Source organism: Chrysoperla carnea, chromosome 2, assembly GCF_905475395.1.
Source record: "Chrysoperla carnea chromosome 2, inChrCarn1.1, whole genome shotgun sequence".
Lineage (NCBI taxonomy): Eukaryota > Metazoa > Arthropoda > Insecta > Neuroptera > Chrysopidae > Chrysoperla > Chrysoperla carnea.
The window spans coordinates 69454176-69742533 of NC_058338.1; the positions used below are offsets into that span (position 1 = coordinate 69454176).

The window sequence follows — 288358 nt, forward strand, 5'->3', positions numbered from 1 at the left end:
TGTGCGATTTAAGAAATTCTGTAAATGACAGGTACAAACTTTTCTTAAAATAATCCAATATTATTTTACTTTCTCAGAACACATAAACGATTCTTGGATTTTACGAATACTTTGAATTTAAATTGAACTTTTAGAATAATTTAAAAATTGGTCTATAAATGGTAAGAAATCGTTACTAATATTGTAAATTCGAAAGTAACTGTCTATCAGAAATGCTAAATTAAAATAGAGCAACCAGGCAGAGCATCGGGGCCCATTTAAAAAAAAATTTTATTTTGGTCACCAAATTATTTGTTGTCGATAGTGTAGATAGTTCACTTCAATTGATATACGTAAAATATGTATCTAAATCTAAGCACATAAGTAAGTTGGGTAAATTTTATTTTTACTTTGCATTTCCACAATATACTATAGCGAATAATTTTTGGATGGGGGCCTCCAAATTTGGTTTTGTCCCGAGGCCTTTTCAGCTCTACTTTCGGCACTGTATGGGGATACCTTGAACCTTAAGAGTGATCATAGTTTACTTTGTTTTTGTAAATCAATTCGTTAAAAATATATACTAGTTTTTATTGAGAGTCGTGTCTGTGTTCCGATAATTCTGTTTCACTCGATATAAAAACAATATTTTTTTTGAATATTTAAAAATATATCACATATCGATTGATTTTAGATTTTATTCGGCGCTGTATAAAAAAATGTTTGATCCAAAAATTAATGATTCAACTCATCAAGCAATGTTTTTAAATTTAATTTTCAAAGCAATCAAGAAAGATGAAAATGTAGAAAGAATAAATGTTTTTATTAAACGTTTATTACAAGTAAGTCTCTTAGTTCTGTGCCCACCTACTAATCGTAACATTTTTAATAATAAAAATTTTTTCAGATAGCGTTAAACACATCTGTGCCAATGGCATGCGGTATATTATATACAATATCTCAACTTTGTCGTTTAAAGAAGCATAAACTTTTATTATTGAATAGAAACACTAATAATGTTAAACAAGATACTAGTAATGCTGAAACCATTGATGATATTTTGGCGAAAGGAAAGGTAATTATTTTATTCAAAGTGGTCACAAATCAGGAAAGTTGGGAATTGCCAGGGAAAAATATATTAGCACCACTTTTAGATTGATGTCTGAAATTAGTATGAACTCTGAAAATCTAGGGTTTATAAAAAATGGGCAAACTTGAGCTTCCAAAAAAACTTTTTAATACACAGAACGAAGTCTCAGAAAATAATATATAAATTAAAATTACGTTGCCTTCAGTAAAAAAAAAAAAAACGGAAATTATTGTTGATCCCAGGAATTCTTATATACAAATACGTGTTTAGTTTCTAAACTACACAACTTTGTCTTAAATAACAGTTTATATTAATTTTTATTATCCGTGAAGTTGATGATGTAGACCATAAGGATTGCATTCACATTTACAGCTCGTTTTAATTTTCTGTCGTTCTATTTTATATTTTAGACAAATCAAAAAAATTCCGAGGAAATCATTGAAGAAAATACTCTGCTAGTTAATACCGAAACTTCTACAACAAATACCATAGACAATATAGTAAAACAAGAACTAGATAAGGAGAAAAAACATACACGAGTTGAATATTACGATCCACATCATCGAAATCCGTTATACGCTGGTGGAGAATTTTGTGTTCATTCAGAATTATCTTTATTACAAGAACATTTTCATCCTAGTGTTGCACTATTTAGTAAAAATTTAGTAAATGGCCAAAAAATTGAATATTCTGGTGATCCATTAAAAGATTATACTCTAATTAGATTTTTAGATCGATTTGTATTTAAGAATCCCAAAAAAATTGATGAAAATGATGAAACTTCTAAAAAAGCTGGTTATCATTTTAAATTTGGACAAAGAAAAGCATATGTACCGAGCGGATTGAGATCTATTCCTGTTACATCAAACAATTATCTCAAAGAAGCTGAATCTAAAATTCCTGTAGATGAATTATTCATGTATAGGTGAGTAATTCAATTGAGTTTTTTGTTTTTTGACTTGCCTTACGTCGTATTTTATCCTTTCAATCCAATAAATTATAAAATAAAGGGAAAACCTTTGCTTTCCCGCTACCTACTGGATATAGACGGATAACGCTGACATACGAATGGCGTGTATAATACAAAAATAGTTTCGGCACCAGTTTCGATTTCGGCAAAAATCTTCCCAACCTTTGGCTGATTCGGGTGCGCTCGTATGTCAGTCGCCATTATCAGCTGAGATCGCCATTATATTTTATAATTCTTTGTTTGGTTTATGGTAATAATATAAAACAAATAAATAACATATTAAAAAAGTTTCGGTTTGGACCAAAACTCAGACAGTAAAAATTTTGATTTAAATAATTTATGATTATGTTAAAAAAATGTTTAGATTTTTACAAAAGAAAATTCAAAATAAAAAACAAAAGTCTGAAGAGGATGATGAGGATGCTGAATCTGATCAGGAATCTGTAAATAGTGATGAATTTAATGAAATGTTGGATCAAATGGTGGGTAAGAAAAAAGGAACTGCTGAAAGTGATGATGAAGATGACGTTGATTTTATGAACGAAGTTGGGGATGCATTGAAGGCGCCAAAAATTAAATCAAAGAAGAGAAAATCAAATGACGAAGACGGTACTTCTAATTAATATAAATTTTATTCACCCTTCGAGTGTATATTATCCTTGTTTGTTCCTCTATTTCATTAAAGTGTGCTTTATCTATCTACTAGATTTTGTGGCACTTGGAGGGTAAACAAAATTTCCGAAAACGAATACAATTTTTATATTTTAATTTTATTAATTTCTAGAATCTGAAGATGAACAAGCGTCTGTTGGTGACCAAGACGATAATGAATTCGATGATGATGACTTTGGTAATGATGACGATTTAGAATTGGATTCAGATGATGCTGGAGAAGGTAATATTCTATTTCAAAACAGAGTCTCCAAATATACTGATATTTTATCATTCGCCATTTCTATGTCTAATTCGTTTCAATTTCTTTTGTACTAAAAATATAGATTTCGATTTGGATGATGACGATATTAGTGATGATGCAGTTGGTGACGAAAAACCAAGTAAATCGAAGAAAAAATTACGAAAATCAGACGATATTACTTCAGCATTTGCTTCTGCAGAAGAATTCGCTTTGATGTTGGAAAAAACTGGTTCTTCGAAATTCAAACATGGAACTTCAGACGCTATGTTTAATGATGATAAATCAGGTTGGTATTTAATTTCAAAACGTTTGTAGTTACCGAGATGTCATTATATGTGACCCAGGTGACGGTGATAGAATTGATAAATTCATAAGCTAGTTACATATTTTATTTTATTTATTTATTTTTTTGAAAACTAATAATTTCTACTTGGCATGGTATGTGGCAAATTGTGAAAGTTGGACGATTATTTATTTGAATGTATTAGTTTCTTAAATAGAATTTTTTTTTTGTAGATGAAAAACAAATGGCCTGGGAACAAAAACGTAATCAATGGATATCCGGATTTAACAGTGCACTTGGTAAAAAGAAAAAAGCTAAAAATTTCAGTATACCAGCGAAAGGGCAAAAAAGAAAACAACCAAATCACATACAAAAAGGAAAGAAGAAAATGAAGAAACAATAATTTAATTAGTTTTCTAATATTTTTGTATATATAAATTTACTTTATTATTAAAATATTATTAAAAAAAAAAAAAAAAAAAAAAAGTTTAAAAAACTTATGGAATTCTTTCAATTAAGTAATTATCATTCGTTAAATTAGTGGAAGTAATAAAACTAGGAAGAAAAAGTAAATAAAGAATAAAATAATGTGTAAAGATCGACAACGATCATACCACCTTGAAAGATTGTTAGTTATTACTTGGAGGATAATACTGTGTTTTATCTTCTTTTGTTCGTTAGTAGTTGAAGTTAAACTTATGAATGGTTAAGAATGATTCAAAATTCAAATACAATAAATTACGTTTGAGAGATTATGTATATATTCTTAGTATTAAAGATTGCACATAGAACCATGTAACGTACGAACTAACTAATGATCTTATCGATAAAACAGGCTTTACATAAAAAATTTCTATTTATGTAAACAGTAAAGGCATTATCAATTTTATTATTAGACCTCTGTTATATTAACTATTTTTATGACTTTATCAGTCTATCTCTATAGTATAAGTCTGTGTTACCGATTTCCGTCAACGTTAACGGATGTGTAAAGTATCCGTTATGCTAATGTGGAACAACCTTTTTGATTGAAAAAACTTATAAATCATGTTTTAATGTTGGTAATGATAGCTATTTAAATTACTGTCATAAACAACTGTCAGTATGGTTCTATTTACAGTTTAATTTGAGTAACAATTAATTTAATAAAATGAAGCCTCCGTCGAAAACTAAAAAGAAATCGATTAATGAATGTAAGTATCCATTTTATTTTTATTGAAACGTTTCAAGTGATGAAAAATAATTTATTTTATGAAGTATATGTATGGAATTTTTTTTAAATACATTTTGATTTTTGCAAGTTTAAAAATATTTTTTTACTTCTAAATCAAAAATTTGCTTTGTTAAAGTTCTAATAAATATTAGATATTGTTAATTTTTTGCAGTGGAAGTTTGTATTAGATGTATTTACAAATAGTAAAGTGAGCGTCTTTGAACCTAATTTTCTCGAATTAAAATGTAAATATATTCTCTGAACATAATTATTACAATAACTAGAAAGTAAATAATTTTTTTCGTAAATAAATAAAAATTGAATGTTAGGATTAATAGTATACATCGAATCATGAAAAAAATTAGATATTTCTGAAAAATTTAATGTTGTTCATGTTTTAAGCATTGAAAAAATTCAGTTTGTACAATGAAACCACAATGTAAGATAAAAGTGGATATACATGTGGGTTTTTTTCTTGAAAGTGTTTCCGGGGATCTTTTAATTGAAATTATTTAATTTTTAAACTTTCGTTTAAAATATACTATAACTGAACTGTTTTGGTTTCAGATATTAGTAAACTAAAAAAACAAAATTCCATTTTAAATAGAGCATTAAATGAAGAAAAGAAAATTACAAGAAGGTTATTCGGAAGTAAATTAGCTGCGGAACAAAAATTAGATGCCTTACAAAAAGTTATTATTAATTTTTTATATTGATTCTCATTAGCTATTAATTATTCGCATGGGGTAATGTAATTGACGTGTAAAAAGTAGATAAAATAAAAAAGTAATATTGTATAACATATATGTAATACAAGTTGCCTTGAAGAGAAAGAATAAATATGTCCTTTATTTTATAGCGAAATATAAATAAGTTTGCTTTGACACAGTGTTGTAAATTTTCAAAAATTTAAATATACATGGGCATTAAAATATACGTTACAGGGGAACAAGTTATCTAAAATAATATATAGCCTCAAGTGAAGCTGACTGTTTCACTCACTCACTGATTCATTTACATATAAAAATTCGAAGACACTTCTAGACATGCTAGAAGTCTCGAGACATGCTCGAAGTCGGATCTGTTTGAAATCTATGAGAAAAATTGGGAAACTGCAACTTTTTCATTACAACCACCCGGAAAACTTTAATTTTTCACCTCCTCTAAATGTGGCGGGAGGGGGGTGGGCATTTTACTGATATTACAATTCATGGAATGTTATTTTCTGTGACGAAGACCATCACGGGGGTCATCTTTACGAGCAAAGCAACTTTCAAAATTAAAATATATAAATTTTATTACAATTTGAAAAAAATTTTCAATAGTAATTAACCTGAAGACCTCATGCGAGCAATTTTGTGATACTTGGTATGTGAGTGATTAAATGCTAAATTAAGCGATTTCGATTTTTTTAGGCATATAATATGCAACTAGGAGCAATTAACGATATTACAAATTTTTTAAAAGGAACTTTAAATATTTTTCAACAAAAAGCTGACTATTTAAATGAAATTCGTATGGAAGCAAAGGCTATTATTGATGGTAAATTTCTTATATTGAATTTTTTAACTAGTCATCTTAATTAGGAATGTTTCCATTTAAAATAGTTCGATTGTACATTCATTCTCTTGTACATGTTTTGTTTTTACTCGACTAATTTAAATAAAAGTATACAGTTTTGCTTGATAATTTTTTAAACAAGTATATTACTTATTATTTCGACTTGTTTTTAATTAATTCTTGTATTTTTCAGAATGCGATGTAAATTGCCACAAAACATCAATAAATAATCATTTTTTAAAACGTAAAGCACCATCCGCCCCAACCCGACAAGTTGTTCAGCCTATGGTTGGTGGATTTACGATACAGAGGCCAATTGTAAATTTAGCACGCCTTAGTTTTTCAAATAATCGTAGTATTTTTTTTATTATTTTTTATCATTTATTACAAATCTAACACATAAAAGCATAATTTTTTTAATTTGTTATTTTAGACAGTGAAGTGATTCGAAATAATGTTCAAAGTATTAATAGGAATAATGTTCAAAATAATGCCGAGAGTGAAAATGAAGACGAGGAAATTGAGGATAATTCAACAAATTCATCTACTGAGGTATAGTTTCATGTACTGAATTTTCATATTTATTATTCCAAACAATAAGAAATTGATCATTTATCAATAAATGTAACTGAATAAGGGTCAATAGAGTGGCGCTACAAATTGGGAAAATCGATTAATATTAGGGAATGTGATTCACGGGAAATTACAGTAGAAATGAATTATTCTGGCTTTTGCGATCAAAGTATACTAGATAACGATTTTTATCCAAATTATAAATAAACATTTAAACAGAAGAAATTCAAAATTTCAATTCTCTTTGTTTTTGTAATATAAAGAATAAAGAAGATCCAAAAAACATTAAAATCCAGTTCATTTGATGACTAGATGAATAGTTTTTAAAATACCGGTGAAAATCTCTCTACAATATAATGTTTCGCAAAAGATTTTGAATAATATACTTTAAAATATTCTACCAATCGACAAATGAACTCGATTTTCAAATTTTTTGGGTCAATGTTACTCTAGAAATCGAGTCACAATAAAATCGGGGGAAGAATTGATTTCTTTAAATTTTTCCAAAGGGATAATTCCTTCCTGAAGAAAATTTTAGAAAATTAAAAAAGTTAGTGCTTCCAATTTCGATAAAACTCAGAACATAACCTAATTTTGATTTAGAAAATGCAAAAAATTTAGATCATTTGATGATTGAATGTGTAGTTTCTGGCTTATTGTCAAGATTTCAGACAATTTCCCAGAAAATACTTGTGTAATAGTCAAATGACCTGGATTTTAAGGATTTAAGGCATTAATTACTCTAAAAAATCCAAAAACTGACACAATATTTTTTTTGGATTGAATTCAAGTTAATTCATTCGATACTTCTGAACTATCTAAAATTAAATCATTTGGATGGCAGCTATTTTGTCGACCATTTTGTTCAGTAGCACTCAGTAGACACCTTATCAATCGAACGTAACCAATAAAAGAATTTAATTCTTAAATTTAAATTTCGAGCGCTCTTGAAGGAAATCCTTTCGTTAGGTTTTGGCTTTTATTTCTTTTGTCGCTTTCTATTAATCACCAAACTGTGCAAACTCAAATAATTAGTTATTTTAAATTTAAAGAGTGCTTTCTTTTCTACATTTTTACCATTGATATATTACCAAAGTTGTAAGATTTTTGTCTTAATTTTTATAGAGAGAAGACCGTGCATGGATAACAGTGTCTCCAGTAGTGCGTTTGCACCCTCTTATCATGGATCACAGAATTGTTAGTTGAAGTAAAATTTAAGTACAATTGAACATAATTAGATTTTATACTTGTTTTTAGAATGAAAGTGAAAATTATACTGAGAATGAGGAGGACAGTGATCACAACGAAGATGATAATATTGAGGAAGACAATGAAGATATGGCTAACCCAAATTCTTCCCCAAATAATTTACAGGATATGCGTGAGTATAATGGATTGACTGTCTAAAAAGCATTTCAACTCTCAACTAACTATCTATGTGTTCAACTGATTATTTTAAACTGTCAATGTGTTTAGCTGACTAAAGCCCCTGCGGACTACTCGAAAGCTACACAAATCTCCACATCGTTAAAGTATGGAATTAATGAGAATTATTATCAAAATAAGGATAACCTAATATAATATATATCACCAAGTGAATCTATAAAATAAAATTCCTAAACTAAAACCTCGACTATTACAAAATCACTCGAAATAAGAATATTTTTTTAAGTCTATAACCAGCGGACGATTAAGACTCTTTTAATGATACTTTATTTGTCAAATTATGGGGGAAGAGATGAACATACATACCATACATACCTGTTAAACACAAAATTCTCGACGTAGTCGGGGTAAAAGTATAATATAATTTTCTTGAAACCTATCCAGCACTACTTGTAAAATAGATTTTTATGATTTTACCGATACCTAATTTTTGAGATTTTTCGGTACTCTTAAAGAGATATCAATAAATTCAAAATTTTTCTTGACTCTTTTTTGTTGAAATATATTGCGGAATAGAAGTCTCGAGAAATCAAAAAATTCCGTTCACGGGACGCCGTATTTCCAAAATTATAGGGCTTCATGTCACACAAACGTTTTATTTTTGATCGTGATAAAAATGATTAGTTTCTTAAATATCACCCAAAATTTCAATCTTGCATGAAATCAATATGTTGACAATTGATTAAATTTTTGTTTCTATTTTAGGAAATATCCAGTCTATGATAGATGACAGCGACAGTCCAGAAGCGAATACCAGTAGTGCATTTACAGTTGATCGGTCTGTAAATGAGGATCATACAGAACATAATGGAGATATACAGACTTAAAAGAAGTTTGTTTTTTTTTTTTTAAATATTATTAATTCTTGATTATATATAAATAGTTGGTATCTGCTAAAAATTGATTAAAAGATTTGAAATTTTCTTATATTTGTGTTTGAATTAAGTTTTTTTTTTAATTCCTCTTCGAGTAAAGAATACAGAGTGCCTTCAACCTGGGAAAATGAGTGTATTATCTGTGAATTAGATTAACAGAGGGAAAACTTTAAACATTTTCAAAATCTTGAAAACTATCGAGCATTAACAACACGGATTTGTAGTTTTTCACATCCAGTAAAGGGAAGTTATTGTAATCGGTTCGAAAATCCAAATTGAAAGTTTCAACTTACATTTACGTTGCATGGTTAGGACAATGTATTAATGTAGCAGTTAATTAGCTTAATTAGCCGTTCAGTTAACTGTCTGGCATTTTTAATAAACAACTCCGTTCAACTAGCGATCTGAATGATATTCAACCATAGATTCTAATATAACATTTAATGAACTGGCTGTGCTGATGCTTAGGCTATTCGTACAATATGGTGACATTTGACAAAAAAAAGGACTATTCATTAATTACATAAGCATATTTTTAGTGGGGGGGGGGTGCTTAAAAATATAGACTCTATGTAGAAGGGGGTAAGAAAGTTCGGTTAGGTTATGATAATTATAATTTTTCCATTAAAAAAAGATAATCTTCATGTGGAACCTATACGACTCGGTTTTACTTGGTCCTTTTCGATTCTTCTAAGCTAAGGTATAATTTAAAGGTAAAGAAGTGAGCTTGAACTCATAGAGATTCCTCAGGAATTACATATTTTTGGTCGGTAATTTCGTCAAAGGTGTCAAAAGTATAGGACCGTAAAAAAAATATAGCTCAATGTTGGATAGCTCGTGTGCCCTATGTAACGAAACTAGTTTTCTTTTAGGTAACCTTAATGACTTTTTATGTAAAACTTATTTTGAGAAATAAGAAATTACCAAAATAATTATTTAAAAAAATTAATTGTTTGTTTCTCAGTAAAAGTTGATTATAGTCAGAGCCAATAGATTTTCCCGAAGCCCCTCTAACAGATAATATAACAGTTTAGTGTTCCAGCTTGGATTTTTTTGAAAGTCATCAAATTAGCCTTTTTCCTCTGAAGATTAAAAAAGGATCCTCTAGATGGCAGGATATATTTGTACCCTCCCCCCTAGTGTTGCCATCTAGCGGATCTTTTTTTAATCTTCTGAGTAAAAAGGCTAATTAAAGCATTATATTTTTTAAATAATACTAATAAAAATTTTTAACTAACTACATAAGACAAATTATAAACATTATCATATTATCATTAAATCCGGACATACAATAATTAATAATTCCAGGACTTTTTCATCTGAAGATTAAAAAAAGATCAGCTAGATGGCAACACTGGGGGGGGATACAAATATATCCCGCCATCTTGAGGATCTTTTTTTAATCTTCGAGGAAAAAGGCTAATTAGATTCAAGTAGTAAGCTAGAGAACACCTATTTTATTTTACTTATTTCTTGTTGGAGGGTGTTAAATCATTTTGTAGTAAAATAGGAACATTTTTAAAACTTTTTTTTAATCATTTGATAAAATTCTGGAACAAAAAGTTATCTGTGCACAAAATACGAGAAAAAATTTTTGATAAAACTCAGTATTAAAGGAAAATTTGACCGAAATAATACAAAAATCGCTTTTATTTAATAATATGGATGCAATTTATGAGATATCTTTCAAAATCTCTCACGAAAATCGGTTTATCAGGTTGAATTCAGTCAATGAAAAAAAGGTACTTGTCTAACAGTCAAATTAAAAGATTTTTTGTAATTTTTGGGTTTAAATTCTTGAAAATTGAAATACCTAGACTAAAAGTTTTTAGATATTTTGTAATTTTTTAAGACCTATAGTCATATTTAAGAGCTTTTAAATTGAATAGGGTAAAATTAAAAATTTTCTATTTATGGAAACATTTAGGAGATATTTTATGATGAAGAAAAAACAGAAATAAATTAATTTGAACAATATATTTTAAAATTTGACTTGTTTTATAATATTTTTAAGTACATGAATAAATGAAATTTAAATATAAAAATCAGTTTTTATAAAGGAATAAAACAAATATTTGAGCAAAGTTTCAATTTTTATTGCTTACAAATATATAATAATTATTGATCTTTAATTATAATCAATAAATCAATCATACAATAACCTAACTATAAACTTTACAAATATGCTTATTAATAATATTTATAGTTTTATATTTATTTATAATATTATTTATAATTTTTTAATTAAATAAATAGAAAGGAACAATTTTATTTACATTTATTATAAACTTTAGTTTTTTGAAATTCAAGTACAATTTGTTGTTCCAATATTGCGATTAATAATACCTTTTTCGGTATATTTATGTTAATATTTTAATTTGTATTTATTAGTGCCTATAAATGTTCGATTAAGCCAAGTTTTACGATCGATTGTTACGGTAAGAAACGGTAAGTAAGAAATATTTTGTCATTATTGCAGTTTTTTGTTATCAATTCATACTACAATGTATCAAATTTCCCTTCAAATTAACTGTTAATTTTGATTCTGATATCAAGGTGAAAAAAATCAATTTGTTGTTGCTATTTTTCATCTATCGATCGCAGCCGCCATATTAAATACACGGAGAAAGTAAATAGTAAGAACATATATATTATATAAGGACGTGAAACTCGAGTGAAGAGGGCAGCAGGAAAAAAGGCGCCTATCTGGACGAGGTCTAGTCCTCGGTTGTTGCGTACTTTGCACTGCACATCAGGCTATTTTTTGTTTTCAATTTTTTGTCTTTTGTTTTGATTCTTTCTTAGACAGTCTGATACGCAGTACAAATGTACGCAACAACCGATGGCTAGACCCGGCCTAAATAGGAGCCGTAAATTAAACCACGGGCGCTTATAACTCGGCATAGGAGTTTCACGTTATATATATGAGTTCTTGGTAAAGAGGTTTTTACAGAGCAATTTTTAATTATCCGTTTAAAAAAAATGCGAAGAGCTTTAATTTGTTGTATGCAAATTTTTCTAACAATAATGATCGGTAGAAAAGGTTTTTTTTACAAACGAATATCGATGTTATCTATTTTCATTTTTAAACTATAAACCTATATTATATAGACTGTCAATACTGTTGTAAGCAAATGTTCCAAATACTAAAGAATACAGAGAATACAGATACCTACACATCTGTATTCTTTGCTGATACGTAGGCACCGTAGACCGAAAATATTTAGACCATAGCCAATCAGAGAGACTTTTAAATATTTAATAACATTTAGAATTCACGAATATTCTACGAATATAAGTAGTGATATTCTTGATAAAACGGGCCATTTCTGAATATTAAATTAGTGATCTATATTTAATATAAGTCTCTAGATTTTTCTTTTAAACAACGATCTATTAGATGCAGTCTGTTCTTCAAAAAAGGGTAAATTATGCTCGATGTAGTGGTATAATATGGATTTATGACGGAGGAATAATTGAAATCGTTGGAGATATTAATTGCGATAACATTCCATATTTGGGAATTTTTTTTTTATATAAAGAAATAGCCGAATTAAAAATGTTAAATCTGTTAAGGCACTTTTGTTATATTAACTTCTTCTAGTTTTCAGTACCGATTGATTATTTAATTAACTTTGATTAAGATTGATTAAACAAAATAAAACAATTTATTTTTTAATTCGTACCATTTTGATTATTAATTTATAACGTCTTGCATTAACCAATACAGTTATACGATTATTTGCATTGTGATATTGAACTGACATTCTACCGTTAAATAAACAACACTCTTAATTAAATTTACGTTTGTACTTTTGGCATATTTTATTAATTGTTTAATACAATTTTTATTTTTCAATTTAATTTTTATTTAACACAAATCACTAAATCAAGTCAGATAGAAGGACCGTTGTAGATTTACTAGGTAAATATTGATATTTATTTTACGACCTTATACCTCGATTTAAATATGATCGCATTTATTTTATTGATAATAATTATTAATTTATTGATTTTCATAGATAGTAAATACTAATTTATGTGAACTTAGAATGAATGCGTATAGTTCTTTTAAAGCCGCTTAATATGGATTGAGCTAGCACGAGTTAAATTGCATATTCCCGCCTTGTTTATAGCAAGTAAAAATGCCATTACCAAACAAAATTATTGGTTTTTATTACTTTTTTTTTTTTTTTGATTCACCATTGAAATAAAATAAACTCTTTTCCTCTCTTCTTCTTTTATTCTTATTTCTATTCTATTCTTATGTCTCCGTAATAATCTTTTATTCTTATTCCTTTGATTATATTCGTTTTGGAGTGCTTTAATAAATTAATTCGAAAAAAATAATCAAGTTTGAAATAATTGAAAAATTAATGAATCTTTATTCCTCATGGAAAAATGTATATTTATTTTTGAGACCTGTAAGCACCCGAAACGAGTGGAGACTGCGAACAATTTTTTTTTTTTTTAAATTATAAGCACTTTCAACATGTAAGAAGATACGATTTTTAAATATTTTTAAATAATAAATTTTGATTTTGTACTTTTATATTTTTTTTAAACGATATAAAACAAAAATTTAATTAATTAATTAAATTAATTAAAAAGTTGCCCTAAATAATATAATACTAAAAAGTTAATTTTGGTTTATATTATATAATTAATTAGTTTTTATTAATAATAAAACAAATTAAAAAAAATAAAAATAATAATCACGGATCACGTATTATTACTAGCAGGGCGTTTAACATCTGTTGGTTTTGGTGAACTGATTTGTTGTTTAATTTGTGTAGAGTTTTGTTCCAAATTATTTTGATGATTTTGTTGATTTGAATTTGATGATGTGGTGACGGTGACCGTATTGGTGGTGTTTGTATTATGACAATGACTACAATGTAAACATAATGCACACGAACCCATTTTTCTTAATAATAATGCTTTTAATTTTAATGCTGGTCCTAATTTCATATTCATTGTATTTGTTAAATGATCTTCGGTTAGTAATGGTAAACCAGCACCATCGATTCGTTGATCTCGAAAATTCTGTAACAAAAAGAAATAAATATTTTTAATTTTTTGTATTTTTATTATAAATATTAAAATTTATATTACTTGGAGAGGTAAAATGTCCAGAAAATAAAATTAAAAGTAGTTAATAAAAAAGCTTAAGGTAGTATACGAGTCCAAGGCAAGTTTAGACTTGTGGTTGAAATTTTTTGTACCTTCCACTTTGATGATGAATTTTGTAATAACTTCATGAATGTAGACGAAAAATAAAAATATAATTTTTCGATATCTGCCCTGGTTATCGGAATATTGAAAAAATTTTATTCTTACTTTTCGTCTTATATTGCCAAGTTATAACATAATTCACCATTATAATAAAAAAAAAAATATATATTTAAAATTTTGGTTCCCTCTTTCGTGCCATACACCCTTAATTAGTCGGGCACAATGGGTATTTTTTTTTCTGTTTCAAATTATTTATTAATAATAATTTGGTCATTATTAGTTTTTGTATTACCAAGAAATTTTTGTACAACTTTGAATTTTTAGGTTCAGTCCTATCTTCCAACATAAAAACACTTTAGACGATATCTTGATGAAATTTTAAATAAAATTACTTTCAAATTTCTTATTTCTTTCAAAATTTTGCCAACTTTAAAATTTTAACCTTGAGTCTTTCGAATCTAAGCCTGAAATTTGAAACCATTGAAAGATTTTTTGGAAATAATAAACGAATTGCAGATAATTTTTTTTAAATATTTTAATACAAAATTTATTTTCAATATTAATTTAATACATTTTGTAAGATCAGCAATTTTAAAAAATAATCCCGGGGTTAGCCGATTTAATCCCGCTCTTACTATCTTGGATTCACATCTGAATCTAAGATTAAAATTTTAAAAATTGTTGAAAAATTTACAGATAATTCTTTTCTTATTGAAGTTAAGGAGGGATAACGTACACCAAGCACCTGAGAGTGGTTGTGAAATCTCCGAAAATTGCTGCTTTAAAAATCGTTTTAAGAAAACATTATAAAAATCATTTTCGTGTCCTTTAAGGCATATAAATTATAATTGCCAACATAATTTGCCGTTGCTACTATCGCGCCAGATATTATTCTAATAATTCAAAGAGAAGTTTTCAAATTTTTTGAGTGTGGCTGTAACTTATATTACGATTTAGTTTTATTTAAAAAACGTAAGTAATTGTAATTTGTCAGGCAAAAATTCAGTTGTTTTACTAGCGCACATCTAGCGTTAAACTACCTAATTTCAATAAGAAAAGAAATATTCGAAATTCAGCTGTCTTTAAACAAATTCTCGAAAAAGTTACCAGAAATTATATCATTCTAAATGAAAGTAAGATTAGAAAGATTGAATCATTATCATTATCTTTTTGATTTTTAATTAGAAAGAATATTATTTAAATAAAAATAAAAATGAAATAAATAATAAATTTTGTTTATAACATTCAATTCGATATAAAAATGATAATTTTATATTTCAATTTTTAATCGTCTTATAAAGTAATAAACTTTTCTATATAAGTAATAATTTCTTTTTATTATGAATACGAAAATCAATTGAATAACAATAGATAGTTTTGTTATTTTATTATTGGATAGAATATTGTAAGTACTGGGGGGCACGCTTGAGACGTGTGACTGTCGACCCGCCTGGGGCCGCCTCCCTTTCTTGCGTGACTTGTTGTTGTTGTTGTCGGGGGCTACCTAAACTGAACAAGTGAACTTACCATATTATTATTAGAGAATGTATTATAATACTTCATATACAAATCACTGGTTCAAACCAAATTAAAATATAAGTAAGTCTGTGATGGAATCAAAGTTCGACACGACATTAATACAATTTTTTTGTAATATGGTTTTTGTACTATGTAATATATCAAGGTTACTAAGTTTAGTCCCAAGTTTGTTACGCTTAAAAATTTAATGCTTTGAATAAGATTTTGGTATAGATATTCGTAGTCACCTAAGTAATAAATTTCCGGCTGTCCGTTTGTCTGTCCATCTGCCATCACGATAACTCAAAAACGAAAAGAGATATCAATCATCAAGGTGAAATTTTTTAAATTCATATAACATCCAATGAAACTCTCTGCTCTGCCAACGTGGTGTCTCTGTCTAACGTGATGATCTGTCTCTATCTTGCTCGACTTTAATTTGTATAATGAAATCGATTTTTTATATTTGATGACGTCACTAAAATCGGAAAAAATCGACATGCTCTCCTTGATGATGTTACGAAAATAATAAAAATTAATTTTACTTTAAAAAGGCACTTTTCACCTTGATGAGTAGAAAAAAATTAAAACTTTTAGTTTAAATTTAAAGAAATATATAATATATAGCCTTCTTTATTATTATAAGTACCTATATATATTTTTAAAAAAAAATCGCCGATTTTGCCATCATATTTACCCTGTATTCGACAAAAAAGTGTTTTATTATTATTTTTTATTATTTATATAAATTTGACAACCAGTTATCAGAGCAACCATTTTTGAAAAACGTAAAGCTGAGAAAAACGCATTAAAAAAAAATACATATACAATATGTATACCTATAGGAACAACTCAAAAAAATTTTTTATTTCTGAAATTTAGGGAAATATTCCTAAGGTTTAACGGAACCTACTTATGTAGAAAAAAAAAAATTAATAAAAAAAAATCTCAAGGTGAAAAGTTCTCTTAAACGAAAATTTCGTCGAAAAATTTTAACAAACCAAGTTTGGCTAACTGTTTTAGAGAAAATCGACTATTTATACTTGGTGACGTCACCAAAACCCATAGAATCTGATTTGTTTGTACGCACAATTTTGTCCAATTTGAATACACCAAGTATGTGTGTTTGTTTTGGTCATAATTTTTGTTAAATTTATATTCTTGTTCGATGTATAGTTAAACAAATTGTTTTTTAATAGATAACCAGGATGTATTATATCAAATTTTGTATTTTCTTAAGTTGAATATTCTTACAAAACGATTTCGTGATGATCATAACTGAATAGCTGATCAATAAAATAAAAACGTATTAAACATAACAAACGTAGAGGCAGATTCGTGCGGCCTCTGTGCCAGTGGCTGTTGCAGCATTCCATTCTAACCTTCAATTAATAAACAATCTATACATATATATATTATATACCATACATATATGATGGTACTATGGTAGTATGTAGATGTACGTATGTATATGTTATATCTATATAATTCAAAGAGATAGCAACGAGTGTATAAACCTATAAATAACCCGACAGGATATGAATGCCTGCCTATGCCCTGTTAGGTACAACTTACACAATACTTACCTGTGTACTGTACTGTGTAGGGTAAAGTATTGAACCTTGAGGGCATTCTACCTTCAATCACGCATCAGTTTCTTGAAAAGTAAAGATATCAATTTAATAGTAACTAGCTGTGAACTATCCGTTGCTGGTAAACATCGCCACTTTCACCCCTCTACCATATCCCCTTGCGTAAGGGTTACAGTTTTGTAATGTAGACGTCATGGTCTTTTATTTGATACCCCACTTGGGTATTGTTGAAAATATTCTATTATTCATCCCCACTTTCTCGCTCCACCTTTCCACTCCTCAAAGGTTAAAAATAGATAAAATCAATCCTTAAAGCTGATTGTATATTTTGTCAATATTTGAGTTTATTCCATGCACAACTTTTTAAGTTTTTGAAGCACATCCCTTTCAATCCCTTACTCTACTATATTATGCATGTATTTATTATACATAAAAACCTTTCTCCTGAATCACTCTATCTATTAGAAAATCCACATCAAAATCCGTTTCGTAGTTTTAAAGATCTGAGCATACATAGGGATTAGGAACAGACAGACGGAACGACTTTGTTTTATACTATGTATTGATTATATGAAGGCAAAGACTGCTCGTATCTGGGACAGAAACTACATGAAGACAAAGTTAACTTACCAAAGAATAAACAACTGAGAGAATGGTTGTAAAATCTGTTTTTGTTATCAAGTAAAATAAAAATATTATTATATAGTGAAAAATGTAAAATATTTTGGATTTACCGTAAAGTTCAAAATAACACACTGTGAAATTAATTGAATCACATCAACGTATTTTATCAGTGATCAATGATCATCGGTAGTCACATATCTGTATTCTAGAGTGAATTTTAAAGAGGACATGTGCTTTTAGAAACAATTGGTGGAGATGATTAAAAGTATACAATGACGTGATCTATGGTGCATTATGGTATTTTACCTTGGATTAAAAAAATAAAAAATTAATAAAATATTAAAATGGCTTAAAAAACATGTCAGTTGTTATCCAAGATACAATACTCTCCCATAGCAGCAGCTCTAGTAGATATATTATATAGGCTTAATAAAAACGTGAAGTAATTTATGATTTATAATTAACTCTTTCATTTAATTAATCTAAAACTTTTTAAAACAATATCTTAATCAAAATAATAACGTATTTTGAATGAATGACTTTTTTTTATTCATAATTATAAATGATGTAAAGGTTTACCAATCAAGGTTTCAAGTGGTGCACACTGCATATTTTAATGTAGGCGTTAAATACTCTTGAATCAGGTATTATGTAAGATAGTTAATGATTTTTAAGTCCAAATTAATTTGATCAAATATTGACTGATCTTTGTGTCGAAAAATCGAATCACTGTGCCTAAAAAAGTTGCAAATAAAAAACAGATACCTCTTCAAAATATTAGTTATTAGTTCATATCTTTACACTCTGCTAATAATTGATTTAATGGTGGAAGCAACGGGAATTTTATTATAAGGCTGTTATATACAAATTTTTGATTATTGTGAAACATTCTTTTGATTGGCATGAAACTTTTATAAAGAATTAAAAAATTCACTCTATTTTATAAAGTGAAGTGGTTTTTCAGATAAGAATGGTAAAAGTTACAATGGAATTTCAAGCACTGCGATTATACCCTATCAATTTCAATCTATGTTATACTCTATCAATTTAAAATTCGTTATAGGTATTCATATTTTACCTGTTAATTTTCCCAATTTTTATTTTTCACACCCAGGTACAATAGACTAAGAAAAAAAAATTCCTTTACATTATAATGGTGAAAGAAAAATTGCAAAATTTTATTTCCTTTAAGCGTAGGACTCTCAAACAAAACTACGCTCAAACCAAAGAAAATTTTGCAACTTTTCTTTCCTCATTTTACTATTTTAATCTTTATCTACTCGAGTTTCGCTTGAGTAAATACAATTTTTCAATTTTCGTGTTTTTTGATTATATTTTTTGTATCTAGCGCATATGTTTGAGGAAAGTTATTGATAACACAATCCCTGAAAAAATAGCAGAAAGTTTGCAAAAACAGTTTCGAACTTCCTGCCATTTTAAATTTGATTTCTTTGCAAAAAATCAATTTTGTTTAACAAACTTATTATTTTTACAGCTAAAATAGTTAATAAAATTTTGGTGGCATGTTTTTAAGTTGAACAACCAGAATAAAAATATAAAAATTTCTATAAAGAGTGTAAAGATATTTCCAACCTATAGAGTTTGAGAATGCGGGCCTACAATTTTATTTATTCGGGGTTCTTATTTCATACAATACGCACAAATAGCACACAGATAGAATCTATTATGTACTCTATTTACAATTAAAATTTCAATTAAAACTGTAATAAAATAAAGGCATTATAAGTAATTATTAATGAAATATAAAGACGTTTAGACTTGTACGTATGCACCCGAAATAAATGCCAACAATAACGAAAATTATTTAAAATATTTTGTCCTTAGGCAGTCTGAACAGGTATTCGTACTGTGAGTTTTCTTGGTAACGTTTACCATGGTAACGATACACGACTTTACTAATATAATTGTATGGATGGAAATATAATTCTATGGCTTGTATATACGGTTTACATTGAATATTTAATAATATTTTTTATCAAATTTAAATAAGTAATTATGTTAATTTACATTAAAAAAATATTATTTATGAAATTTCGTCTCTTATTTTCACAATTTCCAATGCAAAAAGTTTAATTGTTATTTTTCAACAATTTTAATTTGACATTTATTAATTAATTTACATATAAAAAATTGAAAATTAGTTATAACTGCCACCTTTTTCGCTAAAATTATCTATTGGAAGCATTGGCGTCGATTTGATTTTTCCTACCATTGATTGTTCATATTATCAAATTGAAATTTAGTGGAGGCTTTGGTAAATATGATACATTACTATAGAATAGAAATGAGTAACCTACACGGTAAGAAATGTATGGCGTTTACTACAATGTTTGTATGGTATAGAGACAGATACTATAGTATCTATGTTAGCATAAGTAATATTACAGTATTGAAGTATCCACCAGAAGTACTATGGTTATCGCCAACCAGTATGACGCTCGTACTGTATTGAATCGTTCGCCGTAACTATTGTTAGTGTTACTATTCTCTCAATGATCAAATCAGTATGGCGTTCACACCGATACTGACATAGTGATATCCATAAAAAAATTCTTACGTGTATGTCTTTATCGATATTAAGCTACCCTTTTATGCGATGAGCTTACGGTCTATTAAAAAACAGCACAACCTTTCAATACATACGAATACTTTCCACCAAGCATTCGTAAAATACGTAAAGTGGGAAAGCAAATAGAAAACAATCTGGGAAATCCGGTTGTTATAAAGCTATCATATAATCTGGGAAAAATTTCAATAGTTCATTTTGGCGGCTTGCCACCACTAGTTAAACATATTATTTAGGGAACTGAACAATGGTCCAGTAACCTTACGTAAAATCTAACGAAACGTGTTTTCTCAACAAAGAAGCCAGTGTATGTGAAAATACATTATTATTTAAAAAAAATATCAAATTGAAAATATTGATCTGATATCAAACTGTATCTGTGTATATCTATCTTTGTAAGTTTGTAAACTTGTTTTTATCTAAATCTCATTATTTTACGATCTGTATTATAAATATCACCTTGTGTGTTGTTTGTTATCTTAGCTGAGCTGAAGACTTAGATACCAAAGTTAAGTTCTATACATAGTCCACTTAAAATAGGAAACATTAACAAAGAAAGAAAACATAACAATGCCATTCTATGCCCAAGTTGTAGCTTTTGAAAAAAGGTGATTTTAGAAAAAGAAAATTTTCATGTTTTTCTCAATTTATACATTGTGTTACATTTATTTTTGTTCAATTTGTCCAGTTTTTACATTCCATGACCCACTAGTTATAAAATTAAAAAATAAACTTTTATAACTAGTGTGCTGTGGAACGAACAACTGGACAAATTGATAATTTAATAGTGTTATGTATTCAAATATTTCAACAAACTTGTAATAATTTTGAGTGAAGACTAAAGTAATAGAAAAATTATAAATGCGAATTTTGTCATTCATTTTGCAAAATTAGTATATGAGTATAAAAAATATTCTACGCAACTTTTTCTAATAGTTTTATACAATATCTATAACCATCTCTGACGATAGGAAAAATATTAGGAATCGGCCTGTTTGTCAATTAGTAGTACGCTGAGTTAAAAGTTATGATTTCGGTTAAGAATCTGAAAAAATGGTACCCATTACCTTGTATTACTGTGCAAAATTTCAAATCGATACTTTTATAAATAACGAAAATATGAGGATGTCTTCATCTAAAATAGGACACACTGTATAATTTATTCAGATATTAAAGTTTTATACAAATGTAAATTTTTAAAAAAATACGGAATACTGGAAAAAAATCAAATACACAGAACGCTAACAAAATTTTACGCTCTACAACTTTGAAACTGGAGAAAAATGCTAGAAAACGCGGAAAATTGTATTTTTTCCGACAACACTCCTTTTTTTCTGCGTTTATAAAAAGTGTTATATGTATATAAAAGGTCTAAAAATGAAAATGGTATAGACGGCCTTTTTTACTTCTTTAATTTAGACTTATTTTGAGTGGAGTAGAGATATAATTATGTATGAAAACACGCCTAAACTACAATCCACACTTAACTTGTATACACTTTATATTGCATTATAGACCAGATTTCATTTAACAAGTCAATAAATCTTTAAATATCATTAAATTCATTATTTATAAATTGTTACCCATTCTTTTTATACGTATATGCATATTTATGTATGCATACAATAATGGTGAATTTATCGATTCTAATTCAGAAATTGATTCATATTCTTGGTAGGTAAAAAGATTAACAGTTCGATCTAAAAAAATCAATTATTAATGCTAAATTGATAAGAGGCGTGGTATCACTATTATGGATATTCAATCGTGAAATCATTATATGCTACTTCCAACCATAACTCATCATTTATGGAAAAGTGAAACGTAGATAATAAGGTATTCTACTATTTTTGAAAAAGTACTTCAAAATGTTGACTTTGCTAATAAAAAGCCACCAAAAATTTATTTCGGAAAAATACACCCGCTTTCTTGCCAAAAACTTAAATTAAATTTTAAACCTTTTTTAAACTGTCAAAAATGCGGGCATCCAATTTGATGACGTAATATCGGTATCATTATACGACATAACACAAATAAGTTTGACAGATATATTCATAGACAACTGATTATAATAAATATAAATACTTATTATCTATGGATATATTATATCCAGCTGTCTACGCTGAACTAACTGATGGTCTATGGTTCATACCGATATGACATCACACCAGGGTCCGCGTTTTAGGTCACGTGATATACAGTTTAAAAATTACCATTTTTAATTTTAAAATTATAAAAGAAAAATGTGCTTTTATGACTTTTTTCAAATTTCATAATTTATTTTTGACTAACGATAATGCCCTATTGTAAAATACAAAATCTATTCTGATTCTTGATATATTTGGGAAAGCGTTCAATTTTAAGTGCGTTAAAGCAGATAATTTTTTTTTAGATATATTTGAATTTTGCCACTTTTTTCAACCAGATGTACTTGTTTCAGATGTACTTCTGTGAGAAACTTTTTTGGTAAATTTAGTATTTCATTTCTTTTTGTTTGTCATACTTTGAAGTTCCAGAAACCAGTTCAAGTACGACATTGGTCACTGAAAATATTTCCACAAAATAAATTTTCAACCACATACAAAAGAAGCATTTTACGTAAAGAAAAACACAAGCGTGACCGGGAAATGAAGCGAAATTTCGATAATTTTTTTAATAGCTATTTGGAGGATCGATAAAAGTCAGTTTGTTAATAAAGAAAATGAGTTTTTAATTGTGAATCGTGAGTAGAATTTATGGAAATCTAGTTTGTTCGACTTTCGAATTTTTCAACGATTTTTTCTGTCATTTATGTTAAAAGACACGTATTCCGGTATCAATGGTTTTCTATATCGCAGGCAATCCTGTAATTCGCAATTAATAAGAATTACAGATATTTCGCTTCATTATGGGTCCATTTTCCTAGTTGCTATAAACTGTAATTGGTAACTATATTCCTTATCGCACGATATTTGTTGGCTGGTTGGGAGTTAAACCAAAAAAAATTGCAACAGACACCAAAATATATCTAAAAGTTATCTAGGAAACTAGAACTTTTTTACTCGATTCAGGTTACCATGTATTTTGAGAAAATGCAAAAATCTTTTAAAAACTATCAGTTTGTATTTTTTGTCAAAATTTTATGTTTTTAAAAAATTGTGAAAGTTATCAAAAGTTAAAGAAAACAGTGATAATTTAAAGTACAATACAATTTTTATGTTATGTCATAATAATTATCCTGATCAACCAAACATAATGTACTCACACATTGGGCTGACTACTAAATCAGAAGTATGTCTTTTTTAAACTAATACTACAATTATTTCACACAGTAAAAACTAAAAGTAGCTATAAAATTAAATTGTTTAAACTTTAAAGAGTCAAACAAGTATTTGACTTCTAAAATTAATACCTTAAATTTTCAGAAACATATCTCTCTAAAAAAAGTAAGCGGACATATAATGTACCAAGGTACGAAAGGAATATAGTTCCTGCCGGGTGACCCATGACACCTCTCGATCTTGTTTTTGTTTAAAAATAATAAAGATAAATTATAATTATTATTTTGTCGATGTGGAGTTCATGGCGTTGCCTTGTCAGACAACAGACATAAATATATAATAATTATAATAAATATTTTGTATATAAAAATATTTAATTTATTTCACAGGTAAAAATATTAAACACGTGCCAAATAATTGGTTAAATTTTTAAAAACTAAAAAACTCAACCAAAACTATTTATATATATATACATGTATAATAATAAAACGATGATATATATCACGCACGCAATCAATTGCTAGAGTATATCACGAATTCAAAAAAACATATAATTTGTTATTTTGCATTCAAACTTTAATGATTCCGTATTTAAAATACATGGACCATCACCATAGTTCATAGTTCATGCCTTTATATTTACTTGTAATAATCCCCAAAACCACCTTATAGAAGGTCTCTAATTATATTATTCCAACTCCAACAAAAATTTGTATTGGCTAAATATTACCTTTGGATTTAACCAAGATAGATGCAAGTAATTTGTTAAACGTCCCAGAGGTGTTTCTGAATACCAAAAAGCAACCATTTTTAAGAAGAGTTAAGTTTTTTCTACAGATTGACAGGATCAAGTAAATCAATATTCTAGTAAAATTATAATTAAATTCTAATAAAATTAATGAAATGTTGACAAAAAAATCAAGAATAGATACGGTACATAAAGCCTCCTGAAACATCTTCGAAAGAAAGGAGTTACATCGCACATCAAAGTGGTCTTAGTGAAAAAAGCTGTTTGAATACTCAAGACACTGACTCTTAGATTCGAATCTAATCTAATTTACAAAATAATTGATCTAAGAACAATTTTTAATTTGAAACATTTTTCTGGATGCCGGAGTTTCAGATAGTTATCATAGCTTCGAGGTGACTAAAGCAATGCGATTTGAGTCAAATATTTGACTGTAAAATTTAAGGAGTTGAATTAGAAGAAGAAAAATGTATTAATTTTTAACATCCAACAAAAATTGGGTTTGGAGTAGAAAGTGCAAATTGATACCTTTTAGATTGTCGTTAATTTTCAACACTTAACTAAAGTACAATTTTTAATAATATAGAGGGATTTGTTTAAAATTTGAAGTTTTATTCCTAAGGAAAAAATTCTTTTATTCATACAATTAAGGTAAAACTACAAAAAGGATTATTTTACAAATAAAATTTATGCCTGAGGCACGTTTTTATACACCATAAAATTTCTTTGTCCTACAAAATATTTCCAATTTTAGAAATTTTAGCATAATGTTGAAAAATTCACTTCAACTTCGAAGAAAGTTGCTTATAATTTCAATTTTTTACAAAAATATGTTTATATATCCAACTTTTAGCAATGAAACGAATCCCATTTTGAGCAAACTTTAACCAAGATCCAACGACTCTTTTATTGAATCTTGAGATTTCAAGATTATCAATCGTGCACAGGCCCGTGCGCAGGAATTGTCCAAATGAGGGGATCAAACTTTTTTTCGCCATGTAAAGTCATAAAGTTAATAAAAACAAAAAATTATTTTTTCGACTAAGAGAACATTTAAGTCAAACTGTAATATTCAGTCACTGTTAGTCAATAAGTTAATTCTGTAAGATACAATGTATGACATGACATTGTCGAATTAAGGTATGTTTTGAGACGATACAAGATTGAAAAGGAGCATTCATTCGTCGCTGTTGTCACAGGCAAAACTACCAGAAAACGAAGCATTTGGTAAACTTTCGGAAACGCATCTTTATTGCAAATGCCGAGTGCATTTTTGGCAGCCCATTCGGCAATGCATTTTCGCCAAACTTGAACTTCGTCGATCCAGATGTCACAGGAATCATCGTGCAAAATTGAATATTCTAGTTCAATAAGTCGAGCAAGAGTTTTCATCAAAATTTTTCATTTTATTGAGAAACAGACAAGCTAACTTTGATAAAATATTGCGATGATATAAAATTCGATCTATAATATTCAATTGAGTCTGTCTGTATATTCGAGCGTTGAGTCTGTTAAGAACGCCCATGGTCTTAAAGGCATAGTCATAGAATATGCTGCCCTGTAAATATGCATGGATATCTAATTCATCGATGGATGGGTGTAGTTACACTTTACAGGACTATATTGTTAGTTCAATTTATGCGTCAGATTCTCAATGGGAGGGGTTATGATCCCTAAAACCCCTCTCTTGCGCACGGGCCTGGTCGTGCATGAGCTGCTAACAGCGTGTTAAGACTTTGGGTGCCAAATAAATCACTCTTAATAGTATGAATTAATAGTTTTTTTTTAGATTTACATTTTTGAGTCACTTTGAGTTAATACTCAATACACCAATAAACGAATATTGGTATACTGATAAATAATTATAAATTAAAACATTTATTTAAACAGATAAAATTAACCAAATTAAATAAAAATAATTAATTAATGCATAATAAAAAGAAAACAATTTTATTATAATTTAATGGATATACTTATTATAGATATGTAATAAATGAAGGCCCATATCTAATTGAAATATTTATTGCCTTAAACGTTTGGGCATTATACATTTATACCTATATTTAAAACTAAAAAAATTGACAGTTACTAATTACAATAATTTGGTAAATGCGTGTGTTATTTTCAAAAGAATGTACTTAGTATACTAAGAGGTCATCATATTCAACACCGCCATATGTATAAAATACTGCAAACGAAATTCTATAAATTATTAAAAAAATGATTATCAAATTGTACAATTTTACATTTGCTCGAATTTTCAGTGGAAAGTACAATTAATGTTGTTACGGAGAAGATACAGTATCCTTAACTTCATTAAAGCAGTTTTCAAGGTCACCTATTGATAAATTTTGATTTAAAATACGTAATATTTGGATTTTATTTGATCAATCAATTAAATCCTGATCGACTTATTATTATATTTCGATTCCCTGAACATCAATCATTATATTTCAATCTTTTGTATTTCAATTTTTGTCACAAAGAAGCTGCTTAAACTTGATGAGAAAAAAAAATTACGGCATTCATTACTTTTAATTAATCTTGGCATTTATGGTAATAAGAAATAGAACAAGAAAGTTAAATTAATAATAGTACTCAAAATAGTACATAAAATAATAGTACTCAAAAAATTTAAGTTTTTGTAATTTTCTTTCCTTTTTTAAGCCTATTTTTAACTTATTGATGATTTTCGTCCTGATAATTTTTATTAAAAAAATTGAATCGCAGGTATTTCTACGCAATAATAATTATTGATAATCGTGACAACTTTTTCAAATGCTCAGTAAAATTATCTTTTTTTAAAGAAATGAAATGGAAATGTTCGCGTAGATATGTTCGTGCATGTTGAAGGGTTTAATGTAATGCCCTAAAAAATGTGCTGTTAAATAGTAATAAATGAACTGGTTTAAATTTTATGTTGATTTATTTATATAAATAATTATATTTGGTTTTGCTTTGGTTACATTTTGTATCTATTAAGTCTTGTATCTATTAAAACTTGTAAAAAAAAGTTTTTATATCTATGTACACTAATTTTCGAAATATACTATACCACAAAATTGTAACGCGAAAATAAAAAAAATGTTTCAACACACACTTTTTTATTGTTTAAAACAAATCACTTTTATTATATTATAAATGTGAAAGTAAGCATGTTTGTTTGTTTGTTTGTTTAGCGAATGGTTTTTAATGAAACTGTCCAGCAATATAGCTGATATATCAGAATAGCATATGCACTATAATTTATAAAGATAAATTAAAAAAAAAAATAAATAATTTAATTTAATTTGACATTTACCAAATTTTTACAGAAATCTTTTTTTAATTTATGGTTCAGACTATAGATGGAGCAGATCTAGGACCATCATTTTGTACTATAAAGAATTCTGTATAAATTTAAAATAGTAAATGTCAAACACCAATTTTAATATAATAAAAAAAAAAAAAAGACTATTTTACATTTAACAAAATTAAAAACTGTGTATATCAAGAGAGGGTGGAGGCTATAAAGCGGTGGTTTTTATTTTTAAGTCCAGAGAAACGGGCGGGTATCAATCTAGTATTTTATATATTTTCATTAATTTTTAAGAATTGATGGCATTTGTTTTTAAATTTGAGCAACTATTTAAAAAAAAGTGAATTCGATGGTGTTTATTTTCCATTGCGTAACTTGATCAAAAAAGCTCCTGCGAGACTGGCTAAAACACATTCGACAGAGAAATACATAAACTTTAGAATGCATATGTTAGATTTCTGGCAAAATTATTGTTGCAACCTGTGAAAGGTTTCAAATATCTTAGAAAATTATAAGACAACTTTTCTAATCTTACCAATCCACGATTAAAGGAGCGATTTTTTGCTGTCGAGGTACTATTAAATTGATAGAGATTTTATAAGAATATAATCTAGGTAGTTGTCGGATGTTTCTGTAGAAGAGATCAATTATTATATGATTGCTATAAATTTAACCAGACTCAATTTATTGCATTTTTTTAAATACTATCATTTAAGGCTTTCAATATGAAACTACTTTTTTATTAAAAATTTTATTGTATCATCCATATGATGTCTTTTTGAAGGCTATATAGGAAAGAGTGGCCTACTGCGTACAAGTATTTAAATTGTATTCCGCGGTTTTCCCATAACTGAAGGTTTTTTTTCGAAATATAACTATCAATTCATATACTAAATGATAAACCAGTAATATAAAAAAAATTTATTTACAAATTTTAATTTTGAATGTAAGTATGATATTACTAAAAGCAAACAAAAATTACCTTAAGAATTAAGTATTAATTTACATTATTTTTTAATCTCCACTCATTTTATATAGTAAAAGATGATACAAAAATCGGCTAATAAAGGAAAATAAAGGAAATCGCTCGCATTTCGCTAAAACTAAATGGAATGTGTTTCTTAGGTGTCAAATATCATTAGTAACGCATGAGTTAGTGGTGCAAATATTTTTATTTGTTAATAAACAATAAATTGTTAAATAAATGAAACAGATAATGTTAAAGTTCATTAAAAAAAATAGTGAATAAGCAACTAGTATGACGTAAATGTTAAGTGTTTGTCAAATAATCTAAAACTATCTTACATGTATAACGTATACGTAATTCAAGTTGCCTATTTATTAATTGTGTAAGTCTACTTTAACATTAACCGTTCCATTGAATTAACAATTTATTGTTTATTAACAAATAGAAACATTTGCGCCACTAGCTCATGCGTAACTATTGATATTTGACACCTAAGAAATGCATTCCATGAGGTTTTACAAAAATGCTAGCGGTTTCTTTCATTTTCTTTTATTTGTAACATTTTTGATTGTACTAATTTGACATAATCCAATTATAATTTGTTCATATTTAAAAGTTTTAAAAGAGTCAGGTGGGTTCGTTCAATGTTAAATGCATCTCAAAATATATATTGTTGGTATAAAATTAGTTCAATAATTATTTTGTGTCATGTTTTGCGTATTAAATTTGACATTTGAATTTAACATTGAACTGTCAAATTATATAACAAATGAACAAATGTTTTATAAAATATTAAAATAATAATTTTATGAAAATAATAAGGGCAAAAAAATTCTTTAGCTAATTACAAACGTTCATTCATTTAATTATTTAAGGATGTACGAGCGCCAAGGAAATTTTGGATAAAACGCTTGATTTTTTTATCTATGAAGTTGGACTAAGTCTAAATCAATTCTGAAAATTTTAGGAGGGGGTTATTTAAATAAATGACTTCAAAAGTAGGCATATTTAACATTGGTCTAATGGGTAGATGGATGATATCTTTCAAAGATTTATCCAAAACTAGTCGGTGGAAACTAAACAAAAATATTTAAATTAAAGTTAAAACCTGAAAATATTGAAAACAAAAAAAACCAATTGTGACCGACTAATTAAGGATGTATGAACAAGGTAACGGAGACATAAGTTAAAAAAATATATCTTTTTAATTTTGATGGTGAATTATGTTATAACTTGACAATAAAATTTTCAATCAAAATTAATAATAAAATTTGTCGATATCTGGAGTAATTTTCAAAATATCGAAAAAAGAAAATTTTGTTTAATTCTTTAGCTTTCGATATTTCGAAAACCAAGGCAGATATCGAAAATTCTATTCTTATTTTTCGTCTACATTCATGAAGTTTTAACAAAATTCAGCATCAAAGTTGAAAATAAGGCGCAAATAATTTCAATCACAAGTCTTAACTTGCCTGGGCGCTCGTACTACCTTAAAACAAATTATTTGATGAGTTTTGGTTGGTAATTAATTTTTTTTTTCATACATTTATAGGTACAATTTTTTTTTTTAAATTTACAATTAATTATTTGTAATTTTTAATATTTTAATAATATTTTAATGTACGAAATGTTCATTTGTGGTAAAATGAAAAATAAATCGTACGTGTATTTTAATAATTTTAGTTTTTAAAAATTAAAGTGATTCATACAGTTTTGTTTCTAAAATTCATCAATCATCATTTTTAAAATTATTTAAATTCTCACAAATTAAATAAGATAAAAATTTGTTTTTATTACCAATAATTAAAATACCAGTAGTTAAAATATTGTACAAAATTTGGATTGGATTAGATTTCTCATTTGACTTTAATAAACTGAAAATGATTGAATATTTTTTTAATCTGTTTATATTATAAATGCGAAAGTAAGCATGTATGAATGTTTGTTTGTTTGTTACGCTTTCACGCTAAAACTAGCGAATGGTTTTTAATGAAACTGTAAAACAATATAACTCATACTTCAGAATAACGCATGAGATATAATTTATAAAGATTTATTAAAAAAATAAATAAAAATTAATTTAATTTTATATTACCATAAATTACAGATTTCTGTAAAAATAGTCATTTGACATTACCATAAATTACAGATTTCTGTAAAAACAATCAATATAAAATATTTCACGGCCATCTTTTCTGAATCGGTCGAATGTAAATAGTAATTCTTTCATAAAGAAACTTATCCACTTATCCATAGGGATAATTATTTCATTCTCAAAATATTTTTAATTTTAGTAAATTAATTTCTTCTGTTGTTTTTATGTTTTTACTACTTATTAGATTTTACAAAACGCTTCCACCAAAATTTTTTATTCGATATTATTATCATCAGACTTTAATATTTAAAATGAAAGTACTAAAATAATTTAAGAATATTAGTACGATATTAAAAAAAAAAAAATTAAAATATTCAAAAAAATACATATTTCTGTGAGTAGGTACTTGTTACATTTTTAATGAAGCTGACCAAGCAATCTTCATTTCATCTTTTCTTCAAAGTTCATTTTTAACATCATTGACACATAACAATTTACGTACACTTGTTGCTTGAAAAAATTATAGCTCTGTCAAGTGTTTAATAGATTTATCAACTGAGGTTCCGTTTAAATATACAGTAGAGTCTCGATAATCGGGACTGTTTTTCAGGTTTCTTTAATAGCCAATTTAGATCCTAAACGGTAAGAGATAGAATAAAACTTTAAATTAGAAAGTTGATACCCATAAAAAAACTAACATTTTGCATCTACACCACTTTTTCGAAAATCGTCAGCCTTCGGAGGTAATGCGACTTAGGAATATATCATAATTGCATTAAATCGAAAGAAACACGCTAACTACGGAAAAACAGTTTAGCCAAAAGTTGTCAAAGGCAATAAAAAACATTGGCCCGTGTCCATGACTACGACCTACGATTATCGATGAACTTTAAGCGAATTTTCTTTCGATTAAATTCAATAATAGCATATTTTTAAGTCGCATTTTCTCCGAAAGCTAACGTTTTTCGAAAAAATGTTTTAATAAAAAATTTTTAGTTTTTTTAAGTGGACCAACTTTCTAATTTAAAGTGATATTCTATCTTTTACCGTTTGGACTCTAAATTGACTATTAAAGGAAGCTGAAGAACTAGGTCTAATCTGATGTCAAAACATGACGCCTCCCATCAAATTATGCAATTTTTGCTATCAAGTTATTTTTAGATTAGTTAACTACAAAGCGAACTATTAGTCATTATAGATTAAAATCATCAACTCTGTTTATTGGATAAGAAATATTTTAATGTAAAACTATTTCAATAACTATGCCTTAACTCGAAGCCAACCAAAATTCGTCCTTATATTTAAAAGTAGTTTCATTTAAGTAGGCAAAGTGTGTAGTATGAAAATTAATAGTATAATTATTTTTATGCCGTTTTTTCGGGTGAATATCGCAAAAAATTTTTTGTAGTTTGTTATTTCGAAACAGCATTCTACAAAAGAAACAGTATTTTGCCTGATGAATAGAAAAAAAAAAACAAATTTCATCAACAAATGTTCAAATTAAAATATATAAAAATATGATGATTGTTATACAAAAGTCAATTTTTTTTTTATGATTGTAAGAATTTATTACGAATACAATGATGAATTTAGATGTTGTGTGTTAAAAATGGTTATAAGTAACATGCTGAAGATGATGAGATGATCATCAACTTCTCAACTCTTCAAGATGAAAAGAAAGACATTCTTATAACCTATTCATTGCTGTAAGCAATAAATAATGATAATAACCTGAAATTGTAATAAAAAAAAATAAAAAATACAAGAGCAGTGGTCAACCAAATCAGAGCAACCGACTTGAACTGACTGTGAACCGAACTATAAGCGTCAGTGACCAATACAAGTAAACATTCCATCATCAACATTAAAAAATTATAAAAAAATGTATTTATAATAACTTTTTCACCAAGTGGTCAAAAGATACATCAATTGTGTTCTTTTACACAAAACTTGTTGACAAAACGTATTTAAATACAAAAAATCGTTGATTTTAAGTAAAAATTTTTCTTATAGAATTGGCATCATTATAGAACAAGATTTTCCTTCCTTTTAGGTGTTGGAAAGGAAAATCGACTTGAAATTTTTACCAAAGGCATATTATCAACATTTTTCTTGATTGCGTACTAACCAAGTACTGAAACGATCTTAGTTAATCCATAGACTGATTCAGATAACATAAAAATCCTTTATAATATAGAGAATAAATACATTTTACTTAGAAAAAATTTCTGGAAAGTTAGATTTTTGCATAAACCTTCTATTATTTGTGGCTCCCAAAAGTCCTCATCGATTCAAGCACACAAAATACGAATATTTCGTTAACGACTACTGTTACCGAAAAAATAGCGGTACTCAAATTTGCGCAATATTAAATAACATACAATAATTTTTTTTTCGAGTGATTAACGGTTTTAAAAAAAATTAATTAAATATAAATATAAAAGAATAAGTATTACAAAAAGATTGCACAATCTACTTCAAAAATTTTTGAAGTATGAAATGTTCATACTGTACAAAAAAAACCGTCAGTATTACCAAAAAAAGTAATTTGATGTTTTTTGTAGGAAATTCTCATATTTAACATTGGTTTTATGGTAATACCATAGATGGATGATATGTTTTCATATATTTCTTCAAAAATTTTCGGTGGAAATTTAAAAAAACCATTTAAATTAAAGTTAAAACCTTAATAATTTATTGAAAACAAAAAAACCGTTGTGATTAATTAAGGTTGGATGAGCACGGTAGTGGGGACAAAAATTTAAAAAAATAAATTTTTTCGATTTTGATTGGTGAATTATGTTATAACTTGACAATATAAGACGAAAAGTAAGAATAAAATAAATGAAAATTTTGTTTAATTATTTAAATTTCAATATTTCGAAAATCAAGGCAGATATCGAAAATTTTTATTCTTATTTTTCGTTTACATTCATTCAAGTTATAACAAAATTCATCATCAAAGTTGAAAATAAGATACAAATAATTTCAACCCTAAATCTAAAATTGCCTTGGTGCTCGTACCACCGTAAATTGATTATTTGCCCATGAATCGCCCGCTAGATTAAATTCTACTCTAATTATAGTATCAAGAGGTAAAAAAACTTGAACAAATATTTAATAATCTAACGCTAATTATAATTATTTAGTTAAAGTTAATTTATTGTATTGCATTTCATGTTAGGAGATCGTAAATACGGAACATTAAAATGAATGAATTTTAATAAAATAAAATACTTAATTTTGTACCGTGTTCACTGTGTTCAGTGTTCAGTGTTCAACAGTTCAATTCTACAAAACATCAACAATTTATAATGTAAATGTTTATGCCCTGGTTATTATTTATCATAAATATGTAAAGAATTCATTAAAATATTTTTAAAAACTATATAATTATTACACTTCTTACAAATCTAATGAACTCTAATTTTAAAAGTCTAGTACGTTCTGGTATATAAATAGAAGACAAAATTTCTAGCCCTATTTTTCAGTGTATTCTCATAGATGAGGCTGGCAGCAAATCAACAGCAAAATTATTCCCAATTAATTGATCTTATTGTCGCCTTTTCTACATTTTCCGTTTTATCATTTATCAGTTCCCTTACTACTTAGAATAATTATCTTCAAATGGCTTATCATTAGATTATCTTGTGTTGCTAGCTTGGAAAAACATTCTCCAAAAATGTCTCTATAAACTGCATTACTTCTCCAATAGTTCAATATGTCTAAATTTTGAAAACAAATGATAAAAAAAGCCAACTGACTCAATTTAAGCGATTCTTTTCTTCATCGGAAATAGGCTATAATAAAACGGCTAAATGACAGGAAGAAAAAAACGAAAAATAATGCTAACTTAACAGGTTGCTAATAAATTCAAATAATCAAATCGTCATAATAATGTGTCCAAAAAATAAGGTGACATTTGAATTTAAACTGCGCGCGTTTGTTCTGCATTATCAATTCCTTCCGCCTGGCCAAACAGTCAACAAGGAATATTGTTTGAACGATATGCGTCATTTGCGTAACACTATCCGCCTAAAAAGGCCGGAATTGTGGAAAGACAATTCATCACTCAACCCATATCGTTCCGCAACCACCGTATTCACCTGATCTGGCGCCGTGCAACTTTTGGCTGTTCAGCAAGCTCAAAAGACCGCTCCGGGGACACCGTTTTAATACGGTAGAGGAGAATCAAGCCGCAGCAAAGACGGAACTGAAGGTATTCCCGGAAAGTGACTACAACCAATGTTTCGAAGATTGGAAAATCCGTTGGCATAAGTGCATTGCATCGGGAGGGGAATACATTGAAGGGGATGAAATTGATTTGGAAGAATAAATAAAGAATTTTCAAAATAAATACAATCTCACCTTATTTGACTAACTCCCGTGATGAAAAATAACTGACTCTCGTCAGGATAAGTTCCGTATATAAGGAACTTTTTCCATTAGAGGAAAGGGCTAATTATTCTCTATTTTTCTTTTTTTTTTTCGCAAGATACTGATTTCTGTTGCTTTAATAAAATCCAATCCATTTTTCCATATAGGCATAAACATATACTCAAACAGCTAAATGGAGGATCAGAGCAAGGATGGAGAAGATGCTCATCTCTGCCTTCTTTTCGATACGCCTATAGGTGTTTCAACGATAGCCAATAAGATGAGAAAATTCTAATATTAGCAAAAAAGTATCGATTCGTATCGATTTTCCTTCTACTGCAATAAGCTAACTGTTACACATTGATTAGTACACAACTTGACCGGTCATCATCGTCAGCGTCGGCCACACTTTATCTTCTACAATAATTTTTTTACTTGTGTAAAGAAATAATAATAATAATAATAAATAAATAAATGTTCTGATTAATCTGGTAAAACAAACATAGTCATTGGTTGCAGTTGAATAAGTTTTTTATTATTATGAAGAGAGTAAATAAAGGGACTTTCATTAAGAATGGTATAACTTTAAAATTTAACAGTTTATATATGAGATCCCATAAAAACTTTTTTTGTTTTATTTGAAGTTTATGATAAATTATGATAATGAAAATCGGATCAAATTGTGCTGCAAATAACCAGACCACACTGAAAACTTGATTTATTTTATATGATGTTGGACTAGCCTAAATCAATTCTAAAAATTTGAGAGATGGCTGCCCGATTTTTAAATTAACAAATGACTTCAAAAGTAGGCATTTTTATCATTGGTTTTATGATACAACAGTAGGTAGGCGGATGATATGTTTTCATAGATTTCTCCAAAACTAGTCGGTGGAAATTAAAAAAAAATTATTTAAATTAAAGTTAAAACCTTAATAAATTGTTGAAAAAACAAATAAAACGGTTGTGCCCGACTAATTATGGATGTATAAGCACAGTAGTGGGGATTTAAAAAATATAAAATTTCAATTTTGTCGGTGAATTACGTTACAACTTGACAATATAAGACGAAAAGTAAGAATAAAATTTTTCGATATCTGGAGTAATTTTCAAAATATCGAAAATTTAAAATTTTGTTTAATTATTTAGCTTTTGATGTTTCGAAAACCAAGGCAGATATCGAAAAATTTTATTTTTAATTTTCGTCTACATTTATTAAGTTACAAGAAAATTCACCATTTACTAAAATTGCTTTGTATAATACAAAAGAAAAAAAAAACCGAAAGATTCCTTAATTATAAACTTTTATTATTCTTAATGAAAAACCCTTTACAACAACTTCGTCGTTGAATGTTGACCTATGAATGTTGTTTGTATGGTGGTCGGTCGAATGGTTGCTTGGTCCATTGGTCCGATCATCGGTTAGTCAGTTCATCGGTATGTGTGTCCATCCACCACCATGTGCTCTGCAGTGGTAACTCTGATACATATATCAGTGCAAAAGAATAGACAAGCGACATAACGATTGAAGGTGATACAAATAATATATACCAGAAGGTATAGACGACATATTATAGGCAGGTTTTATCTGTGTGTGTGTGTATGAGCTAGGTATGTATATCGTGCCTCTATTCAATTTTATTTAAATCACAGTTGAATTCACGTTAGATGTGGAAAATTATTTAATCGCCTCTTCTCCAAACTTCTATGAGAAAAATCTTTTGGGCAGGTTACCGTTCCTCAACCAGAAGAGTGGGAAAACGTTCAGCGCTATTGGAAAAATTATTTACTTAATTTTTAACTGACTTCAAACAAAAAAAGAGGATATTATCAATTCGACTGAATTTTAAAAAAATGTGTGTTACCTCAGAACTTTTGTCTGGGTGAACCGATTTTGATTATTCTTTATCTATTTGAAAGTTGGTGCTTCCCGTGTAGTCCCATTTCATTTTGATCCAGTTCTGATAACGGCATCCATGACAAAACCATTAAAATCTTAAATTTGCCTCAAGTATGCACGACAAGAGGACAAATAACTCAATATCAAATTAGTTAGTGTACTTCAGATTACCAAATCTGACTAAAAATCACAAAATAAAAAAAAACTTTTAACAATTAATATGCACTAAAAAGTAAAAAAATTACGATCATATAATGTAGTTAAAATTATTGTTATTTTTGGAGTCGGTGTCAGCCAAGCTAATGTAGCAACCTGTTCTGTCAGAGTTGTTTCCTTGGCTGACACCGACTCTAAAAATAACAATAATTTTAACTACATTATATTATCGTTATTTTTTTAGTGTATATTAATTTGTTTTGGAAAAGTTTTTATTTTGAAGTCGGTTTTCTTTTGTTAAGAGTTTTTTTTTAAATAATAAATTGATAATCTAGACACTTCGTAATCAATTTCTCGCTGATTTGTATACTCTTCGATTATTGTTGGATGTCTTTTACATATTGCGAACATGGTGGACATACGTCAAAGCTTGTGATCGAATATCAGTAATGTAAAGAAACAGTTGAATCATATGAAGAATTTACTCAGCATAGCAACCAAACTTATTACAGTCACCTATGCTATCGAGATCAACCCCAAAATGGGGAATCATATTCGGGTAAAATTTTATAAATGGTTCGGAAGAATTAAACATGTCAATGGTTTTTTTATTTGAGTAATACAGGGCAAGAAGATCTTATGGCTTCGGAACTTTGTCAAAAGTTAGTAAATGTTTGACTTACGTCATCGAATGAACAAATTTTTGAGAAAATTGCTAAACGTGCTTAAATAAATCGCTTTAACTTGAGATCCAACTGTTTATGTTTAGAACACAACAGGAATGACTACCCAGTAAATGCTCTCTTTCTTAGTAAATCTGATCCGGTTCATATTATACATTTTTTGTTGGTGTACTTATTATTCTACTGTATTGTACAGATTGATTTAATAAGTTTGCTACAAAATCAATTTCATCGAAGCCATTTTCATACCTGAGAATCCAATCTAATGTTTATTCTCATAGACCTAGAATAGTGATATATTTGGGAAACGGATTTTTTTAAGAAGAGAAATTTGAGAAATGACTTTACCTCGAATACTTTTTTTGCCACAAAACCCAATTGAACATCCTGTTTTGTCCAGTGCCAGACAAAGATTGCATTTATGACTCAATTATCTTCTTTTTTGAAAATCGATTTCAATGAATTCATCAATTTTAAGCCTTTAGACAATAGGATATTTTACTTGATTTCAACAAAGTCTATTTTATTTCATTTCACTTCACAGCGCTTCCACCGACTTCATATTTATATTATGTTTATATTTATTATTATAATGCTACCATAAACATATGGTGCAAGGAAAAATAAAACCTTCTTTTTTTCTAATTAGATAAAAAAATTACAAACTCATGATCGTTAAAATATGATTAAAATTACTCATATTTAATAATAATTGCTTCAAGTAATTAAAATTTAATTACTAAACATAAGTACTTTGAGAATTAATTTGGTATTGATTTTAAAATACCTATAGATCAATCAACCTATACCAATACAAATATATATTATATCCATAGTATGTACATATGTATGGTAAGGTGATGTTGACCTCGAATGTGTGGGGCCCTCGAGGGCAGAGCACCGGCCGCACCCGACCGACCACTCCCTGCGACCTCTATGACCTCTACTCACATCTTATATACTCCAGATCCAGATTCCACAAACTATATATGTACATATTGGTTGTATACAAGTTGTTTGTGCTAGCAGATCAGTTAGGCTGACTGACTAAACGTAACGACCAACGACGATGCGACCGACTCCACATCGACAACGAAGAAGAAGAACAACTGAAGCTGAACTGTTTGTAAAGACATTGGAGCACGCAGATATTGTAGGTTAAGGTATGTGTGTTTGTATTAAAAAAAAAAGTTTAAAGTTAACTCTTGAATGTATCATCTGTCTTATATTGTCAGTATATCGAACTGCAGTAGCCAAACAGTGGCATCATTTAAAATATAAGGTTAATATTAACTGTACGTTCTTCATTATTTTTAATTTCCTGATCTGAAATTGATGTATTCGACATGAAAATTGAAAGAAAAAATTGCATAATGTTTTTGTTTTAAACCAACAATTGTTTCATGCCTTTTGGTCAAAAGTCAACTCTTTAGTTTTGCATTAAAAATTTTTTTTTGGTGTAGTTAGATAACCACTCCATCACAAACTGGCCACTTGAGTTACCTCAAATTTGCCCCAGCCTGTTTTGTAAGCCGCAATCTACCTGCTCTTGCATTTTATTATTGTTGCCGCTCTCGATTTACCGTGTCATTCAATTTATGTTTACTGTGTTTGTTATTGCAATTAAGTATTTATATTTGATATTCGTACCGTGTATGAGTTTTATTGGAGGCGTTTTATGGTAACGATACACTACTTTAATTATAGAATTGTATGGATGCATATATAATTGTATGGATTGCATTTATGACTTACATTAAAAATTTAATACTATTGTCTCACAAATTTAAATAAATAATTATGATAATTTACATTTGAAAAATAATTTTGTGCAATTTGATTTCTTATTTTCACAATTTTTAATGCATTAAGTTTAATTATTTAGTGTTTTTCAATACTTTGAATTTGGCATTTTCTATAACATTAACATGTAAAGAACTGCAAATTAGTCATAACACTCTCCTTTAATGCCAAAATTTTTCACTGGAAGTGTGAAAAAAACTAAAATTTGTAAACAATACAATAATTTAATCAGAAAGCTTTCGTTAAAGGTCAGCCTTTAAAGGTCATATTCAACATGTGCTCTATAAATTAATTATGTTTGTTGTATCAATGAAATTATATAAATCGTCATTAATATTAATTTACTACATTTTTGTTTTAATTACAACCAGTTTAATTCTTAATGATCTTGTGAGGTAAAGGTAATATCAATTCTTATTTAAAAAAATAATCAATAAAAAGTTAAATAAATGATTCAGCAAGGTTTTGATTTAATATTCAAGCGATTAAAAACGAATTTTAAAAAGTGGTCAAAAGTTGATTTTAAAAAGTTTTTCAGCAAAATTTAATTGGGTTTTATATAATAATTTTAAACAAACTCCACAGTTAAGGTCTTTTATATGTCAGATTCAATTATCCAAAGTGTTTTTTGAGCCGTTTTTACAATTTAAAGTATTGTGAAAGCGTAAAACATCTATAACAATATTAAAGTTTATAATTAATTTAAAAAACCATATATAAATTGTTATCATTATTATAAAAAAACACCATTTTTTTGTAATAAACAATTAATCTGTTGGACGTCTTTTTTAACTAAAAATTCTACTTTTAAGTTCAACTGCAAATGAATGATGAAATTAATACAATTTTTAAATATTATTTTATAGATGTTAAACAAAAATGTTAAAAAACACGTCAAACATCGCGTAACTGACAAAATAGTAAGCTGACATGAAATCAAAAAATTAATCGAAGTATCAAAAAAGTTGTAAGTAACATCATGTCTCATATAAAACACTCATTTATTGTTTTTAAATTTGCAACCTAAAGTCAGCCATATTTATTAAGCCACGCTTCTATGTCAGTTGTTAATTGCAAATTTAAGTATATTAGGAAAATAATTCGAGTTTATGCTCTATAGAATATAATGAAGCTTTAACAGAGCTCGTCGCAATCATAGTTGGCAAGCTGTTAAAACGATTGGCTTCAAAAAAGAAACAATTATTTTTTGGAACTGTTTATGTTCAGAACCCATTTTGGGATTTATAAATATCAAAGTTGAACAATTTTTTCAACAGTGACTCATTGATTAACATACAAGGTGGGGCCAAGAAGATTCTAATTTTGAAAAAAATTCATATAAACTTTTCCAAATTATTTTTTTATCATTTTTAAATACGTAAACATCAGTTAATAAAATTACATTAATTGAATTCTACGTTAGTTATAAATTATTCCATTTACAAATTTTCTCTTGAAAAGAAGTGTATTATGGGAGAGAGATATAAAATTGTATCAGAATGGTTCACCATCACCACCAACAGTTGAAGTACTCAACCAATTAAATTGAAACGGAACGGATAAAAAGGTGTTTTAAGTATTGTGAATCTGATATATATCTTTTGGATGAATTTGTAAGCTTAAATGCTTGTTTTGGTAACTCAACTACTTAAATTGTTAAAAATGCAATAGGGTATTCTACTATTTTTGAAAAAGTACTTCAAAATGTTGATTTTGCTAATAAAAAGCCACCAAAAATTTCTTTCTGAAAAAAAAAAACAAGCTTTCTATCCAAAAACTTTAATTAAATTTTACACCTTTTTTAAACTGTCAAAACGCGGGCATCCAATTTATGACGTAATATCGGTATCATTACACGAAATAACACAAAAAATTTGGCAGATATATTCATAGACATCTGAGTATAATAAATATAAATACTTATTTTCTATGGATATATTATACCCAGCTGTCTACACTGAACTAATTGATGGTCTATGGCTCATACCGATATGACATCACAGCAGGGCTTGCCCGCGTTTTAGGTCACGTGATATACAGTTTTAAAATTATGATATTTAATTTTCATATTTTAAAAGAAAAATGTGCTTTTATTGACTCGAAATCAGAATTTTTAAGTATATTTTTACATAAATTTTAACTTTTTTCAAATTTCATAATTTATTTTTGACTAACGATAATACCCTATTGATTTAAGTTTGTATAATTTACTTAAATTATTTGTATGATTTTAAGCTGGTAAAAAATACAGTGTTTTCAAAATTACACACTTTTCTGCCCCACACTGTATAATCTATCTAGATATATCTAATTTAAATTCATAACAGACAATTCATTACAAAAAAGGGGTTTAACTGCATACATAGTAAACTTTTAAAGTAAACTAACTATAAATAAAACTTTAAAATAGTTTATAAGTTGTTTCAGTGTGTGTAGGTTTTTCAAAAAAAAAACAAAACGTCTATAATAACAACGCTAGGATATATAATATGTAACTATCTGTATAGTGTAAAGACCGCCGCCAAGCCGTAGCTACGGATATATCGTATCGATATAGGTATAAATATGTAATATAAAAAAACAAGACGGTTATAGGTACTTATAATATACCACAGTTATATTAAAACTGCTACTATAAGACTTTATCAATAAATTAACACACTAGTCTTCAAATAAATAATATCAGATACAGGCTGGACTTTTAGTTTAAGATTTGTAAAAGCCTTTACGTAAGTGAACTGCTCATATAATGAAGAAACCAAATTGTTTAAGGATGTATGAGCACGGTAGTGCGGGCATAAATTTAAAAAATATATATATTAAATTTTGATGATAAATTATATTATAACTTGACGATATGAGACGAAAAGTAGGAATAGAATTTTTCGAAAACCAGGGCACATATCGAAAAACTTTATTCTTATTTTTCGTCTACATTCATGAAGTTATAACAAAATTTATCTTCAAAGTTGGAAATGAGATAAAAATAATTTCAACCCAAAATCTACTCTGTTCTTACATCCCTTATATGGACGGAGACAATTGGTTTTTTCTATGCCATTATGTTTACTTTCTATTAAAAAGTTTTTTTCTTTTTTTTAAATTTTTTTCATTCATTCCAAGTGAACATTATCAAAGACTTTCAAAATATGTCGTTTTTTGAGATTTCCCCATAAGACTAATTGTATTCCATATCGATTTTCAATGACTTTTTTCTTAAAAATTTGCACGGACACCTATGCTTAAATTTTAACCACATTATTCTTTGAGTCGCATTTAAAGTCTAAGCCGCATTTAAAGTTTAGAGAAATTTAATCGTATCAAAATTCTCTTATAAAGGTGGCTATGGGAAAAACTCTCAAACGCTTACAACTCCGGAAAAAATAAGTTGGTAGCTAACTGACTAATATCAATTTAGTTTGCGCATTTAATTGTCATTTTTGGAGGGAAGAGAAGCGTTTGTAGAAAAAGAGGGACAATTAATTAGAACATTCGGATTGCAAAAAGCGCACATATTTTCAAGAGACGTTTTTAGGTTTTTTAGAGATATTCTTACAGGCGATTGAATTATTTACTTTCAATATAGGTTTAATTTATTATATAGCGGAAGCCAGCAGAGACTTAGGTAGTTTAAGACGAGTTGAGAAATTATCTAGCAGAAGCATTCTCTCAGTGATGTGACTCGAGTAATATTTTGTGACTTGAATCACTCGAGTAAGTTTATTACGTCACTCGAGTCATTCGAGCTAACTATTTACATTCCAACTCGAGCAAGATTTGCTTAAACATTTTTCACAATTCCTACCGCCGGATTAGTAAGTCGAAAGTTAGAAAAAAATTGCTGGTGAGAAGGAAATTAAAAGGAAGTTGCTACCAATTCAACATCTAGGAATAATGAGAAGACACCTCACAATATTTCTGTTGGTAGGAATTCGTAGAAAAAAATTGAATATATTAAGTAATGGTACCTTCTGTATACCTATTAAATGCATGTAATGGCCGTATTAGAAAAGTTAAAAGCAGTAAACCTGTTAACAAATCATGAAAGTTATATTTATGTTTATATATATATTAAATATTGGTATCCTAGTCATGAATATTATATTTTATTTACCGCTCGCAGACTATGGCAGAAGTTTCATAGAAAAATCTTTTCTCATATGAAAATTTGAAGCCTCCTTTTCCTTCGCTCTTCCTTTAAAATATTTTTTGAATCCTTCCAATATACTTTTTGCTCTTCGACAAATCATATTATAGTTAAAATACACATTGTATTACTATTAATATAAATATTTAGGTATAATTAATTCTACTAATATATTACTTATTTATTTTATTTTCTGGAAAACTATTTTGGAAAAATTCAAAATGGCTTTTGAAAGGGGAATGAATGAATGGTGTTTTCTGATGGTGTGATTTGTGAGAAAAAATTATTCATCAGTGAAACATGACTTCGAATTTAGGAGAAAAACAAGTTTTTTCCATATTTAGGGGTGAATTTCCCAAAACATGACGTGCTGAAGCAATTTTGCGCTAAGATTCATATTCATCACGTCAAAAACCTTTCAAAAAGTAAACTCATGCTTCTGTGAAAAAGTCTCATAAAATTTACTAATTTAGTGGATTGTTTTTATACCTTGTAGAAAATAGCTAAGAAAATATATTGAAATATATAAAATAGATTTTTTATATTTTTGTATTTTTTGATAAAATTTAATTTTTTTTTTATAAAATGTTGTAGGTTGCATATTATTTTAAACATGTATTAATAAGTTCGTTAAATTATATTGAACTAATTATTAATAGAATAATAAATATTAATAAATAATATTTTTCAATAAAAACATGTTTTTCAAAATTAAAATTATCTACTTTATATTGAATATTTTATGAATTATTATTCTTGAATTGAATATTATGTGTTTGCATTGCAATGCAATTTATATTTATTATCAATATGAAATACACTTGCATACACACTTCCATTATTATTAATATTTTAAATTTTAACGAAAAATTACGATGTAAAAAAATTACTGGGAATAGGGAATATTCATGTATTTTTTTTATATTTTTAATTCATTGTTTACACCGTTATAGCATAGTAAAAATATAAATACTGTTTAAAAATGCGTTAATTAAGTGTAAAAAAATATTTAAAATACAGAATAATTTTGAGATGTTTAAACATGATCTGAAAAAAAAAATGAATTTATAAAACAGAATTTACACTCGTTATTATTAAGTTTTCTAATAAAAAATCGTAGAATAATATAACACAATGTAAAGCCAAAAAAAATATAAGTAATTAATACCATACAGTATGTCAACGAATTTTACAAGCAACACTATGATGTTATGTCCGTTTTAAAATTTGAATTTCCGTTATAGAAATTTTGAATTTCTCTCACTGAAATTGTACTTTTATTAATTAATTTTTTGTAATTAAGAAGATATTAATTACCAAAATAATGGTTTAGTTGAAATATCCAGCCAATAAAGTAACGGAAACAATAATAATTTGAACCAAATTTAAATTTCATGAATATCCCCTATTCAGCTTAATTACAATAATTTAGAAATTTTAATTAAAAAAATTGTTTGGCTCTCTTTTGAGGTGTACCATCCAAACTGAATTCAAAGATTTTTACAACTGCATAACCTAATTTTCTTCATTTGCTCTACCCTATTATTATGATAAGTTCTGTACAATGATCGGAAAGTCGTTTTTAATAATCTTCGATTTAGAAAAATACTGAAATAGTGAAGTACATATACGCCACAAGAAGTAAATTTAAAAATTTTTATCCGATAGAGTAATGTGATCATTTTCAACCGAGATTTCAACTATAACTGAGAGATCTCAACCGCAAATTATTACAGTGGATCGATTAATTCTTGTCTGCAAAATTTAATCCTCTTTATGATTTTACAAAATATTTTTCAAAATATCTTTGATAGGATTCACAGCGTTTAAAATCATTTATATAAAGCTCAAATTAAAGATAAAGTATAGTTTCTATTCGAGGTAAGTTTTGGCCGCTTTTCAAAATTAAGCAAAGTCTCTTCAAATTTTTCAATTTTTTTCGAATTGATGAATACCCTGTCCCATTTGATTTCAATTTTCATATAAACGGAGGTTAGAAAAATTTTAATCTTAAAATTTGCTCATTAATTAAACCGATATTCGTGTAATATATTTTTTAAATTATTCCGATAGTATAAAATAACAGAAGTGATGTAAGACCTTTGTTAACCTGTTGCTACATTTCTAAAATAATGTTGTTGATTTAATAAAATTATAAAACCAATAAATCGTCTAAACCTTTTTTGCTATTTAATTTTTTTAGTTTAAGGTTATGTGTTACGCATAGTAATAAAGTAATGTGTAATTACGCAAGTTTTTATTCATTTTTTATTCAAAGGACACTTTCTTTGAATCTATATTCAAGAAAATATGCCTTGCTAATACAAATTTTAAAAATGATAGAAATCTGCGAGTAAATTGCGTGGATTACATATAGGAAAGTTCATTTTTCATATTTCTAGTTCTAAATGTTTCTAGGTGAATTTTAGATCTCTGCCAATATTTTTGTGAGACTCATTTTCATTCTTCCGGAGGCATAGACTTTTAACTCCAAAGTTTTTTTAAAATATCCTCTGGTCTTTTGAATCAACCACACCACGCGGACGAAAATTTGAGTGAATTTCTTATATTTTTAATTAGGATATTTACTAAACTCTTCAACAGAGCATTTTTTTTTTAAATTTAAACATAAGTAACGAGATTTATAAAAGTAGAAGTTCTTTATATTTTAATCTGAATAGGTGGAGCAACATTATGGAAACTGCATGCGTTTCTTTTACTTTGAACTTATTGAATATAAGTGAGGGAAAGATGTCTACGTAGACCCCTTATCTAGATGGGCACACAGTTTTTTATTAAGTTTTCTATAACCTGTCACGAAATTTAATTGTTTGTTTATTTTTCCTAGCTCTGCAATAAGTGGTAAATAAATTTAGTAAAAAGCTTTTGAAGATTTTATCCATGTACATAAACATAAATATGGAATCATCATGAAAAGTGCTATAAATGGTGATGAAGACCAATCCAAAAATCTATATTTTATTTAACTTTGCTCCAATAGGTTTTCGATGTTTAAAATTTCAATTATGTGAAACTCTTTCTTAATCGAAATATGATAGGCCTTAACGACCTTCCCGTACAATATAATAAAGATGTACCAACAACACAACACGTATATCAAATGTTCATAAAAAATATGACCATACAAAAGCTACGAGATTAATGATCTTCATAAATAAACAGTAAATGTTATTTATGAAATAATTTGTTTGACATTTTATGACTTTATATATATTCAGGAACTCACTTTACAAATTGAAAAGTTTTTGTTTGAATATAATTTATAACCAAAGTCTTAACAAATCAACAAAATGATCAAAGACAATTTCTTATATTTTCATGAGCGTACAAAATTTGTATTTAACATATATGGCTGATTAAACAAATTTTGTTTGTGTAAATAAAGCCATATTATAAACGAATACACTTTCTTTAAGTTTAGTTTTATTAAGCATGTATGGGCAAGATAGTGGGGGAACAAATTAAAAAAATATATATTTTCAATTTTGATGATACATTATATTATAACTGGTCGATATAAGACGAAAAGTAAGAATACAATTTTTCGATATATGGCATAATTTTCAAAATATCGAAAATTGAAAATTTTGTTTAATTATTCAGCTCTCGATATTTCGAAAACCAAGGCACACATCGACAAATTTTATTCTTATTTTTCGTCTACATTCATGAAGTTATAACAAAATTCATCATCAAAGTGGAAAATAAGATAAAAATAATTTCAACCCTAAATCTACCCTGATCTTGCATCCCTTACATGGACGGAGACACTTGGTTTTTTTTCTTTTCTGTGCCATTGCTTTTATGTTTACTTTCTATTTAAAAGTTTTTTTAAATTTGTTTTCATTCATTCCAAGTGAAAATTATCAAAAACTTTCAAAATATGTCGTTTTTTTGAGATTCCTCCATAAGAGCCCATGTATTTTATATCAAATTTCAATGACTTTTTTCTTAAAAATTGCATGGATACCTATAATTTTAACCACATATTCTTTGAGTAAAAGTCTGCGTATAAAAAAATTTTGAGCTTTTAAATCAAACTTGTTTGTCATGCTTATACATCCTTAACAAATATTGCTACAAGGCTACAAGTAGAGTAACTACCCTAAATTAATTTGGCAATCATGTTTGAATTGATTTTAAGCATGAACAAATTATAACTGCTAAGACTATAGAACTGAGTAGAATTAAATTCGGAGTTTTCGTAATTGTTACAGAAACCCCTTTTTTTTCTTAAAATTTTTCTATAAACATATTTTTTTCTTTAAATTTTTAATTTCAAACATTACTTCTCTAGAATCAAATTTCGCTACAATCAGCTCTCAAATATTTGTTTTGGTAATTTTACCTTAGACGAATTGGAATATGGTGAATTATAATTTGCCAAAATGGATACCATACCTGAAACAAAATGAAAAATATTAAAATTAAATTATTTTGTAAAATATAGAAAATTTTGAAAAATATTAAAATATTTTAAAATTAAAATAAAATTTCTTTAAAACTAGAGGTTCAAGAAGTATTACTATTAGAAGTAAAAGTATTAGAATCAATTTTAAAATTGATTCAGAACACAGACAAACTTAGGCTGTAGAGCCCACTGTGATACCATATATGTAATTTCATTTATCAGTTCCTCAATTATTTTGAGAGGATGAGTGTACCTAACCCAGCCCATCACAACAATTGATTGAACTAATTTTTGTTGTGGCGGAAATCAAACTCGCCACCTTAAGTATACCGCGAACGAAATTGGTTACGCTTTAACCAACGGAGCTACTAAGGTTGACTAAATGACTCCTATATTTTTAAAAGCTTTTATTTAACTTGCAATGTATGTATGTATGTTACGGTGGATTCTTTGAACTCAATTTTGAAGTAGATATCTTCAACCGATTGAGCTGAAATTTTGCATGCACATTTAGTTTGGATGACAATGCATGGTAAGGTTGCTCCGTCCTGATTTTCCCATCGTTTCCACCATATTTTATATAAATACATTTTTTTAGTCTTTTAGAAAATAATTGTATCTATAAGTCACTCATACCCTACTAATTGAAAAAGCTTGAGACGCTTAATATCAAGGATGAATCGAAAAGTAATTAGGCATGTGGAGTAGATGAGGCGTTCCGATTCATTAATGATATTTTAAATTAACCGCCTCAAGCTTTTACTAATAGTCGGTTATGAGTGACTTATAGATAAAATTATTTTCTACTTTTAAGTACAATAAAAGCTTGTCCCTTAAAAAGTATTTTTTATCAAAATTTTTTTAACCTGAAACATACTTTTTTTTATATTTCAATTAGTTAGAGTTAGTTGAATCAAAAGAAGGAATATAGCCCGAAGAATTTTCTTTTACGAGTGAGAAACTTCGACCAGATGTTCATTTTATCCATAATATTAATATTAGATAAAAATTTATGATTTATTCATCCTAAACCGATTAAATAATATTATAACGAATAAAAATTAAAAAAAAAATGAATATAAATTATTATTTTTTAACTAAATAGGACATAAATTTGTTCGTGACGATTTATAATAAATTTTAATAATACTTCTAATATGAAATATTTAAAGTTATACGACCACGTTATCTACAAAAATGTTTATCGGCCTCTCATTACCAGAACTACATTGTATCGCCGTTTTTCTGCTTATAACTGCTTAGTGTAACTTCTCGTTAATCGGGATTGTCAAGGATTGCTAAATAAATTTGAAAGTATAAAATAAAATATAGTTGCAAGTTAATTTTTTTATGTTTGAGATTTTTAATTTCACTTTTGAATTAGGATACTCAGTGTGAACAATCTATATAGGAGTTCCCTATGGACAGTCATTGTGAACAGTATTATGCTTAAGAATAGTTGTTGAATTATTGTTAAATATATTAGTTGTGAGTATATTTGGAAATCAAGATTGAAAAGTGATTTTGCCTTGAATAATTAATTTACCTTTGCAATAAATATTAAATTATATCAAAGTTTTAAAATAATTCACCTAGTGGTCTTTTTATTTTATCGAACCAATGGGGTAGAACGAGACAATATTATTAAAAAAAGGGTATAAAACATGTAGTATAAAGTTATCCTGAATATAAAGTGTACTTTCTCCTCTGTACAATTTTTTTTCTGTGGAATTCGTGCTACCAAACTGAGTGATTGATTTCAATTTATTTTAAATTTTATTTTAAACAGTTTTTAGCTATACACTCAATGAAAATTTCCATTAAGTGTAGAATCAACTTTTAAGGTAGAAGGGCTGGAAAGATTAAAATGACATGCATTGCTGTCTCAGTAATTTCATTGTGCTTCCATAAAATAATATAATAATTATTCACTTCTTTAGCACATTTATAGATGTATGAAGTTTAAAGAAATCATGTAAAAAAAAAGAATTTTATTTATATAAATACTAGCTTGATACCCGCCCGCTTCACTGGATTTAAAAGTAAAAACCACCGCTTTATAGCCTCCACCTCTCTTGATCTCAATTTTCTAATTTTTTAAGTGTAAAATAGTAATAATTCATTGAGAATATCAGAAAAGAAGGCCATTAATTGTTTGACATTTACTATTATCCATTTTTACAGAAATCTTTAATTTATGATTTAAAATAATGATCATAGTTGGAGCAGTAAAATGTCAGAATAAATTAAATTTCTTTAATTTTTTTAAAATAAATTATAGTTCATGTGTTATTCCGATGTATGAGCTATATTACTGTACAGTTTCATTCAAATTCATTCGCTAGTTTTTGGGTGAAAGCGTAACAAACAAATAAACATCCCTACTTTTACATTTATAATATATGACGATTAATGGCGTGTCCATAATGGGTACCGTGATTGCATTACTTTATACATATTTTCAATAACAATAAACACAAATTATAATAAACATTTGAATAGCGTAAATGTAAATAAATTTTTACCGATAATTATATTTTATTTATATGCAAGAAATATTTTTATAAGAAACATTATTTAAAAAAATATAATGTATTTATTATTGCACTTGTATCATGTTGTGTAAGATGCAATGCCATAGTAGTATTGAGGTAGTTAAGCTTAATAAAGCATAACGTAAAATTTACAACTTTATGCTTTACTTCAATTGTAAAGAATTTACTTCAGATGTGAAGAAAAAAGATGAATACTTTTTTGGAATGTTAATTATTGTGTACAAAACAAGAGTACCGCCTTTTTTTTTTATTTTTGTGTAATTTTTAATAGAACATAATTATTTTGTTGATATTAAGACTCAATTATTGAGGTATTGATATAGAACAAATGAAATTTACAAAATTAAAAAAATTCCCGACAAATTTTTCGGGTACGTAACCCTAAACTCACACTAGAAACACTCCGTTAAATTATCTTTCAAAAAAAACCACAAAAAATTAAAATCGGTTCATCCGTTTAGGTGCTACGATGCCACAGACAGACAGACAGATAGGCACACAGACAGACACAAACACATAGCAGTCAAACTTATAACACCCCATTTTTTAGATCGAGGGTTAATAATGTCTTTGAAAGACATACAAATTTTTTGGTTTGCAAAATTATAAAAATCTCTTTCATAACAAACATGTGCTAAAAATTGAGTGTAAAAATAATTATATTTTTATTGATTTAGCCAGAAAGATAGATCAAGATTCTGATGCAATTTAATTAATTCTAGAGATTTTGAATAACCGATATCTAAGATATTCACGCTTAGTTAAAACAATAACGAATTAATTATTTTTTCCTGGATTCTTAAATTGAAGCAGATCCCTGCTTATATCAACGGTAAATAATACACAAAACTAACAAAAATTTGATAAAAAGCGCCCGTAGCCGTACGTGCGTACGCTTGATGCTCCATACAAAAATCACTCGTTATAATCATATTGTGGAAATGCAAAGTAAAAAAAAACAGTATTTTGTTGATCAAAAAATTTGTAATCAAATATTATACTAACTTGTAGAAACTATAATACCACTCTCCGAGGTTGCTAACACTCTTATCGATGAGAAAGTAACTTAAAACCGAGATTAGGTGAATGCAAACTTTACTTATGTCCTTATTATGTGCTTAGATTTAGATTTAGATTTAGATTTGAAGTGAAGTTTGAAGTAATAGGCAAACGTTAGGAGCGTTAAATTTAAAATTAATCTACAGTATCGACAGCAAATAATTTTGGAAGCCAAAATAAAAAAATATTCAAAAGGAATCCACTGGCCTATTGTAGTTTCGGCACTAATATTGATATTAATGGCGAATAGATGACACGTGAATAAAAATTTTTAGTGTAAAATTATTGTTAGAAGATATTTTTACAATTGATTTGAGTGACTCTCAATGGAATATAAAACCTTTAATTACAATGTCATATAATGTCCCTTTAATTACAAAATAATGTATTTGTTTACAAATTGAAATAAAGTAAGAATTATATTACGTTTGGCTTCTAAACCAGTAAAAGATTATATATTTTAGTGTTTTGAGTATTGATTTTCAAATTTCATAATTTTTAATAGAGATAATCTTACAGTTTAAATAATTATTATTATCTGTGATTTGAAACGCAGCATAAAAACCGAATTAAATCAAATCTTAAGATTTATTGTAATAATAACTTTATTTGAATTAAATTTTATGATTATTGGTCAACCTAAAATTTTCAATTGGAAGAGGAGTTCTTCAATTGGAAGACGAAATTACCCTTGTAACCAAAAGACACACCAAAAGGTTTCTTAGGTGCGCATAGTGGGAGAAGTCATTGGAAAAAGTAATAGGTAGTATTATGGTGTAAATTGAAATTATTAAAAATAAAATAAAAATCAAAAATTTAAGGTAGTTATTTAGCGATGCTTTTGACGAATATCTGTTAATTAACATCAATGAATTATTATTGTAATTAAAAACGAAATATTTTTAATTTATTAGTGGGATAAAAATTTAGCATAAGGTTCAAGTATTTAACAATTGGTTTACATTCGCGAGAAAATAAGATAACTTTATCAACTTTATTAACTATATTTTATTTTTGGAATATCGCAACTTGACTAGCCAACTAGCTTTTGTACGTGGCATTTTTCGAGAGGGGCTAGTGTAGTGCATGGCAAATTCATTTAGAAAAATCACCCAATTTCTCAAAATAAATAAGAAGTCATTTCTTGACTACTAGCTTGATATCCACCCACTACGCTGGGCTTAAAAGTAAAGACCACCGTGCTATAGCCTGTACCTCTTTTGCTCTCACTTATACCCCACCCCAACACTCGAAATAGAGTTAGGGATAACTTTACACAGGTAAAATATATATGTTATGTTATATACTATATATATAGTCACACATATATGATTCCTTGAGTATATCAGAAAAGGCGGCCATGGATTGTATCTAGAATTAAATTCCGTGAATTGTATTACAGACATCTTTAATTTGTGGTTCAAAATAATGCGCCTGGATGGCGTAGTGAAATGTCATAGACTAAATTTAATTTTTTCAATTAAAGAAAAATATATATCATTATAAATTATAGCTCATGTGTTATTCTGATGTATTCATGTGTTATTCATGTGTATTGTTAAGTTTCATTAATATCCAGATAGGGATGGACTAAGTTCCACACGGATCCTAGTCCCTACAACGAACCTATCGTAAATCTAATTTCACTTATGGAATAAAATGTATGCTTGTAAAATGATATTGTAAAAGTTATTTTGATTTTTAAGTAAATGAAATAGAAAACGAAAAATCTGTAAGTCAATATTTATTCAAAATTTATTAAAATTCAATACTTTCATTATTTGAATATTTAATTACCTTGGATAAATTGATATATGTTTTTTAATAGATTTTTGTACGTTTTCGCATCAAAACTGTTTTTAGACATATATTGTGATATTTTTCAAGTAAAAACATTTTTTAATGTATTTTCTTTACAGATAATTATTTAAGATACTTGAAACCATCTTCAATCTAAAAATTTTGATTTTGTCATACGATGTCAGTTTTGGCTCTTCAAAAGAAATTCAGTTACGGTTTTTCAAGTGAAGTATTTATTGAGTGAAGCACTCTTATAATGACAGAGATCTTTCAAAATGAATGGCCCATTTGAGATAAAATCACCCTGTAGGTATATATGATTAGTACTTACATACATAAAATGTTTTTACCTTGTAATTAATTTAAAATTAGTAATTTTGGTACATAAATAAATAAATAATACACGAAAATGATTTTACTAATAAATCTGTTATTGTTCAAATATAATTAAGTAGTTATTATTTGTTATATCCGCATTAACATATTAGATATGGACCAACTTTACTTGCATGTCAATTACAGAATATAAGTTTTAAAGATATTTAAAATGAGCCTTGGTCTTTGAATGATCCTTGGTCTTTGAATGAGCCAGATCAAATGTGATAAAATTGTTTGCAAGAATACGAAAGAGATTTTTTTGAGCTGTTCTTATAATGTCCCAATCTAATAGAAGTCTGGACAGCCTCATATATCACTTGAAGTTAAGTAAAGATCCTTATGCCCTTGAATTTATATACGTTTGTATATAAACAAGTTAGCTATTTTGTTTCTATCAGTCGCTAGACTAATAGCATGAGCCGCATTTTTTGATCGGATTAAAATCGGGATTGCTTATTTAACGGCTGGTTTCATTGAAAAAGTTTCTGGCTAAGTTTGACGAAAATTGGCTCTGCTATTCAAAGTCATTAATAATATAATGGAAGCCTAGATAATGGAAGCCTAAATTAAGTCCTACTGTACTTAAATAGTGGAGGTTTGCCAATAGCGATCTTGCTATTAGGATTAAACTTATTTTTGCGCTTATACAATACATCTATTGGAACTGTGTTCCTTATCGCACGTGATGATTTGTTTGCTGGTTGAGAAGTGAAACCACAAAAAGTGCAACAGATCCCAAAATCCGACATGTAAGTAAATTACCTAGGAAGCTAAAACTTTTTTAATCGATTCAGCTTGCCATTAATTTTGAGAATATGCAAAAAAATTTTACAATCTGTCCCTAAACTTAATAGAGATAATTTAAAGTAAGTACAAGGAAATCTTATGTTATGCCATATTAAGAATCCTGATCGATTAAATTGTAGGTAATGTTTCCACATATTGGGTTGACTACTTAATCAGAAGTATGTCTTTTTTAAACTAATATTACAACTAATTCAAAAAGTATAGAGTTAAAGTAGCAATAATATTAAATACTTTAAACAATAAAACAGGTATTTTACCCCTTAAATTCATACTTTAAATTTTCAGAATTACCAATGCACAGATATGCAAACAGTATCGTGCAAGAAAAAATGAAAAAAAAAAAAAGAAATTAAACCTAAAATTACCAACGCACATAGGACGATTTGGACGATTTAGGTGGCCAAAATTATTTTACAGTGTATTTTGCTTTTTTTACCTTTATTTTATCATTTCATATTATTCTTTGTATAATTATGATGTTTTACTGAACAAAAACGCAAATAATTCAACAAAAAGTAAGAATCTATAAATATATAGGAGACTTTCTATAGATCTATATAGATAGATAGTCACTCATCACGATATCTCTGGAACTATAAGACCTAGAGACTTGAAATTTGGCAGGAATATTCCTTTTGCCAAGTAGAGGTCAGCTAAGAACGGATTTTACGAAATTCCACCCACAAGGGGGGTTGCGGGGGTGTTCATGAATAAAAAATTCATATTTTTAAATTATGGCTTTTAATAGTTCAAAACTTGGTCAGAATGTTTTAAATTACATTTAGAAATTTTTTTAACCTTCGGAGGGTAGAAAGGTGTAGCGAGAAAGTGGGAAGGAAATATCGAATATTTACAAATATACCTAAGTGGGGTATCAAATAAAAGAGCATGACGTGTACATTACAAAAATGTTATCCAACGCGAGGAAATGTGGAGGGAGGGGTGCAAGTGGGGATGTTGCCCAGCAAAGCGGGTATATTTTACGCCACGCAAAGCGGGTATATTTTACGCCACGCAAAGCGGGCGGGTAACAGCTAGTATTACCATATTTTTTATTATGTAAGTAATTATATCAATTTTTATTGCATGTATTTCAAAATAATGTATAACTCGGCCTCCTTACTTAAAATACGGGTAGGACAACGACAACCTAACCAACGACAACCTAAAATACGAGTAAGACAGAGAGACAACATTTTTTTCTACTTACCTCATTACTATTAGAGAAACTGAAATAGGTAGAAGAGTCGTATACCCGTCTCACTTCCTCCTCTATAAGCAATGCGGACTTGGATAAAAAGACACGCAATAAAGTTTATGACACATAATAAAGTTATAACAATAGTGACTTCGACCTAAAACAACTTATCCGTGCCTGAGGTATAGGCCAAAGCAAGTATGATATTTTAGGTCGAAGTCACTATTGTTATAGCTTTATTGTGTGTCATAAAACTTATTGTGAGTCTCTTTATCCAAGTCCGCTCGGGTACATGACTCTTATACCTATCTCAGTATCTCTAATAATAAGAAGATGTAGTCTCTGTCTTACTCGTATTTAAGGATGCTACTACTAAATAATGAGCTTTCGACCATTTTTCTTTCATAGACGTTTTTAAATATGCTTATTTTTGTTTCAAACTGTTTTTATTATCACGTGTGTCACCATAACAGTCCAAAAGGTAATTTTCTAGATAATTTAGTTTTTCATCCAAATTAGGCAAATCTTGCAGTTGCATTTTATCGTAAAGATAACGTCGGGTCACTATTTTTACGCCAGAGGTACCTAAAGTAGAAAAAATGCACTTTATTAAATTTTAAAGAAAAAATTAATTTTTTTTTCGTATGACTTCCAATCTTAAAAATCCTCTAAGTCGGCCATCCGCGGCCATCCGCACCTAAAAAATGTGTCGTTAGCTACCCAAATATGTAAAATATTTAAAACTAAAAAAATTATTAGGCGAGAGGAGGCGATAATATAACTAAATAATGTTTGAACAAAAAAATTAACAAAAAATACATTTTTCTAACATACCCTCTTTTAAAATTGAACAGATACTATAAAATGAAGTTAACACGCTTAAAATACATTAGAATATAATAACTCTTACCTGAATTACTTGAATCCATCACAATCCTTGCCAAATATCAAATAGAAAATACAAAAACTAGTTTTCTTTAATTTCGTCAATTGAGATAACTAAGAACAATGTCATACAGTTGTAGCGAAGATCAAGTTTGAACTGCGAGTGCAAGCACACAGTGCATCTTTTTTAGGTGGGAGGGGTAAATTCTGGTTACTGGTGTTTTTCTCTTTCTATTTTGGCCACTTTTGGTTGATAACCTTTTCTTTTAAAAAATTGACTTTTGGCCGCCTAATTATTAATAATCGTCCTATGTGCAACGTGCAGAAATGCAAAAAGTATCGAAAGAGAAAAAAAAACAATTAAAATTAATCATACTAAACATGCAAGGTAGCGTACCACAGAACTAATATTTATAATTAATTACTAATACAGTTATTTGAACGAAAGGAACATAGTTCCTACCGAGGTGTCACGGAACACCTCTCGTTCTTTTTTTACCACTAAATTTGATGTGCTCAAAGCTCATCAGTACTTTATTGTTAATTTTGCATAGGCCAAAATAGTTAATCCGTCATCATGTATTTTTGTCCTTATTTGTTGCCAGACTTCTTGTCTTCCGCAAGGACAAGGACAAACATACATGATTACGTTGAAACTTTTTATTGCTGCAACTTTCTGCCTTTCCCGCTCCCATTTCGTAACTTAAATTTAACTCTTTCATATGAAAGTTGCATGAGAATATTGAGAGTAAATATTTTTATAGATCAATTTTTTTCTATATTTATTTTGCATGTAGATGTAAATAAATAATACACATGCTGTCATGTTTGTTGTAATAATAAATTTAATTTAATAATAATAATAATAATAAATAATAAATTGACCTTCCACCAAATAAATAATATAAAATAGGTAAGTATCTACCTTATCCACATTCAATAATAATAATGTGTTATAATAATATCATAGGTATTACTCTCAATGTGATATCTATTGTATTTAATAATTCTTATGATATTATTTAGTTTAGGATCAAGGTTGACCATCAAATTATTTACATTAAACTATATTACTATTTCTTTTGTTATTTAAGTTCAAATAATACAAAAACACTTTAATCTTTTTTTAATAAAAATATGTATTAATTAGTGTAACCTTCGACAAATAATTCTATAGTTAAAATGAATGACAACATTGTATCTATACATATACTGTAATCGCATTGTACCTATTAGCAGGGAGAGGTAACATCTAAATCGACTTCAGCGCTGTCATCTTAAAAAATTTACAACAATTCATGCGTTTTATTTAAAGTATGACTACTTACTTTTAAATGGTATAGGAAATATCAAACAAATTCAAATTATTGACAAATTACAATTAATTAAACTTGTTGCATTAGAAATTGTGAAAATAACGGACGAAATTGTATAAAAAAAATTTTTAAATGTAAATAAATATAATTATTTATTTGAATTTGATAGAAAATAATATTAAATTTTCAATGTAAATCGTATATGCAATCCATACAATTATATTAATAAAGTCGTGTATCGTTACCATAATATATTATCTATGGATGTATTATGCCTATAAATATGATCTGAGGTCATTCAGTATCATGATAAACGCCAAACAATGCTCAAATTTAATCAAAAGCAAATGTAGCCGAAATAAGAATTGATTTCTCAGATTTAAAATTCAATGAAATAATATTTTTTTCTCAGAGAAAGGAGTCCCATCTCCTTAGGCAAAATGTAATAATTCGATAAACATTTTTTTTTGTGAAAATTCAATTCAAAGTAACTTGACCTTGAGGAACAACATACCATTACCTAAAATTTGTTTCGTATTATGGTTCTAGAGATATAATTTTCACAAATGGCAATTTTTTTTAAAAATAGGTTTCTTTCGTTGTAAAAAATACAGAAAAGAAGTTTTCCGGTTCCGGAACGATCCGCGAGACCTTCTGCACGTGGTTTTTATCTCTATATTGCTTTCTTTAGTGACTTTTTCTTGACTATCTCTGCTTCTATTGATCGGATTGAGACGAATAAAAAAAAGAATTGTTTGCATCGAACTTGCTTGTTATCGAATCCTGAACATAGTAAAATAACCTCAAAATCTCAAGAAAACCGCAGTAACCTCATATTTTCAACTTTTTTTGATAATTTTTCGAAAAATAAGGAATTGAAAACTTATGATCATAAAAGGGGTGGTAATATTTTTTATACAAAACCTTAAATTTTAAGAAAAACGAATTTTCCTGAAAAATTTCAATAGCTCGTACAGTTCAGACAAATAATCGGATTTTAATTTTATTTATTTATTTATTTTTTTTAAATCGCAGGTTTTTTATGTACTTTTGGATAGTGCCAACGATATTTGGCAAAAATTCGAAAAAATCCAGATATTCGAAAAATGCAAAAATTTGAAAAAATCCAGATTTACATCACTGCAAGATACAACAAACAATTAAAAACCATTTTTTTTCAAGTTTTGAATTTTTAACAAAAGTAGGTATAATAATTTTTTGTACTTAAACTTGAAATAAAATTGGAGTAATTCTCCAAAACAGAAGTAATATACTTGTCGCTAATTGAGTGACAATGTTAGAATTTATGTTGCTGTGAAGAGATTATCTATTATTATGGATACATAATTTTGAAACACCTAGTAAAAATAGTCTTTATACAAAATTTATTTTTAGAATAAAAGAAACATTTTTTTCTTGATTCGTGTGGTTTTGTCTAGAAATAAAAAAATTTTTTAAAAGAACTCTAACAAACAAAAAGAGAACAAAACGAACAGTTATTATTAAGGTTTTTTTTTGTAGTTGTGTTGCAAAGTAAATTCAATTCAAATGTCAAATTCAAATATAATATAATAATAGTTAATAATATATTAAAATTGTCAATGCATTTCGTTTTGGTTTAATATAATAATATTGTATTATAGTTTTTTTTATTTCATTTTAAAAGTTAGTATAATTTCCTGGTGGTCGATGGTGATACGCACGCGTGCAGATTTGTCTAAAAGAAACGTGTTTTAGAGCACATTATTATAATGAATGTTATAATAATATATAAACATACATATATGTATAGATAGATATAGATATATATAAAATATGTATTATAGTAAATATATAGGATGCTCCTATTTTAACTTGGCAGAAGCAAAAAAACAAGAAATTTGGTAGGAGGTTACTTTTAATAAAGTAATAACTTCGCCCTTATTCATGGTCATTTTAAGTTAACTCTGGTTCTTAGAGAACAGGATATACAAGAATACTTGAAATTTAAATATTTTTCTTATAAAAAAAGTTGTGATTTGTTCTTGGCTATCTAATTGGCTTTTTAATTAGACTTTTAAAGAAAATTAGTCAAGTAAATTGATTCATAAGAAATTAAAAATATGCAACTTTCAAATAGGTATAATATTTAGAATTGCATTTGAAATTAACAGTAAATATACTAAATTCACAATTCGGTCGCGATATTCGACAGAATTGATATCCGAGGTACCTGTTGTCCATTGTGAACAGTATCCCCGTCGTCTCTAGGAGTTTTCGGGAAATTTGTTAGATAATCGGTCCAAACGCGTTACTCGGGAGTTTTTGGAGTCGCCGAACACGAATATGGCGACAAAATCGAACACCAGATACCTAGTCCCCGAGGTACCCAACGTACCCGCGGTATCCTGGGGACCAAGTACGTCGGGGACCAATTCGTGTTCAGCGACCCCAAAATCCTCCGTGTAACAAGTTTGGAATTACTTTCATCACTATTAACCGAATTGTTAATTTAGTCAATTTGAAATGAAATTATAAAGTGCACATTATTTATGCAAATTGCATAATTTTAATTTCCTAAAGCTCAATTTAGGTCAAAAAATTTTCTTATTTCCTTGTTTTTTCAACAACAACCAACACAGTAAATTTGCGTATACTTCTCTAAGAATTAAATGCAAAAAGATTATTGTTGAGTTTGAAATCATAAAAATAGATAAGTTTACTTGGAAGTTTTCACAAATCTACTCGAGTTTCGATTTATTCTGCAGTCATACTATTTTTAGTAACATTATTTATCATTTACATTTTAAATTATGAACCACACTTCTATTACTTATTATGCATACTTATTGCTGAAAATTTTGCAAAAAGTTAGGTGTATAAAAAGCACAAAGAAACATTATTTTCAACAATTCATCATATGAAGGCGAGTTGATATCGGGGTTCTGTAAAAATGATTCTCGATGACTAATCCAGAGTGAAGTGCAAAAATGAAAAAGAAATTTCATTACTATCTTCTTATTCTCGACATAATTTGTTTATGGTAACAAATACTTATAAGCGCATTATTTAAAATATTTTTTCTTTGATTTCAACTTTTATACTGGATATTTTTCGATATTTTAATAATCTGATGATTTCTGCAGTCGTATCCATATTTTTTACGTCCTGTAAAAACCATTAGGCGCACAGGCTCCCAAATGGAATATTTATTGAACAACCTGTATAAAGTATTTAATAGTAAAGGTATGAATGTATTTTATATTAATAAAATAATAATAATAATAATATGATCATAAAAGAATTATCATAGAACATTAAGTTAACACATTTATATAATGTACTTCTTTCTTCAACATCATAGATATACAATATACAATATACAATGTGATCTATACAAGTTTAATTATTATTTTATCTTATTATTGTGATGTCAAGTACAATCATTAAAACATCTTGTTAATGTTAATGTTTAAATGTTATATGAACTTGTTGTGTTTGTTTATTACAATACATATGGTTATATAAAATAAATTATTATTTTATTTACTTTATTTAAATATGTAGTTATAATCAATTTAACTTTTATGGCATATTGAGTAATAGAAGAAAAGCTGTTAAGATTTGTTGCTTGAAAGTTTAAAATTTATCCTTGGAAAGAAATTGAACTTTTTCTTTTCAATCCCAAGGCATAAAACATATTGATACAGCAGAAAGTTGTTAAGTAAAACGTTTTTGCTTCAATTATTGTTTACAAATACAAACACAGCATAAAATATATAAAATAGATATCGTAAAAGCCTGTATAATAAGTAAAATATACGTTGGTATATGGATGGTATGAGGATGGAGTGAAAATCTAAAGTTTGCGAAACATTTGCGAAAATGCAAGAGAGAAATTCACAAAATTAAAAAACCCGAAAAATGCGATTTTTCCACCCAAAACCAACCCAACCAACCAAAACCGATTTTGTTGGAACATAGCTTAAGACCTCCTAGTCAAATTAGCTTTCAAACTAAAGAAAAAAAATTAAAATCGGTTCATCCATTTACATCCATTTAGAGCTACGGTTCTAGAGACAGACACACACATAGTGTTCAAACTTATAACACCTCTATTTTAACTGTCTAATATTTTTATAACTGTCAATTTGTATTTCTTGTCAAAATTAGTTTTATCATTTAAAAAATGAGTTGTGAAAGTTATCAGAAGTTAAAGAAAACCGAGATAATTTAAAGTAAGTGCAACGCAATTGTTATGTTTTGTCATAATAAATATCTTATTCAAACCAAACGTCATGTACTTACATATTAGGTTGACTACTAAATCAGAAGTATGTCTTTTTTAAACTAATACTACTATTATTTCATACATTAAAAACTAACATAGTTCCTACCGGGTGTTTCACGACACCTCTCGAACTTTTTTTTTATTGTTTTTGACTAAATTAATAATTAATTAAACCTAAAACCAAAGCTTATAAAAATATGATATTATTTGAGCCTAGCACTTTAGTTGATAATATAGTAGTACATTCTATCTGAGTGTGAAAATTGTTTGCGTAATTACAATTTTCCCTAACGAATCTCTTATCAATTAACCTTGAATGATTGCTTGCAATTAACCTTGAACGATGTCCCTTACCTAAAAGGATGTATTTAAGTATAGCAGTTGATGATAAAAAAAAAGTAAAAAAATTGCCTATAGGTATCTACGATGGTTTTATTCTTATTGTTTGTTCTAGATGAACTTATAAAACATATATTTATTTAGATACACAACGTGTGTGTCCATTATTATTGTATAATAACCGATGAAGATGAAGATGATTTCTTGGTTATTTGTGTAGTTGAACGAGTTAAACAAATTATCAACGGAATACTATATAACAAATACAGTACAGTTCAGTGAAAGTTATTGGTTCACTATCATCGTTTATTATAACTAAAAACAATCTGTAGCTAAGAATTAGCTAACTAAAATTTCATTTTTTAAACAAATTATTAGGAAAATTTGGTCATATACACGGTGAGAAATGCAAGACGTTTACTACAATGTTGGTATGATATAGAGTCAGATACTATAGTAATCTCAAAAATGATATGGTGTAGTGGCTAGAGTGCCTGCTCCTCGTGTAAAAGGCCGCCCGGCCAAAGCCTTTCCACGTTATTGAAATTTTATTTTATTTTACCTTGTTACACAATCAAAGAGTAAACACAATCTTTAACTTAGACAGACAAAAAAATAAGGAAACAAATTATAGATTAAAAAATTAAGACACGCATTATTGCACTAAAAGTGGGTAATAATTTTAATTTTAATGTAAAATGCAAAGCGTGGGATGCTCTCTGCACTTATCTTTTACATTGATTGATAGATATTGACCAACCTACGATTTCAATTTAACTTTACAATTAAAATTACTATCCAATTTTTAGTGCAAAAAAGCAAGTTTTTTTAAACTATAATTTACTTTTATTCTTAAATATGCATATACTTCAGAAAAAGTTTAAGAAAATTAAAAAAAATCGATTTTTTTGCCAATTTGGATACAACATAAAGTTATTTTCATCTAAAAAATTAAAAATAGTGCTCGTTTAATGATTGGATGGGAAGTTTTTTGTAATACAGACCAAAATTCCATACGTAGAGCAATTTTTCGAATCGATATAATGTAATTTTTACTATGTTCTTTAGGATAGTTTCTAACAGACTTAAAAAAACCAGAGGATCTTAAAGCACTTAAATAATATACTGATAATAAAATCAAACTTAGATTTTAATTTTATTAAGAAAGGTTTACAAAGTTTGTTTCTCTTTTTGAAAGCAGAGAGTAACCTGATCCAGCTGGCTAAACACTTGATAATATAATTGCTGCTTCGTATAATTTTAAAATACAATCCAAATTTCTTACTTTATTTACTTTGAACGTATGTATGTAAGTTTATATGATATTTAAACAGCTGTTATCATATATCTGTTTGACAATAAAATGACAAATTTAATGACAGTTTTATATTATTTATTCTATTTTATTTTTAGATAATCAATCACAACGGTAAAAAAATAAATATGAAAACTATTGATAATACAAATAATAAATATAATATTTAATAACTGTAAATATGAAATATGTAATCATTTGTTAAATATTACAATCAACAAATTCTTGTAAAATAAGTGCGTGAACATGGATTATTGGTAATAGAGATGATATAATGTAATGGAGGAGAAAATTTTATTCGATTAAATGCAGTTAAGTTTAAGTCGCATTTCCTCCAAAAACTACCGTTTTTCGAAAAAATGTTTGAAACAAACATTGCTAATTTTTTAATTTTTATCTCTTATCGTTTAGGATCTAAATTGTCTATTAAAGAAGCTCGATGAACTAGGTCCAATCTGATGTCAGAACATGAAGACCCATACTATACTTAGCAACTTTTGTTTAAACTATTTTTTGATTAGTTAACTACAAAACGAGATATTTAGGTGTATTGATTAAAATGGCCCACCCTATAAATACAGCTTTCCAAAATCAACACCAAAAATTGATTATCAAAATAAAACTTTTTTTTGTTCAAACGCCACTCGCAATGCGAAGTTTTCAATAAAGTTAACGATATTATTTATAAGCTTGTATAAAACTGTATCATATATGATATAGAAGAAGTATATTTTAACATTACAATGATAACATCAATGATAAGATTTGTTGTATTTGAAGACATAACATTATTAGTAGAGTGAAATTAAGCCTTGTGTATGGATTAAAAGTTCGAGCAACGAAACTTGGGGGTTTTTCTTTTCACATCAAAATAAGTATTTTTTGAAATTTTTTACTTTCCCGGAGGGGTGCAACATGTCTAAAAAACAAAATGGCGTCAAAAATGGCATTTTTTTCAGAAATTTTATCTTTTTTATTTTATATTTTAAAGAGGAGACATCACAGCATATCCAAATTTGGTAGGTTTGTAGTAGTGGTTATAAACTACACCTCATTTTATTTGGGGGGGTTTTCGTCACCCCCCCTCCAAGTTATATATATATATATATACATATATATGATAAATGGGTTCATTTGACTGTAACTTAAAAACTAATGGACCGATTTTAATAAAATTTTTACGAAAAGTAGGTTTTAATACAAACAACTTTCAGTTAAAGTTTTAAACAAATCCGCCGAATAATTCGGCCAAAATTTTAAATTTTAGGATTTTTTTAAAATGGCTGCCATTTTATGCCATTTGGTCCTAGGAAGTTAATTTTTTTTTTAAATTGTAGCATTTTTAATTACCTTTTGATTTTATAAGGAATTGCATACCCATAAAATGACTCCTTGGCCCATATTTTTGCAAAAAACGGAAAATTTATCATTTTTTGGTAATATTTTTTTTTAAATGGCTGCCATTTTATGCCACTTGGTCCTAGGAAGTTAATTTTTTTTTAAATTGTAGCCTTTTTTATTGTCTTTCAATTTCATAATAGATCGTATACCCGTAAAATGACTCCTTGATTAAAAGTTTTGCAACAAACGGAAAATTTATCATTTTTTGGTAAAAAATGTATTATTTTTTGTGCATAAAAAAATATTTAAATTAAATTGATATATGTCTTTTTTTGTTTCTTTTTCTTTTGTTTTCCTTTTGTTTTCCTTTACTCAGAAAGCTCGTCATATAGATGAAAATATATATTTCTACAAACCAATGATGGGCAGAGTTGCCGCAAAATATTTTACGCAGCATAGCTTTAGATACTTGGATATACGTAAAGTATTAATGTTTCTTCATAGTTTTGCAGGCTGTGACACTACTTCTTCTTTTTCGAGGATCGGCAAAAAAAAAAATTGTCGATGTTTTAAGAAAATATTCTCGTCTAACAGAAGAAGTAAAACTATTTTATGACTCTGAAGCGACAAAAGAACATATAATTTAGGTAGGAAACATGTGTATTGAGGCATTGTATGGTGCAGATCCGTTTGGTGGAAAGGGATTAGGAATTCTTAGATATGAAAATTTCACAGAAAAAACGTTAAAAAACGTATCTATGGAGTGTCAACTTTCCAGTTTGCCACCAACATATGATTCTGGAAGTTTTCATAGTTTGCGTGCATATTATCAGATTCAAATGTGGCTTGGTAATGTAAAAATTGCAACTGATTTTGGATGGGAGTCAACTGAAAACGGACTTATGCCAGTTATGTCTAAGCAACCAGCACTTCCAGAAACATTAATGAAAGTTATTGCATGTGCTTGTAAGTCAGGTTGCAAAACTAAAAAATGCTCTTGTAAAAAAATTGGACTTGATTGTACCAACTTATGCCACATCAACTCAAAGTCGTTTTGTGCAAACACAAAGGAAAGTCTACTTATTCTAATTTGAACATTGGCGAGCAGGATATTAATGATACCAATTCTTTACTGGTACAAGACATCGAAATTGATTCAATTCCAACTAGTAATAGTGATGAAATGTTTGAACCACAAACTCCAACAAACACTGATTCTACGACAACTAACTATGATTCCAGTGACGATGAAGATTATTATATTTTCAACTATCAAATGAGTGACTCGGAATCAGATAATATCGAAATAGACATGCCAACCAAAAAAAGAAAAACAACATGCTAATGATTTTTAAAATTTATTTACCCCGTTCATGCAAACGAAAGCATAAAAACAACACATTCACCCACAAATAACACCCATAAACATACATAAACATACACACACACACACGCACATACATACACACACAAAGATTGCTAATTTTTAAGCTCATTTATTTACATAAATAATGGTGATCAATTAATATAAACAAAAAATAATATATTTTTTACTAAATTTTTCGTTTTTTTTGCAAAACTTTTAATCAAGGAGTCATTTTACGGGTATACGACCTATTATAAAATTGAAAGACAATAAAAAAGGCTACAATTTAAAAAAAAATTAACTTCCTAGGACCAAGTGGCATAAAATGGCAGCCATTTAAAAAAAAATATTACCAAAAAATGATAAATTTTCCGTTTTTTGCAAAAATATGGGCCAAGGAGTCATTTTATGGGTATGCAATTCCTTATAAAATCAAAAGGTAATTAAAAATGCTACAATTTAAAAAAAAAATTAACTTCCTAGGACCAAATGGCATAAAATGGCAGCCATTTTAAAAAAATCCTAAAATTTAAAATTTTGGCCGAATTATTCGGCGGATTTGTTTAAAACTTTAACTGAAAGTTGTTTGTATTAAAACCTACTTTTCGTAAAAATTTTATTAAAATCGGTCCATTAGTTTTTAAGTTACAGTCAAATGAACCCATTTATCATATATATGTATATATATATATATAACTTGGAGGGGGGGTGACGAAAACCCCCCCAAATAAAATGAGGTGTAGTTTATAACCACTACTACAAACCTACCAAATTTGGATATGCTGTGATGTCTCCTCTTTAAAATATAAAATAAAAAAGATAAAATTTCTGAAAAAAATGCCATTTTTGACGCCATTTTGTTTTTTAGACATGTTGCACCCCTCCGGGAAAGTAAAAAATTTCAAAAAATACTTATTTTGATGTGAAAAGAAAAACCCCCAAGTTTCGTTGCTCGAACTTTTAATCCATATAATCGACTTTTTTTGCTTAGATTTACTCCAGTATATGATAAATTAGTTTTAAATATAAAAAAAATTTAAATACCACAATTTAATGTGTCATTTATAAAATATAAAAAACATAAAAATTATTATAGTATAATATAATAAGAACAATAAAGATACTATCTATATTATATACTGAGTGTTTCAGAAAGAATGGTACGTATATAATATTATAAAAACGGAAGTAATTTTGATAACTTTCTTTAGTTTTTGTCAAATGTCTACGTAAAAAAATTTAAAAAGTAAGATATTAAAGTATTTAAAAATAGTTTCTTTAACATTGAAGCATTTACTAGGCACTAACGAATGTCTTAGGAACATTTTCATGACAAGCATGTTGATTTGTTCAATGAATTCTTCAAAAGGAATATCACATTATAAACCAGGAAAAAGCTGGCAGTTTTTAAACGGCTGAACCGATATTTATCGAACACAATTAAACACTATGACAATTCATACAACTTAAAAGGTCAGTAAATTGAGATAAGTTAATTTGCTTAGGAGTTACATATAAACACACAGTTGAGTGAAATATACAACTTCTTTGAAAACCAATTGGAAACAAACAATTGACTGTTAATTATTGAAATACTCTGTATAGAAAGTGTTGGATACCAATGTAAAAAAACGAAAAAACCAACATTGTTTTGTTTTCGTAACTTTTGAAGAGACGACTAGTTAAGCTATCTACAAACTCTTTGAACTTCCTATATTTTACAATTTTGGAGAAAATGGACAACAAAACTTTGGCGCTCTCACGGAAAACCAATGATATTTACGAAAAAATGTTTCAAACAAGAGTTGTTTATGTTTGTTCTATCTCTTACGATTTACAAGATGGATCCAATTGACCAATGTTGCTCATTTACGAACCTAATCTCACTTTTAAGTCTTGAGAACGCTATAAATCGATATCTCTCTTTTTATTTATTTATCGTACAGACAGACAGGCAAATCGAAATGGACTTATTAGGTGATTTTATGAACACCTATACCAGAATTTTCTCGTATCATCAATATTTCTTAGCGTTGCAAACTTGGGACTAAAATAAGTATACCGAGATATTATATTTCATATATTATATGGTATAAAAAGTTAATGTTAACATGCACATGAAGTTCAATAATTCTGCAAATAGTATTTAGAAACTTTCATAAGTCTTTATTAATGTAGAAAAATGCATGGAATATTTCAGATCATCTTGTTAAGGTTCAGAATTTTGAGGAAAAAAATTCGATAGATGTCTACATATCTATGCTGAAAAAATGAAGTATTAACATTAACGTTCCATTAATGTTCCTAGAACATCTTGTAAAATATTCATTTGCCTAGGTATATAACATTATAATATTTATATATCTAATTTGCATAAAGCAATTTGTCTTCCTTTATGTATGGAAGATGTTAAGTTATATGTTATGTATGAGTATAGTGTTACTTTACTGACTCTGCGGAAGATGTTTTCATCATAGTTGTAATAATAATCATAGTAATCATTTTAAAAAGTATTTGAGAAATACTTTTTTATTTTTTTAGGTTTTGATTACATCAGATTAGTTTAGATACGAGTTAGGAGTAAGTATTAGAAGATCTTTTGTGCTTCCACCAGTTCGATCTATAGCGCTTTCTTTGCTTCAAAGGATTTCAAAGTTCTGCAGTTTTAATAAACTTTAGAAACTTCATTTCTTTCAGCTTTATGCATACAAAATATGTATTTCAGTTTCGTCCACTTTATGGAAAAAGGATCGTTCCCTGTGAGATTGATTTTGTGCATTTGATTAGTGAGTTTACAATGGCCAGTAAGTATTCTCAAATGATTTTTCGCCAGTTGTAAGTGCGCTGAAACGTTCTTTCATGAGAAGATTTTTTTTAAAGTTTCATGCTAGACAAAGTTCATTTACTTTTTAAGGGGTTTTATCCAGTTAAAATTTTCAAAGAATCGATTTTTGGAATGTACATATATTTAAGTACATTTTTTGAAAATTTCAAGTTGATCTTATAAATATTCACGAAGATAATTGCACAAAAAGAAGAAATTTTTATAACTGATTGTAAACGTCTTTTGAAACTTTAAACGCGTTTTTCTCGAAACAGCATTTTCAAAGTCGGTGAGCAAGATTCCTCAGAAACGGTTCGACCGATCGGTTTCCAATTTTTACAAAATTTTCTTTAAATTTTTCCCCAGATATTAATTGAAGGAATAAGATTTCTGAAAATTATTTCGATAATTTAGACCACTTTGAAGATTCTTTGAAGAATTTTGAATATTTTATTTTGAAAGTCGCCGTTTTATCAAAAATAATAATTTTGACTATTCCCCCGATTGATAACTGTATTCATCGACTAAAAAATTTTTTTGGATTTTTTCATTTTGGATAATCCAAACCAGAGATGTGGTGCTCTTCGCCAGACACCTTTTATGGAGGACCTCCAGTCTATCGCCGATAGGAGCAGTAGCATATGAAATTTTTTAAATCAGCCAGTGGGCTCTTAAAATTAAAGAAATGTCCTACATATGTATACGTTTTTTATATTCATGAAAAATAAATCTCCCAACGTGTTTTGTTGCGCTTGGGCTAGTAAATCAATATCGAAATTTTTTGCTAGTTGAAATCTATATCTAATATGGAATGATATAAGAATTAAATACATACCTAAGTTTACTGGTGTAAATGCATATGATTACAATTAAATTAATATGCTAATCTTGTTAATGATACGATCATTTTATACGTATTAGTCAGATAAGTATCAATTATAATTTGTAATCTTTAAGAAAAGTTTAATTATTATTACATACATTCTGAATAGCACGCCGTTATAGAAATTAGTGTTGTATAATATGTATTGGTGTATTTTTATTCGAATTATACTAATTTCTTAAAAAAATTTCTATAAATTTCTATTCTTTAGAACTTTTTAAATAAATAATTTTTCTAAAACCACTTAATTTATTTTAATTGACTGTTCTTTTTAAATTATAAATATTCAGCATATTGATTAAATATTAATTTAATATTTATTATTAATATTATTAATTTATTTCTGTAGCTATAACTATATGTAGATTATACAAGAAAAATCATTTAGCACGTGCTTTATTCATAAATTTTAATATTATATTAATATATATTTCATACAAGCATGATATTCGTCCGCTTCGCTGGATTAAAAAGTTAAGATCACCGCGTTACAGCAATCACCTCTCTTGCTTTCAATTTATCCTCTCCCTTCCCAAACACTCAAAACAGGGATTGTTTTACACAGGGAAAAATAATAAAATAATCATTTTTCAATTTAAAAAATGAAAAATAGTTATAATTAGCTGTCTCAGTAAAATGTCAAACAAACAAACTTACTTTCACATTTATAATATAGAGGGCTTTCATAATAATATTTAAATATAAACGTTGGTATAAGAAATCAAAATCTCGTTGAAGAACCATCGAGAGATTTAAAACAAGAATATATTTTAAGTCTTATGTAAACACGAATATGAATTATCTGATGTAAAAAATTGTGTAGAAGTAGCCTTACAATATGAAACTATTCTGACAGCTGCACTTTTTAGGGCGTTTAAATACCAAAACGAAAGTGTTACCAAAAAATGGAAATTTTGTGTATCAATTAATGAAGATTTAATACGCCATCTGTATAAATTTCAAGTCGACTATGTATACAGTTTACGAGAAATTAATTATTAAAAAAAAACATCCCTTTTTACATGGTGGTATATAAAAAAGTCGTAATAAATGTTGGTTTCTTTAAGAACTTTCCATTAAAATGAAAAACTTTTTTCTGGTAAAAACACTGACGTTGATAATTTCTTCTAAACAGTACAGAGAATCGATATCAATTTTTCACAAAAGACGTATAAAAGGATGATTAATTGATTAATAGAATTTCAAATCGTTGGTATCATCTTCAATTTTCGAATCGAAATATCTTACAGAATTGAAATGAAAATGAAAACCAAAAATTTAAAATTTTATTTGTCAAGCAGCCTTTTATAGGTGCTTTGTGAAAAATTCATATCGATCGAGGTTTAGTTGTTTTCCTAAATAAAAGTTGCATCAACATTTAGTTTGTATAATGAACTTAATCGCAATTATAAATGGCCCTATGAGGCTTAGACATAAAAAGTTCTGTTAAAGGATGCATAAAGATGGGGCTAAGGCCCTTTCAAAAACACCAATAATAACGGTGCAGTGACATAAAAGATAAGGTTTAAGAAAGAATGTATATTCAAATTTCATCTTCTTTCATTGAATTTCTACGATATTTAAAGAAATCATACACCAGACAACGGACAACATGCAACAAATTTTTTAATTAAATGTTATACTCTAACACTATAAAAATATTATGTTCTATGATAAATCATTAGATATTGTTGGTTTTAAATCTTTAATATCAAATAATAATAAATCTTTATAAATAATATAATAAATTAATTTATATCTTTTATTGAATTTTGAATTTATATATAAACTATTAATTTATAAATTTAAAATATATTTATTTAAAAAAAAATAAAATTTATATAACAAGTTAATATTATGTGTAAACACATCCACTTGACCTTTAATTTTTCTTTTTTTAATTTAATTTATAAAATAACATAATTTTTATTATATCAATTTTATGTAAAAATTAAGTTTTAATTTAAATTTAAATTTAAATTTTGTCAACATGTTAATTTTAATTTTATTAACAATAATTTTTAATTTATAAACTATTTCCGTTCTTCATTTAATTTAATTTATAAATTTGATATAAATACAGGCTGTTTTTAAAGTTCATTTACTCTCAGATAGGAATATTCAAAATCTAAAAATATATCGGAAGCTATAACTTGAATTAAACTTTTAACTATTATTAACTATATTTTGAATTAAACTTTTAATTTTAAATTTTTATTTGATTAAAGGTTGTAGGATACCACAAACGGATGGCAAGATAGAGCCCATTGTGATACCATATATGTGTTTTACCACCTTTCCGCTGATAATTTCATTTATCAACTCCTCAATTTCCTCAATTTCAGAGGCTGAGTGCACCTCCTTCATGTATATACCATGCACTACACCAGCCCATCACAACTATAAAACTTTTGTTTGATTAACGATTTCACAGCGGAATATCTCTTCTATTTAGTTTGGTTTGCCATTTCATAATGAATAGGCTAACGCCAAAGCAACGCTTACAAATTATTGAAATTTTTTTAATCAAAATAATGTTTCTGTTCGGTCACATGACCGAAATCACATTTAAACATTAACGGCATAAAATTATTCCGAATAAAACCCTTCTCTTTCCAATAAAACCAGATTCATTGCTTTTAAAGTATTTTTCTTTGTTTTGTTTTTATTAAGCTGCGAGCCTTCAAAAAAAATACTCCATATATCATATATAGCGTGTTTCAAAATTGCATGGCGCTATTATTTTAAGGGTGTGTTCTCTAGTAAATTTTATTTATTTAGAAATACAATATTTAAAATAATTGTGGAAAAAAAGCCGCGGTTCTTGTTGAATGAAGTATTCAGCTCGGAGACTCGATTTTTCCCATTTACTACAGTAATAGAATTACAGTAGACTCTCGGTAATTCGTCTCCTGTCTAATCCGATACCCCTCGTAATCCGACATAACTATAACGGTAATTACAATACAGGTTTATTTAAATACATGAATTCTTCGTGGCTGAAATTAGAAAATGATTGAAATCTTAACACTTTGATTTGTAATTTGTCGGATTACAAGGTATTCTTTTTCAAAAAGTTCCGGACTATAGGAGGTTTGTGGCAGTACTCTAAAGTCCGACAAATTCGATAATTCGACACCACCTTGCAAAACGTTTGTTGGATTACCGAGGGTACACTGTACTCTTACAGCTTTTGCAACTTCCGCTATCCGTTTTCAAAAATTGTTTACGATATTTTCGAAGATACGATATTTTATATTAGTATATATTAATATGTATTTGTTTTTTGCTTTAGAGAACACGCAATTAAAATAATGTTGTGAAATTTTGAAGTACTCTATACTTCAAAATGTAAAACAAACATGTAAAACAAACATGAGGTAGGCAGCAGGCATCCGATATACACTAACAAACATTGATTAAAGTATAATAATATAACGATAATAATGTCGAATTCAATGAATGATTTGAATGCACAATCACGCAACAAACCCACATAACAATATGTATAAAATGCATAGGTATTATGTATACCATAAACATTTAGCATACTTATTTATATGTTTAGAGTTTGTTCTGTTAGACCAGCGATTCACAAATAACCTTAAAAAGATCCTTGTGAACGAAAAATAGAATTGAGAGTCTGTGAAATGTAAACGGAGGCCCATGATAGTCGATCTCATTATCAGTTTTCATGATTGGAATAATCCACACAAAAAGACAGTTTAATGTGTGTGAATGAAAACATCCTTTTCCAAACACACATCATTGTTTTCATTCACAGATACATATACAGGATGTCATTTTTTAATTGACATATGCTTGAAACTCGAAAATTAACTTTTATCTATAAAAATGATTCAAGCGAAAACTGTTCAGTGTGTAGGTGCACATGTTACGCAGACATTAAACTTGACCTAGGTTTTCAAGCTCAATGAAAAGAACACTCTACTGCATAACTGGTAATCGATAGAGGAAATTTAAAGTGTTAAATTAGAAAGATGTTACGCAAACCGTATAGTTTAGGCAAAAACGGACTGAAAATTTTTATTCAAAATTTTTTTTTCGTATCAAAATTGTTATTTAGTATAATTCTTTCTACAAAATCTAGGCACTCTTCGAAAACAATTTTACAATAAATCCAATAAAAGTGGTTTGTTTTTCTATAAAGACCATTTTTGTTCAAATTGAATGAACAAAGCTGAATTTTTGCTATCAATTCCTGTCTAAAACTCTAAACTATTCGGTTTACAAAAAAATGCTTCAAACACAAAATCTTTGTGTATTTCTAAATTAAAACCGGCAGAAAATGTGTGCTTTTGAAACTAATATCTTTCGTTTGAAGCATTTTTCTCAATTAAATTTATTTATCGAGTTTCAAGTATATGCCAACTTAAAAAAGCATCCAAAATAAATCTACTAGATCGAGAAGAAAATCATTTTGAATTCTTTATAAGTATTTACAGACGATGATGATTTATACAAATATACAAAGTTTTACAGAAATGAACAAATTGTAGGAGATACATGACAACTTTTAATAAAACGTAACATAGGTAATACCTACATAATATTGTAATGTATGTATGTAACAAGGATATTATCATTTACAAACATGAAATGATATAAATATGCTGCTAAATACATACAAGTTTGATGCTGATGAAGTTACATTTAATATTATTACATAATAAATGAAGCAAGAAGTATAAAGGCTGTTCATATGGAGAGAACGATATTAGGCAGCGCAATATTCAGAAAGCAAAAGAAATTCACTTATATTGGAAAATTTTGGTATACTACCCAATTTCGTTTAAATATATTTCTTTAAGGAATTGACCGGCGCTTTAAACAATATGTTGACTTAACATAAAATAGAAAGGAAATATTACGATCAAACTAAAATGCAGAAAATAGACTTGAAATCAGTTATTCTAAATTTTAAATGCTTGGGAGCATTTACGGCGCCAAAGACAAAAATACATATTGGCAAATGCTTCAAATTTACTTTTTGTCGGAAATTTTTGGTTTAATTTTATCATCAATCAAATTTATATTTAACAGGTTATTTTTTCCTGAATCAAAAAATAGTCAGCTTTAGCATACATTAAACAGAAAAATATTTCCCCAATTTTTTCAAAAATAATAAATGATTTTAATTTAGGTATTTCTAACGGAATGGGACTAAAAGTAGTTTTCAACAAAATTGTGCAACGAGGTAGTTTTCTACGGCATAAAAGTGTAAAATAAATGTAGAAGCATTGACCGCGGTCTTTGTTAGTTTCTATACATTTTCGATATTTATCACGTAAAAGATAAGAATCCATAGTATTTAGAAGAAATTTTTGAACATTTTTAGTCCACGTTTTTGCTACAAAAAGTTACTTTGCCAACAAAAGTAGATATATGTAAATAAACAAATTAGGAGTGTTTTGAGCGTAAATTGGATATAATTTACCGTTTAGTTTACGGAAAAACAATAAACAAAGATTACTTTTTGATGAATATTTAGTCGAATCCAGAAGTGAATTATATAAGCGATATCGTTGTTCAATTTATCTATGTGCTGGGACTATACTGTCTGCATATATGAGCAATATACAACTGTATGCGTTGTAGCGTTGATAGATTTATTGCTTTAATAAAAAACCATTTAAAAATTTTATATACCACTACAAGGGCAGGAGATTATTATTTCACGAATATTTCTTTTCTAATCGTGTGATTTATACTATTTTTTTTTATTTTCCGCCGATAGTACGTACTTGCTGCTTCTGTTTGGAGGCCGAAAGTACCACATTTATGCTTTAGTACCAAAATATAAATGTGGGACTTTCTGCTTCCTGGCAGAAACAGCAAGTACGTGATTTCGGCCATGGATAAAGAAAATTATTTTTTTCTCTCTCTCTAGGATATTGAATTCACACTCACTCCGATAAAAATATTTAAGGCTTAACATCAATTTATTGAAGAAAAATAAAACGTTCAGGATAACTTTCTTATCAAAGTTTGTTGTCATTTCAGATTGTTTTATAATTGATTTTAAAATGGAAAATGAAATATGAATCACTTGTACATTATAATAATGCATAGTTAGATAGGTTGGACATTTTTGATAAGCAATAAATAAATACATTTATTTAATTTAATTTAATTCTATAGAAATAAGAATAAAGTGCATTAAGAAATAAAAATAATACAAGTGTTTTCAATATGTGATCAAACCAGTCACAGTCTAACAGTTTAACTTACTATGAATAAAATTATCATCCTACTTAAATTTACTTGAATAGCTAAATTATTAACTATTCATTCACAACTAACTATTCGTTTCAATTTATATAAAGTATAGTTCATTGGATAAATTTACTTTTATTTTCTCACCTGTCACAGTTTTCCTTAAAAGGTATCCAATGGGACGGGATAAACATTTTGAGGGTAAGGTCTAACCTTAAAAGTATGTAAAAATTATTCATAAATTGATACCGAGTGTTATAAATATTCCGGAACAGCAGTCAAACTCGGGAGAAATAATTTTTTTTTAATTTGAAAAAAATTGATGCATGTAACACTTGTAAAGCTAAAGCAATTGTACAAGTTCTGACCAAGGAGGTAATCTTGACTTTCAGGTAATAAAAATATAACTTAACTTTTAACTGGTAAGATATAGAGGAAAACTTTATATAAAAAAAATTTTTTCTCATTAACAAAAAAAAAATATTTTTTGTTCAAAGCATTTGTTTCGAGAACTCAATTGAATTCGAAATTCTATTTCTTCGTTAGTGTATGGAAATAAGATTTTGCATTGAAATTCTTATAATAGAAAGAGATAAACAAACTTTTTAAATTACAAGGGAAGAATGTATTTTTTTCGTATTAAATTCTGTTTAACATCCTTTAAGTATATAGGGACAATAACGATTTACGGAAAAAAAGGAGAAGAAACGATAAAATTGGACATTTCTCAGTTAATAGTAGGCAACTGGAAATAATTGAGAGAAATTAAATTTTACTGTGATTTTTTAGTGGTACATTAATAATTGCCTTTGATTCGTGAATTCTAACGTTAACGATCTGAACGGACTTCTAAGCCGCTTCAGCCGAACGCAAATTTTATATAATTTTTAATGGACCACGTTTGTGATAAAGGATCATTTTTTCTTTTTTACTTTATTATTGCAATCGGAAAAAAATCTATATCGGGGTTTCAACGGAAATACACGTTTTGAGGGTCCCTGATTCCAAAAAAGTGTTTTTAAAAAAAGTTGCGTCCGTCGGTATGTCGGTATGTCTGTTATCAAGCTGGAGCCTTCAATTTTCAACCAATTTTTCTTAAACTCGGTACATAGGTTCAGTTTGGTCATAATTCTAGACGATTTTTTCCTTTGACCTTTTTTCAAAGGTACTTTCCTCTATACCAAAACAGGATTTTTGAGGTTTCCTCAAAAACGGCTCTAACGATTTCGATTAAACTTGGCACCAGACTAGACCTTACGGTGTTACTAGGATTGGTATGTGGTAAGCCACATAACCGGGAAAATCCGAGAAGGTTCACACCTTAGGGAAAATCTTTCCAAATAAAGGAAAATGAGATTTTCTACGGAGAGGCTGAGGGGACAACAGTTAAACTTCGTATCAAGGTTTATATCAACAAGGTCCTAGGTTTGATATAATTCCCCTCTGGGTTCCCCTGGAGCCGTGGAGCTGAAGGGTATGAAATCGTCAAAAGTGGTCAAATCAACCCTAACCAAAATTGATCAAATATTATTTAAAATGTTTTTTAAGTAACTTTTGTAACTTAATAATCTTTGCTTAATCTCACCCTTACCAAACTACATCGTTCCAATTATATTATATTAAATCCAATGAATACCTAATCCTGTTCCTTTACTGAATATTATAAAAATAATATATCAATTTTGTAATAAATAAAGTCTTGTCCGATGTTTCGCACCGTTTATTATATTTATAACGGAATTGACAACTATTATTTCGGCTACAAAATCATCTTATTGCCTTTAAATAGTTTTGTTTATTATGATTCTTGCAGGACTATTCATATTTGATATCAAAACGTAATTGTATTACGAATACATTGGAAAAAATAAAATCCAGAATGTTCCCATGGAGATTTCATATATGAGATTGTGTATTATGTGTATATGATGTAAATGAACCTTTGAAAACTGTTCACAATAAAATTTGTGATGTAATAAATATTGAATGTAATTTATTACTTTACTTACATGTATGTAGGTATATTATCTCTAGTATAGATGATTTCTTACTTAAATATTGAGAAACTTCACGACTTTTACATAAATGTCAAACGATATCAATTTTTGACAGATTAGTAGTATATTTTTTAATAGCTCGCTTTTCAGTCTTAAAGAAATAGCTGTAAAAATTCGGATTTTGAAAAAGACGATAAGTCTATAAAAGTGGAATATAGTTTTATAAAATTTTTAAGCTAATTAGATTCGTGCGATATCGCTTCTAGGAATGGTACAACAGCTATAGCGAATTTGATTGGTAATAATTCGAAATGTTATAGATCAATCAAACTGAAATTCCCAGGATATGTTTGGGTTGTGCAATTTTATGATAACTTGTTTTGTTCCAGAAAACTTTGCGCTTTAAGGAACTAGATACACAGTATAAAAATTATTGGATTAAGGTAAACGCTTTTAATTGAATGTTGATGTTCTTATAAGAAATAAATATTTCTTGAGTCAACCATCTCCATACTTAATTCAAGAAAATAAGTATATGATTGCTTAAAAAATAAAGTATAGAATTTTCTTGAAAGTAGTAGGTACTTTTCTCAGTGTATTGATTAATTAAATATGGGAAAACTAGCTGTGAAATTCTTGTTTCGCTGGGCAACTTCAATTTTAAATACAAAGACTATTTATTGTGTCATTACTCTCACTTTATATGCCATCACAATTTATTATCCTCCTTTTAAACCTCTTTTTCGTTTAATCTCTAAAATTATCAATATTCCGCTACTATATTATGCATATATTATACACAAAAACCTCCATCTTGAATCACTTTATCTATTAGAAAAAACCGCATCAAAATTCGTTGCGTAGTTTTAAAGATCTAAGCATACATATAGGCATAGGGGCAGGCATCGGGAAGCGACTTTGTTTTATACTAGGTATTGAAATATTTTTTTAACTTGAGGTAAACAGAAATATTTGATCTCCTAGGAAATCTTTCTAGCAAAAAGTGCACATGAAGGAGGCACAGGATGAAATCATAAAATGATTCGTTTTTTTCTCCAAAATTTCAAAATGTTTGTACCCTACAAATGTTTTGCGTAGAATACTTATTTCGGTTTTTGGTGCGTTACAAATAAAAGCGTGTGCAGTAATATTGGTATGATGTATTCAAATAACAATAATTCCAATGGAGGAGGTTTTATTTGTAGAAAAAAGTTGCCGTCATGCATATGATTTGACAGTAATAATCATCCTGTATTTACATATAGAAATTATTATATAAAATCGTCATGATTGACATAAATAGGTCGAATTGGAGGACAACCAGATCGTGCTATCATCAACAAAATAAACTACTGTATATGTAGTTATAACTTTACATATTACATGCATAATTTATTTGAATGTTCGATGTCAAATGACAAGTAGATTCGTGAACACGCTTTTATTAGATTTTCAGCTACTTCAAAACGTTGGATTGAATTGAAGCTTTGAACACTTAGAACCGATTACAATACAATAATTTAAAGATGTTTGATTTTCGCGACTTTTGTCCGATCAGAATCTTCAGGAATGACGATTTCCATGTCTTCAAATTTGTACTTTTATTTGCGCTCCCACCATATTTTATTGAATTTTTAAGTAGGTAATAATTTCCATAAATAAAAAGCGTGGGGTGCTTTTAAAGATATTTTAAAATGAATTTACTTTCACCAATATCTGTCAGTAAAATAGTTACATTAATTTAAATCTAGCACGCTTTTTAACGATAAAATGATATTTTTTCTTAATCATTCAATTTTATTTTTTCAGAGATAGAGATATTAGGTCTACATTTGTTCCAAAACATATTCTGTTTCAAATTAAGCTTTAGCTACAAGATTTTTCTCTGATAAGATTTTTTTCTATACCTTTTAGCTGCAAGACTTTTTTTGTCATCAATTTAAAAAAAATTTGAAGATTCCTAGGTAGGAGTAACTTTTTTTTTTGGTTTAAATGGAACATAAACTTTACGGTTGTTTGTATTAAAACCAGTTAAGTTAAAAGCTTCAGACAATCTTCGTCTTTTTTTTTAGCTAAAAGAGAAATAGAAACTACCAATTTATTTTTAGATTAACGGTTTTCAGGAAGAATACATCTTAACTATACGTGATGAAAATGCAAACTTGATTATAAAGTAATTTGTGAAATGAATATTCTTATTAAAAAAGTGCTTTTAATATTCATTATTTCTTCAACGAGTTTTTGTCAATAATATAATAGATATACAGGTAATACATATAATAGTGTGTCTTCCTTGAACATCATTTACAAATAATTCAATCATTAATCACTTACATATTTAAATATGTATTCATGTGACTCACATAGTCTGTACTAAACAGGCTAAAAAATTTGGAAATTTTAAAACAGGTATGTTATTTTATACATCTTAAATAAGGTATCCATTAAAATCGTGAATTCTGAATCGATCACAATCGGTCGGTCGAAAGACTAAAGTTTGCGTTGATGTACTCTATGTCTTTGTGAACTGTTCATAAACTGGTAAGCACACTTACGTTTTTCTCCCTTCGATGTATCTTGAATTTTACTTCTTGATTTTAAGCGTTTTAAATTGTTGAAAAAGTTATCAAGAGATATCCCCTTTTTGTAAAAAAAAAAGAAAAAAATTATCTTGACACAATCGCGTGGAGGTAATTGACACACAGGTAAGGTATGTCAATAATTGAGTATTAAATTTTTGTGGAAGACAATAAATAATTTTGAATTATTTCAAATGTTGTTTAGCCTTTTGCGCCTGCACTATAAAACCTATATTTTTATCTATAAAATATAAGATATAATGTGTACATACATATTTTATGTTTTAACTAATAAGTCAATATATTTTTTTTCACTTTCAATTAATTTTTGAAATGTTTCTTTTAAACTTTTACATGATTTATCGATAAATACATCGTATCGGATACAATTTACCTTACACAATTGTCTTTAAAACTTATTGTTTATACTTGCATACGACATTCAACTTTATGAACGATTTACAGTTTATATTTCAAACATGTAAAAATTATAATTTTTCAAATAGAATTTTTCGATTTGTATTTTTGATATGGGTAATTTTACGTGGGTGTAATGAGGGACATTTGAGATAACGAATGAAATTTTTTAGGATAACTGAATGTTATTGCTCTATTTTATATGTATTATGTATTATTTTAAGTTTCAGCGCAGGATTTGGAAGTGTTCTTTAACTGAATCGAATTTTCGATGCGTGTACTTACTTGACCTTTGAATAAAAATGTATGTAATTGTTTTTTGTAATAAAACCATACCTGTAACAAACAAATAAAAAAATTATAAACTGTGTAAACTATAGTAAAGACAAAAGCAACAAATATTTCCCAACGATTAGTACTTTTTTTTCAAAAGTATATAATCCGATTAATAGTGCAATAATATTTCATTCAAATAATCAGCTGCATATGTTGTAGTCTATTGTAACAACCCAATTCTAAGCCTATTCTAACAACCCTTAGTGCATTTTAATGATTTGAAATAAATGAGTTTAGTTTGAGCTTTACTTAATCACTTTAATTGCGTTAATCAAAACCTTAATAGTCAGTGAATGATTTATAGAACATTTGTGTACTAAACTCACTGCAAATAACAGTCTGACCGTTAATAGGTTTTTCAAATGTTTTTAATATTCGAATATATAAAAATTGTATGATGTTTATTTCAATGCCAGGAATATAATACTGAATTTTTGTCACTTGAAAGAACATCCTAGACTTCTTCCATTCAGTATTATATGCCTGACTTTATATAAAGGAAAGTAATCTAGACCACAATTGATAACAATTACTTGTAATTAATGTAATTATTGATAAATATAAATTTATTATAAAAATTTAAGTATTGTCATCTATTAAATATTCATTTTTATATCATAATATTATATTTAATAAAAAAACTAATTATTATTTAACATATTTTCGTTTAATAATTGAATATTTTTACAACCAAAAATTTTTATTAACATTTAATAATAAAATAAATTACATTTAAGATTATTTTGATAAAATAGCTGAATATATGGTTTTAATGTTGTATATTATTGATATTCTTATATTCATAATTATGGAATTCAAAAAATATGAGAAGTTGGATAGGAAATTTGTTTCTCAACGACGCTTTGTATAGACGACGCTAGGTATATCAGACTTAGTGGTTAATGTACGAGCTTTGAATTGGTATTGACAAATAATGGTATTGGCCAGATCACGCCACTACGTCAGTCAGATGATCTTTGAAAAAAATTCTGTACTCTGTTTTCCCTATATGCAAAAGACAAAGGGCCAACTATCTAAGCACAAGGGAAATGATCCATTAATCTGCATTTGATCACGAGTAAAACAAATTGTTTCGTAGGCTTGTAATTAAGTAATTAAAAAGCGCAGCCTAAATGACAGAGCGGTCTAAGGCGTTAGTCTTTGACCGTTTCACTATTTAGACTTAGTTTACGGCTTCGAATCCAGGCAGCGGCAGTATGAACAATTAAAATTAATAGGGCTTTAGAATTTATCACATTATCTTCGCTTGGATAAGAACGAAGTAACAGATTCCACCCACATCATAAAATGTAATTGTATATATGGATATAATTTATTAAATAAAGATTTACAAATAATGATGTGGATGGCCTCTGTCATAGTCGTATGCTAGAAAACGGAGGTTAAACAACATTATTATTATTATAAAAAGCGAAGCTTTTTCAATAGTGCCCTTACAAAGTGTTGTTAGACAACTTAAGGATTACGTTTTCGGAAATTTGAGACTTGCTAATAAATCCAAAAAGGGAATGCTAACTTTATACTTATATTGTAATGAAAAATTTAATTTTTTGTTATGTGAGTAAATTCGCTAAATTTTTGTTTACTTAAAAAACGTCCTGTATATTTTAAAATATAGACTCAATATAAAAAAGTGTTATATATCCATGAGTCACGTTTTTTTAAATAAAATTTTAAAATATATTAATCACATTTTTTTAAATATTTCACCTGATAACAAATACTATGAAATTTAAACAAGTGTACACGTTCGGAGAAGTGAGTTTTCATTCCCTATAGGCACCTTATGTATCTTCAAAAACAGATCACACACCATTTGAGTAAAACTAATGTGAAAATTTTAATTCGCTTAACGAATACTTTCTTTTGTTATTCAAATCGCCTCAAACAAAACAATGTATCAAACCTATTAGAATATGATGTCTTTTTTTTGTTTTGATTTCTAACATGATTCGCCACCTTTATAACCTTGGTTTCATTCGTTTTCATCGTGATAGCCATATGAATAACGTAATTTTAATAAATAGATCTTTGAAGTAAATTTTACCTCTGTATTATCTATCTATTTTAACTTAATATCTATGCATTATTATAAGTTGTGGTGGGTTTGATTCTTTAATATTAGACCAATAACTCGTTGGTTTAGTATAATCGTACCTACACTTTCAATTAGTTCGAGCTATATGGTACCCGAGGTATACTGAGCACCAGGTACCTCGGAGACCAATTCTGTCACGATATTCATGTTCGGCAACCCTAAAAACCCCCGGGTAACAAGTTTGGAATCATTTTCGTCACTATTAACCGAATTGTGAATTTAGTATATTATTTACAGTTAATTTGTCGCCCTATTAGCTCAGTTGGTTAAGGCGTACCCAATCCCGTCCGCGGTATACATAGAGTAGCGGGCTCGATTCCCGCCGTCGTAACAAAATTAATTTAATTAATAGTTGTAATGGGCTGGTGTAGTGCATGGTATATGCATTAAGGAGGTGCACTCAGCCTCTGAAATACAGCAGCTGATAAATGAAATTATCAGCGGGAAGGTGGTAAAACACATATATATGGTACCACAATGGGCTCTATAGCTTACGTATGTCCTTCGTGGACAGCCAAGATAACCTAACGGTTAATTTAAAATGCAATCATTATTTATGCAAATTGCATATTTTAAATTTCTTATAAATCAATGTAGGTCACAATATTTCCTGACACTCTAACGAATCGAATGCAGAAAGCCGCATTAAGCTTCCACCCTCTCTTGATATACACAGTTTTCATTCATTGAGTATATCAGAAAAGTGATTTGTTTGACATTTACTATAAGTCATGATTTGTTTGACATTTACTATTTTAAATTTTTACAGAATTCTTTAATGTGTGCTTCAAAATGATGATGATAGATCTAATTCATCTATAATCATCATTTTGAATCATAAATTAAAGATTTCTGTAAAAATTAAAAAAATGGTAAATGTCAAATTAAATTTAATTTTTTATAAATTATAGTTCATGTGTTATTCTGATATATCAGCTATATTGCTGTACAGTTTCATTAAAAACCATTTCACATTTATAATATAAAGGGACATTAGAATAAGTGATTTCGAATTTTGGGATGAATATGAAGACTTTCTATTAGACAAATATCTATTCTTTGTGTTTTGTTGTAATATTGATTGACTGTAGCTGTAACTGTTAAGAATTAACTTGACACAACACGTTTACATTTAACCTTTTGTCATATTTATAACGAGAAAGTTACTTAATTATTATTAACTTATAAATTATTATTTTACCTTCAACAAACTAAGTATACTTTAGGTACTTTAGTTCAAGTATTATGAGTTATTCTGTATCTATATTTTATGTATATTCTTATTGATAACTTTAATGAATCTAAATTCTAAATAGTAATATTTTCAAGAGGTCACTACCTGTAATTATACTTTGTCTTATAGACTTTCTCAATATCTTTAAAGTAGAAAAATCAAACATAATAGACCAGTTTATAGCACCAAAAGTCGCACAGTGGAGTATTTATACCAAATTTCCGCACAAGAGTCGGAGAACTCAACTCTTGTCCTTCACATTGAAAATTGTTTTGTGGTGTTGTTAAATAACCACTCCATCACAAGCAGGTCACTTCAAGTTACCTCAACTTCGACCCCCACCTTGTTTTGTAAGCCACAATCTATCTGCTCTTACGAATGTACGTTATTATTTTTGTCGCTTTCGATTTACCGTGTCATTCAATTTACATTTACTGTGTCTATTAGTGAAATTAAGTAAGGATTTATGTTTTTATGTTGAAGACAAGGGTTTGTGCATTATTTGTTAGTATTTATATTAGAAAAGGTAAATTTTTTTCATTAAATTTATTATACTCAAAGCTTTTTGTTTATGCGATAAGTTTTGTCCCGCAAAATTTCTTCTAATAAGGCAAAGTTTAAGTACTCTTTAATATGATTATGAAAAAAAATTTTGCGTGAACTTGCGGCTTTTGTTTTAAAACTAAGATAAAGATAGAGATTAAGATAACTCAAGGCATAAGTCAAAAAAACGAGCAAGCAGTTTTGTAATGAAACTTTGTAACCTATTATTTAAAATCACCTTACGTGGAAACAAAAACAAGCATACATAAGAAACAAAGTGACTCAAAAACAAAGAACAAATTAAAAAATTGAAAAAGAAAATGAAATAATTGGGTTTGAAGACAAATATCATGAACACGAATATGACAAAAAAAAATTTTCTTATGACTTTTCCATCTAAATAGTCTTTTGAATCAATCAACATAAAAATCCGTTCATTATATTTTTCCAGAATTTTGATATCAATACTCCATTGCGAGTCGGTCGTGACTCAAGTCGTGAAGCAATTCACATCAGTCTGTATTGAATTTTCATTTATTTTTTTTTTTTAAATCGAAAAAATAGCCCCGGAAACATAGATCGGAAATTTAAAGGAATGGAGTATTTTCATTATTTGGGAATTTGATGGTGTGGATTACAAGGATTGTACTCACATGAACAGCTTGTTCTATTTTTAATTTTAGTTATTAACCATTGTATGTTCAAAAGAAAATAAAACTGCAGCGGTAAAACCATATAAATTATTAAACATCAATTTATTTGTCGTCAATAATCTAATCATACATTATATGCGTCAGATAATTGTATGAAAATAAGTACCTAAGTAAGTATGTACTTATTTATTATGCATAACTGTTTCAAGACTGCTGATTTATATTAAAAATAAAACTACACATATTATTCGATGAATGGTAAATAAGAAATACATAACAATTTACGCGCCGAACAAGTTAATGCTCTTGGCTGCGTTGCGTTGGCTTGATGCTTCAATGATATTAGTATGGCCAGTGGCACTAAAAAAATACCAAAATGATTATAATAAATGTATTCAAACTCTGTTATCTGGCCGATTTTAAGGATTCCATAGTCGAAAAACAATCATAAAATTACATCAGGCTAGATTAAAGGGTTCGATTTGGGGTGCGAGCACAAGCTCGTTTATTGTGAGGGATGCATTGGAAACGATGATAAATCTCTTTTAATTCTTTCCTTTAAAATCCATACTTTTTTAATTTATATTCCTCTGTCTATGCAGATCTGTTTTAGCTACGGTCACATGATGCTTCCTCGCTATTTTCAACGTACTTTTTAGCAATATTAAGATTTATTAATTGTGTTAAATTAAGCTGTTGTGAATTTCATCGCACGTTAGAAAACCATTTATAATGAATACTTTGTGAGTCCGATTCTCAACAGTTGTGTTTAAATTGGAAAACCTTTATGACCCTGACTTTAAAAATCGATGCTTTAAATATACACTAGCATGATACCCGCCCGTTTCGCTGTACTTAATAGTAAAGAACACCGCGTGATAAACTTCACTTTCTTCAAACTGTCCTTTTTCAAACTGTCAAAAACGCGGGAATTCAACTTGGTGACGTAATATCGGTACAAAATAACACAGATAAGTTTGACAGATATATTCATAGACAACTGATTATAATAAATATAAATACTGATTATCTATGGATAAATTATACCCAGCTGTCTACACTTAACTAACTGAAGGTCTATGGTTCATACCGATATGACATCACAGCAGGGCTTGTCCGCGTTTTAGGTCACGTGATATACAGTTTAAAAATTACGATATTTAATTTTCATATTTTTTACACCCTGTACAACTTACAATGAATACTTCAGACACTCGTGTTGATAGCCTTAGCAGCTAAACACAAAAAAAAAAAAAAAAAAAAAAAAAAAAAAATTTTCATATTTTAAAAGAAAGAAGTGCTTTTATGACTCGAAATCAGAATATTTAAGTATATTTTTACATAAATTTTAACTTTTTTCTAATTTCATAATTTATTTTTGACTAACGATAATACCCTATTGTATCCCGTTCACTCATTGTACAGAAATTTATGCTTTACAATAACATTCAAAGATAGCATGCAGTGAAATGTCATTGTCTTCAGTTCAATTTTATGAAAATATTTATTATAATCCTTATAAATTATAGCTAATTGTTATTCTGATGTATGAGTTATATTATTGTAAAGTTTCATTGAAATCCATTCAGTAATTTTTGCGTGAAAGCGTAATAAACTTACTTTTACATTTACAATATATAGGGATAATAAATACCATACTCTGCGATAGTCAACCTACCAATTTAGAGATTTGCACAATCTTCCAAAATACATATAAGGAAAGACTTTTGACTTCATAATTTCGTTTTGAATAACAAAAAAGCCTTTCGGATGCATTTTGCGCACCTGCACTAGAGTGAATTTTATATCTTTAAAAAATATTTAGTAATAGATGGTTGTTGAGCCACTGATTGTATTTGATCTGAAGGGCATGTCGAGGTTGATTCAGAATATATTCTTAAACTGCATAATATTTATATTATACATATTATAAGCTACATACACTGACAATTAGCTGATTACACTGCTTCTGGCTAATATTTTATATTATACACTATACCTATATTTTTTTATGTAATATACTATGGTTGTCAGATCATGAAGCCATGTAGGTAAGTGCACGAATAGGTATCTCTAGAACCATGAATCCCATCCCAAAATCTTTTAGAAACTTTGTCTCAGGTTCGTATGTCTAAACGAAAGTAGTTTATATGCTGGTGTTATGATGGAGCATAACTATTACTGGCAATCCTAGTAAACAATATAAGCACATTTTTTAATAAATATTTTTTATCTATGACTTAAGTTCATCAAAGAACAAATGTTTTATAGACGCCATGTTTTTAGCTTATCCTGTAAGTAAGGCTCAAAAGAATATAATCAGTATCAATACTTCGACGATTTACTAAATATGAGATTTCTTAATAAGGATAATGTCTGAATAGATTTAAGCACGTTAGCGAGATTTCACTTCAAGAGGAGTAAGACACTCATTGACAGGAGAAGGTTAATTCATATACTTACTCGTAAAAATAATATAAATCAGGAATTTCTCAAAATATGGTCTGATGTGTTGGCTCTCCGATTCGAGGAAAGTACACAAAGGTATATTCATATTTTTAGTGCTGTGATATTAAATCCTTCGTCTCATATAAAATTAGTATTGTCAAAATTATTTTGCCAGGCAACAAACTGTGCCTAAAAATAGAATTACTAATAACTAGAACTATTTAACAGAGTAATACTACTATAAAAGACTTAAACTGGGTTTCAACAAGCATTGATTAAATCAATGGATATTAAGAAACCATAGTAACTTACAACAATGCTGTTTAAATGAATGTGAAATGTGTGAACTGTTAACTAACAAAAAACAGTTAACTTTTTTAGTAGACTAGTCATTTTAATGATAAATCAATATTGTTTTTATTAAAATTTGACCCTGCTTATGACTGCCATATTGTCTGTTTGACAATAATGCTTATTGACTGTTTGACGTCATAAGGGACCATTTCCAAATAGAAAATCGGAGTTTAGACAAGGATATTAACAAAGACAAAACTGTTTGCTTTATGTTCAAATTAGTGTTAAATTTATTTTTTGCAGTGCAGACATCTTCACAAATGGTTTTTATTTTATTTAAATATTGCATGTTTGATAATTATACAAAGTTAACAAAATTACCATATCCACTGCAATTTAATTATTTCTTTCGTTTTGTAGCCCCGAAGGGAAGCATCTCAAAAACAATTTTGTTACATCCTATAATCAAGCAGCTATCATTTTTGTCTATTCACTGAATATATAAGTTTATACAACAAAAAAAATTGCATTAATATTTACGATTTGAATATTTTATGTTTTTATTTAGAATATTCTAAAGTAAAAAAAGCTTGCACGTCGAAGTTTCTTCGTCTTTTTTAACTCTCAAATAGTACATACGTATGTATGGATATTTGGTAGGTTGAAATTAGGGCGATTAATGGAAGAACGAGGCGAACATGATTCTTTTTACCTGCTTTTTATAGAATTTATATATCTTAAAGAGAGTTTGTTAATTTGTCTGCCATTTATGTTTAAGAAACTTTTTTGAAGAACACACACAGTAGGTAAAAGAAAACGCAACCTTTTTGACTTTAATTTACGATTGGTTAGAATTTTTCAATCTCTTTGAAATTTTCTGTCATTTGTACCCATTTTCTTGTTATTCTTTTCAATATATAGGTATTAATAAAAATTTTTATTAGTGAGACACTCAGACTACGTTTAAAAATTTAATTTTCTTAAATAACAAACTTACGTTTTTCATTTATCCAAAAGGCAGATAAAGAGAATATATGTATACTTGAGTTATTTTGCCGAGGCCAACGTTTTGAACTTAAAGGTGTTTATTTCCCTACAGTGCTGTAAAAAAGTTTTAATTTATTATATGGTACATACATATAAACCAAATACATGTTTTGTAGTCAAATAATGTGTTATTTTTAGCTTTACAATACCACGTAACTACAAAAATAAATTATATACTGTGATGCTTACAAATTTGATTATATAGATTTCGCTCTTCAGTCATCAATACTCTAACTATAGTCGTCTCTGTTCATCAAATGATAGATCTTCGATGAACTCATAATTAAATTAAAATTTTATTTTTATATCATCGGCAACCTTATATTTTTATCGTTTCATTATAAACTACAAGATTGTCCAAATATTTTAAATAGTTTTTATCACACTCTCTAGATTTTTTGATATCGAAATATCCAATTGAAAAGGATAACCTACATGATTCATCATTTTTTTAGCCAACTTTGAACGATAAAATAATAATAAAAAGCTCGATGACCTAGGGTTTTTTTGTGATTTTTGGAAACTTTGTTAATCAAAAATGTATTTATCAAGTTTTATCGAAATCCATAGAATTATTCAATCCTTTCAATCTCTTTAAAGTGTGATTTCGAGCCAAATAGTACAATTTAATTGATTCGAATTTATGTCAAACCACTTTAATTAAACTTTGTGCTTTAAAAACGTGCTTTGTTTTTTTTTAAATGTTGGCTTCGGTAAAATAACTCAAGGGCATGACTCTATTATCAATGGATTAAACATTTATTTTACCAAAAAGTCATTTCTAAGATTTTTAATGTTTTTATCCTAAATCAAAAAAAAAACATTTTATGGTTCAAAAAAACATGGCAAATTATCTGAATACCTTGTTCATCCCTTCAAGTTTTTGCTAGCGGCTTCATTAACCGCACGTTAAAAAAAGTTTGTGATCTGGTCTCTGGTTTCAGTCACATTGGTTTTTTTAATGCCAATTTGTTATTAAAAATAATTTTTTTATGACAAATTAAATGTTTTAACAATAATTTTTATTGAACTATTTAGTTATAATATTTATATGTAAATTTAATTTAGTATTATAAATTTTTTTATACACCTACGCAGCATGAAATGGCAGCATGGCATACCTTTAAGACATTTAATATCTTTTATTATTTTAAGAATAATGGTTTTTTTATTCTTTTTGATAAAATAATAGTGGGAGAACGTCATTGGTTTGACATGAGTGACCTTTAAAAAAATGTGTATCAATTTTTTAATATTAAGTATAACATAATAATCGATTTAAAGATAAAGTATATCAAAATTAAACAAACATTCACATAATTTACACTTTCTAATAAGTGTACGGCAAGTATCCATTTTGGCAACCCATTTTATTAAAGACAGAAATTTGAAGGGAGTTTGTCAAGGTTACGCATAAAAACATTTTTTTCTTTATGAAAATTCTTATAAACGGAGAGTACCTTCTAAACGCCTCTAAAAGCCTTCTAAACTTAAGACTTCTAGTGTCTTCTAAAAGCCTTCTAAACATCTAAAAACCTATTGATTATATCATCGTTGAAACTTTGTATAATATTTGTGTTCTTCATATGTTTCCTCTGGGTATCGGGTCAATCTTTGTCTAAGGACTAGGAAAATTTTTTATTGATACTGAAGTTTCAAATTTGGTGACTATTTTTTTTCTAATAGGAAGGTCATCGAATAGTAATTGAAACTTTTAAGGTGTTGATCAATGGATACTCCTTTTTATGTAATGTCTGATAAAAATCAGGGATCCATATAGGATCTGTCAATCCTGCGGATCAAAATTAGAACTTGTATAGGATTTGCGAATACTGATAAGGAAATCGAGGGTAGTTTAGCATTGGCTTACCAGTCTTGGTTCAAGATTTGATCAAGGCTCATAAATTGAACCTTATCTTTCCAACTCTTCCAATCCTTGGCTAAGGGTAATAAATCAAGGTTTGGCTTGTTAGGAGCTTGAAAATTATATTTTCGCCATTAATTTAAAACATTCGCTCTGAATGATATTTAAATTATTCTAGCTTCCATTAGTATCTTCAAGTTTCTTAATAGTTTTTAGATCTCTCGAAGAGTAATGGCATGCTTGAAGCTTTCTGTGAATCTGCCTGTCATATCTAAGTGCACGAATCAATTGATTTAAGCGCTAATTTTGTATTCGAAGATTAAATTGTTTGAAGTGAATCAGTTTCCCTGAATCTTCTGGTCCATCGCACAGTAGTGCGTAAAGCGATTTAGCTACGTTTGATGAAAATCTTATCGGATTATCGAACGTCTACACTTCCATATGAAATTATAGGCGCAAGAGAAGTTTGCACTTTTTAGTTGAATTTTTTAAATTTTAGTTTGGAATTATCAATAGCTCAGCATCAATTATCGATTGCATTATATGTTATAGTAGTGTGTAAAAGTAAAAATATGTAGTAAAAATGATTGAATAAAAAATAATTTGAATGAAATAAAAGCAAAATACGACCACAGATATTGAATTTAAAGTAGTTTGAAGCAGGTGGTGTTCTCAACCTACGCGGATTTGATCTACTTTTTTTATTTTACTTATATTGAATTGAACTCTTAAGTCAAATAAGCAAAGCAAGTATTTTTATTGTATGTGCAATGTACAAAGAGGCAGGGCATATACACTCACTTTACTGGCATATAAGAACATAAACATTTCAAAGCTTTTTTTTTGTATTAAGGTGGTTTGAAAGTCAATTTTATTTCTAAAGTAGAAAATAAAATATATTAAGCAATGTAGAAAATGAAGCCAATTCAATGTAGAAAAGTTATTGATAACTCTTAATTTCGAATACAAAGCAGAAACAGATGATTCTTATCGTGTCATAGTTGGTGGCAAATGAAGACAATTATTTTTAACCATGATTTTAAAACGACTTTTCTAAATTTTTAATAAGAATGGAGAAGGAAGAATTTTGACATTAGACGAGGTTAATTTACCGCGAAACGAGACATGAGAACGACTTGAAATCTTGGATAAAGCCGAGACTACATACCAAAAAGAGAGAATATAATGGTACAGGAGCTTGCAACGTTGGCAAAACAAGAATTTATATTATGGGTGATTTTATGATATGTTGTTCTTCTTGCTCTTTCAGTTAGAGCTTGGGCCATCTGGTTGGCGGTTGCGTTTAGTACTGCGCAGCCTAATTGTACAGGTAATAATCCTAAATTTTAAAAGTCTTTTCGTATATCTGTAATTTTAATATTATGTTATTTAAGTATACAAAAACCAAAAATTATTCTCTCTCGATTATAAAATTCTCTCTCGAACGTCAAAGTCATGGTAGGTCAAATTTTATTATACATCTGTGAAGCACACTTGACCATCAAGTTCTTTCTTGTAAGAAAGTGGCGCCAAGTAATATTCAAGCAATTATTCACTTTCGTGTTAGAATGGCGGACTAAATTATTTGCCGTAAGAAGAAATGAAATGTATTGATATCCATAAAACTACGTATTCATGGCATGCTTAAACCTTTATCGCAAAAAACGACGCATATATTAAAGTCTTTCGGCTTGAATAGAAGAGAAGCAGTTCATGTATCGTTGTTATATACCTTGCGTTGTTGAAGCTTTTCAACCGGTTTGGAAGTTCACATTCTATTTTGCAGCTCGTTTGTATTTAGCTTGCTCAAAACAAAATACTCAAACATCCTTAACGTCAACAATATTTAGTTTTATCTGTTGTTACAGCCATGTTATCTCCGTGTATGTTCGTTGCTCATAGAAGGAATACAACAAACGTTAAAATACACAAACAAAAACAACAAAACAACTCGTATGACATACTCGTATACAACCCAACCAACAACCAAACAACCAAACAACCACAACATGTGAATATGTTCCATTTATAAAAACAACATAGCATTACAACAAAATAACAGACAAACAAACAAAACAAACATTGGTACAACAAACAAACAAAACCAGATAAAATATTATAAAACTAAACTCGTAACTCTTAAAAATCATTGATAATTTATTTATTTTTATGTTTAAACTTCCTTGTACTAGAAATGAAGGAAGTATTATGATCGCACAAAAATACGATGTTGAGTGTGAACATACCTGAACTCTAGGGTTGGGATCTCATCTTTTATCGATAGATCTTTTGCTTATTTACCTATCCTAACGCTCTAACAATCGTTCCTAGAAATTGATTTTCAAATGTTATTTTAGAGGAAATCAAAGACTATGTATCCAATCATCGAATAAATCCAATTTTTATACTTTTGGCGTCGATTTTTAGCGATTTTATTTTTTTCCCTTGAAAGAATCGAAACAAATTTAGTTTTGGAATGTGTCAAAACCCAGTGATATTTAGGAAATCAAATGTCTATTTTTGTGTCAAATTTTATTAAATTAATCTTACTTTATAACTGTGTTTTAGCAAAACCCAAAAACAACATCGTTCGTGTGTACGAAATTTTGACCCTAAATATACAAAAAACGAGTTTATTAAATGAAAAGTTTCTAAGATATTACCCATAAACAAATGCATTTCAAATACGTGTTAGAAAATCAATATCAATACATAGTATAAAACAAAGTCTCTTCCCGCTGTCTTTCCCTATGTCCCTTTGTATGCTTTGAAATTTAAAACTACTCAACGGATTTTGATGCGGTTTTTTCTAGTAGATGGTGGTTCAAGTGGAATGTTTTTATGTATAATACAAGCAAAATATAGTAGAGAAACATTGATAATTTTAGAGGTTAAACGAAATTGTGAACAAAAGGAGAGTAAACGACGGCATTTGAAGTGAAGGTTATAATAATATAATTTTTGTATTTCCCAGCGAAGCGGGTAGTTCATAGCTAGTATTTTTATAATACGTAAATGAATAAAATTTTTATTACTTTAAGCCCCAATGGCAAATCCAAAGCCGGAGAAAATTTTTGTTATAATTTTTTTTTCTTCAATTTATAGTTTACAGTAATTTAATTTGTATAGTTACTTTGTAGAATTCAGTGTCCTAAATCTTTAGGCGTTGAAATTTGGAATTTAAGCCCCAAATATCTAATTATGGACCTAATTGTGGAAAATTTTCAATAACTTGCGTTACTCAACAGTCAATCGCAATAGGGTAATGAAATTTTAATTCTCAAAATTTTCGTTTTTCAGTTTTCATTTGAAATATTCTTTTAAATACTCCTAAATCCATTTTCTTTAATTTAAAAGTGTGCAAGGCAGTCATGTGGTGACTATATCACATTTTTTGTGTAAAAGTTTGTTTGTCCAGGCTTTTGTTTGGCTACTATTTATTTATATATAATATGACAATTGAATACAAATCAATGTCATTATTTTGTTTAAATTTTGTGTGTGTTGGATCTGTACGGAGAAATTATATCAATTTTGACGCATGCCAAATATAGAGAAAATCGATTAAATATTTGGAGATATGCAATCATGATTGAGCATACTAATGTGTGATATAGTGTGCATTGTAAATCTTTAATTCAAGTCGTCTTGTCTCATTTAATTTAAGTTCTATGAAACCAATTATGTTTTTAATGAAAAAAAAAAACCATTCGATAAATTAACATGAATGTTTTTGGTTTTTCTCAAACAAGTCAGTTGCATAAAAATGGGGAAGCGCAAATGAATGCTTAATTGATCTACATCTTCTTCTTACGGTTTGTTATAAGCACTTGTAAGTTCTCGAACGTTGATTTCATCCTTGCTTTGTTCTAGAGTTTAAGCTTTTTTTTCTTACTAGCCACGAAAAAAGTTATTTTTCGTAAAAATTGTTCAAAAAAAATGTTTATTTATAAATTAAATTTTGGACAGAAATTATATTTTAAATTTTATTTAAACGGTTGTTGAGTTGCGTAGAGACCATCCCTGCCAGTGTTATGGAAGGAGGTTAAGTGAGATCAAGACAGATCACGAGAGATGGAGGCTATTAAGCGGTGGTTTTTACTTTTAAGACCAGTGAAGCGGGCGGGTATCAAGCGAGTTCTTTCATTAAAATGATTTGTCAAGAAAGGAGTTCAAAACAAAATTTATTTATGCTCCATATTTGAGAAATGCGGAACCAGTAACAATCGATTTTAAAGTTTTTAGTTGATATGGACGTTTCTTTTTTTGTGGATCGTGTGTTGTATGTATATACACGAGTTTTACAAAAGTAATGTTTTTACTGTCTGCAACTCAAGTATGCCGTATTGGCATAGAGAAACCAATTGATCCCACTCCTGCACCGTTCAAATATAGCTACAGCGTTTGCGAACTGAATCGATTGAAAATGAATTATACATTAAATATTATTTTTTCTAGAAAATTTGTCCAAAAATACACCTTGTAAATTTTTCCTTAATTCTCGCATTCTTTAACACGTTGTATATTTTATTATATCTATTTATCCGGGTAAAACTTAATGCATTCAAAAACATGTATTGATAGATAGGTATTTTAGTTTTCTATTTATAATTATAATTTAAAAGTTAAATAATAATAATAATTAATTATAAAACTAAAATAAAAAATGAGATCAAAATGTTGTAGCGTATACAAAGTAGTTAATGAATATATATTTTTATAATAAGTATAAAATATATAAATAAATTAATTAAAAAAAAAAAAAAAAGTTTAATGTTGATAATCTTTTGAACTTTAAAACCACACCATACAAATACATATATAAATAATATAAATTTATTATTATTTTATTGGGTGTGTAAATAATATCGATAATAAACCAGTTTGATTGGTCATCTGAGTTACCTATATAGTCCAATCATCTTAGGGTTGTACCTCGGAATCTAACAAAATAAGCTGAATACTTCAACTGCACACTTTAATTTTGATAGTATAAATATTGTCTCAAAAGTAACATAAGTTCACGTGTGAGTGCCCTTAAAAATTCAAGTTCAAAGATCGCAAAAATCAGTTTTTTACGGATATCTCGTTTCCTTTGCATTCAACCGTATTTACATTTATTATAGGGAGCATAAGATAAGAGCGCTCAGCTATAGGTACCTTAGTCGTCCCGCTATGGGAATTCGAAGAAATTAAAGTATTTAAGGAGATATGCAAGGATTGAATAATACTAGAGATTTCAATAAAACTTAAATATATTTTTTGGCTTACAAAATTTCCAAAAATCACAAAAACTTCCTAGGTCATAGGGCTTTTTATTATTATTTGATCGTTCAAAGTTTGCGGAAAAAATAATGAATCATATAGGTTATCCTTTTTAATTGGATATTTCTATGTCAAAAAATTTAGAGAGTGTGATAAAAAACTATCTAAAATATTTAAACAATTTTGTAGTTTATAATAATACAATAAAAATATAAGGTTGCCGATCATATAAAAACAAAATTTTAATGGAAAATGAGTTCATCAAATATCCATCATTTGATGAACAGAGACGACTATAGTTAGATATATCAAATATTCATCATAATGATGATTAAAGAAAGATATCTTTATTATCAAATTTATAAGCAGCACTTGCACACAATATACCTATTATATATTTCTGTAGTTGCGTGGTATTGTAAAGCTAAAAATAACACATTAATTGACTACATTTAATTGACTACAAAGCATGTATTTGGTTTATATGTATGTACCGAAATTTTTACAATAAAGTAGGGAAACAAACACTTTAAGTAGTCTATTTGCCCGTTATTTATCTCACTACTTGTCTCTTTAAAATTTTTCATATCACACACAAATCATAGAATTACCTTCAGAGAGAAAATTTTACTTCTTCTCCACCCTTTATTTCAAAAAGGACAAATTTGCAGAGAATTTTATCCTCTAAAACTTTTATAATAAATGTAAATACGATTGAAAGTAAAAGGAACAAAATATTTTCCAAAAGTTATTTTTGCGCCCTTTGACCTTGAATATCTAAGGCCACTGACACATAAACATATGTGACTTTTGAGACAACATTTTTACTATCAAAATAAAGATTTAGCAAATATTCAGCTTATTCCATTTGATTCCGAGGTTGATCCTTCTTTTACTAAGATAAGTGGATTAATATGTGAGTAGTTATAAGAAACAGAGAGCTATCAATTTGCATTACTATATTATATAAATAATGTTTTAGTTTTTAAATGGTCATCAACTATGTAGCTAACTATAGCTAGGTTGCATCTAGATGATTGTGTTAGTACAGAGTGAACCAAAATAGACGATAGATTAAATTTTTTTAATGTATGGAATGATTTTAATTTTTGAGATTTTTCGAGAAAATATACAGATGGAAAAATTTAACATCTAGGAACCAATTGATACGAAAAGTTGTCTAATAAAAAATATTTTCAATCCCCCCCCCCTAATCTTACAAATAATTTTTATTATTTAGCACGATATATTTTCAAGGTAATATTTCGAAAGTAAAAAGTCCATAATAGACTTCAAGCAAAAATAAAAATTAAAATTAGAGTAAAAATCTTGTAAAAATTCCAACAGCCCAGAGGACCGCAGTTTTCAAAGTAAAACGAAAGCGATATTAGTTTACTGATATAAATTAAGTGTCGAATATTAGATAATGATATTTAAAAATATAAATTTGCGTTATTTTCCTGAACACTCAATACAAATAAGTATATTTTATTATAGAGAGAAAATTTACATGAATTGAAAAACATCATAAATTTTAAAAAATTCAATAAATTGAATGATACATGAAAAAGCTTTCCTATCACGAAATGGGAGCAGCTTAATCCTTAAGAGAATCAGGCAACATAGATAGTAATTTACGGAAAAATTGTCAAAAATTGTAGGGAATTCAATACTTAATACTTATTTTTATTAACAATAAAGCAAATCATTTTCTTATTGAGTTCCATTAATTTAATACTTAACTTTTAAATTTTTAAATGATAAAATTTAAACTTAAAAAGCTAATTCTTTTTTAATATTAATTTTTCAAATTTATACTTTTTATATACCATGTATATATGAAATAAATATCAAGTAATACAAATTTTAGTCCCAAGTGCAAAGAAAACTCTTCAAAATACTTTCGAAATTTTCGAAAACCAAAACAAATCATCCGTAAGGCCGCCATAATTGTGTTGGTTTTTTAAACTATTCTAATTAAACACTGACATTCAATATTTTCTATACAGGTTATTACAACAATTAATTCAGTAAATTTATTGTTTTTACTTATGATAAAGTATTTTTACCCTTTGTGGATTTTTATATAAGAAATAGAAAGCTTGATAACGAATAAATAATATTTGGAACGTCGATTATCGATTACTTTATCGATTACTAGACTGTCTTAATAATAGCAGACAAAATAGTATTTGGAAACTATTTGTGTGACGACGAACCATATTTTCGGCAAAGATTGAAACCCATAACTTAACTATTACATACATCTTTCCAAATTCGATGTTGAAATATAAAACTATTGAACTCTTAATACTTCCTTGGTGTTTATAAATGAATGTATACTATAAAAACATAAGAAGTTCGTTCTTATAGTATTCTTTTAAAAACAATAATTAAGGTCTAATTAAAGCAATCTTAAATTTAATGATTTAAATTTATATGTATAAAAAAAGAAGTAAGATCATTAAATTATTTTGTAGATCCTCCATTCACACTCATAAAGATACGTTTATATAAAACAAAGTGTATACGTATTTATGATAAATATAATAAATACGAACTTCCGTTCGCATTCAATTATATATTATTTAATAAAAATCATGGTTATTTTTTTTTCTTAATTTTATTTTTAGGTTTTTTTAAATTTATCTTTAATTAATTAATTTTATCTTACACACATTATAGATGAAATTAACAACATTAAATATGCAGATTTTAAAGACTATAAATAATTGTGATGTATGTTCGATGTTTAACATTTAATGAAAATATTCCAAAGTTTAGAATACAAGAAATTTCTTTTATTTTCTATAGATCCAATCACGTAAAGAAAGGGTGGCTTTTTACATGAATAGTATGGAATTTTAAATTTGACGTCATTAAGTCTAAAAAAATCGATTCTTTTAATGGGGTTACAAAAATGGTGGTTAAGTATATACATGTAGTTATTAAAAAGTGATTACAAAATCATAGTTTAGTAAAAAATTTGAAAAATATGATCAAAATTTAATGGAATTGCATATTTGGCTTAATAAAATTGGAAAAAATTTGTTGTTTGTAAAATAAAATAGTTTTTTTTAATTTTTTTTATGACGTCATCAGATACAAAAAATCGATTTTATGTATGTAAGGAAAAATTTATTTGCTATTCTAAATCTAACAAAAAAATTGAAAAATATGACCTAAATGTAGTTTCATAACATAATAGGTTTATTAACCCCCGAACTAAAAAAAGGGGTGTTATAAGTTTGACCGCTATGTGTGTGTGTCTGACTATGACATCGTACCGCTTGAACGGATGAACCGATTTTAATTTTGGTTTCATTTGAAAGGAAATTTAACGGAGAGTGTTTTTAGCTATGTAACGGAGTTTTTAATGGATAGTGTTTTTAGGTATGTACTCGAAAAAAACTAAAAAATTGGCGATGATCTTCAAAATCGATTCAGTTTGGAAAGGCATGACATATAATTTTAATATATAAATAATTACTATGAAAATGAATAATCAAATAAACTTGGCTCAATTCATTTAAAAAAAATGAAATGGGAAAATAATTAGGTAATTCAAAAGAACAAAGTCAACTCAAATATTTCAATTAAAATATTTCCAAAAATTTGTCCCAAAAATGATAGCTCTCTAAATATCCTTTTCATCTCATCTGATGTCCTTCACCATCACTTTGATATTGATTTAAGAAGAATTGTTATAAGTTTAAAGTGTTTATCAGTGCGTTTGTGTGTTTCTCAGTCGCATCGTAGCCCCTAAACGGTCGAACCGACTTGATTGAGGACATTTTATAGCTAAGTTTGCAAAAATCGGTTTAGAAGGAATACATCGCATTTGTCGGGGGTTTTTTCAATTTTGTAAATTTCACTTGTTAAAATTTGATAAAAATTTTTTGGATTTATGACGACATAAAATATTAAAAGTTCGATATTTTTAACATAGTAGCCACATTTGAATTATCAAAATCTGCAAAAATTCCCGTTTACAGTGACATTGAAATTATATGGATGGTTTAATGCCTGCATAAAATACATAAAAAATTGAATTAAAACCGTTAATATTTTCAACGTGTTTCAGCTAAGTTTTTTATTATAGTAAATAGTGGCGACTACGGATGTATTATTGGTTTTTGTTTTATAAAGATATTTAAATAATATATGTATTATAAAATTGTAATATATTTTAATATATTTATTGCATATTTTATATTTAAAAGCATTAAAATTATTATTTTTTTTAATGAGTTCGAACTGTTTAGTTAATTAAAATGTGAAAATTTTTTGAATATTAATTATGTGTGTAGATAATTAATTGATAATTTTATAGCTTTTCTGTATATTTAATATTATTACCTATTAACGAACGAGAACCAGTGATGCTACAATATTAATTATACGGTTTCAAAATTGTAACGCTATTCATTAATAAAATGCTTGGAGAGAGCTATACAGGGTTGTTCAATAAGATGCTATCAAGTAGCAGTCTCATTTATAGAGACCCAGAAGGCTTACACTTATACTTGTTTCTAACTCATAGAAGTTTTACAGGATTAAAATGATGAGCCCTGTCAATTAGACACATTTATAGACTATTCTCGTGTATCCAAGTTTCGGTCACCCTTACATTTAACATTTTCAATAAATGAATAATATTATCGAGTGAATATAATTATAAGTGTACTGACTTTAATATCTATTAAACAGGTAAAAAATTACACTGTTAATTAGAAAATTAGAATAAATATATATGAATTATGAATTTTAATAATTGATATAAATAGATATATATATATATATATATATATAGTTAGATATATAAAATTACTAATTTGTGTGCAATTAAATTTTTTTTTGTATTTAAAATACAAAGTTTTGGACAAAAATTCTTCCTTTTTAAACGACTTCAAACAAAAAAGGAGGAGGTTATCAATTCGACTGTATTTTTTTATGTGTGTTACCTCAGAACTTTTGACTGGGTGAACCGATTTTGATAATTTATTTATTTGAAAGCTGGTGCTTCCCGTGTGGTCTCATTTCATTTTGGTCCAGTTCTGACAACGGTACCCATGAGAAAACCATAAAAGTTTTAAATTTGCGTTAAGTATACACGACAAGAGGACGAATAAATATCACGCCAACCGATTTCGATGATAATTTTTTAGTGACAAATTAGTTAGTGTGCTTCAGATTCACTAAAAATCACAAAGTAAAAAAAACTTTTAACGAAAAGAAAACCGACTTCAAAAGAAAAACTTTTCCAAAACAAATTAATATGCACTTAAAAATTAAAAATAACGACAATATAATCTAGTTAAAATTATTGTTATTTTTGGAGTCGGTAGCAGCCAAGCTAATGTAGCAAACTGTTGACACCGACTGCTGACACCGACTCCAAAAGTAACAATAATTTTAACTGCATTATATTACCGTTATTTTTTTTTCTTTTAAGTGCATATTAATTTGTTTTGGAAAAGTTTTTCTTTTAAAGTCTGTTTCCTTTTTGTTAGTTTTTTTTTATTCGTGATAATATCTTATTGAACAACCCTGTATACCATATGCAAGTTGTAATCAAAACCTTTTGTATATTGAATGATACAAGCGTGAAAACATCAAAAAAATATTTTGAAATATTAAACGTATTAAATTCGCCATATGTATGTCATTTTGTGTCATTGTAAATAAAAATTTTTTTAAAGTCAGGTTAGAGGAAGTGAAAGCGATTACGCGATAGGTTTTTAAAGTTGAAATAGCTCATCGAACGGGTGTGTAACTGCCAGATCCTTTCTACTTACCTGTAAGCTGTCATATTTTCTTTCACAGAAAAGTGTTAGTCTATTACTCTAGCTAATACCTGGCGGCAAATAGAAAATCGAATCTGGTTAAGTACCTACAAGTTCAAGGGACCAAAATCTCTTTATCCCTAATTGAAGTTTTCGCTAACCTGGTTACTCGGTTATAAGGGTACAGGAGTATTTTTTTTCACTTTTACACAAAAACTATGTTAGTCAGTTCCTCGAAATTGGAAAATGTTTCATAAAAAGAATCCACGTTTTTGCATTCATATGTAAGAGGAAGCTCTTACAAGTTCAGGCAAGCAGCAGTCTCATTTATAGACTGCTTCCCCTACGGGGGAAAAAAAGTTTTACAGGTTTAAAATGACGAGACTTGGCAATTACTCACATTTGTAGACTAATCTCGAGTATCCAAGTCTCACTCGCCCAGGTTTGACTGTACATTTCCTTTACATTTAAAATTTTCAATAAATGAATATTAATATCCAGTGAATATAATTATAAGTGTACTGACTTTAATATCTATTAAACAGGTAAAAATTACACTGTTAATTAGAAAATTAGAATAAATATATATGAATTATGAATTTTAATAATTGATATAAATAGATATATAGTTAGACATATATAATTACTAATGTAGTGAGTGTCATGTACCTGTTATTTTCTAATTAAATTATTTTAATTGCAGTAATCTAATTTTTTTAATAACTGTAATTGTTATTTATACACATTACTTGTTATTCGTTACTTACATTACATATTTTAAAAGATGCATTCGACCCTGAATGTAATACATTAGATGTAAGTTATTTGAAAATAGAAAATTTTTTTGTTGTAAACAAATTAATTTTAAGTTGTAATGAAGTTGTTGTGCAAGCAAAATTTACAAAATTTAAAAAACCTTCGACAAATGCAATTTATTCTTAAATTGCATTTGGTAAATTTAAAAAACCTATTCCTTGTAAGTCGATTTTTGGAAACTTAGCTATAAAATGTTCTCAATCAAGGCGGTTCGACCGTTTAAGGGTTACGATGGCACTGAAAAACACACAGACGCACAGATAAACACGTTAAACTTATAACACTCCTTCTTAAATCATTATCAAAGTGATGGTCAAGGACATCAGATGAGATGAAAAGCATACTTAGAGTGGACTAAATATTTTTATTGAAATTGAAATATTTGAGTTGACTTTGGTTCTTTTGAATTATTGTTTTGAATTACCTAATTATTTTACCATTTCACTGTTCAAAATAAAATGAATCAGGTTTATTTGACTATCATTTCTATAGCAATTATTTATATGTTAAAATTATACGTCATGCCTTTTCCAAACTGAATCGATTTTGAAGATCATCGCCAATTTTTTAGTTTTTTCGAGAACGGAACTCTAAGCTCACATTTGAAACATAACTAAGATCACGCTCCGTTAAATTACCTTCCAAATGAAACTAAAAAAAATTAAAATCTGTTCATCCATTTAGGCGTTACGATGCCACAGACAGACAAACACACAGACACACACATAGCGGTCAAACTTATAACACCCTTTTTTAAATTCGGGAATTAAAAATAAATTTTGTAGACGGAAACTTTTTGATCTCATGGAAGCCTTGATTTGTGGAAACAAATTATCTGATGTTAAAGAATACGAAAAGATTTTTTACCTAATTCTTAGATAGAAATTTTCGAATATTAGTGATCAGGTTCGAATTCAATGTATTGGTCCCAAAGAAAAGGGTATTAGAGTAAGTTAAAAATGTTCAATGAGTTGAAAAATTGTTCAGCAGTTGGTATTTAATTTTGCCGAATTTGTATTTATACAAAATTTCGCGCTAGTTTTTATATAAAATTTAAATAAATGAAGTAAATAATCTAATCGAAACATTTTGGTGTTTTATGTTAAGAAACAAACAAGACAAATAAGTCAAGCAATTATGTCGTTTCACCTGCATTAAGGATTTGTAAGTTTGAAGTAAATGCATATATTTTTAGTCTATAATTATAAAATACTTAAAGTGTGATTTTTTTACAATCAAAATTAATAATCATTTTTCCTTTCGATTTTTTAAGTCTTTGAATATACTTTAATAAAAGTTTATTTTGGGTGAGATTACATACACGTAAATAAGTGCATCAGGGAGGAAATCCTGTTATATCTATTTTATAATAAAATAAAATTTATTTCGTTAATAATATAGGAAGGCGGAAGAAATGAATATGTTATAACATACATATAAATAAACAGGGTGATTTCAAAATTTAGGGTGTTTCAAATTTGCATGGTATATTTGGATTTATCAAGCAAAGGCCCTGAGCACATAAGAGTCCCAGGGTTAATTTTTTTGTAAAACTCTATCTGACAGCTAGATCGAGAACACACTCCAGTATCTATATCTACGACCACGTCATTACTGGCATCCATAAAAGATAATTTTCTGCCAGAGTGTGTAAAAACTTTAAGAAGACATCACATTTTTCTTTTAAGAAATATTACCGTTTAGTTTCCCCTGTGATTATTAGATAATGGTTGCAAAAAACCGTTCATGAAAAAATTGATTAAAATTAATTTAATTAAAATTAGCCATGAACACTTTTCGATAGAAAAACTATAATAGGGGTGTTTACAAATCAATAAAATTTCATCAAAAATATGTTCTTAACTGGCTATCAGATAGATGAAGTTCGACCTCCTGTTCGATTATACTAACACTTCATAAGTTTGGGGCCAGAAACTTCGAAGTTTGGATCGTGTAATTATTGCGGCTAAGAACGACGGCTACAAAGGCTTTTTGAGGTCAGGCCAGGACCTTCGTAGATCGCAGCGACTTGGTGACTTGCTTATTAGAAAAGAGGGACCTGATTCCAATGTGAAAATGTTGGAAAACTTTTCAAAAATGTAGGTGATCAACCATTTGCAGCCTGAATTTTATAACATATATGTTTTATTCTTAATATCACGCACAGATTGTCTTTTGTAAGCAATGTAAAGAGCTTTGTAAGAACGTTACAAAAGACAGGTATTAGTTGTATATCTCTATAAGTGTCATCAGATCTTTTAAAACTATGAAATCATCTGATATTGAAGATTTCAGAGTAGAATTTAGACATAGATTTTCACCAAACCTTGCCAACAACCAGCTTGATTTAATCAGCTTTCAAAGGATGTTAGAAATCAATCTATTTGAAAGGTAGGTACATTGCCATTGGGTGAATTATAACCACGATATTTCGATCATGCTCTATTTTTTTACAAACAACATTGTATTGTCGTTTTAAATTTTCTAAAAATATTCAAAACAATACAAAATGTCGATTGATCTGTCATCAACAAAATGTTATTCTGGTATGATATGTCACGTCACGTGGTCACGTCGGTACTGTATACTCAGTAGTATTATTATTATTAAAGCTATTGTTCCGTTCTACTCCGATGATGCAGATCCACCTTTGACTCTTATACAACATTTTAATACATCTATATTACTTCTATATTTTGTGGATAAGGAGGCAAGTAAATGACGCAAATTTTGTCCATACTAAAATGTATTATAGTGAAATTGAGCACTTTCTCTTAAAACTTTAATATTTCCTTAACATCTAAAATATCTATTCCTAAATTTTAAATTCTCTACTGGATAGGTTTGACGAGAATTTATATCTCGTGGCTAATTCATTCATAGAGAACTACCATCCATCCAGTGGCCGATTAAGCAGAAAGGTCCAATCCTTTAAGAGTCCTAAACAAAATAATACCGTAAGATTATTTATAGGGTAATTTTATTACTCCATGTTAAAAATTTTCTGGTAGTTTACTTCCCAATTGAATATTTTGTCTGATAATAAGTTCACGAAGACGAGGAGATTCGAAAAATACCGGAAAATATATCAAATGCCTATTGAAAACCATGGTCATGTTAAAAATTTATTAATTATTCCCTATTTTTTGAATGACCCACAATAAAATATAGTCTTTAAAATATGCACAATTTACCAGCGACCTTTGATAATATAATAATACATAGATAGTATGGATATCAAAACTATCCGTGTAACAACTAACTGAATCTTAAACCTGAATACTCTTAAGATTAAAAAAAATTGGAGACTTCCTTTAAAATTAATAAAATTTTGCAAAATGAATTGTGATATTAAATGGAATTAAAATGCATGGAACACTATTTCATTATTTAAGAAGGATTATGAGAAAATATTTTTCTATTTTCCACGTTTAATGAAACAAATTGAAAATTCTTCAAATAATTTTCTTCCTCAGACTCATACCATGAAAAATGCTTGACATGTTTCTTTAAGGGCTAATTTTCTGTAAATTTTTAATATACGATCCGTTATGGGGTATTTGTTTCAATTTGCTTTTCATTTTTCATTGTTAGTTTAAAGCCTTTTCATTGCAAGGCTCCTAAAATTCTTTCTAGAAGAGTTTTGTACAAGGTAGTCCAAACTATAACAGCATGTCTAAGTCAAATGGTAGATAACGTTAGTCTGTGGATTATTGTGGGTGTATTTTACTTAAAAGAGGGATTATTATGAATATTGCCGAAACTACAGCTAAGAAAAATTAAAATTTTGGCATACCCTTCTATGAGTGTATTGAGAAATTGTGATTATTTACCATTCAATGGAAATCTTGCTGTTATAATTTTGTAGAATAATCCATTAGTAGGCAAGGAACATAATTCTTTATTTCCTGACTCTATATCTTTACCTGAGGTTACCTGTATACTTGTGTGGTATAAATAGTAACATTGAAATGGGAAACAGATATTATTCTGTTCTTTCTATTAATGATTGATAGATTGTTATTATTTATATAAGGTGAATAGTTTGTGGCATTTGTGGCATGAATATTTGTGGTCTAATTCAACAAAACATAACAAGCATGAATTGTTAATGTAATAACTTAAAATAAAAATATCTATCACAACTCACTAGCTAAATAAAATATTTTTCACATAATCAAATAAAAACCAAGTGTGAAATTTTTTAAAATAATTTCATCCATATACAGAAACGGTGATGGCTTTGATTTTTAACAAGTAAAAGTCTTAAAAAATTTTCGAAGTAAATTATTGCAAATATTATTAAATATTTCATTCATGAGAATTTGAAGGCATCAAAATCTCATGCCAAATCATTCTTATTAAGAAATTATTAAATATTCAAATGATGGGCCAAAACTATGTAATTATTGCAAGAAATATATCAACTGATCCACAGAATTGTCTAAATATCCTATACACATTTATTTGATCAGTATATACGTGCGAATTTTTTGTCATTGAATTTATATTGTTGAAAGGATAGTGTTTTGTGTCAATCAAAACCAAGAATCGATTTTCTTCAACTCTCAGTTACAAGTTTTAGTTACATATCACATTCACAAAATTTTAAAATTATCTCATAAAAAATAAACTGATGAAATACTTTAACGAAAATCATATTTCTAACCTTTCTTTGGCTAAACTTTTTATATCTTTAGGGGTTCAGAAATTACGTTTCACGTTAAGAGAAGGAGAGGGTGTCAACGAAATGTGATATTGTAAGACAAGGAGCAGGGAGGTGAAAAGGTTTGTGATGTCACAATACAAAGAGAAGATTTTGACAAAAACTCATGCCAAAATCTAAAATATTAAAATGCGTAATTTATACGTAAACATGTGTCACCGGTCAATGCATGCTAGATTGCTAGCCGCCCTACCCTTCTGAGCGTCAGTTGTCTGTGAGAAAAATATATTACGTCACACAAGAGGAGCGGGAAAAATTTATGAAACGTATTTTATGGATGGTCTCTTATTCGCACCGTGCGTGAATTTTATTGGAGGCGTTTCCATGGTAACGATACACAACTTTAATTATAGAATTTTATGGATGCATATATAATTGTATGGATTGCATTTATGACTTATATTGAAAATTTAATATTATTGTCTTACAAATTTAAATAAATAATTATGATAATTTACATTTGAAAAATAATATTTGTGCAATTTGATTTCTTATTTTCACAATTTTTAATGCATTAAGTTTAATTAATTAGTGTTTTTCAATAATTTTAACTTGACATTTTCTATAACATTAACATGTAAAGAATTGCAAATTAGTCATAACAGCGTCCTTTATCGCCAAAATTTTTCACTGGAAGCGCTAGCATCGATTTTATTGTCCCTACCATGACTACGCACACAACGAATACCAATACACCATGTTTTTAAAAGTTTGTAGTGCATGGACGTAAAAAAATTGTAAATAGTTTTATATAAATCTTTTGTGATTTCTATTTGAAAAAATTATACAGTTATTTTTATTATAATTCTTTTATTTTTATATGACATTTTTTTTTTTTTTTTTTGGTGGTTGCGTATAACTTTTTTTATTGAACTACTTCATTCAATTGATTACCATCAATAATATACTTCACTTCCTGTGTAACATGACATGAACCCGGATGTCATAAGTCATGTGACAATTATACGTTTTTAATATAACTTTATGTGAATTTCAACTATAATATATTTTTAAGAGCAAAATTGATTTAAAATTATTGAATAGGAAATCAGTTTTGTAATAAAATTAGCTGAGATTCCTAAAAGCAACATCACCAAATCTTATAATATTATAAAAAATGGTTCTACTCTTAGATATTTCCGTAGTGGTCGTCAAGATTTACAGTTTCTCATGATTGCATAACGATAAGAAATTATAAAACTAATTCCTTGTTTTAAACGTTTTAAAAAGGCACAAGTTCTCTTTTTGTTTGGTTTAGTCTTGAAGATAATGGTATTTCAGGTAGGAAACAACCATCACGATGAAAGTTACACCGAACATTGTTCGCGAAGTGTTTTTGAAGTTGCCTGTTTTTATTTTTAACTATCGAAAAAAAATTATACCAAAATTTAATAAACAAAATTGATTTTTCATGTAATTTTAAAATTGAAAACGGTTTTTCTAAACTATAAATTCAAACGCCAGTGACCTCAATTTGCTTTCACTATATTATAATGTAATTTTCCATAGAAACAAGCCGAAAAATTGTGAATTTAGATAGACTGGCTCACAGCCTCAACGGATGTAAATAAGTCACAACTAATCACAAGCCGTTTTTTTAAATAAATAATATCACTATTTTTTATGAGTAATTAAAAAAAAAAAATTATCTTTAAACAAAAAAAATTTCTTTGTGGCAAAAAAAATTAATGCAACTTCTTTCTCAAAATTTTTTTAAATATATTTTTCCCACAATAAAACGATGTCAAAATGTTAAATATCAATAAGCAAATTTTTTTATGAACCATATGCATAATATTTTGATACTTTGCAATACTTGATTATTTTTATCATCGTCATTAAACATAATACCTACTACTATATTCATAATTAATTTTGAACAAAATGGAAATTAAAAATTTAAAGAAATGCGAACACGAATCTGTCGTAAGAATATTCAATATTACATACCCAATACGAGAATATCCGTTACAAACGTCTGCCTACAAAACATAAAAACTTCTCCCCATTTCGCGGTTTATCACTTGTGTGTACATCCCCTACTGTAATTACAGCACATTATTTTTTCAACGTTTTATAAATATCTATTCATGATATTTCTAGATCATGATATCAAAGATGGCCAAGAGTGGGAAACTTCCACATATAATGCAATTATAATTTAATAGAAAACGTTATTCGGGAATTACCAAGCCGGTATAATTCTAATGTAAGATACTTTAAAACTAAAACTGGGACTACAAAATGAGCATTTATTTTTTGACTCTATATTTCAAAAGTAGCCATGAGCAATGTCAAGACGAACACAAAGATCGGCACAGTAGCCAAGCGAGTTAAGGCATCTAAACTTGCTTTGATCACAATGTCGTCGCTTGGATAAGAACGAAGTAACCGATTCCACCCACACCATAAAATTAATTTTATATTCGGGATGTAGTTTAATAAATAAATAAAGATTAAAAATAATGATATGGGTGGCCTCTGTTATAGACGTGGTCTGAGAAACGGAGGTTTAACCCCATTACTATTAAGTCAAGCTTATATTTAAGTCAAGAACATAAGAAGAAGTACAAGGCTAAGTGATCAAGACAAGGATATTCAAACATGGTTTAGGTCTTGCTTTAATCTTCACAATTAATAGGGACATTCAAATTTAATTTGTGACAGCTCTCAATAGCTAGGATCAAAACAACACAAAGTTTTACAAAACTTTGTAGCGTTGGTTTTCCAACCTCAGGCTTTGTTCATCATTACTTTCCAGCACAGTTAAAAAAATTACATAGCGTCGAAACTTTTAAATATAATTTTTAAATTTGGATCTTTAGAACAGGTCAAAGTATTCTTTCTAGTGAACTTTGATATTTTTGGCAGGAATGTTAATAAGTGAGATTGAATCGTGTACATTAAAATGGCTGGAATAAATCTTTAAATAGCAACAGTGTTCGCACCACCTTATCGATATACATGTGTCCGATTACTACATATTTATATTAAATATAAAATGATATTTTGTTTTATAAAACTAATGATTTTTCTCATGCTATTGACATCAATTTTAAAAACTAATCTAAACAAGGTTGCTCATAACTAATTATTATTATTAGGTGTTTGACCTTTTGATCACTATGTGAGTCTAAAACCGTCATCCTGTTATTTAAATATATATACCTAATCAAAGATAGCATCTACCTCAAAGCAAGACTCATCAATAGTCATACAAGTAAGTAATAATTTCCTCAGATAATACATGTAAACATATCTATAGGTTTTTTATTTTTATTTTTAAAAATATTTATTTCATCACTAATTAACCTTTTTAAATATGATTTTAACCTTTCTAATCATTACGTAATATCCTGTGTGTAAAGAACATTTTATAATAGTTTAACACAGATTAAAAGACATATTTATGTTTAGAATTGCTATAAGCTATTGTAATATACATGTATATGACATCTTCATTATGGGCTAGTTCAGATCGTTTCTACACTTGGATGTCCAAGTAATCTAGGCACTTTATTCAGGTAAAAAAAAAAGAGAAAACCTTTGAAAAAGTTTAAGCCACCGAAGTTCAAATAAAAAGAACCAGAGGTGTCATGGGACACCAGGTAGGAACTATATTCCTTTCGTACCTTGGTGCATTATAAAATTTAGCGCTTACTTTTTTTATTTACAAGATTTTTTTCTGAAAAATTAAGGTATTAAGGGTTTGATTCCTTAAAGAATTTAATTTTATAGCTACTTTAGGTTTTTACTGTATGAATAAATTGTTAGTTTAAAATAGTCGTACTTCTGATTTATTATTCAAGCCAACGGCGTACATTAGGTTGGGTTTGATCATATTTATTATGACATAATATAAAAATTTCCTTGTCCTTACTTTTAATTATCTCTATTTTCTTTAACTTCTGATAACTTTCAAAACTTTATTTTTTGTAATGATAAAACATAAAATTTTGACAAAAAATACAAATTGGCAAATTATAAAAATATCTTTGCATTTTCTCAAAATTCATGGCAAGCTGAATCGATTGAAAAAGTTTTAGTTTTCTAGGTAATGTAGATGAAAATGGTCGGTTTTTGGTGTCCTTTTTTTTGGTTGCACAATTTTTGGTTTTACCTTCCCACCAGCAAACAAATCAGTCAATTTAGACAGACCCTCATCAAGGGCAGATATATTTTGCCCCTAATTGTCCCTAGGTTGATTTTACTTCTTAAGATAGTAGACGCTCTTATACTGAAAAGAAAAATAAGTCAAAAAATTCAAATAGTGCCCAATTTACCTTAAATATTAATACATATTCTTAATAAATATTCAGTTTCCTTTCTGTCGCCATTAGCCATTATATGACTTCTTTATTAGGCTTGTAAATACACTGAAAGTGGAAAGAAACAAGTGAATGAGTTAATTATTGAAATACCATGTATAGACTGCCAATTTTAGCTTTAGTTAAGAAAGATAGCCATTAATCCTCAAATGATTTTGAAAATTTACCTGAACTTAAAAGTTATTAACACACGCATGACCTTTATTGTACTTAGATAACCACTTTTGTCAAAAAATTTTTCAAAAACTAGCATATTTTCTTTCGATTAAAGCTAATAAAGACATATTTTTAAGTCGTTTTTCCTTCGAAAGCTAACGATTTTCGAAAAAATGTTTTATTTTCCTAATTATAATATAATTCTATCTCTTACACTTTAAGATCTAAATTGGCTATTAGAGCCACCCGGAGAACTAGGTCCAATTCGATGTCAGAACATGAAGTCCCCCATCAAACTCTGCAACTTTTGCTTAAGTTATTTTTTTATTGGTTAACTACAAAACTATTAGCCGTAATAGATAAAAATAAGTCACCCTGTATAGATTCATATTTCGTTTCTTAGCAGATCTTACATTATGGATTATTAATTGAGTTATTTTTTCTCTGACATATAAATTCATAACTAAACACTTGCAATGTCCTTGAAACTTAGATTTCAATCTAGGTGGGTCGCTAATATGTTTATAATTATCAAATTGAAAGGTCAATTTATATTAAATAACTGTAAATAAAAAAATTATTTAAAATTTTAGATTCGGAAAAATTATTAAATAAAATAACAATAAAAATGCAAAATTTATGAAAATGTCAAAACAGTGCAAAAAATTTTTTTTCTTCATATTTTAGGCAAACTATTTCAACATAGCACAAAAGGATAGAAATTTTAAGCTTTTCGTATTCATTTTATTAGTTTGACCCCAACCAAGACGAATAAACAGTAACTGATAATAATCTGAAGTGTTTTGAAGGATCTTTCATACGATTGCATGAACGAATATGAGTATATACAAAAGATGGCAAACAGGTCGACATTATAATGTACCTTACTTAATTTTACACGTATTAAGTTACCTAATTTCAAAAACTAATTTAGCATGCAATACGTGAGAATATCAATCGGTATATCAATAAAAAATGGATTGGTTTTTATTGATAAAAAATCAGATCACCTTGCAAATATTTTTGTGGTTAATATGCAATTAGTACACAATAATTATTTCTTTTTTATATGGATAAGCTATATCTACCTGCAACATCGTCACGTCAAATATACTCCCGTAAAAATGCGATGATTATCTGCGATTAAAACCGAATTCTCTTAAATGCAAGCTATATACATATACGGCTAAATACATCCTTTGAATTTCAGCTAGATCGGGTCAGTTTGTTTTGATGGAAAAAGCAAATTCACGTAGGAATTAATAACTTTTTTCGATAAAAGTATTCTTTGTATGACTCCCAAAGGCAGACTTCTCCTTTCCTTACAATCCATACGCCAGCAGTTTCCCATGTTAAGGTTACATTTTATAGTTTATATACTTTAAAATATGGCAGTTTTTGGCGATATAAATTTCAAAATTCCATAAAATCGCGGAACTAAAATGATTATAAAGAACTGTGAAATAATATTCCTCTTCAATGCAACGTCTCTTGTAAATCAATCCTTTCTTTTTGTCAAAACCTAGCTGAAGAAAAGCAAAATATCATATGCGAGACAAGTGCTTAAGTCACCTGAAATAAAATTTCAACACTAACTCTTAAGCGGTAAGAGTTCCCAGGCCTTGGTTATATATTAACTTTAGACGATATTGATGTTACAGCTTTTTGTAAGAAAAAAATTAGCAACGAACTAACACTAAATACTATCACTACACTCATTGTTAACTCATGACGTCACTGAAAATATAGTCACGTAAAGAAACACTTACCAAGACAAAAAAAAAAGAATGATTTCGACAGATAATCTTCTTCGAGGGATTTTTGGAACTATGTTACTTATCGCACGTTCCGATTTGTTAACTGGTTTCGGAGAAAAAACCAAAAAAAGCACAACACAAAAAACGACACCAAAAACCGACTATTTTCATATCCTAAGAAACTAAAACTTTTTCAATGTATTCAACCATGAATTTTGAAAAAATATATTTTCTAATTTGTCAATTTATATTTTTATCAAAATTTTATATTTTATCATTTTAAAAAATTGAGTTGTGAAAGTTATCAGAAGTTAAAGATAACAGAGACAATTTAAAATAAGTACAAACTAAAAGTAGCTATAAAATTAAATTCTTTAAATAATAAAAGAAATATTTGACTTCTAAAATTAATACCTTAAATTTTCTGAAAAATATCTTGTAAATAAAAAAGTAAGCGCTGCATTTATAATGTACCAAGGTACGAAAGAAATATAGTTCCTACGGAGTATCCCATGACACCTCTCTTTTTTATCAAAATAATGAATTGAAAGTGAAAGAAGTGAGCTTACCTCAGCATATTCAGCACAAATATCAATACTGGACACAAAATTCACAACATCATCAACACTCCATGAATTCACTTCCGAATCGGTAATACTTGCACATTGTCCCAGACATAACCGTTGTTGTGCAGCACTACACGGTGAAACAGTTTTTAAAATAGGTGTTGATGAAGCCGACGTCGATGCAGATGCGGTTGTCATTACATTATTTAACATTGGTGGGCCAGGACTTTCACTCTCACCACGTTTAATTTGCAACGCACTAGTTGACTTCGATGAAACTCGATTACGTTTTGATAGCGCTGCCAACGGGGCAGCATTTGATAAATCTAATGGTGACGAAGAACTTTGTATATCTAGCGTGGATGAAGATGATAAAGCAGAAGCACCACGTTTTAGACTGAGTTTGTTGAGTTCATCTTGTTTCGCTTGTCGAACAATAGCAAGTAATGCTTGTGTGCTGGACATATCAATCATTGGTGGGAATAATGGTATATTACTAGGACTTGGAAATAAACTATTACTATTGTCGATTTTTTTGGATGATTCTGTGGGAGTGGGATCTTTTACTAGCGATGAGGACGAGGATGAGGATGAGGTATTTAGTGTTGTTGTTGCTGTTGTACCTAATGGTGATAGTAAACTTGCGTAAGGTGTGTTCGTTTTGAAGTTTTGTATAAAACTACGTGGATCGATTATACCGTTTCGTATTGGTGGTGAATTGAAATACCTGTAATTCAAAACAGAAGAAATTATTATCCAGAAAATTTTATTAATCATTCATGGTTAACTGGAAGATTCCCCTTTCTCAAGCGAACAGCCCAACTTTTCGTTTAAACAACATATATGGAGATGGTAGAAAATTTCTGGTAGAATACAATGTTTCCATAAAAACCACAGTATCTTTCAAAAATCAAAGTTAAATGACTTGTGTACTCCTAACACAAGAAGGGTAGAAATTAAAGATCATATGGAGTACTTGTGTTCATGTAAGTTTAGGTTTTTCGGTAGATTAATGAATCGTACTGTATATATTATACTCCGCGGAACAGCACCTTTTTTCTTAAATGTAATACATACTAGAAATTCGTTAGTGACTTTCTTTTGGCGAGTCCGTTTTCAAATGAGTATGATAACTTCAAATTTAAGGATATTCGAGCGCCAAGGCAATTTTGGATAAAAGGCTTGATTTTTTTTTAAATGAATACTATTTAAATTAAAGTAAAAGTTTTAAAAAATTATTTAAAACAAAAAAAACCCGGTATGCCCGACTAATTGTAATAATGGGGTTTAACCTCCGTTTCTCTGACATATACGCCTATAACAGAGGCCACCCACATCATTATTTGTGAATCTTTATTTATTTAATTACAAAGTATATTTACAATTACATTTTTGATGTGGGTGGAGTCGGTTACTACGTTCTTATCCAAGCGACGACAATGTGATCAATTCTGCACTCCCATTAATTATAATTGTTCACACTGCCGCTGCCTGGATTCGAACCCGCAACCTAAGTCTAAGTAAACTTACGGTCTATAACTAATGCCTTAGACCGCTCGGCCACTTAGGCTCTTGCCCGACTAATTAAGAATGTATGCGCACAGTGGTGGGGACACAAAAAATATTTTTTTTTCAATTTTGATGGTGCATTATGTTATAAACTTGACAATGTAAGAGGAAAAGTAACAATACAAATTTTCGATATCTGAAGTAATTTTCAAAATATCGGTAATTGAAAATTTTTTTTAATGAATTAACTTTCGATATTTCGATAATCAAGGCAGATATCGTCTACATTCATGGAGTTATAACAAATAGTTGAAAATAATGTACAAATAATTTCATCCCTAAGTCTAAAATTGCCTTGACGCTCGTACTTCCTTTAGTTATCGATATGAAAAAGCGTAGTATGCAATTTGTCGTATAAAATATTTTATAAGACAAAAATACTGCACTGATTAGCTTGTCTACCAGTTCGGACATGCCGTTTTAAAGTATTTTTATTCGAAAAAAAGCCCCTCACGAAGTTTCAAGTATGTACTGATCATTTAATAAAAAGAGTGCTGTCCCACGGACTATTAAAATGTTCGATTGTGTTTAAAGAGATGACCATAAAGAGAACATGAATATTACCCAAGTTATTACATAAATATTACCTATTATATAAACCTTATTATTATTGTATTTTAATAATAATTGTCAATTCATTGTAATAATATTATTATTATTATAAGAAAAGTTAGTACTTTTTTAAATGTCGTCGCATTATTTATTTATTTATATATTGTATTTATTTTAAATTGACATAAATATTGATTGAATTTTATATTTTATTGTAATTTAAACTTTACCTAATAAGGTACAATTTTAAATCAATACCTTAGTTTTACAATACAACAGAAATAATTGAATATTTTAAAGGCGTTTTGTTGTTCAAAGGAAATTTTCATCGGATTTATTTTTTTCGAAATTATCAATTAGTTATGTTTAGCCTTACAACAACTTTTTCAGCAAAAATTCTCGTAAGTGGGGCATTTTTTTATCAACAAATTGTTGATACCTATCCGTAAACTTACAATTGACCGATAAATATCCGTATTTTATTGTTATTCTTTCGATTAGATATTTTTGACAAACTTTTATCTATCCGTTGTTTTTTTCTGATGGCAATGCATTTTTACGGTAGTATGATTGATTTATCCATCGCTACCATCATATTTGATATACATACTTTTTTTAGTTTCAAATTTCAAATTTAAACAAAAAATACTTTAATAGGGACAAACTTGCATTATACTAAAAAGTAGAAAATAATTGTTCTTATGAGCCACTCATACAAGACTATTTGTAAAAGCTTGAGGCGCTTCAAATCACTCTTGATATTGTAAATTGAGCGCGTCCAGCTTTTACAAATAGTAATGTATTCGAACGACTCATAAGGAAAATTATTTTATACTTTTTAGTACAATGAAAATATCGGATGTACCGATTTTGATTCACAATTTGGTCCACCATAAAATGTTTTTGAAGATTCCGCGCCAGAAAATTAAAACCCATGAAATAAATGGTGGAAACGCATATAAATAATATATTACATTACATCTCACTATTCAGATGTATTTATATGCGCTCCCACCATATTTATCTAGAATTGTGTAGAGTTATTTGAATAGTATGTAGGTATTATTTATTATTATTCAAGTATTGTGAATAGATATTTATAAGAGCAATATGCGAGCGCAGGGAGCTCCACTGCCGAAGGCTCCCAAGACCAGTTATTTCAAAGTTTTAAGTTTTCACTTCCGTCGACAGTCCCATTGACGGACTTCTTTTTTTTTTTCTTTTGCAAGTATCAGACTAAGAATATAAAAAAACGGTTACTCCTTAATTTTAAGCATAGAAACTAAAATATTTAAATAAAGAAAATAAATACTTACTCATTTGGATTACTATTATTGTACTTGGCAGCTAAACTTCTCATAATATCCGAATAATTACGTCCACTAAGTGTAGCAGCACCATGTTCAGCACCAGGTGGTGTACCAGGTATACTGGACGATGACGGTGTAACAGAACGTGATCGTGAACTGTTATCCGGGGTTGTTGCACTACGTGATGCTGGTGATAGTCGTTCATTCTTCAGTGTACTAATTGTGTTATTGTTATTTTGAAAGTCAACACCATTCATTTTCGCTGAAGATAAGGCATCACCCGTAGATGGCGTTGTTGTACCACCATTATTCGTGTTACCACGATGTCGATTTGAACGTGATTTTAATGACCCTGTGATTGGTGTTAATGGTTGCGGTGGTGTATCACCTTCACCGCCAGTTTCACCTGTAACAAACGAAAAAGCGAAAATGAGAAATGGCTTTCTTTATACTCAAACCTAACACTTATTTCTAATAAAAATAAAGTAAAATTTTGAGTAAAAAGTTCTCAATTCAAAACCTATTAACGAGATTCCTACACAAATTTGGTGTAGGAATTCATAGGATGACATATTTAAAGATATAAACAAACATTTGTTAACAAAAGATTTTAAAAGATTTTACGTTGGGCCATTATTCAAAGTTCCCACATGATATTTGTATGAATGCTTACAACACCTATAAATAAGATTTTAATTATTTATTGTTAATTAACAAAACCTAATTAATATTTGATTCAAACAATAAATTTGATTTTTGTTATAGACAATTCAACCATGACTTGTAATATTAGAATTGCATTTTACAAAAATGATTTTTTTGTTTCTCAGATGTAGACTGGACGATACATTCACTACAGTAAGGATATTTTTATTTTCCACGGATCATTTGCTACGATTAGTTATTTTTTATACAACAAATATAGAGTATATAAATAATATACGATATTGATGTATGCCAATGAATTATGGAACCTGGACCCAAAAGAAATGAACACACTTATTATTTGGGAAAGAAAAGAAACAAGAAAATTTTTGGAGGTTGTTTTCGGGAAATTCGTATATAATATCACAAATATCACGACAGAATTGATCTCCGAGATACCTAGTACCCAGGATACCTTAATACCGCTGGCTACCGTGTACCCGATTCTGTCGAGATGTTCAGCGACCACAAAAACCCCCGTGTAACGAGTTTGAATCGAATTTAAAATGCAATTACAAAATGCATTATATTATTTATGCAAATTCCATATTTATAATTTCTTATAAATCAATTTAGATCACAAAATTTCCTAACCTTAGAATCGAATCGAATTTCGAAAACTGCATTCAAATACGACTAACTGTTCAAATTTTCGAACTTTAACTGTTTTTAGTGTTTCGCAAAATTGAATAGTATTTATTTACAGTGGCAGTAGTTTTAAGCCTATGTTCAGTGCAGGCGACGATCAAGACGCTTTCAATGATACCTCATTTTGACGTAACTTATGAGATAAGTAGCTAGGAAGATATGAGGGAACATATATTAAGCTATCATCACAGACAGACCCCATACAAGAGTCTCGTCACTATATATAGTTTTACAAACCTAACTAATCCTAATCTGTTGTATTGACCAATTCGATTCTAATTGGATAACATATGGATGAAGTCGTGTAAAACACCACGATTAATATACCAAATAAGTTTGTTAAAAACATGATTACACAACATACAAATTAAATGTTACATTGTGTAACTTATAACATATAGAATGTCTTGATATTAAAGAAAAATGATGGAAGCAGTTTGAAGCCATCATATTATATACAATAATAGTTATTAAAACTGTAGTTAATAAGTAAAATATACAGATTGTTCTACTAACAAACAAATCAATTGAAAATTACTGATTCGAAGATATCAAGAATGTAATTCTGTTTTAATCATGGCGTAGGTTTAGCTTTTATATAACGAGATATCAGTTATAATGACTCTTCAATAAATATACCTCGTCAATCAGAGATAAGACGAAAATTATAATCGTGATTTTGGACCAAGGAGGCAGGCAATAGTATTCTAAAACATTCGATAAAACTTAAGAAGTTAGCAAATGTTTCGAGTCCAAGTTGTATTGCTTATTTTTAAATAAAAACTTTCTAATTTAAACCATTCATTTCTAAGCAGTTTCGATCGATGGATGTTTGTTACAACACACAGTGGAATATTTATATCAAATTTCTGGCCAAAAGTCAGAAAATTACACTCTCTTGGTTTGCATTGAAAATTGTTTTTTGGTATAACTAGATAACAACTTCATCAAAAACAGACCACTTGAGTTATCTCAATCTCGCCCGCGCCTGATTTGTAAGTCACAATCTACCTGCTTTGACGGATGCATGTTATTACTGTTGCCGCTCTCGATTTACCGTGTCATTAAATTTATGTTTACTCTGTTTGTTAGTGCAATTAAGAAAAAACGTATATTTGATATAGAAGACGAAGGTTTGTGCTTTATTTACTAGTAAATAATTTTAATGTTTCTATTAATATAATTAAAATATTTGCTGTTAAAAGAGATAATTTTTTTCATAAAATTTATCATACCCAAAGCTTTTTGTTTATGTGTCAGGTTTCGTCGGGCAAAATTTTTTGTAACAAGGCAAAGTAAAACTATTCTATAATATGTTTGGGAAAAAAAATTTGCGCTTTTTTTTAAGACTAAGATAAGTAATATTAAGACATCCTAAGGCAAAAGTCCAAAAAAGAAGCAAGCAGTTTCCCAGTGAAACTTTGTAAAGTATAATTCTAGAATCACGTTACGAGGAAACAAAAGCAAGCATAAATAAGATAAAAAGTCGCTCAGAAGAAGAAGAAATTAAAAAAATTGAAGAAGAAAATGAATTATTTGGGATTGAAGATGAACGACTAAAATTTTTTTTAAAATTATTGCCAAATAAAGGTCTTTTTAATAAATTTTGAGCATAAAATACTTTCATGATATCTTGGCTAGAATTTTGATATAAATATTCCACTGTGAAACAATCTTCGATCCAAATTTAATGATTTTAGTCTATGCGTAGACTTATTTTTTACACAACACTTTATACATTTCTTAAAGAATATAAAACAAGCATGTATTACATACAAAATGTAATTACAACGTATAATAATCTATACGTAGAGAAGTTGATTAAGATCGTGATCAGTAGCTTAGTAAGAATCAACACCACAAATTAGAATCAGTTCAATTTTTATTTCTATACGTTCTTATAACACGTTATTTGAAACAGATACGGACGGATACCTACACTCTTTTTTTTACTTTCAAACAACTCAAATCAAAGGTCGTGTGTGTAGATTGAACAAGTTTTGGACAAGAGCTTATATCTTATGGAAGTCGAAACTAAAATTTTTGTTACCAAGTTTGTGATTGTTATTTCTTTAATCCTCACTTTTCGTCCTATATTGTCAATTTATAACATAATTCACCATCAAAATTGTGTCCTCACTAACGTATTCATACATCTTTAATTAGTCGGGCACAACTGTTTTTTTTTTTCAATAATTTATTAGGGTTTTAAATTTAATTTAAATAGATTTTTTTTTTCACCGACTAGATTTGGCAAAATCTATGAAAACATTTAGAAAACATTTCAGAATTGATTTAGATTTAATCCTACTTCATATAAAAAAATTAAGCCTTTTATCCAAAATTGCCCTGGCGCTCGTACATCCTTAAATGTAAAAAAAATTGTAAATACAAATTACGCAAGGTTATATTTCATACCCAATCGAGATCCAAAGCTGCAATCAAAGTATTAAAATATGCTAAATTATTAAACCAATTTTCAAAGATGATCGGCTGAAAAAATGATGCCAAAATTGTTAAAACCAAATAAGGAAAAACTTTTGACATAAGCAAATATTTTTGGGTATACGTGCGAAAAAATCAACATATGTTCATTGTCAAGCAAACTTTTCCAATCATAAACCAGTTCCATTTTTTTAAAACGAAAAAATTAAATAATGAAATAATTACGAATTTTTTAATCCTGAAGTTTTATAATTATTGGAATACGAATCTCCTCCTTAATTTTAACAAGAATAGAAAAAAGTATGTCTTTTGTGAAACTAGATGACCGGAAATAATCATTGAAAGATACTTAAACGAGCATCGTAGCACCGTAATTATCAAGGTCATCTAAATACTTAAAATTCATAAATAGAGTTAGTCTAACTTGAAAGGTTATTAAACCTAAGATGCATTCATTGAATACTTGCTATAATTGATACAATTTATTTTCTTAAATTATTTATTTTTTAATACGTAATTTTTACCGTTTTTACAGTTTTTTTTCCTATTTATATTTATGAAATAGTATTTTTTAGAAAACCCTATATATTATTAATGTGAAAGTAAGCATGTTTGTTTGTTACGCTTTCACGCTAAAACTAGCGAATGGTTTTTAATGAAACTGTACAGCAATATAGCTGATATATCAGAATAACACATGAGATATAATAAAAAAATTAAATTTAATTTGGCATTTACCATTTTTTAAATTTTTACAGAAATCTTTTATTTATGATTCAAAATGATGATCATAGATCTGTCCATTTTGAACCTTAAATTAAATATTTCTGTAAAAATTAAAACAGTAAATGGCACATTCAAGGCCACCTTTTCTGATATACTTAATGACTTTACAATTTAATGACTATTTTACTATTTAAAAAATTTAAAACTGTGTATATTTTTTAGCTGCGTAGAACAATCCCTTCAAATGTTATGGAAGGGGAATAAGTGAAATCAAGAGAGGTGGAGGCTATAAAGCGGTGGTTTTTACTTTTAAGCTCAATGAAGCAGGCGGGTATCAATCTAGTACCTATATATTTGTTAAAAGTTGTCTTTTCCAATCTCAATGCAAAATGACTTTCAAAATTATGTGTTGATACAAAATAAAATTATCATCTTAAGGCTTTGTATAGTTCGTCACTACTTTTGCGCTTGTCCAACAAATTTTCGTACAAGCTAAGACTTTCACAAAATGATCTTTATGAAATCCTTTAGTTCATTTTAAAGCCATTCAAAAAAAAGAAAACCGATGCTAGCTTTGTAATAATAATTATTCTTCTTGTAGCTATTCTGTATGCCACACCACGCTGATTTTTTTAGCCAGTGAACTTGTTTATTGGAATAAAAAAATGCAATAATGAATTTAAGGTTAAAGTTTCGTGTTTGTAATATACCTATGTGTGTTCACTGTACCATATTATACAGAAGTTATTCATATGATATACGTACAGGTCGTAGCTCAGGTCATAAGCTTTTGTTATCACTTGAAATTCTGCATGGCTTTTTTTTAAGCATAGCTTTTTTCATCACTTGAAGTTCTGCTTTTAATTTGGTAATTTTAGTCTCGCCTTTTCAAATGGGCATGATAACGGTATATTTAAAGTATTGGTCTGGAAAAAAATATATGATTGACTAATTTTTGAAGGCTGATTAGAAAGAAAATTCATGCATTAACCGTGACTCGAGTTCTCAATATACGGAAACCGAGGTTTTCTATTTCCATTCATGTTTCTACGACTTTAAAAGTGAAAACCTCTATAGCCGCGTTGAAAGTTTTATTATAATAGTCAGTACTTGGATCGGAGATCGCTTAAGAACATTGTGTGCTGTTGCCGTTTTGTTATTTATAATAGTTTTCTATATCAATTATATGTCTTATATTTAAAAATTTGTTTACTTAATGACTTGAATTTTTCACAGGTAGTTAGATTTATACCGAAAAGTTTATACTTGCTTTACATCCCGAAAAATCACAAAAAGAAATATTTAAAATAATTGAAACAAGTGAAAACAAACAATTGACTTAGTTGAATATTGAAATACCATGTATAGACAGTTTTGATTACTCTATCACATTACACATACAAACATCTCACACAAACATATAACTGATATTCCCATATAATACATACTATACAATTTGCGCATAATACCTTGTAAAATAATATATGTTGAAACATATCGATGAAAAGTAGTTTGGTGATTTTTTGTATTAAATATCCAATGATTCGCTACACACCCGGTATACATTCATGTATAAGATTTATTTAATTTATAACAGCATACGAAAGAAATTACAAAGATGTGTAGTAGAAGCAATTAAAATTTATGATTATTAGTTTAAAGAGAATATTACGAGTACATGTTATGATATGATGAAGTGTTTGTTTCATTCATTTATGTATAGTGACTACAGCTACGCTATAGCTATGAATGTGGCCTTTTTGTTCACGGTTTATGCCATTAGTAGATTTTATAATAACTTATCTTTTGTATTTATATTATAACATGTTTGTATAACAAAAATATTTACTACTTTATTGCCTGGTTTTATTTATTATTTAATCAAAATACATGTGGATAATAAAACTTCACGAAAAATTCTTCGCCCAGAGTTTAAAATTGGAATAGATATCGATACTTACGGACAACGATTAAATCGTTTATTGCGAATATATTTCCACTTCAACAATTTCTTCTGGAGCAAAAAATTGTTCCCATGATCAGCAGGGAATGCGAAATATAGAAGACAAAGGATAGGCGGCAGGAGGAGGAAAAGGTAGATGACCGAATAATTCTTTACAATTATTTGATATTTTAGACCCTTCGACGTGGTACATGTGGTTCATAATTTGTTGTTCATAAAAGAGTAAATATTTGTATTTTTTATGTTTTAGCACAAGTACCTGCGGAGGATGGACCAAAATTTAAAGGATGATATAAGATATCCCGGGAACTGTTCAAGTAGCTGGATTTCAAAAATGAAAACACCAGAATTCAATAAAAAGTCCAAGTCGGGCGAAATTCGATATTTCAACTGCATAGCTTTCAGCGAAGGTTCAAAAATGCCTTAAAATAATATTTGGGAAAAGTTTGTTTTTTTAAGAACTATGGGAATTTAAAAAAAATGTAAATTTGTATTTTGGAAGATAATTATTCGACTAATTGCAGAGTGCTATTAATAATAACATATGAATAATAATTTAATTAAAAAAAAAAAACATAATTTTATTAAAATAAATAATTAATTAACTGTATGATATAAAAATAATGATACGAAAATCAGTTATAAATACCGGGTATGTCAAAACTTGACGGAACAGAGTGTATTTTCATACATTTATATTATTTGGTTAGCTTGTGAAATTAAAAAGAGAGAATCGTTTCAATCCATAAATCTGGTATATCCAATAGAATCTGGAATGAGCTTGATTACTGTGTTTTTATCTAAAAGAATTTTGGCAATACTTATATATAACTGTTTGTTTAATGATTTATCAATAGTACCTAATTTTTGTGTTTCTTGAGGATAAATATAATGATTTCTAGCTAAATACAAAGTAAAATTTTGATTATTATTTTCTTTTTCGCTTTTTCAATTTTAAATTATAAAATGATTAAATCGGTTTAAAAATAAATAAAAAAATTCTCTGTCAGTTTTTGGATTTTCTGGAGTAATTACGGCCTTAATGTCACGAAAATTTGGTTCAGTTGACTATTAGACAAATAATTTTTAAGATATTACCTGAAATCGATCCGAGAAATCTATCTCCGTAACTTTTTTTATGATATCTCTAAAACTATTATTTCAATCAAAAGGTCATTGTATAGGTCAAATATAAGCTCGATATATAGGGTCAATTTGATTCCAAAAAGTACGAAAATTGGTTTGACTTAACGACTGATTAATTAGTTTTGACGAAAGCATTCAAAATACTTTATGGAACGCTATCACATTATCAAGGTAGCTACTACAACATTTTGCTTTTCCGCGCCTTTGCCATGGTGCCACATTTGAACGCTTTGTCCCCACCACTTAAAACCGCAGGAGCCAAATTAGTAATAATAAAATGTTAAACAAAAAATTTAATCAAAATAACTTTTACAACCGATTTATTGTTTTATCTTGACATGCGAGTATGATGAAACTTATAAACATAAAACAAATGTGATATTTTTATAGCAATAATAATAATTGACGAATTATCATTTATAAAATTATTTTAAATTTATTAAAAAATATTTTGATTAATTAATTTTGTGCGTAACAATAGGACATGATAAAGTTTGAGTAAAAATATTTTTTGAAAAAGATATAATATTAATTTTTGTTATTTAAATGTTATCAAAATTATAATTTGTATTGTTTTTGGAAGAATACAATTAAATTGATGATTTGTGTAATTATAAGCTTCAAAGAAGCACCGAATACGGAACGAGCAACATCCGCTTGGAACGAGAAACATAAGAAATCCGGGCATAAATAATCCAATAGAGAGGTGAATGGTTGCTGTTGTGTTCATAATAAAGTTGTTGTTCCATATCCTATTATAAAAATTTTTCGTATTCATTTATTCCATATACAACCATGAGTCATTTTATCTTTTTCGAAATTTGATTTCGTAGCTATAAGATCTTAAGCCTATTGGAAAATTAATTATATTAAAAAAAAAAAAAAAAAATCGAATTAAATTTAAAACAAGTGAAAACAAACAATTGACTGAGTTAATTGTTGAAATACCATGTAAAGACAGAGTTGAAAGAAATCAGTAAAGAAAGATAGCCAAACATACATACATACACACGTAACTGATATTCCCATACAATAACAAACTATATAATTTGCGCCTAGTTTGCGCTCTCACGGATAAACTGTGATGTTTACGAAAAAATATTTCAAACAAATATTTCAAACAAAAGTTGTTTATTTTTTTATAAGAAACATTTTTTACATTTCATTTTTTGTTCTATCTCTAACGGTTTACAAAATGGGTCCTACGGAGACCCAGTTGACCTACTTTGCCCATTTACGAACTCGACCTAACTTTTTATGTCCTGAGTACGCTATAAAAATTTCATCTTGACAACCGTAAATGGACTAATTAGGTGATTTTATGAACTCCTATACCAAAATTTTGTTTGTAGTATCAATATTTTTAAGCGTTACAAACTTGGGATTAAACTTAGTATACCTTGCATATTTCATATACATGGTATAATTTATTTTTTTTCGAGCTGGAAATAGTATCTACAATTCTACAATCGTGAAATGGCTTTTCTTAGAAATTCAATAATTTTTTGTGTCTGTGGAATAAAATAAAAACAAATAAAATATGCATAACATGCTGGAGGTATATGGAGTATAAAAAAATATTTTTTTCCTTATACCTCGAAAATGGTTCCTGCCATTTTTCAAAAACAGCAAATTGAAACATAAATTGATGATTTTTTGGTACTAAGAGAAACGGTTCTTGTCCGATTTGTTGAAAAATTAGCAAAAACAACCTTCTTCATTTGCAGTGTGTGTTGAGTATTTGTATAGATACAATGTCTTAGTATTGTACATTGATGTCACAAATAGGGCACAAAAAGGTCATGTTTTTATGGACTTGACTACTCTAATGAGTGCTGAATAATTTTATTCGAGTTTGAAAAAATGGTGGAGGGTCGTAATGGATTTAATAATAGGTATTGTAAACCAATGCGCTTTCAAAGAGCTTTCTCAAAAATTTTAATCTACCATATGTTAAAAAAAATAACCTGATTTTCAGTTTTTCTAATATTTTAGTTTTGATAAAATATTGTTGATTTTCTGAGTTAAATTGATACTGATTATTTTGAATCGACATTCATAAGATACAAAAAAATTCTCATTACATTGTAAATATTTGAAATTAGATAGACAAGCCCAAACGTGTAGAGAAAGTTAAAAATGAGACATGTGTTAAAACCTAGTTCTATACAAAAACAATTATAATTAGTCAAAATATTAAATTTTAATAGACATACGTCATAATAATTAGGTTAAAGCGTAAATTTTCATTAAATTTATATAATCATAATAAAAATGTACGTGTATGCATTGTAGAACCAGTTTAAATGACATTTGATATAATTATTGTCAATACATAAATCTAGATTAAAATTATACAGATCATTATTTATATTACAGACCGTCAGCCCATAATGAAGCAAAATTTTAATTTTTATGTCGTTAGATTTTTTTGAGAATTGATAAAGGCAAGTGCAATACCAAGAATCCGTCCTTGAAGTGTCAAGCGTATGAAAATCGAGTTTTTCAATGTTTCACAATGGGCTCTATAGCCTAAGTGTATCCTTCGTGGACAGCCAATATAACCTAACCTAACGTGAATCTCATCAATAATCTCAAGAAGCTTGCAATCGCTTCAATAATCTCAATTATACGCTATTTTTTAACTCTTTCCACATTTGAAAGTTTCCTTTGATTTGTTGAACACTTCGTATTGTCAATAACTTTTTATTAATTACTTTTAGCTTTCTTTTTAATTTTCGAATTTACGGCAATCGAGTTTTTCGACAATTATCAGTATCAAAAACTCTATTTCCTTCTTCGTAAGCCAAGGTTATAATACAGAAAATTTTTATAATATAAAAATTACAACTCTCAAAAAAAAAAGGAATTATGTAAATTACGTTTCATTATGAGCACAAGGTCTATTAAATTGATTATATAAATAATATACCTGTACCAGGTGTTTACTTTAAGTAAGTGTGGAAAAAACCTTTAAGTGGTTCCGTCATAAAATCAATTTTTTAAATAATTTAAATGAATTAATAATAATATATGCATGATGAGGGCTAATATATAAAATTGTAACAGCAATATGTGTTTGTTTATGCATTCATTGGTTAAACTTTTCGTCGGGTTACTAATATCACAATCAGTGTACATTTTTGGAAATAACTGCAATTTTTTTTTAAATTTAACAAAATCAAATTTAGTAAAAGACCTTTAAAATTATTAAAATTTATTCTAGACTATTATTAGACTTGCAAGATGTTTCCATTACCATAAAATATACTATGATACTAGAGTGATACCCACCCGCTTCGCTCGGTTAAAAGTAAAGATTGATAAAGATTGCTCTCGCTTATCCCCTTTCTGTAACACTCAAAATAATGACAAGGATTGTTTTACACAGGTAAAATATATGTATGGTTTTATATTTTTTTAAATGTATAATAGTCGTTATTATTCATTGAGTATATCAGAAAAGATGGCCGTGAAATATTTTATAGATATTGAATATTTTACAGAAATCTGTAATTTATGGTAATGTCAAATTAAATTTATTTTTAAACTTTTTTATTTTTTTATTAATATATCTTTATAAATTATATCTCATGTGTTTTTCTGAAGTATGAGCTATATTGCTGTACAGTTTCATTAAAAACCATTCGCATTTATAATATGTAGAGATAGAGATATCAACGTATTAATATATCGATAACATACATTTTAACTAGTGAAAACAAACCATTAAATTAGAAAAGCTTAAAAAAACAACAATAATATGGTAGCCTTTCGGTCGCCTTAAATTTTCGAAATTTTTGAGGGACTTTACTATAATTTTTTTTTTTTTTTTTCGAGAATGTTTCCACTTGTTGAAGTTACCTGGAAATTTTTAACTCAATATCTTTTATAGTTTGCTCAATTTACCTATATGTATCATCAGTATTTTTAAGCGTTACAAACCTGGGACTAAACTTAGTATACCTTGATATATATCACATATATAAAGGGTATAAAAACAATTGACAAAAATAAGATGAGTAGGCGTAGTTATTTAAAATATTTATTTAAAAACCTACGTAACTAATTATAATAAGAAATTAATAGCTATTTTTTTGCAGTAGATCATATTTTTGTTTAATATTTGACGAATATATATACATTATGAGAAGTGACTAGTTGAAAAATTAATACTTAAAAAATACACAAATAAAACGTAGGTATGTTTATAAATATTAATTTTTTTTTCAATATTGTTATTTATATTTTAAAATTCTTATATTTAATTTTATACTCTTATGGCCCGGTCAAAGCATGTACAATCATTACATCTTTGTTATGAACATAAAAGAATCCGCATTTCCTTCCCACGTCAATTTAATTTTATAAATTAATAATCAGATAAATAATTACAAAATTTTGATAATTAGTATCCCATATCATAAAAATATTAGGTTTTTTAAAAATTTTTTGATTAATTTTTCTAGTATTGTTAAAATGTATTATTTGTGTTTGTATTCACTTTTCTTTTTTTTTTTTAATAGGACTGGATTCAAAATAAAAAGCAAAATGAAATAAATAAATTATTATCTTTTGAAGTCGTCATCAATAACTAAGATATCCCTTATATTTTTTCCTATTTTGTAGGATAAGATGCAGCCAGGATAATGGTCTTACAAGTCTTACCCTGTCCTCGCGAAAAATCCTCGAAATAAAATATCTTATTTTCGAAAAAAATCAATCCCAAAAACCTTTTAAGGATGTATGAGTACGGAAGTGTGGGCATAAATTTAAAAAATATATATTTTCAATTTTGATGATAAATTATATTTTAACTTGACAATATGAAAAGTAAGAATAAAATTTTTCGATATCTGGGGTTATTTTCAAAATTCCGAAAATTGAAAATTTTGTTTAACTGTTCAGCTTTCGATATTTCGAAAACCAAGGCACATATTGAAAAATTTTATTCTTATTTTTCATCTACATTCATGAAGTTATAACAAAATTCATCATCAAAGTTGAAAATAAGATAAAAATAATATCAACCCTAAATTTACGATGCTCTTACATCCCTAATATGGATGGAGACATTTGGTTAATTTCTTTTCTATGCCATTGCTTATATGTTTACTTCCTTTGAAAAATTTTTGTTTTTTTTAATTTATTTTCATTCATGAAAATTATCAAAAACTTTTAATATATGTCGTTTTTTGAGATTCCTTCATAAGAGCCAAAGTATTTTGTATCCATTTTCAATAATTTTTTTTTCTTAAAAATTTGCATGGATATCTATGCTGAAATTTTAACCACATATTCTTTGTGTAAAAGTTTACCTATAAAAAAATTTGAACCTTTAAATCAAACATTGTTGTCATGAGAAAGGTTCCTATGAAATTTTATTTATTATTTTAACTGAAAGTGAATAATGTATGTGGCAATCCAAATCTGCAGAAGAGCGCCTTTGGTAATGTATTTTTATGAGAAAATTACGTTACGATTTTCTTATGAAACAGAATGAGATGTATGAATGAATTACCTTCTAAAACCACGCAAAGAAACTTGTCGTATAGCTGCTGTTAAGAACATTTCTTATTTTTTTAAGTCGGTTAACAAATAGATACATATATTTTAAAATTTATTTCATAATGTTTATAAAGTTATTATAAAATGATATGAACTTTTAATGAGAATTCAAATATAAATTTTAGAAGTAGCTATATATTTTGTTTAAAATTATTAAAAAATACAAATTATTTTTTAATAATTTCGATACATAACGTATAATTCCATAAATACCATCATAGACTGATGCTATCTATAATTCAATACAAAAGATAAATAATAATTACACAAAGAATTTCTTAATTTTAAAATATTGATTAAAATATTTAGATTTCTGAAATATGAAATTATTAAATATTTAAGTTACAAATTAATGTTTCTATTGAGAATAAAAATTGCAAATTAGATAATTTAATTTGTTTAAGATGACATCAGTCTAAAAAGGAAAAGTTAAAGAGTCATTTTGATTTATTTTAAAATTTTAGTAATCATTCTTTTTCTTTTTGAATAGCCTTTCTTGATTTCGTACTGATTAACATTGGTTAAAGACTATTTAAAGAAAGTATTTTTTTTAATTGACGAGTTGTCGGCAGTATACGTGATATGCATATCGAGCTATAAAGACATTTCAGGAAATTTTTAAGCTGAACAGAAAGCAAATTTTAAATGCAACTATCTTTACTAGGGCTAATATTAAATAGAGGGAGCAACATACTTTTAATATTATCTCGTTTCCAGGGGCCTTCAGGCAAACATGTTAAGCCACTGAGACTCCTAATGCGTCACAAGAGGGGATAATCCTGATATCGAATTGGCCATATTACCCATAAAAATGTAAAACTATACTTGATACCATGACAAAATTTGATAAAAAAAGAAAAAGTTATAAGGAATCAAAGATTGCTTTCAAAGGTTGCCTATCTCCTCTTAGCAAAACAAAGTTTTATATGTAATCTCAATGGCAATACCCACGTATGACGTCACTAGTGGGCATTTTTCTCTTTGTTTAATTAGGAATTTTAAACGTTCTTATCTTGCATTACTAGTAAAGATTTTTTAAAACCAACTTCACTTTTCTATTGGTGAAGTGAAAATAATTAATCTGAAGTGAAAAAAAAATTTTGTCCGATCACATGTGCATTAGGCATCTTCTTTGACATTGTACAGCTTTTTCCATAAAGAAATTTATTTGGTATTCATTGACGACATCTACGGACTAAGGTTTGTTCATGATGTAGTGGCTGGGAATAGGCCAGCCTTATTTATCGGATATCACACCGGACCTTATGAACAAAGTGTTTCTCAGTGCCAAACAGCCACTATAAAGTAGCCTAGAAACATTGAGAAAAGAAACAAATTTTTGGTATAGATGTTTTGCAGAAATTTGTTACTTTTCCCTGTTTAGGTATCATTGTTTTTCCAATACGTATTCTCCCTCTTTCCATAATAACCGTATAAAAAACAATTATTATTTGTATATAATTATTTATTAAATATTATGTAAACTTTTAAAAATGTTTAAACAAGGAAGAATGAATAATAATACTATAATATAATAAATACAATTCAATATAAAATATTTTCTAAGAATTTCAGTATAAGTTAATTGAATTTTATAATAATAGAAGATATTTCATGGATGCTACAATAATGCAAAACTCTACGAATAAAATGCTATTTTGAAAAAAAAAAAGTAGTTTTTACAATGTGTACTTTATATTTACAATATAATTTCATTAGTTCGTATTAATTTTCAAATCAATGCTTATATTTAAATGTTAGTTAATAATTATGTATATTTATTATGCATGGAATATTCATTTTAAGAATCATGCTACACGCATAGAAAGCAGTTATATGTACACTCACAATATCTTTCAAAATATATAAATCAGGAAATTTTCGTCAGCTAATATTCCGAAAATATGAAAGATCAAATTTTATTAAATAAAAACTACGCGTTAAGAAATACGCCGAAGGAGTATAATCATGATGAAATGATGAGAATTTGTTTAAAATGTTTAAATTCTGTCTAAAAACACCGGGAGTTTTTTTAAAATTATTCATTAATTTGATTAAAACAGTTTAAATCAGTAAGTCGTTTTAGCTCGTTATAGTTTGTACAATGAATGAACAAAGAATTTGCCTTAAATTTTATATGACAAACAGAATTTCGTGTGCCTAAAAATGTATTAAACACTATTTCCTAGTGGTAAAAATCGTCCATTGAGGATTGAAAATACTTCTTTCAATTCTCTCAAAAATCAAAATTTCATTTTCTTCTGTTTCTCAACGAGAATATTTTCTACAATATTTGCTAGTTCATTAAGAACTCCCTGGAAAGACAAAAGAACCACAATAACTACTATTTAATAGCGTTTGCCTATAAAATTCATCAAGTACCTTCGTCCAAAACAGCAATGAGAATATCTTAAATCCAAACACGTTACAAATACGTTCGACCGATCGTATTTACCTTATTCTCTTTGTAACCGGAAATAAAGGAGGATTTAAAAAAAGTTGGTTGCGTCAAATAGACCCCTTAAGGTAGTACCAGCATGAAATCACTTTTCGACAGATTTGGCCGAATTTTTTTTCTCGGGTTTATAATAGCTTTATTTATGAATTCCTAAAATTTCATAATTTTTGGCCGTTTAGATCGCGAGATATTTAAAGACAAAGTTCGCGATTTTGAGGGTCATGTCCCATTTAAAGCATGTAAAATGTCCGGTCTCTCCAACTATTTTTATGATATTATTATATATTGAAGAAAAAGTAGAAAAAAATGTTTATGCAATAAAATTCTAAAAAAAAAATTTAGAAATTAATTTTCATTTTCGAGATATTAATTTTGACGTAAATTGATCGAAATTGGGACGTTGGCATAATTATTTCCCATTTTAAACGGTCAAAATTTCTGAAACTTTGGGAATTAATAGTAAGCATTATTAAATTCTTAAATTTAATTTTTCGTTAAATTCTGTCGAAAAAAAAATTGTACCATTGCTTTAACATAGAAACTGCAAATACCATGCTGGAAATACCTTAAAAAAATTGGAAAGATTCGAAAAATAATATTTGTAATCATTATTGAAATTTAATCAGATTTACAATTTTTTAAATATGTTCGAAGGTTGCCTTTGAATTGCAGATACTTTATGAGCGTTTATCTCAAAAACTATGCATCATATGTCTTTCAAAACTGGATTTTTGTGGTTTTTTAGCCATAATTACCCTATGGCATGGTTTTTTTTTTCTCAAAATTTATTATAAAAAAGATTTTCCAATACGATTCACTATTTCGGATAGAGCAATATTTTGCATGCTTCAAGTTACATGTTTCATAAAACGCTTGATATGTATGATTATAATATGAGAGAATAAAATATGCTTACAGTATTTATATTTATATTTATTTTATATTATTAGCAATAGTTTTATATTCACCAACCTATGTAATATATTTATTGTATTGTTCAATATAATTAGCACACTCGTCAATTAATTTGTAAAATTTAATAATATTAAATTACCCATATACACTTTGTCCTATACCTCTGTATCTGTAATCTAAGATGTCAGCAAATTACGCGACTGGTATTTGTGATATTTACTTGTCATAAACAAATTCCAAACACACACAAAAACAAGTCGTTTTTGCACTTTAGCCTTCTTTGCTCACTTGTCAGTCTTACAGTTTCCCAGGAAAACAATTTCTCGGATATGGATATTGTACGCGAAATAACTGGTAAACAACACCTTGACAATACCCACTTAGAGTTTCAACCTTATAGAAATGATTGTTAAATACTACTATTTTTTTTAAGTCGTGTAATTTACCAACGATCGCATCGTATTATATTGTATGTGTTAAAAAAATAATAAAATATAATAATAATGTATTCATAAAATTATTATTTTATATTCAAACACTTTAAAATATTATTCATACTATTTTATTCTGTTTAGATAACATTTTAAGTTTTGTTCTTAGATGCAATTATAAAAATTTTATATATCCGTAACAATTCAAAACAATAATATTATATTATTACTACCTATCATAACATTCAATAATTGTTAATTTCATTAAATTTTTTATCGATTTCAAAAAAGGAAGTTTTTTTCTATCGGTTATCATTATGGACAATGTTGGTTGTTCGTAAAATAAATCTTTAAATTCGAGTTACGGGATTATCTTTACAGATTCCTAGAATAATGCCCTGAAGAACATATTCAGTGAAAAAATGTCCATAGCAAAATAAATTCGGATTATAATGCAAGCTGTAAAAATTATAGAGATATGAATACTTAGAGCACGCCAGAGACCAAAACTTCTTGTCTAATACATTTACTTATACGTAATATACTGACTTTCGTGTATAATAAGTATACAGAATGTTCGACAGAATGTTCTTACATCTAGGCATATAAATATCACGAGTATGACAGAGTACATGCGTTAAGCAATGTATCTTAGTAAGAGGTATTATAGGTGTTATATGAAATTGCAAAAGTGACTTGTATCGTGGCTTATCTGTTGTAGTTCATCTATTCAACTAAGAAACTCCCACTCTCCAAGCGTGTTACAACTCTCTCAACGCATATCGAAGCTTCAACACATTTATATAATACCTCTCACTTAGATGCATTGCTTAGCGCATGTACTCTGTCATACTCGTGATATTTATATGCCTAGATGTAAATCGAACATTCTGTATATGTACATATGATTATTATAAAGACTCTCTCACTACCCATATCTCATCCACTTACAGGCTAGCAAGCCCCTGTCGTTCTCTAACTGTATGATCTATATGGTAAAAATGAATCAACCCACGATAGATCAACCATTCAAAATTGAAGCTTTTTCCTCAGACTTTTTTTATCCCATATATTTTATTCGGGATCATAACATCAAAACCACACTCTACAGAATGAACAAAGGAGAATGGAGAATAGAGTAGAAAGAAAATATTTTAAAAAGGCTTGAATTATTTTTCGAAGAAATTTAATTATTGAATAATTATTGAATCAAGTTATTGGATTATAAGTTCGTTCTATTTTTTTTCCAAAAAATTATGATTATTTATTTTATATCTTTTTCGATTCAAATTTTTATTAGCTTTTAAATTATTATTTTTCAATGAGTGTTTTTAAATATTGATTTTACATTACCAATTGTCCAATTTGAGTGGTGGAGACACGTTTACATATTGCACCAATGCTATTTCGCTTACCTGAAATTAAAAGAAAAACTAAATTAAATAATTAAATTGATATATTTCGAAATGTAGGAACTTATGGGTTTTATGATCTTTGAGATTCTTGTTCTACTCTTCAAGAACATTTCCCAAAACTAGCCTTGGATCACTTTTCAATAAAGTGTGTGTAGTACTTTTTAGTGAATTTTAAATCGTTGGAAATTTTATCTCTATATTTGATATGGAACGCATCATAAATTTTTTTAATAAATATTTGTTAGGGTGGGTTCATTTATTATTGACATTCTGATGCCGCCAGGATTTGACGTCATCGGCAAAATATTATAATTAATTCATGGCATGAAAGGTCAACTCGTTTGATGGAATCATGATGCTATTACTAAACAAATGCAGCCTTAATCTCCCTGACTTTCATTGCTCATTCAGAGCAGTAATAGCATACAACCCTTTCCTATTTAAGACCAATAAATATTCCTTGTATTTTATATCCTTTGGTAATAAAAAAAACAAATTGTTGTTTTCATAATCATATCCTTTTTGTTATGTTTTCCAGAATTGATAATAAACAATTGACAATGACACCCATGTACTGAATAAATCATAAACGTTAAATTAAAGTCTTTTCTTTAGTTGCAAAGTTCGTTCTCATGTCACGAATTGATTGTCTAGACAAGCAAGGTATTGGTATCTACTTATTTAAAATGCAGTCAGTAGCTAACTATATTTGTATAACTTCCTTTGCCATATTTTACCACTAATAAACAACATCAAATCAAATATTATTTTTATACTGCAAACAATGCCATTAAATTTAATATGAAGTTTAGCTACTTATTTGTAACTTTAAATTAATTCGGGGTCAATTTATTTGATTTATTACTTTATTAAGATAGTACGAGCGCCAAGCAAGTTTAAACTTGTGGTTGAAATTATTTTTGCCTTATTTTCAACTTTGATGATGAATTGTGTTATAACTTCATGAATGCAGACGACAAATAAGAATACAATTTTTCGATATCTGCCTTGGTTTTCGAAACATCGAAAGCTAAATAATTTAACATAATTTTCGATATTTTGAAAATTACTCCACATATCCAAAAATTTATTCTTACTTTTCGTCTTATATTTTCAAGAAAATAAGAAAAACAGCATATATAATAAATATACACAGGTAGAAAATGCCAATCTTATCGATAAAATCGAAGTTCGATAAACCTTCATTGTATTATCACTCCTTTTCTTAGTCTTGATAAAGGCCAAGTCTTACTGAAGGAGGGCAAGGCTAATCAACTCGGATATCGTTTTGTGACAAGCTTTATACTTCAACCTTTTGGAGTAAGGGTTGCAAAGCATGATGTCTGTAATAACATACATTCTTATCTCGCGTTGCAGTAACACTAATCCCTCTTCAAGGTTCGCATAGCACAGAAAATATTTTTAAACGGAAAATGAACGAGATATTTTATTAGAGCAAAAAATTAAGGAGCAAAAATATTTATAATTACGAAACAACTCCGCAGCACAGTTTATATGAAACAGGTAAGTTCATGTAATGCTTCTAACAATCAAGAATTTTGATACTCTTTAGAAATATAATATGTAATTCAATTAATCTTTTCCAGAATTGATTTGGTGTTCTAGATTCCACGACAATGGCTGTTTTCTGGCGAGATCGAGAACAAAGTGCTTTGCAAACATAAAAATTGAGACAAAACACGAATTAATCGAACCAATAAACGGAAGAGACTATTCTCCTCAAATGACTAATTGAATTCATGAATATTTGGTTGAATTTAAAGTTCATTGTTGAAATACCATGCATACACAGTGTTGATTAGTCTATCACATCACACATACATACATGTCACACATATATAACTAATATACCCAAATAATACATACTATACAATTCACGCCTAATTTGCGCCCTCACGGATAAACAGTGATGTTTACGAAAAAATGTTTTAAACAAAAGTTGGTTATTTTTTTATAAGGAATATTTTTTACATTTAACTTTTGTTCTATGTCTAACGGTTTACAACGGTTCCTACGGACCTATGATCCAATAAGACCCAATTGACCTATGTTGCTCATTTACGAACTCGACCTCACTTTTTACGTCCTAAGTACGCTGTAAAAATTTCAGCTTGATATCTTTTTTCCTTTTTGAGTTATCGTGTTGATAGACAGACGGACAGACAACCGAAAATAAACTAATTAAGTGATTTTATGAATACCAATACCAAAATTAATATTTATCGTAGTATCAATATTTTTAGCTTTACAAACTCGGGACTAAACTTAGTATACCTTGCATATCACATTTATGCATAGTATAATAATTGAATTAATGAATATTTGGTTGAATTTAAATTTTAAACAGTTAATTGTGTTTCATATTTTACCAGTTGTTAATATGATGATCTGTTTGTTATAAACGAACTGAAGACAATTTTTTGAAAGTGTACAAATAGAAAAATTATAATAAGCGAAGAGACCTTTTGTGTAAATAAATGATATTTCTTTTTTTTTTGTAAATGAGTTTTGTTGTAATAGAAATTAGTTATTAACACTACTGTTGTAACCAATAAATAACATTAGCTACCACTGTTGGTGTTTTTTCAAAGATAAAAAGTTAACCAAAAAGCAGACTTTCATGAATATTCTTTATACTTATTATACACAATAGGTAGAGATATAATATTTAATTATAATTTAGAGGAAGTGTTAAAAAAGCAGTGATAATTATTTATTAAATAAAATTAGGTGCGGTTAGGTTTAGTTTTTAGAGAGAGTCATTCTTATTCAGGCCTTTCTTTGTGAGGTAGGTATCCAATTTTATTTACATTTGTGTAAATAATTCTAAATAAATAATAAAGGACGCTTTCTTTGGAGATTCACAACTTTAAAATAAAGAAAAATATTTTTAATATTAATAAAACAAGCTTTAATAGAAAGACAAGTCGTAGTAGTTGCGGTTGTATTTCGCTAATAGTTCGCCAAATACTCTATACAAAGTGTTCAATCGTCTGGTTTATCGGCGTAGATAAGTGACTTAACATACTCCAAAGAAAATAAGCTAATGGGGTTAGGTCACATGATCTTGAAGGTCAATTAACTGGTCTATAACGTAAAACTAATAAAAAAATGTCTACATTTTGCCAGCCTTGGTCTAGCGTGCGCCAATTCATGACAAACCAAGTAATACAAATGATTTATCAGCTGTCAAACCGTTTATCAAACCAAAGAGAGTTGCAAACTTAATGTGAACCTCTAAACAGTGCATAGTGCATACTTAATGCAAATTTAAGACTTGTATGGTTTTCTCATGGATGCCGTTGTCAGCGCTGGGCCAAAATGAAATGGGACCACACAGGAAACACCAGCTTTCAAATAGATAAAGAATCATCAAAATAGGTTCACTCAATCAAAAGTTCTGAGGTAACACGCATAAAAAAAATTCAGTCGAATATTAATCAATTTTAAAACTGTGATACCATAAAAATTTTCGGATCCTTTAAAAGAAAACGTAGCATCTTCGTTGCTTCATGTTCGCCATAACGAAATTTCTTCACTATGGTGATGAATAAAAACGATCACTAAGAAGATAATTTAAAAAATTTCTTAGAAAATCTTTTCAAAATTAAAAAAGAACAACTTTTTTTATAAAAATCCATTTGAATAGAACATGATATTTATAATTTGATCTAGTTCTTATTATGTTGATCTATGTTGTTCAATCTTTAATAATACGGTCAGGTCAACCAGCCAGCAGTCTGCCATACGTTATTATATATTGTATAGAATATAGATAGATAGACCCCACCTCACCTCCCTTTTATAAGAAACAGGTGAAAGGTCCCATACAAGGTCATTTTATAATACATAATATTATAATATACTATCTATTAATAACAAAAAAGATTTTATGTAAACGTCAGGCAACCTCTATATATACGTTTAAAAGAATACCATGCGGTACATAATTAATAGAAAAATTCAAACTTTTCAGGTGGGCTGAATACTGATTGTCAATGTGGTTCTGTTTTCGAACTAAAACTAAAAATAAAATTTTTAGAATACCCCGTCGTGTATCATGAATCACACCTTACAATCGATATAATATTTGAATCCTCAACAACAAAATACATATCGTGTAGAAATAACGGTGCTAAAAAAAGAAACTGTTTTCATAGTTATATTATCAAACAATTTAAATAAAAAATAAAATTACATCAGGTCAAAAAATACCTTATAAAGTGCGAACTTTTATTGTACTAAAAAGTAGAAAATAATTATTTCAATGGGTTACTTATACATTACTATATGTAAAAGCGGTTGGCGCTCAGCTAAAATATCAAAGCTGATTTGGAGCGCCTTTATCTTTTATTAATAGTCATGTATGAATGACTGAAAGAAAAACTCATTCAATTCAGTCTTCATTTTTTTATATGTAGTTGAACTAAGTCTAAATCAATTCTGTAAATTTTAGGGGGGGGGGGGGGGGGGCCGATTATGTAAATAAATAAATGACTTCAAAAGTAGGCATATTGAACATTGGTTTTATGGGGAAATGGTGGATGGATGATTTGTTTAAATTATAGATTTCTCCAAAATTATTCAGTTGAAATTATAAAAAAACTATTTAAATAAAAGGTAAAACCTTAATAAATTATTGAAAAAAAAAACCCGTTGTGTCTGACTAATTAAGAATGTATGAGCACGGTGATGGGGGCACAAATTTAAAAAAATAAATTTTTTCAATTTTGATGGTGAATTATGTTATAACTTGACAATGTAAGACAAAAAGTAAGAATACAATTTTTCGATATCTAGAGTAAATTTCAAAATATCAAAAATTGAAAATTTTGTTAAATTATTCAGCTTTCGATATTTCGAAAACCAAGGCAGATATTGAAACATTTTATTCTTGTTTTTCGTCTACATTCATGAGATTATAACAAAACTCATCATCAAAGTCGAAAATAAGGTAGAAATAAATTCAAGCACAAGTCTAAATTTAAAAATGAACAAGTGAAAACAAACAATTGACTGAGTTAATTGTTGAAATACCATGCATAGTCAGTGTTGATTTCTTTATCACATTACACATACAAACATGTGCCACATACATAACTGATAATCAAGTATAGTACATATTGTAAAATTTCCGCCTAATTGGCGCCCTCACCGGTAAACAGTGATGTTTACGAAAAAATGTTTCAAACAAAATTTGTTTAATTTTTGATAAGGAACATTTTTTACATTTAAACTTTTGTTCTATCTCTAACGGCTTACAAAATGGGTCCTACGGACCCAAGACCCAGTTGACCTATGATGCTCATTTACGAACTTGACCTCACTTTTTACGTCCTGAGTACGCTGTAAAAATTTCAGCTCGATATCTTTTTTCGTTTTTGAGTTATCGTGTCCACAGACGGACGGACGGACAACCGGAAATGGACTAATTAGGTGATTTAGTGATCACCTATGACAAAATTTTTTTCCTAGCATCATTATTTTTAAGCGTTACAAACTTGGGACTAAACTTAATATACCATGTATATTTCATATATACATGGTATAAAAAGAAATTTAACTCATCATCAAAGTCGAAAATAAGGTAGAAATAAATTCAAGCACAAGTCTAAACTTAAAAATGAAAAAGAAATTTATATCAAATATGGTGGAAGCGATGGGGAAAATCAGGTTATGCTTACCATAAAAATGCATTGCCATCTCCCTCTTGTATATAGAGGTAAAATATATATAATCAAGTATAAAATATAAAATGTACCTGTTTTGTCGACATTTGGTGCGACAAATGAATACTTGACAGGTCAACCGGACCCAACTAACACAACCAACAACCAGCTATCTGCTATACCTATATTTGAATGCCATACCTATATTACAAGTTGACATAAATGATATCATCTAACTAATGCAAATCACTTTAAGGTATAAACTTGCCTTGTCTTTTCATAAATAAATATTTCAATTAATTGTGTTCTAAACAATAGAGTTATGAATATTATAGAATTAGTAATCGCACGTTGAATGTGTTTTATAAATAATAAATATTAATAATAATTATAATAATTATTAAAAATCAAAAATATCTATATTAAAATATTTATTATTAATCCAGTTATGGAGTGCTATAATTTGTTGTATTTTAACACTAATTGTTTCATTTTTGTAAAAATTCTTTCATAAAAAACCTGCAAATGATTCTAAAAGAGATCAACACCTACAATAGGGTATTCCACTATTTTTGAAAAAGTACTTCAAAATGTTGATTTTGCTAATAAAAAGCCACCAAAAATTTATTTCGGAAAAACACACACGCTTTCGTGTCAAAAACTTCAATTAAATTTTAAACCTTTTTTAAACTGTCAAAAACGCGGGCATCCAATTTGATGGAATATGGGCATCACTATACGAAATAACACAAATAAGTTTGACAGATATATTCATAGACATCTGATTATAAGAAATATAAATACTTATTATCTATGTATATATTATACCCAGTTGTCTACACTGAACTAACTGAAGGTCTATGGTTCATACCGCTATGACATCACAGCAGGGCTTACCCGCGTTTTAGGTCACGTGATATACAGTTTAAAAATTACTATTTTTAATTTTAATATTTTAAAAGAAAAACGTGCTTTTATGACTCGAAATCAAAATATTTAAGTATATTTTTACATAAATTTTAACTTTTTTCAAATTTCATGATTTATTTTTGACTAACGATAATACCCTATTGATTTTACAATTCGCATTTTCTTTAAAATTTAATTAAAAATTTCTTTAGTAGAAAAATTGATTTTTAATTATCTAGACATCAAAATACCATGATGTATATTGCAACATTAATTTTTATTATGATCTGAAATTGTTATTTGTATAAGCAATATCACTTATCGTCAAAATTCAATTTTGGTATTTTTACAAGCTTTTTTTAGCTTTGCAATGTTTGAATGTATGTATGCTTATAATGTGTTCCTTTTAAAAGTATTCACCATTAATAAATTTGTCCTGATGTGATTATTGTTTTGAGTGAAACACGTCGATTTAGATTTCGAGAAAGAAGCTCAAAAATGATACCTAGAGAATTTCAGGTTTGTCCTTTCGCTCCAGCCACCCCAACTTTGAAGTTTCATATAATACCGCCTATTTTGGGATACCTCATTTGAAAGGGCATAAAATTCTCTCTTTGACCATGATAAAAAAATGAAATCGATCAATTGGTTCTTAAGATAGACTACACAGAAGATTGAAGGTATGACTTCCTTCTTTTGTGTAGTCTATTTTAAGAACCAATCGATCGATTCCTTTTTTTATCATGATTGAAGAGATAATTTTATGACCTTTCAAATAAGGTATCACAAAGTAGGGGGTGCCATTTGAAATTTCAAAGTTGCAGTGACCGGGGGTGAAGGAATGAAACCTGAAACTCTCTAAATACCATTTTTTTCCTTTATATTATATCTAAATCGATGTATTTTCACTAAAAACAATTATCACATCAGGTCAAAAGATTTTAAGGATACTTAGGAGTACTGAAACGAACAACACTGTATATGTTTTTTTCGGTTAAATCTTGCAATTCAATTTTAAAGCAATAATCCTCAACAGATTGAGCTGAAATTAATTTTGCATACACATTTAGTTTAGATGGCAATGCATGTTAAGCAAGTAATTTCATTCTAAATCTAATATGGCGGACTATTTATTTTTTATGCACTCTCATTATATGGGTATTAATTGAAAGAGTGTGCTGAAAAGCATAAGAATAAAATATATAAATCGGATGACAACGCATTTTTCTGGTAAGCAACACCTGATTTCCCCATCGCTTCCACCATATTTGATATAAAAGCTTTAATTGTACTAAAAAAGTAGAAAATAATTATTTCTATGAGTCATTCATACATGGCTATTTGCAAGGGCTAAAGGCCTATGAATTGCTTGAAGAAGGAAGTTTTAATTTATATATGAATAAAAATTCTTCGCTCAATGACATAATTTATTTGTATTTAATAATAAAGTTGTTATTAAAGTAAGACATTTTGGAATCACTGTTTAGGCACTGAAAAAACTAAAAAATAAATGATAATATCTTTTTTAAATAACACATAATGTTTTTTGTAAAATTTAAATGTCAATAATATTTATTATTATTAAGTGAGATGTTTAGAATTTGAATAAAATTATTTATAAAATATAATTTGCAATATTAACAAATTAATTTGATATTAGGTACTTAGTATTTATGATTTATTGACAAATTCACAAATATAACTAACTATATCAACATCAGCACCACATATTTAACATTATTCAAACTATTATTTATTGCATAGTTAAACAAAATTCGCAAAATAGTTCAAATCACTTTTTTTTCATTTATTTTCTTGAAAAATGTTATTGATTATTGGAAAAATCATTTTTTTATACGGCAACCGAATGAATAAAGAAGAGCTACGGTAATCGTTTTAAACTTGGTTTCAGCTGGCCTTGAATAAATGGACGGATATTAAGAAACCATAGTAATTTACAAAATACAGTTTAAATAAATGAGTGAACTGCCTATTAAACAACCGACTCTTTTAATGGAGAAGTCCTTCCAAAGGTCATCTTACTTGTTTGTTGTGTCACTCATTTCTTTTTAAGAAATTGTCTGAAAACGATCTTCTCTTATGTAGTGAGTTTTATCGAAGTAGAAAACAAACAAAAAATACCGAAAAAGCTTTTTCGGGATTTGATAAAATTCGGTAAATGAACTTATTCTCACCCAAAAAATACAAAACGAAGCTATTTGAAGATTGTAGGGATTTTCGGTCCTATCTAGAGAACTACTCGTCAAACTGTCATTCGAATTCCAGATTTTGTTTTTTTTTTAGAGTAGCTAGGACCTAAAAGTTTTAACAATTAAGTTCAAACGACTATTAGGGAAATATATTTTAAGAAGTTGCCTGAAATTGATTTAAGGAATCGCGGAAAGTATGCATTCAATCAATAAATAAACTCAGTAAATAAATAAATCAATAAGCAATATTTATTGAGTCAATATTAGGTTATGTACTCAGTTTTATCCAAATTGGAAGCAAAAGATTTTTCTTTTTGTAATTTAATAAAACTTGATATTTAGGGTAATTTTGACCCAAAAAGATGCAAAAATCAGGTTTATTTGACGATAAGGCGAGTACTTTCTAAGATATCGCTCGCCAATAAAAAATCCTATCTGTCTATTTTGGAGGGCTTTGAGTTGGTATTTTATGAATTACTTACTCATTTAGTCATCAAATGAAGTAGAGTTTATTTTTATTTGGTTCTTCTTTACGTGCATTATATCTCAAAAATAGGGACAACAAAATTTTGAATTTTTAATTCATATTTTCTTAGGCGTATTAATAAAATTTTTATAATCAGGTATCGGTATGATGGAAAAAAAACTAAAAAGTGAATAACACACAAATGGAACCTTTTCGAAATGCAGCAAGTACAAATATAGACAGCAAATATTATAAATAATACTGATTGCAAATAAAACTAAATAAATGTTAGGGGTTAAATGTTAAATGCATACCTACATATATGACTTCTTAGGAAATATTAGCATAAATTAGTTAGCATTTTAAACATATGTCATCTTGCTTGACAATTGAATGCTTTCAGAATTTTTGTCATTTATTAGTTTGTTTTTATTTTTGTTAATAAAATATGTAAATTGCATTCATTATCTGTGAGAAAATAAGACAGCAAAATCCATTTATTCCATTTTAATTAATTAGAGGCCTCCATATTATTTCAATCCTTAAGAAATCATTTACATAAATAAAATTTTGAGTCAAAATTGTTAATTTCGAGCAATTTTTCTTAGTAAAATTTTGTCAACTTATAAAAAGGAAGGGTACTTAACCAAAAAAAAAAAAAAAATAGTGATACAAAATTTTTGGCTACCCTGTACATTAATTAGAAGTTTTAAAGATTCCTAGGTACATACTTTTCAGAATAAACAAAATTGTTTATACAGAAAGACTTTTTTTTTAAATGCAAAATAAGAAAATTTACAAGTATAGTTACCTCTAACCAGGGATACACTGTATATTTTTGATTTCGATTTTCGATGTGAAAACAATAATTTTTCTAACAATAATAAAAATAGAATATGAAAACCGTTATGTTTTTAAAGAGCCAATAATAATTGAATGTTATCTAATATGATTCAAGCAAAACAATCAATATTTTTAGTGATTGTCTAGAACGCCAACTAAACTATACAACCAATATAAAATTTAACACACCAAAATTATAATATTGATAAGCATATTTAAATCGGTACATACCGGTGCAGCAACAGCGGTGAATATAACAGCAAGTACTTTATTTATTTATTTATAATACATTTATCTATAAGAATATTATTCATACGGTGATAAAAAATATAAATACTTGTAAATATAATAGATATTTAAATCTGTATAGAAGAGTTTATCGATCTAGAAGCACCGACCGAAAGTACTACTGAACAGGTGTGGGTCATTTATTGGTGGATGGATGTACTGCAGATTTTAAATTATTTTCATTTATCGATTTGAACAAGTCTTTATAGTAACTTTTTCGTCCTTTAATTGTAGAATAAAACCTATTGAAACGTTCCCAGTACATCCTGTAATATACTCTTAGCCCAAAATATTTGAGCTCAATTTAAAATAAGAAAATAAACAGTCGATTTTTCGTTAAAAAGACAAAATCTACAGGCATGTAAGTAACTTTGTTATCGTTAACTCTTATCGGCACTGCCAGTTCCCATTATAATGTTATAGTTATTGTTATAATGTTATAGTTCAATTTGCTCTAAGACTTGAAGTGATGTCATGGCAACGTACCGCAAGTGCCTAGTACCTTATGAAAAGTATTATGCTCTTAACAAATGAAATTTAGAAAATTTAAAAAAACCCCGGCAAATTTTTCGGGTACAGAACCCTAAACTCTCACTTGAAACATATCTACGAACACTCTCCATTAAATCACTTTTTTCCTTAAAGCCTTTTCCAAACTGAATCGATTTTGAAGGTAACACCAATTTTTTAGTTAGTTTTTTCGGGTACGAAACACTAAACTCGCACTTGAAATATAGATAAAACCACTCTCCATTAAATTACCTTTCATGCGAAACAAAAAAAAATCAAAATCAGTTCATCCGTTTAGGCGCTACGATGCCACAGACAGAGCGACACACACATGCACATAGCGGTCAAACTTATAACACCTCTTTTTTAGTTCAGGGGTTAAAAATAACAATTTGTCGTATCTGATTTCATATATAGAATTCCTTAGAAGAATTACAACTAAGAAACAACAGTGAACCCAGATATAATTTAAGACACTGACTTGCGCTCGCATCCTTACAAATACGATGTAATAACCAGGAAACAGTTACGATCATCTTTAAATAGCCTCTATTTACGTATTTTAAAAATGAACTCGTGGATACATAAATTACATTTTGTAATGAATTCGTTTTTCAACAAACTGTCTATATCTGTTTTATATACTTTTTGATAAAATTATAATATTTTTGTAATGTTTCAAACATCTGTCATAAAACATTACAAACAAATAAATCCATACAAACACATAAAAATAAATTTCCTGAATCACTCACCAAGCTAGCGCATCAACGATTGATTGAGCAGTTAGCTACATAAAATAATATCTAATATATTTTATTCAGCGTTAAAGTTATTACTTAGCCGTTAATTTAGACACTTCAAGTTCATAAAACGATTATATTCAATTACTAAGAAGTTCTTTCTTTAAAACTGTAAAAATGTACGAAATTATTTTCATACATTTTTAGGCAATCGAGGCTAATGAATAAGCTCTACTACAGTTTTCAATCTGTAAGTTTTGCCTATTTTTTTCAATTTCCTTTATCTCGAATTTTTTTTTATGCGTTCTTTAGGGATTTTAAGACACAAATACAAAAATTCGGTTGTACGGGATTTTTGTTATATCGATGCAAATTTGAAGAGGCATAGAATTCGTAGAAAAACATTTCCAGGTGGCCTATGCAATTTAAACTTTTGATTTATAGTGATAATCTTTGTGTACAAGGTATAAAATATTGATTACATATATAATTATAATAATTATGTGATGAAAGATGAGATTATATGCACTATAATCTATCATGAATCAGTTTACAAATTACGAAAATTATTCGACCAAAATTGAAAATTCTTTTAGATTTTCTAGAACGTTAGTTCGAATTTATATATCATATACGAACAATGGACCTTTATACTAAAATTTTGTCAAATCATCAAAAGACTTTCGTAATCGAGCCAAAACAACGTGTGAAATCAATTTTTAGATAACATCAATAACTACGAAAATATGAAAGATGTAAATGTACAAATTGAAAGAAAGGAAACTAACACTTGATAACTTGTAATTGCCATAAAGACTATACATATCAAAAGTTGGTTTGTAAGAAAGAAGAAATTATTTAATAGAAAATTATTAAATTGCTTGTATCTTTTATGTTTATCAATTGATTTTAATTTTGATTTCAGATCTTGTCATCTATTCTCGCACATTTTCAAATTTTAACGAAAGATACATTGAAATCGACGACAGAGCAAAGGCCTATTGTAAAAGCTTTAAATACATCAGTCAAACTGAATATCTTTAAAAAAATTTGCAGATTTGTACAAACTCTGACTTGTTTTTTGTTTTTTAGGTATACAGTCAAACCTGAATAAGCGAGACTTCAAGGGAGCACAATCTCACTCTCGCTTAAAGAAGTTTCTCACTAACCCGAGTTTCTCACTAATGAATGTAGTAAATATGTAGTAAATTTATTTTTATTTGTAGCTATAGTTCCTCCTAAATAATATAAATAAATAAAGCTCGTCTGTCGCTTATAGTAGTGTAGATAAGTAGCAGTCTCACTTACGGAGGTCCATGAGGGAAAAACGACTCTCTCTTACAGAGGTTTTTGTTTCTCGCTAATAGAGGTTTTGGGAGCTTAAAATAACGGGTACTGGCAATTAGTCTCACTTGCAGAGTTTTCTCACTTATCCAGTACTCACTTACCCATGTTTGACTGTATTAGCTTTTCTCATTAGCATATTATTTTAGTGACATAAGGTTCGAATAAGTTTCTTCATTTATTCTAAGATTATTGTGACTAACGCGAATATATTTTCAGGGAATTTTTTTTTTTTTCAGAAACCCTTTTTTAAATTACAAATCACGTTTCTTCTTGTTACACTTTTTTCTCTGGCCATGGAGATCATCGTAATCATGGTGGCAACTTGTACAAGCATAATTGTATCGTGAGATGTGAAGAAAAATTGAAATCCCCGACATAAAATCGGATCTGAACCATTCGTTTGTGGCATCGTTGCTCCTAAAAAGATGAACTGATTTTAATTTTTTTTTGCTTCAAAGGTAATTTGATTGAAAATGTTTTTAGCTATGTTTAAAGAAAGAGAAGAAATTTTTCATCGCTTTTGTAGTTTTTATCGGGTGCAGAATATTTGAAACATAGCTAAGAACACTCTCTATCAAATTACCTTACAAAACAAAAACAAAAATCCAAAACGGTTCACCCGTTCGGGATCTATAATACCACAGTTGGGCAGACAAATATGTTGAACTTACTCCTCTTTTCCCTACTTTAGTCGAGAGTTAATAAAAGAAGAGCTTAGACACAATAGTTTTCGGAGCTCATGTACCAATAAAAACTAGAGTCGTACCTTATACAGTTTAATAATAAAATGTTTTTTAATAATACCAAAGCGATGTTTGGTATTGTATTGTTTATTTAATAATAGTTAGTTATACTCAACTGTAGGTACATAACATCAGCTAACTTGTTAGGTATTTGATTTGACCTCTTATAGATGGATTGGATAGTCCATCATATGAATATCATATCCTATCAACATTATTTTAATATTTTTACTGTGTGTATCAGCAGAATCAGAACTAGACTCTTTTACTACCTAAAAATCGATGACAACTAAAAACGAATGGAAAGGAAATAGACAAGTCCTTTTTGAAAATTGGTTATGTACTCTGATCTGAACGTCGCTTTCATAAATTTTTAAAATTCTTCCTAAAAACATTTTTATCTCATTCCGAATATTCTAAATCTCCATTTTCTTTCGAAAAGTAACATTTTAACGATTTTCTTGTAACGCTAATTGGATTTGGACGCCGTTTGTACGATCGGCGATGCAAAGTTGAAATAAAATGAAAAAATGGTTCAGGATTTTTACATATTAGAAGGCGATAGATAATAATTTAACAAAAGTCTACATATATCAAATTCTCAATATTTTTTCGAATCAAATTAATCCACGCTTTTTTAAGATAAAATGATTTTTTTCTTAATATCTCTATTTTTATGTATGTTAGTATGCAACGGAAATTTAAACATTTTGACCCCCGTCAATACGTTGGATTAACTAAAAATTTGGCATACTTATCAAGGACCGATGACAATACAATAATTTAATAAGTTTATTTGACTATCCTGATCAGGATTTTCAAGATTAACGATTTCCATATATGAAAATATATACATTTATTTGCGCTCCCACCATATTTATATTGAATTTTTTATGAATAAATAATAGTCTAAAAAATAACATAACACAAAATAAATAATAGTTAAAAAAATAAAATAAAAACGCTTTTGTAACTAGCTGAACTAAAAGGTGGAAAATAATTTCTTTAAATTCAAAGCGTGGGGTGCTTCGTAAGAAAGATATTTTATAGTTATTTTTCTTTTACCAATATCTATCTATAAAATATTTACAATAATTGAAATTTAGCAGCCCCCGCTTTTTAACGATAAAAAGATTTTTGGAATTTAAAGAAATTATTTTCTAACTTATAGTTGAGCTAGTTATAAAAGCGTGTTTTTTATTTTTATTTTTTTTTAACTATTATTTTTTCTTTTGCACTTATAGAATCATTTTCTACTTTTAAATTCAGCTGGTTACAAAAGCGCGTTTTTTTGGTTTTATTAAACTATTATTTATTCTCTTCTTTTTAGTTCCGCTAAAAAAAGAGCGTGAAACTAAAAAACAAGTTTATTAAACTATTATCTAATAATATTATGGAATGTTATCTGAATATCATGATCAGAAAAATCGGATAAACTTATTAAGTTATTGTATTGCCATTAGACCTTCATAATTGTGTGAAGTTTCAATTCCTTTCTGACATTTTGAAGTAGGTGAAATTAACGTTCAAATATTCCGTTACATAGATACGGTACCCAAGCTAATAAAAGCATATAAAAAATGAAATACATTTCTATACATCTCTTCCAAAAAGGCTCTTTAAATTTTTGTTAAAAACAACATATAGAATGTCGCCCTATTAGCTCAGTTAATTTAATTTATAGTTGTAATGGTCTGGTGTAGTGCATGGTAAATGCATGAAATAGGTGCACTCAGCCTCTGAAATTGAGGAGCTGATAAATGAAATTATCAGCGGAAAGGTGGTAAAACATATATAGGGTATCACAATGGGCTCTATAGCCTAAGTGTGTCTTTTGTGGACAGCCAATCTAACCTAACCTACTTGATACCAGAAATCTTTTCATACCACTAAAAGGTTCTCACCCGTTTCGTTGAAAAGATAAGGAAAATTTATAAATGTCTTAGGTCTTAGTATTGTACACTGTTGTCACAAATAGTGCACGAATATTAGAGCATATTTTTATGGACTTGAATAAAACGAGTGACCAACTTTAAACTAATTAAGTGACTTTTCTGAAGCATTTTGTACCGTAGTGAAATAAGTACGTATACATAATTGTAAATATTTAAAATGGATATAGCCAACAGGTTACATTACATACAGTACAAGTATTTAATATTTATTGACTGACAATAAAAATTCAACACAAAACTAACACTGTTCATCATCCAGTAAGTAAAAACCGCTTAGCTATATTTTCTAAATTTGAACTTACTTATTCTTTTTTTTTTACCGTATGTACAGTACAAAACTTTAATTATTTACTTTTTGTTTTAAACAAATATGAGAATTTATTGTTTGTAATATTTTTATGATATCCAGCATTATTAATCAACTTTACACTTTATGGAACGACTTATACGAATATAAGAAAATGATAAAAATAAAAGTTGTAGTTAATTGTTTAAATATCAATTAAATACTAAATCTTTTGAATTTCCGGAACCAAATAAATTTAATTTTTTTGTATCTCTTAATGCTCTAAGCTTAATAGTTGTGATAGGCTGGTGTAGTGCGTGGTATATGCATGAAGGAGGTGCAGTCAGCCCCTGAAATTGAGGAGGTGATAAATGAAGTTATCAGCGGAAAGGTGGTAAAACACATATATGGTATCACTATAGCCTAAGTGTGTCATTCGTGTACAGCCAATATAAAAAAAATGCTTTAGGCGCGAGTTCAAAGAATTACAAAAAAAAAAAGAAAAAAAAAGAAAAAAAAACGTTTAATGGTAGTTTTTGAAAAGCGAAGACTTTTCTCTATATACAATAGAATTTCCCTATTTATTAAAATTTTAAAACGCCAAAAATTTTTACCTTGAACTGCTTGTTTGATAACACCTAATTTTAAGTCGATTTTGTAGTAACTTGTTTTATTAGTTCTTAAAATACCTGAATAGATAAACCGCTATTGATTTTCATGATTATCAGATGAATGATTTCAAATTTATTAAACAGATTTTGTATGACTGTATTTAAAAATCCACTTGATCATTTTTTTTGACAACTATTTAAAAAGAATCCCACAAAAATAGGTAAAATAACAAGAATTCAGTTAAAAATATATGCATTTCCTTGTTTATCTTAAAAATAAACTTGTGTATAGAAATATAGCTGCTGTCATTATAATAAAGAAATCACTTTAAAATTTTAAAAACTATGTTATTTTAAGGGTTAGTTAGTAGAGACCTCAGAATACACAAAAATACAATGAAACGAATAAAGAAGAGAAGGAGAACACTTACAAAAGGTCAAGGTAACATAAAATTTATGAATTAAAAAAAAAAGGTATTTTTATATAATGAAAACATTTTAAATACCTTTAACTTTAAAAGGTCTAATGATTTTTATACCTGCGTTTTGCGAATGTACAAAACGTTCGTTTTTGAAAAATTTTAATTTTTTTTAATGTACATAAATTTTATAGTGGTTATAAAAACGTTTTTTAAAATATTATGCAATCGAAACTAATTGGGTTTAACTTTTGGATGAGCCAAGTGTTTATAAAGGGAGTGTTTATACCAGGCATGAAAAATGGTGGTTTAGAGAAGTCCCTCAGACTTCTGTAACTAACATATGAGTAAGGCAGTGAGAACCTAACCAGTGACAACCAAAAATACGAGTTAGACAGAGAGACAACATTTTTTTTCTACCTATCTCATTACTATTAGAGAAACTGAGATAGGTAGAAGAGTCGTATACCCGTCTCGCTTCCTCCTCTATGAGCAATGCGGAATTGGATAAAGAGACACATAATAAAGTTTATGGCACACAATAAAGTTCTAACAATGGTGACTTCGACTTAAAAGAACTCGCCCATGCCTGGTTTATACTAGATTTATTTAGATTAAAGTAACAAAGACAAGGTGTTCCTTCAAGACCTTCTTTCCTCCCGAAACATTCAGTATATGATAATTAATGATACAGATAATTGAGTTTCGATTGATTTTCTTTGGTTAGAATATGATTTAATATTAATTCAAGGATATTTTGTGGGTTGTTAATGATCACTTATATTAATGATCGCACATAATAATTAGCTTTTCACTCTATTTATGATGCGATTATTGTTTATAATAAAAGGTAATATTTATTAGTTTTTTCTTTAATAATAAAATTACAAAGACCACAGTCAAACTAGTGCGAATCTATTAAAGAAAAGGTAATAATAAATTGGTTTAAGGAGATATGCAAGGATTGAATAATATTAGGGATTTCAATACAACTTTTTAAATACATTTTTTGATTAACAAAGTTTCCAAAACTCACAAAAAATTCCTTGATCATCGGGCTATTTATTATTATTTTATCGTTCAAAGTTGGCTGAAAAATCCATATAAATAATATTCCAAATATTTAGACAGTCCTTAAAGGTTAATGATTTCTTAAGAGCTAAAAACAAAAAGCGATAACTCCATATTTGGTTGAATCAAATAAGAAAATTTATTAAGGTATTTGTCTTTTAAGTGCGTTGCTAATAAAAGCGATTTTTTTCGAAGCTATAAAAAATACATGCGAAATTTTTTATGAAGCAATAACATACGCAAATTAAGTAGTTAAAGTGATGATATAATAAAAACTGTCAATAAATTTTATTAAATCTACAAGTTACAGATTAATCCATTAAACACCGTAAGTTCTCTTTATTTTTTTGATTCCACGAATTACAAATAATATAATGTCTTAATAATAATAATATTACCAAAAATTAATGATCAATAAAAAAATATTCTTTGAAATAATATTTATACGAAAAAGAAAAAAAATGAAAAGAATAAAAAATCATATAAATTTTATTCTCGTTAAAATACATGTCAATAAAATTTTTAGATACCCTTCATATTTCATAATATAATAATCAAAATTTGTCATACGACTTTCAATACTTTCAAGTGATAAATAAAATTAAGATTTTGAAAAAAATAATTTTTTTTTTTTTGACAGAAATGGAAAGATCATATGTAGTTTTATAACTAAACTGTTTTTATTTTTATTTTTTCATGATAATCTTAAACTTGCAAGCAGTTTTAAAAGAACTTTACTAAAGAGAAACGAAAACGCCCGACAAAAAAAAATATTCGTAAAAGATCGTGTAACGTCATAATGTTAATTAATAATTGTATACATTGTATACTATTCAATTAACATTATTACTTCACAATGATGTTTTAAGAACTTTTTTTTGTTGGGAATTTTCGTTTCTCTTTTGAAAAGTTCTTTAAAATTCTCGGTAACTTTAAAATTATTATGAAAAAATAAAAAATAAAGCAGTTTTACTATTAAACTTATATGTGATCTTTCCATTTTTGTCAAAAAAATATTTAATTCAAAATCCCAATTAAAAAGAAGGAAGAAAGAAGGTTGGTTATTCTTATTTTTGGAAATACATGAATAATTTTTGATTCAGATAGTTACCGTGTGGTTATTAATGGAAATAAGGTTCATTAAAAATTGGTCATGAGTGTTATAGTTTGTTGAATGATAGGATTTTATTTAATAATCACACACAGGTTTTCTACTATGTTATGCATTTATTCACTCATCATAACTAATAATAATTCCCCCCAAAATGTGTTCGTCTACACATCTCTTACGGTATGGCCAACCACTTTATCAACAGTGTGACCAACCTTACATCTCCCTTTTTATATTTAATTACAAAATTATTTTATTACATATTTATAAAATTAAGTACATATTCAAAACACTAGATACAAAATTAAATTATAATTAAAAGTACAAAATTCAAAATCATGATACACAAAATTCAAATTCATGATTTTAGGATTCAACAAATTCTTTTAAATATTCTGGCTTATTGATTTTTCTCCCTAATCTGGTTCTGTTTATTAAATTACTTTCGTCCTCTGTACTTGGATCATTTGTTTTCTTTTTTACCGACTTGGATTCATTATCTTTTTGATTTATTTTAAACTTAGAATTAAATTCAATGTTTTTCGGAGCTTTATATAAATGATGCCTGTTTCTGCTAACTATTCTACCATTGCTCATTTCCAAAATAAAACTTCTAGGCCTATTTGCTTTTCTTAAAATTTTAGCTAAAGTTTTCGAACCATCATTCATATTTTTTACATACACAATTTCATTTAATTTAAATTTTTGCGGTTTGTAATTATGTTTTTTATCATATTGTTGTTTATACTTTAATTGTCTTTTCTCAAGATCATTTTTTTCTTTATATACTTTTGGCCTAAACGTTTCACTTGTTGGAAAAAGAGCATTGATATTTCGACCAAACATTAATTCACAGGGTGATTTGTTAATTCCACCTCCTATTGGAGTATTGCGATACTCCATTAGTGCAAGATTAGGATCTCTCCCACTATTTTCGCATTTCTTTATTAATTGTTTAAATGTTTGTATATACCTTTCCACCATTCCATTAGATTTTGGATATGTTGGACTGCTGGTGGTATGAACAAATCCCCAGCTTTTGACAAATTCTATAAATTTATAATTATTAAATTGAGGTCCATTGTCACTGAACAATTTATAAGGTATTCCATATCTTGCAAAATTACATTTAAGTATGCCTATCAAATTTTCAGTTGATTCATCTTGTAATTCTTTTATTTCAATGAATTTACTAAAGTAATCAACAATTAAAACATATGGTTTTTGTTTAAAATAAAAAATATCTACTCCTAAAACTTGCCAAGGACCTTCTGGTATTTCTCTCAGCATTAAACTTTCTTGCTGATGAGTTTTTGCAAATTTACAACATGTATTACAATTTTGTATTACATCATCAATTTGTTTACACATATAAGGCCAAAATAAAACTTTTCTAGCTTTGATTTTGCATTTTTCTGCCCCTGAATGATTATAGTGCACTAAATTAAGCATATCTTTTCTTAATGAATTTGGTACTATTACCGCTTGATTTTTAAACAATAATTTATTTGCGTAAAAAAGTTCATCTTTAATTGAATAATAAAATTTTAACTGATTATCTAATTTTTCTTTATTAGGCCACCCGTTTCTAACATAATATATAATTTTGTTTAATTCTACATCTTTTTCTGTTTCATTTTGAAATAATTTTAATTTATCCTTTGAGATTGGTAAATTATCTGTAATCAAATTGACATGAGCTTCTACCTCCTTTTCTATGTTACATTCTAAGTTATTTATATTCTCGTTTGGAAAACGTGAAAGAGCGTCAGCTATTAATAAGTCTTTACCCCTTTTGTATTGTACTATTATATCATAAATTTGTAACCTTAAACGTAATTTTTGTAGCCTAAGTGGAGTTTCATTTATTGATTTTTTGAAAATGTATTCTAATGGCTTGTGGTCGGTTTCTACTTTTATGGTTTTCCCATAGATAAAATGATGAAATCTCTCACACCCTAATACAATTGCCAACAGTTCTTTTTCTATTTGAGCCCAAGTTTTTTGACTGTTTGTTAATGCTTTTGAAGCATAAGCTACTGGCAGGTTATTCTGTAGGAGTACAGCACCGGCCCCGTAGCTACTACAATCAACAGACAATGTGATTTCTTTATTGACATCAAAATATTGTAAAACCGGAACTTCAGTTAATAATTTTTTTAATTTTGCAAATGCCTCTTTATGTGATTTATAAAAAACAAATTCGTTTTCTTTTTTTAACAACTGTCTTAACGGATCAGTTACTGTAGAAACATTTGGTAAAAATTTACTTACATACGTAACTATTCCTAATATTGTTTCTAACTCTTTCTTTGATTTTGGTTCTTTAATTTCTAAAATTGCATTTACTTTCTCTGGATCTACTTTTAAACCCTGATCACTAAAAATATGACCTAAATACTTTACTTCATTTAATTCGAATTTACATTTGTCTTTGTTAAACTTAATATTAAATTCTTCAGCCCGTTTTAAAACGTTATTCAATCTTACCCTATGTTCTTCTTTGTCTTTACCAAACACCAGAATGTCGTCAATGAAAATCGTTACTCCTTCCAGACCTTTAAAAACATCTTGAAAATTATATTGGAATACTTCTGGAGCTGAGCAGATTCCAAAAGGAAGTACTAAATAACAATATCTGCCGTATTTTCCTGCATGGAAAGTAGTAAGTAGTTGACTTTCTTTCTCCAATTCAACATGGTAAAATCCTTTATTTGCATCCAATTTTGTAAACACTTTTGCTCCTGCCAATCTTGCTGTTATTTCTTCTAAATTTGGTAGTTGATACCTTTCCCTTATTATTGCCTCATTTAATTTCTGTGGATCGAGACAAATTCGTATTTGATTATTTGGTTTCTTCACTACTACCATTTGACTAACCCATTCTGTTGGTTGTTGAACTTTTTTAATTATACCTAACTGCTCCATTTTGTCTAATTCTTGTTTTACTTGTTGCTCAATTCCTATAGGTATTTTTCTTGGAGCCTCTGCTACTGGCACACAGTCTTTTTTTAATTTAATTTTATATTTGTATCCTTTAAGACTACCAATATCCGAAAATAACTGTTTATATTTTTCCATTATTTCCTTTAAATTGTTTTCTTTTTGTGTTGAAATTTCCATTACTCTCTTAAGTAAATTAAAATTTTGAATAAATGGTAATCCGATTACACTGGGTGCTTCATGATCAACGATTTGAAATATTTCCTTTTTACTTTTATTTTTTATTTTGCATAACAAACTTGCTTGCCCGATTACTTCAATTTGACTTCCATTATAGTTCTTTAGTTTTATTTTTGAAGGTTCCATTTTAATTTTTAATTTTAGAGCTGTATTTTTACCAATTACATTTACTTCGGCACCAGTATCCACTTTACAATTCACCATTTGACCATTAATGCCTACCGCCTGAATCCATTCTTTTTCGTTTAGTTTTTTTGTTTCATTTTTTGACACTGTTGAAATAAAAAATTCTTCTTTTTCCTCAATTGCATGAACTTGTTTTTTCGTTTTATTTTTGCACATTGTAGCAAAATGATTATACGCCAAACATGCTTTGCATTGTTGTTTGTACGCTGGACATTTATTAATTTCGTGATTTTTTCCACACCTGGTGCAGTTTGTAATGGACGATTTATTATAATTGTTTGATTGATAATTTAATTTAGTATTTTTATATTTTGTTTTATCACCTTGTGATTTTTTAAGCGTATTATTTTGTTTAATTTCGTACACTTTTACCTCATCTTTAATTTGTTTATTTTGAGCTTCTGCAATTTCTGAAGCCTTGCATATTTGTATGCATTGATTTAAAGTTAATTTAGGTTCTCTTAATAAACGATCTCTTAATTTGTTGTCATTAATTCCACACACAATCCTATCTCTTATCAAACTATCTTTAAGATTTTCGAAATTGCAATTTTGTGCTAATAATTTTAAATCCGTTATGAACGAATCAATCGTTTCACCTGTTTTTTGTTGCCTAATATTAAACATGTGTCTATTTACCGTTTCATTTGACTGTGGTACGAAATGTTTTTGAAATGCTTCTAACACTTTTTCCCAATCATTTTTCTTTTCATCTTCGAGCTCTAACGTTTCAAACACTTCTTGCGCTTGTTCTCCAATTGTATGTAACAAAATTGCCACTTTTTGTTCACCACTTTTTTTCTTTTCTAAACCCGAAGCTTTCATATAAATTGTGAATCTTTGTTTAAATTTTTTGAAGTTAACACTCAAATCACCTTGCATGCACATTCCTGTCGGTAATTTAATGGCTGTTAATTCTTCAGTCATTTTGTTTTATTAATTTTTTTTTTTTGTAAAAGTTTATTTATCACTTTTATTTATTTAAATTATTTATTATTTATTTGTATAATTTGTTTATTTAATTTAATTAAACCTGCTAAGCAGCGCCATGTTATAGTTTGTTGAATGATAGGATTTTATTTAATAATCACACACAGGTTTTCTACTATGTTATGCATTTATTCACTCATCATAACTAATAATAATTCCCCCCAAAATGTGTTCGTCTACACATCTCTTACGGTATGGCCAACCACTTTATCAACAGTGTGACCAACCTTACAATGAGTTCAGATAAGAACTCATGTAAAAATTATCATCCTATTGAAGAAATTTAAGAATGTACGAGCACCAAGGCATTTTTAAATAAAAGGCTTAATTTTTTTTGTATATGCAGTTGGATGAAGTAGAAATCACTTCTGAGATTTGCCCGCTTATTTAAATAAATAAATTATTGCAAAAGTGGCATTTTTATATGGTAAAATGGTAGATGGATGATATGTTTTCATAGATTTTTCCAAAACTAGTGGTAGGAAATTTAAAAAAAACTATTTAAAATAAAGCTAAAACTTTACTAAATTAATGAAAACAAAAAAAACCGTTGTGCCCTACTAATCAAAGATGTATGAGCACGCTAGTGGGGGCACTAAAAAAATATGTATTTTTTATTTCGATGATGAATTATGTTATAACTTGACAATATAAGACGAAAGGTAAGTATTATAAGTTTTGGATATCTTGGACATCATCAAAGTTGAAAATAAGGTACAAATAATTTCAATCCTAAATAAAAAATTGCCTTGAATATGACGACGCGAGGTATTCAATCCATAGATTCGATGAATATAAAAGCTTCATGTCAGTGTAGATCTACCGCTAGAAAAAGTTCGTTTAAAACCTATAAGAATGATTGCTTATTCCAATTATTGACGTGAGCTACCACACCAAAAATTATTCGTGTCAGGGAAAAAAATGAGTTTTCGTAACCGCCTAAAATGTGTACCATGTAAATGTTTACGATTCTCAAATTAAATTTATGTTCAGAAACATTGAACTAAATATCAGTCATAAAAAAAGAAATTTATTACGTTCTTTCAGGTAGTCAGAAGCAAATAATAAACAGCTTAAATTTACAAACAAACCGTACAAACATAAGCTGATTAAAATAATTTAAATGTATTTAATTACGCCATTTATTAACGATGAACTATTTCCGAAAACAGATTAGCGAATTAATGTGTTTTTAGGAAAAAAAGACTATAAAAATACATATTTATTAATCCACAATTAACATAAATTATGTTTATCATAAACATGAATGTTAACGATTTAAATTACAAAATTATTTGTGACATTAAAGTATATTATGTACTAACTAGCTCGACCCGTGAGAATTCTGCTGCCGTAGTAACCGTAACCCGTGGCTACCCTATACCCATGGCTAAAAACATCAAACAACAAATTTCGTAGGAAAGTGGTGAAAAAGAATCAAAAGTTCTTAAATTAATATTAGAAGAACATGTATTAAAAATAGTAATTATATGTCTAATAATGTTTGGAGTGTTATATGTCTAGAGTATTAGGGGAGCATCTGTAACATGTTTGCCTAATAAACTTATTATTTAAATTTATGATATTTTTTCATTCAAGTTATTTGTCTAGCGTGTTTTCCTAAGCGGTACATTTTTAGACCGTGAGTATATTTTTCGTCAAATTTAGATATAATAGGCTTGAAAATGAGGGATGAATCATGGAATTTGATAAAGGAAGATAAGGGAAGGACAGAAAAAAACTTGCTAGAGTAATTCAGTAGGTTCTTTTAATTGTTGCAGTGTGAGCCATCTTGTTTATTTTATAAATTCTCGCCTGAAAATCTATGGCCTAGAAGCTATAAGTTACTGTTTGTCGTGGCATGGAAAATTATGCAAAAAGAGCGAACTTCACATTCCTAAAAAAACATTTTTATCAAAATTAGGAGTTAGCAAATTTATATTTCCATCCGTCACTCCTATGTCACTCCGTCGTTCTGACATGCGGTGCCAAAACATTATTTTATCGTTACTGACCCGAATTTTAATAAAGGTAAACAAAAAATTTCCGATGATTATTTTTAATAAACTAATTAAAAATGTCGTCAACGTATGTTCAAAATTCTTGGTAAAAAAAAAACAATCATTAATATTTTTGTTGATCATAATTAATTAATAAATTATACTGGTTTATTGAGAACGAATTGACAACGACTTTAAAGATTATTTATTTATGTTTAAACTCTTTAAGATGACATAAAATTATTTTTACGAATTTTTTCACAATAATTTCATTGAACCTATAAAGTAAGCGGTTTATTCTATTGATATTTGTTGTTTAAAGTGCTTAAAAGGATCAAGGAAAAAAGATAGTCCGTCATTGGGATTGTCGACGGAAGTAAAAAGTTAAAACTTTGGAATAACTGGCCTACGGCTCTACGCTCTACTCGCATAAAGCTTTAATAAATACCTATTAATACCTGCATAATAATAAATAATACATCAATACTATTCAAATAGCTGTTCACAATTCTAGACAAATATGGTGGGAGCGCACATAAATACATTTGAATAGTAAGATGTAATTTAATATATTACTTATATGCGTTTCCACCATTCATTTCATAGATTTTAATTTTTTGGTGCGGAATCCTCTAAAACATTTTGAAAAGTACCCAATTGTTAATCTAAACTATCTTCGCATTCACTCGAAAACACACGCACAAAATTTCATTAAAATCGAGCCATCCGTTTAGGAAAAGTTCAATTACAAGGTTTTTGTAAAGTAATGTAGTCATAAAAGAGGCATGAAGCAGTCCGTCATGACAAATATTGAAGTTTTTCCTTTACGAATACAGTGAATCTCCGGTAATCCTGCCCTTGGCTAATCTGGCGCCCGATGTAATCCGACTATCGTTTTTTTATTGAAGAATGGTTTGTATTTCGGAGTATAACATATAGAATCTTATCATTGGATTTGTATTTTGTCGGATTACAAGGTATTCTTTTGTAAAAAATTCCGGACTAAAGGTGGTCTCAGGTAGTACCGATACTGCCCTGCAAAACGTTTGGCTGATTACCGGGGGTCGACTGTAGTCTGAAATTTTTTAGAGTATAATATAGCATCTTTCACAAGCTGTTTGCCCTTAAATAATAATAATAATAATAATGGGGTTTAACCTCCGTTTCTCTGACATATACGCCTATAACAGAGGCCACCCACATCATTATTTGTTAATCTTTATTTATTTAACTTCATACATATTTACAATTACAATTTGATGTGGGTGGATTCGGTTACTTCGTTCTTACCCAAAAATTTTACCGCCCTTATTAATTTTAATTGTTCACACTGCCGCTGCCTGGATTCGAACCCGCAACCTAAGCCTAGACAGACGAACGATCACAGGCTAATGCCTTAGACCGCTCGGCCATTTAGGCTCAGGTTTGCCCTTAAAGTAAGCCATGAAAGAGCTTAAGAGAACGGAAGATAACAAAGTTAAATATCTGCAAATAACGTGGTTTTTTCTTCTTTTTAATCTTGAAGAAAACAAGTTTAATATAACATTATAATATTTATGAAAGAATAAAATAATTTTTATAATTAGGAAGTTAACCATATGAACTCTACGGGTCATACCCACCGCATCTTGTTCATATTTCGTATGCATATATTTTTTAGTCTCCTTACTAATCAGGAAATTGTTAAGTTGATGATTAAATGACGAAAGACTGATTATAATCATAGTATGTTGTTACATAAAGTATGTTTTTCATATACATACACATTATTACCTCCAGTATTATTAAACAAAAATCATTTATGAATCTATCATTTTATGTCGGCAAAACACCAAAGAAGATGAGAATGTTTATGAAATGTAAAATTCTTTGTACCTTCTACCTCACAAGCCTAACTTTACAAAACAATGTAATTATATTGGAAACCACTTTAAATAATTACAAATTTTTTAATGCTTTGAGAAATGTTGTTTTGCAAACGACGACAATTTATTTATTATATTCATATTTATGCAAATACTTAAATTAATTTACGCGAAGTTTTTGGAAATCAGTAATGCAGTTTTTCAGTTTACAAAAAATGATCTGAAACGAATTAGCATTTACTTAAGACTGAGGAAAAAGCCTGTCATCGAACGAACAAGCTGAAAGGAACAATTTTTTCCTCAGTTTTAGAATAATTTTAATTTGGTGAAAATGATATTCTCTTCGATTTTCGTGATATATATATCAATCCACTTCACTGTGCTGAAATCTAAAATCTAATGACCTGACAAAGACGTTCTACTTTGAAATAAACAGAAAATACGTTCAAAAAGTTAGATTATCGCAGATTTAGGTAAAAATTACCAAAATTTTCCTTTTTTTTGTCACATTCTTTTAAAAAAGTTTTCCAAAAATCGTAAAAATTCGATCAAAAATCATTTTCTCCAATTTTTTTCGAAATCACAGGCTATAAAAAAAATTTTAACATTCCCTATGTAAATATATCATCTTCACAGGGCTAAAATCCACCTAAATCCGCCTAAATAAATGTGACGTGATGAATATTCTTGATAAACCATCCTAAATAGGAAAATTAGCGCGGCCTACCTTATTTTATGTCTCCAAAAAAAAAATTACTCCGCGGTACCCATTCCAGTTTATCAGGTCCATAAAACATAATTCGTTTAGGAAGTTTAAAACTATTTGAGAAATGACTTTGGCTGATAAAAGAAGAGTGTTAGGAAGAAACAAAATACAGAAATGCTGATGCAAAATGTTTTGTGTCAGCAAAAAATTTAATATTTTTTCAGAAAGAAAAGTTCATTAAGAAATCTTTACAAAAAGGTTTCTTGAGCTTTTAATGTTTTTCTGCAAGTTAAATCTAATGTCGAAATCGTTCAAATTGAACTGTTTAGTAATATTCCCATTATCTGTCTGTGAAGAATTCTTCACGCAATATTTTTGTATGCGGGAAACTATTTTTCCAATGTTATCAAGGTATGCACCATTTTCGGCTATGTGACGATGAACTTTTATGTTTATTTTGATCGGATAATAAATAGTCCATCCCAAAAAATTTTATATCGTAATATTTTATTAACGCTATTTCAACTATAAAAGAATTTAAATAAACATATGTATTATAAAATTTATAAAAAAAAGTTTTTAAAGGCAATAATTTGTGTCTTTATTTACAAATTTTTATCTTTTCATTTTGTAAATTGAATCAATTTAAGTATAATATAAAAAATAAAAATAATATTTACAAGCAATAAAAACGAATTCTGAATGCAACCACCCTTTTCTTTAAATTGATTTTTTGGTGGGACAACTTGATATAAAAAAAGTTCATTCGTAAAAAAAAACATGTTTTTTTAAACGTTTTTTTTTTTAATATGTTGAAACCTACAACCGTAATAAATTTATTTAAAATATGGCTTAATTAATTTAACATTTATGACAATTTTTTTAAAAGCAGTTTCATGATCGATTTACCGCAGTTATAATACCCCAGGAAGCTATTATCTGATGAGAAAAAAGGTGATCTTACTACAGAAATTTTACTCTATTTGTTTTAGCAAAAGATCGTTTGGCATGTAATTTTGTTGTTGTATAAAATAATGTGTGCTGCTTAGGACTCTCAATTTCTAGTCTTTCTATAAAATTTTCCATTAGATTCGCTTGAACTATAAATAAAACAAACTGTGTATGAGGAATTTCACTAATTTTTCTGTGAAGAAAAATATGTGAAAAAAATTCTTGTTGTTTATCTCTTGAAAGAGTTTACAAAGTTTATTTTTAAGACTTTAGTCTCGTCTTTGGGCCTTTGATTTTAGATCCTTTCACGACTTCTTTTATCCTAGAGAGATTTTTACGGATTTTTTCAGCGAACGTTTTTGAGGATTTTTCTACCAGATATTCATGAAATATATCACGCAAAATTAAGTCTATTTGAACTTCTCCCTTTTCCTCTTCACGCTGCATCACAATTTCTCCCGAAAGTTGCCAATATACCGTCACTATTTAGTATTTATATAATAATAATAATGGGGTTTAACCTTCATTTTTCAGATATCTATCTATAACAGAGGCCATCCACATCATCATTTTTTTAATTTCTCTTTATTTTATTTTAAACTACACCCAATATATAATTAAATTTTTATGATGTGAGTGGAGTCGGTTACTTCATTCTTATCCAATCGAAGTGTCGCTGCATGGATTGGAATCCGCAACCTCCCAGTCAGTAGCTGAACGTTTTAAAGACGCTTTTACTCGCACGACCACTGAGTCGATTGCGTAGTATTTCTATACTTCGATGCGATAAATAAACAAAAAATTACAAAAAAAGACAAAAATGGAGTTGGCAAGAAACTACGAACGTCACGTTAGCTTGAAGCCTATCGGCCTCTTATGTCACACTTCGTCATGCTAAACAATACTCCCCCCCTTCTGCCTGTTTTTTTATGAATAGTCTCATTTAATTTTTTGGTAGAATGTTTAAAGGAGGTGTATAACAATTATTTCATTTTTCGTAAGTTGAATACCCATTTTAACTGCATTTATAAAACCTAGACATAATTTAAAGGTCAATATTACTATATTTTATCAGTATCGAATTGAAAGTTAAAGCGGATAATAGATATAGAATTTTAAAAACTTTTATTGAATAAAGATATAATATAAATGTATTGATTGATCGAACGAACAATGGTCAGTCAATAACATGAATATACGTTTTATATAAAACAGAATAGGAGAGTAAAATAAGTATTTTATGATAATGATAATACCTATGTCTGACTGCAGGTGTGACAACTGACGACTATTGATCGTCATGCTATGTGACATTCCAGCAGGTACCTAATAGTCGTTTTCATATACAGACGTATTAACATTACTGTTTTATCGACAAAATCCGAAATCCAAAGTTAATAGTTATTATACTATATACTCTAAGAAGCTAGAGATCATATGCATAGCTAAGTAGATTCTAAAAAGCACATAAATGAAAGTGGTCAAAGTTTTCTGAATGAAAAATTAAAAACTCACTTCCTAAACGATCAAGAAAGGATTAGAATTGTTGATAAGAGAATCGATCTATCATATTCATATTTCAGACGAGAGTGAATTGGCAAGGTTGAATTTACCACCTATAGCTTTCCTAGCAGATAAACGTTCCAAAAAAAATGAAAGGTTAGAGGTAAATTTGGAATTAACAAAAAAAAACCCATTTCAAGAAGATAAATCCTAAAATATGAAGTCGGAAAATCGCAGAAAATAATGTTACGCGAGCCCAATAAAAGCTGCAGAAACATCAACGAACTGAACCGGAGAATCTAGGTGACTGTCAAACTAGCCTATTAAAAGTATATATAGGCTAGTCGGGCTTCGATTACTACTAACTAGGGTGGCGGAAAGTCATAGTGAGGACTGAAATTTTCCCAAGCGATCCTGTGACACTATGTAGAGAATTTTTCACTAGGAAACTTTAAAAGAAATGAAAGCTGTTCAAAACCGTTCTAATAAACCAAAATGATGAAATGTACACCAAAACTAGGATTAATTTATTTCTTTAAAAAAACTATTTAAACCAAATTGAGATCTGTCAAACAAAAGTTCAGGGGTGTTGGCTTTATTGCCCATGGTTTAATGTTCGCATTCTCTTGGAGCGCCTGGAAGGGTCTCCAAGTTAGGTCAAGCTTAAATTTCAGCCTGTTGAACATAAAAATATTACACAAGTCTCGAATTTAGGAAAAAATAGACCAAAACAACCCGTAAGTCGTAATTACAATACAATTCGGGCTCTATAAAATTTTCGGTCTATTTTTTCCGATATCAGAATTGAAAACTAATAGAAAAGTAGATTTTTACTAAAAGTAAGATTTTAGTCTGATTGATGTTCTTTCAGTAATTTGAAAAAAAGTTTAGTTCCGATGTATTAATATTCTCTTAGGATGAAATTGGTTGAATTTCGAGCCTAGGCGATACCAAATAATAATATATGCAGTGTCACTATTCAGTAAATTGAATACACCCAAATCGAATATTGAAATTATTTCTTATCAGTAAAAAAAAAATGTTTTTGTACAGTATAAACTTTTTTTTTTAATGCAAAGTTCAGGTACCGTAGGTCACTTTGTTTGTAACATGTACTTTCAAAGATAAAGTGCGATGTCATCGTACATGCCATTTGTTAAATTCAATTCATTTTGTTTTTACTTTTCGTGATCTTTGCGGCGTTTGTTCAGAGTAAAGAAATCCATAAGAATTCGTCATGTAGGAATTGGAATTGTACTTTATCTTAGCAAATATTTTTATGTCAAAAAGAAAGTATAAAAATATTAATTATAATACTTTAAAGCGATAGACTGGCTTGTAAAATAAATGCTTCTCTATATAATTTTATTCCAGGAACTATTTGCTATTAAGTAATTAATATTTTTAAATAAAATAATCTTGAAACGATACGTAAAAATTATTTATTATTAATTTACAGAACTATTCAATAATAATTGCATCATCGATTATACACTTAACCACAAATTATTATTTTAGCTTTCATTAAGATTAGATAAATTGAAGATATTTATTTTCTAACAAGAATTTGTAGTTAGATTACAAAAATTAGAAACATAATATTAATAAAATACATATTGCATGATATTCATAGATACATTTTAATTTTGAAGACATTACTTCATTTGGTACAAGAAAGATGCGGTTTTCGGGATTCGACGAAGAATTGCTTAAACCCTACGGGAAAAAACGAAAAACTTTTACTTTTTCATTGCAAACCCCTGGAAAATTAGAAAAACCGCACAAAATAACGTTTTTCTGTCCTACTCATGCTAAAAAGTTGGGATTTTCACTAATCGATCCGAAATAGGGTCAAATTTACAGAATAGTTCGAAAAATTACACTCCCTCAAACTACACATTTTCTTCTATACATGCTAGAAAGATGCGATTTTTCATTTTTTTTCATGTTCTCTCGAAAAAAAAAAACGAAATAGTGAAAAGCATAAAAAATCACTATTTTGTAGTGACTATTCACTATTTCAAACTTAAGAGGGTAAAGATTTTTCTGTGACGCGGGGCCAACGTCGAAGGCCACCACGGAAGTCATGCGAGCAAAGAGTATCAGATGAAACGAGTACAAGATGAAACAAAAAAGTTGAATACTACAAAACCAAGTTGCAAAGATTAGAGCAATGAACTAACTACTATACGAATACGTAGATTCTTCTAGCATTTAGAAGAATGCTTGTAATACTCAAAATCATAGCAAAAAGTTACCTTACAAACGAATTAATGGATGAGCTTCTCTGCCCACCTATATAAGCACAAGCAAAATATCTTTGCTTATGTAAATATAATCAAAAACTGACAGAAAAACAAGTCGTTTTACAATTCATAATGAACATGAAGAAATATTTTCGTTTATTAAAGGGATATGCAAGGATTGAATAATACTAGATATTTTAATAAAACTTTATAAATACATTTTTTGATTAACAAAGTTAAAAAATCATAAACAAATTTGTAGGTCATCGGGCTTTTTATCGTTCGAAGTTGGCTAAAAAATGATGAATCATATAGGTTATCCTTTTCAATTGGATATTTCTACATCGAAAAATTTAGAGAGTGTGACAAAAAACTATTTAAAATATTTAGTCAATCATATAGTTTATAATAATACCATAAAAATATAAGGTTGCCGATGATATAACAACAAAATTTAAATTAATTCATCGAAGATCCATCATTTGATGAACAGAGACGACTATAGTTAGAGTATTGATGACTGAAGAGCGATATCTATATTATCAAATTTATAAGCATCGCTTGCACACAATATATTATATATTTTTGTAGTTGCGTAGTATTGTAAAACCAAAAATAGCTCATTACTTGACTGCAAAGCATGTATTGCACGGTACATACATATAACCCAAAACTTTTTTACAATACTGTAGGTTTACAATCACCTTTAACTATTTCAAAAATAAAGTAAAATTACAGATTATTAAGTACATTTCTCAAGTCTTTGCTTAAAACTCTTTTATAAATACCACTCAATCATGATTATATAGAACTGCAGATTAAAAAACATTACTTTTAATTACATCTTAAATATTTATTAATGGCATGTATCTTCAACATTTATTAATAATAGATACGAACGAATATTAATAATGATAAATTTAATTATGAATTACTAATGAAATATTTATGTTGCAATTTAATCATTATTATTTGATTTTTTTTATAATATTTTATTTCATTCACTTTAATTCAATTTTCCAGATGTATGTGTGTATGTTATGTACATAATCGTCATTATGTTGTACGTATGCATAACTATGTGCTGTACAGGGTTATTTCTTTGATCAATAACAACTAGTACACCACTTTTTAACGAATATCCGAAGGAAATGGAACTATAATATTGCTTTTGTACTGAAAATGGAATTTTGAAGAAATTTCTTCAAATGTTCATCGATTCTACCTAATAGCTGTCAAAAATACTGAAATTAACAAAATTTTAAAAAACTCCCGATACATTTTTCGGGTACGGAACCCTAATCTCGCACTTGAAACATATCTAAGAACACTTTCCGTTAAATTATCTTTTTCCAAGCTGAGCCTATTTTGAAGAACATAATTACCTTTCAACCGAAATAAAAATAAACAAAATAGGTTCATACGTTTAGGCACTACAATGCTACAGACAGACAGACACACACACAGATAGACACACACACACATAGCTTAGTTTTCAATAAAAAATTCTTGAAAAATTAAAAAAGTAATATTCGATATTAAGAAAAATGGTTTTATTTTTCAATCTCGGAATGAATTCGCTTAGCTAACGCAGCTCCTGCGTTACTAATTTTTTTTTTTTTGAAATTGCGACTGACAGATATAAAGTTAGCGTAAATTTTTGGGAATTATTCTTAACAAACTAACATTTAATGCTTCTCTTTTACATTCTGAAACCGGCAAATTTTTTATTGTCTCTATGAATTTTTCATTTAAATAAGAACACAATCGACTTTCCAACATTATCGATTTTTATCAGACACTCAACAAAGTGGCGGGTTCGTAATGCGACACGTAATGTGTTTTGTTACGGTTCGGGCCAAAGTCGACAGTTAAATAAACTATTAGGACGAGCATGATCTCTATTCAAATAGTTTACGAAGATGATGAATTTCACTTTCTAAAAGGTTATAAAAAGACTTTTTGAGAAATTAACTGCAACATATGCTCTTTTATTGCTTTTTAATTAGTTATCGTACTATCCATGTGATGAGAATTTGAAGAATGCTGATTAAGTGGTGTACCTTCTAGCAAATCATCCTGTAAAAGCATACTAAATGCATATAATAATTTTTGTAATATGTTCTAATGCAATTTTGTTATTATTCAATTTATTATTTTATATTAAATAAACATTAATTATAATTATATTACTAGAGATTATAATAACCATTTACAGGATGTAACAGAAATAAAATTAGCTTCCAATCGATTTAAAAATAAACCGATGAATTCTTAAAAGTAGGTAAAAAGATCCCGTACATTTTTTAACTTGTATTTATCAATTATAACTTGGGGAGACAAAAGTTTTGTGGTCCTTTAATTTAAATAGATCAGCTCGTTCAAAATCACTTTTTCTGGGTGTTGTCAGACTATATAAGTACTACATCTACATAAATTTTTCACTTGCAAATAAGTCAAAAAAATGTACGATTGCTAAAAAATAAAAGCGAAAACGCAGAAAATCACTAGATTTAAATTTAAATATTACGCTGGATTATAGAAGGTTGTTACTATTTCATCTTGTATTTAATACACGTAACTTCATTATTGATTATAGAAATAAATTTGTTGAAAATGTTTAATGTAATTTTAACCGGTTGTTTGTTTACTTTTGCTATAAATATATATTATTATTTTTTTTTTTAAATAGCGATTCTTCTAAACCCTTTTTTGTTATAAAAGTTAGCAAAAATGGAAATGCATACTTTAATTGTGCTTTCACAAAGTTTTGTATCTAAAATGATGGGTCGACACGAGACAGACTATTGTTTCTACAGATATCTGTACGCACTGAAAGTCTGAGTAAAAATGTTCATGTCAATATGATGCCAAAATGTATGTGCAGACTTATCATTAGTATGGGAATACTTCCAACTTCCTTGCTCAGACTTTTTTTAACTAAAACTTTACCATCATACCGACTTTTGTTTGCACTGATTTGTTGCGCAGACAAAATTCTATAGGAGTCTGTGTGAAGTGGACCTACCATAGGTTTATAAAATAAAAACTTTTCAGCAAATTTAAAAAAAAACGGGATGCTGTGTGTTTCTGGCATAAGATCTTTATGACAATAAATAATAGCATTAAAAAACTAGAATTTATAATTTAATTCAAAGCGAAATTTTTTTTTGTCATTTTAACGATTGTACTTGAACTTAAATAATTGTCATACAAATTAACAAGAGTACAAGTAAATATTTCTTGAATCAATGATGTCAATACTTAAGTTAAGAAAATAAGGCTTTGACTGCTTAAGAATTCTTAACCAAGAAAATATTTACTTGCAACAAGAAAATATTTTCTCACTGCGCTGTTAAGAACAAACTTTTTTTGTAACTAGTACTGTCTCTCGATGTAGTTAAATACATTAAAGAGTGAATTTAAGTCAGAGATTTCAAAAATTTTTGATAAAATTTGATTTGGAAAAAAAGCAAGTCATTTTGACAAAAAAAATCAACGAGTTATAAATTTTTGGTAAATATGTACCGTTTTATGTAAATATTTTAATTAACAAGAATAAGAGTTAATTTTTCAAAAATTTCAGTAGCTTATAAAATAATTAAATATAAATGCAAGTATGTTGTTCTTTCGTTTGCTACCAGGCGTGGTGTGCTTTAATATAATTTTTTTTTATTTTATATAAACATATATTACCAATATATTATTATAAATCATTGTTTTAAAACAGTTAATTTTAATCACTCTTAAAAATAAAACAAAAAATCTGTGCAGTAGGAACGCCACACGACATCTATACTCAAACAAAAGACTAAATCAAAAACAAAACTTTTGTTTGAAATTTGATAATACTCAGTGTCTGCATAGCGAGTAATTCTAATCCCAAATAACACAAATATCGCTGCTATTCGAGTACTCTCAATGACCCTTTTAAAAAATCGAAAAAATTAAAGTAAACTTAGTGTTTGAAATTGAATTATGTTTTGACCCAAAATATACAAAGTCCATTTTACGATTACTCGCATAGTTTCTGTGATATCGCTCGAAGTTCTATATTTAATAGAAATTTTTGAGAGATATCTCGATTCACCCGCCAAAATCACCCGATTTTTTTTATCAAATAAAGGAAATTGCAGGTAAAAATTTCTTCCAGGCTCTTTGAAAAAATCGAATAAATTTAAGTAAAACTTTATGTTTTGGAATTTATAAAACTTGGTACATTTTAAATTCAGGTTTATTTTTCGATTGGATAAGTAATTTTTAAGATATATAGACCAAAAACCATAAGATTTTAACAAGAACGATTAAATGGATCGATTTCTTGAAATATCTTAGTTGACTATTTTTTTCTAAACTTCGATAAAATTTCCAAATCTCAAATATCGGAAAAATATTTAAACTGCGTATATAGAGGTAAGTAAAAAAGGACTGGTTCATTCGTTGGTTGGTTAAATACCTAAGATTACATGTTTCGTAGAACTATTAGAATGTATATATAGTGATTTTAATTTATAAGTAGAACCGTTTCAATAAAAACAAATGTATAGAGAATACTATTAAGAACTAAAAATTATACCAATTAATCTCGTTTGACTTGTTTTACCACCTAATTTCTTGGAGAATTGCTTTAGATTTCAACAAAAAAATTATTATCTTGGTATAAAATACTTGAACTCATTCATGAGATGTTTTAAAACATTGAAAAATGCATTTTAAGTATTGGAATAAATGCCATTTGCTGCTTTTATCACAATTAGATGCTTAAATTGTAAAATCTGTTGAAAAAATCATTTTAAGAACTGAAATAAATAGTATTTGCTGCTTTCATTACAATTAGATACTTAAATTGCGAAATCTGACAATCTTTCATAAACTTAATGATACCCAATCCAAAAAATTGCAATTTTAAATAGGGGTTAAAAATATAAAATCTAAAGTAATTAAAAAAATCAGATAAGTTTGTTAAAATATTTTGACAATTTTATTTAGGTTTTAGAAATACTATAATATTTTTCTATACGTTTCTACATTTTTATAAAACTTCGGCCATTTTAGTGTTTATATGAAGATCAATATTATCGAAAAGGTGGAGGGGACAGCTAAATCGATCAAAGGGCTGTTATCTTATAAAATTTGCAAAAAATCATGTGTTTTATTTAAAATATGACTAGCATTCAATTTTTCACATGTAAATGGCATAATGTCCAATTGAAATTATTGAAAAAAAGGAATTAATTAAACTTTTTGCATTAGAAATTGTGAAAATTAGCGGCGAAATTACATAAATAATATTTTTGTAAAGTAAATTAACATAATTAGTTAATTAAATTTGTTAGAAAATATTATTGAAATACATCCATACCTATACAGTTATATTAATAAAGTGGTTTATGGTTACCACGGAAACAGCTTGAAATAAAACTCCTGCACAGTGCCAATAATACATTTTTAATTAATAAGAGACGTTATTTGATTTTTGCTTAAATTGTCGATGTTTCCCAATAAGTAAAATTGCTGAAAACGTAGATTTAAGTTTCTTTATAATAAACATTCAAATTATATTTATTTATAGTTTTTATGCAATTTTTATAAAATGAACAATTAAATTTATGATTTAAGTATGTATTATTAACTTTATTTTATTAACCACAAAAACAAAATTGATTTTAGCGATCACTGACTTTCATTATGTATAATAATATCGGAGGACTATTTAGGAGATGGATAAGTACCATTTATGAAACCGGTTTCCAAAATGGTACTTTTTGATGCATTTTAATAAAGAGCAAAAATATGAATAATAATAGGGTATTCTTCTATGTTAGAAAAGGTACTTCAAAATGTTGATTTTCCTAATAAAAAGCCACACAAAAATATATTTCGAAAAAATGAAGACGCTTTCTTGCCATAAAATTAAATAAATTATAAACCTTTTTTTATTCTCGCAAAAACGCTATCAGCCATTTTGATGACGTATGAATAAATGCATATTATTTCTGCTTATATGATGTCACATCATGGCAGCTCGTTTTTTTGGCTACGTGATATACAGATTAAAAAAGTATATTTCTATATAAATTTTGTTTTTATCTAATTTCATAATTTATTTTTCACTACCGAAAATACCCTATTGATTATAAATAAGCTTTAAGCTCGGGAACCTATAAACAAATAACAGTATCATTTTATACAAAATATATTTCCAAAAGTAAATCAGATTGATACACTTGCTCTTTACAGTTCAGGAGTGCAATTATGACAACTCTCCCCTATTTATATGATAAGCTTTTTATTCTTACAGAGGGCGATGCTTGAAACTGAGTAGAAAACCAAACGGTGCGGTGATTTAAAGTAAATAATAATTAAACATTTATTAAAATTCAACGTTGAAGATACCATGTCACCAAAAGCCTTACATGCGTATCAGGTTCTTGTTCACACCAAATATTTTTCAATATGTAGATTGTAGGTATATTCATTTCATAAATAATGTATTGACATTGTAAATAATAATGAATATTTGAAATGTTGAAATAAAAAAAAAAAACAACAATAATAATAATAATAATAAAATAAAAAATATTTATAAAATTTACATATATGACATGTAATTAGCATGCTAGCAATGTACCGACATATTGTACACTTAAAGCATTACAAACATATACAACACAGTATGATATGTGTATATAGTCTAGTGTCAGACGTAGTATTTGACAGTTATTTTAGAACGGCTGAAAATCTGACAGGCTGTTATTTTTGAAATTTCGATCCAAGCTTAAAATTGATAAATATTTATCGAGAACGATATGGAAACAAAAATCCAAAAATGAGAGTTTTTTCCGTCACGCAAGAAATTAGAGATTCCCCTCCTGGAGAATTAACATCATATCTTAAAAACTTTTCAACTTTTCTACAGATTTTGTTCAAAAACATCTTAATAATACCTTAATTTATGAAGAATTTTACCATAAGATGTCAGACACTGGACATTTTAAACAGTGTTGTTAACTCAAAATTATATTTAGGTGGCAGATATGATTTAAAAAGTTGATTGTTTCCTACCAATCCTACTTTGAAAAGTTAGTAGATCCACCACCTATATTTTTTTAAGTTTTCTAGCAGTTTTACCAATCCAAAATCTGTCTGGGAGGTAGATATGATTTAAAGAGTAGGTAGTTTTCAGCATATCCTGCGTATAAGTTGGTAGATCTTATCTTACCTTTTTTTCGTAATCCACTGTAGTGGTCTTTGGCCATATTCGGTCACCCTGTACCAAAACTAGATTCTTCACCTTATATTTTGGTTAAACCATTTAGAATCGTTCTTCGATAAGTGTTTAATTAATGAAAGGGCAATAGAATCGCCGATAAAAACCAAAAAAACATAATATTATAAGGCATAGTTATAATGCTCAAGAAATTTCATTACAATTTTTAATTTTTTTTAAAGTTGGTAGATTTTTCTTGCAAAGTAGTAAATTTGAAATATTTCTAAAGTTGGTAGATCTACCTAAAAATGGGAGATTTGGCAACACTGTCTTAAGGTAGAATAATATCCTACATCTTAAAATGGAAAAGTTAGAATAAGAATAAGTAAGATAGAACTAGATAGTACATCTTAAGAAAGAAAATTTCATTCTTTTTCGGAAAAATAGAAGAAAAGTACTCGGTTACAAAAATTTTCGTTTCAGAAAAAAATTGTTGGCAAGAACTTTCTTGACAATCGACTTTCTAATTTTAATCAGTTCTGAAATAACTGACAAATACCATGTCGGGTCCTAAACCTAAATGGGTGACTGTAAATATCTTAATGTTTGTCTTTTATTTATGGCAGGCAGCATGGTTAACTTACTGAGCTGATATTATGAGTCTCTACGCTATGTCTTCTTTATTTTATACTACATAAATATACATAATGATCATTGAACTTATCATCAATCAAATACCTGAATATTGAGAATTTTAGTGCCTATCTGGAAGCAAAATGTGAACTTTTGTGTTAAAATGGTGTTCAAATATAATTAATAATATTTTGGCTGATTTGATAGTTGAAATTAAACGGTAAAAATTTTTTACCACCGCAGTGTCACCCCAGTTATGCGCCGTTAAATATAGGAAAAATATCCTTAGAATGTTATGCTCGTAGCGTAGTAGATGTTAAAACATGAAGATAATTAAGAATGTACGAGTGCCAAGGCTCCGTTGGATAAAAGGTTTGATTGTTTGATTTTTTTTTTATATAGTTGGACTAAATCTAAATCAATCCTGAAAATTTTAAGAAGGGGGGATGCCCGATTATTTAAATAAATAAATGACTTAATTACTTCAAAAATAGGCATATTTAACATTGGTCTTATTGGAAAACGGTAGACGGGTGATATGTTTTCATAGATATCTCCAAAATTAGTCCATAGAAATTAAAAAAAACATTTAAATTTTTGTTCTATCTCTAACGGTTTACAAGATGGGTCCTACGGACCCAGGACCCAATTGACCTATGTTGCTCATTTACGAACTCGACCTCACTTTTTACGTCGTGAGTACGCTATAAAAATTTCATCATGATATTTCTTTTCGTTTTTGAGTTATAGTATTGGCAGACAGACGGATACACAACCGGAAATGGACTAATTAGGTGATTCTATGAACACCTATACCAAAATTTTTTTCGTAGCAATAATATTTTTAAACGTTACAAACTTGGGACTAAACTTAGTATACCTTGCATATTACATATATGCACGGTATAAAAACCGTTGTGCTCGACTAATTAAGAAAGTATGAGCACGGTGGTAAGGATATAAATTTAAAAAAATATATATTTTCAATTTTGATGCTGAATTATGTTATAACTTGACAATATCAGACGATAAGTAGGAATAAAATTTTTCCAGATCTGGAGTAATTTTCAAAATATTTAAAATTGAAAATTTTGTTTAATTATTTAACATTCGATATTTCGAAGTTTAAACTTCCCTTGGCGCGCGTACGACCTTAAGTTTACTCCTCTTACTATTATCTTTGGGGACATAATAGTTCACAAAACTCTTTATCTATTTAATTTTGGAAAAGTATATAAAGTCCTTTCGACTTAAAATTGTCTAAAGACTACGCTTCTGTATATGAAGCAATTAAATGTTTGTGAGTATCATTGGTGGGTACTGAAATTATACTTGACTTTAAAAAAAAAATTGTGGTTCAACAATTCTGTTATTCCCGATCCATTGTACAGTGTATAATTCGAAAACAATTATGGCGTGTCCAGTTTCTTCTGATTCGTAAATTATTTGAATAGAACTATTTTGTTAACAATATATTTTTGTTGAAAATTCCCAAGTAATTGATAGTCATAAAAAATTGATATTTATAAGTTAAGCTTAATTTTAAAAAATTGTTTATTTTAATAAAATTACAACATTCATGTATAATGAAATATCAACAACGATTCATAGTAATAATATAAGCCCAGAATAATACGATCACCTTAATCTCGAATAAATTACATGTGAGAAATTCCACATCTAAGAATGATTAAAAGAAAACATGCAATAGATATTTAATATCGATAAATAGATATTTTTTATTATTTATTATTCATATATGCAAATATGTACGTTTTTTTTGACGTTGATTTAAAAACATCATTTTAAGATTTTATCAAATTTTGACATTATTGTGCATAATATGTATGTGAAAGAAAACTCTAGTCGGATTAGAGTAAGTAAAAGAATAACGATAGGGTTTTTTTATGTTTTAAAACACATTATAAACCAGCAAGGAAACTTTTAACAGATTTTTGAATAATATCCGTTTCAAATTATTTTTTACATAATATTAAATTTTCCTACAACAACATGTTTTTATAAACTTTATCCCTTCTCCTTCAACGAAAAATCTGCTCAGAAATTTTTGTATATTCAATTCTCGGCTAGTGTCCCCTCGATTCAAATAATAATTTATGTATTTTATATGCTTTGAATATTACAATTTAATACAAAATTTCTTGATTCATGTTTTTGAGTGATAGCACGCAAGTTTCATTTTTATTAAAATCGTATGAAATCTCAACAAGAAAAAAAAAACAAATTCCCAAAATTAAGTGATGTTTTAATTGTTTTTTCTAAATACCCGTGGCAAATATTAAAAAAATAAGTGAATACAAACAATTGACTGAGTTAATTGTTGAAATACATAGACGTTATGTATGTAAAGAGAGCCAGCCATACATACAAGTCACACACACAATACTGATATTTCCATATAATACATACTGAGCAATGCATACAATCTTCGAACCTAATTTGCGCCCTCGCGGGTAAACAGTGATGTTTTCGAAAAAATTGTTCAACCAAAAGTTGTTTATTTTTTTATAAGGAACATTTCTTACTGTTAAACTTTTATTCTATCTCTAACGGTTTAAAGGATGGATCCTACGGACCGAAGACCCAAATGATCTATGTTGCTCATTTACGAACCTCACTTTTTACGTCCGAAGCACGCTGAAAAAATTTCAAGATGTCTTTTTTCGTTTTTGAGTTATCGTGTTGTCAGGCGGGCAGACAAACACACAAGACATACAACCGAAAATGGACTAATTAGGTGATTTTATGAACAGCTATACCAAAATTTTGATCATAGCATCAATATTTTCAAGCGTTACAAACTTGAAACTAAAGTAAATAAAGCTTGATATATTTCATATACATGGTATAAACATACGAGGGTATTATGTGCTATTCAAAATGCTTCTAATACATTAAAGATCGGTAAAATGTATAAAGCAAATATATTCACGTCACTTCAATTCAATTATTCGCAAAATTTTTGTCAAATGGTGCATAATTGTTACAAATTATGTGAACATAGTGTGAAACGCACAGCTGAAGGGTGAGAATCTTAAATGTTTCAAAAAATTACAAAGCTAATTAAAAAACCTGGATACTTATATTTATAATTCAATGATTTTTTTGGAAAATTACTTCATCTTTCATTGGAATTTAATAGTTTTTATGGATGACTACGCAATGTAGATCGAAATTCTTAGCCGATTTTCAGAAGTTGTTGTCATTGATTTTTTAAACGTATGGATAATATAGGTAATCGGATAAAAAGTAGATCCAAAAAAAATAAGACTGAAAAAATATCCCGAAAATTTTATAGGCCCGGAGTATTGTTGTAATTACGAGTTGGTTGAGTTGAGTTTGTCGACTATAGTGTGCTCTAAAGTTTTTAGCACAATGGAACAGTATTACAGAAATATTTTCCGAGTCTATTTTTTTCCTAAATCCGTTACTATCATCTGCTTTATTGAGTTTTCAGAAATTATAGATGGTGCATGCATTGGTGCATTTGCACGCATTTTTCTTGTAATTTCAGATACAATATAAATAAGCTACGGAATCCTATAAATAAACAAATAATGGTCTTAATAAATATTTAATTTATTATCAACATCTTATTTATCATCCAAAAGCAGCGAGGATTTTGGATAAATTATTTTAGTTTATTTTAGGTAGGTGAAATCTTTTTTTATCTATTTATAATTAATGGTCCTAATTAATTGAATTTTAGTTGCATGTTTAACACGCTATAATATGGTAACCGGTTATGCTTCTGAAATATATTTTGTTTATTAATTTTAATAAAATTTTGGATAAATTACTATTCTTTAAAATTTAAATTATTTGAATTTCATGTGTAACATAATGATAATAAAAATTAACATAGTCTTAAGTATATCGAGCGAAATGGCTATGGGCATATCGACAGAAAATTCTAATTATATAATAATAATAACAATAGAAAATTCGATTACCTATCAAACAACAAACAATCAAAATCGGTTTATCCTTTTAGGAGCTACGATGCCACAAAATCTGGTCAGGTCGATTCGTTTGTCACACCGTAGCTCCAAAACGGATAGACCTATTTTGATTTTTTTTTTTTTGTATTTTATTTACTAAATAATTTGATCGAAAGTATCCTTAGCTATATTTCAAAAAAATCTGCTCATCCGTTAGAAGATTATCACCTCTTTTCTACTTTTCTAGTTGTTACACACTTGAAACATACCTTGTAAGAACACTTTCGCTGAAATTACCTTTCAAACAAATGAACAAAAAATCTAAATCGGTTCATCCGTTTAGGAACTACGCCACCACAGATTTAGATACAAAGATACACAGACACATTAAACCTATAACACCCCTCTATTCAATCGGAGATTAAAGAAATGTAAGATGGAAAAATATTCTCTAGACACAATAAAGACCTCAAAATTGGATTCCAAAAAAGATTTCGATAGTATGTAAACAGTTGTACTCATCTTAAAAGGAAAAACCAAAAAAATATTACTCTTTTGAAATTCGACGTTGAATAAGATAGAGTGTTCAAAAATTATACAACATAATAACATGCTCCAATTTTTTAAAAGTTCAAAAAGTGCTTTGTTTGTGAAGGTTGAAAGTTACGAAATCGTGGCATCATTTTTCTCTGCATTAAGTAAAATGCGAAAAACAGAAAACGTGTACGAAGGTAAAAGAATGCCATTAGGCATACCCTGACTCTAATAAGATTGTAGCCTATCCTTTTCCTCGTCGAATTATAGAAGTGTAGATCTTTTTTCATATATTTGCTATATTGTCAATGAACTGTAAAATAAAATCTAAAAAAAAAAAACAATATGTTTATTGTATTCACCTGAATAACACCATGCTGGCCAAATGACTGGACTTTCAGTATCCATTTCTCTCATGACGTCACTATCGGTGACGCGTATTAATTGAACTTCCTGTCGTGTACTACTAAAAACTTCCTCCTATACACACCAATTTTAGGCACTCATTCACACAAAATAAATAACAACACTATAATAAACAACGCTTCCAAATCAAATAATTGTTGATAATAATTCAACATTATTATTATTATTTTTTAAAAGTTTTTCATCATCAGTAATTAATATAATTGAAATACAATAAGTAATGAATTCACAGTTAGATTAAATAAGTACTTTCTTGCACATAAACACATTTAACAATTAATGTATATAAACAATATTTTTTTAATGTTTAATTTGATGATGTTTTAGACACTAATAAGTGTTTAATAAAACGTTAATAACTGTTGTCTACCTCGTCAAGGAGTAATTAAAATATTTGTATAAAAATGTTTTTATTTTGTTTAATTTTTTTTTAAATAAGTATGTATTGTGTTTGGTTCTCTTGAGAAAATGATGCGATGAATTTTTTTCGATTTTCTGAAAATTAAAATTTTTTAAATATAATATAAGGTGCTATTTAATTGTGGCTTAGCGACAATAAATTAGGAATTTTTTTCATGGAACACTCAAGGTATTTTATGTTGACTATAAATGTGTTTTGTAATTTTTTAATTATTGCTTTAATAAACGACCTTAATATGTTACAGGGTAATTTCGTTCGACGAGTGAAAACTGAAAATTTTAACTAACCAGAAAAATAAGAAAACATTTGTAAAAAGTTAATTTTTATATTGAAGTAATTCAAATATTCCGTAAGTCCTTAAATCAGCTGGCGGAACAAATGAATGTAAACCTATGGGTATCGGGACACAGGGACATTCCAGGAAATTGCGAAGCCGGCGAGCTTGTCAGAAATGCTGCCGTACACAAGCATCAATAAATATCCGGGAGTTCCATTTGCCAACTGCAAGTTGCTCCTCAAAGAGGATATCTTAAAAAGGGCCAATCTTAGATGGAGGGAGGAACGTACTAGTGGTACTACAAAACAGATATGGTCTGAGTACAATCGCAGGCGTTCTGAAAATCTTATATCACTTCCAAAGGCCTCTGTTCGCAAAGTTGTTGCGGCTATTACAGGACACTGGTTGGACGGCAGGCATGCTGAACGCCTGGGCCTGGCAGTGTATCACGACTACTGCAGCAGCTGTCACAGTGGTGAGGAGGAGGAGACAATGTCTCATCTTCTCTGTCACTGCTGTTACTTGAGCCAGCCTCTCTTTGACGACCTTATGGGCCAACTCTTTTTCGATATCACAACAGACCCTATGGTCTAAGTGTGTCTCACCCCAGGACAGCCTTTCTAACCTAACCTTACCTAGTTCAAATATTATGCTGCCGACAGACACTAACACAAAACAACAACGAAAATAGGCAAATATTAAATCAATAGGCAAATTCGTATCGCATAACGAATAAATTGAACTCCCTTTACGATTTTTGACACTGCTTGCTACTTGCCTATTTTCGTTGTTTTTTGGTGTTCGCCTTCGTATATGGCCGTTTATTTACTTTTTATTCATATATTTTGTTACATTTTGAGACTCTCTGTTTTATTCCAATTTTTCAATTATAAATTGTATATGTGCTAAAACAAAGTTTAGCTTTAAATGTCACAATATTTATAAGTTAACAGGAGTTAACAGGAATGGAAATTTGTATTTAATTCAACTAGCTATGTGTGCGATTTTATTAAACAGGTAATATTTTTATTTTTATTTTTTAGAGGCACATATTTTGCGAAATAAAGGCTTTGAAATTCGGAGAGTAACAACATGAAATGTTATATGATATCAAAAATACCACAAAATAGCATTTTAAATTCCAAACTTACGTCCCCATAATTCTGATTAAGCTTAAAATATAACAAAATATTTCAAAATAGGTACCATCGTTTTACACAGTATTTTAAACAAAAGCTTATTTATAAAACAAAGTACGAATATTGCGAATTAACGAGGTTGTACTGTATAACATATATATAATTAATAATGAATAATTTTTATGTTATAAAAAATTGTGTTATATACGTTATTAAATAAATAATATTATTTCAAAATTATTGTTAATTATTTTTAATAAAATGTTATCAATAATTTAATAACTTTAAAAATTATAATAATTAGAGAATTTATCATTCAATTAATCGTTTTAACTGAATATCAATTATTACCTTTCTATATAATTCACTGCAGTGTACAAACACGCGTAATTACTGTTAATCATTTATTAAAAGTTTTGTTGAATAATATAAAAAAACAAAATATTTACTCCCAAGTTAATGCCAAAGCCTAACGTATCGTGTATGAGATTTTGCGGGTATTTTCAGTCAGTATTTTACGCTAAATAGCTCTTTCAGAAGATAGAATTATCAGAAGGGATCTGTTCTCTTTATTTATTTTTGTTCGAATTTATAAAGTTGGTTGGAATTTTTTTTGCAAGTTTTTTTAAAACTTAAGTGCTTTTCTATCTCAAAATTATCAACAAGCATATGCCCTTATGATTTAAAAATATTTTAGTGAATCTTGATGGAATCTGAGGCCTGGTAAATTTACTCAAATAATACAGACGGCAGATGGCAAAAAAGGGCACAGTACCAAATCTAGAAGTTGGATTTTAATAATTTAAATCATATGTTACTAATTTAGAAAAAAGAACTAGGGAATTATTAATACTTTTTTACGAAGAAAACTCGGGAACAATGCCAATGAAATGGAAATATTTTTTCTACAATCATTTTTTCTAAACTTGGGTAAAAATGTAAAATGTAAAAGTTTTTGCCAAGAAAACTAGATTAATTATTAAATAAGAATTATTGAACGAAAGATCATAAAAAGGATATATGGTGCAATCCGAGTGAGGAAGGAAGAATGGCGCATCCGAACCAACAGAGAAATCCAGGATATCCAGAAGGGAGAAGATATTGTGAAGTTCATGAAATCACAGAGGCTCAGTGTACGCCTCGACTGGCATGGTTGGATTAAGTTATTGACGACCTGAAGGTGATGCGAGTCACTGGATGGGATCTGCTGGATGGGAAGGACCGAGCAATCTGGAGGAGAGTGGGCGAAGAGACCAAAGCACCTATTTGATTGGATTGAATTATTAAATTATAAATTTTTAATATTATTCTATTAATTTCTCTCAATTTTAAAAACTAAATAATTGTAATAGAATATTTATTTGTAATATTTTTATTTTTTTAATATATATTATTTTTTAAAGGTGAGTTATTATTATGAAGCAATGTTTGAAAATGAGAACGAACGCAATTTAATATTTTTTGTTATCAGTTTGTATGTAATGTGTATGTGTGTATGTATGTGTAGTGTTTACTGATAACAGAACAAATAAAATGATCTTTGAACTCTCTCTATATGTGCTAAACGTAAGTAAATAAAATGATATAGCTTAGTGTACTTAGTTAGAGTTAGCTAGCTACGTTCTAAGTTCTAATACATAGGTGTGACCTGTTTACAAGTCACCATTATTACAAATAACTAACCTTGCTTTTATGATTTTGTGTACAGTGTGATTCAAGATAGGTATCTCGCTATGGGCATAGTATCAGAAAATTCTTAATTTTTGAATATTTTTAAGAATATTATAACACAATTACCAAAAAAATTGACTGATTTTTGTTCCAAATAACCTTTAAAACTTTTTTATTTTATCATGTAAAAAAAAGTGAAGGCTCAGGGTAATGTCAATGTTAATACAAACGGATATGTTTAATTCATTTGCTCGAATAGGGAAAACCGGGTACAAACGTAACTCTTTGTACTTTCACCTTGGTTGCTGATTAGGTGTTAGTACTTTGATGAAATTATTATATCCATATATAAAATCCGTGCATGCTTTTTACATTAGTATATTCATTTACCTTATAATTGTATAGTTTGAATGAATCACATAGACAAAAAAAATTCGTAAGTTGTTACTTTCGACCACGTTACGGGTCGAAAGTAACACGAAAGTATCAGGATAAAAGGGCTTGAAATAAATATGCTATGACTTATTAGAAAATTTTATATGAACAAGAAAAATAAACATTTGCATTCAAAAATTATATATTTTATGAAAAGAAATCTACAATGTTAACTCCTCGAAATAAATTTTCTTAGTTTAAGTAATGAGATCTATTATTATATGATAATCATATATTCTAATCAGATTATTCAATATCAGTCTTAAGTAACATTTTACTTGTGTATTTGTGTACCCACTTGTGTAATTAACATGTTACTTGTGTACCCACAGAGCTATGTTGCTTTTGTAGCCTATCACATTTTTAAATTTCAAAAATCCTAGATAAACCTACAGAGCATTTGTTACTTTCGAACCGCCGTTACTTTTTTACCCGCTCTCCCCTACATAAAAATCCCTCAAATAAGTAGACAAGATTTATTTTCAAACGATTGAACAAGTTTTCATCAATCATAGCTAACATTCATTCCAATCAAATTGGGCTTAGAAAAAAAACACATATAAAAAAAATCCGTTTAGAAGTTATGATGGCAAAAGGTAAGCACTCAAATAACTCAAACTTAAAATAACGATATGGGCAAACGCTTCAAACATAAACACCTTTTTATCGGTGATTAAACAAAAAATACACGAACTTGAATTTTTGTAAGTATTTTAGATACGTCTCAATCTTGGAACACACTGTAAGTGTGAAATACAATAAATAAAGTGAATTACATTTTATTTTATATACCTAACTAAAAATATTACTTTTTAAATCACATGATTTGAATGTTAAACTCCTAAATAGATATTACAAAATCTTAAAACGTTCAATTTTTATTTTAGTATTTAGATAAAACTTTCGTGTCTCTGATTTTTGATTTGTGTATGAAAATATGTCATTGTCTACGAGTATACGTAAATATTCAGTCAAGCGGTAACAAAAACTATTCACTAGACTCGACGAAGCGCAAGTGGGTATAAAAATTGATTCTTTTTACGAATTTTAATATACATGTGAATAACTATGCGTAAAACCATGTTTTGAATATATAATTATAGTTTATTTTTTATATTGATAACATTCCAAAGCTTCTAATTATTTTCTAATTAACTTTTAAATAATACCATTACCTATCTAAGAGAAGTCACGTACAATAATTTTTTCACGAAATTTCTCAGAAAAAAACAAACGGCACTTAGGTTTTAAGTGAAAATAACAATGAATTATTTTAAAATTAACCAAGAGTCATACGTGCCAAATTTTAATCGGACGTTGTACTTCATCAATCAGGAACACGTTCCTGACTGTAATCCTGGCGACGCCGATGTGTACTACTATGTGGCTAGGACTACAATCAGAGACGTGCTTCTGCATCTAGACAAATGAAACAAGTGAGTCTTTAAATAAATTCATTGTCGAATACGCAGATTTGATTCCTCTTATGAAAATTAGTTTAACTATTACAGCAGCAACAGGTAGCACTGAACGTAATTTAGCACGTTACAATGTGTCAAGAATGGAAGCAGTCAACATTCATCGATACAAAGCTAAGCGGCCTGGGCATGCTCAGTGTTCACAGAAAACAGTAGAGGAAGACACTTAATTTATCAACAAGACGATCCAGACGCCTTAAGTTTTTATTGAAAGAGTGACTAAAAAAGTTCTTAATTTTTTTTCTGTGTATTTTCTTTCCTTTGTACACTCTTCCCGGCGCCCAAGGCAGCAAAGGTAGGCAGCCCGTTTAAAAAATTTAGTAAGAAAATATAAAAATTATTGTTTTCGCTTTTTTATTTTGCCGGCTAATAGTTTTTTTCCACAAAATTAATTATGTTCCTGAAGATTTCTTGGATTTCATGAGTGCTGTTGAAAATAATGTGTAATACAATAAGTGAATCAACGAGACTTCTTAAAATGAAAAAACAGCGTAAGTAATCTTTGACCATTTTCAATTTCGTGTATAAAAGGTAGTATGAACCGCTTTTTTTATCGCCTAACGCATGAAGTCCAGCGCCATCAAAATTTAGAACGTCTGGAAATTATTGTCAAACAATTTTTTTTTTTTTTTTGTAATTAGCCAAAATTATGAGTGTCTTTTACGACTATAAAAGTTTTTCTCAGCCGACCTTTCAAATACCGACCAATATTTATTGAACTACACACGGATATAAAATTTAAGTATTTTATTTTGATTTCAATTTTTGATAACATTATATTTTACAAATTGCCTATTATATGAAAAACCAACGATAAATAAATGTTTTTGACTTTTGAATTCCATAATATTTATTTTAAAAAAATTTTTAATTGATAAGAGAATATAGGTACAACACTATTTTATATATTTGATACCGATATGATCAGCAATCAAACTTTTCTACTAAAAACAAAACTCAAAAACCTCTATGGAGAGAGTCTTCGAGTCTATGGAGAGAATTTGAAATATACTTTTCGACAACCGTTCCAAGAAATATTAAAATTCCATGTAAAAAAATGAATAAATTTTACTACATTTAGTAAAATTTATTTGTTTAGATTTTTTTGCTTATGGTAAAAGTATCAATTTTATGAATATTAAGGTTGATCGGATACTACACTATAAATTTTTAATAACAGCAATTAAAAAATTTAATCTGTATATTAATTGTTAAATTTTAGATAACATTACTAGTAATCGGATTTATATAATTAGTCTTTTGTAATTGTCGTGAATTTTTTGTAATTGAAGGATGTATGAGCATGAAGATCAAGTAGTTTCAGGCAAACCACTTACAAAAAGTATATATTTTCAATTTTTATAGTGAATTATGTTATACTTTGACGATATAAGACGTAAAAAAAAAGTAAGAAAAAAAATTTAGATATCTAGCAAATTTTCAAAATATTAAAAATTGAAAATTCTTTTTACTAAGTTTTAAAATCTTATGATTATAAGATTTTAGTAAGTTCAATACAAAAATATTAATATGGAATAGTAATTTCATTTCAGTAAGGTTCATATGTTTTCGCTCTTCAGTTAAAATCTTATAGTGTTGCCCATTTTTATACCATGCATATATGTAATATGCAACGCTTAAAAATATGATGCCACGCACAAAATTTTGATATAGGTTTTCATAAAATCACCTAATTAGTCCATTTCCGGTTGTCCGTCCGTCCGTCGCGTCCGTCTGTCAACCCGATAAACGAAAAAAGATATCAAGCTGAAATTTTTACAGCGTTCTCAGGACGTAAAAAGTGAGGTCGACTTCGTAAATGAGCAACATAGGTCAATTGGATCTTGGGTGCGTAGGACCCATCTTGTAAACCGTTATAGATAGAACAAAATTTTAAATGTAAAAAATGTTCCTTATCAAAAAATAAACAACTTTTGTTTGAAACATTTTTTCGTAAACATCACTTTTTACCCGTGACGGCGCAAATTAGGCGTAAATTGTATAGTATGTATTATATGGGAATATCAGTTATGTATGTGTAATGTGACAGTGTAATCAACACTGTCTATGCATAGTATTTCAACAATTAACTCATTTGTTTTTTTTCATTCTTTATTTTGTAATTCATTTGAGAACATTTTCCCGAATCATCCTGTACACTAAGCGCCCAAAATTTCAACAAAAAAATCATATGCATGTGTATTTTTTGTTTATCCCGTACTAAAGGTATAGTCAATGTTAATATAATAGAAATTGAAAATTCTTTTCATATGAAACGGATGAATAAAAAAAAAAATTATTGAATTGCTCACTCAAGCTTAAATTTAATTAAAAACTTTTACACAATATCTATATGGCTGCGGTCCCAACCCCGACCGTGGATCGTGTTTATATTTTTATAACAACGACAAAAACTTCTCATGATATTTTAAAAAGACTAATTTTTTTCAGTTTTTCAATTTTCTTTTTATCTTTCTGATCAAGAAAACAAAATTGTTCAACCTAAAAACCGATACCATTCTTATACCATGTATTGATGAAATATAGAGAGAGATAGTATATTAAGTTTAGTCCCAAGTTTGTGACCCTTAAAAATATTGATGCTAGGAAAAAAATTTTGGTATAGGTGTTCATAGAATCACCTAATTTTCTGTTGTCTGTCTGTCGTCTGTGTGTCTTCTGTCTGTCCGTCTGTCATCACGATTACTCAAAAACGAATGAGATATCAAGTTGAAATTTTTAAAGCGTGCTGAGGACGTAAAAAGTGAAGTCAAGTTCGTAAATAAGCAACAATTAATAAAAGTGAGTCAATTGGGTCTTCAAAATGGAACCTAAGAACAAAAGTTTAAATGTAAAAAATGTTCCTAATAAAAAAATAAACAAGTTTTGTTTGAAACTTTTTTTAGTAAACATCACTGTTTACTCGTGCTAGCGCAAATTATGCGCAAATTGTATAGTATGTATTATATGGATATATCAGTTATATATGAGTGACATGTATGTATGTGTAATGTAACAGAGTAATCAACACTGTCTATACATGGTATTTCAACAATTAACTCAGTCAATTGTTTGTTTTCAATTGTTATAGATACATTTTTCTGTTTCTGTTTAGAATATGTTTTCAATATTTCTACAACTTTGCATTCTCATAATCAATATATGCATTAAATTTTTTAAATTACCCGGACCCGTGCGGAATTCTGCAGTGCGGTGGTACCTGTGACTAAACAGGCTAGGGAAATAATGTATAAGTGATAATTTACTTCCTTTGTATTTATAGGCAATTTTATTACAGATATGATATACAAATTACATACCGAACAAAGTTAAATATTAATATTATTTCTCTAGCATGTTTTTTCTTAAGCGGTACATTTTTAGACCGTGTATCTTTTTTTCTTCAGCACCCAGCACGATAAACTTTAAAATAAGGGTAAATCATGGACTTTGATAAAGAAATAAGGAAGATATTGCGTGCCCAAGAAAAACAGACTAGAAAAATAATATATAAGATGAAATAATGGAATTCAAGAAGATATTTAGTAAATTTCGATTTTTTTGATAAAAAATCTTAGTTTGGAACTAAAATTTTTCTAAATAGATAAAATTATTAAAATTATAAATCGAAAAGTATTGTCTTTTTAAAATAAGAAAAAAAGACTGTGGGACAAAAAGGATGCCGACAAATTCCCTTTTGCATTTTTTCAGACTGATAGCTGCAATATGCTATCGTACTCATTTTCGAAAAAACCCGTAAAGAGAAAGTTTGGTATAGGTACTCGCCAAATGGAAGCCACTCACGAAGTTTCAAGTATGTATTAATCATTTAAGTATCAATTCCATTTCTCGTTTTTTCATACTTTCATACTTTATAACTAAGGATTTGAAATTTTATCGCAAATCAAATTGTAGAATTAATTTCCACGACATGAATGTGTAAAAAATCGTGAACTTTATATAAATAACTACATAAGTTCTATACACATCGACCATGAGTCAAGTAGGTAAGTAAAATAAGGAGGGGCTTGAAGAGCATGATAAAAAAGAAGTTACGGTTATTGAAACAAACTATACATGACTTATCACACCTGATTATTCATATTTATAGAGCTCTAACAACAACAACAACAACAACAACAAAAACAAAAAAGAATTTATCAGTGAATGTTGATAACGTCACTTTACGCTGTATAATATATACCCAAAGTAAACATTCTTTTTATATGTACTGATAAATAAATATCAACATTGATTACAAGTATTTACCGCGTCTAAATCATTAAAGTGTTTTAAACCTCGCCACACTTTCGCGAAGTAGCACAAATTCGGGCGATGTATGAAAATGTGGAGGTGATACTTGTGGTGCTTCAACTTGCCTTGTCCAAAATCGCTAGAAGAGTGGTTCTTTGTACTAGAGTCAAAGGCATCGCGAAGCACCAAGACAAGTACATGCGAGCTTCATCTCCACACTCCTGTGATTACTTGTGAAGTTCAAAAGCTATTGTGACTTAAATAAAACAATATTGTATTATTGATAACGAAAATTTTGTATTACTGTATAGGTGTTCTTAAATCAACCTAATTAGTCCATTTCCGATTGTCTGCCTGTCCATCTGTCTCTTTGTCCGTCTGTGGACGCGATAATTCAAAAGCGAAAAGAGATATCAAGTAGAAATTTCTATAGCGTGTTTAGGTCGAAAAAAGTGAGATCAAGTTCATAAATGAGCTACATACGTCTCTTGGGTCTTGGGCCCGGGCTACCCATCTTATAAACCATTAGAGATGGAACAAAAGTTTATATATATATATATTAGCACTTCAAGCCTCAAGGGCTCATGGCTTCTGTCTTTTTGACAATTTGCTTCCACTTTTTCCTGTTCAAAGCATCCTTCTTCCAGTTCTGTACTCCTATCTGCCGGAGATCTTCTATGGTGGACTCTAACCACCGTTTCTTTGGCCGTCCCGTTCTCCGCTTACCACAAGGAACAAAAGTTTAAATGTAAAAAATGTTCCTTATAGAGAAATAAACAAGTTTTTTTAAACACTTTTTCGTAAGAATCACTATTTACCCGTGGGAGCGTAAATAAAACATTATATACTATGCGTACAAGTATTGTAAATATTTAAATTTATACGTTTCATATATTATGTATGTGTTTGTTTGTTTATAGCATATACTATATCCAATGAGAAAGTGAGAAAAAAGATAATATTAGTACTTTATGTGTAAGAGTGGCTATCTTTCTTTACTAACATGCCATAAAAAAACAAACGACACGTAATCAGCAATGTCTATACATAGTATTTCAACAATTAACTCAATTTTCATTTCTTTTATTTTAATAAACATGAAGATAATTGTACTTGCTATTCGTTGGGTGCGTGGTCATGGTAGTACAATCAAACCGATGCCCGCAGTCCTTGTGAATTTTTTTTTCATTAAAAGAAGCTGTTATCACTAATTTTTAATTGTTTAAATGTAAATGGTATAGTAAATGTCAAATTATTTAAATGTCAAGTTATTGAAAAGTTGCAAATAATGAAACTGTACTTAGTGAGTGTTTTACTTTGAGTGTTTCGCTAACTTTATCGACTCATTGAATATCAGATATTATAAGGTAAAGTTAGTTATATAGTTAACAGTGTAGAGGCTCAAATATTTAATTTGTAAGAAGGCTACCTGAGATATAAGAGTTATCTTAAGCATAGAAATAGATTTCTTTTTTTCCCTTTATCTGTTTTTAAACCAGACGATTCTTTCGATTTAAGAGAAAATTTTCAGACAATGATTCCTAAAATCATATTGGACATATAAAAAACCTTTATAAAACCAAAATACAAATTATCGAGGGCTGTAACAAGAATCGATTAGCCAGCATATCAAATTGGTTATTCTCAGCCAAATAATAAATATTCCAAAAACAAAAATTTATGAATTTTAATCGAACGTTTTATATAATAAATTTGTTAGTGATAAAACAATAAATTTTTGATAACGTTTTTGATAATAATAGTTTGTAATAACAAATATTGTATAAAATTTATTTTAAAACATGATGTTAAATTGTAACTAGTTATGTAGGCGGATTTACAAATGAAGCATTCAGAATTCATTCAATAACTTTATAAAATAAAATAAACACTTTTTATAATTAATAGAGCTCACATGTTTACGATTTTATGGACGACTTTGTATATGCAATATAGAACCGGAGCTGGATGGGTTTGAGTGTGCAAAATATGAGTACCGAATTATGCCAATTGATTCTTTATCAGAAAAGCTTATAGATTAATATTTGGAATCTTTCCAGATACCCTATTGGTCCAATTTTTGTATACCAACCCCCCCCCTCCAAAGAAAAAGTTATATGACATTTTTTTGAATCAAATAAAAGTTGGGTCATTAAACGTCGAAATGGCTCTTTGTGACTTTTTCGTAAATTTCTTCATTTTCGAGATATTAACAGTTTAATGTTTGGAAAAACTCCAAAAAGGCCATTTTAAAAGTCAAAAAAACAGGGCATAAAATGAGATTTTTGAGTTTATCAAAATCGAAAATAATGTTTGAACATCCTTTAATAAAGATCTGAAGAGTAATACAGGTTACTATTCTAGAGGCTGATTTTTCAATTCTTTTTCAAGTTTACGAAAAAATCACCAATTTTGACGTTAAATAACCCATAGAATCAAGAGTAACTTTTACTTGATTCAAAAAAATGTCATTTAACTGGACCAATAGGGTTTCTGGCAAGATTCACAATATTAATCTATAAGCTTTTCTGATCAAGAATCAACTGACAAAATGACTCATATTTTGCACACTCAACCCCATCCAGCGCCTGTTCTAATATAATAAGACTTATATGTATATAAATATTTTATTTCATAGAAAGATAATGAAACCTGGCATCAAATTGTTATGTTTAATAAAATGTCAGACATTACGAAATGATAACGTTATATTTACATTTTTATTAAATCAAACTTCTTGTCAAACAAATTTTCATTTCTTTTCTGCATTTACTTCGATAACCTTATCGTCAAAACTAATTATAGCAGTAGGTACATTTTTTTGGAGTTATTTGTAACAAGTGAAAACGTTGTGATAAATATAATACAATAATATTTAGCTCTTTTGAGAAAATTGCACGTTTATTGCTGACTGGCATTATTTTCACCAGGGGAGAAAAATCGCAGATAGACTTCTACTTTTCCTAAGAGCATATCAAAAAATACCTAGGACAATATCCTGAGTGAACAAGTTTTGTCTATCTTTGAAATTTTACACCCAATGTTTCAAAAACCACTGTTTTAGAGAACTGTATCCATAGAGACTTTTGAGCTATTAATTCAATTTCCGAAATTTCAGTTCCCAATTTAGTATTGAAAATATTCAAACTTATCCTACGTATACAGGGTGGACCATTTATGATGGCTAATAGTTCGTTTTGTAGTATCCCAATAAAAAAATAACATAAGTTTGTTAGGGGACATCATGTTCTAACATCAGCTTGGACCTTTTTTTTCAGGTTGCATTAATAGCCAATTTAGATTCTAAACGGTAAGATATAGACTAACACTTTAAATTAGAAAGTTGATCCTCAAAAACAAACTAACTATTTTTGTTTAAAACATTTTTTCGAAAAACGTTAGCTCTCGGAGGAAATGTGACTTAAAAATATCTCATTATTGCATTTAATCGAAAAAAATTTGCTTAAAGTTTATCGATAATTGTAGGTCAAAGTCATGTACACAGGCGAATGTTCTCTCTTGCCCTTGATAACTTTTGACTGAAGCTTTTTTCTGTAGTTAGATTGTTTTCTTTCGATTAAATGCAATAATGGCATATTTTTATGTCGCATTTCCTTCGAAAGCTGACCATTTTCGAAAAAATATTATAAATGAAAAATTTTAGTTTTTTATGCACTTTTCTAATTTAAAGTGTTATTCTATCTGTTACCGATTAGGATTTAAATTGGCTATAAAGAAATCCGAGGAACTAGGTTCAATCCGATGACAGAACATGATGTCCCCCACCAAACCCAACTTTTGATTAAGTTATTTTTTGATTGATTAACTACAAAACGAGCTATTAGCCATTATATATTAAAATGATCCAACTTGTATATATCACGGATTTTAACAAATGTTCAAGCTATCGAAAATCTCATAAATGTATTTTCCTGGAAACGCCTTAAATCTTTTCAAAAAGCATGTATTTTTCAATTTTCAGGAGGTAAATAATAATAATTTTGTTCCTTACTAATTATTTCCCACTTTTAAAATTACAATTTTCAATTTAGCCATCAAATAAATATTTGGTTGTTTTCAATGTTATGAAATAAGTTTTATAAAATAAATATATAAATATTTCTGATAATAGAAATATTGTTTGGATTACGAAATTCTTAGAAGTCTTTTGCACACGGTTGACATTTATTGACTAATAGAGTTCAATAGATTTGTACCGATTGAACAATAATCAGATTGATATGTAATGCTCTTTAGCTAGCAATTTGTAAGTTTAATCCTTCGTTATCTCTGATAAACTCTACTATCAAAACAGATTGAACTTTAGTCATTTCAATATAAAAATAGGAACAAAATGATTGCACAATGTAAAAAGTCAAATCAGAGCCGGGAAGTTAAATTTTATGACTTTTCCGTGATTATTCCAGGATTAATCGTAAGAAGTTCTTGTTTTGCAAGTGTCATAATTATGTGGGAAATATAGAAATGGTGTATTTTCTTCAAAAGACTTTGGGCTTGAAATTGAAGCTTAATGTATGGATTCCAAGATATTGACCAAGTACTGGAATCTCAGAACAAAACAATTAATATTTCCTTTCATCATTCCTCTTATCAGAATCTGCATATTATAGGATAATAAGATATTCTGGTTTTCAAAATGTTCTGGTCACTTGCCATTTTTCCTGGAACTACCTAACCGAAATTTCTAGTACAATCAAATTATTGAATTAAAAGTTAGTTATAGCATGAAAAAAATTTCGTGAAAGTGCAAAAGTCACTGTCAAAATTTACTCGCATAGATTCTGTGGTAGCCCGTTATTCAAGCTTATTAGAATTTCCAAATTGTATCGCCAGGTCCTTTGAAGCTTTGGTTTGTATCTTTCAAAACAATCGCCCCATTGGCACATATTAAAGTTTTTCGATAGCTTTTATACTTCAGCCAACCTGATCTAGGTATTTTCTTTTCTTCAAATTTGTTATAAGAGCTCGATAATTCTTATAAACGTCATAATTTCTCCTGCTGACACTCTAATTTCTTCCGGTTATTAATTTTTTCCACCACAAATGTAAGGATGAATTTAATGCTATTTTTAGATTCTTCATATCCTTTGGTAATAAAAATGAAGTGTTTTTTCATTTCTACTAGTATTCTTCGTCAACAAATAAATTTTTTATCGATAGTCAATAGTCAATACAACCTATTGTATTAGTTATTCTTTAACGATTTTAAAACTATCTGGATAATGGTTAGTTCTGTTAGTTGTTAGGTTTTCTTAGAGCCTTTGGTCTTTTCGCCTAGAACCTGTTGACCATGTAGAAGTTTAAACTATAATATTTCCCTCTTTATAATAGTTTTTAACTCTCGGCGCACTTTTTTGCCTATTTTACATTATTGGTCCTTTTTGGGCGAGTTTTTATATCGCTAAAACGATCATGAATCCAAATTTCAATACCAAATTAAAAAATTAATTACAAAACACATTTATATTCCACAGTCGCAAGAAACCACGTTTTATAAGACTTAAATTATAATTTTGTAAAAAAAAAATCATACCTACGAATTAATTTTTAACACTCATTTAAAATCACTTTTTTTTCACACTGATAACTTTTTTTTATCCACGTTTCAAACAATATACAACAAAATCCTCCAATGACAATTTATTATTTTTCTGTTAAACTCAGCAAAAAATAATAACTTTATTAATATTGAACAATATTTCAAGCAAAAAAACAAACAACCAAGTAGGAAGTCAAATCGAACTACATAAATCTAGATGACCGTCGCGCGTATTTTCTTATCACAAACAACAAAAAATATTACTCAACTTGATTGAAAAAATCACTCAAAACTCAAACTTTTTCACATATTTTTCCACCACTAACACATTGTTTTTATTAATTAAAAAAAATTATCTGCGTTAATTACCAAAATTAATATATTAATAAGTAATATGTGGATGACTTATTGAGAGCATCGTCTACTGTTAATCGGTGTAAGTCAACCTGTATAACAAACACATGAGTTCAACTTCTGGTGTACTAATCATTAAAATATTGTATTGAAGGTAAATAAGGTAGGCAACGAAATCGAATACATGCAGGTATTCATTTGTATGACAGAGATAAGAGTATAAATACAGAAGTGGGGGGTTTTGTGATACCTGTATATATGCATTATATATGATGTATATGTTAAATAAAGATAGGGAGTATAAAGTTAGGTATTTACCTGTATCGTACCTGTTGTACCTATAATGCCATGTATGTCGTTCTATACATGATGCAAGTTTTTTTTGGTAGTATGTATATATATTTTATTGAATGAGTGTGGGCTGGTACTTTGGTACTATAATCATTTCATCTATATGGTGTTTATTGTAAATTTAGTGGTTTAATATGCACTCTGCAACTTTCCTTCGTTTTCGATCAAATTACTTTGAAGTATTCTGGATTAATAAATAATAAATTATCACAGTTATAAAGTCATAAAAGCTTGAGATATGAGATACGAAAGTTCATACAATATTTTAATTAAAATGCAGACAATAGTTTCCAGGAGGAGAGTGTAAACGGCAAGGACTATTTTTTGCAGTACGTAAAAGCACAATAAAAATTATACAAAATGGGTGGTACTTATATGAGTTCAAACACTTATCGCCAAGAGCATGGAAATGTTCTTATAAAAGACTTTTCATTGCAAAACCGTCAGAGAATTTATAACTGGAATAAAATCATTTAAAGATACTTACTAGTCTGATTACTGGCCACTGTAAACTGTAAAGATTTTCATCAACACGAGATTTTATCAATTTGAATCAAAGTGTCTCTCTCCAACGACACCATCACTTAAGATGAGCCGGACAGTGAAATAAAATGAAATGCCGTCCAGAAATCTCCGAAAGAATTTATTAAAGCTGTAGGAGTATCTTTGAATCAAAGAAGGTAAAATAAACTAAACAGTTCGGGGTATAAATGATATACTAAAACTTACTCAAGTCAAATCTTAATTGAGAAGAAATATCACGAGAAAACTTTAATTCTAATATTAAGGATCTATCCAACAATAACCCATATAATGAGGTATACGACAAAAAAATATTAAAGAAAAACAGAAACAGCTATCCATAAAAATGTGTGAACCATACAATAGCATAGTGTACCATGGGTCAGACCCAAATGTACCTAAAATCACACCACCCGATCTCATCAGATGAAAAAAGAATTGTTACAGTTACCTTAAAGCAACAGCATCATAGAATATACGTGATTGCAACAATGAAAACTCTACACGTTTCTCTTACAAAAATCCACTACTCTGAACGTTCAGAAACAACTTCAGTTGGTACTTTTCATGAGTCGGATGGATGAAAATTATTTTTCCTAATTTTACTTTGCTTCCCCAAGCTTTGCAACCCATAAAAAAAAACAATAATAATCTTCTACGTCTTCTAAATTTAGCGTTATACTTAACACTGAAATATGATAGATGGATATAATTTTTATAATGCGAATGCAGTCTTCATTAGTCCAGTAATTCTATGAAACCCGACTTTTTTTAAGATGTTTTTTTTAAACATATTAAAGTATACCTAAACTTTGCCTTGTTACAAAAAATTTTACTCGAACAAAACCCCACACATAAACAAAAAGCTTCGAGTATCATGAATTTAATACAAAATTATCTTTTTACCAGGAAATATGAATCACAAATATTTAATTATAAGAAACATTAAAATTAAATATTAATAAATAAAACATAAACCTTCGTCCAATATCCAATATAAATATTTACTTAACTGCACTAACAGTAAACATAAATTGAATGACACGGTAAATCAAGAGCGACAACAATAATAACATGCATCCGTAAGACCAGGTAGATTGCGGCTGACAAAACAGTCAGGGGAGGGAGAGGTTGAGGTAACTCAAAAGGCCTGTTGTGATGGAGTGGTTTTTTAACTACAGAAAAAAACAACTTTCAATGCAAAACAAAAGAGTTGAGTTTTCTGGCTTTTGACCAGAAGTTTGATATAAATACTCCACTGTGCATGTATTATCATAAAATACAATCATTTCAATAGAAATGTTTTCTATTAAATAATATTATATGTCGAAAAAGTGTAGGATGATTAAAGATATATTTATCTTACCCTACTAATCATCGTGCAACTAATGTTTCAATAAACACTCCATATATAAAATTTATAAGTATGAGTAAGCCATACATAGGTACATATAAGTGGGGAGTCAGTTTAGTGCGGATTTGTTATCACATGGTACCAAGGAGTGAGTATTGTGGCCTCTGCGTGATCTCTTCACTTGCTACCTATAATACATATAACTTTACATATACCTGTATATGTTGTACACATACAGTATGTGTATTGTATGTATGTACACATCGTGGTCTCTTCAATTCACTATAACACTCACCAGTAGCGTCTGCTCAATCACCTGTTGCATTTAATACACCTGTAGAATGAATACATATGTACATATATTGTATGTATGTACCTTCGTATTCCTATATATTCATCCAAATCTCTTATACTACAGTCATTTAAGGAGATATGCAACGATTGAATAATACTAGGGATATCAATAAAACTTTATAAATACTTTTTGTGATTAACTAGGTTTCCAAAAATCAAAAAAAATTCCTAGGTCATCGGGCTTTTTATTATTATTTTATCGTTCAAAGTTGGCTGAAAAAATGATGAATCATATAGGTTATATCATTTTCAATTGGTTATTTCTATATCAAAAAATCTAGAGAGTGTGATAAAAAACTATCTAAAATATTTAGACAATCTTATAGTTTATAATAATACCATACAAATATAAGGTTGTCGATTATATAAAAACAAAATTTTAATTTAATTATGAGTTCATCGAAGATCCATCATTTGATGAAACAGCTGCACTTGCACAGAATATATTATATATTTTTGTAGTTGCGTGGTACTGTAAAGCTAAAAATAACACATTATTTGACTACAAAGCATATATTTGGTTTATATGTATGTACCAAAACTTTTTTACAATACTGTAGGTTTAATAATACATTAAGTCAGCTCAACATACGAATTTTGACGCTTTTCTGCCTAGAAAAACCTTGCAAATGTCTCCAAAGCTTTTTAAAATAGAAATAGTTGGAGATTAATTTGGCAAGTTTTATCTACACACACAGACTTGAACTATGCTCTTTCTCTTACTTATTATTTTTGGTCCTGCTATGATGAGCTACCATTGTCGTGCATACTTGGAATCACTTTACGCAATGAAAGACTTACATTTGTTTCTGTATGTTTAATGCCCGTTTTCCACTAAATGGATAAACAAAAACAAAACAGAAACTCATGTCGAAAAAAAAAAACTGCAACATTTTATAAACTTTTTGAAGACTGACAATCTAATGCTCATTACAGTTCTTCAACAAAAAACTCAACTGTCCATTTAGTAGAAAACCGGTATAAGTTTTTGTATACGATCATTGTTTACAAAAAAAAGCTTACAACTTGAAAGGCAAGAGAAAAAATCGCACGAGAATGAAATATAAACCACAATGACGGACAAAAACAAGGCTTTCTTACAATTCCGTTTAAATTTTTCTATTCCTGTGAAAAATACGTACATTTTGAGGAAAATCTCTTTCTAAGAGTTTAACTTTTGTTTGTTTTCTATGTAGTTTTGAAGGTTACCTGGTTTCGTTATTTGATTGGTGAAAACCTAAGATGATTGTAGTATGGTAATATATTTATCCAAATCTTTTATACTTACTTACACTATTTCTTGTATACCTATTTAAATCTGTGTGTTATTATAAATTATTATAAATAATATAAATTAGTTTACTTCATCAATTTTTATTAAATAAACTTCCTATATTTTTATTCTAAAAAAATTTATCTTAAATTTATAAAAAAATAAAAACTTTTTTTAAACGACTTAAAAAAAAAACATTCATAAAAAAATTGATTTCTCTCTTCCATACGTTAAACATAGTCTACAGAAAATTCGTAAGTCCTTTATTATATCACTAGCAGTTTTACAATCGATTCGATGGGCATTTTTTTAGTTTACTTTGAAAACAAAGACTACCGTGTTTTAGACTTCACTTTCCTTGCTCTCACATTATTTCCACTTTTGTTCATTCATAACTTCAAGGGTTTTAATTTTTCGTACGATCAGCGGATAGTACGATTATCTTTAAATTAATTGAGCAGTTAGATTAAAAATTTCACGGATTAAAAGCGGCAAGTTCTCATTATGCTAAAGTTGGGAAATCCGTGATAACTTACTAATAAGCTAGAGGACCTGTCCGATTTGAAAAATAATTAAACGACATAATAAAAATTTCACGAATAATTTACGGATAAAAAGAGGCAAATTCTCAGTACGGAAAAATCGAAAAGTAGCTCGCTAACTTAATATATTTATCCGTAAAAATTTAAAAAAGTGACATACATTATGTTTTTAAGGATGTATGAGCATGACAACAATGTTTGATTTAAAGGCTCAAAATTTGTTTGTAGGTAGTCTTTTACTCAAAGAATATGTGGTTAAAATTTCAGCTTAGGTATCCGTGCAAATTTTTAAGAAAAAAGTCATTAAAAATCGATATAAAATACATTGGCTCTTATGGAGGAATCTCAAAAAACGACATATTTTGGAAGTTTTTGATAATTTTCATTTGGAATGAATGAAAACAAATAAAAAAAAAAACTTTTTAATAGAAAGTAAACATATTAGCAATGAATTAGAAAAGAAAAAACTAAGTGTCACCGTCCATATAAGGGATGTAAGAGCAGGGTAGATTAAGGGTTGAAATTATTTTTATCTTATTTTCAACTTTGATGATGAATTTTGTTATAACTTCATGAATGTAGACGAAAAATAAGAATAAAATTTTTCGATATGTGTCTTGGTTTTCGAAATATCGAAAGCTAAATAATTAAACAAAATTTTCAATTTTCGATATTTTGAAAATTAAGCCAGATATCGAAAAATTTTATTCTTACTTTTCGTCTTATATCGTCAAGTAATAATATAAATTTATCATCAAAATTGAAAATATCTATTTTTAAATTTGTGCCCCCACTACCATGCTCATACATCCTTAAAATGTATTTCTTTAATTAAAGAAAATCGTCAATTTTTAATTAATTTATTTTTAGTATGCCGCTCTGACTTCGCACGGGCGCAATTTTTATGTCAATCAAAATTGCAATCAGGTGGTCACAAAGTTATGAAACTGTCACATTTTTTTATTAATATTTTCGTATAAAATACTATCGAAATTTCCGACTTTTCTAGTTAATTTTTCCAAAAATTTTCTTTCATTCTAACTTGTGGAAAATTAATTAACAAAAAAAACCAAATTTTTCAAGCCGTTCTCAAGTGATTTATAAACACCATTTTAACTATTTTTAAAGGCAAAAAGCTTAATGTTGCTTCTAGAACAAAAGGACATGAAGGATATCAAATTAATCATTATTTTTCCAGCCGTTCTCAATTGATGATCAGTCGTACATGCGGCAATTGATTTATTTATTAATACGATTTTAACTATAGTCACAAAAAGCTTAATATTGTTTCTTTTTTTCTGTTTTTGAGGAATTTGATTCTAAAAATCAAAGCCTATCAAATAAATCATTGTCCAGATAAAATTTCTATTTTTGAAAGTTATGGCATTAATATCGCAAAAAAACTTTAAACATATATGTTAAACTTACAAGCATAAAGTACTAAAAAGCTTTTTATTGTTAACAGCACATAAAGTAAGTATACGATTTTAAAATAAACATTAATTACTTAATTAATTGTTTTATGCAAATTTACACAAGTGAAAATTAATTTTTATAAAATTATAAATAAATCAATAATAAAACAAATTAATATGATAGTTAAAAGGTTAATAAAACAATAGAATATTCATTTAAAATTAGAAGGAAAACCGGTTGAAAAGTAAAATATTTATTTTTCTCGACCTTTGTATGCACTTTTGCTGTGAAAGCAAATTCGCTTCTTATATTTGTATAAAATAACTGGCTTTCTTACTTCGCTCGAGTGAATTACAGAATCATTGTATATATTCAAATGATTTTAAATCTCAAAATATTGAATTTATTTTTTGCGTCTATTGACCGGCTTATTTTAGAAAGCCCAATGTTGGACATTATCGAAGTTTTTGCATTAAAATATTCTGAGGAGGTCACTGACTCCATACGTAGTCATGGTAGGGAGAATCAAATCAACACCATCGCTTCCAGTTGATAATTTTGACGATAAAGGACGCTGTTACGACTGAATTTCAATTGTTTACTTGTAAATGGTATAGAAATGTCAAATTGAAATTATTAAAAAATAACAATTTAACCGCATATACAATCCATAGATTTCGATGCCCATCCATATAATTATATTAATAAAGTAGTGTATCGTTTCTATGGTAACTGCCTGAAATAAAACTCATGCACGGAGCAAATAAAATGAATTGGCTTATATAAAGTACACAAAAAGTTGAAAGAAATGTAAAAATTTTGTTTCGTAATATTGATATTACGTTTGAATACTTGTATGAGCAGTGGAAATTTATTTGTGATTTATATCGAATAGAAGTTTTGTCCCAGACTGGTTATTTATAGGGTGGGCCATTTGAATCTATACACCTAAATATCTCGTTTTGCAGTTAACCAATCAAAAAATAACTTAGACTAAAGTTGTAGAACTTGATGGAGGACATCATGTTCTGACATTAAATTGGATCTAGTTCTTCGGGTTTCTTTAATAGTCAATGTAGATCCTAAACAGTAAAAGATGGAATAGTACTTTAAATTAGAAAGTTGATCCTCATAAAAAAAAACTAACAATTTTTATTAAAAACATTATTTCGAAAAACGTTAGATTTCGGAGGAAATGAGACTAAAAATATACGCTTACTGCGAAAAAATGCTTTAGCCAAAAGCTTTTAAGGGCAATAATACAGGACATTCGGCTGTGTCCATGACTTTGATCTATAATTTTCGATAAACTTTAAGCGTATTTTCTTTCGATTAAATGCAATAATAGCATATTTTTAAGTTGTATTTCCTCCGAAAGCTAATGTGTTTCGAACAAATGCTTTGAGCAAAGTGTGATAGTTTTTTTATGAGGATCAACTTTCTAATTTAAAGTGTTATTCTATCTCTTACCGTTCAGGATTTGAATTGACTATTAAAGAAACCCGAAGGACTAGGTTCAATCTAATGTCAGAACATGATGTCCACCATCAAGCTCTACAACTTTTGTTTAAGTTATTTTTTTACTAGTTAACTACAAAATGAAATATTTAGGTGTATATATATATATAGATTAAATTGGCCCACCCCTATAATTTTTTTGTCGATTTATTTAAATATAATGTTTTTGGTATTTGAGGTATAGAGGTATTTATTTGCTATTTGACTTTTAGACTGCAGATCAAACACACAGCCATTAATTTTTCCCCGTGTACTACATTACCAACACATAACTTTTTAACACACTTACCATTATAATATTTTTTCATCTTATTTAATGTGGTTTCATCTTTGAACATTCATATTTAACATATTATAAATGTTGTCAAAAACTATTTAATGCTTATTTTTATAATTTTATTTTTTATAATTAAAATCGGAGAAAACAATTGCAAATTATAAAAATAAAAAACCACAACAATTTTAATTAAATTCTCTGTACATAAAATACAAAGATAAACAATTTCACTTAATGCCTCATACTTCATGTTCTTTGTAAAAAGGAAAAAAAAATGAATGCTAACATATTATTTATTCGGTAGGGTCTAGGGTGGTTGCAATACCTTATAATTATTTTTTTATTAACTATCGGATTAACATTTTTATTCGTTTTCAAATCTACTTTCATATTAATATTCTTGTATGCAAATATTAGGCAAAAACAAGAAATATAACTTTCAAGATTAAGGTGTTTCTGTTCCGACAATATTGAAAAAATTTTCGGTTTTTTATAAGATAACTACGGTAAGAGTATTTAAGATTGTAGTGAAATAATGTTTACTTTTTATCACTACTACACCACTCAACTTTCTTTCTATCATAAAAGTATACGAAGATTTGTTTAAAATTTTGGTTTTCTTTTTTTTGCAACTCAGAACAAATACATCAATGTTCAGTTAGTTTTTTGAAAAGTACTGACGGTAATTTTTTCTAGAATTAAGCACACCAACCTCTCCTTAAGCTCCATCTTAATGATCTGTACTTTAATTAAGTTTATCTCGAGTTATAGAAAGTTATTCGACTTCAAATTTGTATGGTAGTTGTATTCTAATATCCTTTTAAATTAATTAATTATAAAAAATTAAGAACTTCTGACAATAGCGAGACAACATCCTTAATGGTCAAAATACTTGGTATAACCTGAATTATCATTGATAATAAATATTTATATTATAGTTGGAATTATATCGAAAGAACCCAAACCACCAAACCACCTCTCCCTTTTTTATGTCGGATAATGTTTTTCGTGGTTTTTATGGCTTTAAACATCTATAGAATCACTTTAAATTGAACTGGAGGGTTGAAAATGTAGAGGGTTGGTATGTAGATTGGGTTAGTTTCAAGGTTGTCTCTTTTGGGGGGTGTCTTTCTCTCTCGGTTTCGAAATATGTTTTTTCACGATTTTTGTGGCTTGGATCATCTATGCAGGAAATATATTTCCCCCATTTTTCTTTTTTAGCCCCCGAATCAAAAAAGGGGTGTTATAAATTTCTGTTCGTCTGTGACGTCGCCTGTGACGCGCCGAAACGGATTGAATGGATAATTTTAATTTGTTTCTTTTAAAGGTAATTTAATGGAGAGTGTTCTTAGCTATGTTTCAAGTGCGAGGTTAGGGTTCCGTGCCCGGAACAACTAAAACATAGACGATGATCCTCAAAATCGGTTCCGTTTGGAGAAAGCTCTAAGGAATTGGTAATTTAATGGAGAGTGTTCTTAGATAGGTTTCAAGTGCGAGGTTCGGGTTCCGTACCCGAAAAATATATTTTTTTGTTAATGTCAAAATATATTTCCTTACGGTTTTTATGTAATTGAACACCTGTACTGCCTGTTCAAATCAAGCTAGATAGTTGAAAATCGGAATATAAGATAATTTAGTGGCAGGGCATGTGTCGAGGCTAGAAAATACGCGCTGGACTATTAAGCAACTACATGGAAACCCTGCATAACTGGAGAAGAAAAGAGGGACGCTAGATAAGCCGTTAGAGAGACTGATTAAAATTGGAAGATGTTAGGGGAGGCATTTTCCCAGTGGGCTGAATTAGGCTTCTTATTATTATTATTGTTATTGTGCTAATGCAACATGCTCAACGCAAATTCATATTTTTGCATGCTCTTTTTACAACTCTTGTACTTAAAAAGACCTAGACGAGGATGCTTTCCATGTTAGTAGCATCTTTGTTGAGTAATATGCTTACAATTGTGAAATTTATCTCCTTGAGGAACTTTGGCGAAATATTAATTTGAGCATAAAACATGGTGCTTTATTTAACTGATATCACGCATATTGCAGTGAAGTCGCTCTTACGTCATGGACGTATGTGAATAGACCTTTATCATTATCTTTAGTAATTATTCAAACTGTGTACGAGCACGGTGGCGGTACACACACTCGCATACACACGCACACCCTTAATACATATATGGATATCTAGTTAATAATATATTGACTCGATAACTCGTAGTAGTTGAACTCGATGTAAATAATGTATTAAAAATATGTGGTTTCAGACATCATATAGTAAGAGTTTAAGAGTAACTATAGTAGTAAAGTAAAGCAACATGGCTACTAAATAGCTCTAGATTCTTTGAAAGTATAACAGGTTATGGTACATACATGTATTTATTGGGTGGGGACCTTTATTCAACCATTGCTAATTAAATGTGTCCTCAGGTCACAGACAGGACAGGCTATACATACATATAATCTACACATATATATTATACATATGTATTTTAATCAATGAAGAACGGATTTTATAGAAATATTTCAATCAAAAAGAATTTCTAGTTTTCAAAAAGAGTCTCTAGTGCTCTAAATAATCAAACTCGTAGCTATGGCAAAGATATGAGGAAGTTCTGAAATAGTCGCGAAAACTAAGCACTAAATACAGTCAAAGTTCGAAAAATTTGAACAGTAAGATGGATTTGAATGCGCTTTTCTGCATTCGTTTCGTTAGTGCGTCAGGAAATTGTGTGACCTAAATTGATTTATAAGAAAAAAAAAATGCAATTTGCATAAATAATTTGCATTTTAAATTAACCGTAAATATAGATGATACTAGATTCACAATTCGGTTAATAGTGATGAAAATGGTTCAAAACTTGTTACTCGGGAGTTTTTGTGTTCGCTGAACACGAATATCGATCTCCGAGGTATCAGGTGCCCAGGGTAAACGGTATCCCTATCGTCTCCTGGAGATTACTCAGGGCGTTGGGATCGTTGAAAACGAATATAGTGACTGAATTGGTCTCCGAAGTACCCGGGATCCGGAGAACTCAAGGTACCTCACCAGGTTGTTTCAACCATTTCTAATATAATATACTTTAAATAAATTCACTAACGGAGTTAAAGGTTAAACCTGTAACCCACTTATAAGAAGTGAATCGAAGCTGTTTTTTTTACAGAAAAAAATATAACCCAAATACGAGGAATAGAAATCCAATCTTAAGTAATTATTTGCATTTATAGCTTGTTTTGATACATACACCAAATATGGTAAGTTATCATGGCAGGTCAAACAAGCAAAAAATATTATTATGAACCAATACAAGTTTTCTGCTGCTATTTAATTTCAAATTACAGATAATAACGTTTAATAATAATAATGCTTTAAGAAAATACTAATTTTCAATTGTTTATTTTTCTACATGTATAAAAATTTAAACTTGTTTAATAACAAAACATTTTTTTACTGATATGAAGAAATTTTCAGTAGCAGCCGCTTTAAAGTTGGTTGAACTTTAAGGCAATGTTTAGATAAAAATTTGAGACTGAGTTAATTGTTTTAATACCATCCATAGAAATATGATCAGGAAGGTTCATATATCGGAATCTACATCCAACTTTTTGCCCCTAGAAAGTTTTGGTTTTTGCTATGGGCCCAATAGGCTAATCATTAGAATCCATTTAAGAGGTGATTTTTGAAAATTTTAAAATCTTGAAAATATGGGCCAGAAACGTATATTCCGGGGTATTCGGGGTCTTTGATGACTATTCCGAAATTAGAATTTGGATATAATCTTCCCTTCTTGGGGTAACTTACCTCGCTGGTCCAAAATTGTAATATTCTGTAAATATTCAACAAAATGAATCAAAAAAGTATACTCAGGAGTTTAAGAGAAACGTATATTCCGGGGTTTTCGGGGTCTCTGAGCACGATTCCGAAGTTAGAATGAAGATGTACTCCCCTCTTCTGGAATTATTCGCCCCCCACTGGAAGAAAACAGCCGGATTCTGTAAGTATTCGACAAAATGGGTCATTCCGAAGTTATAATGGGGATATACTCCCCCCTTTCTTAGGGTTTTTTCGCAGTTCGTTGACCTAACAATGCAATTTTCTATAAATATTCAATTTGGACCAGCGGGGTGAATAACCTCAGAAGGGGGGGGGGTATATTGAAATTCTGACTTCAGAATAGTGATCAGCGATCCCGAAAACTCACAGATGTACGTTTCTGGCCCATTTGTTTGCATATTTTCAAGGTTTTGAAATTTTCAAAAATTGCCTATTATAATAATGGGCTTTTTTGGCCCATAGCAATGGCCAAACTTTCAATCGGCAAGAAGTTAGATGTAGATTTTGATATACCTATAGACCTTCCAGAAAATTAAAAAAAAAAAAAACTGGCCCGATAGGTTGAGGTACATAAAAATTCTTCATTTTAGCCTTTTTTGATCTAAAATGATTCGGCTAATATTCTTTTGGTAAAAGTCTAAGTCTAAAAATTTTGAGGCTTCAAATCAAACATTGTTGTCATGCCTATACATTCTAAAACGATTAACAAAAATTTTCGTACGCACGAGTCCGAGATTATTTATTAATTTTAGTAATTAAATAAGTACCTGCATAGATCCAATTGCTAGTGATATTAGATGCTTTATCTAAAAAATAATTTATAGATTACAAAACTTTATTTCTGTTTAAAAAAATTTACTGAGTATTTTATTATTACTGTACTGTCCGATCTACCTTAAAAAAATATAAAAAAATTTGCAATAGTTTTCGGAATGTTTCAATCATAAGAACCATAAAAACTGTAACCAAGCTCAAAAAGTGAGGTTTGTTAGTTGTAGTAAAAATTATACGATTCAGTTTAAAATAAAAAGGCGAAAGAGTATGATAATCAGTTCTATTAAAACTAAAATATAATGCGTTTATATAAAATCGGCACAGAAATATTTGAATAATTTATTTTGTAATAAAACAAATTATTCATAATTTAATTATGCATATTAGAACAGACGATTCGGATAGTCTTCAGTTATAATATATGAAACTAATTGTACCTGTAAGAACTACTAACTGAACTTTTCATGAGTATTTTTTGAGTAATTAGTAATTTTACACTTTTCATTGCCTTATACTTATTAGATTGTTTCATCGCTGTTTCTGAGATATAAAATGAAATTACTCTGGAATATCGGTCTTCGTTTACGATTTTAGACGATATCATTTGAACCAATTTTCGCAATCTATAGATCAAATATACCACAATTTTTTCCCAATTTTTGCAATTATCTTATTTCCCTTGGAAAAATCGAGAAAACTGAAAAAAAATGTTTCTTTCAAAATTGAATGAACTTCGTTGTTGTAAGGTAATTTTGAAATACAAGAAAGGTTCGTTTAACGATTGGGTGATGATTAATTTCTAAAATATCGACTGAAATTGTTCCGTAATATAAAATACGTATACGATTTTAAGCGGCTTCTTAGAAACTATACGTTTAATCGTCGAGTAGACCTAATTTTTGTAATTTTTGAGTTAAAATTACTCTAGCAAATGATTCTTCAAATAATCCAATTCTTTGAATCGGATAATTTTCCTGATTTTTACAATTTTTTAAGGGGTATATTTCTTCGCAGAAATCGTCATCACAAAAAATTGGCCTCTTTCAGAATTTGATTAAATTTATTATTTAGTGTTATTTTCATCCTAATAAATACAAAAAAAAAACAGTTTCGTTCAACGATTGTGAAAGTTGTTTTTGAAAAAATCCAGTTTAAGAAAAGTCCTGTTTTATTACAAGAAAAATTTAATTCGAAACAAAGTTTTCAACTATTAAAATATTGTAAAAACAGAAGTTTTTGGGACAGAAATCCTCAAAATGTCATCTAAATCTAATTGATTGAGCTTTCGTACCTCAGAAAAAAATGTTTAAGATCTCTATGTAAAAGAATTTTTTTCCATACTTAATACCATCTCGCGCCTGTACTATTCAGGTAAAATCTACGTACGTATACGTTCATATACCCATACATATGTTACTAGATAGGTGTTATCAATTATGTACTGTTATAAAATGCTTGTGTAAGATGGATAATTTTCACCTTATTGTGAGGTGAGTAGCGAGAATAGTGCGCATTGTAATTTAATATTTTTAATAATTACATCAAATTAACGAAAAAAAATTTAACGTTTACATACGTTAGGTCAAAAATCATTAAATTACCTTATTAAAAAAATATTATAATAATAAAAATATTAATATGTGCCTACATTTTTTACAATATTATTATCATCAAGTGTATGTAAGGAAGAATGTAAGAGTGGTTCATAATAAGTGTACACCTAACGAGTGAGACCATCAAAAATTGATTTGTTTTCAGCTAGAGCTGTTGAATCCACGGTATCCGTGCTTTTCAAAAATAAAATGGCATATGCACATACTCCATTTCTGACTTTTCACCCAACTTACCACTTTTTTGTATTCATGGTAGAAAGCTTTAATTTGTAGTATTCCATTTTATATTAAATATATTATGTGATTAATTACGAGCACCAAGGCAATTTTAAATAAAAAGTCTAAATCAATTCTGAAAATTTTAATGGAGGCAATTATAATCGTTCAATTATTTAAATATGAAATGACTTCAAAAGAAGGCATATTAAACATTGGCCTTATGGGAAAACCGTAGATGGATGATATGTTTTCATAGATTTCTCCAAAACAAGTCGGTGGTAATTTAAAAAAAAAAAAAAAACTACTTAAATTAAAGTTAAAAATAAATTATTGAAACTTAATAAAATATTGAAAACAAAATAAAATACGTTATGTCCGACTAATAAAGGATGTATGAGCTCAATTTAAAAAAATATATTTCTTTCAAATTTGATTGTGAATTATGTTATAACTTGACAATATAAGACGAAAAGTAAGAGTAAAAATTTTCGATATTTTGTGTAGTTTTCAAAATATCAAAAATTGAAAATTTTCTTTAATTATTTAGCTTTCAATATTTATAAAACCAAGGCACATATCGAAAAATTTTATTCTTATTTTTTGACTACATTCATGAAGTTATAACAAAATTCATCATCAAAGTTGAAAATAAGCCTACAAATAATTTGAATCCTAAATTTGAAATTACCTTGGAGCTCGTACTACCTTAACCATTTTTATACCATGTATATATGAAATATACATAGTATTATAAGTTTAGTCCCAAGTTTGTAACGCCTAAAAATATTGATGCTACAAAAAAAAAATTGGTATAGGTGTTCATAAAATCACCTAATTAATCCATTTCCGGTTGTCCGTCCGTCCGTCCGTCCGTCCGTCTGTGGTCACGATTACTCAAAAACGAAAAGAGATATCAAGCTGAAATTTTTACAGCGTGCTTAGGACGTAAAAAGTGAGGTCAAGTTCGTAAATGAGCAACATGGGTCAATTGGGTCATGGGTCCGTAGTACCCATCTTGTAAACCGTTAGAGATAGAATAAAAGTTTAAATGTAAAAAATGTTCCTTACAAAAAAATAAACAACTTTTGTTTGAAACATTTTTTTGTAAAGATTATTGTTTACCCGTGACAGCGCAAATTAGTTCAGAACATAATTGATATGTTATATATATATAACACATAGTATCAATTATTTGCATAGCAACAGCATTGTTTATTTCAAACATATACGTCACTTATAAGATTGTATTATTTGTTTGTGTATCCGTCTGTGGACACGATAACTCAAAAACGAAAAAAGATATCGAGCTGAAATTTTTACAGCGTACTCAGGACGTAAAAAGTGAGGTCAAGTTCGTAAATGAGCATCATAGGTCAATTGGGACTTGGGTCCGTAGGACCCATCTTGTAAACCGTTAGAGATAGAACAAAAGTTTAAATGTAAAAAATGTTCCTTATCAAAAATTAAACAACTTTAGTTTAAAACATTTTTTCGTAAACATCACTGTTTACCCGTGAGGGCGACAATTAGGGCGGAAATTTTATAATATGTACTATACTTGATTATCAGTTATGTATGTGTCACATGTTGGTATATGTAATGTGATAAAGAAATCAACACTGACTATACATGGTATTTCAACAATTAACTCAGTCAATTGTTTGTTTTCACTTGTTTTTTACCTAATTTTGATCATATTTTTAAAATTTTTTTTGAAATTTACATGTATCAAAATTAGTCATGGCTTTCCAAAAAAATTCACTTTATGCATGTACGTGACGTCAACAATATAAAAAATTGATTTTGCTCTATCATTCGTTAATTTAATCCAATTTTAATAAATTAAGAGTGTAATTGTACAAAATTTAGATCATATTTCCATAATTTTTCATAAATTTTATTAAATAAGCTTATCTATAATATAGTAACTACATGGTCTTTATTCCGGCATAATTACACTAAATACAAATGAATAATACTAAAAATTGAAGACATGCCTGCTGATCTTCGGAATAATTCTGTTTTTGGATACATCCACGCCTCATTTCGGTGGTGTTATAGGGCGAAAATTATAATTTAATACACAAAAATAAATTTTAAAATTAACAAAATTATCGCTAAGACCCAGTATAAGAATTTATGTTAGATATTAAAATTTATTAAATATGATTATAATGTCATAAATAAAAAAATGTAATGTTATTGAATTTAATAATAATTTAACGCCTTAGGATAAAATTTAGAAGAGTTAACATTGGTTTGTATCTTTGCTATCAAAATTACCACTGTAAAATATATACCAAACATTAATAATAATTCATATAAATATTTAATTTGATTTAATTTTTTTTTTATAATTTATATTTAACATGAACCGCCTACAGAATTATTTTTATTATATTTAATAATAAATAAAGAATTAAATAAAAATTATTTTGTTAGAAATTGAAAATTATTTAGTAGGTTTAGGTTCCTATAAATAATAATAATAACATTTTGTTATAAGCGTGCCCCAACATATTGAAATCGTATATTATTATTATTAGATATTATTATTATTATTAAATATGGATTTACAGTATTTAATTATGATAAATTAATAACAATTATTATTAATATATTTATAAATGTTATATATTTATAAACAATATATGCGCTATAAATATTCATACATGCTTGCGTTCATGAAACGTATCAGTAAACGTGCATAATAAATGAACAAAATTATTCATTCATGCCTATAAAGCATCCATATTTCCAGAGGCATGTGATCCAATTTTGTAGTTTACAGCTAGCTACAAAAAGCCTGTGTATATTGAAATTGGAAAGAAAGTTTCTTTCTTTTCGAAAGAAAATTTTAACCAAAGACGTATATTTTTATAAAACAAACATTATTCTTTTTTCATCTGGACGAAGAATTTTGTATTAGTGATCGGTTTTTTGGATATACGATTAGGCTTCATTCACTACGAATTCAAATGATTTGGTTGAAAATAGCTAAAATGTTTAAATTCAGTCACTTTCTAAATGTGACTGTTTCAATTTGTGTTCAATAAACAAGTGAAATTTACAAAATTTAAAACCCCCGACAAATGCGATTTATTCCTTGTAAACCGATTTCTGGAAACTTAGCTATAAAATATTCTCAATTAAGTCGGTTCGACCGTTTAGGGGCTAGGATGCCACTGAAAAACACATAGACGCACAAATAAACACTCTAAACCTATAATACTCCTTCTTAAATTATTATCAAAGTGATGGTCAAGGTAACAGATGAGATGAAAAGGATACTTAATTGAAATCGAAATATTTGAGTTGATCTTATTATTTTGAATTACCTAATTATTTTACCATTTCACTTTTCGAAATGAATTGAGCGAGATTTATTTGACCATTCATTTCCACAGTAATTATTTATATGTTAAAATTATATGTCATAATCGCCAATTTTTTTAGTTTTTCCGCGCTAAGATGCCACAGACATACAGACAGACACCCACACATAGCGGTCAAACTTTTAACACCCCTTTTTTTAGTTCGGGTGTTAAAAAGCATTTTTTTAAGCATAACCGAAGGAAATGATATCCCGATAATCGGCAATGTTCACAAAGTTTATAAATACCTTCTAGAGCCTAATGCAACAACCCGTATCCCCCATCTTCAGAAATTTTAGCGGTTTTGATGTTTTTTGTGTTAAATTTCGTCGTCTGCTATTAAACAAATGTATTTCTATAGCGTTGATTAGTTTTTACGCTCATGTACAAAGCGTAATTTTAGAGTCACTGTTTAGCTCTAAAGCAAACAACAAAATGTAAAGTTGGTATACTTATTTGCTTGACTTATCGTGTTCACTACACAAACACACAAAGTATGGAATAATTCGAAATTTGGATGATGAGAAAAATTCATTTTGACTACGCTTAAGAAAGAAATTGATTTTTGTGCAAATTTCAATAGTTAGCAAAAGAAAAATAATGATAATGTACCTGAAAAAAAGAAAATAATAATAATAACTATGAAAATGCATATATATATATGTATATACCTACGTAAAAAAGTGATTCTGCAAATTATTGCAACGAAAACCCAAAAATTCAAAACTTGAGGGGCCATCGACATATAGATACGTGGTTTTTTGAAACAATTATATTTTATAAAAATATATGTCGAAAAATATTGATACAAATTTAAAATAATTATTCTGGCTGTAGGCTGTCATGTTTTGTTTACTTAATTATATTCATATTATTTATGAGACTTAAGCTGGATCTTAATAATTATTCGCGTGTAGGTACGTACGATTGATCTTTGAAATATAAAATTTGTCTTACATATGATATGATATCTTGACAGGTCGGCTTTATTTTTATAAGCGGATTTGTACACATTTGACATTTATTCTTAATGCTTAATCATATTTTACTTCACGTCCATTCTGTCAGACAAATTTAACCCACAGAAACATTGGTAGTTTGTAAAATAATAAAGGATGTCCCAAAATTAACGCAAGATTTGAATGTTTGCCCTGAATTGCGTGGTTAAGTTTTGACAATGAAAAAGCAAACACAGCGTGATAGTTGGCAGTTTAGGGTATTTTAAAATGAAGAAATCGATGGAAGAAGATATCGCAATTTCAATATGAGGCAAAAGTTTTAAAATATTAAAATACAAGCAGCTACAGATCGTGATTTTCGTATAAACTATAAATGAAATAGTGATTTAGTTTCATGTGGCAAAACAATTTTTTTTAAATCAGATGATAGACCGTCCAATTCATGGTGTTTAATTTATTCGATTTTTTTTTTCCATGGAGTTTTTTGAAGCCTGAGGTTTCTAACAACAATTTTGCGATCACTGACGCCTTGAGAGTGAAAATTTAAATATGTATCGCCACTATGGAGCTGCATTTGTGAAAAATTGTCGGGGAAAATTTCGAAAAAAAACTTCTATATGCCATCAAGATCATAGAACTCTATACGCTATAAATTTTGTTTGTCGGTTATTCTATTATTGTACATAACCATATACTGCAAGCTGGCGGATAACGAATTAATGCCTTGCCTTTTTCAACTAATTTTGGTGACCCTGCCAGAGAACTTTAATTTGCAATTTTTATTTTATTTAAAGTGTACGCGCAAGGTACGACAAACAAAAAGACGTGTAAAGACGACAGTGACAAATTTGGGTGATTCATTATTGCTCGCTTCTATCTCGGAGTGAGCTCAAATATATTCAATGATGACTAAAAATGTTGCAAAATTTGTTGATAGAGAAAATGGCTAACATATCGATCGATATACTAACTTTTCAGATGCTAGATTCTATCATAGAATTAATTCTGCGAACACAGCAGAATCGTAGCTATGAATATTTCGTCATGTTATTCAAATGATTCCCTTTCAAATTTTCGATCATTTTAGTCATCAATGAAAATTAGTACCCAACTATATAAACATAACTATCTATATATAAAATGATGCATATTATCCGTTTGTTTTGAACTAGCGGTTGTTTCGACACTCGGAACAATAAAGTCGCCTTTCAAGTGAGAGAAAATACTATATTATATTCCGATGAAATGAGTGTTTATACGCTCGACCAATTTTTGAAAATATTCAAAACTTGTTATTGAAAGTATTTAAAAGTAACACCGCCAACACTTCATTTATCAAAATTTTAAAAACGTAACATTGAAAAAGTGTTACCAGTTAAACTATTTGGTATTTGTGGTGAATCAAGTACAAATGTTATGCTTATCATCAGAGACAATTAAGGCCTTGAAAGGCGCAACAAAGTGACTAAGTGAATCTTGAACATAACAGAGAATCAAACCATTAAAAATGTCCTAAAAATAAGTTTGTTAGAATGAACGAACATTTTAAAAACTAAAAGATGCCTCACGCTATACAAATGAAAAGTTTGTGATATTTTAGTGCAAATGGAAATATTAACGGTGTTGAAATATAGTGACGATAAATCTTCATTTAATTGATGAGATAATAACTGATATTTTAACTATTCTGATGTGAAATTTAATTAAAAAAAAGTATCGAAATAAACTGGAAATGATGCGTGAAATAGATTATTTAGGTCTCATCTAATGTAATACGTGATTATATTTTTACATTATATCTAAAGTTTTTTTTTTTCAAAAAAATAGTTTTATACCAATATTCACAATATTTACCAACAAAACAAGTTCACATTATTAACTGTACAAAATGAAATATGATTTTACAGTTCATCGCTTTGTGCGACATGCAATTATATTATACATACTTTGTTCACTGAAATCTGATTAAATCGATACAATGAAATAAATATTTTGGTAAATGCATAATAGTTGAAAATTAGTTTCAGGTATTCGATATTGGGAGAAATTTTGTCAGTTTTGCATTATACAGTTTATAATTTTTCTTCACTCGAAGTATTTAAAATAAAATATTCTGATATTTGAAAATTTTCTGATCATGGTCTTGATATTTTTCATTGTAGTAGAAAACTTTGCCTGCAGAAATTTCATCTAATTAAAATAAGAGGATAAAGAAACAAATTTTAGCCTAATAAAAAAAATTCGTAACTCAGGAGCTGCGTTAGCTAAACGAATTGCTTTAGAGGTTGAATAAAAATAACAGATTTTTCTTAAAATAATATTACGTTTTTTATTTTTAAAGAATTTTTATTTCGAACACTAAGCATCTAGATAAAAAAATCACCATAAATGTACTTTGCTTAAAACTGATTAAAAAATTTAAAAAAAAAAAAATTTATTTTGATAAAATTTTGTGCTTTACGCACTGCTCCACCCCTTGTTTATAAATATAGGTTTCTTATTCAAGAACATAACTTTTCAAATACCAAAACCCTTCTTTATACCAAATTTTATTCAAATCGTACTAAAATTGCGATCGCTAGAGAGGAGATTTTTTTAAAATTCTATCGTCAGTACCTACAAAAGCAATAGCTCCATTTCCATTGGAAATTAGTAAAAATTTAATTAACCGTTTTTCACTTTAGTCAAATCATAATAGTTTCAATATAATATAGGCTTTTAAGTTTCGAATGAAAATAGGCTCCCAATAGAGACGTTTCGATTAGTAGTGTCATGGCAACCAAATTTTAAAAACCTAAAACGTCAGTAGATATAATTTTTTTCCCTACAGTTTTAAAATATATACCTAGAAAATACACTTGAATCCATTTTATTTAATAATAATAATAATAATGGGGTTTAACCTCCGTTTCTCTGACCTATACGCCTATAACAGAGGCCACCCACATCATTATTTGTTAATCTTTATTTATTTAATTACAATTACATTTTGATGTGGGTGGAGTGGGTGACTTCGTTCTTAACCAAGCGACGACAATGTGATCAATTTACGAAAATGGACCAACAGACAAAGACATACGCCTTAGACCGCTCGGCCATTTAGGCTCTCATCCATTTTATTTAAAAAAATCCGTCCCTTCAGGGGTGTTCAACGCCAAGATTAATGTGTAATAAAAGATGCAAAACTTGTAAGAATAAAGTGTCTAAGACGGATTTTGCTCATCACTAATCCCCATCAGACTCTTCGAAATTTTGACCGAAGTTCTTTTGGCAGAACTATCGTAGTTGCAGTAGAGATTTGAAGAGACATTAGAATGAAAAAAAGTTTTTCTCTGACATTAAAAGTTTTTTATTTCGATTATCTATAAAAACTGAAGTTCAATATTACTAGAATATTATAGTATATAGTTCGAAGACCTTTTGCCAACCTTATCGCAATCCATTGAAAGAGAAAATGGGCAGCTACAATGAATGCATGCTTCAGTCATCAATAATTCATAGATCGATTTGTCATACGATTGTTGAATCAAATGGCGATTTCTTGTACCAATGCCGAATTTTATTTTTCCTAACGTGCTGCACCAAGCGTTGATTTGCATCCAGCCACCTTTTGATGGCCTTAATATTGATTTCTTTCAACTGAATATGATTAACAAACACAGTTAATCACCACGAATGATTGAAGGCTAAAATCACACCAGTAAATACTCGATTTTCTTTGCGGTTAATTAATAGCAAAAATAGAATAAAACAGAAAACAATAAAGTCTTTCATAAAATGTGTTGATTAGATAGGTATTTATAGAAGAATATAAAATAATACTTAATTAATTTTTTCACGCAGTCACTTATTATAGTTCAAAGATTAAAACAAGCAAGCACCTTGAGTGAGTGATTCGTTTGTTTGTGTTTAAAAATCACATATCCTATCTAATAATTAAGAGGTTATTTTAAAAGTCGAAGGTTACTTTATATAAAGTGACATTTCAGTTTACGTAAGTTATTTATAAGTATAAAAACTAATAATATTTTGCAGGGATGTGTAAGTAAATTCAATATTTAGTTTGGTATTTTGTCTCAGTTACTCGATCAAATGTTTCTCGGAACACTCGATATCACATGAGAGTACAAGCTTTATCTTTTAGTTTTATTAAGGTAGTTGCCACATCGATTCTGAGAAATCAGTACAAATCAAGATGCGATTATTTCCGGGCAGAAGTTAAAGTCAAATTAATTTCTGCCTCCTTACAACACGAGAAAGTCTTACAGATCTCAAATTTCTGACTCAGGTGAATAATAAAATTAAATTTAAAATATTTAATCTGCGATTGATTGAAATTCGTAATCAATAAGTAATTTGATTGTACAAAATAATTTAACAGCCCTAGTTTTGCAACAAAGTTTCAACCGTGTGAAATTTTATGACTACGTATTTTACTTTTAATTGCTTACTTTTGGAAATATTGTATATTATTTTAATTTTGAGTATTGTGGAAAAATATTAGATACCTCTCCCAAACTAGTTAGTAATAAATGACAAAATGAAGTTTTCTATAAAGACCTGCGCAAAATATTCTATTCTTAGAGTAAATTATTAATAACATAATGTTTATTGATGTTCCGACTAACTGGCTACTTTCGCAGTCGGCGATTATATTCGGCAAAGAGCGTCGACTATCCGGCTTCTTACTTGTGACATGTTTAAATTGTAATTGAGCTCTTTCACATTAATGAAAAATAGTATCGGGTTTATTTTTTTCACAAAAACACCTATCGGATCCATGCAAAGGCAAAAATCAAGAAACAATGCGAAGTAAACAAAACATATTTCGGTACACGCGAATAAGGTGTAAACGAAGCGTTACGAAAATTGCGGAATGTTCCGAAACCGTGATCGACTTGGTCGTCTAGTTGGTGGATTAGTCGGCCTCGTTACAATCGAATTATAGAAATAAAAAAATTATAAAAAGGCTTATTTCCCAAAAAACAAAAGGGTTTGTCACTTTGAATAAAAGGGTTTGGCATAAAAGTACCAAATGAAGTTTCTTTACCTATATATTTATTTGTTCCGCCACTAGCTAGTAAAAAAAACAAAATTCAATAATTTTGCCGAATGATTTTACAATTCTCAATTTTGTTCATACTTCCAATATTTAAACCGCTACATTTGAATTCAAATGGATAGAATAAAACTACACCTGTAAAATACTTCCAGAAAAAATGAGCCAGCAAAATGTGAAAGTATTATATCTTCGAGAATTTTTTTATAGATAAATTATTATGTATACAATAAATTGTACATTTATGTGATGAATGATCACAAAAGGTACTTGTTGCTTGTTATAAAAACATTAAATCTAAGAAATAACCACACATAGGAGGTCAACGGAAATATGTCATTATTGTTACGTCACTCTTGTCTATCAACAAGTTCATCTTTTGTAATTTGTTCTTTTTGTATAATTATTGCTTCTTTCAACGACATTTAACAAATTGCAAAAAGGTAAAGAAAGATATATTTACATATTTTATTTACAATGCCATTTTTGTTGCACCTACTGAATAGGACAGCATTGAGATATTAAATCCTCAAAAAATCAATTCGAAGGTCTCTTGAATTAGTAATTATTCGAATTTTATTTTTTTTTTAGCCGACTTCAAATAAAAAAAGGAGGTTCTCAATTCGACTGTATTTTGTTACCTCAAACCTTTCGACTGGGTGAACCGATTTTGATGATTCTTTATCTATTTGAAAGATGGTGTTTCCCATGTGGTCCCGTTTCATTTTGGTCAAGTTCTGACAATGGCATCCACGAAAAAATCATAAAAGTCTTAAATTTGCATAGCTCAATATCACGCCAACCGATTTCGATGATTCTTTTGTTAGTGACAAATAAGTTAATGTACTGCAGATTCACTAAAAATCACAAAATAAAAAAACTTACCAAAAATAAAAACCGACTTCAAAATAAAAACTTTTCCAAAACAAATTAATATGCACTAAAAAGCAAAAAAATAACGATAATATAATGTAGTTAATATTATTGTTATTTTTGGAGTCGGTGTCAGCCAAGCTAATGTAGCAAACTGTTCTGTCAGAGTTATTTCCTTGGCTGACACCGACTCCAAAAATAACAATAATTTTAACTACATTATATTAGCGTTATTTTTTTGCTTTTTAAGGCTTATTAATTTGTTTTGGAAAAGTTTTTCTTTTGAAGCCGGTTTTTATTTTTGGTAAAAGTTTTTTTTAATCAGAAAATGAATGAGTGAAATCTAGAACAAGGTATTAAAAAGTTATCCTAACAGAAACATTAAAAAATGTTTTTGTAAATCCAAAAATAGTTATCTTATAAAAACAAGAGTATATAGCTCTCAAAAATATGGAAAGGCTTTAGGCAACGATGTAATTTTCACCTCTTTTATATAATATTTGTAGTGAAGTGGTAATGGAAAAGGCATTAAAAGGCTGTGATATCGGAGTAAAATTCATGAACACGTGCTAAACAACATAGAAGTTATGCTGATGATACAGTGTTGATGGCAGAAAATTCTCAGGATCTCCAAATTTTAGTGGACAAAGTAGTAAAGGCTAGGGAAGAGTGGAACCTTAAAATTAATGATAAAAAACTAAAGTAATGGTATTTACACACAAAAAAAGAGACAGAAAATATTAAAATAGAGTGTAATAGTGTTTACCTAAAACAAGTTGGTGAATTTAGATACATGGGGAAACTCTTTCACAACAACAACTAGGCTAGTGTTGAAATAAAATCAAGGATAGGGCAAGCAAAGAGTGTATTTATGAAACTAAAAAAGTTCTTAACGGACAAAAAAATAAAATAAAGTATATTTGTGCGATTTTTAAAATGTTACGTGTGGTCAGTTTTTCTTTATGCTTGTGAAACTTGAACCTTGACAGCAAATATAATAAAAACAATAAATGCTTTTGAAATGTGGTGCTATAGAAAGATTCTAAAAATTTCATGGCAGGCATATACATCAAATAGTAAAGTGATTCAAATTATTGAACTTTCACCAGAACTGAGCAAGACCGTAAAAAAAAGACAATTAAGCTATTTGGGACATATTATTCGATCAAACAAATATGATATGATCAAGGTGGCTTTATTTGGTAAAATTCCAGCAAAACGAGCAGTTGGAAGGAAAAAAACTAGCTGGATGGATAATTTAAAAGCCTGGGCGGGAATGTCATTGGAAGAAAGTTCAGAGTCCCAGAAAAGCGAAAAACATGGACTAAATTAGTCTCTAACATCCTTTAAAGGGATATGGAATCATACATACACAAAGCCATCAATTTTGTTTTTATATTAACGCACGTAAATAGAAGTAAGCAGAATTAGTGCGACGGCGAGAAATAGTGCTCTCTACCTGTTAAAGACGTTGTTATGTATTTGGTTAATCATCGATAATAAGAATTTTGTATTACTAATCATTCATAGGTTTAGCTTATGTAGGGGATTAATTTATAACTACATCGACATTGTGCAGCCAAAAACTATATATTGGCAGAATATTTAAAGAAATCCTTTTTCTCAGGAAATATACGAAACCGCAACGCCCTATCCTTATTAAACAACAACGCCCTTTCCTTATTAAACAATTATACTAGCTCAACATAAACTTATCCTAACGCTTTACCCCACATCTACACTCTCGCGGAGTATACTCGCCGAGTGAAGCATTCAATACTACACTCTCGTTTAATTTCACAAATAGCTCGGTAGCTATCTGTGCGTATTAGTTAGTACAATTATAGGCACAATAAAAATAAAATTAACAGTTATTAACAATTATTTTGTTTATTGAAAAACTGTAAAAGAAACTAAACGTTGTCAATTACTAGAACTTTTGTACACAAGTACACACGAGAATGTGGAGATGAAGGTCACCTGTGACCTACTCGGGTACATAATCCGTTTTCTAGTCGGACAAAGCGAGATAAGAACAGGCTTTGTGCTACTTCACGAGAGTGGAAAGGCTTTTAAAATAATTCGGAGTGTAAAATTTATCCACGTTTACTTTTATTTAATATTTTGTTTTATAGTAATGAATAAATCGTATAATAATATTATTATTAATAATAGATTATACCTACATTTTTTTTAAAATAAAACTTGTTACATTGTGAAGAAGGTATATTTAACTATAAGTGATTATCTTAATTAAATTTACTTCTTATTATCAAAACATTATACAATACGGCAAAACATGCATCATCACAAGTTACCCATCAAATCAGTGTTATTACAAAATCACCATTAACATAATTTTATTAAACTTATCCAAATTAGAAGAGTGTTATCAGGAAGAACCAGTGATTATATAAAACACTGGTTAGTGGATGGCGGTCCAGAAATCGTCGGGAATAGAAAAGCGCATATACCTTTTTTTGCATATACATTTTCGCGGATACCTAGAGTAGCTTCTAATGTTTCAAACAAAAGTTGTTTATTTTTTTATAAGGAAATTTTTTACATTTACACTTCTATCTCTAACGGCTTATAAGATGGAACCAACGGACCCAAGACCCAATTGATTAAATATGTTGCCTATTTACGGACTTAGCTATAAAAATTCCAGCTTGATATCTCTTGTAGTTTTTTGAGTTATCGTGTCCATAGACGGGCAGACGGACAGACGGATAACCGGAAATGGATTAATTAGGTGATTTTATGAACACCTATACCAATATTTTGTTAGTAGCATTTTTAAACGTTAGAAAGTTGGGACTAAACTTAGTATACCTTGATATATTTCCTATATACATGGTTTAAAAAATGCATTGTGATTTGTGATTTGCAAAGAAGATAAAATAAAGACAAGCTATTAGATTAAAAAAGGTTATATTTTACTTTAACCAATATTTTGTTAGTAGCATTTTTAAGCGTTAGAAAGTTGGGACTAAACTTAGTATAGCTTGATATATTTCATATATACATGGTATAAAAAATGCATCGTGATTTGTGATCTGCAAAGAAGATAAAATAAAGACAAGCTAGTTAGATTAAAAAAGGTTATATTTTACATTTACTTTCATATGTTTTAACACTATAAAATACCAGTAATTTGTATACATTATTTTATATATTGCATTATTTTAAGTAATTTTTCTCAAATCAAAAAATTATGTGTTAAATTGAGAATAATTGCTAGAAATAATATCCATAAAATAATTACTGAGTTAGTAGGTACGTGCTTTAAAAAAATATCTAAGACTTAATAATCATTAAAATTTTTGTATTTCTTCATCTTCGGTAGTTTTAATATGTATAGAAAAGTCAGTCTTGGAACAAATTTGTGACAATTTTTACGATAAAACAAGTTCCTTTGAGGGCGACCCTTATGGTGGATTTCTCACCCTTTCCTCCGTACAAAGTGGCAAAGAATGATAATAATTTTTGAGCAATAGATTCCGAAACTAGAAAGTACAAGTTTTCAAATGAGGATGATAAAATTTTAGATAAAAACTTTTTGTAAAAAACGGCGGCCAGTTGAAAAAACGCCTAAAATAAAGAAAAATACTATTTTTTGACATGTTTTAAAAACGAAAAATGGGAGAGTGGTAAAAATTTTTAAGAAACAATATGCAAGGTTTTCAAGGAAAGCAGTTTAAATTTTTCGATTAAAATGAAAAAAATTTCAGTGATTATTTCAGAAGATACAAATAGGTCTTGGTCCAAAAAGCTCGTACGGTAATTGTTTATAGTCATTTTCAAGAAAAATAAACAAGCTTTCGAGTGGTTTTAATAAAATTGAAAATATTTTTTAAATTTTGGTACGCTTCGAAACTATATATAAAATTTAGGGGTAACATTTTTCACCCTTTCAGCCCTTCATGCAAAGCGGCAAGAAGTGACAAAAATTTTTGGGCCATAGATTCCAAAACAAGAAAGTACAATTTCTCAAATGAGCTACAGCTGTTTGAAATTTAGGCAAACTTTTTTGGAAAAATTTGGTCCTTTAATAAATGTGCGCAGTGTATTATCAGATTTGGTAAATCGAATCGAATACAAATTATTTTGGTATCTTTTCCAAATGAAACCGGTGGAATTCCGGTCCTGGGTCTATTTACTACAGCAGAAATCTTGTTGCACTTACATAAAATAAATATCATTCTTTACTCTATGGTTACAATAAACCGACGAAGCATACATTCGTATAACGTTAAAAATTATAATTATAATCAGATAGCAATAAAGTAGTTTGCAGCAGCGCGTTGCATATTGCTACCAATCTAACAACACAATAGATAACTAGTATTGATAATGCTTCAAACATGATTGCTTACAAGTAGAAAAACTACAAGTACAAGTAATGCATATGTACGGATATTATAATAATAACAATTATTAATATATATGATTACAAATTTACAAAATGTTCCAAAATCAAATCACAAAATTAATTTTGTAACAGATGGTTACAAAATTCGCTACAAATTATTTCATCAGGTATTTGATACCTCAAATAATGCAGACAGAAATACTATTTTGATGGCAATAAATATCTTCGAAATAATAGTTTGCTAACGAATTTTTATACAAATCTTACATTTTTAAGGTAGTTTACTCGTTATAATCAAATCTATAAAAACATGCTCTTATATTCGTGCACTATTTGTGACAACAGTGTACAATACTAAAACATTGTATCTATACACATACTCAAACTACACACACAACTGCAAATTTATAAATTATTTTTTGGTCATCTTTTCAACAAATTAGACAAGAAAAAATTCCTTTTTTTTATTAAATACAGAATGCTTTTATTAATCTTATATTTCAATTTTAGTGAATTCCTAAGAAAAGCCATTTTACGATGGAACTACCTAGTGTTGTTTTGAAAGTTTTATTTTTTTGTGACATCTTCGTCTTTTTTTGACATTAAGGTATACAAACAGGGTGTCTTTTTTAAGTTGACAAATGCTTGAAACTCGATAAATAAATTTAATCGAGAAAAATGGATCAAACAAAAAATATTAGTTTCAAAGGCACGCATCTCATACCGACATTGAATTCGATCTACGCTTTCGGGTGAATTAAGACACCTCACTCAAGTGACAAAACTGTAGATGAATGTTTTAAATTAGAAAGTTGTTCTTTATAAATACGCGAACATTGTTTGTTTGAAACATTTTTTTGTAAACCGAATAGCTTAGACAGTAATTGATAGGAAAAATCAATTTTTTTGTGCTTTTGTTTATTTAACTTGAACAAAAATGATTTTTATAGAAAAACAAACCACTTTTATTGGATTAATTGGATATTTTTTTCGAAAGGTGAGTAGATTTCGCAGAAACAATTATATGATATAACAATTTTGATACGAAAAACAATTTTGGGTAAAAATTTTCAGTCCGTTTTTTCCTAAACTGTATGGTTTAGGAAAATGTTTTCGAACAAAAAATGTTAGGTACTATTTTAGTCAAAAACAACTTTCTAATGTAAAGTGTTCATCTATCGATTACCAGTTATGGATTAGAGTGAGCTTTTTATTGAACTTGAAAATCTAGGTCAAGTTTGATGTCTACGTAAGACCCTCCTGTCTACGTGTATCCTTACACACCCAACATTTTTTGCTTGAAGCATTTTTATCGATAAAAATTATTTATCGAGTTTAAAGCATAGGTCAACTTAAAAAAGACAACCTGTATAAATATGTAACGAGGTGTTCATTATAATCTCCAATTTACATTACACCCAAAATTTTAAATTTATACCATTATATTCTTACATGAAAATGATTTTTCAGAACGCGTCTTCAAGAGTAAACTAAATCGATTAAAGGTTAATCGATATCTTAAGACGCACGTGATCAATACATAAAAGTACATTTATTTAGACAGTAAGTAAGTATGCTTTAATTTTTATTTCTAAAATATATTTAAAAAATATTTATTGATTTCTAATATTTAACAAAATACCTTCAAAACTATACAAACGAGTAAATTTCCCGATAATCAAAAACAGAACCGTTTGAAGGGTTCAGAAAATAGTTTCAACATTGAAGAATCATTTAATTTATATTATACTCTGATGCCAATCAATATCTTCAGTAGAATATAATAACCTAAAGCGGTGTTTACACTAATATTTCTTATACCACCAACACTATTTATAATCATTATCAATATCTATACGGTAAATGCATTTAACCCTCAACTTACGAAATACAAACGAAAGTAGGAATAAACGTTAGTCAAAAATAATATCATAAAAATGTTCCATAAATTGCTAAGAAAATTTACCTAATGGTATCAAAAAACTCCTACTTATCAATTAAAAAAAAAAAAAAAAAGTAAAAATTAAGTCTCTAAATTCTTTATGAAATTATTGGGCAATGAGAAAAGTTAGTAAAGTGACCTTATTAGCCCCGGCAAGATCCGTCATCGAGCATGAATAACAGGGTAATTTGCAGTACCCTGTTTAAAACTCGGTAGGATATTTTTAAAAAACTAATTTTTTTCTAAAAAATAAAAAATAATGATCGAATTGCTTCCGAAAAATTTTATCGCCTAATTGGAGTCAAAATTAACAAAAAATAAGCTTAAACATTTTTCTCTAAAATATCCAGATTTCGAGTAAAAAATTCGGAAGAATTTCAAAAATGCGATTTTTACGATTTTCATCCTTCAAAAAGAGTATGAAAAAATCAGATTTTTAATATGTATACAATTTATATTTGATCTAAATACATTATAAGTACTTGATTGTTAATTGTTAAGAGCGCGCCCAAAAAGCCCCCAAAAATAACTATTTTCTAGTCTAATAATGCTAGAAAGATGGAATTTTCACCAATCGACTTGAAATAAAATTCGCAACACCTCGGAAAATCGGAAAAACCGTTTGTTCGATTTTCTGGGGGGTTGCGTTGCGGAAAATACTCTATTAATAGATGGCGTTTGATATGAAATTTTTAAATGATTCTGTTATTAATAGTACAATAATTATTTTTTCTATGGTAAAAGATTTTTCATAGTAAAGAAAAACTTGTTGTAAACTAAGAGTTTAAAGAATACGTTTCATATTGGTATAACACATATCTTATTAATATTCATAAATTTAAATTTGTATAATTTTTATATACCTAGTTGAAAAGTATATCGGAATTATATGGCTATTATTATGATATATAAAAATCATCGTAACTGGCTACAAATAATAGATTTCATTGATATAATACTAATTTATTGTAGTTAAGCGATTTATTATTCCCTTCGTACCTACACGAGCTACTAAGGTCGCTCATACACAGTGATTTAAATTTAAAATATCATATATATAGTTAAATATATTAATACAGTGTGTTCATTTCAAAAATATCCACCATTAATAAATCTTGACCTGATCTGATTATTGTTTTCAGTGAAAACACGTCGATTTAGATATCAAGGGGAAATTGAAAAATGTTACCTAGAGAATTTTACGTTTCAACCCTTCACCCCTAGCCATGCCATCTTTGAAATTTCAAATGGCACCTTCTACTTTGTTATACATCATTTGAAAGGGCATAAAATTCTCTATTCAACCATGATAAAAATAAAATCAATCGATTTGTTTTTAAAATAGACTACACAGAAGATGGCAGGTATCCACCCTTAATAACTCTTGATCTGATTTAGATATCAACGGCGAAGTTTAAAAATGATACCTAGAAAATTTCAAGTTTCAGTCCTTCCCCACCACCCACTCCAACTTTGAAATTTCAAATGGCATCTCCTACTTTGTCAAACCTCATTTGAAAGGGCATTCAATTATCTCTTCAATGCTGAAGAGGTAATTGTACTCCTTTCAAATGATGAATAACAAGGTAGGGGGTGACATTTGAAATTTCAACGTTAAGGGTAGCTAAGGCTTTTGGGATAATACCTACAATTCCTTAGGTTCCATTTTTGAACTTTCACTTCGATAACAAAATCGACGTCTTTTCACTCAAAATCAATAATCGCATCAAGTTAAGAGCTATTAAGGGTGGATACTTTTGAAATGAACACACTGTATATAAATTTACAGACGTACATTTATAATATATATATATATATATATATATATATGTATATATATGTATAATTTTTCTTAAGAAATTTTTTATTCAGAAACATCAAAATGAAATAAGTTTCTCATTAAGTTTCTACAAACAAAACCTGAGACCTGTGTTCTTCCAACGCCATGAAAAGAAGCGTAAAGAAACCTATTTTACTCTGGACTTTCTGGTAAAATAAGAAAATGTAGTTTATACTGCCTGGAAGACACTTTAGATAGTTAGCGAGCAAAGGCAGTAAATTATTCCCTTTTTTCTTCACTTGATTTCTTTTCTCGAGAGCCTTGCCACAAACAAATCTTGCGAGTTCGAGAAATAAATTTTACCATCCATCTGAGCGGACTGAGAATATATTTCCGAATAAGTAAAACCAAATAACTTGATTATTTCGATATGCAGTGTGGAAATCTTGAATTGCTTTGATGCTTCAAAGATTGCTTATAAAATAAAACTTAAAATACATTCTATGATCAGATAAGTGTTTGTTGTTCAGAACCCAACGTTCAATGTTGAGTCCGGTGCGTAATAATTTTGTAACATTATTGTTGTGGGTTGATTGTTTTAGGTAGACACAAATCACCATGCAAAACACGTACAAGTCAATATAATATAAATAATTTTTTTTGTTTTGTTTTTTAAATACCACTGCTTCTGGCAACACTACACTATATTATCACAATTTAACTTCAGGGTCGGCTTATCAATTAATCCGACTCTTAAAAAATTATCTCACTCTCTTCTACATCAATGTATCGTATACATTCAATAGTGACGCTGCGAAAGTACAGAATTGCGCTTATTTATACCAAAAAAACTTCTTGTTACACTAAAATCAATTAACCCAAACTGAATCAATCATTCATTATCAATAAATTTTTTTGTATACAATTAAAATAAATAATAATAATGTCTTTTTTCCCGTGCAAACCCCATTTATCTTAACGAGTATAATTATATATTACCTAATAATTAAGCTTTTATTTAGCCCCAACATCAACATATAGTCCGCGGGACCCTTTTCTTTAAATGGGTCAACCGATTGCCCTTTCTCTCTTTTCAAATGGGCAGGATAACATCATATTTAAGCTACCTTTCCGAAAAAAAACGAAGCAGGGAATTTTTCAGACACTATGACCACTTGATAACATTTAAGAATTTAGCAAAAGTGACTTATGTATGTATTGAAAAACAAAATAAATTAAGTACAGCATGTTCGAGGTGGTAGACAAGCTTATGTATATCTATTCTCTTCTTCTATATATCTTTATTGTTGAAAAATTATTAATGTTATCAAGTAGTCATAGTGTCCGACAAAGTCTCTGCTGCGTTTTTTCAGATCGATAGCCATAAATATGAAGTTATTTTGCTCGTATGAAAACGCAGCACTTTCGAAGAAGTCGTAGAGAGAAAGTTTGGTAGACTCGCTAATGGAAGCCACTCACGAAATTTTAAGTTTGTGTTAATCTATGCTTCTGAAGAGATTAATATAGATTTAAAAAATAGTATAGGATCTAGAATGAGTCCTTACTTTTCGGTTAGTTCTAAAATAATGAATCATGAAAACTACTTCTTGATCAGCCTGAAATATGCCTTTAATTTGTTTATACAAAAAGTTTTTCAAACTGTTAGATTGTGTTTACTCAATGTATCCAAAACGTTTAATTAGATACTAAATAATATGGATTGGGGATGATTATTGATGCTAAAAATAGCACAAGACTTCAATTAGTTATAAACAAACATTTGGCAAGTATGACAACAACACTTTCTTTTGACATATTTCTACACTGCCATCATGATGAATTTAATCCAAGCTATTAAATCAGATGTTGGCATGCTTAAAATCGTTTGACGCTCAATCTATGTAACTTAATGGTCTAAGATTAAAATACAGTATAATAATTGTGTTATACATTTTTCAAGTAAAAATAGCAGTTAATTGTAATAAATCCGGTTCTGTTTTTAATTCTGTAATAATATTGAATAGTAGAAGACAAACCACTACTCCAATAAGTGGGTATAAATCACCATCATCCATGCATCATGTATGTGTGTGTGTGTGTGTGTTGGATATAAAATAATAAGACAAGTAGGTGTAGTAAGTACTAAGTACCTATAGGTATTTTTATTTTTATTTAGTTAATAATCATTCATAGGAATCTTTTATTTCATCGAATTCAAACTCAACTTAACTCGACTGACTCCACCATGATCATTCATTTCATGTACTTATTTTTACTATCTTTTTAATACATTTTTTGAATAATAAGTAAAAATTTTTATTAAATGTCTATGAATGATAATCTATCCATTTTACATATCCAATATAACTCACGCATCGATTTTATTTAACCTTTAAATACTTACATGAGGTCATTCGGATTCCAAAATATTCTAGCTTGATGCGATTAATAAAATTTTGGGTAGCTGATGTTTTACATTTAAAAATACATATATTCCTTACAAACTGTGTGTCAATTAATGACTATTTAATACGACTTATGTATAAATTTCAAGTAGATTCTCTGTACGGTTTACGATAAATTATTTATTAAAAACAGCCCTTTTTACATGGTGGTATATGAAGAAGTCGTAATAATGTTGATTTGTTAATCAATATGTGCCTTTAAAATGTTTTACCATTTACATAAAAAACTGTGCATAAAAATGAAAAACTTTTTTTGGTAACGTACAGAGGAATCGATATGAATTTTTCACAAAAGACGTATAAAACGATCATTGATAAATAAAAGTTCAAATCTTTGGTATAATTTTCAATTTACGGTATCGAAATACTTTAAAGAGTTGAAATGAAAATGATAACAAAAATTTAACATTTTATTTATCAATTAATCACCCTTGTATAGGTCTTGTGACTTTGATACTTAATTTCTCCTAAACCGTACAGAGAATCGACATGAATTTTTCACAAAAGACGTATGAAAGGATGATTAATTCTTTAGTAAAATTTGAATTTTTTGATCATTTTCTTCTTTTGGTATCGAGATACCTTTAATTAAATTAACTTAAAAACTTTAAATAATAACAATAACTCATTGAAATGCTTTTATTTTGTACAAACGACGTTGTGACAGTGCGCGGCAGCGGTTTTTATAAAAATTTTCGCAATTTCACTTTTACAATCAAAAGATTTAAAATTTATGTAAATAACTTAAAGATCAACTTGTAGTATTTAGGAAATAAAGTTGTTAAAAATTTTAAGTAAACAACAAATGGAATATTTTAAATTTATGAACTTACCATTTAAAAATTTGGTATCAGGTTCACCACCTACAAAAAAAATAAAAATTTAAAAAAAAATTTATACGCGATAAAATTTCTCAAAATGAAAATCATTTTAGTTATATATCTTTTAAATGTTACAAAATCTGTGTACCATACCAAAAGTTTGTACAGAGATAGAGATTTACATTAAAAGCTTTTCATAGGAATTGTCAAATTTCTTTAAAAAAATTTCTATTCAAAAAATTAGGTAAATTCTATGCAGATTTGTTAGTGTTGTTTGTCACTGTTTGCGAAAACAAATATTGATCTATGAAGAACTATATCTTTATATAATTCCCTTTTCAGGAGGCCTCTGTGATTCGTATGATTTTTCAGTCTTTTGGATAAAATAAATAAAAACAAGCGAAAACAATTGATTGAATTAATTGTTAAAATATCCTGTATATGTCAGTGCTTGCATAATTTTTAATAAATTAGAAGAGTATAAAAAACCTACACAATCATGACAGCCTTTCGATCGTCATTTGTTTTGGTTGTTGAAAATTTATTTCTTAGTATTTTGTAGAATTCGTTATTCGAAAATGTTTCACAAGACCAATAGTTTTAGTTATCTTCAAATTTTCAAACCCCTATATTTTATAGTTTTGGAAAAAAAGTACATCAAAGTTTTGTCCTGATTTGCGCCCTCACGGATAAACAGTGATGTTTACGAAAAAATATTTCAAACAAATATTTTTTCAAACAAATTTCTCTTTTGTAAGGAACATTTAAACATTTGACTCTAACGGTTTAAAAGACCCAATTAACATATGCTGCTCATTTACGAACTCAAACTCACTTTTTACGTCTTGAGCACGCTATAAAAATTACAGCTTGATTTCTCATTTCGTTTTTGATGGACATAAACTTTGTTCGTATCATCAATATTTCAAAGCATTAAAAACTTAGGACTAAAATTATTATACCTAGATATATATATTTCATATATACAGACTATAAAAAAACATTTCCTATACCATGATTGAAAGACAAACCCACTCCCCTCTCCAAACAATTTACAGCTTTTTTCTGTCTGAAAACAGAATCGCTCTTATAGTCAGGGCCCGATTTAGCTATTTTGCTGCTCCGGGCAAAAATTATATTTGCCGCCCTTTACATAACATATACGGGGTGTTTTAAATGGACATTTGCTTGAAACTCAAGTCATAAATTTAGTCGAGGAAAATTCTTCAAACGAAAAGTATTAGTTTCAAAAAGACATATCTTATGTCAGCATCGAATTCGATCTAAATTTTGATGTTAAATTAAAACCTCACTCTGATTCCCAACTGACAAACATCAGACGAACGGTTTAAATTAGAAATACGCAAATATGTTGTGTCGGAAACATTTTTTTGTAGGCCGAATAGTTTAAACAGTAATTGATATAAAAAATCAAGCTTTTTGTGCGATTTGTTCATTCAATTAGAACTAAAATGGTCTTTATAGAAAAACGTAACACTTGTATTGGATTTATTTGAAAATTTTTTTCGAAGAGTGCCTAGACTTTGCAGTAACAATTATACAAAATAACAACTTGGATACGGAAAAACAACTAAGGGTAAAATTTTTCAATATTTTTTTGCCTAAACTGTACGATTTGCGGAAAAATGATACGAACAAAAAAGTTACTTTTTTAATCAATAACAACTTTCTAATTTAAAGTGCTCGTCTATCGATTACCAGTTATGGAGCTTGAAAACCTAAGTCACGTTTAATGTCTGCGTAAGAAGTGCTCATACACACCCAACATTTTTTGCTTTAGGCTGTTTTATCGATAAATATTTTTTGAGTTTCAAGCATATATCAAATTAAAAAAGACCACACAGCTCCTTCTTTTAAAAAATCGCGCCAAGTAATCTTTTAACAAGAAACATGAAAAGCGACAATAGCCTTTGTGACAACAACGAGTTAACGAAACAAATCATCTGACAAGCAAATTAAGCATGAGACAAACAATTAGTCTTAGGGACAATAAAACTTTTGGGAAAATGGTTTTTTACCGCAATCATTTGATAACCATTGATACTCACAATCACTAAACTCAAACCAACTTATATTATCAGAAATCATTCTTATAAATATGAATTGAGCAACAAATAGTCTTTAAACACACATCAAAAGTACCACTACAAAAAATTAAAATATCACCAGAATTCAAAGCACACTTAACGTTTTTAATAACCTGATAAGTTTGTTTTTAAACTTGAAAATAAACTCATAAAATCACTTCTCACATAATAATCACCGGCTCACAAAAAAAAAGAAACATTTTAATAAAATGATTAAAAAAATAAATATTTGAACAATAATAATAATAATAAAAAACAATTTAAAAATATTATTATTAAATTGCGTCTGTCAAAAAGTAAAAAGTGAATAAATAAAATTATTAAAATAAAGTTTTGTGAATCGAATGGAGTGAAGTGGAGACGACAAGGGGACTCACATATACATATATATATATACACATCAACAGTATTATATTATATAAAGCGAGGTCCAAAGAAACGATTCATGATGAGGTGATAGGTCACGGTCATGACCCCTGACCTTCCGTTCAACAGGTCACGGTGAACTGCTTTATAATATTATATCTATCTTTTATGTATAATGTATATGTATGTGTTGCCTGTTTATGTCGTCATTAGGTCACCACTCTTAACCCCTCACATTTATAATATAAAAAAAAGTCAATTCAAAAGAGAATATTTCTTCTATATATAAATTTTATTTCAATATTATAAATAAATAATTATTTTATAAACTGGTTTTTAAATATTATTATATTTTATATTTTAATCAAAATAAATTCATTCAATCAGTAATTTTAAGGGTGTTTTTCTTTTCATTTCTATGCGCAACTTACGTGGGTAGCTTTAAGAGACATGAGCATTGATTTTCTATTTACCTGACCAAATTGTTAGATAAACACTGGCATGAATAAATTTTTGTTAATATTTTAGGGTACCTTACCGATTCTATATTAAAAAGTAAATAATAAAGTTAGCTTAAGGATGTAGGAGCGCCAGGGCAATATTGTATAAAAGGCTTAATTATCTTTTTGTATAAAGCTGGACTAACTTTAAATCAATTCTGAAACATTTAGAGGGGGGGGATATTATTGGATTATCCATATGTTGGGGTTAACATCATCTAGAATATACTATTTAATGACTTATGTGTAACCAGGCGAACAGGGCCGTATTAAACATTTGAAGGGTCCTTGACCGGAATTCATAGGGGCCCCATGTAAGGACATAAATTTCTTTAATTATTTTGATTATCAGACTTTTAAAGTAAATTTCACTTTGTATTTATTATAAGCATCCTGAATTATGTAGTTTTGGAGATAAACGATTGAAAATCGCATTCTCGCTTATTTGCTGATTGATTTTTTTCACAGTTTTGTTCATTTGATTGTTGGGACCCCGGGTTCTGGATCCATTCTGGCCCATGCAATCATCCAGAAAAGCAAACTTTTAAAAAACATAACCCCCTCTTCGACTAACATAATGCTTTACAATGAAACTTTAGCCTTTCAGATTATTTTAATCATATAAGAAATAAAAAGTTTAGGGCCAAGTTAAAATTAAAGTGACATTCGTCAGTAAGTCATAAAGTAAGCTAATAAAACCACGAAACGGTCCCATTAAAACCTGCTGGTGTCTCTATGTGGTGCTTATGTTTGCAATTATCGTTCCCAAATCTCTATATATTATAAATGCGAAAGTAATGATGATTGTTTGTTTGTTACGCTTTCACGCTAAAACTAGCGAATTGTTTTTAATGGAACTGTACAGCTATATAGCTCATAATTCAGAATAACACATGAGGTATAATTTATAAAGATATATTTAAAAAAAATAAAATTTAATCTGGCGTTTACTATTTTAAATTTTTACAGAAATCTGTAATTTATGGTTCAAAATGATTATTATAGATGGAGCAGATCTTTTTGAACCATAAATTAAAGTATTCTATAAAAATTTAAAACAGTAATGTCAAACCATTCATGGACAACTTTTCTGATATACTCAATGAATTATGACTATTTTACATTTAACAAAATTGAAAACTGTGCAAATCAACAGAGACTATAAAGCTGTGTTTTTTATTTTTAAGCCCAGTGAAACGGCCGGGTATCAGGCTAGTTCAAAATAAAGCAAAGATAAGTTAATGGAACTATCAATAAAACGATATTTGTTCAGTAAGATCCATCATATTTTGATCGATCAGCGCTTTCTTTTTTGCGACCGTGTCTGCTAATACATTTTAACAACGAGCAAGTTCTCGCAGAAATCTGCGTGTGTGTATACAACAAAGGTGAAACTAATTAAAAAGTGAAAATTTAACATCAATTTAAATTCACGCTGTATAATATAATATTTTGACTATTATAACATTTATTAAAACTTTATATTACATAAATAATATTTATTATAGCCATTGATATTATAGTAAACACAGTATGTGCTTGCTTGTGAGAATTCATTAGATAAAGACAGGCAAAAAAGTTAAACACATTTCAGTTTTAAAATGATAAAAACTAAACAAAAAACAACACTCAAGCAACCTCAATGTACAATATACAGTTGTTACATATTATGATATTAGTTTACAAGCTATATTCTGGATCAGATGTTGGAAACCTATGACTCGTAGGTCATTCAGTGACTTATTTGATAACGTAACATAATCCGAAAGATAGCATGTAAAATAAATTATTAACTACAGTGTGTCCCATTTAAGATGAAGGCACCCTCATATTTTCGTTATTTATAGGAATATCGATTTGAAATTTTACACAGTCATACAGGGTTATGGGTGACATTGTTTAAGATACTTAACCGAAATTTGAACTTTAAAATCAGCCTTTTACAAATTGACAAATAGGGCTGATTCATAATTTTTTGCTTAGCGTCAGAGATGGTTGGAGATATTGAAAAATGTTGCTTAGAATATTTTTTTAAACCCTTTTCATGGCATAATTTGCATTTTAAACATTTTCTTAATTTTGGTTCACACTCACAATTATTTCAAGTTTATTGAAATATACATAGCACTGTTAAATTATCAATTTTTCCAGTTTTACACTAGTTATAAAATGAACAAGTGAAATTTACAAAATTTAAAAAACCCCCGACAAATGCGATTTATTCCTTGTAAACCGATTTTTCTAAACTTAGCTATAAAATGTTCTCAATCAAGTTGGTTCGACCGTTTAGGGGCTTCGATGCCACTGAGAAACACACAGACGCACAGATAAACACTTTAAACTTACAACACTCCTTCTTAAATCAATATCAAAGTGATGGTCAAGGACATCAGATGAGATGAAAAGGATATTTAGAGAGCTATCATTTTTTGGGACAATTTTTTGGAAATATTTTAATTGAAATTGAAATATTTGAGTTGACTTTGTTCTTTTGAATTATTGTTTTGAATTAAATAATTATTTTGCCATTTCACTTTTCGAAATGAATTGAGCCAGGTTCATTTGACCATACATTTCTATAGTAATTATTTATATATTAAAATTATATGTCATGCCTTTCCAAACTGAATCGATTTTGAAGATCATCGCCAATTTTTTAGTTTTTTCGGGTATGGAAACTTCTCACTTGAAGCATAGCTAAGAACACTCTCCGTTAAATTACCTTTCAAATGAAAACAAAAAAAAATTAAAATCGGTTCATCCGTTCAGCCGCTACGATGCTACAGCCAGACACACAAACTTTGTGGTCAAACTTATAACACCCTTTTTTTAAGTGGGGGGGTTTATAAAATAAACTTTTATAACTAGTGTGCCCTGGAATGTAAAAACTGGACAAATTGATAATTTAATAGTGTTATGTATTCAAATATTTCAATATACTTGTAATAATATTGAGTTAAGACCAGATGAAAGAAAAAATTAAACATGTGAATTTTGTCATGAAAATTGGTATTTGGGTATAAAAAATATTCTAAGCAATTTTTTCTAATAGTTTTTTTTTCGATATATGTAACCGTCTCTAGGTAAAACATAAAGAACCGACCCTTATAGTCAATTTGTAGTAGGCTGTATTTAAAGTTCTGATTTCGGTTAAATCTCTTAAAAAATATGACCCATCACCCTATATGACTGGAAAATTTCAAATCGATATTTCTATAAATAACGAAAATATGAGGGTGCCTTCATCTTAAATGCACACACTGTACAAATATGAAATGAAAACTTTATAAAAAAATTTGAAAATACTGTTAAAAATCGACTAAAAATAAATAATAGTTTGATTACAAAGTTGCATCAATGAACGTTTTTGAAGTTTGAACATACAGAAGAAAGCTAAAGTAGAGAAGCAATTCAAGTAACGCTTCAGAGAATGTTCACTGTGGAAGTTCAGGGGAACCTTAGGGAAAGTGTAAGAGAAATTTCGGTTTTAGAAAAAAAGTTCTAAAGAACGAAATTGTAAAATATATTCTGATAACTTTTTCATATGTTCTGCTTACGAAAATAATTTATCTAGTTGAGCTTTAAAGTCCAGTAGTATTCAGGGTGTTACGTAAGTAACGAGACGTGCCAAGAACCTTTTATACATCGAGAATTCATCAGATTAGGACAAGAACAAAATAATTTTCAGTTTAAAATAATCAAAACCAAACAAACAATATAGCTACGAATTACTCAAGCCACTTCTACGTACAATATACTAATATCATAATATTCTATATCAGGCGTCGACAGCCTCTGACCTGCAGGATGGACTTTGATTTTTTAGTAGCATATGTAAATTAAAAAATCTGCTCTATTTCATTTTATAAATTTTGACTTAAAAAATGTCTTCTTATACATTTAAATGTACCGCTACTAAATAAATAAGGCACGTATCCTGGGCTGTGGTGGAACTTTAAATAAATTTTCAAGGTACTCGCTTGCATATAGAGGTAAAAATAGAAGCATTTATAATGATATATAAAAACTATAACAATACTTTGAATGTATTTACTATAAAATGTTTGATACAAGCAACAGCCGCAGTTATAGCCGTTTAGCCGCGCAGATATACTAACCAGATTAAAATTGTATTATACACCACATACTGAAATACCTACCAAAAGAAATAGATACGGTATATTTATAATTGTGTTCGTTGCAAATAAAGTCAATTGATTTCTAAAGTGGATATTCTAAAAGGCTTGGAAATCTAAATTACGACAAATTTCTTCAGTAAAAATAACTCTTCAAATTGATTGGCCAAATGCCATTCAGAGGTCGAGAAACTTTGCAACGTAAACATTTCTCCTTCACCCTTGAGAAAGTATGACTGCAAAGCGAACTTTGTTACATTTCCTTATTCTTAAATCTTGTCCTTATTTTATATATGAATTCTCTTGCCAGTATTTTTCTGTTCACGCGGTATCTTCCTTATGCCTTTATCTTCCTTATGCCTGTGGCGACGAAAACTAGACTCACTATCTAAAAATGAACCGCTTAGTGAAAAACAAGCTAGAGAAATAATATTAGCATTTAATTTTGTTCATTATGTAATTTGTATATTATATCTGTAATAACATTGCCTATAAATATAAATTAAGTAAATTACTGTTGAGGTATATCACTGTTTTTAGCCACGAGTACTGAACTGCAGAAATCCATACGAGCTAGTTTTTCATATTATATTCTTTGTGCGATGGGGTACCTAGTTTGTCGCTGGGGTCAGTTTTTACAAAAATAATCTATAAATAAAACACGTCAAAAAGCCTACCTAGAGAGCACTACGGAACACACTTAATCGACAAAACTTCATGATTATGATGTGTATTCAACACTTAGGAAAATGAAGTGAATCGATCTTCAGCCTGAAATCTGCATTTTACGTAACGATCTACATTGTGTTAATTGAAATGACAAATCGTTTCATAAAAAATTATGCTAATCTCACAGCTATCGACATAGCAGATGAGATAGAGTTGGAGAACTTTCAGAAGTTGAAAAGTTTTGACCGAGTAGGTTTCAGATAAACTCCTAGACACAATTCACGATGTTTATTTCCATTAATTTTTTTTTCAGTCTTAATTTCATATGTACGAAATGCGGGCCATTCAAACGCGTGGGGGGGGGGGGGGTCTATCTCCTGAGTAGTTACGGGCCTGCTTTTTATCAATATAATAAATTTATTCGGCATCTTCCCTAAAATTGAGCTGTCTTAGGTTCTGTATGTGTTCATAGTTTCGTAAATTCTAGGCTTACATCCTCGCAATACCTAATTTCTTAGTTTTAACTTGACTTTTCTTCTTCTCTGGTGCCAAAAATTTTCGTTGTAATCAGATTTGATTAATTGAATTCTCAATTATTTATTTTTTATTCTACTTTATTCTAAATTTTTTTACAAATAATAGATAGTTTGGCAGAGATCTGTAGCAATAAATGTAAATTGGTTGTGTATTCATTGAGTAAGGAAATGATTGTGCAAAATATTCTTCTCGTTGCAGAATACACAGATGAAAAGAAAGAAGTATTATCATTGTCCGGCGAGAACTAACTATATGTATACAGAGAATGTTTACTACATTTTTTTGTTTTCTTATTTCGTTCGATCCGCGTACCTCATGAACTTGCTTTTGTTATGTGGTACATGCCGAGAGCAGGGCAGAGAACAGCATAGAGAGCACACAACAGCATTGTTCTCAAACAAGAAGTATAACAAGTGTTTAGAACAAACCGCGGCAATGTCATGTCCATTCTTATATATACTTACTACCTACCAATAGGTAGTTAAGTGCTGTTAGATACTTCTGGTGGTGCTGCTGTTGGCGTGGCTGCTTCGTTTGGGCTGGGTCGCGGTCGATCGGGAGGTCATTTGACGACATCTGCTATTATATTCTGATTCTCTTCTATGGTGGTTACATTTTTAACATTATTCCATACAGTGTGATTGTAAATTCTCCATTTCTTTTTTAAGTGAAAGAGTCAAATACAATATCTCTGTTTTGAAGTATTTTGTAAAAAATTTATTTTCAGAAATTTAATAAATCGATATTACTTTCTGTGTCATTTTCTACAACGTTATGAATGAACGAATTAATTGTTTTTAATGAATTTCGCAACTTTTGAAACTGGAACTAAAGTATTGTGAGCAATTTAGCAAAAATTTAACCCTTGTATTCAAAATTTTAAAATTAACTTCTTAGTTACTAAAAGAAACTGAAGGTTTTTTCTTTACAAGATGTCATTTTTCTGAAAACGGATATGTGTCCGAAATTCATTGCAAAAGCCATTTGTAATTCTGTGGTTAAATAATATACTTTTACAGTCGATTTTTGATAAATCTATGAGATAGAAGAAAACTGTACCTATAAGATTACAACGTTGGACTTTATAAAAAAGTTCTGTTTGAAAACTCGGCTAGACTCCGCTAAATTGTTGATGTTTTTCTAACTCTAATATTTTTAATATCTTCCCGAAACAAAATTTATAGGAATTGTATCCACATAAAAAAAAACTCGATCATTTGCAATTTTATATACATGACAGAATCTATTATGGCTAATAGCTCGTATAACTTTAACAAAAAGTGCAGAGTTTAATGGAGGACATCATATTCTGACATCAGATAATCAACTTAGATCCTAAAAGGTAAGAGAAAGATAACACTGTAAATTAGAAAAAAAGCATTTTTTATTTAAAACAATTTTCCGAAAATCGTTGGGTTTCGGAGGAAATGCGACTTAAAAGTATGTCATTATTGCATTTAATCGAAAGAAAATACGCTTAAAGTTAATCGATAATTGTAGGTCAAAGTCATGGATACAGGCGAATGTCCTTTATTGCTCTTGACTACTTTTGACTAAAACACTTTCTGTAGCGTGTTTTCTTTCAGTTAAACGCAATAATAATATATTTTGAAGTCTTATTTCCTCCGAAAGCTTACGATTTTCGAAAAAATGCTAGTTTCTTTAAGAGAATCACCTTTCTAATTTAAAGTGTTATTCTATCTCTTACATTTAAGATCTAAATTGACTATTGAAGCAACCCGGAAAACTAGGTCCAGTTTGATGTCAGATCATGATGTCCTTATCAAACTCGAGACAAGATCTTAATGCGACAAATATTTTTACGAAATTTTATACGAAAAATATTTTGTAAAGAAAATACAAGGAAAAAAATTGAAACACCGAAAACGATTTTCCTTAAAAAAGACTGGAGCAGAAAATCAAAACCTTATCGAACTATTTAATAAAATGTTCCAATTTTTTTCAACTCTGTTAGATCATTTGAATTAACTTCCAGCAAAATATTATAGGATTCTTTTAAAATTTACAATCAGTAGGTATGACATTATTGTTAACGAGCATCAAAAGTTGAAATCGTATAGCCACCATCAGTGCACACTGCAGTTATACACAGCTTCTTTTGTGTATAAAAACTGTTTGTACATATTTATACCCGCAGCTCCAAGTGCAATGCATTTGCAAGTCTGCAGAGTATTTGTATTGTATGGTGATAACATTCAAGTGCCACAATTTTTTTATGAATAGTTTTTGTACGTTTATAGATGAAGGTATTTTTATGTGATAAAAAAATGAAAAAATTAATAGATAGGTCTTTTATTGTAATCAATCGACTTTTTAATGCTGGTCGCTGTTTCCAATATATAAAGGATCCACTTTCGTCCCATGCAAACTCCTCACTGAAAATCAAACACTCGTAACCTCTGAAAATACTTTCCAACATCTTGATCTTTAGCGATCTTCTCAGACTTCAGACAGAATAGAAAAAAATATAGTATTCTTAGTAACAAACGAAGGTCAAAAACAGAGTATCGCCACTTTAAAGAACACGTCTACATAAGATAACTCAAAACAAGTGAAAACAAATAATTGCCAGAGTTAATTGTTGAAATACAATACTCAAGTTTCCGTTCCCTGCAGAATTCCGCTGCGAGAAGTGTTGGGTCCATCTGGACACGCAAGGTAGTCAGAGTGGTTTTAACACTCGTCTATCAACTTACAAAAGCCACTCTGACTATAAAAAACACATCAAACATCACCACGGGATACCGATCTTCACATTCGAATGCGCCGAATGTGGATACCGGTCTGAGTCCCTCAAAACTCTTAAAAAACACTATTTAAGTCATCAACCGGGTGCGGCTCCAGCTCCACCTAAGAAGACCGCACCCCGGCAAAGAAAAACACAAAGTACTCAGCCAATCAGCAGCCAACCACTACCACCTAGGTTGGCTGGTACTAGCGAAGAGGGCTCTCCGGTACCCAGAACTCAACAATCGCCACCAAGGCGTGTAACACGCGCTAGATCGGTATCCCAATCAGGAGCCGCCTCAAGACAACACCACCCGTCAGCTCCAGGGCCATCAACATCAACAGCAAGACCCAGCACTTCCACCGAATATGACTTTAACATCCGCCGCAACATCTTAAGCATCATTACCAGCGACGACGATAGTCAGCAACAACCACCTACCAGTCATGCCACACAGCCCCAGCCCCCTAAAACCGATAATGGCACAGAGGCTGTTCGTGGTACTGCAACTGAAAGGTTGTGTCGCGATGCACCGGCGGAAAACCAAACCGATTACGACCCACCGCCATCAGATAGGTTGGTTGGCATGGACTCTAGTCCACCAGGATCACTACCCCAACCATTCAGCCGAACTCGATCACCAATCGAGCTGAACGATGGCATCAGCGATATGCAACGTAGCCCCCCACCTGTAGTTGCGCCTACTCAAATTCAACGGGACCTTGTCATCAACGATCCCAGTACTGCTTCGGTGGTTGCTGGAACCGATGATGACGAGATTGCAACATCAACTCAACCCACTGACAATCAAGTTCGGTGGCTTGCTCTAATTAATAATGCCGCCAGCTGGGATGAATTTGAAGAGGCTGTAGCTACAATCACCGCAGACTTTGCGAGAGGCAGTCCAGGCCATGTGGCCGAACGACCACGACCACCACATCATGCGCAGCAATTCCAAAATAGACCTCGGCCTACTAGGAATCGCCCTCGTCGCGCGCAATACAACCCTGCGGACGCGGCGAAGATCCAGAAAATGTACCGCATAAATAAAAAAAAAGCCATGAACAGCATACTGAGTGAACCAGGTAGCTCACCATTCTGTCAGGTCGACACGGAAACGGTCCATGAACATTTCCGTGGAATATTTGCTTATAAGGATCAGGAACGATCACCAACCCCTGAAGAAATCCGGCAAATATTCGGGCCTGATCAAAATGATGGCGGAGATGGAGACGAACGCTTCACGTTCCTACTGGACTCCATCTCAAAAGAATCAGTATGTGCGCGATTGGCCAAAACTTCTAACACCGCACCGGGTAAAGATGGTATAAGGTATTCGTGCCTTAAACGATCCGACCCCGGTTGCATCGTACTTTCTGCGATCTTCGACCGTTGTTTCCGTGAGGAAAAAACGCCACTGGCTTGGTCTGACTCCCGCACTGTTCTGCTATACAAGAAGGGTAACCGTGATGAGTTGTCGAACTGGAGGCCTCTTACTTTGGGAGGAACAATCGCTAAATTATATGCCGGCGTATTAGCCGACCGCATCACCTGTTGGGCGAAGCTCTCCAACAATATCTCTCCAATGCAGAAAGGATTTCTGGAGTATGAAGGATGCTATGAGCATAACTTCATAGTCCAAAGTGCATTGGATGATGTGCGTCGAGATCGCAGACAGATCGCATTGGCGTGGCTTGACCTAGCCAATGCTTTCGGCTCTGTTCCACACGATCATATTCGGCGGGTATTGGAAGAGATGCGGCTGCCCAACAAGATGAAGAGTGTGATAGCTGAGCTTTACTCAAACTCAACAACCACCATCCGCACTAAAGACGGGGAAACCCGCCCAATTCCTATTCGTGCGGGCGTAAAGCAAGGCTGTCCACTCAGTCCTATTATTTTTAATTTAGCGATTGAGCCACTCATAAGGGTGGCCTCTAGATTGGCAGCTGAGCATGGTTACAAACTTCACGATCACCACTTCTCAATACTTGCATACGCTGATGACATAGTTCTGCTCGGTAAAGATGCTGCATCCCTAAGAATTCTTTTGGATGCTGTAGGATCAACCGCTGAATGGATGGGCTTAAAGTTTCAACCACCGAAATGTGCCTCACTGCATGTAGACTGTAGACGACGTCGGGAAGTCTATCACACAGAGTTTACTATTCAAGGAGGAGGACTGACGGTCCTAAAAGAGGGAGAAGAGTACCTGCGAGGCGGCAATGTCGCCAAAGGACCACTGACGGACGCAGACAAAACCATCAAAAGGCTAGCCAAGAAATGGATGAACCTACCACAACGTGGCTCTCCTGAGCTCCTATATATACCATCATACCAGGGTGGCGCAAATCTTTTACCGTTGGCCGATTCCGCGGATGTAAGCACTGTCGTACACGCATTTAGACTGCTGACCTGCAAAGACACCATTGTCAGGGAAACGGCGTGGTCGTGTTTGAAGCGAGCGGTGAGGCAACGTATCCGTGGCGATCCAACAGAGGATATGATAGCCGAATATCTGTCTGGCTCACTAGAGGGTCAATTGGCACGTGACCGCGGAGACATTTCTAGTCTGTGGACACAGGCTAGAAATGCATGTCGCCGTCTTAACAGCAAAATCGGAGTGGGTTTCCATTGGTGCGCCGAGAAACGTGATCTGTCTGTCACCATCAAACGACCTGGGCAAACACCTGAGCGTATCATTGTCCCAGAGACGGCGCGATCCATGATAGTCCGTATGCTTCGCTCAGCACTTCGGGCATACTACCTTTCTAAATTACTAGGAAAACCAGATCAGGGAAAGGCGTACTCATGTACTAATCTAAGGGAAGCGAGCAACCACTTCCTGCTGAATGGGCGGTACACTCGATTCTGCGATTATCGCTTTATCCACCGAGCTCGACTCGGCGTCGTTCCATTAAATGGAACACGGCGATTCGGGAACGGGGATAAACGATGCCGACGTTGTGGCTATGTCAATGAGACATTCCACACGTACTGAATCATTGTACCATCCATTCAGCGGCGTGGCAACGGCGGCATAACGCCGTTCAAGACCGTCTTGCTCGCGGATCGCGTCTACCCCCGGGTGCTGTCTTAAATATCAATAGACAAGTACCCGGTGTACAGAGTACTCTTCGTCCTGATCTGGTGGTCCTGGATGAATCTAGCAAGGAAGTAAAGATCATCGACATTTGCATTCCATTTGAGGGTGCTCCGGATGCTCTAGAGGTTGCTCGGCAGCAAAAGCTCGAAAAATATAACCAACTTGCTGCTGAGTTAACCACGAAAGGCTACAGAGTCTCATTGGATGCATTTGTCGTTGGTTCGCTCGGGGCCTGGCTAGCTAACAACTATAGGATTGCGAAGTCTTTGGGAATAGCACCCAAATATACGCAGACCATGGCTCGGTTGATGGTGTCGGACACGATCCGCTGGTCGCGCGACATCTACATCGAACACCTAACCAGACAGAGGCAGTACCATGATCAGCCCCCGTGACCAAGCACAAAGGTATTGGATGGCCCGAACACCTGAGCCATCCCCCCCCCCCACCGTACATCAGTGTGAAGTTCTGTGATTGTGAATTTATTGTGATTATAAAATCTGTGATATATGACACTTACTATGTTCTGTTTTTACTTTTTAAACTGCTGTTTTAATATTTTATTTTAAAGTGTTTATTTTAAATGTGTAGTCCTTTATTTATTTTATATTAGTTACTTTTATTAATTTTATTTTAAATGTTTTTAAATTTGTACTACACTTTCTCGATTATTTCCTGTATTTTTCAAATTTTAACTATGTATCTTTTAAAGATTATTTAAATAAAAAGCTTTATTCTTAGTAACAAACGAAGGTCAAAAACAGAGTATCGCCACTTTAAAGAACACGTCTACATAAGATAACTCAAAACAAGTGAAAACAAATAATTGCCAGAGTTAATTGTTGAAATACCATAGGCAGTGTTGATTACGCATTCGTTTTTCTTTTACGTCATGTATGAGTAAAGAAAGACACTGACTCTTAAATAACCACACATACATACATGTCACACACACATAACTGATATTCTCAGATAATACACACTGTATAATTTGTGCCTAATTTCCGCCCTCACGGTTAAACAGTAATGTTTAAGAAAAAATGTTTCAAACAAAAGTTGTTTATTTTTTTCTAAGGAACATTTTTTACACTTTAACTTTTGTTCTATCTATAACAGTCTACAAGATGGATTCTACGGATCCAAGACCCTATTGACCTATGTTTTCATTTACGAAACCGATCTCACTATTTACGTCCTGAGTACAGTATAAAAATTTCAGCTAGATATTTTTTTTTAATTTTTGAGTAATCGTGTCGACAGTCAGACAGACGGACAACCGAAAATGGAATAATTAGGTGACTTTATGAACACTTATATCCAAATTTTGTTCGTAACATTAATATTTTTAAGCGTTACTTGGGACTAAACTTAGTATATCTTGATATATTTCATATCTACAGGGTATAAAAATAAAACTAGCAATGAAAAGGTTATATTTCGAAATTGAGATAAATCAAAAATATTCTAAAAAAAATCAAATGAAGAAGAAATGCAAGAGAAATTCGACTATTGCCACAGAAAAATCTTAATTTATGAAGAAACTTTTTCACTCATAAATGAAGCTTATTTTTCCTTTACTCAATCCTAATTTACTCAAATATTTCCTAAAATAATCGACAGTGGGCTTAAACTTTCTCCTTTTGAATATATTTAATCCAGTGAATTTTTTAGAAAGCGGATGCCTTAAAGGCGACGGAGAAAATGATTAAAAATTAATTGAGAATATAAAAAAACAAGGATATTTTGATTGAAAGCTATAATTTTTACAAATTTCTTTTACAAATATTTAATTTTACAGTCTATTTCTAGACCATATCTTTCTTGTTAATTACTTTAATAAATATAATATGAATAAATATGAGTGAAATAGTAAAAGCGTGTTGAAAAATCAATGATATATATTGTACTAAATATTTATTATTTAGTATTTATCCGTTCTCAATTTCTTGTGTTTTTCAAGGCTTTTACACGTCCCCTTCTGCAAAAAAGGATCTCGTTGAACAATATATATTAAAAAATTTTCCATCGGGATTTTCAAAAATAATGTTTATTTAGTCACTTTTATTGGGTCCTTAAAAGCTATAATTGTCTAGATGATTAGCATAATATTTTTTCGTGACGGCTAGTATTCCAACACAAATAATATTCCAACGAATAATAAGTTCCCAATATTACTTTTTCAATAATTTTAAATTTAATCGAGCGTATTTCATCTTATTTCGTTTACCGGGAATATTGTACAGAATTTCTACCAATCAAAATGTAGATCACCCAGGCAGTGTTTAAAATCTGTAGTATTGGTATAGTCTCTTAGATTAGTAAAGCTTGAATTAGAAGTAAGTCTTAGAAGATATTTTGTACTGCAACCAAGTTTGATCTATTATACTTCCTTTGAAACAAGTACGCCAGAAGTACTATAGCTTTAATAAACTTGCTAGGCGACACTTAATTTAATTCAATTGAACGGAAATAACCCCATCGCAAGTAAGTGATGTTGTCATCATTGAGAGAAAGAGGCGTTTGCATTCCCACAGAGTGTGTATTCTAGTTTCATCCTCTTCATGACAATATCTGCAGACAGTCCTTTAAGATTAATTCTGTGTATATGCTTATTGAATTTTCAGTAAGTATCCAATTAAGCTTATAAAATGTTTTTTTCCGAGTTTCGAACGCTCGGAAGCAAACGACTCTCTCATGAAAAACCTTTTGCAAGAGCCTTTGCATGATCTTCACCGTCAGTGTTTGCCCAAGATTGGTTAAATCCACCCAGTCTTTTATTTAAGTTTTCTTGTGGCATTTCGGTACCTGAAGAAAGGTTTTGGACCGTTTAATGACGTACCCGCACTCAATTTGGCTGATTTGTCAGCCAATTCGAGCCCATCGATTCTTGAATGACCAGGCACCCAAACAACAAATTCACTCTTAAACAGTTTTGGACTTTATTTTAGATGAATTAAGCCGCAGCCTGACTATCTGATAGAAAATCTCTTACTTATATTATTTATTAATTAATCAATATAATTAAGTACCTGCAACAGTACAAATGAATTGACACGTTTGTTTGGGTTGTTTGTTAATAACGTTATAATTATAATTAATTAATCAATTAATTAACTGGTTAAGTTAATTAAATGATTACTTACTACTTACTTACTTACTCATCTAACTATAACTATAAGGTACTTAACTTACATTTTATAGACAATATAATTAATAGGTGTTGTTGCATTCACAAATGAAAATATTTTTGTTTATATCACACAAATCATGAAAATAAAATATTCAGTTATAAAAATAAATAAAACTTTATCTTATCTGTCAAAATATCAAATTGAAGAGACTTAACTGGTTACGAGACCACGGAGCTTTGAAAACTAAATACCAAAAAAAAATTGATAAATAATAATTTCGGAAATAAAAGAAATTTATGAAAAAAATATATGGGAAAAATCCGTCGAAAACAAATAGATTAGAAAATGTAAAAACAGTTTATGTACTATTAGTTTGATAAATATTCAATAGTTATCTCTCCTACATTGGAAGCTATCCTAAAAATCAGCATGTGATATCAGCTCTCTTTCTCAGAGATTCTTTAGCGGATTTCCTTTTTTAACCGAATTCAAACAAAAAAGGAGGAGGTTATCAATTCGACTGTATTTTTTTATGTGTGTTACCTCAGAACTTTCGACTGGGAGAACCGATTTTGATGATTCTTTATCTATTTGAAAGCTGGTGCTTTGCGTGTGGGGCTAATTCATTTTGATCCAGTTCTGAGAACGACATCCATGAGAAAACCATAAAAGTCTTAAATTTGCATTAAGTATTCACGACAAAAGGACGAATAACTCAATATCACGCCAACCAATTTCGATGATTCATTTTTTAGTGACACATTAGTTAGTGTACTTTTCTTTAACAAAAAGAAAACCGACTTCAAAAGAAAATTTTCTCCAATACAAATTAATATGCACTAATGCACTAAAAAGTAAAAAAATAACGATAATATAATAATAGTCAGTAGTTAAATTATTGTTATTCTTTTAGTCGGTGTTTTCTTGGCTGACACCGACTCCAAAAATAACAATATTTTTAACTACGTTATATTATCGTCATTTTTTTTCTTTTTTTCAAAAGTTTTTCTTTTGAAGTCAGTTTTCTTTTTGTTAAAAGTTTTTTGTATTACCTTCGATTTTTTTTCGCGGATCTTTTCCGTATATTCGGCTTTAAACAACTGTCATTATTATTTGAAATCTGAAATTTGAACATACAAAAATTTCTTGCAAGAGATGGAAAAGAAGATTCGATTCTACAAATGGTTTTGTTAAATTTTAAGTTCAAAATAAAATTTTTGAAGATACGGAACGATTCAAAACAGCCAAAAACTAATAAATAAATTTTTGACAGTACAGCCCGCCACTGTTAGTTATTGTATGACATACTAATACAAGGTGTTCCACACAGAATGATTACGAATAGTTTTTATAAATAGAAATAATCTTCTAAACAAATGGGTTCAGTGTTTCAAAATCAGGTCTGATCGATTCGTTTGTGACATCGTAGCTCTAACCATTTTACTTCATGCCCACTTATATATAGAGGAAAGTTTGGTTATTAGAATTTTCTTAGAGCCCATAATATTCATCGATCTTTACAATCTTTATATGTCTGAGTATATAAAATTAATATGTAAAATTAATTAAGTACTTTTTGATAAAGGTTCTGTAAATGTGGTCTTTGGTCTATAAGTATTATCCCTTTCATAGTTCAACCGAATATAAAACGTGTAGAGTCACTCATGCATGATTATTCGTAAAAGCTGTAGGCGCTAAATTAAAAATATTAATGATGATTCGGATTGTCTCAAGTTTTTACAAATAATTATTTATGAGTGACTCATAGAAATAATTTTTTAATCCAATAAAAGCTTGTCCTTAAAAAAGATTTTTTTTAAATTTTAAATTAAAAACTGATAAAGATATGAATATAAAATTTGGTGGAAGCTATGGGAAAATCGGCTCATTTTTACTATAAAAATTTACTATGTAAATTTTCGTGCAATTTACATATGCATTATTCAAACCGTTTCATTTGATACGCATATCTTGCCGGCCATATTGTCCACCATATTTAGATTTAGAATAACGTCACTTAGTTAACCATACATTGTCATCCAAAATAAATGTGTATGCGAAATTTTACCTCAATCGGTTGAGGATAATTGTTTTAAAGTACACTTTTAAGATTTAACCCAGAGCCTAAATGGCCGAGCGGTCTAAGGAGTTTGTCTTTGTCTGTTTGTCCATTTACACTTAGGTTGCGGGTTCGAATCCAGGCAGCGGTAGTGTGAACAATTTATAATTAATGGGAGTGCAGAATTGATCACATTTTTTTTGTTTGTAATTAAATAAATAAAGATTAACAAATAATGATGTGAGTGGCCTCTGTTATAGGCGTATATGTCAGAGAAATGGAGGTTAAACCCCATTATTATTATAAGATTGAACCCATTGCAAGTTAAATAAAAGAATATCAGCATTAGTATTTTTGAACGGGATGTGGGGACACCCTGTATGCAACATAACACATCTATTTCAAGATAGTTTTGCTATGAGTACGAACCAAATCAAATTATAAATATACTACAATCTATTTATGTTTTTAATTTAAAAGCGATGACTGGAAGACATATTATAACAGAACAAAGATTAGAAATAGAAATTAAAAAAAAAAATTCATTAAAAACATAATAGAGTTTAGGGTCATTCAAGAGGTCATTTTTATTCAGCTGTTAACGAACAGAACCAACACACTGTTTTGTGTGTACCTTAGATGTTTATGTGTATCTTATTATACAATGATTTTGATCAACATCCGATGGCTCCTATTCGATCTCTCAGATTCAGTACAAAACTTAATATAGATAAATATGATCAGTTATCTAAAATAACCATCAGTTATCTAAAATTTCTATATCTCGATTATCCTATAAACAGTCATTTGACTATTAATATCCTAAGAAGCTAAAATTTTTTAGAAGAAGAAAAATTTTGAGATAAAGTATTTTATCGCATTGTTTAAAGTAGTAGGAAAATATAGCACTTTTACCCTCCTGATAGTCGTTACGTAGGCAAAAAGCTACTTGCTACTAGTTTTCAATTTATTTTTACTGTATAGGTACTTTTAAAACATGTACTGTGGTGGTTTGATGTCTCCTTGTCTACTACAAAATTTCGACAAGTTTTAATAATTCAGATATAAAATTTTACGTATATAAATGATTGTTTGCGATACCTATACATATGTAGAACATCATTATTTTATCCGACTGCAAAAAATTGCAGTCGAAAGAGTATTTTTACCTGGTATAAATGGGAGGGTATTTTTATCTACCCTGAGAATAGAAAAATAGAAACTATAGAAATTTTTCTTATTCCACTGTAACTGAGTGTAAAAAATGGAAATTGGGAAAATTATTAACTGGATTTTCGAAAAAATAAAAGTACCCAGGATTGGCAGAATATGAATACCTATAACATATCCAAATTTCAAATCGATAGAGTAAAGGGTATAATCGCAGTGCTTGAGATTCAATTGTAACTCTAACCATTCTCATCTGAAAATTGCCTTTCTTTGTAAATTTTTTTTCTATCACTAAATATTTAAGAGTATTATTAAAAAAATATAAAATTTCACACCCATCAAAAAATGTTTAAAATTTGTACATAACTCATAAAGAAGCTAACATTTTATATTTAATAGATTTTTGCAGTCAATTTTCCAATTTTTTTAGTATTGAATTTTTACTTTACTATATTATAAATATAATAAAGTATTGCAATCGAAAAAAAAATCGAAATCGGGGTTTCCACGGAAATACAGATTTTGAGGGTCCCTGATTCCAAAAAACTGGTTTTTAAAAAATGTTGGGTCTGTCGGTATGTTGGTATGTCGGTATGTCTGTTACCAAACTGGAGCCTTCAATTTTCAACCGATTTTTCTCAAACTCGGTACTGGATTTAAGCCAAAACTTGCTTTTTGGGGTTTTCTCAAAAACGGCTCTAACGATTTCGATTAAACTTGACACAAGGTTAGTCCTTTAAGTTTTCCTAGGATTGGTATAAGCTACATATCCGGAAAAATTCGAGAAGGCCTACACCCTAGGGAAAACCTTTCCAAATACAGGAAAGTGAAAAATTCAAGGGTGAGGCTGAGGGCACAGCAGTGAAGTTTCGTATCATAAAAATAATGGGAGTTTAACCTCCGTTTTTATTTCATACGCCTTATCACAGAGGCCAACCACATCATTGTTTGTTAATATTTATTTATTCATTTACAAACATATTTACAATTACATTTTTGATGTGGGTGGAGCCGGTTACTTCGTTCTTATCCAAGCGACGACAATGTGATCAATTCTGCACTGCCATTAGTTATAAATTGTTCACACTGCCACTGCCTGGATTCGAACCCGCAACCTAATTTTAAGTAGTCACCTAACGCAACCTAAGTTTAAGTATTTAGACTCTTTACACTTCGTATCAGGGTTTATATCAACAAGGTCCTAGGTTTGATATAACTCCCCTCTGGGACCCCTCTTCCTGGAGCCGTAGAGCTGGGGGGGATGAAATCGTCAAAAGTTGTCAAATCAACCCTACCCAAAATTGATTATTTAAAATGTCTTTTTAAGTAACTTTTGTAACTTGGTAATCCTTGCTTAACCTCACCCTTACCAAACTACACCCTTTTAGAGCCAAATTTGTGAAGTTAAGAAACTGATGCTTTTCCTTGTTTTTAAATAATTCTTAATTTTATAATATAATAAAGTCTTGTCCGATGTTTCGAACCGTTTATTTGCATTATTTTGTAACAAATTACACGGGATAGCAGCTTGTTTATCTAAAAACCAATGATTTATCATTTAAATTTTCAACAAGTTTCAATTCATAATATGTATAACAATACAATCCATACGTGTATCTACAAAACATTTATAATAATAAATAAAATAAAATTAGATATATTTTAGAGTTTATAATAAAAAGGTAACATATATAGAAAATATTTATTGTAAAAGATATGTTGGCTGATCTTGTACGAGATGGAATTCTTGTTATATTATATAATAGTACCTATAGAATTTACATATGACTTACCTTCGTAGAGTCAATTCAAATGGAATAACTTGAACTTGATCATAACAAAACTGATAGGGAAAATGGATTTAACAACGTCAACAAACTTTGGGAAATTGAAGTCATATATATTTGGACCAAAACACAAAATATTCCAAAGACTGATTTCATAAAGTACATCCAAGAGACGGTATGAGAACGATCTTCACCCATCTGATAACTATATAATAGATAACATTTTTTATCGAATTTTATTGATTTTTAAACATTCCTATCGAAAAGTACTGATAGCTATTTTTAATTAAATTAATTTTTATCTTTCGCTATTTCTTTATCAACAGATTTTTTGAAGGTAAGCTTATAACATTATTTTCCTAATTAAACTATCTTTCTTCTGATACCAATTTCGGTTAACAGTTGGTGTTAATCAATCTGTGGTATTGGAGATTTAATTACGAAAATAATGATATAGTCTTGCCTGGAAAAAACTGTTGAGCCGGAAAAAATTGAATAAAATTAATTTAATTAAAAATAGCCATGAAAACTTTTCGATAGAAAAACTATGATAGGAGTGTTAAAAATTAATAAAATTTCTTTAAAAATATGCCTGTCTCAACAGATTATTGGATGGGTGAAGATCGAACTTACACCGTCTCTTAGACCATTAAGCTTTCTTAAAAATGAAATAAAAACAATTCGATTTGAAATTAGATTAGAAAAATCTGAATTGAGTCAAGCATCGGTTCAAAGAAATCCTGGAAATGAACTCGGATGTCTTGTTTGTTTCGGATCATGTTTTATTTAGTTTCGGGGGATTTTATATTATTTTTCTTTGAACGTAGGCAGGCTCTGTAATGGATATCTGTCTTCAGCCTAATGGAAATCTTCATCCGTGGTTATTAAACGTATCGTGGCGCGATAATTTTTGTTTTATTTTTGTAAGTGTTTCTGTAATTGTTGATAATTTTTAACATATTTATTTTTAACTTTATAAAGAAAATTTGTAATATGTTATATGAATAAATTTAGCTACTGACGATGGTTTTTAAATTATATTTTTTAAATAAAATTTCTTAATATAGAATTTTATTTCGGGTATCGTGATATGTATTTAGTCAACAAAAATTCATCCTTCTTATTTATTCCATCTTTGTTTATGTTTACCGGCCAGACTAGATTATGATATAAAATATCAGTAAACATAGCGCAAGCACAAAGTGTTTTAAAATAACATGTATTTAATGGTATGGGCAATGTAAATATTTATTTTTTTGTGCATAAAATAAAGTACATTTTTATTTATAAGGGATTAATTGTTATGTCATAAAAATGGCAGAAATCGGAAGATATTTCGTCGAAAACCGGAGACACGATTCACAACCAAAATCGGAGAGTTCGCAACCCTATAAGTACGTTTTATATCTTTTTGATAAATAATACAAAAAGCCCCCCTAAATATTTACAGTATGATTACGCCTATGATTAACATATTATTGTTAACTAAATACATTTTTAGTTAATTTTCAATCATGTCCAAATCTTTTTGGTTTGGTATATAAACAGAGGTTGGTACTGTCTATGTATACTAATACTGTTACTATTACTGACGGTTTTCATATAAAAGTCTTAAATCAGTGAGAACTAACTGAACTGACAACCAATGGTGAGGAGCTAGCTCATTACAAGAAATGATTCGGCATTATTTAACAGTAGCAGTTCTAAGATACAATTTATACTTATATAATACTTATACTACAGGGTGGACCTATGTTATTTAATATCCGAAAATCCGAATAAAATAGATGAGTTATACTTTAGACGCGATTGTCTCTCTATGAATCTGCCTCTAACAGACTTAACTTGAAAGCTGGTTTAATTGAAACGATTAGCTTAAATACTTATTAGCCTTTGGTGTAAATGCACAAGTCCTTACTACGAAAAATGACTCGCGTCAATTGTTAGAAATCTTTAAAAAAACATTTATTGCCTACTCCGATAATTTGCATTCACGTTTACTTCCAAATACAACGATTAAAATTAACTTTTTCAAACCGATTTGAAAAACAGTCGAGAATTTGAAATACATAAGCTTTTGCTTAATAATTTATCTCGCCCTAAAATATGTAGAAATCCTGACACCATTTATCAGTTTTGCATCTTTTTCGGTAGTATAAGTGGCGTCAAGATCCAATTTGGGTAAAAAAAATCACTTAATCGTAATTTTTCAAAGTAAACGTGAATGCACTTTTTCGTGTTATTATTTTCTTGTAAAATGGATTGAACAGACTCTCATTCTTGATGTGAGCATTGTTGCCGAAATTCAATTCGGTATTTTCATATTTTGTTAAGAAATGCGAAAATAAATCATCGATATTCCCTATTGATATGAGTGAGAGTCTAGATCAGATTCCTAACACATTTTTCGGTCTATATATTTTTGTGTTGCCAGTGTACATAACATTTTTGGTGAGACATCCTGTATATCGCATAGTACCTATATTTTAAATATTTGAGTATTTCTTTTGATATTAAATCGATAGGAATCAAAAACTCCAAAATAAATTACTTATTTAATGGTTAATAATTCAACTCATTTTACATTCTTTATTAAAGATATGAAGTGATTTTTGTTGGTGTACAGAATATTATTTCAGCGAAGTAAATAAAGAACTAAGTCGAAGTCTTAGAAACTTTGAGAAAATTATGTTTGAATAACTAAGAACTATTTAAATACCTTCTATGAATGTCTGGATGTTTCACATTTAATGTCATGGACTGAGACATGCTGATCATGTGCAAAAATTTCATGTTTAATTTTTTACCAAAATATGGAAGTATAGTCGATATTATCGGTACTGCTTTTTATATCAATTTCCGTATAGAATACACAAAATCAGTGAAAATCGAAGAGTATGACGTATGGCAACTTGTATGACGTAAATATTAAGTGTTTGTCAAATAATCGAAAACTATAATACATGTATAACGTATACGTAATTCAAATTGCTTATTTATTAATTTTGTAAGTCAACTTTAACATTAACCGTTTCGTGTTTTAACCGTGTTTTATTAACAAATAAAACATTTGCGCCACTAACTCATGCGTTACTAATGATATTTGACACCTTAGAAACACATTTCATGAGATTTTTACAAAATGCGAGTGGTTCCTTTCATTTTCCTTTATTTGTAACATCTTTAATCAATAATAGTCGTCAAATAATACAGCAGGCGGTTTCAATATTAAGTTTACATGACGGCTGACCAAATTTTTCTCCAATAAAACTTTTTTTACTTGAAATTTTTCAGTATTCACGGCGGCATAATCAAGAAATGCGTCAAGTGAAATCTGTCAAAATCAGCCCATGACATCTAAAATTCCGACATTTATGGAGGGCACTTAAAAATTTAATATACTCCATAAATCAATTCTCCTTACTTAATGATTTTATTAAAATAATAATAACATTTTTTTAAATAGATAAATTTTTTTGCATTTTAATTTAAAAAAACATAATTGGATCACCTTTGACTAAAAATACTGCACGTCCGGGATTTAATAATATACTATTATTATTAAGAAAGCAGATGACATCCTGACCGGATGAATACCATGTACGTAATACTTAAATACACAGGTACCTACGCTATATTATAATAATAATTATTATTATTTTAAATATTTATAAAAATACTAGCCATTCCAAGTACGCTTCGCTGTTTATAATACAAAAAGGCTAAATTCTTAAATGAGCAACATAGGTCAATTGCTTCTTGGGTCCGTAGGACTCATCTCCTAAACCGATGCAGATAAAACACAAAGTTAAATATAATAAAAATGTTCTCTATAAAAAAATAAACATCTTTTGTTTGAAACATTTTTTCGTAAACTGTCACTGTTTGCCCTTGAAGGCGCAAATTAGGTCAAAACTTTGATAGAGAGATATAGATAACTTTGATAAAGAGATTATAAAAAATAGAGAATTGTAAATTTGCAGGTAGCCTTCAACTAGTGGTTTTTTGTAACATTCTCGACAAACGAAAAAAATTCCACAAAATACTCGAATAAGACCTAACGAAATTTTCAAAACCCAAAAAAATGTTTAACTGTGGTGGTTTTTTAAACTCTACTAATTTATAAAAAAAAAAAAAAAAATAACGCAAGCACTGATATTCAACACTTTCTATACAAAGTGTTTCAACAATTAACTCAGTCAATTGTTTGTTTTCACTTGTTTTTCTAGAATTTCGACACTCTGCATTTAGAAAAGGGCACTTTTCTGACTATATGTGTATTAACAAATTGTCAATATTTTAACGTTATCTACCATTAAATAAAGTCCTGCTATATAACTTGGACCATTGTGTTACCCTGGGCTTAGTAAATATTTTATCTTAATCGGTCATGTTGTTAAAAAATATCACGATTACAAACAAACACACCAACGATTGTATATAAGTAAAAATTATGATATGATTATGATATGTAGAAGAAATTAATAAGCAAACGCATAGTTCTATATACATAGTATAGTACACGTGATAAACGACCCTTAACATAAAAGGGGTCATGTGGGACCGTCACGCCACGTGCCACATCACATCATATCATCAATCTAATCCCTCTATCTATATTTATATTTTAAAAAAATCATACACATTATAAAAATGTTTACCAAAAGAGGAAATTATGATAAATTAAATAATATAATTAAATTGTGTATGTATAACTTGTTCACTGAAATATCGTTCAGTTTTGCAAAAGTACCCAAAAGAAAGACATAAGAAAATAGCATTTATATATAAAAAAATGAAACTTTCATGAGATCTAGTAACGTTTTCGAGAGTTTATTTTAAGACGACTGAATTTCAGATATTTCTTTCCTTATTGAACCAATACCCGGGCTATTTTAGAGAGACTAACCTTGAAACAATCAAGTACAATTTTAAAGCACAAATTTTAATTTAACTGATTCGATCTTTTTATTTCTGCTTTAAAATAACTAATATTTAGCAAAATTATAAGTTCGAATCAATTAAATTGCTCCGCTCGAAACACACTTTGAAGTTTCAAAGGTTGGCGTCTCTAAAATAACCCTGGTACAGGTAGGGTAGAAGTATGTCTTGCACCTGAGAGTGATTGCTAATCCTGGGTACGTACTAGTAATTGCTTTAATCTCCTAAGTTTATCAATCGATTTTAATTTTGATTTCAGATCTTGTCATCTATTTTCGCACATTTTCAAATTTTAACGAAAGATACATTGAAATAGTCGCCCTATTAGCTCAATTGGTTAAGGCGTAACCAATTCCGTCCGCAGTATGCTTAGGGTAACGGGTTCGATTCCCGCCGTCGCAACAAAATTAATTTAATAACTAGTTGTGATGGGCTGGTGTAGTGCATGGTATATGATGAGTGCAAGGAGGTGCACTCAGCCTCTGAAATGGAGGAGCTGATAAATGAAATAATCAGCGGAAAGATGGTAAAAATACATATATGGTATCACAGTGGGCTCTATAGCCTAAATGTGTCCTTCGTGGACAGCCAATATAACCAAACCTAACCTACATTGAAATCGACATCAGGGCAAAGGCCTATTTCACCTAACTTGACGGGACTATTGTTGTTAATTTAAATTAACAGGAATTGCCAAAATAGTGGGAGGTCCAATTAGATGGACTCTGTTCCAAGTTGCGGTAGCTCAAATATGCTGATTAAAAACAACAAAGATGCTCACTTACGGCAAGTAAGATAATATGCAGTTTAAAATGATGGATATAAGTTACCTGTAATTGTTAATTATAATTGCAGGTAGGTAAGTTAAGTTGAACATGTACCTACAAACATAACACGGTACATACAACTCTAATGCTGGTGCAACTAATTAACATGGTCAGTCATTTATATTTTTAACTGTATCATATATTATTTTTTTATCATTAATAATAGTAAGACATAAAAAGATTCCAAACCAACTTTGGCTTTAAGTATATTATAAGCTTACACACCAGTAGTGTGGTACAGTATAAGACAAAAATTATACCTCATTTCACTACAAGCCTATATAGTCTTACCAAGCATTGTGGTAAGCTTTTACCACAATGCGTGTTAAAAGCACCAAAACTTTTTAACAATGTTGTACCAAGATACGCAGTACTGAGAAATACTGCGTTAAGTAAATTTCAACTTAGGGAAAAAGAATTTAAGGAGGAAGAGAAACTAAACCAGGATAATCGACCACCAAAAGTTTACGCACTGAAAGTACGGAACGGGCAATAAGCGGTTCAAATTCATCGTCTGAATGAACAGCCATCTTACTGGAGTTATTTTTTAAACTTATATATATTTAGTTAATTTTCTTGATACAAATAAAAATAAAATTTATAATTAACTTGAAAATATAATTTATGTAATTTTCTGGTTTAAGGTATTTTAAGATCGCAAAAAAATAATTTGGAAAATGGATAGGTTTCTAAGTGAATTTTAAAATAAACTTATTTTTAAATTTGACATATTACCCATAAAAATGCACATACCTATCTAGACTTACTTGATAAAATGACAAAATTTGAAAGTGAAATTAGAATTGATTAAAAAACGAAGAAATTATAATCAATCAAAGATTGTATTCAAAGGTTGCCCATCTCCTTTTTACAAAACAAAGTTTTATATGTAATCTGTATGGCGATACCCATGTATGACGTCACTAGTGAGTATCTTTTTTCTTTCTCTTTGTTTAATTAGGAATTTTAAACGTTCATATCACTTTTTTATTCGTGAAGTGAGAATTCATCTGAAGTGAGTTTTTGAATTAAAAATATTGATATGAATGAAAGCGTACTTTGCAAATGAATAACAAACAGGTAAGAGCAACTCACCTAATATGTTGATATTAATCTACTATCATTAACAATGTTATGAACTTAAGACGGTCACAATTCTACAACCATAACAATTGAGAACGAACTTTCTTCTTTTATACATTTTTTATCTTTTGGATTCAAAGAAAGATTTGTAACCTCATTGCTTTGTGACGTTTAACAAAAAGAAAACCGACTTCAAAAGAAAAACTTTTCAAAAAAAAAAACAAATTAATATGCACTAAAAAGTAAAAAAAATAATATAATGTACTTAAAATTATTGTTATATTTGGAGTCGGTGTCAGCCAAGAAAACAACTCTGACAGAACAGTTTACTACATTAGCTTGGCTGACACCGACTCAAAAATAACAATAATTTTAACTACATTATATCATCGTTATTCTTTTACTTGTTAGTGCATATTAATTTGTTTCGGAAAACAAATACACTAACTAATTTGTCACAAAAGAATCATCGAAATCGGTTGGCGTGATATTGAGTTATTCGTCCTCTTTTCCTGCATACTTAATGCATGATTTTCTCATATATTATCAGAATTGGACCAAATTGAAATGGGACCGTACGAGAAGCAAAAGCTTTCAAATCATCAATCATCAAAATCAGTTCACCCAGTCGAAAGTTCTGAAGTAACACACAATAAAAAAATACAGTCGAATTGAACTCCTCCTTTTTTGTTTGAAGTCGGTTAAAAAGTAATAGTACCCAAATATTGTACAAAAAATGCGGAAATTGTCAATTATACACGAGAGGTAAGTTTATTTCCATCGATTGTGTAAGAGACAGTCTGCAACTCTGCACGAGTTTCACACACTATTTTCTTACCCGAATACGTAATAAGGTCTCTCTTTTTAGTCAGAAAACGGAGTAAGAAGAAAGTACTGAATGTAAAGAAAATAATTTGAAGGACATTAATTTGTTGGGTGTATATGCCCATCTTTTGCCTAATTTTCCCATAATTTTAGCAAAATTCCCTCACCTCTTTTTAGTATCATAATTATAAATTTTTCTATCGGAAAACTTCATAAATCTTTATTTGCACTGTACCCTGATAAATAAAACATTCATGTAGATAATCGAACTGAAAAACCAAGATTTTTTATTCTGCATCATTTTTCGCCTTTGCACATCTCACGAATTTGATTTTATTTTTAGAATTTTGATGTTCTTCATTTTACAACTATAAATTTTATCTGTCGCCCATCTTGCCCCCCCCTCCCTTCTGACCTATTGTAAAGTATAAAAACATTTAATAATATAGGTATATAAAGTATATTGATTCTAAGAAGTGAATTTAACAACAAATAATGATTTATGTAATTATAAAATATTAATTATTTAGAAATATTAATAATTAATGTTTTCATTATTGTGGTATTATTTTACGTTTAAATATTCATAATAATGGAACTATAACTCAATATTAGTTATTAGTTAGAGTTACTTGTAATTTGTAATCATAATAATACTGATAGACATGTTTTGTAACAAAAATCTTTTATAATAATTATAATTATTATATATTTATGTTATAATAATACTATGACTTCTACCAGTATTTTTCTCATCAATTTTTAGAACTGCACAAATTACCAGAATTTTGTACAATTTTAATATCTAGGATATAGCGCGTCAAAAAATCCACGAACCTTAACTTTCTGTCGCATAGAAACTAAGCTCTTGAGTCGATTTGGAGCATTTTCTCTCAAAGGACAGAAGGCTCATTTTCGAGATAAAGAGGGGTGTATTTATATGGGAAGAAAAGTGGACCCTGACCGTCTGGAACCAATGGTAAGTCAAATAAAGCATCCATTTTTTTATAAACTGAGAAAAATAGTGGTAGACAAAACTTTATGGCTGTTTCAGATTTCAAAGGGAAGTGGGGGTTGAAATAAACTGGAAAAAAGTGGATCCTAATCAGGTAAACTCAAAACTGTTTTTCTTGTTACAACATGTGGCAGACACCGGAGGACTGGCAGTATTACGGTAATTAAAATAGGTAAAAACTGAAAAAAAATTTATTCTGCTTGCCAAATTAACTTCCATTACAACGAAAAACTTAGTATAGTAAATTTTGTAAATGAACACAAAAGGCTTCCAATATTTTTCATAATTTTCTCTTGCTCCTATCAGACGTCTAAGCCTCTATTTAATGTGTGTTCTCCATAACTAAGCAGCATTTCTTGAAAGCCAAAGTATCGCTTTCTAAAATTTTACTAAAAGTAACATTTTTCAAAAAACTCGATATTCATTTTAATCTTTGAAAAAATGTTACGAAGGAAATACCTTTCAATATTCTTATAGTTGTACATTACATACGTGTTAATTGATACTTTTCTTAATGTTTTAACATTTAAATTTTATCAAAAACTTTTCTTGATTTTAATATAACAGCAGAACATGTTCCTTGCGAGAAGTTTTCAAAACTATTCAATTCAAGATTTTTTATTTCTTAATAGAAAATTGTATTCACAGTTTTCAAACGTCTGCAATAGCAGTTTTATGCACATTTCCTATATATCTTGAATACTGTGAAAATTTTCCAAATATTTTCTTCTGAAATCTGAATATGAAATCGAAGATGCAATCTATTATAGAAAACATTTACGCAAAAATTGATGCAAATTATTATAGAATGTTTTTGATATTCCAAAAAATTAAATTTTATATTCCTTATTATACCATGTATATTTATATATAATATATATCAAGGTATACTAAGTTTAGTCCCAAGTTTGAACGCTTAAAAATATTGATATTACGAACAAAACACTGGTATAGGTGTTTATAAAATCACCTAATTAGTCCATTTCCGTTTGTCTGTCTGTCCGTCTTTCTGTCGACACGATAACACAAAACAAAAAGAGATATCAAACTGAAACTTTTATGGCGGGCTTATTACGTAAAAAGTCAGGTCGAGTTCATAAATGAACAACGTAAGTCAATTAGGTCTTGGGTCCGTAGGACCCATCTTATAAATCGTACGAAATAGAACAAAAGTTTAAATGTAAAAAATATTTCTTATAAAAACTAAACAACTTTTGTTTGAAACATTTTTTCGTAAATATCACTGTTTACCTGCGTGGGCGCAAATTAGGTGCAAATTTTATAGTATGTATTATATGGAAATATCAATTATGTGTGTGTGGCTACTTTAGAATGAATATTTTTCATTACTTACGTAACGTAAAAAGACAAACGATTACGTCTTAAACACATGGTATTTCAACAATTACCTTAGTCAATTGTTTGTTTTCACGTGTTTTAAAAATAAATTATTTATTATTGTCAACGTAATAAAAAAACATAATTGATCGTTATATCATATCACTATAGTAAAACATCTTTAGGATTCACGGATTGTTGGTTAGTCAAGTCAGTAATACATATTTTGATTCAATTCCCATGCGAATTACATAATAATTATCAAAATAATTTAATATAATAACTAGGTACTTTTTTATAATCCATATTGTTCACTATTATTTTCATCGTGTCCACCACCCATAGTCTCTCACGGAAAAAAATATATATAAGGGGAATTCTTCTACCTTGAGACTAAAAAAGATATCTAACAGTGTTATATAACAGCATTTGTGAATTGTTTCAATCGTGGTTGAAAATTTTGATTTAGAAATTACATGGTAATTTTTCCTTAAAATTTTTAATTTGCCATTTTATGGCAGGTCCAAGAAGAAAGACAAACCAAGAAAAATTCATTTTACGAGTGAAATTTACCAAATTTAAAAAAAAAAGGTATGTCGTGGGACAGTCGATATGAACTATGTTCCCTTCGCTTTAAATTATGTATTTTTATTTTATTTTTTTAAATCTATTGGTGTGGATCTCATTGAGAATACACTTGATATTTTTTAAACTATACTTATATTTAAAATAATAAATACACTTAATATTTAAGGTAATAAACTTTAAAAAAGTGCCGGTCGATGTGAGACACTTTTATCGCTGAGCCCCCATCCGCCACACGCACAAGAAGGAACATAGTTCCGACAATACAGAAAGTAAAATCAATTATACTTAGTACAGTTAAAGGTGTTACAAGTAAAGTCATATATCATTAGTAAGACATGAGTAAGTTTTCTCAAATGTTTCCATTTGTTAATAAACAATAAACTGTTAGTTATTGAAATAAATACCACGATACTCGAAATAAAATTGTATATTAAGAAATTCTATTTAAAAAAATACAATTAAAAAACATACAACGGACTTACATGTCGCTAAATATCGATATTTCGATTGCAACGCAATCATCGTCAGTAGCAAAATTTATTCATATTACACATTACAAACATTTTACACAAAATAAAAAAATTTTAAAATAAATATTACCAACAAACAGTAACGATTTACAAAAAATGAAAATACAAAAATTATCACAAAATAGATGCTAGTAGATAACATTAAGGGTGTTGTTTTAGAACCCCAAGATAGGCTCATTTCTTTTGATGTCACTGCTCTATCTTAAGGAATTAAAATACATTAAAAACGTTGCCGTTTTTAATGGCTACTCAACCAATGTTGTAGATTCTATCCTCCGAAAATGCCAATGGCGTAAAGGAATTAGGGATACAACCTCTTTTGAGAAGATTTCCGAAAAGAATAAGTGGGCTAGAGTTATATTTAACCATCATTGTAATAACAAGACAGATAGAATTTTGAACAAATCTGGAATTTCAGGATCCAATTCCGGAAGCCCAGAAATCGGGTATCTACAAATTTCTTGCTCGAACTGTCCTAAAATTTATTTGGGGCAGACCAAGCGACAGATGTCAATCCGTGAAAAAGAACATATAAGCGATGTCAAGAATCATCGAATTGAGAAATCTTGCATTGAGGACCATGTTTTAAATACAGAACACAAAATTCTACCTGCCAAGTTAATTAAATCAGTTAGACATCACAATAGTTTAGATGCTTACGAAAGTATTTTAATCCATAAAGCAGGCAATAAGACTCTGAACTGGGATAAAGGTCCTATACCTGACTCTGAATTGATAAAATGGACAACTGTTAAAGGTCAAGCCATAAAACAATTCTCGTCGGTTATAGCGAACTTGGACACACCCATTTCACAAACGATACCAAATTTTAGATATAAATTAAGGTCGATAAAAGAATTTTTCAAACCCACTAAATAATTTGTTGTGAAATGTTTACAAAAAGGTTGGTGGTATTGAGAAATTTTTTCTTCAAATTTGTGATAATTTTTGTATTTTCATTTTTTGTAAATCGTTACTGTTTTGTTGGTAATGTTTATTTTAAAATTTTTTTATTTTGTGTAAAATGTTTGTAATGTGTAATATGAATAAATTTTGCTACTGCCGATGATTGCGTTGCAATCGAAATATCGATATTTAGCGACATGTAAGTCCGTTGTATGTTTTTTAATTGTATTTTTTAAATAGAATTTCTTAATATACAATTTTATTTCGAGTATCGTGGTATTTATTTCAATAACTATGTTTCAACTCGAAGTGAACAAGAATTCATCCTTAAATAAACTGTTAATTCAATGAAACGATCAATGTTAAAGTTGACTTACAAAATTAATAAATAGGCAACTTAATTAAGTTACGTACACGTTATACATGTATAATAGTATTACTTATTGTTGTTGTTTACATTTAATCATGCACACGATATTTACATCATGGTCTATTAGACTATATTTTGATATAATATGTTACATACAGGCGTAAACTAAAATAGTTTTAATGTATAAAATTATTTTAATTATACGTAATGTATAATAGTTTTCGATTATTTGACAAACATTTAACATTTACGTCATACAAGTTGCCTATTTACTAGTTTTTTTAGTGAACTTGAACATTGATCGTTTAATTGAATTAAAAATTTATTGTTTATTAACAAATAGAAACATTTGCGCCACCATCATGCTTTACTAATGATATTTGACATCTGGTGAAGCCGACAATCTCCTAGCAATAAGTTGATTAAATTCGACTTCGCAATTGCTGAGCAAGTGGACTGTGCAGCGGGAGCAACAGTTCCACACAATGTGCACAAAATAAAAAAATATCAGGATGTAAAAACACTTACCGGTTTATTTTCTCCACGTGGCTTCAATAATTAACCGCCTCCATAAAATTAGGGAAATATAGGATAATTTTAAGGAGTGATGACGGTTAAAAAATATGAATGGGAGCACTTATCACTTAAAGTATTTTTACTTAAATCCTTTAAATTTTATACACATATACGGAACTTATTAAATAGAAAATTTTGAGTTCACAACGACGGGTGTGTTCTCAAGCAGCGCAAAAAAAACTATCTATCTTGTCCTCATGGAGGTCAAAATCTGAGTCTACTCGAACTTGCTTATACAAATTGCATAATCTGTTATTTTTTACATAAAAATAGATATAAATCAGTAAACAAGATCGATTATTAAAATGATCGATATAATTTATTTGAATAGTGGATCAGTGGCGTCACCATTCCCCCAGCCTTTAAAGGATCAGGCCTTTTAAATCGTTACTGTAGGAATAATGAAAACGCCACGACACTTAAGTAAAAATTAAAGCTAAATTCCTATATTGAATCAAATTATCTAAATGAGAATGAGTAAAAAAAAAAAAAAAAAAATATATATATATAATTTCAACGGACAAAACGACGGAAAATTATTTAATTTACAATTAAAGTTTGACTCTATTGAGTCGGCAGCGGACAAAGGCGGACAACAGGTCGTGTATACACGCCTAATTTAGTGCGTACCTTGGCCACTCTTACAATGCCATCGGTTCCCTCAAACACTTCCTCTATGACACCCAACGGCCAATGAAGAGGGGGAGTATTATCTTCTAATATGATGACTACATTCCCTATTTTAACTGGGTTCACAGAACTGTTCCATTTTTGACGGATTTGGAGCCCCGACAAATATTCCCTGTGCCATCGCTTCCAATAGGATCGTACAATAGCATCCAATAGATGTTTGCGATGGACTAAATTTATTGGTTCATCAGTGACCATGGTACTTGGGATCGATGATAGGGGCGCCTGATTCAAAAAATGGGCTGGTGTCAAAGCTGTGGGATCAGTAGGATCCGAACTAAGTACGTACAGAGGCCTTGAATTAAGTAAGGCTTCTATTTGTGTTAAAACGGTTGCTAGCTCCTCGTAAGTAAGCACCTGTGTGCCTATTACCCTGTATAAATGTTGCTTTACACATTTTACCGCACTCTCCCAAATACCGCCGAAGTGCGGGCTACGAGCTGGGTTAAATTGCCACTTAATTTTTCTTTTAAGTAGCTCCCTTTTCAGCGCATCATTGTAGTCAGATGATTCTATAAGTTTATATACTTCTTTGAGATACGAATGAGCACCTACAAAGTTTGTACCTCGGTCAGAGTATAAAACTGAAATGGTTCCTCTTCGAGCAAGGAACCTTTTTAATGCGGCAATAAAAGTGTCCGTTGACAAATCTGAAGCGAGTTCTAGATGTAATGCTTTAGTTGTCAAACATACGAATAAACACAAATAGGCCTTTTGGCTTCTAACTCCTCTGTGCCTACTTAATGTTATGGTGAAGGGGCCAGCAAAATCAACACCAGAATGCTCAAAGCTTTTACTTTGAGTCACTCGAGGTGCCGGTAAATCTGCCATAAGCGGAAAAACTGGTTTTGGTTTCAGTTTAAAACAACGATTACATGAGTGTACTCGTTGTCTAACAATTTGACGAGCAGAAAGTATCCAATACTTTTGTCTAAGAATTGATAATAGCAGGTTAGGACCAGTATGTAAGTTTTGCTCATGAGTGTAATCAATAAGAAGATTCGTAAAATGGTCCCTTTTTGGTAATAATATAGGGTGTTGTGCATCAAACCCAATTGAAGCATTTGTTAAGCGTCCTCCAACGCGTAAAATTTTATTATTTAAAAATGGACGAAGCGTTATAAGTGATTTGGAACAATTATCGCCATTTTCAATAGCCTTTATTTCGTTAGAAAAATGTTTATTCTGAATTACTTGAATTAAATAGCTCTCTGCAGCCTCCAAATCTTCAATAGTGAACTCATTTCTCCTTGGAATAAGTTTTAGAAAACGCAGGATATAGATCATCGAATGCAACAACCTAGACCAAGAAGAATGCCTGAGTATAAGTTCATTTATTCCAGTAGGGAGATTTCGAGACACATGTAGAGATATTGAATTTTCATCAGTATATTCTTCAATATCGGGAATAAATTCTAAAGGCCAAGTTTCAATAGGATTTATTAACCATGAAGGGCCTGTTAACCAAGATTTGTGATTTATGAAAGCAGCTGGCAATAAACCCCGAGAAATACAATCTGCAGGATTTTCGACTCCAGGAATGTGGTACCAAAATTTGGAATCTAAATATGATTGTATTTTAGAAACTCGATTTGCAACAAATGTTTTACGCAAATGTGGGGACGAGTGAATCCAATTCAATACAACGGTTGAATCGGAAAAGGCGAAAATTTTTGAAATACTGTGACGATCGTTATAAGTTTTTACTACAAAAGAAATTAATTTTGCAAGTAAAAGCGCGGCACAAAGTTCCAATCGTGGTATTGACACTGTTTTCAGAGGGGAAACCTTGGACTTTGAGCAAACTAAGCTGATATTTACCTTTTCATCATTTATAGTGCGAAAATAAATACAAGCGCCATAGGCCGTTTCACTTGCATCTGCGAAACCAATTAATACGATTTGGCTTTTCAAATTAATTTGCAGATGGCGAGGCACATTAAATTGTTCCAATAAATGCAGTTCATCAATAAATTTCTTCCAACTATTTTGGATAGGTAATGGAGCTTCATCATCCCAATTAAGTTTGCGTTTCCACAGTTCCTTTATTAAATTTTTTGCAAATAGAACGACGGGTGATACAAAACCCAAAGGATCAAACATTCTCGCAACTGCAGACAGAATATTTCGCTTCGAGCATTTTCCTGTCGAAATATCCGTATTAAACGAGAACATATCTGCTCTAGGATTCCAATTTAATCCCAAAATTTTTAAGGATTCCGTATCAAAAGTTATAGACTGAGACGAACGAAGGTTCTCTGGAATATGATGAAGTAACTCGGGAGAGTTGGAACACCATTTAACTAGTGGAAAACCCCCAGCCAAGAATAACTCCACCATTTGTTTATGAAGAGTGACTGCACTCTTAATATCTGCAACGCTGCATACCAAATCATCAACATAAAAATCACGAGTTGCAACCGCAGACGCTAAAGGATAATTTGCCGCCTCGTCCTTGGCTAATTGTTGAACTGTTCTAATAGCTAAATATGGACTTGGCTTTACTCCAAAAGAAACGGTATTCAGCGAATAAACCGATAAAGGGAGTTCAGGAGAGTCACGCCACAATATTAACTGGAACTTACGATGCTCTTTGCAAATATTTATTTGGCGATACATTTGTTTAATGTCTGCAGTCATTGCAATCGAGTATAATCGAAAATTCAATAATATTTGTTGCAGATCTGATTGAAGCTTGGGACCCGTATGCAATAACTCATTCAAGGAAACTGATGTACTGGACTTCGCACTTGAATCAAACACTACTCTGAGTGGAGTAGTAGGACTGTCAACTTTGCGCACACAATGATGTGGAATAAAATAATTTGGAGAAGTCACATCATTTAAAGGAACCAATGTCATGTGATTTTGTTGAATATAATCATGAATGACCGACGAATAGGTTTCTTTTAACGAAGGTTCAGTTTGGAACCGTTTCTCCAGATTAAAAAAGCGTTTTCGTGCCATATTATATGAATCTCCTAGTCTTTGAGGATTTTCCTTAAAAGGCAGACACACGGTATACCGCCCGGAAGATTCTCTAGTTATGGTTGAAGTGAATATTTTTTCACATTCCATATCTTCAGGATTTGGACTAGAGGATTCTGGAACTTCTTCTAGTTCCCAGAACCGTTTTACTAACGATTCGACCGGAGTGGTAATAGCATAGAAGTTTTGAGTCGTAGTTGTGTCAGAACATGTAGGTACTTCACCCATTACCACGTATCCCAAGGGGGTATGAACAGCTATAGGACTGAGCGAAGGGCCAATAACTTTAGCTGTTCCTAATAATTGTGCAAACATGGATGCACCTATTATTCCATGTATAGTTGAAGGAACATGGAAAGTCTCATCAGCCAAACATAAATCCTTCAAATGTTCAAAGGACGTAATGTCGATGTTTGTTGAAGGAAGCTGGTTGGTGATTTTATCTATAACTAAACATTCTAATGGATAACATTTAGTAGGGTCAAATCTAGACGATACCAATATATTGGTTTGACCTCTAACTGATTTCGTATGCGATCCAATACCTATAACGGATGTAAAAACTTTTACTATTGGTAAATTTAGAACTTGACAACATTCGGAGGTAATGAAATTACTTTGAGATGCAGAATCCAATAAAAACCTCAATTTATGAATATTTCCAAATTTATCTTGTACATTCACTATTGCGGTAGATAATAATACAGTTTTAGTTACTACTATATTTCGAACTGCAGAGCAAGCAGTAACATTGGTATTTGTTTTTGATTTTTCGTCAACATTTAATACATCAATAGATGAATTATCTTCACTAGTTTTCGAATTGAATGACTTTGTATTGTCAAAATGAAGCATCGTGTGATGTTTTGACTTGCAGACAGAGCATAAGTTTTCAGATCTACAAACGTTAATTTTATGTTTATCGGATAAACAATTTAAACATAATGATTTGTCCATAACGATTTTGTATCTTTCCTGTGGGGACAATTTTCTAAATTGACTGCAGCGATATATGCTATGTGACACACGTTGAGTGCATGCGGGGCATTTAAAAATATCCTCCTTTTTGGCTACAAAGCTGTGTGTGCTTTTAGCTGATTTTTGAGGATTAATTGAAATTGTTTTTGCACTTGGAGTTTGAGTTTTAACTTTATAGGCATCAGACGAGGAAGAATTGCATAGCGTTCTAATATGGCCTTTAATGAAAGAGATGAAACCAGAATAAGTTGGAAGTGTGTTTCCCTTTAAAGACATTTCAAAAAACTTTCTAGTTTCACAATCTAATTTGGAAAGTGCGATAAAAACTAAAACATAATCAAGCAAATCATCAATTTTTAAATTCTTCAAAGCAGTAACCGAAGTATCGAAAACTTCTAAAAATGAATTTAAATGCGCAGCGGATTCCAATTTAGATTGTTTAAAATTTAATAACTGTGATAGATAAGTGTCCATTAAAAGTCGTTTGTCTTCAAAGCGTTCCTTTAATAAATCTTTAATTATTTGATAATTGGCAGCGGTGGGGATAATGCCCGTACACATTTCTAATGCATGTCCCCGCAATGCTGAAAGTAGATAGTTTACTTTCGAATTATCATCCAAAGATCTATTATTGTCAATCAAACTTTGAAAGGTTTCCCAAAAAACAGGCCAATGTTTTTTACTACCATCAAATGTTGGTAATACAATTTTAGGTAGAACAGGTGTCATATTAGAAGATGTTGTAGGTACAGAGGTTTGAGGCTTGACTTCATTATAAGCGGCGTTTATGTGACCAACCAATTGTTGGCTGCTACTAATAGTTTGATAATTTACTTCATATGCTTCATCTAATTGTAAATTAATGTCATTTATTTTCATAACAACATCCTTAATTTCAGACATTATCTCGTTGACAGTGGTATATTCAGCCAAAAAAGTTTTTAAAACAGATTGGTCATTCAATAATTTAGTATAACCATGAATACGTTGAATTTGTAAAAAGTACATTTGTTTTAAGCCTTCATATTGGCTTAACTCACGTTTAAGTGATTGTTCACGAGTCATTTTGAAACGAATTAAATGTAACAAAAAATAATATTATTGAAATATACAATGTGTTTCACAAAAATTTTATGAGTTTGAATTAATTACAAGTTTACAGATGCGAATTAAATTATCAAAATTAAGCAGCGAATAAATTAATTTTTAATACAATAAAACAATTCAGCTTTGTGGAATTTCAATTTATAAGTTATTATAATTTATAAATTATGAGAAAAAAAATATATATACAAAGTAAACACGCTGTATAATATTTCAATATGTATCTCTAACACCTGGAATGTGGAATAAACGATTACAAGTTTCAGTGATTTAAATTCTAAACAACACCCAAACAGATTTGTACAAGCAAGTTGATAATTCAATAATTTTTTAACAAAAATTGAAACACTTGTTACTATTATTAATATTTCAATTTTAATAAAACTAATTTAACATAAATTATCGAATAATAATTAAGAAAAATAATTAAAACTGAAATAACAAGATCAATAACCGGTTCAGATCCGCGTTATGGATAAAATATGATCCAGATCCGGTTCGCTAGGACCAAAATATGGTGAAGCCGACAATCTCCTAGCAATAAGTTGATTAAATTCGACTTCGCAATTGCTGAGCAAGTGGACTGTGCAGCGGGAGCAACAGTTCCACACAATGTGCACAAAATAAAAAAATATCAGGATGTAAAAACACTTACCGGTTTATTTTCTCCACGTGGCTTCAATAATTAACCGCCTCCATAAAATTAGGGAAATATAGGATAATTTTAAGGAGTGATGACGGTTAAAAAATATGAATGGGAGCACTTATCACTTAAAGTATTTTTACTTAAATCCTTTAAATTTTATACACATATACGGAACTTATTAAATAGAAAATTTTGAGTTCACAACGACGGGTGTGTTCTCAAGCAGCGCAAAAAAAACTATCTATCTTGTCCTCATGGAGGTCAAAATCTGAGTCTACTCGAACTTGCTTATACAAATTGCATAATCTGTTATTTTTTACATAAAAATAGATATAAATCAGTAAACAAGATCGATTATTAAAATGATCGATATAATTTATTTGAATAGTGGATCAGTGGCGTCACCAACATCTAAGAAACACATTTCATTAGGTTTCTTTCAATTCCCTTTATTAGCCGATTTTTGTAACATCTTTTACTGTACTAAAATCAGCTAATTTATTTGGCTATGATGCTAGAGACAAACAATTTCGCACAAATTACTATATTACTTTTTTGATAAAGATGTGTTTTAAGAAGGCTTTATTTTTAATTTTTTTTTATAAAATAAATCAAAATTAATACTCTAATATCGAATTAGAATATAAATTTCTGGAAATCAGCAATTAACATAAGCGGAGACAAAATCCTACGTCTAATTTTTTAGTTAAACACCGGTCAATAGTCGCTTTATTACAGGTTTTCGGTCTCTCGATAAGAAAGAATGGCTGTACTTGTAAGACTAACTATCTGTGATTCGATAATTCAAATGTAAACCAATTTAAAAAAGTCGCTTGAAAAAAAGTAAATGTAACTAATAAAAGTACATGGTATATGTTTTTTAACTCATAAACAATTGAAAAAACATTTGTTGACAAGTTGACAATGTTATAAAATACTACTTGTTTACTTGTAGGTCTAGGACCAAACATGGTTTTTGATAGTTACTTGAAAACAGCTTAAGAAATTTAAGAAACAACTTTTTCCTCTTTTGCTTCTCTTTTAGAGGGTCAGGAAATTTGTAATAGTCCAGCAAGCTAAAAATTGGTGAATATATTTCGAGGACGATACTAAAATAAATAAAAAATGCAAAAATATTTTATCCTGTACTCTTTTTGTTAGATAATGGCAATTTTCAAGATGTAGAACGATGGGCACCCTAGTTTGTTTTATGATTTGAAATTGATTTTGCAATTTTTTTTTCAATTCAATCTTCTTATTTAATGGTATAAGAGGCAACGTAAAAAAGTTGCAAATGTTTGCATATTTCAAGATCATTCGAAGACTATTTTTTTAATATCATTTTTCATGTACCTTTAGCAATAAAAATTATAATTACCAAATATTTTTGCCGTTTAAGGTATTTGTCTTTGTACAATATTATAAAACTAGTGTACTACATCATACAGCAGTCACTACTACATCATATGCTTAGCACACTCAAATAAGTATTAATTTTAATATGCTTTTAACTCGACTGTCCATTTATCACGTATTCTGTATGATAATAGCATGATAATAAACATCTGTAATTCTGTATATATAATAGACATCTCTCTTACACTACTTATACTCTAAATATAATTGTTTCTGTTATACAAAAAATTTAAATAACTTTGAGTGACTATATCTCAAGAATGAAGCGATCAATAGTTTTTGTTTTTATTTTTAAACTCACATGCACAAATTCATGAATGTTCAGTTTTTTTTATGAAAATATCTTAAATCAAGTTTTTTCCTAGAATTAAAAAACTTGTTAAAACACAACAAAACGCAACCTTTTCTATGCTCTCCATGTTAATTATCCGAACTTTAATTGTATTTAACTCGAAGAGACGGTCAATCGACTTCAAATTTTTTTTGTTAATGTATTATTATATTCCTAATAAGTATACACAAATTTAGAATTTTCTGTCGATATGCCTATAGCAAGACAACTACCTTAATACTGCGCCAGATGCTATTCTAATAACTAAAAAACCTTATTATAACATCATGAACCTTATTATAACGAAAAATAAGAATAAAATTTTTCGATGTCTGCCTTGGTTTTCGAAAGAGCGAAAACTAAATAATTAAACAAAATTTTCGATATTTTGAAAATTACTCCAGATATCGAAATATTTTATTCTTACTTTTGATTGAAAATTTCGGGCACAACGGGTTTTTTTTTTATTTTCAATAATTTATTAAGGTTTTAACTTTAGTTTAAATAGTTTTTTTTTATTTCCACCGACGGGCAACTCCGCTCCTAAAATTTTCAAATTTTTTTATATTTAGCCCAACTTCATATAGAAAAATCAAGCCTTTATCCAAAATTGCCCTGGCGTTCATACATTCATTAATGTGACTGTAATTCTAAGTTAGTTAATATAGTTGAAGAGCATCCCACTTTAATTAACGTAATCGCCCTAACGTACGAAACATCTTCATAACAACCTATTATTCAACAAGGAAAGGAATACCTCAGCCGTTTCTTATTTGAATGTCACCCTCAATGAATATTCCTCAATTTAAAGTTTTTCACGCCATAGAAAATATAGGAATCCTGAAAAAGTCTCCGGTTTGACGATTTTCATAGAAGAAAATGCCTTAGACTTTTTCAGCTATTCACTATTTACTGTCAAATACCATGCTTGATCCTAGATCTATTGTATTAAACCATGTTCTTTAAACACGAAACGAATGTGAAACACAAAACATTCAAAAGATTTCTTTTTTTTGTGTGTTTTTTTTATCTTGATATCTTTTTTGTTTTTGATTGTATTACAATAAAATTTATGTATTTTAAATAAGAAAGGAAGAAACGTGGTTTACTGTTAAAAACCGTATTTTTTTGTTTATTATTCTACTTATTATTATATAACAAAAATATTTCCATGTTTGTATTTCCATTTAAATATATTTTTTGTATAGAAAAATTAGAAATGATATATTTTAACAGAATAATAAATTATTTAAAACAAGTGAAAACAAACAATTGACTAAGTTAATTGTTGAAATACCATGTATAGACAGTGTTGATTACTCTGTCACATTACCCAAACATACATGTCAAACATATATAACTGATATTCCCATATAATACATAGGTACTATACAATTTGCGCATAATTTGCGCTCTCAAGGGTAAAAAGTGATGTTTACGAACAAAAGTTGTTTATTTCTATTAAAAGTATTTCAAACAAAAGATTTTTGTTCTATCTCTAACGGTTTACATGATGATTTACAAGATCCAATTGACCTATGTTGCTCATTTACGAACTCAACCTCATTTTTTACGTCCTAAGCATGCTATAAAAATTTCAGCTTGATATCTCTTTTCGTTTTTGAGTATTCGTGATGACAGACGGACAAACAGACGACAGACAGATGACAGACAGACAGACAACCGGAAATGGACTAATTAGGTGTTTTTATGAACACCTATACCAAAGTTTTGTTCACAGTATTAATATTTTTATGCGTTACAAACTTGGGCCTAGGTTAAGTTGTGTACAGGGTTACAGGGTGTAAGTTGAAAATTGAATAGTCAAATAAAAGTGGCTGACTTGTCCGATCATTTTGTTCAAAAAGTGGTAGTTGAGACCGGAAAAAAGAAGTAGGTCTGGTAAAAATTCGATTGTTTTTACTTAAAGATTTCATAATTTGCCAAAAGTAATGAAAATCCAATATACTTATTAAAGAAATAGTTTCTAAGAAACTACCCGAAAACGATTCGAATAATTGGCTAATGGAAGAGACATTTCCAAAATGTTTAAATTAAATCAGAAATAAAAAATTTGTCTAAAATTTTTACGATTTTCTTAAAAAATCGAAAATATTCCAAAAAAAATTTTTTTTGTGAAATTAATTAAAACTCAGTGTCCCTATCCCTATCTGCAATTATGTTATAAATGTGAAAATAAGGTTGTTGTCTGTTACACTTTAACGCAAACTGAACTGAATAGATTTGAATTAAACTGCACAATAATATAACTCTTCAGAATAACACATGATCTATAATTTATAAAAATATAATTTTAACATTTCAGTACGCCATCTATGAGCATCATTTTGAACCATAAATTAAATATTTCTTGTGTAAAACAATTATACTTATACCTGTGTAAAACAATTCCTACCCCTATTTTGAGTGTTATAAAAGTGGGATAAGTGAGAGGAAGAGATGTAGAAGCTATAACGCAATGGTCTTCACTTTTAAGCCCAGCGTAGCCGGCGGATATCAAGCTTGTATAAAATAATATTGAATTAAAAAATTCAACAATTCATGTAACGTATTTAATGTATATAACGTAATGTATTTTCTATGGTATCGCTCAAAACCTCCCTTGAAAATTAACAAAGCCTATAAGTAATGGTAGATTAACAAAAAAAAGCCTTAGATATGGCAAACTCCTAATTATTATAAACAAGGTCGTAGAAAATAAATTTGACTATATTTTATGAATGAGTACCTAAGAGCCATACAGACTACAACACCTAGGGTGCTTATTGCTCATTCAGATGTTTGAATTTTTTTTATAAACCCTTAAACTTTAAGGAAAAATTTTCTAAATGCTGAAACACTACGTCCATAATATTGATTGTCTTAAGATTCCAGATCTAATTAGCACTTGATAAAACTGACATATATTTTCCTTTCTTTTTTCATTTTCTACAAAGATGGTTAAATGATTCAAAACTCTATCTATATTTAACCATAATTTTGAATCAATAAAAAAGGAATCTCTTTGCATATGGAGGTGGTGGTGAGTACTTTACACCAGAATTTTTAATATTATTTAAGTTTTTTGAAAAAAATTATGTAAATGTTAGTTGGAATATAATAAAGATATCAAAATTGGACATATCCTTTTTAGATAACAATAACAATAACAGAAAAACCACACCCAATTAACAAGTTCTAGTTTAGTTTAGATATCTCATAACAACAAGTCCATTTGAAGTTGGTTTACCCATATTAAAACATACGTGAAAGGTAAAATTATATTCAAAAGTCATCTTAATGCGTGACTGTGGACCACAATCTGTGATGACTTAAGGTTTACAACCATCAAATTATACCTAAAATAAACTATTTGGTAGTCCGAAAAATATTATCATAGTGATATCTGGATAGATTATAGGACAGTAAAATCTATACAACAAATAAAATCGAAAAACGTGAAGTAAAGCTGCTTTTTTTGGTATGTTATTTGGACCCTTTAAAAGAGTGTAAAATTACGTTTTGCAAGCAAAAAAAATGTGTGCTACCTGCGTAATCCGTGAAAAACTGCAAAATTTTCAGCCTTTTTTCAGTTTAATTCAAAAACTATGAATTTTTAACATTAGTTGCTTCTATCACTTTGAAAGTATATTACATTTTAAACAGTTACATGGTTTTCAGAAATGTTAAAATTTTTTGTTTGAATGAGTTTTGCTTATGTTAAACCGTTAGAGATAGAACAAAAGTTTAAATGTAAATGATGATCCTTATAAAAATATAACAATCTTATGTTTGAAACAATTTTTCGTACACATCATTTGTGTATTTTTTCGTAAGGGGCAAATTTGGGGCAAGATTTTGATGTCCATTTTCTCGAAAAATATAAAAAAAAGAGAGATGAAAACTTGTAAGTTGCTTTGACCAGTGAGTCGTAGGGAAAATTTTTGAAAAAACGAAAAATAATTTTTCTAGCATATATTTTGAACAATTTTCAAACTTTTTTAAAACTAGTATAAATGGCAGCCGAAAGGCAATGTAAAAAGCTGCTTTTTTGGTATATTATTTGGAATTCGCATTCCGTAAAAACTGAAAAAAGTCAGAAAATTTGGAGCACAACTTTTTTTTTGCTCGCAAAACGTAGTTTCACACTCTCCTACGGAGTACGAAAAGATAAAAAAAAGTAGCTTTACACCGCGTTTTGCGATTTCAATGTACATATTAAAATGTCTGTTAAACAAAGTTTAGAGTGACGTACTGTAAAATTACAGTGTTCTGTCCGATCAATCTTAAGTCAATACGATTTACTTTTTGGTTTAAAAATATACAGCCTAAGTATAAGTCTACGATTCGCTATAGTTTTTATACTACCAAGTAGGTATACCAAACATATTTATCTGAAAAATGGCGTCATTGTCTTTTTTTTCCCTTGACAAACTCTAATATAGGTAAATATAAAACATTATGTTTATTATATCACAAACTAGCGATCGGCCCCGGCTTCGCACGAGTGCAATACTGATACAAAATATACTGTGTGAATGGTTATTGAAATAAATAACACGATACTCGAAATAAAATATTTAGCGAAATGTAAGTCTGTTGTATGTTTTTTAATTGTATTTTTAAATACAATTTTTTAATATACAATTTTATTTCGAGTATCGTGTTATTTATTTCAAAAACTATGTCTCAACTCGAAGTCAACAAAAACGCATCCTGTGTGAATGTGTTTATTTACGACATCGCATTAGAAACCTCTAAAATTATCAGTGTTTCTCTACTATCTCTGGAATCACACGATCCATGAAAAAAAGGATATCAAAATATCCTTTAGTAGTTTTAAATATCTAAGAATACATAAGACAGACATGGGGAAGCGACTTTGCCTTACAGTATATAGTGATTTTAGTGCATGGGCACTTATATGACAAATGCCGTTTTGTTGGGTTATTTAAATAGAACAATTTTAATTGTTCTTTTTCGAAAAAATCCATAGAGTAATTAAAAGTTAACACTTTTTCAGAACTCTATGAGTCTATAATTACCATCACTAGTCCAAATACTCTATGATAATAAACTCTAAACTAATTGCATATTTTGCTTGAGTATCTTATACACGAAATCTCAAAGGAAGACTTGTATTATCACGGAGAAATTGAAAAAGGACTGTCAGAAAAGATTTCATCAGTTCTGAAGTAAAAACTAAAATGCACTTTACCAATTCCAACATAAGACTTCTATAATGCATGTAAACAATATTGTCTCATACTTTTTTTATATTATGTATGTAATAAATAAATAAAGAAAATTATTTACATATCCGGTCAATAATTACCAGTTAAAGTTGGTTCCGGTTGGTAATTTCATTTCAAGTACGTCATATTTTTTTAAATAAAAAGGTAAACAAATTGTAAATATTATATAAATAACATATATTATTATTTGATAATTCATATTCTCATACTTTAACAACGAGAACAAATAAGAGTTCTGTCTTTAATTTATATTTCTCAAAATTATATAGGCTTTGTTTTTCTAGGATATGAAAATGAATGCTTTCTATAAAAATGAAAGGAAATTTCATAAATTTACAAAACGTTCAAATATACAAGTGAATTTAAGCGATTGTAGATATATCGAAAGCTAAATAGTTAAACAAAATTTTCAATTTTCGCTATTTTGAAAATTACTCCAGGTATCGACAAATTGTATTCTTACATTTTCACACAAATTGTTATAACTATTTTGATATCTACTTGTAACTTGTAACTTATTTCAATAGTTATAACATAATTCACCATCAGAATTGAAAATTTATATTTTTTAAATATAAATGTCCCTACTACCATGCTCTTACATTCTTAATTAGTCAGGCACAACGATTTTTTTTGTTTTCAATTATTCATTCAGGTTTTAACTTTAATTTAAATAGTTTTTAAAACCAATGTTAAATATATCTACTTTTGAAGTCATTTATTTATTTAAATCATCTCTCGAGTAAAAAATATACAAATTTTTACTTCATTTCCGGTCTATATGTAAAAAGATATTACTGGGATACGATTTGGTACCCACAAATTACATTACAACTTCAATAGCAAAAAATTCAAGAAATCACAAACTATATATAAAAAATTTAACTCACTTTTATTTTGAAATCGTATCCGTTTTGCAGAAGAGTTGAATGTCGATGATGATCGTTTCATATCAAATTGATCCAAAATACTTGGTGACCAATAATTCAATATTGTCTTGTTGTTATCCTGTTTAGACATTATACTATCCTTTTCACTAAACACATTATCGTCACTGTCTATTAAATTTTTATCAAAATCATTTTCCAGTTTTATATTCGCACGCATTATGCTACACAAATTTAATTTACGAAACACTATTATTATGTATTTCAAATAAATTTGCAAAGTAAATTCGAAAGATTCTGAAATAGTAATAATATTTTTCCTTACATACTATCATAAGAAATTATTGGACAAAATATTAAGAGTGGACTTTGATGATCAATGAGTGAATGAAACTTTGAGTGTGAAATAAAACTTTTACCATTCCTGGGCCTAGAAACATAAATTATCATGAAGACTTCTGAGGTGGTGAAGATAGTTTGTCATAGAAAGGTAAGCCAGGGGACGAGGTAGATATTTAAATGAACCAGTTATACATCTTGCATTTCTCATTTTATGTTGAACGCTAAAAATACAGTGAAATCTGCTTAAGTGAGACATCAAGGGGACCAACAAATTTGTCTCACTTATAGAGGTATTCCGCTTTCCAAGTGTCTCAGGTAGAAGGCTAGAATACAGATTATTTCAGTTTTAGAGATGCGATTCTTAGATAAAATAACGTATTATCAAATTAAATATTATAATAAAATATAGTATTATTAACTAAAATAACGTATTATCGAATCATTAAAGAAAGTATTATGATAAACGTACACGTTTTAGTTTTCTTTGTCCTTCAGAACATTGTGAATTGGTTGAATTTCATCTTTATTCTGAATTATTCTACAAAGAGTAAATTTTAGCACATTAAATTCGATACAGACTTCATCGCATGTCTTCCCACTTTCATAAACGCATATTAATTATATTCGTTTCGGCATTTTTCAAATAAACATCCGTATGAGAGTAAAGCAAAACTAAAACTGATGGTCATTGAGGTTCAAAACTAGTTAAGTGAGGAATTTGCGGGCAGAATAAGAATAAGTAAGTAAACAAACAAAACGATATGTTACCTCAGTTATCAGTTACAGAGGTTAATGTCTACAAAATTCACTCGCTGTCTCATGTATAGGTAACTATGATAATAAAATCGAAAGAGCGAATTCCAGATATAGAAGTTTGCTTCGTCCCACTAACAGAGATAATTCAATGCCAAAATGTTGGAACCTTAGCCGGAGTTCTAGTTATGAAGGCTTCCCACTTATCCAGGTCCCACTTAACCAAGTTCCAATTAATTTTCTTTCGAACTTCCCAGTTTTTGAAAGAATCAATCTCATAATAATATAATACTTGGAATAATGTTAACTACACGTCACATGAACATATAGAATGTAATAATTAAGTATATATAGCAAGGTGAATGATTTCAGTTGTTTAAAAATTTTCCAAAATGATTATAAATTAAAACATAATACATACATGCACCTCATAAGTGATAAGAAAGTATCATATCACTTATTTATTAATTATTATGACTGATTGTGCAGGGTTATTCATCAGACAGACAATCAATTACACTTGTAACGAACGTTATGTCGTCCAAGAGTAGTTAATTGATACTTAAAAGTGCAACATCAACCCAATTTAGAACAAAGGTCTCAGACTACAAGTTTATCAATCGATAATAAACTACACCTAGTGTAGTTTTTTTTTGACTAGGACCTTGAAAGCTATTTAAAAATTTTTTTTTGTCTTTTTTTATGTATACTTAGCATTAAACTGTTAAATTGAAAGTCAGACAGTTTAATACTATGAAAAACCTGAAGACTCATCTAATCTATCTTTTCCACTATTTATTAATGAGCGGATCGAATTTATGAACATTTAAAACAGTTGATAAAGAAAATACACAAAAAGCATAGAAGTTAATTTATAATTTTCTAGCAAGTAAACGAAACAAATTTAGTAAATTTCGAATACTTGGAATTCAATATATATCATCGACAGACTTTACAGTTATTTGTCTTCATATAGTGCTTCTTTTCCCTTATTAGAGGCTTCTTATTATTCGATTTTTTATATGGGATTTTTGCCTTTTCGGGTTTTATACTTTAAATACATACAAAAAGGCATGTATAGACTTATCAGACATCCCAAATCGTGTTCTAATGATTATGAACCTAATTTATAGCACACATTCTCCCTTGACCTCGGAAACAGTGCATAAATCTATATTTCCAACAAAAAAATTACTAAATAAAATAATTCTTGTTCCATACAGTTACATATACGACTACCACGCACGAGGAAATATTCGGTAATAGAAACCCAATAATTTTAATAAATTTTGATTCTAAATACACATTCTTACGGAATTGTCGAAGAAAGCTGGTGCTTAAGAGCTATAACTATCATAAAACAATAACTCTGTATAAAATATCTAATTTGACCAATAATAAATATCAATAAATTGATTGCAAGAATAATAATTATCAAACGTAAAAAGGTGAAATATATTCATGTAAAATATTTATTTATCTATATGGCGTAAGAAATTATCACTATATAAAGCAAATAGTTGAGTCATTCATTATTCATTTTATTTAAAAAAATTTTTTATTTTATTATTTTTAATGGATTAAAAATTATTTAAATTAATATTCAATATTTAGATAAACAAAAGTTTCCTTACCGGATTAATTGTTCCATTGTAATTATATTCACAAGGCCAAAAACAGCTTTTTTGCTATCTTTGACAATTTTTTGCAATATTAATTAATTAATCGATCAAGTTTATAATACCTTTTTATATACGTTTGTTTTAGGGTTCTTTTAGCAATATAAAAAAAATACTTTCTTACGCACCAAATTATAAAATACGTGTCGAAATTCTAAAGTGCATAACAAGAAAGAACATTATAATTTTAGTAAATTTAAAAACTTTATAATAATTAAAAAATGGTGTAATATCTACGAAATTTCACACGGATGTCACCAATCTAATTAAATTTCTTATATTAAATACTATCATAATACGAATTTCCATCAGAGTCATTAGAGTCGATCCCGATATATATAAGGCAGGCGTTACGGGCCTGGCGATATCGATAGAGCAAAATTAAATATTTTGAATTCTTGGTTTATCAAAGTTGGATAAAATGTGGATGTGATAGAGCAAAATTAAATTTTTTGAATCCTGATGACGTCATAAAGTTAAAAAATTCGATTTTTTTGATAACACGGGCTTTGATCCGATCTTATTATAGTTTTTTTGAAACCCACTAATTTTTGGTCATTCTTTTCAGCTGTGATGCCAGTTTTTCGTTAGCTATCACTTACATGCGTAATTAAGGGCTCCATATTATTGAAACCTATTTGATATAAGTTAATTTTGATTAGGTTAATTTGACAAATTTGGAAAGTGTGACCCAAATTTAATAGGATTACATACTTGCTTTATCAAAATTTAAAAAATGTCGGCGAATATATTAATAATAACTACAATTTTAATCCAATTTTGTTTGTATTACTCTGTATTATTTCATTTATTTATTTCAACATAATTTTGATTTTGGAGATTAATCAGTTCCTTTATGCAAAATACGCCAATATCATTTAATAGAGTAATGAATTCCTTAAAAATATGTTTTGCTCGGAAACGTAGAGAGAAACCAATACTTTAATTTGATACTCTATCATTTGAAGAAATTAAAAAGGTTTATCAATTAAATGTACTCTTTACGATAAAATGACACGATTATTGCAACTCTCCCGAATTTTGCCTTTAAACTTATGTCAAATACTATCAGAACACGAATTCATCAAATACGTTAGAGCTGATCCCAATATATATGAGGCGCAACTTAAATACTTGCCACCGGCGCTGTTTACCCTCGTTACGGCCCTGTATATACCTTATACATTTTCGGCTAAATTACTGCCAGTATATATAACGAAACCGTCTATTGAGAAATCATAGCGGTATAAAACACCTAACAGAGAAATTCATTATTCATCGATAACTTTAAAAAGTAATTGTGAACAGAAATTAAATTGTGAAACGAAAGCTTTAATTTGAGAATTAGCTACTCTAATAGTAGGGGAACATGGGGTAATGAGAGCCCGCGGGGAATGAAAGCGAG

General features: G+C 28.9%; 4 protein-coding genes across 5 annotated transcripts in view; 2 read left to right on the plus strand and 2 right to left on the minus strand.

The window, feature by feature from the left end:
* LOC123292880 (CCAAT/enhancer-binding protein zeta) overlaps positions 1-3641 on the plus strand; it is a 5460-nt gene extending 1819 nt beyond the window's left edge. Inside the window, exons 6-13 of the mRNA XM_044873593.1 lie at positions 1-31; positions 674-821; positions 887-1054; positions 1480-1994; positions 2404-2648; positions 2824-2934; positions 3038-3241; positions 3472-3641. The exon at positions 1-31 is cut by the window's left edge and continues 172 nt beyond it. Of these exons, the coding sequence (XP_044729528.1) occupies positions 1-31; positions 674-821; positions 887-1054; positions 1480-1994; positions 2404-2648; positions 2824-2934; positions 3038-3241; positions 3472-3641 (1592 nt within the window). The remainder of the gene's footprint in view (positions 32-673; positions 822-886; positions 1055-1479; positions 1995-2403; positions 2649-2823; positions 2935-3037; positions 3242-3471) is intronic.
* Positions 3642-4331: 690 nt separating this feature from the next.
* Positions 4332-8874, plus strand: LOC123293576 (bromodomain-containing protein DDB_G0280777-like). 2 transcript variants are annotated; one of them, XM_044874440.1, is made up of 8 exons: positions 4332-4431; positions 5019-5143; positions 5867-5993; positions 6205-6366; positions 6445-6563; positions 7710-7781; positions 7842-7965; positions 8736-8874. In XM_044874440.1, the coding sequence occupies exons 1-8, from the start codon at positions 4389-4391 to the stop codon at positions 8855-8857; spliced, it is 894 nt and encodes a 297-aa protein (XP_044730375.1). In that variant the 5' UTR covers positions 4332-4388; the 3' UTR covers positions 8858-8874. The 2 variants fall into 2 exon arrangements, with proteins under 2 accessions (XP_044730375.1, XP_044730376.1); XM_044874441.1 differs by having other exon boundaries at positions 6205-6363.
* Positions 8875-13627: 4753 nt separating this feature from the next.
* On the minus strand, positions 13628-236676 carry LOC123292881 (myosin-G heavy chain-like). The gene is made up of 5 exons (XM_044873594.1): positions 236637-236676; positions 234580-234609; positions 119269-119668; positions 115835-116558; positions 13628-13951 (listed from the first exon to the last, which is right to left on the minus strand). The coding sequence occupies exons 1-5, from the start codon at positions 236674-236676 to the stop codon at positions 13628-13630; spliced, it is 1518 nt and encodes a 505-aa protein (XP_044729529.1).
* Positions 236677-271814: 35138 nt separating this feature from the next.
* Positions 271815-275605, minus strand: LOC123292882. The gene is made up of 2 exons (XM_044873596.1): positions 272396-275605; positions 271815-271874 (listed from the first exon to the last, which is right to left on the minus strand). The coding sequence occupies exons 1-2, from the start codon at positions 275603-275605 to the stop codon at positions 271815-271817; spliced, it is 3270 nt and encodes a 1089-aa protein (XP_044729531.1).
* Positions 275606-288358: the final 12753 nt, after the last annotated feature.

Excerpts from the sequence above, each read along its gene's own strand:
- LOC123292881 (XM_044873594.1), bottom strand. The coding sequence starts at position 236,676 with ATGATTTCTGATAATATAAGTTGGTTTGAGTTTAGTGATT. Across the intron at positions 119,669-234,579 it reads TGATACCAAATTTTTAAATG|GTGAAACTGGCGGTGAAGGT; the intron begins GTAAGTTCATAA and ends CGTTTGTTACAG. Across the intron at positions 116,559-119,268 it reads AATAATAGTAATCCAAATGA|GTATTTCAATTCACCACCAA; the intron begins GTAAGTATTTAT and ends TTTGAATTACAG.
- LOC123292882 (XM_044873596.1), bottom strand. The coding sequence starts at position 275,605 with ATGACTCGTGAACAATCACTTAAACGTGAGTTAAGCCAATATGAAGGC. Across the intron at positions 271,875-272,395 it reads GCACTATAAATGATGAAAAG|GTTGTTGCATTCGATGATCT; the intron begins GTAAATATCAGC and ends TTCTTGGTCTAG.
- LOC123293576 (XM_044874440.1), top strand. The coding sequence starts at position 4,389 with ATGAAGCCTCCGTCGAAAACTAAAAAGAAATCGATTAATGAAT. Across the intron at positions 4,432-5,018 it reads AAAGAAATCGATTAATGAAT|ATATTAGTAAACTAAAAAAA; the intron begins GTAAGTATCCAT and ends TTTTGGTTTCAG. Across the intron at positions 7,782-7,841 it reads TTATCATGGATCACAGAATT|AATGAAAGTGAAAATTATAC; the intron begins GTTAGTTGAAGT and ends ACTTGTTTTTAG.